Source organism: Musca autumnalis, unplaced genomic scaffold (genome assembly GCF_047663935.1).
Source record: "Musca autumnalis isolate F117 unplaced genomic scaffold, ASM4766393v1 scaffold_2, whole genome shotgun sequence".
Classification (NCBI taxonomy): domain Eukaryota; kingdom Metazoa; phylum Arthropoda; class Insecta; order Diptera; family Muscidae; genus Musca; species Musca autumnalis.
Window position 1 is genome coordinate 4713185 of NW_027411755.1, and position 288358 is coordinate 5001542.

Here is a 288358-nt window from a genome sequence, read left to right on the forward strand (position 1 = left end):
AGATGAAAATGAAGCATGAATGACGACAACATATGATGACTGTGACGACGGCTAAGATGATGATGACGAAACCCTCATTTGCTAGGCACGATTATCACGAAGTCATACATAGTAGTTGGTATATGCATATCAAGCAAAGTAAACCCATCACATACTTCAATTATACATCGAAATATTTTATGCATAATCAAAATTCAATTCTACGTTCATTTTCACATGCAAATCAAATTCAATCTTCAACACCAACTTTGGTTTTCTTTGGCGTCTACGGCGACTGACTCCAACGCCAAAGTCGGGTGGTTGTAGACAAGGTTTGTGCCAAAAGAGAAAATATTGAACGACAATGGCGACAACTGCAACGACAAGTGTCACGAAATAGTCATTTAAAGTAAAAAATGTTCAATATCCATACATAGGTGATTTGACAGTTTCTTCGCTGAGAATAAGAAGAGCAACAACCGCTTTCCTTGCTACTTAGATGTAATGTTCCGCTTTAACACTTCTTAAAGGGATAAATGGAATATTTGTTCCCCGCCCTTGCTCAGTAAGAATCCAACAGGCCATCATTCTCCTTTACAGCTACTCTCGTAAAATTATTAGTATCTGTTTCTTAATATTTCATGGCAATTTACTTAACCCACATTCATTACCAATTGTCAATTACCAAAAAACCTTACAATTATCTGTAAAATAATAAAACAACAACAGTGGCAGAAGCAGCAGCTGCAAACAGTGAAAAGTCTGTCTTAAGGCCAATTAATTTGCCTACAGACAGTAATGATTGGCCTCATTAAATTAACCGTCTTAATTTTCTTTATTCAGATGTCAGATTCGCAAAATCATGATGACTTTGACATAAAACAATTGTCAACGAAAAGCCCAGTGCGAGAATCATGGCAAGGATAACAGGAGGCAAGCCGAAGAAGAAGAAGAGGAATGCAGAACGGATGGTCAATTAACTTTACGCTTTTTGAGTGAAATATCCAAAAAGAAATTGAGGGATATCAAAGTGATGATGACGCAGAGATGAGTCAGGATATGATGAAAACCCTAATGAAATACTTTATCCATGCTAGCCAAGCGAAGCCACCAAGTCAAGCAATTGGCGGTGTACTCAGCTGCCTCTTTACATCAGGTCATGACAGGCATCATTGTTGCTGATGATGCCTCGCGAAATCAGTAAAAATCGAATGTGATGATGTTACACCACACAAAGGACACAAAATTTTTAAATAAACACGGAATGTCAGGCGGCAAGTTGCACAAAATAAATGGGGCGCATAACTGTCGTGGCGTAAAAACACAATACAAGGACACAGTCTCGTTTTAAATGCCATGGCTTTTGGCAGGGGAGGAAAGAGCGTTCGAAACAGCAGCCACAAATGTGATTCCTGATCCGTGTTTGAGTAGCAGTCTGATGTACACTTAACCATTATTCCGGACATTGTAATGTGGTGGCACCCATCTCCTGCTTATCTGTCGTTGTTGTGTGCCGCCAGATAGCCACAGTTCTCGGTACTACCATAAAAAACATTGACAATTAAAATGTTCGGATACAGTTGGCTTATAGAATGTCATTGGAACAAAAAGTGGTTGACAATTGTTTGTTTATTGGCCATAGGCATCAGGATACAATTGTACCACGAATAATGGTCATTTGGATATCCTGCCTGCCATAACATGGCTATGGATGGGGGAGATAGATGGCGTACAAAGAATTGTCAATACGAAGAACATGTCCTCTGCAGTATATTTTTGGATAAACAAAAATATTCCAGCTATGAAAAGAAGACAATGACAAAGTAAATACGAAGAAAATATTTTAAGACAAACACAAATACTCTCATATTGCCCTACAACTACAACAGCAATTGTTATTTTGTTGTTCTAGTTGTTGTTGCTGTAGAAACAACACTAAATAGAACAACTATGAGAAGGACTAAAACAATTAAGAATGCCTAAAATGGACTGCAATAAGTAGAAAGTTAACAGCAACTGTCAACGAAATAATAGCTGGCAAATGTTCTTCGGTCGGCAGGTCGGTCCAACGAGAAAAACGAAAAAATGGAACAAATAAACAAGGAAGTCAGGATAGAAGAACAAATCAACAGGACATAAATAAAAATCTAAACAAGAATTTCTGCCTAGACTATTTGCTGTAAATAAGTTATGGCAGGATTAACTATGATGAAGACAAGAAACAGTGGAGTAGGAAAACTGAAATTACTATAGATCTGAAGGCAGTCAGGAACGAATATGTTCAATTGAATAATTTACTGAAAATAATATTTAAAATTGGTAAAAGAAAGTCAATATGTTTTAAGTTCAATAAAGGAACAATAGGATCTTCATTTGAAAGGTTTTAGATAAAGCTTTACTGAAACAAATTCATTAATCGAAATAGCGAATACAAAAAAAATATTTTTTACTTATATGTCCTCCATCACTTACATAACATGAATATTTTGTTAATTCTCCTCTGCGAAAATACTCAGCAAGGTTTATTGCGAGTCTCATCCTTTTTAACAACCTTTATGAATTCTTGCTAATTATTTCGCAACAGGGGTTAAGATTTGTTGCTACCGGTTACCAAAGGAAGATTTGTACAATTTATTAGAATATTTTCGGATACAAATATAAGCCGTCATAGTTTAGAAACGTTCAGAATACCCATTACGGTGAATTATTATAACGACTGGTTTTGTCTAAGGCTGAGGTAAGGTCAGTCGCTGCATGCATTGACCCTTGAGTTGCTGAGAGCGAGTTAGGCGCTTTGAGCTTGGAGCATTCTAAGCGCAGGATTAAATCGTGGCTAACTTGTTCTAGGTACCGAGACTGCAGACGAGCCACACTTCTATTCGTGCTTTGTCGGCTGGTGGCCACCTCGGTGAGGAAAAATTTAAATATACATTGGGGTAGCAACACGAAGTTAATGAGAATTATAGTGGAAAAATGATGTTGTTGTAACAGTGTTTATTATTGTATGTTTGTTTGTTCGTTCTTCTGCTCAATCTGGGTCTTCATCGCCCCATGTTACCATATATTTTAAACCTGGTTTATATGCCTGTTTATTTAGGGGTTTTCTCCTGTATCGTTGGACCTCTTCCTTTAGAGCGTGGATATCCTTCCTGATGTGCCTGGGTGTGTCGCGCCTAGCCACAAGATGGTGATTGGGGTGGCTCTCACGGTAACACCCGAGCAGTACTGCAATGAAAGCATCTCATTGTCTTGCTGTACTGGAAGAATTTTTGCCTCCTAATGTAGGTGGTCCACTGGAGATATGAGGAGGCACATTGTTGCTGTTCTCAGGGCGGAATTCTGATAAGTTTGAATCTTTCCCCAATTCATATCACAAAATCTCGGGGACCAAACTGGAGCCGCAAAGCTTACCACAGACCGGCCTATCGCGTTATATGTGGTCAACAAAGTTTCTTTGTCTGCACCTCAAGGTGCTGTGGCATGCGCACACGGCTTGAACGTAGTGCCGAATTTGACCACTACAATTTTGGGGCAGTTTGTGACCGGAATTTTGCTACCATCGACCACGACATTCAACTCAGTTCTCACTTCAGAGTGTCATAGATTTAGTGGCGGAAATCTGCAAATTCCACGAGTGGAACAAGGTGGTAAAATCGGTTAAATAGGAGTTCAGTCTCTCACAAATGTTACCAGGGAAGGTACCTGACGCCAGGGGAACTCCCTGTTGCACTATACGGGGCTGGGACTTCTTGTTACTGAATTCCACGCACGACGGGTTTCCAACGTTTCAGATTTGACCGGAGGGTTGTCTGCTCGATGGTCTCAAACAGCGTGGAGGGCTTGACGGTATAAAAGGCTTTTGATAAGTCAAGCGTCACCATCACTTTTTTATTACAAGACATGCTCTGATTGAGTCGTCGACTAATATGTGTGGAGATGACGTGCGGCGCTGTTGTCGTGCTGTGCTGCTTTTGAAACCCATGCTGATGATCGGCAACTAGATAGATATTTGTAACGCTGGGGAGGACTAAAGCCTCACGCGTTTTTGCTGCGGGCGACAAAAGCGAAATGGGCATGTACGATTCACCTTTATGGCATCCTTGTCTGGTTTCAATAGCGGGGACACCCTGCACATTTTCCAATCTTCTGGAACGATATGGGTGACTAGCAGCATGTTGAGAACTTTAGTGAGATATTCGATTCCCGACACATCCAGCTATTTCAGCTTTAACATGGAGATTTGATCAGGGTCTAACGCTTTGTGTGATTTAGCGATCCTGATGTCATTCGCAACATTATACATTTTAAATAGTGGTTGTTCCTCCTCGGCAGGAAGATATGTAATGCGATGTTATACTCTCTTCACCCTGTCATTCCCGGGGTGTTCTACAAACTGCCGATTGAAATAATTTGCCCACCTCTTCGGATCAGTCAGCGTAAAGTCGCTAAACGTGACTAAGGTCCTATCTTCCTTCTTTCCTGGGTTCTAGAGTGACTTAATCGTTGCCCACAACTAACTTATTTCGGCTCCACTGTTGCAACTCTTCAAATGATTTAAAAACTTGTTTCAGTGGCAGCTCCATGACTCTGGAGTCACTGGAGTTGGCACAACGAAGCTCATCACGCTCATTTGCTAATGCCGTAGCCACTGCTGGGAAGTTAGGTCTCACTTCAGGTATTCGACCAGAGATATATGGCAGCAGTTATAATGTCTCAGAATGCACTTTCTACTAACCGAACATCAGAAGGGTTGGGCAGATCTCAGAAGTGGTGATTAGTGAACTCTCTGAAACTAAGTCATTCATAGGAAAAATGAAAATGGGGCATTCAGAGGTGATGAAATCGGGAGTTCTGCTGACAATTATAGGGAAGTGGTCTGATCCAAGAGAAACGACGGTTTTGCCAGCTGTCGTCATTCGTCAGACAGGTTGCACTTTGGTTACGTATGGTGGACTGTGACATTCTCTGCTAATTCTGGTAGGGGCGTCCTCATTGACCGTGCAAAACGTAGAGCTATCAATCAGTCAGCACTATACCCTTCTGGTCTATCGGAGGACCGAATGCCACAACTCATAATGAGCATTAAAGTCCCCCCAGAAAAAACGGTTCATTACAACCAGTCTCAAGCAAGATAGGTCTATATTTAACAGACAATGGGCAATGGGAAAGCTAACCCCCACCTATACTTCTGGTGCGATCCTTCCTCAGTTCGTTGTAATCATCACACCGCTGTAAGATGCAGTTGTTGTTGAGCTTGTTTTCCTGCACTGCAACGACCTTGATATTCTTCCAATTAAATTAAACTACAAAAAGGATGCGTTTTCAGTGATTGGAACAACAAAGGATGGTGTTAAGAGCTGCGTGTGCGGCTACTGTTGGGGAACTGCGGCGGAGTCGCGTATTCTGTTGACGACGTCAATGACACATCGGTGTCGAAGTCCCTCGCATAGATGAGTCCAGAACAACCACTGAGATGCACCCACTACCGGCATATATTGCATCTCACCGAAATTTGAGTGTGGTGGATGCGTATGTTAAAATCCGAGCAAATTTAAATTGGTCCTAGGTTCTCCTGCGACCCGGCACCGACCAAAAGAATCCGGAGCAGGCATTCCAGGATATGCTGCTCCCAATACAGAAAAGCGATACAAATATAAACTTGTGTACACTGTACACAACAATGAACATTTTAGCGTACCATAGCATTAATGAAATACTCCCACCAATAGTCTGACCAATGTCAATTAATCCCTTATATTCGTATATGTGAAAAATGTCTGAAAATCTCTCTTTTTTTCTTATTTCTAATTAAAAATTTGATAACACTGTGCCACAAATTGGAACTCAAGGTCTGTGCGGTGGAAAATTCCTTTTGGAGATGAAAGCCCTTGGTGAGTATATTAAGAACCCAAAAGGAAATTTTCCCCATAGGTCAAGTTTCTGAGATATTGCGCGATGAATTTTTTGAATTTTCGCCTATGATGCTTGAGAAAATAGCTTTATATCTCTGTTTGCCGTTATTGTAGCTTCGTTTTGAGATTACATTTCTTCAGTCAAATCGAATGGCGAATCTTTTTGTGGAACATTTCATTCTTCTAACTCAATTCCTTTCATGTCCTTTTCGTCCTTTCTTTCTTGAACCGTAGTAAATGTACCATAAGATGAGATTTTACAGCATCCAAATATTCCACAAAAATGTTGCTCAGAGAATTTTAGGTACGGTTCTCATTGACAACTAATCGATATTGTCACGTTTTCATTGTCTTTTTTGACATTTACCCGGTTTTTGTTCAGAAAACCCCTATGTTTTGTTTTTCTGTATATTCGTTATTTGTTATGTATTGGTAGGTAGACATACCCATTGGTTATCGCTTATATTGACATCTGGGATGTATCTGAAATATTTACCATATATAGCTCCCGATATGCTGAACACGCTAACGACAAATTTTCTTGGAGAATAGATCCGGTTATCTAATATTTTGAACCGGATATAGCGATATAAAACCCGGATTTTGTACCGATTTTAAGTAACCGATTAAGGTTATATGTATACCATTAGAAAGCTAATAAAATTGCCAATCAGGGAAAATAAATGTTTGACAGCATCTTACCTGAGTTCAGTGCTAAAACAAAAAACCCGTATTCTTGAACCGTTTTTAAGGAAAAATATCACTGCGCGTAAATATGAAGATCAAAGCTTGGTGGGTGAAATATTCTTTTTGTCGATGAAAGTGGATGAAGTTAATATTATGAATCCGGAAGGACAGTTATGTCGTAGGTCAAACTGCTGAGTTATAGCGAAATGGAGTTTATGTTACGGGTTTATTGTCGTGCTCTTAAAGTTCATCAAGAATGTATGCATCACGCCATAACTCAGAAGTTTGACCTATGGCATAACTGTCCTTCCGGGTTCATAATACTAACTTCATCGACTTTCATCGGCAAAAATAATATTTCACCCACCAAGCTTTTATCTCCACCAATGGTTATGTCTACCTACCAATACATAACAAATAACGAATATACAGAAAAACAAAACATAGGTTTTTTCTGAACAAAAACCGGGTAAATGTCAAAAAAGACAATGAAAACGTGACAATATCGATTAGTTGTCAATGAGAACCGTACCTAAAATTCTCTGAGCAACATTTTTGCGGAATATTTGGATGCTGTAAAATCTCATCTTATGGTACTTTTACTACGGTTCAAGAAAGAAAGGACGAAAAGGACATGAAAGGAATTGAGTTAGAAGAATGAAATGTTCCACAAAAAGATTCGCCATTCGATTTGACTGAAGAAATGTAATCTCAAAACGAAGCTACAATAACGGCAAACAGAGATATAAAGCTATTTTCTCAAGCACCATAGGCGAAAATTCAAAAAATTCATCGCGCAATATCTCAGAAACTTGACCTATAGGAAAATTTCCTTTTGGGTTCTTAATATACTCATCAAGGGCTTTCATCTCCAAAAGGAATTTTCCACCGCACAGAAACCTTGTTGCACAGTGTAATCATTACGTTATGATATTATGATGATTATAATCATCAGCGACAATTATCTGTTTCCATTTTGTTTTCCAATTCAAAACATCTGCATCATTTACGAGGAAAATTATATTCATTCGCTTTTTGATATACTCGTACATGCCAACAAACTCACCGGTTATAATGTTGTTCGATGTGAGAGCGCTTCTTTTGTTGCTTTTTTGTTCAATTTGCTACTATGTTTCGCTTTTCTTGCCATTTGCATAGGACAAGCAAAAAATGTGTGTCATTCAGAATGATGCTTTAATAATATGGAAAAACATTTTAGCAACAGACACGAAGCTCCTGCCGCAATATTCATTTTACTGGCACATTTGCGCCGATGTTCGGTTGTTGCCTGAACAAAGTGTGTTTCCCGTTTGTGTTTTTTTCTCAACTGGGTGATTATTTTAAATGACATCGTATGCGAATTAACGTATCATTTTGGATATGACGATTATAACGTCACAGCTTTGTTGCCATCACCGGCAACAGCATCTTCGTTTATTTTATCATTCATTTAAATTGAAATATAATTTATGTAAGGCATTATTGCTTTTTCTTGCATATTTCCCATTCGAAAAAGCATATGGCGGAAAATACATATGTGATGTTATAAAATGTGGGGAAACAATATTTTTTGTTTGTATCATAGCCATTTATATTGCAAAATTCAAATTACACTTGCTTACTAAACTTTTATGTTAACTTAATGCCTAAACATAGTCAGCGATTGGTATTATCTTCGGGGGTATTTATGTCAATTTTAAGAAAAATTAGATCAGATAATTCTCATGATTCTAGTATTCCCTTACGATATGCCATTTTACAAGCGAGATTATTTAAAGAATATACCCTGCATCTTTTTGTGTAGTTATTTTTTAGATAAAATATTTAATTATTAAAGTTGCAGAAATTACTGCTGTGGTTAAGAATTCATTCACATAGTTGAATTTCTGTCCTGAAATTCCTTAACAATGTAGATGAGAAAAATGACTATACCAGAACATTTGCATTGGAAAAATCTGCAAAAACAAAACTGTTGCTCCCACACACAACTGCAACATGTATGAATCTTGGCTGCAACCAACCAAAGTCAGCTTTATTGTCACATGTGTGGCATCATTTGCAATTGAAATAGCAACACCCTCAATTAGTCTAATTAATTAGAGTTTTTCAATGAGTTCTTCAGCGAAAAAAAAAAACTCTCAGGGTTTTCTGTGATAAACATCACAAAAAAAACCTTTGGCAAATGAGAAACATCGTCACTGAATAAAAACTCTTATCACTAAATGTGATGAAAAATGCTAAATGAAAACCTCTACTCTAACTAATGGAACGTTTTTCAATGTTGTTAGATATAACTGGATATGTTTTTTTGTATTTATTTTCACATATTATTTATTTATCTCTAATTTAATAAGTGTAATTTATAAAATGTTCTATACATACATACATATAAAGGAGAATACATATATGAAGAAAAGACAAAAAAAATGTCAAATAAATAAAATCAACTGAGCCAGGCTGGGGTTTGAACCCATGTCCTTGAAAAACACCAGGAAAAAGGTGTTGTCACGGCGTGTTAGTGTTCAGAGCCAAACTCATAACTTTCAAACACTACGCTAAGCGTTTGTCATGAAAGCCATACAATGATTGAAAAAATATTCAGCGTTGTAAAAAACAAATTGCATTTGAAAGAGGAAAAGTTAGATGATAGCGAAGCCGTCCCACATCCGATATGTCTGAGGAGCCTTAACCACAGGCGAAACATGTCATGTCACATAGTGGTGGGTGTGTGGGTTCGAATCGTCGGCTTTCCCTTTTCACTTGCATTATTGATCATCAAGCTTGATTCCAACGAGAAATTAATTAGCAAAACAATTGCGATTGTTATCCTCATTTCTCGGCTTCTGCTCCATAGATACTAAACCGTTCAAAATTCAAGAAAACAATCAACCACAATAACGTAGCATAGGCATCAATAAACAACTTTCTGGAATATGCGAAGTGTCTATGAACGGTTCTTAATGGTAAAAATAGCAAAAATCTTTTGAAAATATTCAATTTTTATATTTCTTTCTCCGACTCTGGTCCAAAGATACGCAACCGCCCTAAAAATAAAGGATACCGTCAATCACAAAAATGTACCCAAGATTTCAATAAACAACTTTTTAGAACATATGAAGATTCTACGAATGATTTTTAGGGCTGAAATTCACGAACAATTAAAAATTTTTTGGAAATAACAAACTGTTAAAAACTCAAGGAAATTTGAAAGGTTTGTTATTTACGGACCTGTAGTGGAATTCTGTAACTAATTTTTCGAGTCACCGACAAAAATCGGTAAAATTAAAATACTTAAAATTTCAGTAATTAACGAAATTTTTGGTAAGATAGTGATCATTGCGTTTTAATTTTACCGATATTTGTCGGTAACTCGAAAAATTAGTTACAGAATTCCACTACTGAACAGGAAAAAATGATCTAAAATAATCGAATTTTGAGCTTGATGAATCGTTCCTAAAATCTTCATTTCTTTTAGAAACTTGTGTGTTGAAATCTAAGGTACACTTTTGTAGTTGACTGTGTCCTTAATTTTTGTGCGGTTGCGTATCTTTGGACCAGAGTCGGAGAAAAAAGTATAAAAATGGGATATTTTCAAAAGATTTTTACTATTTTTACCTTTAAGAACCGTTCATAGACATTTCGCATATTTCACAAAGTTGTTTATTGAAGCCGTTGCTATGCTATTGTGGTTGATTGTTTTCTTGGATTTTGAACGGTTTAATATCTATGGAGCAGAAGCCGAGAAAAGAGGATAAAAATCGCAATTGTTTTGATATTTTGACCATTAAGACCTGTTCCTTCAGGGTTTGTATATTCTAGAAAGATGTTTATTGAGATCTGAGGTACATTTTTGTAGTTGGTTGTTTGCTTCAAATTTGATCGGTTTGATAGCTGTATAACAAAACGTGAGAAAATTTTTAAAAGAAATTTGACCATGGCGATTTTGACCTTGCAGATGAAGTTTGATGGGATATATGTGTTGACCATTTTTGTTCTTTAAGACAAGAGCTACATTTTTACCTCTGAGATAAATTCAAATTTCCTAACGGTTTGGAAGATATAGTCCTGACTAAATGGCCCTTTTTACATCAAAGCCTCAAACCTTTGGAGACCTATTCATGTCATATGACATTTACATATAGTAGCTGTGTTCCTTTACTTACCTGAGGTTACCATTTTTAACATTTGTTACCATTTTTAACCTGCAAAGCGTTCCTTAACCCCGAAAAGTGGCAAAACTGGAAGCCATTTTTAAGAGAGTGAGAGGTGAGAGAGAGCGAAAATTGGTTTGTCTTCTACCACAGGCTACCAGCAAAATTTCTGCAGGTAAAAAATGGCAGAACTGATTTTTCGACTTTTGTTTGACGATAATTTCGCAATGATCCATTTTCTTGGCCGAAAAACGGAAGAAAAAGTCGAACGCTGACAAAACTAAATTAAAAACTGTGTAATAAAAGACGAAAATTGATTTTTTTCTGTTTCTTTTCGACATTGCTGCCAGACCTGCCATTTTTCCGTTCCTTTACTTTTCTTGTAAAAATGTTCATGAGAGAGCAATTTTGAGCAATTTTGACACTTTTCTCTTTTACCACCCTTACCATTAAAAAAGTAAAGGAACAAAGCTAGTGTAAACTACCCCTAACTACTTACTTTCTAAGTAATGGGCACGGTACTATAAATCCTGGGGTTGTGTGTTCAAATCTCACCTTCGGTATGGGAGTTTTTTGTTAAAAAACAAGTAAATAAAAAACAATTTAAAACAATTAAGTTTCAGTGTTTTATTTAGAAATGCACTTAAAACTAAAAGATAATTTGTCGCTTAGCCTCAATAAATATATTCTTTCTCATGATAGAATCTCTCAAATCAAACGCTTGCATTTAAATTATGAATGGTGGCAAAATTAAACGGCAAGCGTTTTATTTGAGAGATTCTATCATGAAAAAGAATATATTTATTGAGGCTAAGCGACAAATTATCTTTTAGTTTTAAGTGCATTTCTAAATAAAACACTGAAACTTAATTTTTTTAAATTGTTTTTTATTTTTAACTTTTTAGTAAATACATTTTTTTGACCACTGAGAACCCCAAAAGCCGAATTACAGTCCATTTGAGCAGAAAATGTAGATTAAAATGCTTGAAATTGGGTGGTACCGTTATATGGAGGCTATATTAAACCTTGACCAACGTCCACAATTTTTAGTGGGGAAGTTCCTGGACTATTGAGAACTCCAAATGCCAAGTTACAGCAAATTCGGGCTACAAATGAAGACAAAATCCTCAAAATACCAGAAGTCGGGTGGTACCGTTATATGGGGGCTATAAGAAAAAATGGACCCATATTGGTTTTGGTTTCATATTCATGTATTGTCGTCTAAATCTGAAAAATGTGCAAAGTTTTAGTTCGATTGGTCAACTGCAATCGTGCTAAAAATCAGTTACCAGATTTTAAAAGGGGTTCAAGTTAGACACCGTAAAAACACTGTAAGAATGGACCAATATTAGTTTTGATTTCATATTCATGTATTGTCATCCAAATCTGAAAAGTGTGCAAAGTTTAAGTATGATTGGTCAACTGCAACTGCGTGAAAAATGAGTTACGAGATTTGAAAAGCAAAATACTGGAAATCGGGTGGTACCGTTATATGGGGGCTATAGGAAACAATGGACCCATATTGGTTTTGTTTTCAAATTCATGTGTTGTCATCTAAATCTGAAAAGTGTGCAAAGTTTTAGTTCGATTGGTCAACTGCAACCGTGTTAAAAACCAGTTACCAGATTTGAAAAGGGGTTCAAGTTAGACACCGTAAAAACACTGTAAGAATGGACCAATATTAGTTTTGATTTCATATTCATGTATTGTCATCCAAATCTAAAAAGTGTGCATATTTTAGGTTCAATTGGTCAACCGCAACTATGCGAAAAATGAGTTACCAGATTTGAAAAGCAAATTACATAAAACGCTTTAAAACAGTGTAAAAATGGACCAATATTGGTTTTCATATTCGTGTATTGTCATTCACATCTGAAAAGTTTGCAAAGTTTTAGTTCGATTGGTAAACTGAAACTGTGTTAAAAATGAGTTACCAGATTTGAACTAAACACACACCAAAGCAAGTTAAATAAAACACTATAAAAAGTGTCAGTCGGCTTTGCCGACAGAGGTATACCCTTAGCCAACTTGAATTGAAACTTTCATCTACGGACAGATAGAATGTATTTGGCGTCTCTTCACAATTTTGTGGCCCTTTTTCAACATTTGAACTTGCATACAAAAATGTGGATTAGGAATTAACACAAATGTTGAACTTTTGTGGGGAAGGTAACCGTAGGGAGGACCGATATGGGCCATTTTAGAAGTTAAACTAAATTTTGACAAAATATAAAGAGATCCAAAGTTTGGACCGAATTGGTTGCACCATTCAAGTGATATCGTCCTAACATTTTAGTGAAATTTTTTAATTTCACCTAAATTGTTCTAAAAATAGAACGTATGTTTTTAGTACTACCGGTATGTGGTGAAATATGTACTTAAACATCATATTTAAGGAAGTACTTCCTTCTTATGACATTCCCATAAAATAATAAAAATAATGACTCTTACGGTAAATTTATAAGTACATAGTTACTATGCCAAAATTTTCTGAATAAAGTCATAACTTGGTAATGACTTTTTTGCTGGGCATAAATACTAAGAACACCCGCTTTCATTACCTCTGTAGTGCGATTCTCTAACTCATTTTTTGAGTTACCGACAAAAATCGGTAAAATTAAAACGCAAAATTATGAATAAAAAGTTCATAGAAAAGTTGACAACACTCATGCTATCTTTAGAACTTTACGACTGATTTTTATTCGTCGCTAACTTACCGAAAAACATCGTTAATTACCGAAATTATAAGCATTTTAATTTTACCGATTTTTGTCGGTAATTAAAAAAATGAGTTAGAGAATCGCACTGCTGAACGCCGTACTTTTCTGAACCATGGGAAAGCTTATTGACAAGGGTTCAGAGATTTTAGAATTTACTAATCACCGCTTCAGAGGGCTGTCTATCCCCACAGATCCTCTGGTAGCTGAGAGAACTTTCCGGGTCATCATCACTGCAGCAGCCGCTCGCTACATACCTGCTGGTCGAATACCCGAAATAAGACCAAATTCCCCAGCAGAGGCGACGGGACTAGCAAATGAACGTGATGAGCTTCGTACGAGGAGAATTAAAGAGCTTACTCTTGAAGTCAACAGGTTAGTAGGCGAACATAAGCGGAAAAAGTGGCTAGATCAGCTGAATCAATGCAACATTGGTACAGGATTATGTAAATTGTGATCAACGGTTAAATAACTCTCGAGTGTGGGAAAAAAGAATGCTAGAACGACTGGGGGCATCGATATTATAAACAAGGTCCCGTTACCCAACAGGCCATGTGGTTTGAGTAGCAGAGAGACGACGCACAGTGTTGCCGCAGTGGACAAAAATTCGAAAAATGTGATGCTAACTTTTATATATGTTTACGTTTCTTTCTTAACGCATTTTTGGTTACCGGCAAAAATTGGTAAATTTGATATGCTTACAATTTCGGTAATTAACGAAATTTGTCGGTAAGTTTGCTAGCAACATAAAGTTGGTACTACCGATAGCAATAGTGTTGTAAACTTTTACTGGTACTTTTCATTCATAATTTTGCGTTTTAAATTTACCGATTTCTGTCGGTAACCAAAAAATGCATTAGAGAATCCCACTACTGATAAGTCGAATCTGAAAGAATGAATAATGAATGAATTCATAAAAAGAATTTCATAACAAAGTTATAGCTCTTCAAATATGAAAAATATTTTCCTGGTAATATAAAGCGATATTCATATGGAAATTAGACGACATTTTTTCCGAAAATTTTGTTGATAATATTAAAAGTTTTGGGTGGACCATAGACTAATGAATGAATATACAGAGAATTTGTAATGTGGTTGTTTTTTGTAGGGGTCGCCCTTACGCTCAATAGGCTCTGTATTCAACGAATTGAATTTTGTTATGGGGTAAATTGCAAGATTTTGTTGATTTTTTATTTGAGGATGTAGATCCGGCCACATATTGTTTTTTACCATCATAAATAGTTTAAAAATGCATAGTTATTGAGTACCTCGTCAACTGACTCAATTCTTACTCAAAGAGAGAATTTGTCGAAGAGGATTTCTTTGTCTATACATTCATTAGTCTATGGGGCGGACTATAAATTTAAATTTTATTACAATAAGTTGACATCAACTGAATATGGGCAAAGTACTGTTATCAGGAATTAACAATTTAAATTTGATAAAAAATATAAATTCGTAATATTTCGTAGAATATATCATTTGATTGCCACCTTGGTTCTTGGTTTCCGTTAATTGGAAATATCTTCCGAACCGAAATCTGTTAAAACTTTCTGCCCATCCAGGCAACTTTCTGAAATATATCGCTCATTTACTCAAAGAGTGGCATAACTCAAAAAATACGTTTTCTGAGTTAGCAATTTCTATTTTTTCTACGACTTCTACTTTATCTTGTGTCAAATGTTCATACTGAGATCTCTAAAACTTGTCGAGTTACAGCTCATTTACTACGAGTTTCGCATAATTCAACACAAAAGTTTTTTGAGTTTATGAAGCACTAAAACACTTCAAATCATGCTTGATCTTGAACAGAAAGCACTGATATCTGGCTAGCTGTGCAACAATATTTATTTTCATTCGCCAACTTAAAACGCGTTTTATAGCCCATTTAATATTAATGAAAATTAATGTTGCCGCATCCATTTCAAATTGAAGGAATTGACCTGGTTTGATGAATGTTTGTACAAGTACTTATGATGGCATAGAAATGAAAAATTCCAGCTTTGGTCCACATCGGTTCATATTTGGATATAGCCCCCATATATATATCCCCGATTTTGCTATAACTCGGTCAATTTTATTTTTGTTCATAGACGAAGAATATACGAAAAGCTAACCACCCATAAATAGCAGTTCAAAACGCTTCAAACGAGATAACCGAAGAAATGCTCGGGATGTGAACGGGAACAAGCACCAGAGCCATAAACAAATCGTCGTATCCTACGTTTGCAACTGCGAAGCTCCTCAATCTTACAAGGGGTAGTGGCGACAGCCAGACCGTAAAACAACCAGGCAAAAACGCCTACGCCCAACCCCTAATCAGAATGCTTCCTTCAACGAACCAGGGGTGCCAAGTTGGTGGTTTTTCTGCTACTTGTGGTGATTTTTGACGTAGAAAAACCACTGTTTTAGCAGGAATGTCAACTGTTTTAAGGTAAAAATCGCTACAGACCTATGGTGCGTATGTGGCTGTAGCGATTTTTCCTCGGAACAGTTGGCATCCCTGCAACGAACATGTTGAATCGTTCTCAATGATTTACTCTCGGGCACTACAAATATAAATTTTCTGTGACGAACCCTATTACCGCGACCTTATCCCAGCATCCGAAGGTAACTTGTCGTTACTGCTGTCATTGTATTAATGCTACAGTTGGGAAATGTACTTCCTAGTTCACTGTACTACTTTCAAAACGTATGAGTAACGTCATAAACTCTAATGTGTGATATTACATATACTCAGTTTGGTCATACAAATGAGTGGGTGATTGGAACTGCGTAGTGAACTAGATAGTTCCACAACAGGATTTAATGTATGGTTTTTATGCTTGTTGAATTGTGTGGAGAGAGATCTCAGATCTATGCGATCACATTTATCCTATCTTGCCGATACCAGATCGAATCGGCTCCTTGCATTCACAGTTGAGTCAGATAATTGTACAATTTTTCCTTTGACAAATAACACCAGTAAAGAATCGCACCAATTAGGTTTATCTTTGAATTAAGTAATCCATGTCCAATCATTAACAGAGGAGGCTACAAACGATTGAAGCGCGTTATTAAAAACAGCGTGAGAAACCACTAACATTTTCATGTTTAAAATAAGCAATTTCCATAGAGGTATGTCGCAGCCCTTATCCTTATCCAACGCAGTGAAATCATTATTGCGAGCCTGTCAAAGTCAATACCAAGACCACCAAGGCTCTATAGAGTTAAAAATATAGAATGGCTTAGGAAATTTGTTGTTATTCGGAACGTAAATTTTCCGTGCCATTACTCACATTCACGGGGAATTTTCGTTCAGGATAACCCCCTATATGATACGTTTAAACATTTCTTTTTAATAAGAGTCGAGTAAAGCTCCTTCTGTTGTATGAGTAATTAATATTAAAGAAACTCATGGAATGTGATTTAATTCTTCCCTTTACTGATTATGCTTTGAGGTAATATCATAATTTTTCTTCTCTTTTGCTTTTACAGCATTCCTTTCTTTTTTATATAAATTCTCCATTTTGGAGTGCAATTAATAACCCCCACCAACAATAAGCGAACTATGAAAACTTGAAAATTGATGTTGACCTCTACTTCAAACATGATTTTGATTGAAATAGATTCTATGGAGCACACAAATTATTAAGTACCAAAACCAAATGAAAAAATATTGATTACTTTTACTTAAGTCATCGAAGTGGTGGTGGTGGCAGAGGGGGAGGGTAAACTTATGTCAGTACTCAACGATTTGAGAAATCAAATGAAATAAAGCATAAGAGCACTATCAATTTGTCTTATTTTTCATAGCTATTCTTCTAGAATAGAGAAGAATGGTAGCAGCAGTCAACATGAATGTTGACTTGTTCCCCCCTGCCTTTGCATCGTCATCATCATCCGCAACATCTTTCTAAACCACCGCCATCACTAGTCGTCAGCCATCATAGCTGGTAATGTGGTAGGTATACTTGAGATTCCTTGTGGTTTTATTCCTGTTTTTAAGGTTTCTTTAAATATGACTTGAAGTACTTCGAGCTCGTAAATCAAGAAAATAATGATGACGAATCGAGTGATTTTGATTTAACTGCAAGTGAATTCAATTCTAAGTCAATATGCAGTGTAAAAAATGGAGAGTGGCGGGGAGTAGCTGTGGTCAATAACTAGAAAATAAATGTAAAATTCCCGGCATACCACTCCAGGGCAGTGTAGAAAAACACAGAGAAGACAAATCATTGGTCAGCAATTTCCCAAAAGCGAGGATAATTTATTTTCTTTAACGTTCTGCTTCCAAAGAAATATTGCCAGCCTTTATTACCATGAAAAATCCCTGGAAAGAAATCTTTGACTTACAAAATGAAGGATTTGTTTCTTCTTGATAAACATCTTTGATTCATGAACCTTGGCAAACAAATTATTATAAATGTCCAAACATTAATAAGCTTAGAGCTAATCAAATGAAAATGAATGTGTGCTCTAGGGCTGTTTGCGTAAAGGATTGCATTGATCATTTATGTTCATTGTAGGCATTCTTCTTAATTAATGAGGTTTATCGCAATTATTTGTGAGAAAAGAACATATTGTTTTTGGGATAAAAGTGTGGATATGTTCAGGCGAATAGTAAAATCTGCTTTGGTTTCACAGATAGTGTTTTTTGGGGATTCGAACTATAATGTTTATCTGTAAGTTGGTGGCTGTGGTTGCCCAAAATCGCGGGAAGAGTTCGTAGAACTCGAATGGGGTAGCATTCTCTACCGGCTGTCTGCGCCATAAAAAGACAGGAGTTTTAGATGGTACTCCGCGCCAAGGTGGTGAACAGGGCCAAACACTGGAACACTCAATATGGTGCAAGTGATCATGTCTTCGTATGAACCCGGATGAACCCATGACATGAGAAAAGTCTCTGTTGTTCCATTAGGGATATTCGTGGGATATATATATATATATACATACAATCAACTGAGATTTTGAGTTTTCATTTTGAAAAGATTTCTCGTACCCCTTTAATTTCCCCCTTCTCTTATTTAATAAAACCCAACTTTCACATATTTTATATGAATCTTCACATACACACCTTTCATATTTTAAATTTTGAAACACTGTCTGTGTTTTTATGGCCTCTGATCTCATAATCATCTCGTGATATTTTATAAACTTTATAACGCGGCGCTAGGATACACTTTGTCTATCGTAAACACAAAATATGCAATTTAGTAAAGACAACATAACCCTCAATCACCCAGCCTGATTGGGTTGTGAAAACACACACACAACTTTCGGTAAATTCAACGACAACAACTTTAAGTTAGGTGGGAAAGGTATGAGGTGTATGAGGCTATATACACATCAGTGCATTAAATCAAGAAACATACGACCGAACATTCCTCGACATCTGACACCATCCATATCATACCTTAAAATGTTTAACATTGCAATAGGTTGCTCCGGCTTGGATCCGAAGTGAACTAAGCAAACACAACAAGCAACAGAATTTTTAAATTGGTTGGCTTTTATTACCTGTATAGCCTTCATTCATCTATACCAGGAAAAGGTGATGGAGCCTTGTTTTAATGTTGTTGCTGCAGTAAAAATCATGAATGAAGAAAATGTTGGTCATATTTAGAGCATGAGTTATGTTTGCGGAAGTTGTACATAAAGCAGACATACATACATATGTAGGTACCTCGTTTAAGGCTTCTCCAACACTATGGGGTATATTAAGTATACGACTATGAAGGTTTTGTTTCAAAAACAAGTTTATTAGAAATTGTGAAAAGACAAGTGGGTAAAACCGAAATGTCAAATACCCTTCATTGAATGAAAACCCCACCGTTGCATGGGAATTTAATTCCTTTATGGAGCAAACACGTTTTTATAGAAATTTAGGTGTACATTTCTCAAATGTACTCCCTGGAACCTATAAGCATCATAGCCTACTACTCGTTCACTTAAATTTATAGCAAATTTTTCATTTAAAAACTTTTCTATGCATCACATCTCCCACTGCGTTGTGAGGTCTTTTGTTATTGCCGTTGTTGTACGACAGACTCAAGGTGTTCGTTGCATAAATAACAAAACCCTGGTAAATTAGTTTCATTTATAAGACCATAAATGAGTTGTTTACCATATTCACAAGACTTAAAATTATCACCGAAACATGGTTTATTGTGCGGATTTAAAACAAAATGAAAAAACACCATAGCTGTATTAACTTCATCGCTGGAAGAAAATTGCCGTTGCTGCTTCTTGTGTATTAAATAATTAAACGTATAAGTACATATGTAGGTGCAAAATAAATATGTCATTAACATTGAGATCAACTTCCTGACTTGAGAGAGTTTTTAAAAGGAATTTATTTCAATCAATGTCTGGTTCAGATTTGTGAAGTTTATTGACTTGGAGTTTTTAAATTTAGGATTAAACAAATTACAAATTTTAGGAAGGGAAAAATAATTTGTTACACTGTATAAAATAGGCGCTATTGGTTACAATTTGTATATTTGTCATAATATAAATATGCAATAATTTGAACTTCGGACAATAAAAAATCGTATACTGGGTTACCTATATAACAAAATATTTTTATTAAATTATATAATGTTTGTTTTGTTATAGTTGAAGATTCAATCGTATGATTGCTTAAGTCTGGAGTATTCCCCATTGGCTTAGCTTCATCATTACTTTCTTTACATAGAGTAATGTTTACAAAACGCACTGACAGCTTGCAAAATTTACTGATCCCGCCAAGGGAGTGAAATCATGATATTTGTAGCGATCAGTGAATTTTGCAAGCTGTCAGTGCGTTTTGTAAACAATTTTCTCTGTAAAGAAAGTAATGATGAAATTAAGCCAATGGGGGAATACTCCAGACTTAAGCAATTAAATTATATAATATTTAATTATATCCCCCTAAAAATTAATTTTTTTAATGCATTTTGAATAATGTCAAAGGGTTATTTATTTTATGGCTACCAGAAAATTCTTTGTATATCGAAAAGAAATAAGCCCAAATAAATGCTTTGAAATTATGGAAATTGGTGTTTTGAAAACATGTTCAGACCTTCCATTCACAATTAGCGAAATTGCACATATAAACATCCCTCATGATAACTATCTGATCTCGAAAGACCTTCGTTTTCTCAAAAGAAGTCATGAAATTGAAAATAACCTCATTGCAAAATCAATTATCTGTAATGAAGACATAAAGATTATGTGCAGTTGGAAACCTTACTCCAAAATTAAAGGCATTACAACTTAGCTTTAAATTCTATGTTGGCAACGGTAACCCAACAATGATAAAGAAGTCTTTATCGTTGTTGGGTTGCCGTTGAATGGATGGTATAATTTCGATGACGAATACGATTTCGAAAATCATTTTATGTTGAAAACTGTGACGAATTATGATGAACAATTAAGCTGTATAAGTCTTCACACTGTCTGCGTAGGACTGAAACTCTACACGTACTATGAACGAGTGTTATGGATGCCAAAATTGCAGACTTAATGATGATTACTTTTAGAAAACAATAAATGTCAATGGAATGGAGTAAATTGGCCAGGAAAGAACGTGGGGTAGCTATTGAAGAAATGCATAATGTATTATAGGGGAAATTTTCTTCCTTAATAATATATTATTTATCGTTATTTCCGATATGACTTCGCACAACATGATTTTCAAAACTATATTCGAAAATAAAATTTTAGCAGAGATGGTCTGTCTGCAATTATGACGTATCTGACATACATTTCTGACGTATATTAAATACGTCGGAAACATCGTAAACTTAGCCAAACAAACAAGGTTTTTGACAGAACAAACAAACGAATTTTATAACCTAACAAGTAAAAAAGTATCAGTCGGCTTTGCCGACAGAGATATACCCTCAGCCAGAGGTATATAGTATACCCAATTTTTTCACAAAAAACTTATGTATTTAGGGGGTTTCAAAATTTTGGTCGTATGAACCGACAAATATGTTGATTAGGATTTAAGTTCAAAAATTTTGCGGAAAAGGTACTTAAAGGAATGGACCGACATAGACCATGGGGTGCCATAGGGGGTTTTTACACCCTTTGGGCTGTTTTCTCAAGAAGTATGGACTTGCCCCTGAAACAAATTTTAAAATCGTAATTGAGGCAGCGAATGCGTGTTGTTTCAACAAAAATCAAAGTGATTCAATAGCAGGTCTTAAAGTGAACTTATCCAAAGTTTTGTGTTGGAGGTACGGGATGGAGTGGACAAATATAGTCCATATTCGAACCTGATCTATATCTGGTAGATATTATGAGAATGTGTAAAGTATGGACCAAATCGGTCACTCCCATCAAGAGTTATCGTGCGCACAATTTGTCCGAATATTTGTAAACTTTTGTGGGTTAGGTACCTGAAGGAGTGGACCGATATGGATTTTCGAAATTTTGTGGGGGAGGTACCGGAAGGAGTGGACCGATGTAATCCATCTTTGAACATAAACTAAGTTTGGACAAAATATTACGAAAGCCAAATTTTGGAACGATTCGGCAGATCCGTTCGAGAGTTATCTTGCGCTCCAACTACTACACACGGTGTCATAGGGTTTTTTGTAACTTTCAGGCTATTTTCTCAGGAAGTATGGACTTGCCCCTAATGAAACTTACAGCGTCGTATTGAGGACAGCGAATAGAACTTGCGTAAACAAAAATCAAATCGATTCGAGACCAGGTCCTATACTGAACTTTTCCGAAATTTTGTGTGGGAGGTACCCGAAGGAGTGGACCGATTGAGTCCATATTGGGACCTCATCTAAGTTTGGTAGAAATTACACGATGTGCAAAGTATGGACCAAATCGGTTATTCCCTACAAGAGTTATCGTGCGCACAAGTTTTGCGACAATTTTTGAACATTTGTGGGGGAGGTACCTGAAGGAGTGGACCTATATGGCCCATCTTCGAACTTAAATCGAATCTGGACAAAATATTTCGATACCCAAAATTTGAACCGAATCGATTGATCCGTTCGAGAGCTATCGTGCGCACCAGCCAGCCAGACAGAAAGGCGGACAGACAGACAGACAGACAGACAGACGGACGGACATTGCTAGATCTACTCAAAATTGTCTGAAACGAATATCGTACAAACATACTTGGGGTCTAAAACCATTATTTCGATGAGACACATTTTTGGTCGTATCAAAGTGTAAATACCCTCTTTAGCCTAAAGGCTGAGGGTATAAAAACCGATGTTTTTTCATAATAATAAAACTCATTTTATTATTATTATTTTTTTGAGATCCTATTTTATTAAAAACAAGTAAAAAAGTATCAGCCGGCTTTGCCGACAGAGATATACCCTCAGCCTGTGCAAATTGAAACACTTTTTCACAAAAAAAAACTTATGTATTTAGGGGGTTTTAAAATTTTGGTCGTATGAACCGACAAAAATGTTGTTTAGGATTAAAGTTAAAAAATTTTGCGGAAAAGGTACTTACCCATAGAGGGTTTTTACACCCTTTGGGCTGTTTTCTCAAGAAGTATGGACTTGCCCCTGAAACAAATTTTAAAATCGTAATTGAGGCAGCGAATGCGTGTTGTTTCAACAAAAATCAAAGTGATTCAATAGCAGGTCTTAAAGTGAACTTATCCAAAATTTTGTGTGGGAGGCACGGGATGGAGTGGACAAATATAGTCCATATTCGAACCTGATCTATATCAGGTAGATATTATGAGAATGTGTAAAGTATGGACCAAATCGGTCACTCCCATCAAAAGTTATCGTGCGCACAATTTTTCCGAATATTTTTCAACTTTTGTGGGGTAGGTACCTTAAGGGGTGGACCGATATGGCTTATCTACGAACTTAAAGTAAGTTTGGAAACAATATTTCGAAGGCCAAATGTTGGCAGGAATCGGCATTTCCGTTCGAGAATTATCTTGCGCATCCACCCATAAACATGGTGTCATAGGGTTTGTTTTTCAACTTTCAGGCTATTTTTCAGGATTTATGGACTTGCCCCTGAAGAAAATTGTACCTTCGTATAGGGGACAGTGAATACAAGTTGTTGCAATAAAAATCAAAGCGATTCGAGAGCAAGTCCTAAACTGAACTTATCCGAAATTTTGTGTGGGAGGTACCCGAAGGAGTTTACCGATTGAGTCCACATTGGAACCTCATCTAAGCCTGGTAGAAATTTCATAATGTGCAAAGTATGGACCGAATCATTTACTCCCTTCAAGAATTATAATGCACACAAATTTTCAGAACATTTTGGAACTTTTGTGGGGGAGGTACCGCAAGGAGTGGACCGATATAGCCCATCTTCGAACTTAAACTATGTTTGGGCAAAATATTACGAAAGCCAAAATTTGAACCGAATCGGTTCATCCCTTCGAGAGTTATCGTGCGCTCCAGCCAGACAGGCAGACAGACAGACGGACGGACATTGCTCAATCGACTCCAAATTGTCTGAAACACATTTCGTCCAAAACATACTTGGGGTCTAAAACCATTATTTCGATGAGGCACATTTTGCCCGTATGAAAGTGTTTATACCCTTCATAGCCTAAAGGCTGAGGGTATAAACATGCATAAAAAGATTTCGCTCTAAAATGTAAATTTTATATATATTTATACCCTCAGCCTATAGGCTAAGGAGGGTATACACACTTTGATACGATGAAAATCTGCCTCATCGAAATATTGGTTTTAGACCCCAAGTATGTTTGGACGAAATGTGTTTCAGATAATTTGGAGTCGATCTAGCCATGTCCGTCCGTCTGTCTGTCTGTCCAGCTGGCTGGAGCGCACGATAACTCTCGAACGGATGAACTGATTCGGTTCAAATTTTGGCTTTCTTAATATTTTGCCCAAACTTAGTTTAAGTTCGAAGTTGAGCTACATCGGTCCACTCCTTCCGGTACCTCCCCCACAAAAGTTCGAAAATGTTCGGAAAGTTTGTGCGCACGATAACTCTTGAAGGGAGTGACCGATTTGGTCTATACTTTGTATAGTGTAAACTTTCTACCAGAGTAATATGAGGTTCCAATATGGTCTCAATAGGTCCACTTCTTCGGGTACCTCCCACACAAAATTTCGGAAAAATTCAGTTTAGGGCCATCTCTCGAATCGCTTTGATTTTTATTTTAGCAAGTCGTATTCACTGCCCTCCATACAACGGTACAAGCTTCATCAGGGGCAAGTCCATACTTCCTGAGAAAATAGCATGAAAGTTGCAAAAAACCCCTATGACACCGTGTAAGGTGGTTGGAGCGCAAGATAACTCTCGAACGGATCTGCTGATTCGGTCCAAAATATGGTCGTAGTAATATTTTGTCCAAACATACTTTAAGTTTAAAGATAAGCCATATCGGTCCACTCCTTAAGGTACCTCACCCACAAAAGTTCAAAAATGTTCGGAAAAATAGTTCGTACGGTAACTCTTGAAGGGAATGGCCGACTTGGTCCATACCTTACACATCCTAATATATCTACCAGATATAGATCAGGTTCAAATATGGACTATATTTGTCCACTCCATCCGGTACCTCCCACACAAAATTTCGGATAAGTTCACTTCAAGACCTGATATCGAATCACTTTGATTTTTGTTAAAGCAACTTGCATTCGTTGCCTCATTTACGATGGTAAAAGTTTTTTAGGGGCAAGTCCATACTTCTTGAGCAAACAGCCCGAAGAGTGTAAAAACCCCCTATGGCACCATATGTTGTGGTTGGAGATCCACTTCCATAACGGCCAATGTCGATCCATCGATCTGTTCAAACGCCCAAAATTTTTAAAACCCCATAAATACATACGTATTTTGGGAAAAAATTGTTTCAATATACACAGGCTGAGGGTATATCTCTGTCGGCAAACCCGACTGATACTTTTTAACTTGTTTTTACATTATATCGACACCTCCAAATAATAGTATGCTAAGTCTGAAAAGTGAGTTTTACAGGAGAAGCTCTCAAAGTTTACAGTTTTCTTTGACCTTTACTACCATTCTGAGTAAACATTTGTTTATAACTTCTGTTCGGATTGACCGATCATTACCAAAATTTGACAGAATTTAAGTTAAAGGACGTAAAATGTAAAAATGTAAAGAACTTGAAAACATGCTAAGTCGACTTAGCATACTATTGTTTGGAGGCGTCGATATGGACATTATACATATGGTAATATTCAAAAAAGTTTTTCAATCGTTGAAGTTGAGGTTCACCATTTAATAAGTCGCGAACTGTTAATATATTTTATAAAATATGAATATATTTATATTAATTGAAGTGTTTTAGCCACGATCTCCTAATATGGACCATAACAAATAATTTTCGTGGAAGCTGCGTTGGTGGTAATATTAAAAAATGGGTAAACATTTGTTGAAGTTTACAAGTTTTTTTGTGTTCTTTCTTGATTTCTGGTCAAACCACGGAAAATTCAGACATAAGCTCAAAGAAAGAATTGAAGAATACCCCTTGGGCAACATGGTTCTAATGTATGACTTCTCGATATATACACTGCATCCCCCTAAAATCGATGCTGACATTTTGAAGTTTTGAAAACTGGATTTTTCGAATTTTTCTTATAATTAGAGGATGCAACTAGATAATAATCCAAACTAGTTTATAGGATTGTAGAACTCGCGATTCCACGTCGTTCGATGTATATCTCATGAGTGTGCTCCGTACAGCTTCCTAGTAATAGGAGTCCAAAGGCGAAAATTTGGTGCGTAATTTTTCTGAAAAAACCTTTTTTTTGGCTTTAAAATTTACAACTGTCGTACAGGTAGCACTGAACCCCGCGTGATTTTAGTTTTTTTACGTGCCGGATCTAATGAGCTCTTCCGCGGTCGAATCCATCTACTAAAACGCCGGATATAGATACCTTGAAAGTAGGAAAATCTGCAAAAATATATTTTGACAATTCCGCGAATTGAACCGCGATTTCATTTGATTATTTTTGCATAAATGTAATCCTTTATACGCGATTATAATAATTGCAAAAAAGGTGTGTCACAAATTACAAAGATTCAGGAGTAATATCCCTATTTATCCCAAAATAGAATGCGGTGGCACATCCGCAGTTCTTGACGAATCTGTCTAAAATAATTTATATTGACGTATTTTTAATAGGGGGCCATTGAAATCGGATGCACCTTATAATCATATGCATATCGTAATTTTTGCCCACTTGAAGGTTTTTTGAATAGTAAGATGCAACTGATGGCGCACTTTGGCCGCTGAATGAAACATGGGAAAATCCATGCATATTGATAGACATGGACTCCCTGTATCCGAAAAGCACATGCACCTCAACCGATTTAAACCAATTCGCGAATTATTCGGTTTTTAACTTCTATGTTTTTTCTTTGATTGTAATTTCAATATTACTCTCTACTTCTTATTTCTATTGCTTATCACAGAAAGCAAATATACTTCCACGATGACTAATTACTTTTCTCTTAGAAGTTTAAGCAAAATACTTCAGGATTTGGATCGAAATTTAGCGAAATAATAGAATAACTCCCAACATTTATTTTTCAAATTTTTCGTATTTAACCAAAAATATATTTTTGAAATAATTTCCAACAATAAGTTTCGGTTCTTTGTTGTTGCTGTAATATGCAAGTTATATACGCGATCTTTATAATTTTAGTCTCACATCTTTCTACGCGTTGTCTAGATTCTGTACGTATTTTTAAATTATTTTTTTAGAGATTTTTTGGACTCTGATTTAGAATAAATAAAATTTATTCCAAGATTTCTTCAATATTTTTTGATTTTTCGCGAAAATAAAAATAAAATTAGGCACTATTTTAGCATCTACGGATAGATATCAAATGCCGCTAACGATTCATATATACAAGTTTATATTACAACCCAATAGGAATTTTTTAATATTTTTTCTTTACAAGAGATTAAAACCGCATATAACTTTTGAGTGCAGCATCCAATTTTGTGAACGCGAACAGATTTGAATCCACGATTTTTTTCGTAACCCATGTACCAAAAATGACGGATGTGCTCGCCAAAAAAGTTTTTAATTTTTTTTCTATGTAATTGTAAAGGAAATTTGAAATTTACCATATATTTGTTTATTACGTCAACCGCAAATTCTTTGAATCATACGTAAAGTAGTGGTAGTGTTCGGAATATATTGTAGATGACGTGCTAAGTGAATATTCCAATTTATTGTTCAATTATTCAGTTATTTTAAAAATTAAAATATTAATAAAAATATGCTGTTATTTTCAAAAAAGGTACGGACGCTCATCAATAACAAAGACAGCCTTGCAGAATTAATATTAAGTGAAAACTATGATAACGTTTACTACTTCTTATACGTTTTCTACAGGTATATGACGTTTTCGACGTTTACAACTTTATTACCGTCGAAACCCTATTTTCAACAATCTATAGTTATGATGATTCTCTGCATTGTGGAGACGCATAACAGTGGGAGTAGTTAATTTGGTTTGCATATGCGGCTACGAGAGTTTTTGAATGTTTCTGTTGAATTTAAACGAATTCGTCGGTCACATTTATTCTTGAGCTCGAGTCGCCATAAAATTGGGAAAGAGTTCTTTGTTTCAATACAATGAACTAAGGGAACTGATAAGTTCAAGTGGCGTTGGACTAAACTAGTATTCTCTGCCTTTCCCTAAAGTAAATTAATTTTAACTACCTCCACTTTAACTTTTTTTAATTTGAAAACAAAAAGTATGAGATTAAGCTGGGCTTTCTTTAAAAATAATAAGTAAACACACATCTGAACAAAACTGTCAATGTGTATCTAATGTTTAAAAATTTATTTTATTATATTTTTATCTTATTATTTATAATTCGAAATATTTTAATTTTAATTTGAACTACCCTCAAAATCGAATTATTTGAATCGTAATTCAAATTTTTTTCTAATTTGAATTTTATTACATGTGTTCCCACAACATTCCCGAAGGGACAAGAGAGTCTTCTCTCATATCAACGAGTCGATGCCAATTAATATTGCCGAGTCCGAACAGGGTACCTTTTGATTTGTATACCCTTCACACATTGGGGTAATCACTTGTGACCCTATAAAGAATATATTCTAGATCGGGACAAAATTGTGAGTCGATCTAGGCATGTCCGTCTGTTGTACTCACACTAGCGTCCACAATAATTGAGCTAGTATGCTATATTTTTGCACCCGATTTCGAATAAGGTATTTTGAAGATTTCACGTAAATTTTTTCACCGAACTACCTGTACTTTCACTTTTGAGATTCTCATTGGTAGCGAAACTTCTACACCAAAAATGGTAAAGGTAGGTACCTCCCGATTTTAGGTGTTCAACAAAAATTGTCAACATAGGTCCACACATTGATATTGGCCCCCTTATATAAGGGCCACCCGATTTAATACATTTTCTGACCTACTTTAGGCATTTGGGGTATCCGTGCTATTAAAATATCGCTACCTAAAATTGTGGACAGGAAAGAAAACTAATTATTCCATTTTAGTTCAGCATATTTTATGGCGGGTACGAACATAAAAAGTTTGGTCCGGTCGAACTTAACAGTTTTTTATTTGTTTATAAATTCATACATTTTCCATAAATTCATTCCATTCGAAAGGATTTACTTGAGAAACTAAACATTAGCTCTTCCTTTATGATTATGTTTTATGTTATATGGTTGAATTAATAATTCTCAACATATATTTGCTCATTTAGTGCCTCAAGGAACTCCAGCTGTTTTAATACCATTTAGTCGGTTTTGCCGACAGGGATATACCCTCCGCTTGTGTGTTTATGGGCTTTTCAACATTTTGGGCACATAAACCGACAAAAGTATGGATTTGGATTAAAGCTCAAACCTTTTGAGTGGGAGTAACCTAAAGGAATAGACCGACATAGTCCATTTTGGAAGTGGGTCTTATTTTGGGAGTCATTCCTCTCGATAGATATCGCGCCCACCTGACATTTTAGTTGGTCACCATATAATTTAGAGCTTTTGAACTATTATATTAGGAAACATGTACTTGCCTATGAAAACCATAATATCGCTGTAAATAGGACCACTAGGAGCACCTTCGGTAGAAATTTCCAAAGGATCTTCGAACAGAGCCTTAACCGCACCAAAATTTTGAACATTTTTTGGGTGGTACCACAAGAAGGTCCCAATTTTGAACATAAACTATGTTTGGACAAAATATTTCGAGATGCAAATTTTGTTTCGTTGATGAGATATCGTGTGTGGACCTATAAGCACCACCTTCGAATTCCATCTCATTCATTTCATTCGAAGAAATATTACAACATGCAATGTGTGGACCAACACAGTATTCGGCTGGAGAGTTGTCGTGGGCACCACCTACTACACATGCTGGCCGTAGGATTTTTTGCAGCTTTCGGATAATTTTCTCAAGAAGTATGGACTTGACACTCAAAAAACATGTGCCACATAAAAAACTTGTGCTTTTCGCGCAACATGTTGCAAGAAAATTAAAATGATTCGAGAGGAGGTCCTTGACCCGAAGGAGTTGACAAATATAGTCCATATTCTAACTGGATCTATGTATAATTAAATATAACGATGTGCAAAGTATGGATCATTTCGGTTATTGCCTTCGAGAGTTATCATGCGCACCATTTTTGCGAAAAGTTTTGAACTTTTGTGAGGAGGTACCCGAAGGAGTGGACCGATTAGCACATCTTTTAATTTTGCGCAAAATAATACTGCCAAATCTTGGACTGAATCGGGTTATCCGTTCGAGAGTTATCGTGCGCTCCATCTACTACACATGGTGCCATAGCGAGTTATTACAGCTTTCGGGCCATTTTTTAGGAAGTAAAGACTTGCCCTTGAAAAAACTTCTACCGTCGTAAAGACGGCGACGAATACAAGTTAATACAAGAAAATTCAAAACGATTTGAGAGGAGGTCTTAAACTGCACTTGTCCGAAATTTTGTGCGGGGGTACCCGAAGCAGTGGACTGATGTAGTCCAAATTCGAACTTGATGTATGACTGGCAGAAATATTACGATGTGCAATGTAATCGGTAAGTTCATTCGAGAGTTATCGTGCTCATAATTTTTCGGGAACTTTTGCCCATCCTCTTATTTAAACTAAGTTTGGACAAAATATTACGAAAGCCAAATCGGTTAATCCGTTCGATATAAAAATTAAATTGTGATATAAAAGTTATAACCCAAAGCTTACCTTGTCAACTTTGTAATTCCACAAATTTACTGTCCTCGAATGCATTGCTTAAAGATTTGGCATAGTTAATATTAGAATTTGAGATTTAATAACTAATTAAATCTTACACGCGAATCGTATTTACCAACAACAACTCAAATTTTCCCAAATAAACAATAAATGCCCGGTACACGTAATGAATTTCTAGCGACCGCCATTTACTGACAACGCTTAACCGCCCGACATTTTACATAACACGTTTTTTGTATTAACCGGAAACCGTTATTTTACTTTCTTACGCATGCCCTTTTTATCTTAATCGGTGCCTTATTTTGTACTTTTATAATAATCTGGCTATATTTAATAACAAACAACCAACAAAGATGAGCCGACTGATTATCTAGACATATTTAGACAAAACAACTTTAAAAATTGCCACAATTTGTTCGTTTCATTGCAGGTTTTTCATATTTGTAAGGACATACACGGTGATTATCCGCGGAACCGAAGGGCAACAGCCACATCACACTTTTCAATCAAGACTTTTACCGACGCACACGAACGAACGAAAATTACAGAATTATATTTCTACGCATTATTTTTACACCTTACCTTACCGCCGAAACTACTTAACAGAACAGAGTTACACTTCACATGTGTCTATTTATCTTTGCCTTCTTTTCCGTTTTAGCGTTCGCATTTTTATTTCCCTTTGCAGGAGATTTGCCATGCAACGAATATTTTACAATCGCAAACTCTTTTATCGACGAAAAACGCGGAAAACGTACTTGTAAACTTTTAATTGAATACATATTTTACATAGACATATTTTACATAGACTTTTCCACATTTTATATCGCCAGGACCACACTTTCACCTTAATTTTTTCGAATTCCGACATTGTCTCACAATTTGTCAACGTTTTTTTTTTTACTTTTTATTATCAAAAAAGTTAACTTTTAATAAATGAATCAATTACACAACCAAAACCACGAAACAAATGCGCAAACTGATTAATAACCCTCTTCATAATTGTAGTTAACCTCTTTATCTTTCTGGTTCTTTCCATTATTTAAGAGCAAAGAGCAATGACAACAAATCAAACCAATAGAACAAAAACGGTCGGCATTGCTGATGAACGAAAACATTTTGCTGGCAACTCTTTTCTAATTGGAATCTCCTTCTCTTACTCTCGCGAAACACATGAACGTTATTATCCACTTCCCGACAGCCATATTTTTGTTTGCAATTTTTTTTTAACAATGAAAGTTTAATTTCCTTTCTTTAAACGGAACACAATTAATTGTTTTTATACAAAAACAAAAAGGCAGATACGATGACACCATAAATATGTAATTTCAATTTTGTGTTTAAGTATTTTTTATGCAAAACATGTTTTTTTGTGCAAACAACAAAAGTAACAACCGAACCGAACAAAAGAAATGCGCGAACTGATTGACGACAGGCCATTACAAGTGTTGCCAATATCAATTATTAAATAAAAACGGAAGGTATAGTAGCAAGTGATGCTAACGCAAGGGAAAAAATCGTTGCAATGTAAATAGATCCCATTTTTCTTGTGTTTTATTTAACGGACACACATCTATGACACATATACAAAAACACAAAGGCGAGTAAAGAATTGATTGTCTCAAGTCTGTTTTTTAAGAATAACCTAAAATAACCCAGCAAAAAGTTTGCCTCCAAAGAGGCAGTTAAATGATATGTACAAGTGATCTGGAAGTGCATCAAATTATGCAGTTTCACTCATGATTTTTACAAGAGCGTGACTACTGAAAGAGGCACTCCATTGCACTGCATTTTAACTGACCCTTTGGTACTGCATTTTAACTGACCCTCTGGCACTGCATTTTAACTGACCCTTTGGCATTGCATTTTAACTAACCCTTTGGGGTAGAATAGGAGGCAGTCCAAAGCACGTGTTTTGATACAGACATTCTGCGGAAATTGTGCAAGCCATTACAAAATATCCCAGAACAAATAAAATGCATTTATTATTTGTGTAAAACAAAAATATTAAAAACTTTATTACATTAACACAAATTATGAAAATTCTCCATTGAATTCAATCGCAAACATGCGTTTTTGTTTCATCTGCGAAATGGGTTGTCTTCCCGTCACCAGTTAAGATTTCGACATGTACTCCATTCGGAAATTTTCTTCTCGTGAGTTACCGGAAAAATGCTCACAAATTAAATTTTATTTAGTTTGTATTAACAAATGTTTGGAAATGTTAACACGCTTATCTCTTTTTGGAAAATGTATGCCGTTGCCTGTAGAGATGTACAAACTGATTTATGTACATCTCTGGGATCTCTAACAACTGCTAACCTTTTTCACGACTCCGTGAAAACTGTGACAACTGCTAACCTTTTTCACGAATCCGTTTGGACTGCATCCGGATGTTGTTAAATTGTGGGGAATTGGAGTGCCTTTTTCACGACTCCGCTGAACTGCATTCGGATGTTGTTAAAATGTGACAAGTGGATGTGATTCTTTGGATTGCATCCAAATGCGGTTAAAATGTGAGGACTGGAGTGCCTTTTTCACGACTCCGGTTGAACGGCATCAAAACATGCCGTGACAGAACTAGTCCACATTGCACTACTTCCAATTTATTTTGCTGGGAATGTATGGGTGTAAAAATCGCGAATCGTAAACATAAAGAAAGAATATGTTTATTAGGGTTATGACTTTTTGCCATTTTTTTAACAAAATTTCCTGTAGCCTGATGAACGAACTTTTGTCTATTAATAACTAAAATAATGTTTATTCTATTTAGCGGGTTACCCCTAATTGTGCAGACCAAGAAATGACTAATTTTTCATATTTTTTTTAAAGGACCTGCCCTGTCCTTCCGTCCATCTGTCCGTCTGTTGTAATCACGCTATCTTCTGAATGAGTTGATCTACAGGGATGAAATTTCGTACACATGTGTTTTTGGTCTGAACTTAGATCAAGTTCGAAGATGGGCTACATCGGTTCTCGGTTTGGTAAAGCCCCCATATAACGGTACCGCCCGATTTCAGATATTTTGACGTTTTGGCCACATTTTCAAACTGAATTAGCTATAATTTGACATTTAGGGTTCCCAGCGAGTAAGAAACTTCTCTACCAAAAATTATGGTCATAGGTCCACGTTTTCTTGTAGCCCACATATAGCGGTACCGTTCGATTTCCGGTATCTTGAATTGGCTATAATTTGACACTTAGGGTTTCTAGTGGTTAAGTCACTTCTCCAGCTAAAATTGTGTGTGTACTTTCGCAACAGAAAGAAAACTAATAATTCCATATTATCTCAGAGTATTTTATGGTAGAGGGTATAAAAAGTTCGGCCCGGCCTTTGGTAAAAATTGCACTTGAAAGAAAAAAAGTTAGATGACAAAGAAGCCGCTCCACAGCCGATATGTCTGAAGAGCCTCTACCAAAGGCGAAACATGCATGTTACATAGTGGTGGTTGTGTTGTTTTGAATCTTCGGCTTTCCTTTTTTCACTTGCACAGTTAAACAATCATTAATCTCTATTCCAACGAGAAATTAATTAAACATTATTTTTGTTATTATGTTCGGGATTAATCGAACAACGAGCGATAGTGTCTGTTCGTTCAATCGGTGGCAAATTCCAAATTTAAGTGATGCACCTGAATACTAATTTGGTTGAAATTTGTTTTCCCGTAGGACCACGTTGAAGAGTAGCCCTCCTGATTTTAGTTAATTTGAATATCATAGACACCTTTTCCAATCGAACCTAGAAATTACCGCTTCCCTGAGCATTACCTTAAATTTCAAATGTCGGAGACTTTTTAAAATGCCTCAAAAACGAGTGCTAATTCGTATTAAAATTACTGTTTTTCTTCAAAGATGTTTCTAAGATTTTTTCCTTGTGTTGAAGGGTTCATTTACTCCAAAAGTGGGTGCCACCGTGGTGCAATGGTATGCACACCCGCCTTGCACGCTGAAGGTCGGTGGCAAAATACCCCTCAGTAATGTTGGCGACATTTCCCGAGTATTTCAGCCTACAAGTGGTGTCTTAAGACACGGCGTTCGAACTCGCAGGTCCCATATAATTGAGCGAATATGAATCATTGGTAAGAGAGAAGTCTCCCTTGTCCCGTATGGGATATTTGTGGAACAATTATTATTATTTTGCCTTATGAATATGACTAATACAAAAGTTGTGCAGCAAGAAACGTTTAAATAAAGGTTTGCTTCCTTTCCGACAAAATAATGAAGGCAGCCAACTTCGAATATGGCTGGGTAGTTCTATTTGCTTTCTCCAGAAGTGACGCAAAACTTTACTGAGACGTTTATTGCGTTTCCCTTAACTTTTTCATACATCTGTTATTATATATTTGGTAATTAAGCCAACGCGACAACCGCCTTATTTAATATGCTAATTAAGTTAAGTCGAATAATTTTTTATTAAGATTGTATAATGTTTTATTTTTTAAAATGTAAACCGATCCTCTATAATAAATGATTGGTATGTCCCAGGACCTGCAAGAATCTACTACTTTTGATATTTTTACAAATTTTTCTTTTATACATTCAAAAAATTATTAAATTAAAAAAATGTTTTGTGTACGGGAACACACACAATTTATTGCCAGGAGTACAGAAGTATTTCTATTTACAAAAAAATTATTTTTACATTAAAATTAATATTGTGATGTCTAATATTGCCATCAGTTGGGCTGATAAAGGGTCCTTATTTCATGTACCTTGTGCATACATTCTTGTAAACTTCATATTTTTATTTATTTCCGAAAATACAAATACGCAAATTTTGCCCAAAAACACTGTAGCGGGCAACACTGTTAATGACACTTGACTCACTTACACAACCAACCACCTGTTTTATCAATCAGTTCACGCGCATTTCTTCATTGCATTCGGTTGTGTATTTCGTTCGTTGTGAATAAAAAACATAAAATTTGCAATATAAACAATAAATTTTGCATTGTTTTTGATAGTACTATTAACATGAGTATGCATTAGGTGAAATAGATTTAAAAGTTGTGCGAAAAATACGTTATTAACTGTTGCAAATCTAAAAAACAAATTTTTGTTGGTTGACTTTTGAAGGATTTGTCTTTTGTCGGTTCGTATGTTGATCGGGTATGCGCGAGTGGGTGAGTGTGGTACGTAACGTAAACATCAATTGCTATCTCAGAGAATAATGTTTGAGAGAATACTAGAAAGAAAAGAAATGCCTGCATTCGGTATTGCATTTCGTCCGGTTTTTAAGGAAATTAATAATTTACACTGTAAATTTTACAGTCTTCTATGTGTTTTTATCTGGTGAATATGCAACAACAAAACTAAAAGGTGACAAATCAATAGAGTTGCATATTAAGAAAAAGGAAGATATATCAAAAAAATATTATGAATGTAAGTGTATGTATGTAGTTGAATACTTTTGCAAATTTAATAGAATTTTGTGTGATTTCTCCAGTAATGTTTAAAATATTTTAAATCTGAAATTGAAAATTTCATTTTTAAGAGTTGATTATTTTTATTAAGAAGCATGTTTACAATAACACTGTCCAACACTGAAAATGCAAACAACTTCTAGATGTCATCATCTGAAAGTACATATTGAGACAAGAAAACTCCTATTTCAGCAATATTGTAGCCCTAAAGTAGTAGAACTTAGGTTCAAACAGGCGAACTAGGAAAAATTTCATTTAGCGCATCAAAATTTATAAAATAAAGAAATGTTTACATAATTTCTGGAATTATGGTCAGTAAAAGCAAAACTATTGAGAGTTGAACCAAGTAACCTTTCGCAAAAATTGTCCAAATAATGTGCTCAGCAATTCTTCTGAAACTGTAAAATACATTATAGTCTCCATAATCCGGACAGCACATGTTTGGGCGATGTCCGGTTTATCGAATTGTCCGGATTACCGAGTAGCCGCAAAAACACTTAATTTTGTAAGTTAAACTCATTAATGTCGAACGTTTACTAGATAATAACCTGACATCTAAGGTAAACGAATTAAGCAAATATCACGGGTTGCGACAATTTTAGGCAGCTTTCCTCGCTATCAAATTTACTTTTTAATTTTACTCCTTCAGCGTAATTTAGGTGACATTTCCAATGCACAGGTAGTCTTAAACTTCTCTATAATTGGTGTATATTTTTCACAGTTTTTTTTCAAGTTTATAAACTTTGAGCCTCTTACGACTTGAGATATAACTTCAGAATTCAAATGCACTCATCTCATTATGGGGAATATATTTTAGCCATTTCTATGAACATCAGCAATTGACTTTACCTTGGCGTCGAATCCAAAAAAGGTATTGTTTTACATAAATGTTACAACCTTCGAATAAGGCAATGGAATTTAAATCTATTGGTGGTATGTATAATTACAAGAATACAATATAACAATCCGTAGTTGCCGCTGATTTTGTACATAAAAGAATGAATATAAAAGGAGTTATACGTTTTTTAAATAACTTTTTGAAATGTCTATAAAAGAAATGCGATTCTCCAACTCATTTTCTTGCGTTACCGAAAAAATCGGTAAAATTAAATAGCTTATAATTTCGGTAATTAACGATATTTTGAGTATGTTAGCGACCAAAAAAATTTACGTTAATTTCTGCCTATATCAAGAGTGCTGTCAAATTTTATTTAAAATTGTCATTCATAATTTTGCTTTTTAACTTTACGGATTTTTGTCGGTAACTCAAAAAATTATTTAGAGGATCTAAAAATCTAAATCTTAAAACTAAGCCATTAATCCCAACGCTTTAAATGTTTTAAACATTTCTAGGTAAAAAATCATTGGAATACATTACACAGTTAAAAGGGAGTTTCTCAATAATCGGAGGCCTAATAAACTAATTCATTTAGACTCTCAAGTTTAGGGGAAAGAATACCCAACCAGTGTTGCCAGTATTGGGGATTTTTCCCCAAATTGGGGATATTTTTTCGAAAATGGGGAACAACATTTAGGATTGGGGAGCTGGGGATTTGATGGGGGAAATCGTTACAAATTTAAGGATTTTATGGGGATATTTTGTGTACAAATCAAGATACATTTGTATAAAAAAGAAACACAATCGTCAATGAAATAAATAATCTCTCGCTTTTCAATTCTTTTAGTATTCCTCTAGAATAAAACACTTTGAATTTTTGCAGTTTATTGGTACATGCTGATATTGATAAATATGTAGCAAATAATACACTGCAAGTCATGTAAGTCAAGTTGCGTGCGTAAATTGCCTACTGAACTACTTCATATTTTCAAATGATCAGTAGTGGAATTCTGTAAATCATTTTTCGAGTTACCGACAAAAACTCGTTAAACTAAAAGGGATATAATTTCGGTAATAAACGAAAATTTTTACAAAAAAATTTCCGTAGTAGTCGTTAACCCCCTTGTTTTTTCGTTCGTAACTGAAACTTATTTTTGCTCGTTCGTCTATATTCGTAATAATTTTGGCATCGATAGCTCAGCCTACAGGTGACATACACACCTAATTTTTGCGCTAAGGCGAGTAAACCGATGTACAAAATTTGATAATTCGTCTGAAAAGAACAATTTTTACAAAAACAGGGTTAGTCCTACCGAGTTCTGTAAACTTTTATTAAATTAAAACTTTTTATTCATGTTTTCCGTTTTTATTTCAGTGATCTTTGTCAGTGAGTTACAGAATTCCACTACAAGTGGAAATTACGGTTATTTTTGGTGATATCGAGATTATTTACGTGGGAAACTTGGACATAATAACACCAAATGCATGATAGAATTATAAGGTGGCGTAAATCGACCAGCTGATTGGTTTCAATCTGTAATTTTTTTGTTATTGTGAATCATTTGTATCAAAACCTATACAAACATTTTTGACATATTGAAGAATTTTCGGCCACATTTCTGACTATTACGGCAATATAAAACTTCTCCTAAATGGGTGTCGCACTAACGTTTGAAATCGGTGTTAAAAGATCAACAGATTTGATGATTTAAAATAAAGTCTACGCAAACTGATTTTCACTCTTCAGAAGAAGAAATTTAAATTTATGAATTCCTAGATGTTGCAAGTTGGTTCTTGTAATGCGATTCTCTAACTATTTTTACTTACTGACAAAAATCGATAGACATTAAAACGAAACGAAATGATGAAAAAACACTGTTGCTATTGGTACGTCTTAACGACAGCTTTATTTTGATCGTTAAAATACCGAAAATATTCGGTAAAAATAAAACGTGTGGACATATAAAAAGTCCCACTTAATGACGATTGTCGATAATTCTGTCATTAATTACAAAATATCACTCACTACATGTACGTTATTTTTGTTTTTTTTTTGTTTGTTTTTACTAAAGCTGAGTACACATTGCCAGTTTTGAATGACAGCTTTGTTGGTGCTTGCTAGTGTGGCCGTTCATTTTTGTCATTCATCATGCAACCACTAAATGTTTTGTGGTTGCTGGACGGTTGGACAGTTATCGATAACTGCGAAATATCGACATTCAAAACTGACAATGTGTACTGCTCTTAAGACTGTTGCTATCGATGAGTCCCTAATTTGGAAAGTACACATTCTTACAAGTTTAAAGTCGTTAGAGGCGAGGAAATTTACATACTGGATTGTACGCACTAACATGGTGTCAAAACAATGAACCAACAACAATCCCTGATAATAACAAAAAAGACAAAAGCCGTGGAAAGTAACTCCCATATGTATTTAAATAAATCATAGTTTTCCTGAAAAAAGTGAAATGTTCATACAATTATTAAGATTTTTCTTCAAAATAGACCTTGGGGATTTGTGGGGATGAACGACACTGAATTTGGGGATAAGCCGCAGAAAAATACTAGCAAAACTGTACCCAACATCGATTTTTAACGGAACTAGACTACTCATTTTCAGGTTTAAAATACTGTCGGTTGTCATAGTCAGCCATCAATGGTTGAAGGGAAAAGAAATCATTCAACAGATTCAAATATTTAATTCCATATTGACTATATAACTGAGTCAACAGTGGCTAGCCAGAAAGTGCAAGTGAAGTTGCTGGAGTTTAGGTAGTGCCAAAGAAATTCTTGATCAGAGTGTTTCTTTGCGCACGTATCTATTTGAGCTAGCAATTGACACTTGGGTATAAAAAGTTTCTTGTTGAAAAACAAGAAACAAGGGAACTGATGAAGATCTGTGGCGAGATCTGAAACTAAGTCTTCCCTGCCTTACCCCTTGGTAAACATCGCCAATTTTTTCCTACTAATAAATTAAAGTTGTTTTAATAAAATATTAAAACAACGACTATGGGATTAAGCCTGACTATTTTGAAAAAACAAAAAAAAATTAATTTTTCTTATTTATAGACCAATTGCTATTGATAAGAATGAAAACGTCAATGAAATAAATAAGAATCTAATGCTCAAGATAGGACAAAAATATTGATGTCCGGATTTTTGAGGTACGAAAAATATGGGATGTCCGGATTAACGAGTCTACAATGCAATAAATTCTAGTGTCCGGATTATCGATACTATACTGGACTTGTTTTAAGTTGTTAAGGCTGCATTTCATATCATACTTTCTACAAAACAATTTTCAAATAATGTTCACACAGGCTGTTTATTCTCATATTTGAGATTTCAACGAATTGTTAATATATTTATCAAATTCTCTGTGAAAAATACGCTAGAAATAAAGCGATAGAGACATTTTCAACAATAGAATGTTCCTTAGAGTTGTGTACTACTTTCCAGCGAATATTTTTATCAAAGACAATACTATGATAAACTTAGCGGTTTAGGAGATGTGGTGCGTAATATATACAAATAATGGAATTTTTAGATATATTATTAAATTTGAGGCAATAAATGCAGTTATTCGAGTTCATTATTTTACCAAATGTTTTCTTTTGATCTAATCTGTGGAGGTCATTGAAAAATTCGCATTGGTTTTAGAGATATAGCCCCGATTTGCTTTAAAAAGTAAATTTTTAACCGTGTTTAGATAGGGCCATAAAATCCGATCCCAAAACAAAACCCAAAGAGGGGTTTTGTCTATAGGATCTGTACTTTCATAAAAACAGTATTAGAATTTATTTGCACGAAAATACCTTGAAAATGTTGCGCAGTGTAATTAATAAAAATATTCTTTTTGTGAATTTGGAAAATAATTGTAATTTTAATACTAAAAACTTTAGTATTTTTTGCGTGCATACATATGTATATAAAATAATAATTAATTTAAAAGTAAAGAAATTTGCCCTAATTTTTATTGATGAATTTATAGAATTTTTTCTTCAGCGAATTAATTTTTCTTACATCCTTTAATACAAAGAACTTTAATAAATTTTCGTATTCTTTATAAATGACATCCATAAAAATATTAACTTTTATTAACTTTTCATGTTCCTTTATGATTATCCAAAAGGACAAGGGTAAATGATGAAAATTCCTTAAGGCCAAAGAAACCACCAACCACAACATGAGCAAAGCAAACACACCATCAAGGCCAGCAACCGCTATCTCCTCAGGTTGATGTAGTTGCTGCTCATCTTTTGTGTTTAAGCTTGTTAGTAGCCCAAAAAGAAGGACATTGCAGCTTGCATTATTGTGGTGGCAAATTGAAGGTAATTGACAGTTATTGGACAAGGGAGCCAGGAACAAAACGTTAATGTACCGAAATCCCGGTAATACCTTAAGAAGATGAGATTGTTGGTTTATCTGAATGAAAAAAAAAACAATAGCCTAGAATCACATTACGGTTGACAGTTAACATGTGTCTTACTGGGGCGAAAATTTGACACAGATTTTTGCTAGGGAGTAAAAAATATTGAAGGAAACATGCTGACATTATTCGAATGTACATTATTTACTATTTTAAGATCTAGCATATTGAAATACACTACCTAAATTAAATATTGTAGACGACTGATACATTCCATTGTTAATATAAGTTAACGAGACTGATGATTACATTCAAGCTACATGCTGTTGTCTTAAATCCTAAGGAAAACAAAATGAAAATAAAAGTTATGTATACTGAATAACAATATAATTTATTAAATATATATTTCGAAGTATTTTTTTTAAATACAATGTTCAATCGAAGTAGTCTCTAATAGTCAACACCCTTTTCCCTCTACTCCAATAAATATATAAATGACAAAATTTACAAAGATTTTAGAAGCCTTGGGGATACGGCAGCAATGCAATCTGAAGATGAATACAGTTCGCTTCGACGTACAATTCTTTTACAGAATAAATAATTAAATTAAAAAACAAAAGAGCTGCAGGCTACGTTTTCATCTTCTGTCATTTCCTCCTCTACAATTTACATTAATGATTTATATACATACATATATTTTTTAATTTCTAACAGACCTTGAAATCAAAAATCCTTAAAGTAAAGCCACATTTAACAAATTGACAAGTCAGTACTTAAATTTTAATCCACTGGGCTCAGTAAAATTCACATGGCAGCAAATCCCAAGCTACATATTGCCTTGGGCCTGATTTTTTGTACATTAAACAACATTGTAATTACACTTGACTAGCAGCTAACAAGAAAATTTATGATTTTCTAAGGACCGTTGTGGGTTTCTGTTCATAAAATAGAAGAAATGACAAGTTGTAATTGAATTTATTGACTTCAAAGTTGTAATTTGTTGAAAAAAATATATTAAGAAATGAAACGATCAACTTCATAGATCAAATAAAATGGCCAAGTAATTGGAGACAGCTGCGGGCCCTCAATTTTTGAAGCTACTGAAAAAACAAAGTTATACTAAAACTATTCACAAATAAAAATGTGCTGCCCTATTCTAATTACAAGTTTTCAAACTGCATTTGTCCCTTTAAAATCATACCTTCAAAGTATTCCATATACATAGGCCTTTTTAGGTTGAATACGAGTATACCCTCTAATGGATTACACTCAAAGTGTTTTTATTGATTATTTAGCAAATCATTCCATCAATCATATCCCCATCACATTTTCCACGTTATTATTCCAGGCAATTTGACCATCAAAGTGACACATATTTTATACATTTAACTAGAAACATCATGAATCAAATTCATATTGCTACATAAAATATGAATTCATTGGTAAGAGTGCATTTTAGAATAAATTCCTTGAATTTTGAAAGGGTTTTGGAAAGTCTGACAACTGAAATTTAGGTCAGGTGAGAAATAAAAATAAAGACTAAGTTGTCATGTGATGATTATACTAAATTGTAAACGACTCAAGCGAAAATATTTTATAAATTTATGAAAATTTATTGCTTTAAAAACAGTCGTTAAGCTCGGCTGAGAAAAGCTTTTTATTCTTTATTTATTGTTAACTAAGACGGAATAAGTAGTTTCCTTTCCTGCTCACAATTTTAGTTGCAATTTTTCGAACACGGATACCCCAAATGTTTAAATTATCCAATCTAATCTAAACAAGTAAGCCAAGGCTGTAGTCGAAACTATATTTGTTCCTTTAAAAACATAGCTTCAATGCATTCCATATACATAGGCCTTTTTAGGTTGAATACGAGTATATCCTCTAATGGATTACACTCAATGTGCTTTTACTGATTATTTAGCAAATCATTTTATCCATCATATCATCATCTCTTTTTCCACGTTATTATTCTAGACAATTTGACCAACACTAATCAAAATGTTTGCAAACTGGAAACAGTGACACACATTTTATATATTTAACAAGAAACATCATGAATCAAATTCATATTGCTACATAAAATTTGAATTCATTGGTAAGAGTGCATTTTTAGAATAAATTCCTCGAATTTTGAAAGGTTTTTGGGAAAGGTTGACAAATGAAATTTAGGTCAGGTGAGAAATAAAAATAAAGACGAAGTTGTTATGTAATGTATTATACTAAATTGTAAGCGACTCAAGCAAAAATATTTTATAAATTTATTAAAATTTTCTGTTTTAAAAATAGTGGTTAAGTTCGGCCGAGAAAAACTTTTCATTCTTTATTTTTTCTTGCCTAAGACGGAATAAGTAATTTCCTTTCCTGCTCACAATTTTAGTTGAAATTTTTCGACCACGCATACCCCAAATGCGTAAATTATCTAATATAATCTAAAACAAGTAAGAAAAGCGTTAAGTTCGGTCGGGCCGAATTTTTTATACCCTCCACCACAAATTTCAGCCATTTCGGTGGATTAATGTGGCCACAACCTTCAAAATACCGAAATTCGGAAGGTACCGTTCTATGGGGCAATATGATGGCGTGGACTTATACCTACAAATTTCTGGGGGAATGTTTTATACGCCTAAAGAAGACTAAATACCACATTTCAGCCATCTCGGTGTGATAATGAGGAAATATCGAAAATCGGGAGATATTGTATTATGGGGGCTATATCAACACGTGGACCTATATAAACATTTTATGGTAGAAATTTTTCTTAGCCTCTGGAAACACAAAATACAAAGTTACAACCGATTCTTTGGTCAAATGGGTCTAATACATTCAAAATATATTAAAATGACGCGTACTTTATAAGGGGCCTTATGTGGGGCCTATACCAAAACGTGGACCTATATAACCCAACTTTGGTAGGAATGTTTTCTGGCCTCTGAAGACACAAAATACCAAATTACAACCAATTCTGTGGTCAAATGGGTCTAATACATTCAAAATATATTAAAAGGACGCGTACTTTATATGGGGCCTTATATGGGGGCTATACCAAAACGTGAACCTATATAATACAACTTTGGTATGAATATTTGTTGGCCTCTGGAGACACAAAGTACCAAATTACAACAAATTCGGTGTTAAAATGGGCCAAATATCTCAAAAATTCCTTAAAACGACGACGCGTCACGCGTCATTTTGTATGGCGGCTATACGAAAGCGTGAACCTACATAGCCCGCTTTCAATACCAAAAGTCCTACGTAAATATAACATATTTTCCCAAAATTTCATCAACCTACGTCAATCCGTTCGGACGCTAGAGTGATTTCCACAGACGGACAAACGGACGGACATGGCTATATCGATGTAGAATTGCACGCTGATCAAGAATATATACTTTGTGGGGTCTACAATGATTATTTCGAGTAGTTACAAACGTAGTGACAAACTTAATATACCCCCATCCTATGGTGGAGGGTATAAAAATGTGTTCAATCAGGTGGTAACTTTATAGGGGGCCATATAAAGTGGGGGCCTATGTTGACAATTTTTGGTGGAGAACTTTCGTGACTACTGATAACCTCAAATGTAAAATATGGGGGCTATACCTAAACATGGACCTATGTTAACGATTTCCGATAGAGACATTTCGTGACGCCTGACAGATTTAAATGTCAAATGACAGCTATAATTGTTCCACAAACATCCCAGATGGGACAAGGGAGACTTCTCTCATATCAATGAATGCACGCCGATTCATATTGGCTCAATGATATGGGACCTACTTTTTATTGCCGAGTCCGAACGGCGTGTCTTACGACACCACTTGTAGAGAAGTTTTTCATGGCTTAAGTACTCAGGAAATGTCGCCAGCATTACTGAGGGGGAATTTTGCCACCGTTGAAAATTTGATGTTGCTTGGCCTAGGATTCGAACGGCAGACCTTCTGAGTGCAAGGCGGACGTGCTAACCATTGCACCACGGTGGCCCCCAATTACAGCTAGTTCGGTTAAAAATTTTAGCTAAAATCCTCAAAAATACCAAAACTCGGAAGGTACTGTTATATGGGGGCTATACCAAAACATGGACCAATGCACAGTGGATCCACCCATTGGCCAAAAATAAAGAAATGAATGTCAAAATTTTGGTACAACATCTGGCAATTCTGACAGCTATGACATGGACCTTTTCGATTGTGCTTAAAAGCGGCTAGTCTTATCGAAATGGGACTAGAGAAAATCTCATAGCTGTGAAAATTCTGTACAAAATTTGTATTTATAATTTTAAGTTGGTAAATTGCAGTCATGACACTGTTTTATAAGGGGGCGATGCAGTTAGTATTATATCCCTATTTGAATTTCTATATCTCGAAAATGGTGAAATCTACGGAAATATCACTAAGGTCAATCTTGTAGAGAATATTCAGTGCTACTTTTTTTATTTTTCTCCGCAAAAACTTCTCAGGTCTAAGCTCCTTTGATTTAAAGTTGGTTAAGGCGCACCGTGTATGTTTTCCAATTTGGAATGTCGTGTTTTTCGATATCGTCTTCGCCTTGTTGACTCCATATAAGCCTTGACCTTCCAGTTCTACGCGTATCACTATGTGTCCCGTATTTATACACCCCTATAGTGGGTTCATTATATAGCTCATAGCCTAGCCAAAGCAATTGTTGTACTACGAGGGTTACTAGAAAGTTTCTGGCCTAATGATCGCCAAAAAAATGTTTTATTGTTTTGTTGGTTTGTAAACTTTTTCATGCGCTCAAACCAATTCTTGAAGCACTTTTTCTACTCTGAATGAGACACCTACAGAATAAAAAGAGGTCATTAGGTTCCAAGTTGTGTATTTACGGCGGATAACCCATAAATTCCACGTTTTGTCCTGTAAAAAAGGTGCTGGTTTGAATCGATGTCTGAGACCTCGAATTGTCATGGCACACAATGATTCGTCTTCTTATTAATTTTTGAATTTTTTTCCGAAGACTTCAAGCAAAAAAATGTGGCGTACCACTTAGAATTAACCGTATATTCGCCACATGGTCAGTTTAGCCGAAGAAACATGCGACCATTTGCTTCGAAGTGCTTCTTCCATGGAACAACTTTTGTTCGATTTGGCCCGTCCTCGAAGACGATCATAATCAATTGCTGGATACAACGAGAACAAACGTTTTTAACGGTCAGGTATTCATTCAATACCGAATGTATGCTAGTGGAAGAAATCCTCAGTTTTCCATATTCCTATAGGATGGTCCTTTATCGACATGCACAGATTTAATTTGATCGATGCACTCTTGCCGTGATAACCACGTCGAAAGTTGAAAAATAATCGGATGAAAAATTTCAGAAGAAAATTTATTTTTTTGGCATTTTTTTTTTAATATCACTGTAAACAGCGCAACACTTGGTCGTACGTCAAACTGTACTGAGTACGTTTATGCTAAAGCTTATCAGACATTCGAATGGAAATGACAAATAGATCCTGACAACACGTGGTGTTGCCTACCCAGAACCTTGTCTAGTTGCTCTCGATATTAACAGCCAACGCAAACACTTTTTTCTTAAACTCATCAAGCACTGACTTATGTGCTTCTGCAAGTACCCAGGCTTTGGAACCGTACATTAACATGGATATTTTTAGTGTTTTGCATAGTGTTAGTTTAGTTTGACGAGATGTGGCTTGGGTTTTAAATTGCTTACTTAGACCAAAGAAGAGTCGTATTTGCAAGAGATGCTAGTATCCTTCTTATTTCACAACTGATTTGTTTGTTCCAAGTTTTGTGGATTTGTTATAAAATAAAATAGCATCTGTGACAATGACAGCATCTTAGTCAATTGCAAATTCAAACCCAATACGATAATGAGGTCTGTGAGTGCTACATACTTATGATAATCCCCAATCAATTTTAAACCAAAATATCCTTCAATTTGAAATAAATACTCACATGTCCACTAGAATTAATAAACTTGAAATACCCACTGCTCGAAGCCATTGCTTGCAATTAATTCGATACTAAAGAATATTTTAAATGGTTATATCCCAAAACCAATGGATATATCCCAAACCAAAACCGGCACTTGACGCACGAAATTAGAATTTTGTATTGTATTTAAAGTATGGACACATGGAAGAACATGTGCATTGTTTATGTGAACGACATTTGTGTTGAATTGCTTCCGAAATTGGCATGTTGCTGTCATGTTAATGTCATTTGTAAATGTCAGCCTTTTGGTTACACTCAAGGATATAATTATCCTTTAACATATACGCACAAATTCACGCACTATCATACCATAGTCCGGTCAAAATAGACATGCGTATAAGGGGGAAATAGCAAAAATTCCCACAAAGCTGAATTTTGGTGGAGAGCTAGGGTTGGCCATTAGGAGCAACGTCCTAAAAGTCCCCATCGATCCCATGTGTGCAAAACAAGTTATTCGGGGTCAAAGGTCATTTTTGGAGGCATTATTCAGTTTTTTTTAATTTTTCGCAAAAACGGTAATACTAAGCAAAAGCCCGCTAAAAGTTGTAGATTCAATAATTGTCTACAAGATTGGTCTTTATGATTCTTAAAAAAGACTTACCATTTTCGAGATATCTCGATCTAAAGGTCAAATAAAAAATTAGCCGCGTAAGTACATTATGAGGCGAACCGGTTAAAGTAACGACACTATGTGTTAGATACTTCCGTAAGCTTTCAAACGATATCCACTTTGCAGTAATCGGTTCAGTAGAACCGGGTCTAACCCGGTTTTTAAATTTGGCCTTTCGGGTCTAATAACCGGCGAACCGGATCCGCAATCGTTGAAAATTATACATTTCCGTAATCAGCGCAACAAACCCTACCTTCGGACAAAACTTGAAAAAAAATCGGAGTGTTTTCGTTGGGGTCGTTCCCGTTGGGCTTTCGATTATACATGTGGGTTAAATGGGCTGTTTTTGCATAAAATGACTCTAACATTGAATAACTCTACTAAACACACTCCGATTTTTTTGGAATTTTTTTACGAAGATAGCTATAATTTCGCTCTTCAAGAAAATATATATTTTTTTGGGGACAGACCCGATTACTTCGCTTATTTTAGCCGGTTCGTCTGAATATGTGCATATTTTTCTTATAAGTGCATAAAAATCATGTGTTTTTTAGAACAGCTATATCTCAAGAATGGTTCCTTCTAAGAAAAAAATTATAAGGTCAAACTTGTAGATAATTTTTCTGTCTACAATATTTACTTTAGTCACTTTTTGATTAGATCAACCGTTTTCAAAAAATAAATCCGAAAACCTAAAAACCCTTAAATTTTGACCTTTGACCCCGAATATTTTCTTTGCACACATGGGATCGATGGGGACTTTTAGGACGTTGCTTCTAATGGCAAACCCTAGCTCTCCACCAAAATTCAGCTTTGTGGGAATTTTTGCTATTTCAATGTCTATTTTGACCGGACTAACCACAGTAATATTTAGAAAATGTCTTTATAATACATATGTACATAAGTATCATACATGTGTGGGCCTTTGTAGGTCAAACTACGGAAAAGGAAATTATGTTTGTATGATCGATCGGTCTAACTTGGGTACAAACGTTACCATGATTATAAAATGAAAAGTATCCATAATGTTTCCTTGTTGTTATTGTGTAAAAATCGATATCCAAAAGTAATATCTGTAGAAAATTGAAATTATTTTTATTCGTACAAATAACTAACGTTCCATGGAAATGTCATTCCAGTGTCAATTAGTGTTAATTTGGGTCATCCCAAACCGAATAATGTCGACGTTGTCGTTAGTAATGCCATAGTTCAAGCTTTTGCCATTCATCCAACAAACCATTCACTGCACATCGACATACAAATGGTTTTGCATTGTATTTTTCATAGAATTAAAATCGAGTACAAATACATTTTCGAAAAAAAAAAAAATTTTCGAAAAAAAACCAAAAACCCAACCCAGTTACAATGAAAAATTTATAATTTAGTTCGTTCTAAATCAAAAATCAGTGGCAGTGGTGTGAAGAACCATGGCAATAGAAAACATTTTAAGTGAAATATATTATTCTGTTCTGAGGGAAAAATACAATGATTCATTCAGTTTAAATTTGCTTATATATATATTTATATTTAATATGCGAAATCAGACATACATAAACGTATATTTAAATCATTCACTTCATATTTTATGCAATCAATTTGAGGAAATAATTTGGCTTCATTAAATAATTTAAAATCTCACAATATAGGAAGTTATAAAAATTTGACCTCTGCCGACTAGAAATTATTTTCATTGAGTTCTTTTTATCCAATCCATTTTTCTCAATACTAATTTATGTTGTCCCTTTTTCATCTATAAAACTCCAACTTATTGACCACTTATAGAAGCTCAATGCCAATATTAATGACCATTTTTATACTCACTCCCCTATTGCTGGTCGTTGTCTTAGTTTAATCAATACGACTTCCTTATAACCGAGCGTCGACGACTAATGCAATGTGTCAATAATTGTGGTGATTTTGGCATTAGTATTGGTGTTGCTGATGGCTGGGGGTTTTATTAACTAAAGAAGAACAAGATGTGCATCTTAATCCACTTACATTTATTGGCGTTTTTTCTCAAAAAGTGATTGAAGATAAAAAGAAAACCACAAGCAAAAGAATTCTAGCGAACGAAGTTATAAATAAAAGTCAAAAAGAAAAGAAAATCTGCGGAAAAATAACCAAGATTACAGTTACTAGGGAGGGGTGAGGAGGCAAAGCCACAATAGCGTGAATAATCTAGCAAAAAATAATGAAAGGGAAGCGGAAGCCAATGAAAAGCAAAGAAAACTTAATGTGAATTTCCTGCTTAATGCTTTTAACCAGAGAATGTCATTTATAAAGAATTTTCTTGGAACAGATACTACCAAAAGATGAATAGAAAAGCTTAAGCAAAAACATTACAAAAACGAACAGGGTAATTTTCTGTAGCATCCAACTGTGTATATGAAAATCATATTTTATTTCATCACAAACAGGTGGAGGGGCAATGATGATGATATCGTATGTTATGATAAATAACTTTAAAATATTATTACCTGCAATACATTTATGTATTTCCACCTGGAAGTTTGAATAATACTTTCTTTCTTCAGCTGTGACAACTTCTGTAAAAGTTTAACATTTTTCATTTTTCGGATAAACTTACTTTCATTTATTTCTACATTTATCACCAAAAGTTCTTTGACCCTTTCATAAGAACACAAAAATCTCTTTTTTTAACGAACAAAAGTTTTGTTTATTTCCTTTGAAATTTGCTAAAAAATTGCTTTAAATTATTAATTCCAAACCGGATATGTGTTGAAGAGACAAATTTTGCACATCTGAAAAAGTGAGTGCAGTAAGTTTTTATTCACTTTTCCGTCTGTGACTTTTATTGTTTGTCTTTATTTGTATTTTACCAATGTTTTCAACTTCATACCTTCTCTTAATAGAAATTCTTCGGAAGCAAACTTCAATTGGCTTAATTGCTATACAATTCTAATTTAAAAAAAAAAAAAAGCAAACGCACAGTAACTTTTTTTCTGAATTACCGACTAATTTAAATGAATTGAGGAGAAGACACCTAAACATCTTTAGAGGTTCACAATTGTTTGGTAGTTTATAAATTGTGATCGTGATTACAGCTAAATATTTTTTTGTGGCGAAGTCCATTCATAAAAAACCTTAACCTTAAAATCATGTTCGAAAAGGGAACAATGTAAACGTGTTTTACTTCACTGCAGTTTAGGACCTGTACTCTCGCCTTTTTATAATTTTCAAAGACAGGTCAAGATTTTGCTTCTAATTACAACGTTATTTTATTTAGAAACTCAAACTTTTCGATATAAGGGCATCAATTTAGAATTGGGGATTTATTCATGTAACCGAAGTTCGATCCGTCCGTTGTAGACTTAGGACCAGTTATTCCGGCCCACAGGGGTGGCACTTACGTGGGAAGGTGTGACGAAAATACTTCTAGATAATATATCAAACGTCGTAAAAAATATCTTTGGTCAGTTCGTCCTGTCTTCAGTGGGAGCATGAGCGCAAATAAAGCTGATGTTGAAGAATTTTGCTTTTAATCGAATTGCAGCGAGTCTTTCATTCACTGGGGTGAAGCTGGAGACCAGATGTTTTAACCTCCGACCAACTACAAATCCGCAACCAAACTCATGCTTTGTGTCATGGCAGCTATAATACAGTGCGTAACTTTTAGGTGTTGTTGTGACGCCTTTCCCGTTCCATCGTATTTCCTGTATGGCAGTAATGTCGGCCTTGTACTTTCCACGTACATCTGCCAATGCGTAAACTGCACCTTCTCTGTAAAGAGTGCGAACATTCCAGGTGGAGATTCGCAGATCGTGGTTCTTAAAACTTTTGCGGGTTCGTCAACTTTTGAGGGATTTGTTTTTCTTTTCTTTCGTTTTTTCATAGTAGGCTGTTTTTCTAGCGGAGGGTTACTAACCCGACGCCCAAACCCAAGTTTTTAACGTTCTTATGGGTGAACGCGCGGCACATGTTAGCTCACTACCTTTAACGGGTGTTAAAGGCAGTTCCCCAGGTGACACCACGGGGAGGTCAGTGTCCACTTGGGATGAAAGAGGGACCAAGATAAATCCTGGGCTTTGCCATGCTAAAACCGGTCAGGACCGTTGCTTGGTATCTTCCATCCCCTACGTCACCCTCCATTACATGTGTCAATAAGTTGGGCTTAGAAGCCTGGTTTAGGACCAGTTTAAAATTTGTACAGCATGTATTCCCTAGAGTTCAGATTTTTTTATCCAAAAAAAATTTTGTTTTTATTTGAAGAATTTTTAGGGAAAAAACATAAATTTGCTACAGAATGTCGGCCACCTAGAAAAATAGCGATATCAGTAAAATTGCGATATCAGGTCATAATCCTCGGATCATGTTGTTAAATGCATCTGTGTGAATAACATTAAAATCTACAGTATAAAGTTGTTATTATAGATGTTTTCATGAAGTGATCTCCTTACTTGCCTGGAGGAGGGATTATCTCTATCCATAACTTAGTGACATACTAGTATATAACTGGGTCGATAATACACATGGAAATGATCTTATGATCAAATGGCGACACGAGAAGATAACCTGTTGTCTTGGGGCAGAATTTGGCAGGCGTTGCCGCCTAGTTTACCACATACCGGCCTATCGCGTTGTATGCAGCCAACAAGGTGTCCTTATCTGTATCCCAAGTGCTGCCGGCTATCGACTACAGGGCCTTGCTTCTACTTCTTAACTTATTGCAGATAGTTCGGATAATGGCGGGTTAATTTGTGGTCTGAACTCCTACTCCTTCGGCTTGTACACTGAAGGACCTTCACAAGTATCCTTGTTAGCTGAAATTGCCAGGTTCCTTGAGTGGATGAAATTACAAATGGTAGCGTTTCAATCATCTAGTTTATCGCATACCTTATCTATAATTATAATTCAACCTGATGCATGACGGGTGATTATGGCATGAAGGCTAGTCGTTGTGATATGATATATCACCCCACGAGGACTCGAGTGTCTTTCCTACTGGCGCGAAAAATGAGATCAAACTATAAGATTCTTCCTTACTCGTATCTGCTTCTTTTTCAGATCCCGGGAACTACAGTGGCGGCCAGCTAATTAGGGACAGTAAATTTAGTTTAATAGATTTTTCTATTTCATTTGAAAATGTGTAGATTTTGATGAAATAAATTTTGCATAAAAGGTATTGGTATAAGCACTATCGAGTAACGTCAAAACGTTTTCAGATTCCCCATATGTGGGGGAAGTACAACCCGCTTTTCTAGTTGAACCTGATGTAGAGTGTTTACCCAAAATACTTAATTTGTCGTTAGTGACCTACATACAGTGACGGACAGCTAATTAGGGACAATAAATTCAGTTTAATAGATTAATCGATTTCATTTAAAAATGTGAAGATTTTGATGAAATAAATTTTGCATATAAGGTATTGGCAAAAACACTATCGAGTGATGTCAAAACGTAAGGAGATTCCCCATACATGGGGGATATACAACCTACTTTTCTAAAAATGGTCAATATTAGCCTGACCAGCTAATTAGGGACATTAGAAGTACAATTAACTTTAAGGTTAATTGATGCATATCTTTATACAGTAATTGCTCGTATTATTTAGTTTATAGTATATTCAATTGATTTCGCTTTACCCCCGCCGAAAGTCCTTTAAGGGGCCGAAGTATTACTATAATCCTTAAAAATGTGCTTTAGGTCTTATTTTCCGTTAATGCACCCAAAATATGCATATTTTTTGGCACTTTATAACAAAAACTATATCTTAACCCTATATTGTAACCCCAGACATCATTCCGAACCATACACCACAAGTACCGCTCCATACTGGGTGTACATTTATCCATAAATTACTTATTAACCAATTTGGTTGAATCATTAAGGTGAAAATCCTATTTGTAAGATTAATTATGAGGCATTTTTTAATCAACAAAATGTGGTAATCCGGTCAATAGTATGCCGATATAATGTAAACAAATTATTTTGCCGCTATCTTTAAAATTGAGCAAAATTTAGATGAGAGATTATTTACATACACAATTTTTAAAAATCCGGAAAAAACACCCAACATTAATAGCAGCCCTATGGATCTTTGGCTAGCTTTTGTATGGAACAAAGTACATTTTCACATCGAAATCAATCGATACTACTAAATTTTTAGGGAAAATAAGTTTAAATTGCTGCAAAAATTACTCGGTGCATACAAACAAACAGATGGTATAAGTTGAATAGTTTAAAAAAGGGTATACACAAACTGTATTCCATGCCAAAAAGCTCCAGTTGTTGAAATAACTGCAAAATGTTTTTAACACATTATGTCCGCATGCTGATGACTAGATTACCACATTTTGTTGATTAAAAAATAATTAATCTTACAAATAGGCTTTTCACCTTAATGACTCGACCAAATTGGTTAATAAGTAATTTAAGGATAAATGTGCATCCAGTATGAAGCGGTAATTGTAGTGTATGGTCCGGTATGATGTATGGGGTTACTAAAAATATAGTTTTTGTTATAAAGTGTCAAAAAATAAGCATATTTTTCGTGCATTAACGGAAAATAAGGCCTAACGCACATTATTAGAGAATATAGTAATACTTCGGCCCTTTAAAGAAATTTCGGCGGGGGTAAAGCATGAACTAACTAATACGAGCAATCATTGTATAAAATATGCATTAATTTACCTTAAAGTTAATTGTACTTCTAATGTCCCTAATTAGCTGGTCAGGCTAATATTGACCATTTTTAGAAAAGTAGGTTGTATATCCCCCATGTATGGGGAATCTCCTTACGTTTTGACATCACTCGATAGTGTTTTTGCCAATACCTTATATGCAAAATTTATTTCATCAAAATCTTCACATTTTTAAATGAAATCGATTAATCTATTAAACTGAATTTATTGTCCTTAATTAGCTGTCCGCCACTGTATGTAGGTCACTAACGACAAATTAAGTATTTTGGGTAAACACTCTACATCAGGTTCAACTAACAGCTTCTATATAATCATGGATATCCGTTTTGGGCAAATTGTTTTAAACTGCAGCACCGGAGAACTGGTGTAAACTTTTCGCTTCACCCTATTACTTTGCGGATGTACCTCAAACTGGTTAACACATATTTAAATGTGTCATTCCGTTTGTAACACATCGAAATATTCGTCGGAGACCATATAAAGTATACATATATATTCTAAGTCGATATAACCATGTCCGTCTGTCCGTATGTTTAAATTAAGATACAGCTCGCAATTTTTAAAATAGAGCTTTGTCATTTAGTATAGAGGTTTATATTACTCCTAGGATGTTTGGTATTGCAAATGGGCTATGTCGGTCCACGTTTTGATATAGCCTCCATAGAACGCTACCACCCGATTTACGGTATTTTGAAGATTTTATCTTCATTATCACACCGAAATGGCTGAAATTTGGTACTTAGTCATCGTCGGGGGTATAAAACATTCTTCCAGAAATTTGTAGGTATAGGTCCACGCCTCCATATAGCCCCCATAGAACGGTACCTCCCGATTTTCGGTATTATTGTGGCCTCAATATTCCACCGAAATGGCTGAACTTTGGTATTTGTTATTAAACGTTCCATATGAAATTCGCCGGTATAGGTCCACGTCTTCATATAGACCCCTCCCGATTTTCGTTGTTTTGAAGGTTGTGGCCTCAATATTCCTCAGAAAAGGCTAAAATTTGGTATTTAGACTTCGTTTGGGGGTATAACGCTTTGCCCCAGAAACTTGTCGGTATAGGCCGACGCCTTAGTATAGCCCCCATAGAACGGTACCTCCCTATTTTCGGTATTTTAAAGGTTACGGCCTCAATATTACACCGAAATGGCTGACATTTTGTATTTGGTCTTTATTTGGGGTACTGAACTTTCCATATTAAATTTGTCGGTATAAGTCCACGTCTTAGTATAGCCCCCATAGAACGGTAAATCCATATTTCCGGTATTTTAAAGGTTGCGGCCTCAATATTACACCGAAATGGCTGAAATTTGGTATTTGGTATTCATTTGGGGCACTAACTGTTCCACATGAGATTTGTTGGTATAGGTCCACACCATCATATAGCCCCCATAGAACAGTACCACTCGATTTTCGGTATTTTGAAGGTTGTGACCACAGCAACCCACCGAAATGGTTGAAATTTGGTATTTAGTGTTTGTTGAAGGTAATAGCCTTTCTGACTGAAATTCGTCGGTATAGGTCCACGTTTCGATATAGCCGTAATTCTGAAGGTTGCGACGTCAATATTCCACCGAAAGATTGAAATTTGTTATTTAGTCTTCCATGGGATTATCAAATATTCCAGAAAAGAATTATCAGTGTAGGTCCGCGGGTACCTATATCCCCCATAGAAGCGTACCTCTTGATTTTCGGTATCTTGAAGGTTTTACCGAAATATCGGAAATTTGGAATTTAGTCTTGTTTGAGTGTAAAATCTTCCCGCCAGTAATTTGTAGGTATATATCAGGGATGGCCACCAACAACAACTTTCCTATGTCCGCGGGCATACGAAACACACGTACACAATAAACATATTCGTTAGGTTGATGCATTGTTTACGTTTCCACTCACACTAGCGCAAGTTATAATCTGCAAATGTGTGTTTTTGGCCATCCCTGGTATAGATCAACGTTTTGATATAGCCCAAGAAACGGTACCTCCCGAATCTCGGTATTTTGAAGGTTAGCCACATTGTTTTGCCGAACTTGGTGAAATTTGATATTTAGTCTTCTCTTAAACAAAAGTATGGTGGAGGGTATAACAAGTGCGTCCAGTCCGAACTTAACGCCGTTCTTACTTGTTCCAAATTTAATTTTCATTCTAGCTGCACTCGATTTTAGAACGTTTTGGTATTTTTCATACATTTCAAATACGAATATCCAAATACCCAGCCTTATTTCACATCTACACATAAACTATTTATATGGGCCCAGCCTAAAAAAAAAATATTGTTACAAATATAACAAGTAGATTTAATTCATTTAGATGAAGTTTAGTTAATTGAAAAAAAAGCGAATTGCAATGTAAATTTATATTAAGAATTTACTTTATTCGAGTCAGTATCACAATAACAACTACTGTATAAAATTTCTCTAACTATTTTTCGTGTTAATTTTGTTATTCTTTTTGTTGTACTATCTCTCATATTTGTTTTTGTTTAATTATATTTCTACATTGTGACGTCATTCATTGTAACCCCTTCTATTCTCTCTGGTTTATTACCTCTGCCCCATGGGTTGTTTACATAGCAAGTGGTTGAGTTGAGCTGTAAATGACCCAGCGAACTAAAACCGTCAGTAGTAAAGAAGTAAATCGTGAATTAAGCGAAATGTAAACTAAGTAAACTAAAGTCTTATGTGAAAATGATCAAAATTATCATCTATACATTACATACAAAAGAAAAAAAAAACTTAATATACCCCATATATGATGGTAGAGGTTAATAATCTTAAGATAATCATTCTAAATAATTTTTTCTTTTTTCTTATTACAGGATTTTCTGTGCACTTATGGTGTGGTAAGTAATGTGACCGTTCTTACTTAAAATGTGTAAATCAGTATATGTATTTTTATTTGTAAAAAAAATAATATAAAATATTTCTCTAAAAGCTAAATATCTTAATGAGGGTATGTAGGCTTAAATACGGCCAAAAATGTTTTTAATGGAAATTATGGTAATGTAGGATGTACATTATTTTTTTTATGTTCATGTTGCTAAATTGTAGTCAGAACTTCCATAATTTTACGTAACTTAAAAGGAAATAGTGTTTAATATTCGACTCCAACATTAAACATTAATCTCTATAGGCTACGAAATATTATGCTTATTAGTAATATTATACTTTATAATATCAATAGAAAACTTAGTCTCTACCAACAAAGAATATATATGGCCCATTAGTGCATCAAACCAACATTTATTCTGCTCCTGTTCTTTCTTATTCCCATTGTATATCTTCGGTGTACTTATGTTTTGTTTGGCATTTGTAAACACAGACCATCTTCAATAGTTTAGTTCATAAATTTGTCCAAACAATAACGACCAAAGTTTTATTACAGTCAAAGGTTTTCAATTGAAAAGTTTGACCATTGGATTTCGTATTTGTATAGTTCGATTGTTATGCGTCTTCTTTTTCTGCTCGGTCTTGTTCTTTCCTGTAAACTTATGACCTTACTACCATCGAACAAAAGAAATCTTCCAAAGCCCAATTGTGTTTCCTAAATCAATTTGTTTGCAAATCATTTTATCGAAACGCAGGAAAGCATAATAAATATGAGAGAGCAAAAAAAAAAAGAAAACAAATCTTTTCCATGGATTGCCACCTCTGTTTGCTACTTAAATAGTGGCAGAGTGAATGCGAACAGGAAAACTCTTTAAGGTAGAAATAAAAAAATACGTTTAATTCCAATTTCTGGATTTAGTTTGGATATGGGATAAACTCCCACAAGCAATTTCGAGAATAGTTTCCCTATCTAATTGATTCTGTAATGTTTTTGTTTATTTCGTTTAATATATTTATTTCTGAAAAATCCATACACATAATAGACAAAACCAAGGACAACAATTACTTTACTTTAGTTATGTCATTACTTGAAACAATAGCTATTTTTGAAAAATTAAATTCACTTTGAAAGCACTTGCCAAAAGTTTATACATCATCAAGGACAAGTCCATTACAGCTGAAATCATTTCATTTCTCTACCAAAATATTGACACAACTTGAATTGTTTGTAAAACTCAAGAACTTGGAAAGGATGAAAAAAAACTCACGTATGTTGTGTTGGATTTTATTTGTATGGGTCATTTGCTGGCCATAAGAGGTTTGGTTTGATTGTGTGTATGTGTGTGTTTTGCGAGGGAAATAAATAAACACAATATTGTAGCCCACAAATAACATTTCATTGCTGATATTTGCTTGATAACTGTAAATACTTGACATTGGTTTCAACAATTTCGAGGATATTAAATTAAAGAATTTTCAGGGGTTTTCCAATTAGAAGAGGTGACACAAAAAAAAGAGTGTTTCTGTTACCAATTTCGACACATCAACAACAATTTTCACTACAATATTATGTAGGTATAGGGAAAAAGTATCATGCACATTTGTAATAAGTTTAAAGAAATATAGAAAAGAAACCTTCGTTGGTGTGCATCATTAGTTCCATCATTGCGATGGTGAGATGTTCTACTTTCATTGTCAGGCTTTTCCTTTGGAACAGGTCAATAGAAGCGGAAATATAATGTGACCATCACTAAAATCAATAGGCTTCTCACACTTAGAGACCACATCTCCACCACCTCTAGCATGATTACGGACGGACACATGTAGATCGATTCCGAGGTCAAGGCCTTGAATTACATACTCTTGTTTAATGTTTAATTTAATCGATGATTTGATACGAGATCATTAACCTTTTCTTATAGAAAAGGTGCTCATCAGGACCTTTTCGTATAGAAAAGGTGCTCATCAGGACCTTTTCGTATAGAAAAGGTGCTCATCAGGACCTTTTCGTATAGAAAAGGTGCTCATCAGGACCTCTTCGTATAGAAAAGGTGCTCATCAGGACCTCTTCGTATAGAAAAGGTGCTCATCAGGACCTTTTCGTATAGAAAAGGTGCTCATCAGGACCTTTTCGTATAGAAAAGGTGCTCATCAGGACCTTTTCGTATAGAAAAGGTGCTCATCAGGACCTTTTCGTATAGAAAAGGTGCTCATCAGGACCTTTTCGTATAGAAAAGGTGCTCATCAGGACCTTTTCGTATAGAAAAGGTGCTCATCAGGACCTTTTCGTATAGAAAAGGTGCTCATCAGGACCTTTTCGTATAGAAAAGGTGCTCATCAGGACCTTTTCGTATAGAAAAGGTGCTCATCAGGACCTTTTCGTATAGAAAAGGTGCTCATCAGGACCTTTTCGTATAGAAAAGGTGCTCATCAGGACCTTTTCGTATAGAAAAGGTGCTCATCAGGACCTTTTCGTATAGAAAAGGTGCTCATCAGGACCTTTTCGTATAGAAAAGGTGCTCATCAGGACCTTTTCGTATAGAAAAGGTGCTCATCAGGACCTTTTCGTATAGAAAAGGTGCTCATCAGGACCTTTTCGTATAGAAAAGGTGCTCATCAGGACCTTTTCGTATAGAAAAGGTGCTCATCAGGACCTTTTCGTATAGAAAAGGTGCTCATCAGGACCTTTTCGTATAGAAAAGGTGCTCATCAGGACCTTTTCGTATAGAAAAGGTGCTCATCAGGACCTTTTCGTATAGAAAAGGTGCTCATCAGGACCTTTTCGTATAGAAAAGGTGCTCATCAGGACCTTTTCGTATAGAAAAGGTGCTCATCAGGACCTTTTCGTATAGAAAAGGTGCTCATCAGGACCTTTTCGTATAGAAAAGGTGCTCATCAGGACCTTTTCGTATAGAAAAGGTGCTCATCAGGACCTTTTCGTATAGAAAAGGTGCTCATCAGGACCTTTTCGTATAGAAAAGGTGCTCATCAGGACCTTTTCGTATAGAAAAGGTGCTCATCAGGACCTTTTCGTATAGAAAAGGTGCACATCAGGACCTTTTCGTATAGAAAAGGTGCACATCAGGACCTTTTCGTATAGAAAAGGTGCACATCAGGACCTTTTCGTATAGAAAAGGTGCACATCAGGACCTTTTCGTATAGAAAAGGTGCACATCAGGACCTTTTCGTATAGAAAAGGTGCACATCAGGACCTTTTCGTATAGAAAAGGTGCACATCAGGACCTTTTCGTATAGAAAAGGTGCACATCAGGACCTTTTCGTATAGAAAAGGTGCTCATCAGGACCTTTTCGTATAGAAAAGGTGCTCATCAGGACCTTTTCGTATAGAAAAGGTGCTCATCAGGACCTTTTCGTATAGAAAAGGTGCTCATCAGGACCTTTTCGTATAGAAAAGGTGCTCATCAGGACCTTTTCGTATAGAAAAGGTGCTCATCAGGACCTTTTCGTATAGAAAAGGTGCTCATCAGGTCCTTTTCTTAAAGAAAAGGTGCTCATCAGGACCTTTTCGTATAGAAAATGTGCTTATCAGGGCATTTTCGTATAGAAAAGGTGATCATCAGGACCTTTTCTTATAGAAAAGGTGCTCATCAGGACCTTTTCTTATAGAAAAGGTGCTCATCAGGACCTTTTCTTATAGAAAAGGTGCTCATCAGGACCTTTTCTTATAGAAAAGGTGCTCATCAGGACCTTTTCTTATAGAAAAGGTGCTCATCAGGACCTTTTCTTATAGAAAAGGTGCTCATCAGGACCTTTTCTTATAGAAAAGGTGCTCATCAGGACCTTTTCTTATAGAAAAGGTGCTCATCAGGACCTTTTCTTATAGAAAAGGTGCTCATCAGGACCTTTTCTTATAGAAAAGGTGCTCATCAGGACCTTTTCTTATAGAAAAGGTGCTCATCAGGACCTTTTCTTATAGAAAAGGTGCTCATCAGGACCTTTTCTTATAGAAAAGGTGCTCATCAGGACTTTTTCTTATAGAAAAGGTGCTCATCAGGACCTTTTCTTATAGAAAAGGTGCTCATCAGGACCTTTTCTTATAGAAAAGGTGCTCATCAGGACCTTTTCTTATAGAAAAGGTGCTCATCAGGACCTTTTCTTATAGAAAAGGTGCTCATCAGGACCTTTTCTTATAGAAAAGGTGCTCATCAGGACCTTTTCTTATAGAAAAGGTGCTCATCAGGACCTTTTCTTATAGAAAAGGTGCTCATCAGGACCTTTTCTTATAGAAAAGGTGCTCATCAGGACCTTTTCTTATAGAAAAGGTGCTCATCAGGACCTTTTCTTATAGAAAAGGTGCTCATCAGGACCTTTTCTTATAGAAAAGGTGCTCATCAGGACCTTTTCTTATAGAAAAGGTGCTCATCAGGACCTTTTCTTATAGAAAAGGTGCTCATCAGGACCTTTTCTTATAGAAAAGGTGCTCATCAGGACCTTTTCTTATAGAAAAGCTGCTCATCAGGACCTTTTCGTCATATTAAATTTAATACTCTTAAAGGTGTAAAAAATATTATGCCGCCTACAATTATACTCATATTTACTTTAGACTCTCTTGAGGCAGCGTTAAGCTGAATAAACAAAAGTATTAATTATAACACATATGAATAATACATTGTATTTTAGATGAGTGGGAAAACAAAACCACTATAAAAGTATTGAAGTCAAAAGGATAATGAAAAATAAAATAACAGATGTCGAATGTTTGTTTTGCAGCAAAGTCAGATATCATAAAGTAGAAGGGGATGTGTATTTAATCAGCCATAAGCATGTAAGTAAATGCTTATACCGATTTGTTCGTGAACACATTGTCATATTTTTCCAAAGATGTCTCAAATTTTCTATTGAAAAATAACTTACCAACAACGTTTATTAGAAGTTTTGCTATAAATCAAATCAGGTAAATTTTTGCGTTACCACCGTACGGTCTGTAACAATCTGTGCTGTCATTCACATATTAAAACATTCCAGGGTCAAATCTGATGTAAAGCCCAGAAAATGTATTCAATATAATAACAATCATTTAATGTCTCGTCTTCATTTGTGAAATTGCTGGCAATTACAATACAATTGTAATTTTTATAACATTTTCTTCGATTAATATATGTATATATGTATGTATTTTATGTGTCTAAATTATTGTGTAGCAATTTCCAAATAAATATCTGTAATATAAAATTGTAAGGTAAAATAAGCTATTTGCAATACATGACAATTTTCTTGGAACTAATAACATGCCATATGACGGCATTAATCCTGTCCTGTACGCAAATAACACTTTCTTATGGCCATAGAAACTCAAATGCTTATCTCCTCAGTAAGAGAGAATGTGGTAAATAAGACGTCAGCGATGGTGTGAGTGCGTGTGCAATATTTGAGTTCTTGACACTGTTTCTGTCTGTTGTAGTTTTTAATGTAGCGTTCTCATTATATTTCTGAGGAAATAACAACAACGACAACATTAACAAAAAAATAATAATACAAAAATATTGTAAACTTCTTTAGAATTTCTGAGACAAATTTGGAAAATTTTTAGAATTGGTTGTATCCAAATGTCAGCCAAAAAAACCAAAATATAGCCGGCCCATAGTCCATCTCAGTTCATGGAGACTATAGCAAAACTTGTATCTACGTTGACGATTTTTGATGAGGTGGTTTATTAACTATGGAAATATTCCCATCCATTAAACCCTAATTAGATAAAATACAGCCAATTTGGAAAAATGGGAATATACCCTCAGGCTGTGTGAAATGAAACATTCATCTATGGACTATATCGAATCGGCTAGGCAACCAAAATCCATTTCCCCAAATAAGTATTTAGGACGTATGAACTTGCCGACAAAAATATATGTATAGTTGGATTAAAGCGCGAAAGTGTTGTGGAGGAGGAATGGATCGAAATAGTCAATTTTAAAAGTGGATCTTATTTTGGGAGTTATTTCTTTTTGAGAGATAGCGCGCCCTCCAGTCAGTTTAGTTCGTCATCGTATAACTTAGAGGTTTTTGAACACAATGTTAGGAAGCATGGACTTGCCCACGAAATCGCTATTAGACTTTTGCAAGTGAACGACCTAGTTCACTGTCCTAGTTCAAAAATGTATGAGTAACGTCATACAAACTAACGTGTGATATTAAGTATACGCAGTTTGCTCATACCAATTTCCAGTGTACATTGAACTAGATAGTGAACCAAGTGGTTCAATATAGTTCAATTGGTACAACTCTAATCGCTATAGACAGAACCACAAGGAATAGCATCGATATAATTTTCAAAAGGATCTTCGAACTGATCCTAATCTGCACTTAAACAAACTTAACTTAAACTACACTGGACAAAGTATTAGGAGATCCAAAGTTTGGATCCAATCGGTTGCTCTGTTCAACACATACAGTTCATACCATTTTAATGACATTTTTCTAACTTTTGCGACGAGGTACCTGAAGGTGGACCGATATTGCCCATCTTCGAACTTAAACTAAGTTTGGACAAAATATTACAAAGAACAAATTTTGGACCGAATCGACTAATCTGTTGTAGAGTTATCATACGCTCTAGTTACCACACATGGTGCCATAGAAGTTTTACAGTTTACAAAACTTGTACCGTCGTAATGGAGGCTGCGAATGCAAGTTGTTCCAAAAATCAAAGCGATTCGAAAGCAAAACTACATCTGGACTTTTCCGAAGTTATGTGTCCTATATTGTCCATATTCGAATTTGATATATGTCTCGCAGAAATATAACCATGTGCAAAGTATGGACCAAAGCGGTTACTGCCTTCGAGGGTTTATGTGCGCCCCATTTTACAAAAACCTTTTGAACTTTTGTGGGTCAGAAGGTGTGGACCGATATTGTCCATCTTCAAATTTTTACTTAGTTTGGACAAAATATTACGAAGGCCAAATTTTGGACCGAATCGGCTGAATTGTCGCTCCAGCCTCTTCATATGGTGCCATAGGAGTTTTTTTTACAGCTTTCGCGATATTTTCTCAGAATCATGCCCCTGAAAGAAAAAAACTTGTACCGTAGCCTTAAACTGCACTTTTCCGATTTTTTATGGGAGGTATCCGAAGGAGTAAGCGAAATATTACGATGTGCAAAATATGGACTAAAACGGTTACTACCTTTGAGAGTTATGCCATTTTAGCGAAAAGTTTTCAGCTTTTGAGGTACCGAAAGGAGTGGACCGATATGGCCCATCATTGAACTTATACTTAGTTTGGGCAAAATATTAGGAAGGCAAAATTTTGAACCGAATCAGCTAATCCGTTCGAGGGTTGTCGTGCTTTCCATCCACTACACATGGAGCCATAGTGATCGTCGTAATGGGACAGTGAATACAAGTTATTTAAACAGAAGTTTTGTTGTATAAGTCCTGCACAACTTTGATTTCACGCTCACAGACCTGGTTACTTCGGGCAATACTGATTGGATATTCATCTTTTTCCCGTGGTTCTTTTGAAGTATTTGAGAGCTTGTGGGTAGTCATTCAGAGCTACAGATAGTTCTTCAAAATCTTCAGTGTAGACCAATCTACGACTGAACCAACAGGTTCCGGGTTGAGGGCATCAGAATAAACTCCAAAAAAGCTAGAATGTCACCAGAGTTCCAGCGTGCATTGCAGGCGTTTGGGATCTGCTTAATATTTACAAAAGGGGTCTCACTTCTCTCAGTGAAGCGACGGAAGAGAAACTTCATGTCGTCTCTACAGACGCCTGTTGCCTTAATCACAGTTTAACCATGTACTCGTATGACGGAAGTTAAATGCTTTGCTCCATAGATGTTAAAGCTTAGAATAATGAACGATAAAAAACGATAAATTCCTGGCCTAACAATGAAAAAGCAAATATTTAGCATCAAAAAGTAGTTTTATTGCTTTTGTCTTCTCTTGTTCATTTTTCGAATTTCTTAGAAGACTTCAGGTAAACAGATTATAGTGTACCACTCAGAATTAACCTTCCTACGTTGCTCAAGTCGACTATACGACCACATGGTCAATTTTGCCGAAGAAACAGGCGTCCATTTGTTTCGAAGTACTTCTTCCATGAACAACTTTAGTTGGATTTGGCTCGCCTGCGAAGACCAATACGCTCGATTGCTGTTTTGGTTCGGCTCATACGCATCGATCGAAGATTCGTCTGTGACGATCTTATAAACGTCGTTTGAAGCACCGTGATCGTATTTATTCACAATTTCTTTACACCAATCGACAAGAGCCTTTTTTGAGCAATTGTCAAATTGTGCTGAGTCTAACGAGGAAACCTCATTTTTGCGGCCAGGTGCTCATGCGATATCAAATGTTAGTTAGTGGATGAAATGCCCAAGGATGTCTATATTTTACGGTATATAACATGACGATCTTGCATTATCCGCACGGCTTAATTTTTTCTGGCACAACGGCCTGCTTCCGAATCGCTTTGATTTTTTTAGGCGCAAGCCCGTCCGTCTTGAGAAAACAGCTCGAAAGGTGTAAGAACCCCTATGGCACCATATGTAGTGGCTGGAAAGCACGATAACTCTCGAACTAATCAATTTGGTCCAAAATATAGCCTTCGTCATCTTTTGTCTAACCTTCAGTTTCAGTTCGAAGATGGGCAGTACCGGTCCACAGCTTCCGGTACTTCCCCCAATAGTTAAAAATGTCACTAAAATGGTATGCACTATGTCTATTGAACGGATCAACCAATTTGGTCCAAACTTTGGATCTCCTAACATTTTGTCCAAATTTAGTTAAACTTCTTAAATGGCCCATGTCTGTCCTCCCACAAAAGTTCAACATTTGTGTCCAAGTGCAGTTTAGGGTCTGTTCCTTTGGAAATGCATACCGATGCTGTTCGATATGGTCCTATTTACAAAGATATTATGTTTTCCGTGGACAAGTCCATGCTTCCTGACATACTGGTCCAAAAGTTATAAGATGACCCACTGAAATGCATAATGGGCGCGACATCCATCGAAAAGATATGACTCCCCAAAATAAGATCCACTTCGATAATGGACTCTGTCGGTCCATTCCATTAGTACCTCCTCCGCAACACTTTTGAACTTTAATCCTAATCCACATTTTTGTAGGCAAGTGCAAGTGTCCAAAAAGTGTTTCAATTCACATTGGGAGAGGGTAAAGCCGACTGATACTTTTTTACTTGTTTTATTCGATTTCTATACTGATTTTAAGAAGATCCAATCAGCCCTCCAACGCTTTCGTTAGAAATTTGTCATTATATAACCACAATTGTATTTTGAAGTAGTATAAATATAAATATTTGAGTTCACTTTTTCTTCATAAAATATATTTCATTGGAAATTCCAGAGATTTCATTGGCAGACAAAGATAACAATTTTCCAAATAATGAGCAATTAAAAAGTCTATAAACAATTGCTATTCCGTTTAATGAATGCAGACAAACCAAAACCATGTCGTATTTTAAAATTAAAGGCTTTTCATTGTCATTCGACAAATATTAAACCAAGAAAAGCTTTTTCATAAACCCACTGTGAATTCATAGAATTACTTTATAAAGATACTATCTGGAGAAAATAATACATAGTTAATAGCTTGCATTATTTATCTACTAAAATTGTTTCCATCCTTCTCTTTAGTTTCGCTTTAAAATAAGCTTACTCTGTAGGTAATTTATTGTCATTGCTTTTAGGTAATTGAGTTGTCCTTTGCCAGGCAGGCAGTCAACCAGTACCAATGAGTTTCTTGACCTTTAATGTTGTGTTTGGTCACAATACCATGTTGTATTGTTGTCATTGTACACAATCTGATATTTCACACACGTTTAACTCTCATTACAAAGAGATTATGGCCCATTATTATGGCTTATCCATGGCTTGTTGACACATTCCAAGGCACAATGTATTTTCTGCTTGCTGGTTTTTCTGTCAATTGGACGGACTGCTTCAATTGCCTTAATGCCGCTTATAATGGATTAAGGGTCATTATCATTGGCCCTGCTTCCACTTTTTACAATGTTTTTTGTTCCTTCCGTAATACCTGAAGGAGGAATGGAGGAGATACGAAAGAAGTAATGTTGAAATGTGGTTGGAGAAAGTTTTTCTTTACTTCTCATGATGTGGGTTTTCAGCACAAATTTAAAAAGCTTAATTTTTGCTTTTACTAAAAGTAAATAGTAAAATTAAATAAAGCACTTTAAATGCCGTTTGCCATTTAACTCCATTTTAATACAAACTTAAAACTAAACTTTATTCCCTTCATTTCCCTTTCCTTTTGTCAAACTAAATACTCCATTTCCCCACAAAAGAAAGAAAATTGTGTCAAATGTTTGTTTGCCCACAAATACAGGAAATAATTTTCGTTTATTATTATCGGTTTCCTGAAACAAATTTTGCGGTTTGTCGCTTTCCTCGCAGGCCATACAAACAAAAAACTAAAATGTAGTGGTACTGTTAGTTACATGCACACACACTTACCAAACTACTCCCAACACCACCACCCTTCACACCGCAACCAAAGTTGGGATCTGGCAAATTAATGGGCAAATATTCCACGGATTACTGTTTGGAAGCCGACACAAATAACGTTAGTTGCATAAACTGGTATTAGTTTGCCACAAAAGCCCATCACAAGTAAAAGTTTATGACATTCCGACTAGATGTAGAGTAAGGTTAGTTTAGACCATTTAAACACCCTCTCACCACACTATTTACCACCATTTCGGGGTATTTAATAAATTAAACTTTACAATTTGTTAACATTTTTATTATTAACTAAAGCGCTCTGGGAAAATTGTGATTTAGAAAATGACGTGTTAAGACAAACAAGGATCAGTGGGGAAATAGGTTAATTGTATATGTAATTGAACGAAGTCAAAAACGTTATAAAACTGTTTATAATATGAAATTTTTGTAAGATAAGAGTTTTGAAATGGGTCATGAAAGGGCTGATAGATGTCAATCTTGGTAGATCAACACCAAACGGCTTAAAGTGACAAAGTCCAGGACAATACTACGTGCATTTTCAATTCAAGAGGACCATGAGCTCCTCTTGAAGTCTCCTCTAATCTGAAAGGTTGTAAAATAAATTGTGTAGCATTAAGAACTATACAAAATTTGGTCAGGACCTAGGCACTGGGAAAGTACAAGTCCGGTATAATATATTGTTACCGAATTAGGCTTAACTTAGTTCCGTGTATGCGTTGTGTTATTCCTCGATACAAGGGTTCTTTTAGATTACGATTCAGAAACGATTTTATTTTACTAAGCACCACGCCTGTGGAGTCGGAATAGTTAAAAAAACTCGACTTCGACTCCGAATGCATTTCGTATTTTTTGAGATAATTATCTCTAATCATTTTATTGGAAAACAATCGTACAGAACAAATTTTAACGTAATGTATTTGGTTAAATTTCAATTTGACTGAGTACTTACAGATCCCGGGCTTTCTAACCACCGAGTGAATTATTTCGGACACAGATCGATTAAGATCTCATTTCAGCAATCCTTTCACCCTACATTGTATCTTTTTATACCCTCAGCCTTTAGTCTAAGGAGGGTATATACACTTTGATACGATGAAAATGTGCCTCATCGAAATAATGGTTTTAGACCCCAAGTATGTTTGGACGAAATGTGTTTCAGACAATTTGGAGTCGATCTAGCCATGTCCGTCCGTCTGTCTGTCCTGCTGGCTGGAGCGAACTATAACTCTCGAACGGATGAACCGATTCGGTTAAAATTTTGGCTTTCGTAATATTTTGCCCAAGTTTAAGTTCGAAGATGAGCTACATCGGTCCACTCCTTCCGGTACCTCCCCCACAAAAGTTCGAAAATGTTCGGAAAGTTTGTGCGCACGATAACTCTTGAAGGGAGTGACCGATTTGGTTCATACTTTGTATGGCGTAAACTTTTTACCAGAGTAATATGAGGTTCCAATATGGTCTCAATAGGTCCACTCCTTCGGGTACCTCCCTGATTTTTATTTTAGCAACTTGTATTCACTGCCCTCCATACGACGGTACATGTTTCATCAGGGGCAAGTCCATACTTCCTGAGATAATAGCATGAGGTGGTTGGAGCGAAAAATAACTCTCGAACGGATCTGCCGATTCGGTCCAAAATATGTCCTTAGTAATACTTTGTCCAAACATAGTTTAATTTTGAACATAACTCATATCGGTCCACTCCTTCAGGTATCTCCCCTACAAAATTTCAAACATGTTCGGAAAAATTGTTCGTACGGTAACTCTTGAAGGGAGTGGCCGAATTGGTCTATACTTTACACGTCCTAATATATCTACCAGATATAGATCAGGTTGAAATATGGGCTATATTTGTCCACTCCATCCGTTACCTCCCACACAAAATTTCGGATAAGTTCACTTTAAGACCAGATATCGAATCACTTTGATTTTTATTCAAGCAACTTGCATTCGCTGCCTCAATTACGATGGCCAAAGTTTTTTTAGTGGCAAGTCCATACTTCTTGAGCAAACAGCCCGAAGAGTGTAAAAACCCCCTATGGCACCATATGTTGTGGCTGGAGATCCACTTCCATAACGGTCAATGTCGATCCATTCCCTTTAGTATCTCCTCCGCAAAACTTTTGATCTTTAATCCTAATCAACATTTTCATCGGTTCAAACGCCCAAAATTTTTAAAACGCCCTACATACATACGTATTTTGGGAAAAATTTGTTTCAATATACACAGGCTGAGGGTATATCTCTGCCGACTGATACTTTTTCACTTGTTCGGAGTCCACTCCGAAGTCGACTTCGCAGCCCTGCTAAGCATACAGCTTGACTCTACAAAGAAGAAAGCTTTACTTTACTTCGGTTACACTTTACTGACGGTTTTAGGTTTGCGGTATGATATACAACTTTACTCATCCACCTGCTTTTCTCCCGTATTTATACTCGATCGCTGAAGCAGAGCCTGTTCTAGAATCTAGTATGTTCTACAATGGTCAAGCGAAATGTTAATCGATTCACAAATCTGCATACCCACACACACAAATTCACAAATGAATGTAAACAAATAGGACAAAGGTAATAAATACGAGAGAGTAGAAGGGGTAATAAAGAATGACGTAACAATGTATCATGACGTAAACCATGAGTTTGGTTGCGGATTCGTAGTTAGTCGGAGACTAAAACATCTGGTATCCAGCTTCAGCCCAGTGAATGAAAGACTTGCTGCAATTCGAATAAAAGCTAAATTCTTCAACATCAGCTTTATTTGCGCTCATGCTCCCACTGAAGAAAAGGACGAACAGACAAAAGATATATTTTACGAGCGCTTAGAAGAAACATATGACCGTGGCCCTGCCCATGACATTAAAATCATTCTAGGCGATTTTAATGCCAAAATTGGAAAGGAGAATATCTTTGGCCTAACAGTCGGGAAATTCTGTCTCCACAGTGAAACATCGGACAATGGTATGAGGCTGATAGACTTAGCAGCTGCAAAAAATATGGTAGTTAGCAGCATCTCGATATTCATAAGGGCACCTGGCTGTCTCCAGATCAAAGAACAATTAATCAAATTGATCATGTTGTGATAGATGGAAGACATTCATCGAGCGTGTTGGATGTACGATCGTTCCGAGGCGCAAACATTGATTCGGACCACTACCTTGTTGCAGCAAAGGTACGTACCCGTCTAAACGTTGCAAATAAAGCACGAATAGACACAACGCGGAAGTTGGACATCAATAGGCTGCAAACACAACAGATAGCCACAGCATATTCCACTCAACTAGCCCAATTGCTTAACGCGAACACTTCTTGTCCCGATAACATAACAACACAATGGTAAAATATTGCCCACTCCATGCAAACAGCCGCAAAATCCATACTTGGATTCCAGGGACCTCCACAAAGAAATTCATGGTATGACCAGGAGTGTCGTGCTGCTACCGAAGAGAAAAATGCGGCATATAGAGCTACTTTACAATCAGTAGCAACGCGTAGCGCACGAGAGAGATATCGGGAGAAAATGAGAGAATAGAAACGTATTTTCCGCAAGAAAAAGAGAGAAATGGAAAAGCGGGAGGGTGAAAAAATCGAGATGTACAGGAGCCAAATTCTACCAAAGAGTGAAACATCCAACAGATGGCTTTGGTACAGGCACATCCTCCTGTAGAGACCAGCAAGGTAATCTGGTAATAGATACAGATAGCGTGCTCAGGATATGGAAGGGACATTTCTCCAATCTGTTGGTATTCAATAGTAGCGAAGACGATGATACCACAGATCCAATCCCGACTCTCTCTCTTCGAGGAGGAACACCCAGTTTAGTTGGTACCGGCAGGATTTCTAGATATTTTGGGCCATTATTTCAGGAAGTATGGACTTGCCCCCGAAAAAAATATGTACCATCGTAAAGGGGACCGCAAGGACAATCTGCCGAAAACATTTAAAAACGGTCCAAGAGAAGCTCTTAAATTTCACTTTTTCCGAATTTTGTGGGGGTGCTACCGGAAGGAGTGGACCGATATGGACAATCTCCGAACTTAAACTAAGTTTGGACAAAATATTAGAAATACCACATTTTGGACCCGACAGGTTGCTTCGTTCGAGAGTTATTGTGCGCACCAGCCAGCCAGACAGAGGGACGGACATGACTAAATCAAGTTGTCAAAAATAGATTTCGTCCAAACACACTTGGGGTCTAAATCTATTATTTCCCGGGTGCCACTGTGGTGCAATGGTACGCTGAAGGTCGTGGGTTCGATTCCCCCTCCAGGCAACATCAAATTTTCAACCATGGCAAAATACACATTTCCTTAGTATTCCAGCCATGTAAAACTTCTCTAAAAGTGCTGTACTAAAACACGCCATTCGGACTCGGCGATAAACAGTCATTGAGCTAATATGCATTGGGGTGCATATTAGAGAAGTCTCCCTTATCCCTTCTGGGATGTTTGCGGAACAATAATATTATAGCCTTAAAGCTGTGCAAACTTTTTAAGGTGATCTTGTGCAAACAATTCGAACTGAGAAAGTTTTGAAAGTACAGACCCAAACGACAAGAAACCCTAGTTGGGTTTTGTTGTGTCAGATCCAACTGGGATTTTATGGCCCCATCTAAACATGGTTAAATATTGAGTTTTTAAAGAAATTCGGGGCTATATCTCTGAAACCAATGCGAATCTTCTTCTGACCTCTGAAGCAAATCTATAGAAAAGGACAAAAATAAAATATTTGGAGAAGTAATAAACTCGAAAAATTGCCTCAAATTTCAAAATATATGCAAAAATTCTAAAATTTTTATACATTTCGCACCGTATCTCCAAAACCGTTAAGTCAATTCAAAACATGTCATTGTTGCAAAATGCCTCTATGCCGTTGTTTTCAGTACATTTTTCAACGACGATTTAATAAAACTGTCAAAAATGTAGTGAAATCCGAAACACGAGAATAAACTGTTGGTGTGAACTGTGTTTGAAATACGTGTTGTAAATAATATGATGCAAAATACCGCTGAAACAACATGAAGTAAGCATTTTAGAGTTTCAGAATGTTCTAAAGAATTGTTAAGAACTTTATTTGGAAGATTTTTGCAAAAGGTTAGTTGGTTCAACTCCCAATAGTTTAGCCGATACTGACCAGAATTTCAGCAATTATGTAAAATTTTCTATATTTTATAGATTTTGATGCCCTAGATGGCGTTTTTCTTAAGTGGTTTTTCAAAAGATAAGTTCTACTAGTTTAGGGCTACAATATTGCTAAAGACAGCCAAATTCCTATTCGTTTCTGAGATAAAGGCCTGATATATGCAAAAAAGTATAGATTTAAACCGGTTTAGATGAGGCCATAAAATACTAAAATAAAATAATTATTATTCACCAACGATTTACTAAGCACACAGCTTGACTGTAATAAGCATACAGCTTTACTTTACTTTACTGGTGGTGTATAATTTACAACTCGATTCACCCACCTGCTATTCCACCGTATTTATACCCGCTCGCTGAACCATAGTTAGGATGTTTTAAATCACAAATGGGGCAGAGGTAATAAATACGAGAGAGTAGTAGAGGTAATAATGAGTGTAGTCACAATATATCTAAAACTAAATCATCAAAACAAATATGAATACCAGAGGGAGAGATAGAGAGAGAGAGAGAGAGAGAGAGAGAGTACAACAAAAACAATAACAAAATGAACATGGATAACAGTGAGTGAATTTCTATACAGTAGTTGTTGTTGTAAATTTGATTCAAACAATAAAATTTACTGGTATCGGCACTAATACAAACGCATTGTTTGCGGTCTCACGCATACGTCTCTCTCTCTCCACAGACAGCATGTGCGTTAATGCATTGCTAAAATTAACAATCATTGAAGCAAGCGACAGCAGAACCTTCTTCATTGACTTCTGAATGAAGACTGAATGGTGGTTGTTCTCTTGTTATTCTCATCAAGGGCACGTGTGACCCTTTTTGGCGGATGCGGATTTACTGTACAATTCATATTTTTAGATTAACGGAAATGCATCTAAATTAACTTAAATACACCAGTCATTTTAGTAACAACATTGTTGTGAATCAGGCTCCCCTTAAAGAAATATTTCCAAGAGATTTAATACGCTGTGACAGTGTGTGTATATGTGACATTAGTACTTACCCATTCTTTCCTTCTCTCAAACTTTTTTATCTTACCCGTTTACCCTTTCTGAATAATAAGACCATACTTTTTTTTAACATTTGTTTATTTTATTCCATAATTTTGTTTTTGTTTATTTTTATTTATTTATTTTAATTTTTGGTATTTGTTATTTCTTTTTGGACAAAATTAGAAAAATTATTTTCTAAATGAAATTGTTGTTGTTGGAAAACTTGTTGTTGTTGTTCATCTTAGAATTAATGCATATGTACCATGTTTCATTTCATTCATTTTAGCAATTATGTAGTTAGGCAACAAATTATACAAAAATTAGTTAATTATTTACTAATTATAGTAAACTAATTATAGTAATATTTTTAATAATACATTATCATATTACATCATTATCGACATCATCATCATCATCCTCAGCTTCTGATTCATTCACTTACTTATCCTTCTTCGTCTTCTGGCTTTGTCTTCGTTTAGTTATTTTTTTTTACATTGATTTTAGAGGTCAACAATATTTATTTCATTTAAAGGCACTTTGGGATCAATACAAATGTAGTCTTCATTTTTTAATTTGGAATTTGTAAAAACAAAATCGGAATGCTGTTGAAATATTCGAAAAGAAATTAAAATAACACTCGCTGCAGCGAGCGTTTGATGGCAAACCAATGGTGTGGATTTTAGTTGTTGTTGTTGTTTTAAATGACATACCAAACCATACTACAGAACGCGATGCTTAAATCCCCAGGGTGATAACAAAGAACATTATTGGGGGCTAAAACAATATAATTTTTATAATTTTTGGGGAAAATAAAAAAATAGTGTCGATTTTCTTACCTCTGTTCAGGACTTTACACACAGTGTAACCATCCCAACAGCTTAACGCTGTGGCACCTTTTTACGGTTTTGATGGTCATCTTGTATTTCATTTTTTGTTTGCTTTTTGGAACTATACAAGATACAATTATCGTTTTTATTGGCATTTCAATTGCAGCTTCTTCTTAGATTGTTTTTGTTTGGCAAATACATTCGTTAAAAAGGAGCATAGCTGCAAAAAAAAGTTGTAGATTAAAAAACAAATAAATTAAATAAGGCAATGTATGTTAAGGACCCTATTATATAAACACAAAAATCTTTAAATACAAAGATATGAATACTTACTCTAAAGCCTGAACCAGCGGCTAGACATTTCTGCGAACACGGCTACCATCGTTACCGTAGCAATTTGAACGTCTCTTAAATTGGCTGTGAATTTCAGCTACAAATTTCTGAGTAAATTTTCCACGGTATTGGACAATGTCACAAAACTTGATGAAAATGTCACTGGAAATTCCAAAGAACTTGGCACGGAAAATGAAAATTTCTGAAAAATTAAAAGTATATTTTTGAGTACATACTAGGCAAGGGCGATTTGAAAACCTTAATGAGCCCTTCGCGTTTCTGATTCCTGGGATTGAACTGAGCAAAAAAGTCCACTGGACCATATATCTACTGTGAAAATCGAGCCTCCCGATTTTGACTTTAAGTTATTTATTGACGTTTTCTAGATATTTTGGCATATAACAGCCAAACCATTGAGATTTTCGATCCAACACAAATACAAAAATTGTAGCCAATACAGTAATTAAGAACTCTCTAATACATCGCGAAAGCATTGGAACGATCCTTCAGACAGTTTTGGTCTTGAGAAGGTGCAAATGTCGATAAATGACACTGGGCTATAAAAGTTGACCAGAAAAATATTCAAGTGTTCTGATGCAAATTTATATCGTGTTGAGATCCATGGACAACGACAATGCCTGTAGTTCGTTGGGGTCACTTCGTTTTATTTTTTTATAACGGTAAAAGTATTGAAAATCTGGGTTTCATACATTTTCAAATTTAAACGGGCATATCTTATTTTTTCCACAACGGAATTCTTTTGATCCGTCTTCCTTTTAAAGGGGTGAATAATGTCTTTTGAATAAGGTATTATTGTTTTAAATCGTTTAACAAATGGCTAAGTTATAGTGGTTTATGTCTGAAAACCCCCACAAAAAACCTATAAAGGAATTTCTCATAAATTTCAAAATAAATATTGAACAAAACAAAAAAACATTACATTTTTGAAAATTATGAGAAATTCCTTTATAGGTTTTTTGTGGGGGTTTTCAGACATAAACCTCTATAACTTAGCCATTTGTTAACCGATTTAAAACAATAATAGCTTATTCAAAAGACATTATTCACCCCTTTAAAAGGAAGACGGATCAAAAGAAATCCGTTGTGGAAAAAGTAAGATATGCCCGTTTAAATTTGAAAATGTAAGAAACCCAGATTTCCACTACTTTTACCGTTATACAAAAAATTAAACGAAGTGACCCAAACGAAATAAAGGCATTGTCGTTGTCCATGGATCCCAACACGATATAATTTTGCATCAGAACACTGGAATATTTATCGGGTCAAATTTTGTAGCACAATGTCATTTATCGACATTTTCCGAAAAGTTTGCACATTCTTAGGGCCAAAACTGCCTGAAGGAGCGTTCCAATGCTTTTGCGATGAATTAGAGAGTTTTCAATTACTGTCTTGGCTACAATGTTTGTCTTTGTGTTGGATCGAAAATCCCAATGGTTTGGCTGTTATATGCCAAAATATCCAAAAAATGTCAATAAAAAACTTAACTGCAAAATCGGGAGGCTCGATTTTCACGGTAGATATATGGTCCAGTGGACTTTTTTTGCTCAGTTCAATCCCAGGAATCAGAAACGCGAAGGGCTCATTAAGGTTTTTTGCTTCCACACAAATCGCCCCACCCTAGTACATACATATTTTTAGAAGAAACTTATTTTTTTATTTATTTTTAAATCTTCGAAAAAATTTAATATTACAATTATATAAACAAGTGGCTATAAAGAACATAAAGCAGTTGACCTTGATGTGAGTTTAATATTGTAGTAGGAGATTTAAATACAAAAGTTCTATGATCGGTTCCATTGTCAGAAAGTTCTGTCTTCTCATCACGAAATCGAAGCTTTCGGCACCAGAAATTATAAGTTTTTTTTTACCACAAAAGCTGACAACCATGCCCACCTTATATGTTTTCAGTTTGTCACATCCGCATCCACCACACTCAAATTACTGGGACTTTGTGAAAACTGCCCTCAGCGAGTCGTCATCAGAATACGTGACTCCCCCGCAGTCCGCACAATGGCACCGGCAGCACTTAACACCAGCCGTTGTTGTTCCAATTCCTGAAAATTCATCCTATTCGCAATTTAATTGCAATGGAATCCGACGTAAGATCGAGAAAATAGTGGATTTTCTGAGTCGGAACAATATCACGGTCGCAGTGGTTCAGGAAACGGTTACAACGTACTGAGAATGGTTCGCACTAGAAGTGGAAGTGGGGGATTAGCTTCCGTACGTGCAATTTATGGGGACAAAATCAGGTGTGGAACTGGAAGGTCATAACCGCCTGGTCTTGGGGGACTTTAATGGTCATCATGCCTTTTGTCGCTAGCAAAGACCTTGAGGCTTTAGTCCTCCCCAGAGTCAGAAATAGCTATCCACTTGCTTATCACCAATATGGCTTCCGTAAGCAGCACAGCACGCCATCAGCGTTCTAGTCGAGGACTCAACCAGAGCAAGCCATGTGATAGAACAGTGATGGTGGCTCTGGACTTATCAAAAGCCTTTGATATTGCCAAGCACTCCACGCTGTTTGAGGAAATCGAGCAGACAACCCTCTGCCCACATTTGAAACATTGGATAATCAATTCTATGTATGGACGATAGTCGTTCATGGAATTCGGGATCAAGAAGTTCAAGCCCCGTAGACTGAAAAAGGAAGTTACACAAGGTGGGGTTATATCTCTGGAACTTTTTAAACCCTACAAACCTCGACCACAAACAACCTCAACAATTCTAGGGATCACATTGGACAACAAGTTCATGCCGTCCCCGTATGTCACAGCTACTTCCCACAATCTGATATGTTGGAACAAGCTTCTCAAGTCTCTAGACGACAGTATCTGGGGTGCAGATAAAAAAACTATGTTGACCACATATGTATAGCCCGAAAGGTCGGTCTGTGGTAAGCTCTGCGACGCAAGTGTCGTCCGTGAATATGAGTGAAACGCGATGGAAAAATATTCAAATCTGTTAGAACGCCGAATATAGAACTGCAACAGTGTTCCTCCTCATGTCTTTAGTAGTTTTTGCTGGGCTAATGATCGTAGTCGGGAATAGGGTATTATGCTATTAATCAAAAGCTCACATGTTCAATGTCAACAGGCGACAAAACAAAACAAGTAAGAACGGCGTTAAGTTCGGCCGGACCGAACTTGTTATACCCTCCACCACAAGTTGTATTGAAGTAAAATGGAATAATTAGTTTCCTTTCGTGTATGAAGAAGACTTAATACTAAATTTCAGCAATTTCGGTAAAACAATGTGAGGCACCATTCTATGGGGGCTATTTCAAATTGTGGATCCATACCGACAAATTTCTGACGGAAAGTTTTTAGGCTCAAAGAAGACTAAATACCAAATTTTCTATATTTCGGTAAGAGAATGTTGCTAAAAATACCGAAAATCAAGAAGTACGCTTCTATGGCGATGTAGGAAGACGTGGACCTATACTGATAATACTCTTCTGGAATATTTTATAACTCTTGGAAGACGAAATAACGAATTTCAGTCATTTCGGTTGGATATTGACGTCACAATCTTCAGTATTACGAAAATCGGGAGGTACCGTTCTATGGGGGCTATATCGAAACGTGGACCTATACCGACGAATTTTAGTCAGAAATGGGGCAATATGAAAGCATGGACCTGTACAGACATATTTCTGGCGAACAGTTTTATATCACATTGAAGACTGAAAACCAAATTTCAGCCTTTTTGGTGGAATATTAAAGGCACAACCTTCAAAATACCGAAAATCGGGAGGTACCGTTATATGGGGGCTATATTAAGGTGTGGACTGATACCGACAAAATTCTGGGGGAAAGTTTTATACCCCTAAAGAAGACTACGTACCAAATTTCAGCCATTTTAGTGGGATAATGAAGCTAAAACCTTAAAAATACCGAAAATCTGGAGGTACCGTTCTATGGGGGCTATATCAAAACGTGGACCGATATATCCCATTTTCAATACCAACCATCCTGCAAGTAATAAAAACTTCTGTACCAAATTTTGACTCTCTATCTTTAAAATTGCGAGCTGTATCTTGATTTCAACAGACAGACGGACGGACGGACAGGCGGACATGGTCAAATCGACATAGAATTTTATGCTGATCAATAATATATATACTTTATAGGGTCTCCTGCGAATATTTCGATGTGTTACAAACGGAATGACAAATTTAATTATACCCTCCATATGGTGGAGGCTAATGTTTCAAATGTGTTTTTTTTTTTAAATTATTTTTCGGCTCTTACTGGCCGGCTTTTGACTTATTACATAATAATGGGTTCTTAGGCTGAATTTAAGGAATTTTGCTCTGAGGAAAGATGATGCCCCGCAGAAGTTGTGTAGGATATCATATGATCGGATCCTCAGACTATTTTTTGGAATAACTGCAGACATCAAAATAATTAGACTCAAATCCATACATCTGATCGCAATTTGAAGAAATAATTTTATTATGTCATCAAAGGTACTTTGTCCTGAGGAATGCTCAAGCCCAGCAAAAGTGGTGTAGGATATCGTATGATGGGATCCTCAAACTAAAGCATTGTGTTCAAACATTAAAAACACATTAGACCAAAAATAATTTCCTATTCTAACCCATATATTATTAATTGTATACATACACATATATGTATATAGGCTCAGCGAAATATAAACCACACACACACAATCACATAATATCGCCACTATACATTTAAAAATAGTCTGCTGTGGTTTTCTTAAAACACGTTCCCCATATTATTGATGTTAGAATTTAGCCAGACGACAGCTAATTGCAACATGATGTGTTGAATATTGTCCATGTCATCATCATCGCTCGTCTCTGTCGTATCGTAGTATCGCCCCTTGCATTTGTTTCTGGTGGTAAAAATCAGCTCTTGGTCAACCATTGTGTCATCACAATAGCAAATGGATTATTTGATGTTGAAACCACACTAAAATATTGGACAATTTTATTTTATCTATCGATTGATAGAATTGCATAGAATTTGTTGCATAGATTAGGTCGATGAACTTGTTGGAAGGGCCTTTTGAATATATAGTACGAAAAAAATTGGCAGAAAATTTCAAAATTCTCCCACTAACATATATCTTAAACTTTACTATTTAAATCATACTTTAAAAATCATCGAGAAGTTGTTTACATATGCATACATTTCATATGCACATATGTATTTTTATCTGTATCTAGTACTAAATGAAAAATTGTCCCTCCTCTCTTTGAGTGAATTTCATTTTTAAAGTTTCCTAAGTTTCCTACATTCAACTCTGGGGAAATCAATGAATATTGTTGTTGTTATTACTGAATGGATATCAACCACGACAATGGCAATAGGCCAGTTCACGATTTCAAACATCATGTCACTTTAGAAGAAGAGCAAGAAGAAAAAAAACAAATGACCCCATTAGAAGCTGTGAAGTCACTTAATGGACATCTCCTTGCCCATTCAACTCTTTCTTTCTTCCACAATAATAAAAAAAATTGTTTTGCAATTTTTTCGAGTTCATGTCATTTGTACTGCTACAACAACTACTCGATGTGTGGTCATATTTTGCTCTATTGCAAATTGCAGGAAAACCACAAAAGCAAAACCTCTATCAAAATTGTACTTAGACTCGACATACGAAGAGATCTGTGATGTGTTTGTCTTGTCCTATCAGTTTTTCACATCCATGAATATGTATTTTGGATATTTTTGCATTATGCCAAATGCACATAACAAAATAGTGCATTTGTGAGTGTATTCATGTATGCATGTGCATTTGCATTGTGGCTTTTAGGCATATGACAAAAATGTTCATTCCCATATTTGTGTGACCGACCGACCACATGAGCAGTTTAAAAATTAATTCCAAAATGTTACATTTGCATATTCAATTTTGTCCTAATGCAAAATGTGTGACAATAAATGTAGACGACTGGCACTTCATTTGCATTGTGTCTGTCTCTAAGTTGGAAGAAATACTTTGAAATTCAACAAAATTTCTGATTAATTTAATTCAATTAAATTATGAATATATTGTATTGGGAATTATAATATAATTTTTGAATCATATTTTAAAGATGTTCCAATTCAATGTTGGGTTAGGAAGAAGATAGATATGAATAATAAAAGTTGAAATCATGTGGAGAATGAGACACTTTAGAAAGTTATTAGAAAACGAAGGATGAGTGATGTATTAAAAATGGTGCTGAGTTCACTCATGCCGAAACGTTTATACACTAGGGTTATGACTTTTTTACACTGGAAGAAAATTACGTTGCATCAATGAAATTTGTCATTGATTTTGAACCAACGTAAGACGTCATTGTATTAATGAAGAAGTTTCATTCAGTTTCGTAAAATAACTTTCATTATTTTTTCATAGTATTAATGTGAAAGTTTCGTAGTAATAGTAGAATTGTAACTTTTAACTAATTTATTGAATTAATAAAGAAGTATCATTGGATAATTGAGGAAATTTCATTGGAACAATGAAGAAATTCATTATGGTTATTTAATGAAACTTTTCATTTATTCAATGAAACTCTACGTTGGTTCAAAATCAATGAAACATTTTTCTTTCAGTGTACAACCTCATTTCCCTGTGTGATATTTTGATCAGGTTTTGCTTAAGATTGACGTAGGGGATGGAAGATACCAAGCAACGGACCTGACCGGTTTTAACATGGCAAAGCCCAGGATTTATCTTGGTCCCTCTTTCATCTCAAGTGGACACTGACCTCCCCGTGGTGTCACCTGGGGAACTGCCTTTAACACCCGTTAAAGGTAGTGAGCTAACATGTGCCGCGCGTTCACCCATAAGAACGTTAAAAACTTGGGTTTGGGCGTCGGGTTAGTAACCCTCCCCTAGAAAAAACAGTCTACTATGAAAAAACGAAAGAAAAGAAAAACAAACCCCTCTAAAGTTGACGAACCCCGCAAACGTTTTAAGGACCATGATTTGCGAATCTGCACCTGGAATGTTCGCACTCTTTATAGAGAAGGTGTAGTTTACGCATTGGCAGATGTACTTGAAAAAGTACAAGGCCGACATTACTGCCATACAGGAAATACGATGGAACGGGAAAGGCGTCACAACAACACCTAAAGGTGACGCACTGTATTATAGCTGCCATGACACAAAGCATAAGTTTGGTTGCGGATTTGTAGTTAGTCGGAGACTAAAACATCTGGTATCCAGCTTCACTCCAGTGAATGAAAGACTTGCTACAATTCGATTAAAAGCAAAATTCTTCAACATCAGCTTAATCTGCGCTCATGCTCCAACCGAAGATAAGGACGAACAGACCAAAGATATATTCTACGAGCGCTTAGAAGAAACAAATTGTTCTAGGCGATTTTAATGTCAAAATTGGAAAGGAGAATATCTTTGGACAAACAGTCGGGAAATTCAGTCTACATAGTGAAACATCAGACAAAGGAATGAGGCTGATAGACTTCGCAGCGGCAAAAAACATGGTAGTTAGCAGTACCAGATTTAAGCATCTCGATATTCATAAGGGCACTTGGCTGTCTCCAGACCAAAGAACAATAAATCAAATTGATCATGTTGTGATAGATGGAAGACATTCATCGAGCGTGTTGGATGTGCGATCGTTCCGAGGCGCAAACATTGATTCGGACCACTACCTCGTTGCAGCAAAGGTACGTACCCGTCTAAACGTTGCAAATAAAGCACGGACGGACACAACACGAAAGTTGGACGTCGCTAAGCTGCAAACACAACAGATAGCCACAGCATATTCCACTCAACTGATAAATAAATAAAAGCGCTTCTCGTCCCGATAACATATCAGCACAATGGCAAAACATTGCCCACTCCATGCAAACAGCCGCAAAATCAGTACTTGGATACCAGAGACCTCCACCAAAGAATCCATGGTATGACCAGGAGTGCCGTGCTGCTACCGAAGAAAAAAATGCGGCATATAGGGCTACTTTACAATCAGTAGCAACGCGTAGCGCACGAGAGAGGTATCGGGAGAAAAGGAAAGAGGAGAAACGTATTTTCCGCAGGAAAAAGAGAGAGATGGAGAAGAGGGAGTGTGAACAAATAGAGATGTACAGGAGACAGAACGAAGTCCGAAAATTCTACCAAAGAGTGAAGCATCAAACTGATGGCTTTGGTACAGGCATGTCCTCCTGTAGAGACCAACAAGGTAATTTGGTAACTGATACAGATAGTGTGCTCAGGATATGGAAAGAACATTTTTCCAAACTGTTGGTATCCGATAGCAGTGAAGACGGCGAAGATACCACAGATCCAATCCCAGAAGATGGTATTGAATGTATACCGCCCAGCCAAGATGAGGTAAGGACAGCAATAAACCGGCTGAAGAATAATAAGGCGGCAGGAGCAGATGGCCTACCAGCCGAGCTGTTCAAAACCGGATGCGACACGCTGATAAGGTGTATGCATCAGCTAGTTAGCACCATCTGGCAGGAAGAACGCGTACCCGACGATTGGAACGTGAGCATCCTACGTCCAGTCCACAAGAAGGGTGATAAGACTGTGTGCTCCAATTACAGGGGCATAAGTCTGCTCCCTATTGCATATAAGATAGTATCTGGCATATTGTGTGAGAGACTAAAGCCTATGGTCAATGAAATTATTGGACCCTACCAGTGCGGCTTTAGACCTGGCAAATCCACCATTGACCAGATATTTACTTTGATACAAATCCTGGAAAAGACCCAAGAAATGCAGATCGACACCTTCCATCTTTTCGTCGATTATAAAGCAGCATTCGATAGCCCTATACGTTCAAAGGTGTTCCAAGCCATGTCTGATTTTGGTATTCCTGCAAAGCTCATTCGGCTTTGTAGAATGACATTAACTGAGACGAGATCCTCAGTTAAAATAGGAAAGAACCTCTCCGAAGAGTTTATTACCAAAAGAGGTTTCAGACAAGGAGACGGCCTGTCGTGTGATCTATTCAACATCCTGCTGGAAAAGGTCATACGAGACGCGAAGGTCAAAAGAAATGGAACGATATACACGAACAGCCATATGTTACTGGCTTATGCCGACGACATTGACATCATGGGCCGATCGGTAAAGGAAGTAACTGACACCTTTGCAAAAGTCGAAAGAGAATCTGCTAAAGTTGGTCTGGCAGTAAACGGCGAAAAAACCAAGTTGATGGTATCAACGCGTAATATGTCCACAAACCCCGCACCATCTGTGAATGTTGGTACCTACAATTTTGAGGTAGTAAAGGACTTCGTCTACCTCGGCACCGCCATAAACACAACAAATAACATCAGTTGTGTAATACGAAGAAGAATAGTGTTGGCTAACAGATGCTACTTTGGGCTGAGTAAGCAGTTTAGGAATAAAGCCACCTCTCGTCAAACAAAAGTAACACTTTACAAAACACTGATACTACCCGTGCTAATGTATGGTTCCCAAGCATGGGTACTTGCTCAAGCAGATAAGGCAGTGCTTGGTGTGTTCGAGAGAAAAATTCTTCGAAAGATCTACGGGCCAATCTGTGTTGACGGCGAATATCGGCGTCGTATGAACAACGAGCTGTATCAACTATACAATGACATCAATGTAGTTGAACGAATCGAGATACAACGATTGCGATGGCTAGGCCATGTTATAAGAAGGAGTGATGATGAACCCGCAAAAACGGCGTATAAATACGGGCCGCATGGAGGTTCTCGCAGATCTGGAAGGCCAAAGCTTCGTTGGAGCGAACAAGTGAAACGAGATATCAGAAAGTTACATATCCCAGACTGGGAAAATACAGCAGCAAACAGAGAGGATTGGAGATTTTTTCTTAGTTCGGCTTATGGAACAAATGTTCTGTAAAAGGCCAGCTAAGTAAGTAAGTAAGTTTGCTTAAGATTAGATAAAATCTTAATTATAAGGTGATTCGATAAAAAATCTCACACACAAAAAGCTATTAAAGTTTTTATATATGAGCTTTGTTGAGAGAAATTGGAGTCAACATAAGCACATATATAACTCAAAACAAGCTTTGAAGCCACGCGACTTAACCAAAATGACATATGCATTTGTTTCTAGCCAACTTTTGACTTATTTCATAGCCATATCATTACACATATATCAATTTATATATATTGCGGATGTGTTCTTATATACTGCTGATGTGGTCTTACATATTGTTGAAGGAACTAACGACATTATTGATCCAACATTTGGTATTGTAAAAATTACCATACATATTTTTGAAGGGACAAATTACACGATTTGCTTAAAACATTAAATTTCCGAAGCGCTCCATATAACAAAACTATTATTGTTGGGATAATTACATACCGAAGTAGCAATATCTTTACAATATACAAAAAATTTTGAAATACTTATTATAATATTGAAATTTTATTTTTTTAATATAAATTCCTTGTTAAATTTCAATAAAAAAAGGGATACAATTTCCCTTTAATAATTGGCAACAAGTGCTTTCCTCTTTGCTTTCCTACTTTTTACCGGTTCCTTTTCTCTCTTCCTCATAATCAGCTATGGCTGCTTCAAAAATATGCACTTCTTTAAACTGAATTGCGACGAAAAAAATATGAAAAGGTAGCTTCTGCATAAATAAGTACGAATAGAAGATGATTGGTGTACGTGTAGGAGGAGTTGCCGTCTTGTCTTGTCCCTGTTGACATGAGTGGCTTTGCATGAACATCCGCCACGTAAAGGAACTCCATTTCTCCGTTAAAGAAGCTAAAAAGAAGAACAGCAACAGAATACAACAACAGCAACAACTAAAAAATGAGGTTGCACTTAAGTGGCACTACACGGAGTACGTGGGTCATAATGAGGAAGACTTGTCAAGACGTCATCAGTATTGTGGTATGGTTAAACAAGACACCGTTTCGTAGGGGAGGTAGAGAGTTTTGTTAAGAATAGAAAACCATTTGAAGGCGGCAGATATTAACAAATTGAAGCAAATTTCTGGTTGCTCGAACACTTTTGTGTAGGTTAGGAAATACCCGAACTTCGCAAATTAATATAAATATAATCATTGTAATTCAAAACACAACCTGAGTAATAAATTAAACAGGTGCCAAAACTCACAACAACAACCTGTTGGTGTTTTCTTTTTAATAAACTGCATGAAATTAATATTACTTAACGTTGTTTCTTATTATGTTCTTTACTTCGGACCATTTCTAAATTACTTGTTGTAAATACATTCAGTCATACATAACTCACCTGTAAGAGCTTACTCGACAGACCATTTAGATACGGCGGCAGTAAGAACAAGGCATTGCTGTGAAGACTGCTACCACTGCTGCTGGCATTTGACTGTGACAGTTCACCATCCTGGGCCTGTTGAATTAAGTGGGAATGCTTAAATGGGAAATGAATAATAAGGAAACAAAAAAGGCAAAGCAAAAAGGAAATACAAAGGAAGAGAAGAAGAAAGAACGGAAGTTAACATTTGATATGATTATTATTACTTTTAAACGAAACATTTTCTAGGTTTTTTTTCTGACAACTTTGTATTACAATTACAAAAAAAATGCAACAAACACCCAAACACTCCTTAATTTAAACGATGCTTATCCTTTTTCCTTCAATTCGTTATGTCCGCTTTTTTGTTAGAAAACAAATTAAAGCAACCATTAAAACAACACTCAAACGACAATCAGCTTTTACTGGAGTATAACTCAAAATAATACAACTTTGCCACTTAAATTAATTTTTTTGCTTTTCAGTTTTTTGTTGTATTTATTGTAAATTTGAATGGTCCTCCATGGCCAGCTCTTGTTGTGGTTGCTGTGGCAAATAGTGCCATAACAAGAGCAACAAAAACGAGTGGATAAACGCAAAAACCAATTTGTGCAATCAAAAAAATACAAAATATAATGGCTGAACGTTTGAAACTTCTCAAATGCCAAAACGGAAGAAATGACTTTAGTTGGATGATCAGGGAGAATACGAAATTATATTATGGGGAGTGACTAACAGCCAGCCAATAGATTGAGATATATAAAGCTTTTGTCAAAAACTTTCCAGAAAGGCCAATAAGAGACTCTATATAACCAAAGAATATTACAGCGCAGCTAATACAAACGAAAATAGAGAAACGTGTAATAACTGACCGTACAAACGATCCACATAGAATCGTAATTTACTCCCTTTAGTTAATTTTTTAATATCGAAACCTACAGTATCTCACAGCACGATCCTGGCAAAACCACTGATTGCAAGTTATTCCCGAAATTATCAGTAGAACACAACGGTATTCGGACCTACATATGTCTACGGCAATCAAGTGACATGGTTGCCGGCGTCTCAACTGGCAATAATTGATAATCAACATCTTCTGAAACAGAAGATCAAATATAAATAAGGTAAAAAACAACCATAGTATTTTTGTGGGAAAAACTGAAAATAATATCTTATTTTTTAAGACTTTGTCTTATTGGGCTTTAAGGTCCTTGTTTGTTAATGAAAAATAAAGATTATTTTATTTCATTTTTTATCCGACGTTTCGTTGGTGTTTCCCAACATCTTCAGGGATAATTTATTAAATCTGGCAACAACAGATACAGAGTAAAGATTAAAATTTATACATTTGTTTTCACCTTATTTTTAAGAAAATCTTTACTTACATATAATCTTTCGTCAAGTTTTAACATTTAAATTCGTCAAGTTAGTGTAAAAATTTTACGACACAACAATTAAACTAAAATAAATGCAAAAATAAATACGATTAAATGTAAATATCACAATGGTTTCTTAAAAACTAGGTATCACAGCTGTTAGGTAAAACACGACTAAAAAATTGCCAAGGTATAAATTGAGTTTGTGTTGTCCTTGTCTTCTTTTCTATTTATTGCGTGTTCCATTTTCTGCTGTATGCGTAAGCTCTCTAACGTGAATCTCTTATTCTCTATTCTTTCTTTGTCTAGTATGTTTACATTGTCAAGATCAGCTGTATGGTTGCTTTCAAGACAATGTTGCGCTAAAGCTGTTGTTTGCTTCTTCTTTTGTATATCGTTGTTGTGCTCGGATATTCTTGTGCTTAGGCTCCTTTTTGTTGTACCAATGTACACCTTGCCACATTGTTGTTCAGAATTTCCTTTGCATTTTATTTCATAGACCACATTGTTTTGATCACCTGTTTCTGTTTTAGTTTTTGTTTGTGTGTATAGTGAAGCTATAGTTCTATAGGGTTTGTGTGCTAAAGAGACATCATCTTCATTTATAATTTGTTTCATTTGTTTTGATTCGGTCAATCGTGGTATGTATTGTATGCTATAGAATTTAGTGTTGCCAGATGTGATGCTTTTTGGTCTATTTTGGGATTGTGATTTTTTAATTAGGTTATTTATTAATGTGATCGGATAACTATTATCTTTGAGAATTTTTCTTAGCTTCTCGATGTTTTTACTCCTGAAGCGTTCGTGGCTGAGAGTTAACACTTTTTTAATCAGGTTTGTGGCGGTATTTATCTTTTGTTGTAGAGGTTGGGTGGAGTGAAAATTCATTATTCTGCCGGATGACGTTGGTTTCATATACCAATCTGTGTATAATCTATTACCAAATTTGTGAATTTTTATGTCTAGGAATGGTATGCAGCCATTTTCTTCTATTTCAATGGTGAATTTTAATTTCGTATGATATTTGTTAAATGCTTCCAATATTTGTATTTCTTCTCCCTTTTTAATTATTGCAAACATGTCGTCCACATATTTCGTCAAGAATTTGAATCGGATATTTTCTTTGTCAAGATCTTCTACAATTTGCGTCAAGAGTGTGTCCAGAACGATGTCCGCTATTGTTGGGGATAGGGGGTTCCCCATAGGCATTCCATATATTTGGCTGAAAAAGTTTCCGTCATACATAAAGTAATTATTATCGTTAAGGCAAAATTGCAGTATTTTTAAGAATTGCGACTTGGGTATCTTTGTGTGATTTTTTAATATTTCCCACTGTGCCATTATGTTTTTGATAGCCAGATGTATCGGTATGTTGGTGAACAACGATACCACGTCGAAAGATACTAGAATGTCGTTTTCATCCATAATTATGTCGTCTAACTTCATTTTTAGTTAGAATGAGTTTTTTACGTTGTAATTGTCCACTATTATGTTTTTTAATATATTTCCAATATATTTTGAAAGTTTGTAGCATGGCACTTCAACGGATGATGATATCGGTCTAAGTGGCATATTCTCTTTATGTACTTTTGGAAGACCGTATAGTCGTGGGGCATTGGATGCATGTGTTGTTAGTTTATATTTTTCTTGTAGTGTAATGTAGTTTTGTTTAAAAAGATCAGTGATAATTTTATTGTTGGTTCGTTGTAGTTTTTGTGTTGGATCAGTTCTTATTCTTTTGTAAGTAGCTTTGTCTTCAAGGAGATTGTTCATTCCGTTCTTATATGTTTCACTGTACATTACTACAGTTTTGTTGCCCTTATCTGCCTTTGTAATTATGATTTTGTCATTGTGTTTTTTAATGAAGCTTTTCGTGTCCTCAAATATTCGAAGAATAAATTTGTCTTTCTGGCTTATTTTTGTTGATAATCTTTATTTTTCATTAACAAACAAGGACCTTAAAGCCCAATAAGACAAAGTCTTAAAAAATAAAATAAGAAATAGAAAGGTCGAAAAACAATATTAAACCAGTGAAAATAATATCGTTATGTAAGTCGGACTATTGGAAAGGTTTGGATAAAAACAAATAACATTAATTCGTATATACAAATTTCGAATAATTTACGTATAAATGGTAGATACCAAGCTTAGCCCATTAAAATAACATTCTAATTTGTCTTATGATCTGACTTAACCACCCTTGAAACGCAGCATACTGGTTGGATGTTTAGGACTTCGTTAGACTCCTAATTTTTCAATGTACCTCTTAGGTCATTACAGCTCAACTTGAAAGGTAATTAATTAAAAACAATTCTATAAAATGACCGTCGCCTTAATGACTCAAAATGCTTCTGTCTGTTTTCGCTCTGTTTCTTCATAACCATAATATAATATACCAACTAAGATATCACAGATACCAAATGCAGAGGTATAGAGATTTAGACTTCGCCACAATAATTCAGTCATAACTCCAGACAATACGATCAATATCGGCCACTTTAGAAGTTAAACTAAATTTGGAGAAAATAACGACATCCAACGTTTGGATAAATTTGGTTGCCCCGTTAAAGGGATATCGTGCATACCATTTTAGTGACATTTTTTAAATATTGGAGGGAAGTTGTTGCCAATCTTCGAAATGAAACTAAGTTTGGACACCTTTTGGGCTGTTTTCTCAAGAAGTAGGGACTGGCCTTGAAAAAGCATTTACCGTCGTAATTGAGGCAGCGAATGCGAGTTGCTTCAACAGAAATCAAAGTGATTCGAGAGCAGGTCTTAAAGTGGACTTATCCGAAATTTTGTGTGGGACGTACCCGAACCAGTGTACAAATATAGTCCATATTCAAACCTGACATACCTATGACAGATGTATTCGGATGTGTAAAGTATGGACCAAATCGGTCACTCCATTCAAGAGTTATCGTGCGCACAATTTTTCCGGACATTTTTGAACTTTTGTGGGGGAGGTACCTGAAGGTGTGGGCCGATATGGCCTATCTTCGAACTTATACTAAGTTTGGACAAAATATTACGAATGCCAAATTTTGAACCGAGTCTGCAGATCCGTTCAAGAGTTATCGTGCGCTCCAGCCAGCCATACAGACGGACGGACAGCGCTAAATCAACTTCAAATTGTCTGAAATGGCTTTCGTCCAAACATACTTTGGGTCGAAACCCATTATTTCGATGAGGCACATTTTGTCCATATGAAAGTGTATATGTATACCCTCCATACCATATACCGTTAGCATAAATGCTGAGGGTAGATATGTTCTTTGCCGTGGAAGATCGATAAAGAAAATAAGGAACTAGCGATTCTGAATGTTCTTAGCGAATATGGCGCTAAGGCTAATGACACTGTATCACTATCACCTTGTTTTATACTCTCAGCCTTTAGGCTAACGAGATATATGGTTGGGTTAGGTTGAAAAGAGGGGTGATTCAAGATCACCACATGTCCTTAAAAAGAAAGGGCATACACTGAAGCCAGAAGAGGCCTGTGTGCGCTCTAATTTTATGTGTCCTGGAAGTTGTTAGTTTAGGAGTTCCGTCCCATTGACGTAGTCCCTCAAGTTTTTGAACCCGATGTCCTTGATATGGTCGAGTACTGTAATTATGTCGTTTCCCATTAGCTGAGTTCTCAAGATTGTGAAAGCCTGACAGTGGCAGAGATAGTGTTCCAACGTTTCGTTGTCCTCGCCACATTCCCTGCATTCACTATTCTCTGCACAGCCTATCCTGTGCAGATGCGAGATATATACAGATTGACGTGATCAAAATTGTGCCTCATAGAAAAATTGGTTTTAGACCCCGAAATCCTATTCAGAAAATTTGGAGTCGGTTTAGCCCTGTCCGTCTGATTGGTGCGCACAAAAGCTCTCGAAAGCATCAATCGATTCTGAACAAATCTGAGAAACCACCTCGTAATATTTTTCCAAATTTTAGATCAAGTTCGAGAGTGGAACATATAGGTTTACTCCAATTCTTCCTCTAAAAAATTAAATTTTCGCTTAAGTTACGCTAAATTAAGTTCCCGGATCGTTTTTGAAATTTTTATAACCGATTCCTATTGATACGAGGGCTGCACGATAACATCCAGGCGCCATTTGACATTTCCATTGGATTTTACTGACAATTGACATTTTTTAGCATAAACGTGGTCAGGACAGTTTGACATACGATCATGTGTTATGTTGTTTACAGTGACTTGAAAAAATCACTTTGCAAAAAAAAACTTGGAATTTACTTGTGAACATTTTCGTCCGATCAAAAACGAAAGGTATGAAGGCCGTTGTGCCAAAAAAATATGCCGTTCGTGATCGGATAATGCAAGATCGCCACGATATACACCGTGAGAACTTTGGGAATTTCTTCCACCAACTAACATTTCATATACCATGAAAAAATGGGTTTTTTCTCATTGAATCCCGTGTCAATGCATATCGGTGCAAGAAATTTCGAAAAATACGATCGATGTGCTATAAACCACGTTTATTAGATGGATCCAGGTGACAAATCATGTAACTATGCGTATGAGCCCGTTCAAAAACCATGTTTTGTAGGGGTCTCAATCGGAGTGGAAAAGTGCTTCAACACTTGGTTTGAGCCCATAAAAAAGTTTCTAAATCATGCTTGACACTACTTAAGAAAACATTAAAACTATTATTGATGGTAAAAATTCGCGTTTTCATTGTTAGGCCAGAAAGTTAACGTGCAACCCTCGTAATGGCGTAACAGCTGTAAGCATCCCTACGGTCACCAAGTGTAGTAACTGGTGAGCACGACAACTCTCGAACGGAGTATTCGAGTTGGTTCAAACTTTGCACATCGTAATATTTCTGTCATTTTTAGATACAATTAGAAGATGGGTTATATCACTCCCCTCCCTCAAAAGTACATAAAATGTAAAACTTGAATCCGTTTTTCAGATCGTTTGGAAATTTTAACAGAAAATAGTCATTGTGTCATTATTGGCTGATTGATTATTGTTGGCTAACATCTTGTCATATTCGTCTGCGTGACTTCAGCTTCAAGATCCGCCTTTGACACTACCACTGGGTCTTCATCTTGGTGCTCCAAAGGACATACAGTATGCAAAGTTCATATTCGTACACCCCTAAAAAATGAATAAAATCGTTATTAATTCCATATTTTATGTGCAAATATGAAATAATTTATAGGAATTACCATAACGGAGAAAGATTTAAGAATAACAAAACAAATTTTTAATTTATTCCGTCATTTAGGTATAGATGGCGCCTGTGTGGGTGGCAAAGTTCGTATTCGTACACCTATAAGCACTATATATTTGGAGTTTTTAAGGATTTTCAAAGCAAAATACCGCACATTTTTTTTCTTTTCTTCTTTTGGAATGCCTCTGCTATAGAAATATGTAAAAATAACGGTAATTTTATTAAAAATTTTGCATGAATAAAAAGTCGGACGAATATTTGAAATAATTAAGAAAAATGTGCTAGATATGATTAACTATTGCAGTTTATTCCCGAATTTTGGACGAAAATAGCTAATAGCAGTCCTTCTGTATCAATATTCGAGGTTTAATATGAAAATAAATGTTGTCAGCGTTTGGAAATGCAAAGAAACGTAATCCGGGCTTAGGTAAAGTAAACACATTTTTGGTTTTTACTTGGTGAAAATCGCACGTTTAGTTTTATATTTGACATTAAATGTATTGAAGTTTAATTGTGAATCGGTTAGCATTTCGCCTGAACTTTTGAGAATGTCTTAGTTTGAGGAGGCTACAACAGTCTATGCCAGCATCCGGCAAAAAGGGGCACACGTGCCCTTGATGAGAATAACAACAGACCAACCACTATTCAGTCTTCGTTCAGAAGTCAGTGAAGAAGGTTCTGCTGTCGCTTGTTTCAATGATTTTTAGTTTTAGCAATGCATTAACGAACACGCTGTGTGTAGAGAGAGCGAGAAAGAGTCGTATGCGTGAGACCGCAAATAATGCGTTTGTATTAGTGCCGATACCTGGTCTATGCATTAGCGAGCGAATGTAAATAACGGAGATTAGCTGGTGGGTGAGTTGAGTTGTAATTTAGACCGTAAATTAAAACCGTCAGTGAATTTTAACCTAAGTAAAGCTGTGTGCTCAGTAGGATTATGATGTGTCCTTTGTAAAGAAGTAAAGTCTTGGGTGAAGTAATTAAAGTCGTTAAGCATTGTAGAATACACGGAGTTAAGTTAAACCGAATTTATTACAATGTTGCTCGATTTGTCCCTTTCTATCTTTCACTTATTTATTTTGTTCATTCAGTTACGATTCTACATTGTGACGTCATTAATTGTAATTCTACTAATCGCTTCGAGGAATAAATTAATGTCTACACGGAGTTAAGTTAAACCTAATTCCGTAAAATGATTGCTCGATTTGCTCTTTCCGCTGTGATACGTTTAAAGGCTGCCATAAAGCGTCTGTTGTCAGCTTACTAACTGCTTTCTTTTGTCAACATGCTGACAAAAAACGCTACATGCAGACAAGCATAAATTACGTAAAAGACCTGCTTAAACAATGCCGCAATGTTGAATGATTAATTTATGTTGACCTTTTATGCTGTCAGGTTGATTTCGAACTTATCCCCAATAACGTGTCTCGCTGGATATTCCCATTTCGGGAATTCGCTTGCCAAATAGATTTTGGAGACATAGGTACGAATCCCAGCCGGGCTCATGCTTGAAATATGAGGCACAACTTGGAGTTGAACGAAGTCTCGCACATCCAATCAATACCAAATTTCGACTCATTGTTGTACACTCCTCGGCATTAATTAAATGCGGTTTGTACGATGATTCCACATTTTTAGATTGCTATAAATAATATTCTAAGATTAAGGTATGTCCTAATGTCAGGAATTTATCACTTCTTTAAAGCAAAATAATTTTTTTAATAGGGTGTTTTCAATGTTAATAGGGTGTTTTCAATGTTAAATATTCCGCCCAAAAGTATGTACCTCAATTGATTATTTGTGGACAGTTGTTAACACATTAATCTTAATAGTGGAATATAGATGGCATTGTAAGAGTACTGCTGATATTATAAATTAACTCTTCTGATTATGTTAAAAATTAATGTGATCTCCACATTTAACGGATAATTATGTAACCTTTTATTATACCCTATACCACAAAGTGGAAAAGGGTATTATAAGTTTGTTTTGGTAAAAATTCATGTAACACCGCGAAATATTCGTCGGAGACCCCCAATGTGGTATACCAATCTTCATATTTCGACGAGATAAAGCGATTTTCAGATGTGTGTCAGTCCGTCCGTCCGTCCGTCCGTCTGTCCATTATAAATTGTAAACACGCTCCAGGCCGCAATTATGGACCGATCGTCACGAAATTTTGTATTGAGGTCAGGTTCAGATCAGAATAGATCCCTATTCTTATTGGTGATGATTGTGAAATATTTAGCCGGTGAAATGGACCAAAAACATAATATTTATCCAATTTTCTAGTGGCTCTGTAGATCTCAATAATAGTCCGATCAACGCGTAATTTTAAATAAGGTAAGAGTATATCACAAAGGAGAAGCTTGCAATTTGAGATGGCGATCGGATAATATTTAGAGGGTTAAATGGACCAAACCTTTTGTGTGCAAATTGTGAAAATTTTTAATTTACATTTTATCTTAATTCCTGGAAGTGACATTCCGGACAAGTGAGATATACTTGAAAGTGGAACGCTTGACCTTTCAATTGATGCCAATTATGTTGGTGTGCATGATCAGATAACAGAGTTACAGCCTAATATATTCCGTTATTTGTTTGTAGTGTAATAATAAACTCGCTAGAAGTCGCAATTATACATCAATAGTCACGAAATTTTGCACCGGGTAAAAGAATAGGTCGAAAAAGATGCCTACAATTTTGAATGATGTTCTGATATTCTTTAGCGGGTGAAATGGACCATTACTTTTGTATGAAAAATATAAAAATTTTATTTTTGGTCGATATTTTAATTCCTTGAGGACAAAGTAGCCTACATATGGGAAAAAACTACTGACCATTCCTCTGATGTAAATTGCAATAAAGTGTTTGCTAGATAACGGGCCTACTGCCTAATATATAATGGGTTCTGTGTAGAGAACCCCATTTTTATCCCATGCTACATATCTCCAAATGTTTATGTAACACCACGAAATATTCATCCTAGACCCCTTATTTGGTATGCCAAAATTCATATCTCGACGAGATAAAGCGATTTAGCGATGTGTGTCGGTCCATTAAAAATTGTAAACAAGCTTAAGGCCGCAATTATGGACCGATTGTAACGAATTTTTAAGTAGGTTGGGTTCGGGCCAGAATAGAAATGATTAGTTTTTGCTGATGATCGTGAAATTTTCAGGGAATGAAATGGACCAAAAACAAAATTTTGAGTTGAGTTTATGATGAGGAAGAAGCGTACAAACCAACGTGAAGATCAGATAATACTAGTGGGTTAAATGGACTGAAACTTTTGTGTGAAATTGGTAAAAAATTCAATAACGTAGCGGTTAAACAACGGAAGTAGTAGTACTACATAAGTGGGTTTCATTACATATTAGTTTGTGTGAACTAAATTTTCCTTTCCTGCTACAAAAATGTCTTTGTCATGCTAGATAACTTTTTAGTTTTGGTCATAAGTATTATACATTACATCTCTGATATTTGATAATTACATTTTCACATTCATTGAAAAGAAGTTCCGTGGAGAGCGATTGTCCAGGGATAGTGGTATGGGGTATCCCATGGTCGGCTCCGTCCGACTATAGCATTTTCTTACTTGTTTTTATTTAATATTATATTTTAAAATATTATAACCGCCCAACAACAACGAAAATTAATATCCAATAATGTCCCATTTTCATATTCTTCTGAGAGGAATTTCTTATACCCATCCTGTCCTACGCTCCAACACTGATCTTTATGTAATATTCCAAGATATTAGCTTCAACTTTATCGATTTCGAATAGGTATCGTAAGTTTTTAATTTTCATGGGTGCCACCGTGGTGCAATGGTATGCACACCCGCCTTGCACGCTGAAGGTCGTGGGTTCGATTCCCCGGCCAAGCAACTTCAAACAATTTTCAACGGTGGCAAAATACCCCTCAGCAATGTTGGCGACATTTGCTGAGTATTTCAGCCATGTAAAACTTCTCTACAAGTGGTGTCTTAAGACACGCCGTTCGGACTCGGCAATAAACAATAGGTCCCATATCATTGAGCTAATATGAATCGGGGTGCACTCATTGATATGAGAGAAGTCTCCCCTGTCCCATCTGGGATGTTTGTGGAACAATTATATTACACATAAACAAATGTATAATAGTTTAAAAACAAACGATAAAATAGTTCGACTGCATAAAAAATCACTTAAATATTAATAGAATTACCACGTTTCATCTGTACATACATATGTATGTACGTACATATGTTCATGTATATTATTGACTTAAGTTTTTACCATTATAAAATTATATTTTGAAAAAGTGAATCATGTGAAAACTTACCTCATCACCCGTAATACTGTTGCCATCCACATTCTGTTGCTGTTGTTTGCCATCATTCTTGGGACGTTGATTACGTTCTCGGGCATAACTCTGTTGCTGTTTGTGACGTGTGGTTTGTGTACTGCAATGATATGGCATTAAAAACGTATGAAATAACAACAACAACAAGAACATAAAGAAGGTCCAAACACAGTCTATAAAATGTACCCTATAACAAAACAGGTGGATAATATGGGCATAGGGCATAATTTAAATTAAATTGAAATTCATTGCAAGAATATGCTCAACTTATTTCACATCGATATAAGAATGTAGATTTTGAATCCTTGCAAAACGTGCTTTTCTTAACAAAACATGACATTCCCAAAATTTGTAAAAGTTATGAAAAGGACATCAGAGGTCATGTTCGTTTCCCGGAATAAACATAAAGTCCAACCATGCAAAACCTACTTCCAGCAATTAAATGAAATGTAGACTAGGCAAGCAAAAAAACAACAACAACAAACTTCCTTCTTAGTGTTGTCCTAGGGAGAGAGAATCAGTAACAACAAATGATGTATGTATGGTTTGGATGTGTGTGTGCATTCGTTCGTTCGTTTAACTTTAAACAGCACTCAGACTCAGGCAAACATTTACACATTTGACCAACTATGAAATATTGTTTGCGGCCAGTCGTTTGGTCAAATGCTAGATGATGCTTAAATCATTGCTCCATTGGTTTCCCAAGTGGTTTTTAAAGTTAAACTGCCCACACATCACAAACAGCTACAGCAACAACACATGTAGTTCAACACTTGACTTCATGGTGGTAGGAAGACTGTTGTGGGGGGTACATGTAATTGATTTTCAACATGAACATTTCTCGGAAAAAGAAAATACATATGAAAAGAAGTTAAGAGCAGAAAAATACTAAAATGCTTGGTAATGAAGGACAAATATTTATAATTGTATGGATGAATTATTCTAAATATCCAAGGCATTTTTTGCTTATGTCTTTAAAAAATACATCCGGCTTACTGCAACCACTTTTTTACATACCTATTCGCTGGAGCCATTATTTCTGCCGCTTCCATGGAATCATCTCCACTTCCTTCTGGTAGCATATTTTCTGAAAATAGATAAATAAGCAAAACCACGAAAACTCAATTTTATTTTCCATGTTTTGTTAAGTCAAAGAACCTAAATCTTTATGGTCATTAACGAAATTCCCTACCTTGTTGCTGTTCCAAATCCTCCTGCCTCTGCCCTGGTTTTGCCTTAACATCAACTGTTATATCCGCACTTGATGGACCCGCCTCACAAGAGTATACACCAGCATCTCGGAACGTTATATTCAATATATGCAACGCCCCCTTCTTGGAGACTCTAAATTTTCGACTCTTTTCCAATGGCTTGCCATCTTTATTCCATTTGATTTTTGTACGATCATAGCCTTTGACGTGACATTTAATTTTCACTTGGGTTCCAAAGAACACCACAGCAGCTCCACCTATATTTAGTGTGATCTTTGTCTTCCGAGGATCATGTTGTATATGGGTGGTATTGCTTATTTCAATAACAGGTTTTGGTTCTTCGGCGGGACATGGTCTTATATTGCAAGGTTTCTTCTCTGGTGGCTTCGCACTGGCACACATAATCTCTGGTCTCTCCAACTTATGTTCCTGGGCCATAACTTGTTTGCACTCCACTTTGCGTTCCTTTATGCCATAGCCGCAGGTATGAGAGCACTTAGACCATTCCCCTACTTCCCAACGTACTGGGCAATCGAGGACATTGCAATATTGGCGATCAGCTGGTGGTGGTTGAGGACACATACTATTGGGCACCACCATGGCATTATCACCACCCCGCGTTACCTCATGAACACATTGCACCTCTCGCGTTTTTATGCCAATACCACATGTTTTCGAGCAGGGAGTAAATTCGGTATAATTCCACCTTGGTGGACAAGGACGATCATTGCATGTTCTTATCCTAGCCTCTGGTTTTGTTTCGGGTGAACACAAAAATGGTGAGACCACACGTCCATTATCTTCCCGCACACAATTAATAATCAACTCTTCTACACCTCCCAAACAACTGCCACTGCATGATGTATAGCCTTGCTCACGCCACACATAAGTTTTACCCGGTTCGGAAACACCCACCTTTATCGAATCACGATGATATGGTTCTTCATAACCATGTGAAGGCATAACACATGGTTCTTCTACACACCGCTCTACTTCATCGTGCGGTTTCTTGCCCTCACACATGGTGTCGTTAATGGTTGCCAATGTTCGGGAAAATTTTAGAAATATTTTACATTTATAGGTACGACGGCGTATTCCCACACCACACGTTACACTGCAGGGTGACCAGTCGGGATCTTTCATGTAGCTGGAAAGGTAAAGAAAATTTATGCAGGATAGAATTCTTGTATACACAATACAGTGAGGGATGCGATGATGTATGCCTAACATTAACCGAAACTATCAGGGCTTTCAAGATTTTCTAGTCAGAAGAAGAAGTAAACTTCTATGCAAACATAATTCCACAGTTATAAGGCACCCTGTAACATTGTCTCAGATAAGAGATAATGAGGCAGTTGAAGCAATATTCTAAGAGAAAATGTGCATCGTGAGCCATATCTCAGAAATAATGGCTGGTTATGGACCTTTACGGACTTTCATACGGGCAAAATGAGCCTCATGGAAATAATAATTTTGTACCCCAAGTATGTTTGGACCAAATCCGTTTCAGATAAAAATTTTCGAAAAAATTGTGCGAACGATAACTAGTAAAGGTAGTAACCGATTTGGTCCATACTTTACACATCGTTAAATTTCTACCAGACATAGATGAGGTTCCAATATGAACTCTATCGGTCGACTTCTTCGGGTACCTCCCACAAAAAATTTCAGAAAAGTACATTTTAGGACCTGCTCTCGAATCACTTTGATTTTTGTTGTAGCAACTAGTATTTACTGTCTCCATTGCCGCAGTACAAGTTTTATCAGGGGCAAGTCCATACTTCCTGAGAATATAGCCCGAAGTTGTAAAAAGCCCCTATGGCAGCAAATGTAATGGTTGGAACGCACGATACCTCTCGAACGGATCTGAAGGTTGGGTCCAAAATTTGGTTATCGTAATATTTTGTCCGAACATAATTTAAGTTAGAAGATGAACCATATCGGTCTACTCGTTTAGGCATCTCCCATACAAAAATTCAAAACTTTTCACTAAAATCGTGCACATGATAACTCCCGAAGGTAGTAACCGATTTGGTCCATCCGTTGCACATCGTTATATTTCTACGAGACATAGATCAGAATTTCGGAAAAATATAGTTTAAGGCTTTCTCCCGAATCGCTTTGTTCTTTGTAGTAACAACGTTTATTCGCCGCCATTACGACAGTACAAGTTTTTTTCAGGAGCAAGTCCATACTTCCAGAGAAAATAGCCCGAAAGCTGTAAAAACGCTCGGTATTATGTTCTACGTGGGCATGCTTTCAGACCAACTGAAATGACTGGTGGGCACAATATCTATCAAAACGAATGACTCCCAAAATAAGACCCACTTCCAAAAGGGACTATGTCCGTCCAATCCTTCATGTACATCCTCCGCAACGCTTTTGATCTTCAAATCAAATATATTTTTGTCAGCAAATTGCAAAAATGGGACAAAATCTGTAATCCGTAGATTCAATCCACACAGGCTGAGGTTATATCTCTGCCAGCAAAGCCGATTGATACTTTTTTACTTGTTTTATTTTATTTTTTACAGCTCGTCTATAAACATCCTCTTCAGCTGGTCTATAAAGACTCCCTTCAGCTCGTCTATAAAGATCCTCTTCAGCTGCTCTATAATGACTCCCTTCAGCTCGTCTATAAAGACTCCCTTCAGCTCGTCTATAAAGACTCCCTTCAGCTCGTCTATAAAGACTCCCTTCAGCTCGTCTATAAAGACTCCCTTCAGCTCGTCTATAAAGACTTCCTTCAGCTCGTCTATAAAGACTCCCTTCAGCTCGTCTATAAAGACTCCCTTCAGCTCGTCTATAAAGACTCCCTTCAGCTGGTCTATAAAGACTCCCTTCAGCTCGTCTATAAATACTCTCTACAGCTCGTCTATAAAGACTCCCTTCAGCTCGTCTATAAAGACTTCCTCCAGCTCGTCTATAAAGACTCCCTTCAGCTCGTCTATAAAGACTCCCTTCAGCTCGTCTATAAAGACTCCCTTCAGCTCGTCTATAAAGACTCCCTTCAGCTCGTCTATAAAGACTCCCTTCAGATCGTCTATGAAGACTCCCTTCAGATCGTCTGTATAGACTCCTTTAGATCGACTGTAAAGACTCCCTTCTGCTCGTCTATAAAGACTCCCTTCACTTCGTCTATAAAGACTCCTTCAGCTCGTCTATAGGCACCCTCTAGTCCATCGTCCATACAGCATCGTATTTAAAATTATTTGGGCCAGTCGACACCAATATTTCAGATAAAATGAGCAGTTTGGAACTTCGTCTGCAATATATTGGTAAGTCGGGATCAGTAACTTTATATCTGACTTGGGCCATTGAAATTTAGGTCCGTCAGGGCCATTACCTTTGATATAAGTGCCACGCGACAATTATCTACGTTATAAGAGTAGTTAGGACTATAACTAACTGGGTGACGTAGGGGATGGAAGATACCAAGCAACGGTCCTGACCGGTTTTAACATGGCAAAGCCCAGGATTTATCTTGGTCCCTCTTTCATACTAAGTGGACACTGAACTCCCCGTGGTGTCACCTGGGGAACTGCCTTTAACACCCGTTAAAGGTAGTGAGCTAATATGTGCCGCGCGTTCACCCATAATAACGTTAAAAACTTGGGTTTGGGCGTCGGGTTAGTAACCCTCCCCTAGAAAAAACAGCCTACTATGAAAAAACGAAAGAAAAGAAAACCAAACCCCTCTAAAGTTGACGAACCCCGCAAACGTTTTAAGGACCATGATCTGCGAATCTTCACCTGGAATGTTCGCACTCTTTATAGAGAAGGTGCAGTCTTCGCATTGGCAGACGTACTTGAAAAGTACAAGGCCGATATTACTGCCATACAGGAAATACGATGGATTGGGAAAGGCGTCACAACAACACCTAAAAGTGACGCACTGTATTATAGCTGCCATGACGTAAAGCATGAGTTTGTTGTGGATTCGTAGTGAATAAAAATGAGTGGAGAGGGGGATTCCAAACCAAAGTAGGGAAAGGCAACCAAGAGGAATCCAAAACCTTTGAGTGGACTGTATATAATTGGATTAGTTTTATTAAATATTATTTCTCACCCAATGAGAAATAATATTATGTTGACGCATGAAAATAAAAAAGGATAAAGTTCGGAAAACGTTATAAAACGTAGGTTTCTGTTTTATTTTATAAAAAAAGAGAAGGGTTACAAAAAGAGAAGAGAAGAGGATGCTCACCGTTTTAATGCTGGATAACAAGTGAAGTTCTATGGTGGCTTTTTGTGTTATGAACTTTAGGTTTGGGGGTTTCGTTCAATTTTTAGTACAATGATAAAATTGACGAAGGTACTCACTACTTATTACAGTTCACAATAAGCTTAAGTACTAAACAACAATTCATTTGCTTAGATCTACAGTGGTAATTCAATATACTTAATATAATATAATAAAGTATATAAGTAACAATTCATTTAAATTCATTTACAATTCATTTATAATTTATATGGCAAATTATTCAAATTTGTCCACGTAGTTAGTCGGAGACTAAAACATCTGGTATCCAGCTTCACCCCAGTGAATGAAAGACTTGCTGCAATTCGAATAAAAGCTAAATTCTTCAACATCAGCTTTATTTGCGCTCATGCTCCCACTGAAGAAAAGGACGAACAGGCCAAAGATATATTTTACGAGCGCTTAGAAAAAACATATGACCGTTGCCCTGCCCATGACATTAAAATCATTCTAGGCGATTTTAATGCCAAAATTGGAAAGGAGAATATCTTTGGCCCAACAGTCGGGAAATTCAGTCTCCACAGTGAAACATCTGAGGCTGATAGACTTTGCAGCTGCAAAAAACATGGTAGTTAGCAGTACCAGATTTAATCATCTCGATATTCATAAGGGCACCTGGCTGTCTCCAGATCAGAAAACAAGAAACCAAATTGATCATGTTGTGATAGATGGAAGACATTCATCGAGCGTGTTGGATGTACGATCGTTCCGAGGCGCAAACATTGATTCGGACCACTACCTTGTTGCAGCAAAGGTACGCACCCGCTTAAACGTAGCAAACAAAGTACGAACAGACACAACACGAAAGTTAGACATCGGTAAGCTGCAATCACAACAGATAGCCACAGCATATTCCACTCAACTAGCCCAATTGCTTAATCAAAGCACTCCTCATCCCGATAACATATCAGCGCAATGGCAAAGCATTGCCCACTCCATGCAAACAGCCGCAAAATCCATACTTGAATACCAGAGACCTCCACCAAGGAATCTATGGTATGATGAGGAGTGTCGTGCTGCCACCGAAGAGAAAAATGCGGCATATAGGACTACTTTACAATCCGTAGCAACGCGTAGCGCACGAGAGAGATACAGGGAGAAAATGAGAGAGGAGAAACGTCTTTTCCGCAGGAAAAAGAGAGAGATGGAAAAACGGGAGTGTGAAAAAATCGAGATGTACAGGAGCCAGAATGAAGTCCGAAAATTCTACCAAAGAGTCAAGCATCAAACTGATGGCTTTGGTACAGGCACATCCTCCTGTAGAGACCAGCAAGGTAATTTGGTAACTGATACAGATAGTGTACTCAGGATATGGAAAGAACATTTTTCAAATCTGTTTGTATCCAATAGCAGCGAAGACGACGAAGATACCACAGTCCCAATCCCAGAAGATGGTATTGAATGTATACCGCCCAGCCAAGATGAGGTAAAGACAGCAATAAATCGGCTGAAGAATAATAAGGCAGCAGGGGCCGATGGCTTATCAGCCGAGCTGTTCAAAACCGGAGGCGACACGCTGATAAGGTGTATTCATCAGCTAGTTAGCACCATCTGGCAGGAAGAACGAGTACCCGACGATTGGAACCTGAGTATCCTGTGCCCCGTCCACAAGAAGGGAGATAAGACTGTATGCTCTAACTATAGGGGCATAAGTCTATCCCTATTGCCTACAAGATCGTGTCAGGGATATTGTGCGAACGACTAAAGCCTATGGTCAACGAGATAATTGGACCATACCAATGCGGCTTTAGACCTGCCAAGTCCACCATTGACCAGATATTTACCCTGCGGCAAATCCTGGAGAAGACCCAAGAGATGCAGATCGACACCTACCACCTTTTTGTCGATTATAAAGCAGCCTTCGACCGCCCGCTGCGTTCAAAGGTATTCCAAGCCATGTCTGAATTTGGTATCCCCGCAAAGCTCATCCGGCTTTGTAAAATGACTTTAACTGACACGAGGTCCTCAGTTAAAATAGGAAAGAACCTCTCCGAAGAGTTTGGTACCAAAAGAGGTTTCAACAAGGAGACAGCCTTTCGTGTGACCTCTTCAACACCCTGCTAGAAAAGGTTATACGAGAGGCAAACGTCAAAAGAAGTGGCACAATCTACACCAATAGTCACATGTTACTTGATTATGGTGATGATATAGACATCATGGGCCGATCAGTAAAAGAAGTAACTGATACCTTTATAAAGGTCGAAGGAGAATCTGCTAAAGTGGGTCTGGCCGTAAACGGTGAGAAGACCAAGTTGATGGTGTCGACGCGCAATGCATCCATTGAGCTCGGACCGACTGTGGATGTTGGTTCCTATAATATTGATATAGTAAAAGACTTCGTCTACCTCGGCACCTCCGTAAACACAACAAGCGACATCAGTTGTGAAATAAAAAGAAGAATTGTATTGGACAACAGATGCTACTTTGGTTTAAGTAAGCAAAGCCACATCTCGTCAAACAAAAGTAACGCTCTACAAAACACTGATACTACCCGTGCTGATGTATGGCTCCGAAGCCTGGGTACTTGCGCAAGCAGACATGGCAGTGCTTGGTGTGTTTGAGAGAAAAATTCTTCGAAAGATCTACGGACCAATCTGCGTTGACGGTAAATATCGACGTCGCATGAACCACGAGCTGTATCTGCTATACAACGACATCAATATAGTTAAACGTATCGAGATGCAGCGATTGCGCTGGCTAGTCCATATCATAAGAATGAGCGATGATGAACCCGCTAAAAAGGCGTATGAATACATGCCACATGGCGGTGCACGCAGAATTGGCAGGCCAAGGAATAGATGGCGCAAACAAGTGGATGATGAGATGAAAAGGCGCGGTATTCCAGAGTGCGAAGCAACAAATAGAGAGGAATGGAGATCTCTTCTTGGTTCGGCCTATAGAACAAATGTTCTGTAATGGGCCAGCTAAGTAAGGACTATAACTTTAGGAGAAGAGCCAGTCATCAGCATTTACTCAGCGATTATCTTCAAATCAGAATAAGTCGGGGCTTTTGTCATAGAGAATACGATCAACTTGGGTCAGCATCTGTTGAATAATGTCAATTTAGACCATATTCTATGAGATAATGGGCAGTAAGGGGTTTTATTTTGGGAAAAAATCGCCAGTGTAGATAGTTCTTAGAAAAGGCCTACAAGAACCACTCTCCCAGCGAGAAGTGATAGGTCCTTATATTTGATATAACATTCAATCGCTCAGATGAATATTAAGTCCGGTCTATCATATCTGACTACTCACAGAGAAAAGATATTGTAGGAGCAACATTTTTTAAGAACAAAAAAGTATATTTTAAAACCCTGTATATATCTATTGTTGGTGCTACAATACATTTTGTCTCATTATGGTGACTGACACAACATATTTGGTTGAAACAACAATATATATTTTCAGATTTTTAAAATACACTATTTTGTTCATAGAATATGATTGCCTCTACAATATCTCTTCTCTGCGTGTAACAGTTTAGGCCATTATTTCTGAGATGAGGTTTCGTAAGATTCATTGTCTCCGAAAAAGGGACCAGTCAGGGCTATTTTCTCTACGATATGAAGCAGCATGGCCTGTGAGGTTTTGGTTTATGATATATGGATTACATAGGACCATTTTATATAGGAAAATATCCACGAAGGAGATGTTTTTCTGTTTCTGAGATAAGGGTCAGTTAGGATTTATCTCTGAGATAAGTCTCCATCAGGACCATTGTCTCTGTAATAACAACACGCCTTGATCAATGTCCCTTAGATAAGTACATATCACGACTATTATCTATGAGATAAGAACCATTATAATATATAATATAATTGTTCCACAATCATCCCATACGAGACAAGGGAGACTTCTCTCATATCAATGAGTGCACCCCGATTCATATTAGCTCAATGATATGGGACCTACTGTTTATCGCCGAGTCTGAACGGCGTGTCTTAAGACACCACTTTGTAGAGAAGTTTTACATGGCTGAAATACTCAGGAAATGTCGCCAACATTACTGAGTTATATTTTGCCACCGTTGAAAATTTTGATGTTGACTGGCCGGGGAATCGAACCCACGACCTTCAGCGTGCAAGGCGGGTGTGCATACCATTGCACCACGGTGGCACCCAATAAGATAAGGACCATTATCTCTGATATAATATGCAAGGGTAAATCATGTCCACTTTCTCAGAGATAAAGACCAATCAGGTCCACTTCTCAAGGTCATTATCGCTGAGATAGTGTCATGACAGAATTTTTTGGTCGGTGATAATTTCCAGTCAGGGCATCTGACATTTAATCAGTCTGTGATAAGGATCAGTCAAGGCCATTGTTTCTGAAATAAGATATATTTGGACCATTACCACTGAGTTAAGGGTCATTAAAGACTTAAATCCCAGAGATACGGAGCATTCTGAACTATTATATAAAAATGGATCAGTCAGGACCATTATCTCAGAGATAATGTTCAGTTCCGATTATTATCTAATAGATAAGGACCTGTTTTCACAATTATCCAAAAAAAGACCATAAAACTACATATATCACTCTTCGTTCCCTGTTTTTGCCCCAAACGCTTTGCCAATTGATTGTCGGCAACATCAATGCTTTGCTGTTACATTTCCTTGAAAAGGAAAATTGCCTTCTCTAACCTTTAACTTCTAATGGTATCAAATTGGCTGTCATTTTCTGCTAATGATGGACATAAGTGACAGCTGCTATTTTCGATTGAATGACATTGAGTTAATGGATAAGGCAGAGAAAACAAAAGCAAAAAACATGGAAAATGGGAAAATAATAAAACAAATACAAGAGAAAAATAATACTATAATTAACCTCAATTGCAAATGGAAACAGGGAAGTTTAGGGGTACTGTGTTGCACCCCCTCTAATGAAATGTCACAGAGATTTGTGGCAATATATGACCACATCAAGTAAGACGTGTGCCATACCGGATATTAAGTTTCCCATGCATAATGACTTTAATCGCCCTTAGCAGGACAGGTGCAGACCACTTCCCAAGATGGAAACAAATTACTCATTTAGTCAATGATATATACAAATACATATTGAGCTTTGCATTGAAATTCCAATAACAATGTGTGGCTGGAGACGTATGAATGATTGGATTATTAATTGCTCATTATGTATACGCACCCTGAAACTACTCAATTTCTTGCTAAGTTCCCACAATCAAAATTACTATTTCACTATTTCCACCCACTCTCATAATTCGCCCTTGACTTTCTAATGACTCATTAATTACAAAATAATCTCATTACTAATTGGAAAATTAATACAAAACCACACGTTTCATTCATCAGCATTTCCGGTGAATTATGTAAATTTAGATTTTGAACAGCTGTGTGTACTTACGTTGGTTCTGATGGCATCGCTTCATCGGAATTAAAGCGACCAGAGGATTGTAAACGCATCATTTGTGGTCCTTCAGGCTCTTCATGATGAAAACGGCTCATGCGATGATGTAGATAAACCGGTTGATTGCCATAGAAAGTATCATCGGCATAATCATCGATATCGGAATCATCATCGACAACGTCATCATCATCATCATCATCGTTTTCGTCACCACCATCATCATCGTCTTCATTGTCGCTCAACAATTTGTGATCCATGTTTAAGGAGACCTGAAATAAACAGTTTTAAACTTAAATTAACATACTGAAGGAATTTAATTAATTACTTTAGTCTACCTTATGAAAGTACATTTTATTAATTATGAAATAATTATATTTTATTTGTCAAATGTATTTTTTATTTGTTAAAAGTATTTTAAAACTTACCCTTGAATTTATCATAGAATTTTGATCACATCGCAAACCGGTGGTACAACTTTGCACGCTAGCCGGCTTTGTTAGTGGATCACATTTGTCACTTAAACCACCATCTGCAGCACTACATTCTACATTGCGTATTTGTATGCCTTCGCCGCAGGACTCTGAACACTTTTGTATTGATAATATAGGAAAAAATCAAAAAACGAAAGTGAATGAAAAATTAGCACACTTTAATTTTTGTTATTTGTATTGAAAACAAAAAATAATATTCCGAAAACGAAAGACTTTTCAACCTTATATCCTACACCACCTGCCTTAATTCAAATTAATTCGTGCATTATCCACTTTCTTAATGCACAAAAATCAAACTGAATTTAAATAGAATTTAAGTACTTCAGTCATAGACTTATAAAAGTATAGACAAAGAAATCCTTTTACCTAAATTCTCTCACTGAGTGTGAATTGAGTCAGTTGGCTATGCAATCAATTTTTAATAATTTTTTTAACTATTTATTCTAGTAAAAGACAATATGTGGATAATCTACATCCTCATATACAAATATTAAAAATTAAACAGTTGAGTAAAAACGTTGTGCAGTTTCCGTAAGGGCGACAACTACAAAAAACAAGCACATTACAATTTCTTTGTCTATACATTTATTAGTTTATGGCTAAATACGAACATTATCAAAAACAAAACCATACGATTTTGTTGTGTTAATGAAAAATTGGGATGTACTTACTGTTGACCACTTTTCAACCTTCCACTTAGGACATTCTGTTATAATACATTGCTCCTGCATCGGTGGTTTTGGCTTGGGACATAGCATGTCGGCAACCTGAAAAAGAAATGAAAAAGGAAAGGAAAAAAAAGAAAAAAAAAAGAAACAGATTTAAAAATTTGAAAATTTTTTACTATCTCATCGTTATACCCTCCACCATAGTATATATAGGGAATTTCTGAGTGAAATCAGACACATTTTCAGAATGAAGTTTTTGATTTCCTATATTTTTCGCTGTGGTGATGCTGCTCATCTGCAAAACATTTTAGTATATTTTTAGATTTTTTTGACTAAAGGTTCCTAAGATATCGCGCCTTGAAGAAGTCGAATTCTATAAAACTATATGCAAAGAAATACTCATAACTTCTTTACTATTGGTCCAAATAGAACATATATTTTTTGGCATTTTTTTATCAGCTGTCTATTAAAAAATAGCTTGGAGCCAATTTTCGCGATTTAATATTTAATGCAAATTTTTATTAATGATTGTACTCTCCAATTTTCTTGAAATTTGTTTGCATTAAACTATGATTAATTACGAAAACTTAAAGTCCTATTTAAAATTTGTCAATAACGTTTTTCCTAGATACATATGGTAAAAACCAAATTTCCTGTACAATTCCATTTGAGAAAAGTTAAGAAAAATTTTGCGAGCACATCTACGATTTTTGATATAGAGGATAAGGAAAAAAATTCAGATTTCAAATCTGTTCGCGTTCACAAAATTGGCCCATGTGCGCAAAAGTTGTAACGGTTTTTATTCTTTTATGCATATATCAGTAACAGCATTTGACATCTACCGTAGATGCACCATAATTTCTAAAATTTGTTTTTATTTTCGCGGAAAATCAAAAAACTTAAAAAATCTTGGAGCAAATCTAATTACCTCAGAGTCCGTATAAAACTCTAAAAAATAAATTAAAAATACGTACAGATTCTAGACAACGCGTAAAAAATATGAAACCAAAATTATAAACATAGGCCTTATAAATTGCATATTATAGCAACAACAAAAGAGAAACAACTTATTGTTAAAATATTATTTCAAATATATTTTTTTTGGTTTGATTAGAAAAATTAGATACAAATATTTGGGAGTTCACAGGGTTTCGGATTCGAGGTATTTTTGGCACGACTTCGACTCCAAACCAGTTTTTTTCACGACTCCGATTTTGGGTCGACTTCGAGAGTGAATTCCTATACCATAAAATGAATAAAGTGTGCACAAATTTTAAACTTTTTCCTATATTTTGGCTTGTATAGGCTAATCTGTTAGTTTTTCTTTACATATTCTTTAGAAAGGGCATTCGTTCGAATATAATACTCAACTACAGAAAAAAATATGTTGTAAAATTCGTATCTATATTGTACTACTGAGTCGTACATTAAAAATAACAGCAAAAACACGTTAGAAAGTTTTTGCCGGTTTGACGGGTTTTTTGCCGGTTTGACGGGTTTTCTGTACGGAATTCCTCCGCTCCGCATGATAAAATCTCTAAGCCAAAATATGTAAAAATGAAGGGGCAATACAAATCATAAGCAATTCATGACCATGTTTTAAACTGGATGAAAGCCAATGAGATTGGCCTTAAAAGGAGACACCTAGTTGTAAAGCCCAACAAAAGCCAGTTTTCAAGAATTTTTCCGAGAAAACTACGAAACTTTGTTGGTAGATTTTTTTCTTCGTCTGAAAGAGAAAAATATTATTGTGGCAAATGGCCGTCTACGAAACCCGGTTTTTAATAATCCGATTTCTAAATGTCATTTCGAGAAAAATAAATTTTTAGTTTATACGCTGCATACAAAATACAATAAATTTTTCCCTTCCAACGCTCATATCTAAGGCAGGATTGTTCCGATCGACTTGAACATTTGACCACATATTCAATGCTATTTATACTTGTTTTTTTCTCAAATTTACAACTGGGGATCATCCCTTAAACTAAAATTCGGCGCACACATTTTGAACTTTGACGTCCTTTATTACTTTTCCCGATCCTACATAAATTTTCGGGTGAACATTTTTGTACAAAATTTCATCCTGTGTTACTTTTTCAGTTCAAGAACAAAAAGGACATGCAAGGAACTGAGATAGAAGGACAAAATATTCGACAGAAAGATTCCTCACGCTATTTAACTGAAAACATTCATCTCGAAATGATGAAACACTACCTCCAAATAGGGAAATGAAGCTATTTTCTCAATCATTGTTGGCGGTGAATAAAAAACTCATTACGAAATAACTCAGAAATTTCAGCTATGTGATCTTTTGGGGTTCTTAATATACTCAATAGGGGCTTTCATTCTGAAAGGGCATTTTCCACCCCCAGATATTCCTTGACTTCCATTTTGTGTCACAGTGTATTCAGTAGGATTTCCCATAGAGACTACAATGTATTTTAATTTAATTTATTTATTTTTCCAATTCCAAGTCCGAAGACCTCATTTAAGAAATTGACAAAACATCAGGACATTTAACTTAACAGAAAAAAAAAATAATTGGAAAGATGCTCAATATGGTACAATAAAAAACATTTAACAGCTTCAACTACACAACTACATTTCACTAATTAACAACAGAACAAGTGAAAGAATCGGTATATAATAAATAAATCACAATCCGGCTAAGAAACTACTCGGTTTCCGAGCACCAATAACTCACAATATTACATATAAAAACCAGTAAGGTAAGGATCATAGTCGGGCGGGGCCGACTATATGATACCCTACACCACTGTGAATATGTAAAATATATATAGTAGATATATATCAATTTGAACTGATTTCTATATAATATGGTACACTTATTACTAGACAAAATTCCGTTACACATTTCAAATTTCATCAAAATTGGACAGATTTTGGGTGTTTGGTGCAGCAAATGCGTCAAATCGTACGAACATATATATGGGAGCTATATACAAATCTGAACCGATTTCGATATAATTTGGCGCACTTATTTCTAGACAAATTTCAGTCACACAATCCAAATTTCATCAAAATCGGACGTATATATAGCGTGTTTGGTGCAGCAAACACGTCAAATCTGCCGAAAATATATGTGAGAGCTATATCCAAATCTGAACTGATTTTCACCAAAATCAACAGCATTCTTCCTAGGGTTAAACAAATTATAATCCCCAATTTTCAGCTGAATCGGACAAAAACCTGTACGTTGCGAACAAAAATACATGGACAGACGGATGGACGGACGGACATGGTCTATTTCGTATCCTTTGGATGTTACATACAAATGCACAAAGACATAATACCCGTCACAACAGTGTGGTGTAGGGTATAAAAACAATCAAATTACGGAAATTTAGCATCAATCCTAACAATTTAAATTATGTTTAAATACAATTTTGCACGGGGCACAGAATAAAAAGTACAACTCAATAATAGAATAAAAGGATGACTTATCATGAAAAATCAGATGAGAAATCCAGTAGACCTTTGTGAGAAGATCAGTAAGTCTTCTGGCAAAAAGGTTGAAGGTCTAATCTTAATTCAATTGTCATAGAACTTTTGTTTGCAAAGATCAATTGAACCAACAAAATAGGAATGAATCGACTAGACTTCTGATGATAGTGAATATCCTGTGAATTGTCCTCTAACTTAGTATAATATACCGTTTGTTTATATGTTTTCTTATAGCTTTCTTTCAAAATAAATAAAGATTTTTTAAAAAAAAATTGGTTTGCCGAATTTAATGTTATATTTTATAACGTAGAAAAAATTTTGCCCGGAGTCGGAGTCGACTTATTTTTTTTCGACTCAGACTCCGAATCCGACTCCAGCAAAATTGTTCTACTCCGACTCGTAGACTCCGACTCCGAAACCCTGGGAGTTCTCCAACTATTTCGCTAAAAGCCCATACACTAATTAATGTATACTGCTAAAACTTCATCAATAAAAATGGTTTACCATCGCGAGAGCTTAACTGCTTGCTGTGATAACTTATAAGGATAAGAATTTAAGAGTAATATTGAAATACAATCTTTCAAAAAATATGAAAATTAAAAATTCTTTTATTCGCTAATTAGTTAAAGTCGGTTGATGCGCATCCGATTTTGGATACAGCTACTCAATCTCTTTCAATATCTATGCATATTTCGAAGTTTCACTCAGCGGTGTGCCGTCAGTTGCATCTCACAATGCCTAAAACCTTAAAGTGGGTAAAAGTCGCGCATTAAATTAAAATCACGCGCAACAATATAATCTTCCAAACTCATAACAGGATTATAGAACTCAATCCTGTTATGAGTTTGGAAGATTATATTGTTGCGCGTCCGGATTATTAAAAAAAATAAAAAAACCCGAAGTTCTTCAAAATGCCAGCATCAATTTTAGATGGATGTAGTGGATATATCGAAAAATTATACGACAGTATCATGTTGCCCATGGAGTATTATGTCATTCTTTCTTTGGGCATAGGTCTATAAAATGTATGGTTAAGCCAGAAAACGGAAGGGAACATAAAAAACTTGTTGGCTTCAACCCATTTTTATTACAGTGTTTTATTTAACTTGCTTTGGTGTGTGTTTAGTTCAAATCTGGTAACTCATTTTTAACACAGTTGCAGTTTACCAATCGAACTAAAACTTTGCACACTTTTCAGATGTGAATGACAATACATGAATATGAAACCAAAACCAATATTGGTCAATTTTTACACTGTTTTACAGTGTTTTATCTAATTTGCTTTTCAAATCTGGTAACTCATTTTTCACATAGTTGTGGTTGACCAATCGCACTTAAAATTTGCACACTTTTTAGATTTGGATGACAATACATGAATATGAAATCAAAACTAATATTGGTCCATTCTTACAGTGTTTTTACGGTGTCTAACTTGACCCCCTTTTAAAATCTGGTAACTGATTTTTAACACGGTTGCAGTTGACCAATCGAACTAAAACTTTGCACATTTTTCATATTTAGATGACAATACATGAATATGCAACCAAAACCAATATGGGTCCATTTTTCCTATAGCCCCCATATAACGGTACCACCCGACTTCTGGTATTTTGACGATTTTGTCTTCATTTTTAGCCCAAATTTGCTGTAACTTGACATTTGGAGTTCTCAATAGTCCAGGAACTTCCCCACTAAAAATTGTGGATGTAGGTCAAGGTTTAATACAGCCTCCATATAACGGTACCACCAAATTTCAAGCATCTTAATCTAGCTTTTCTGCTCAAATGGTCTGTAATTAGGCATTTGGGGTTCTCAGTGGTCAAAAAAATGCATTTACTAAAAAGTTAAAAATAAAAATTAATTTAAAAAAATTAAGTTTCAGTGTTTTATTTAGAAATGCACTTAAAACTAAAAAATAATTTGTCGCTTAGCCTCAATAAATATATTCTTTCTCATGATGTAATCTCTCCAATAAAACGCTTGCATTTGAATTATAAATGGTTGGCAAAATTAAAATGGCAAGCGTTTTATTGGAGAGATTCCATCATGGGAAAGAATATATTTATTGAGGCTAAGCGACAAATTTTTTTCTAGTTTTAAGTGCATTTCTAAATAAAACACTGAAACTTAATTTTTTTAATTAATTTTTATTACCCATTCTTCTACATTGATGCCAACACATCTTCCACGAAAATTAATTTTAATGGTAGACATTTAAGGATCCCTCCTAAAACACTTAATTTTAACGAATTTCGGTCATACTATATATAATATGTTAACATTTCCCGAATTCTGAATAGGTGAAATTCGGATTCATCGATTGTAAAACATTTTTGGTTTTTACCATATATACCATTGTGTTAAATATGTTATTTTACATAAAAAATAATACGATGCATTTATTAACATTTGTTTTGTTGTTTATTAAGGAATTTATTTTAAACATCTTAAAAACTTCTTCATTTTACGATTTTAAAAATTGTTTAGCAATTAGTGTACCATCATTAGGGGTTAGTACTGAATAACGTTTTTTGTGTCCGCTATAGCTTTAACCATTGCATATTTTAAATTCAAATCCTCTTTCGTATTTAAATAATCATCTTCTGAAGAAAAAATCACTTTAATATTTGGTAGATTATTTGGCTCGGATACCCAGTCATATAATTCCCGAGCTGTACTTATTTGTTCATCAGTGTAGTTTGTTTATTGTCCGGCTGGTACGATAATTGCTAATCCAGTTTCAAAATCGAAATATATTTGATTTTAAATATGAAATCGCAAAAATTGCACCAAGCTCACAGTGCTATGTGTTTTCTATTTTTTTATTAGATAGCTGATAATACAACAAAAAATACAAAAAAAAATTCTACTTGGACCAATATTAAAGAAGTTATGAGTATTTTGTGTTTTCATATAGTTTTTACAGAATTCGACTTTTTCAAGACGCGATATCACTTGAACTTTTAGGCCAAAAAAATCTGAAAATATACTAAATTGTTTTGCTCATGAACAGTATCACCACAGCAAAAAATAAAGGAAATCAAAAACCTCATTTTGAAAAGGTGTCGATTACATTCAGAAATCCCTATATATTCTTACTCAGAATAAAATTCTGAGTCGATTTAGCCATGCCCGTCATTAGTAATCATTCTAGCGTCCGCATTAATTGAGCTAAAATGCTGTATTTTCGCACCCGAGTGTCTTTTTTGCATAGTCAGGTCAAGTTCGAAGATGGGCTATATCGGCCCACTTTTTAGTATAGCCTCCATATAACAATATTTTCCCATTTTCGGCATTTTTAGGATTTCCCTACATTTTTCGTCCGAACTACCCGCAATTTGAGATTTGAGATTCCCAGTTGTCACAAAAATTCTACACAAAAAATTGTCAAAAAATGTAACGCTTCGCCTGAACTAACTTTAAATGAAAGGTACATACACTATGGAAGTTTTTGCAGATTCTGGACCTAAAATGTTAATAGATGAGAAAAAATCATCGGAGGCATTTTTAAATAAACCACGGTCAAACGTCTCATTTTTTGGATTTCTTTAGGTTTTCTGTATTTTGCATGGAAACTGCAAGTCCTATCGAAACGATATTAGAGAAAATGTTGTGAAAATTCTATACAAGATTTAACTTTTTTAACTTTTTTATGGCGAACATTTCACAGAAAGAATTATCCAAATCGGTTCAGTCGTTCTCAACTGATGCCATTACCAACGAACGACATTTGATAGCATTTTTAAAGAAATAGGGTATAGGGGAAGTAACCCTCCCCTTCCGAAGTTCAACAAAATTTGTAGCCTATTTTAACCGGGGGCCATCCCTGTACATTCACTGGCAATTTCAGGAAAATCGGTTTCTTTAGGTTTTCTGTATTTTGCATGGAAACTGCAAGTCCTATCGAAACGATATTAGAGAAAATGTTGTGAAAATTCTATACAAGATTTAACTTTTTTACTTTTTGCCAGGTATTGCCATTTATGAGATACAGAAATTTAAATTGGGACAATGCACTGGATGTATCGCCTCCTTATAAAACAATGTCATGCACGGTGCGCCTTAAGTATCTCTAAATGAAAAGAGCTAACAACTAAAAAGTTTTTGCAGATTCGGAAACTACAGCGTAAAAAAATAAGAAAAATAATAGCCTGAGGGATTTTTATATAAATCGGATTCAAAGGTCACGTTTTCAAGGTTTCAGGATTTTCCTTGAAATGAGACTAAAGAAAATGTTGTAGCAGTAAAAAATCTTTACAATATTTTCTTTAGTACCATTTCGATAGGGCTTGCGGTTTCCAAGCAAAATCCTGAAAACTTAGAAAACCCTAACAATGTGGCCTATGACCGCGGTACTGCGACTTTTTTTATTTTTCTCATATATGAACATTGTTGTTTCAGAATCCGCAAAAACTTCCCGGTGTAAGCTCCTTCATTTAAAGTTAGTTCAGGCAAACCGAGGGGTCTATGTTTTGGTATAACCCCCTCATTGTACCTCCCTATTTTAGGTGCATTTTCAGATTCAATTTAGGCATGTGAGATATAAGTGGTCATTAAATATCTCCAACTAAAATTGTGGGCGGAAAAGAAAACCAATTATTCCATTTTAGTTAAGAATATTTATGGTGGAGGGTAAAAAAGTTCTTAAAGATTTTAAATTGTTCTAATTCTCATTTAATTATTTGTTTGTCTCTCTCTCTCTTTCTTTAAGATGTTTACAATCACGAATTTTGGAACTTACTCTAGTCTTTATACCATTGTTTTCCTCGGCACAAACAACCATTCGTGTACGTATTCCAGGTCCACAGGGCCGATCACATGTACTCCAGTTGTCAGCTATCCATCTGAAATTGCAATAATTATAATTTAGTGTTTTAAGAAAAACATGTTAAGATTTCTTTGAATATTAAATTTCTAGATAAGGAAAAAAATACTGTACAACATTTTTATTACTTGTCCCGAAAATATCTGGAATCCCCTCATGGATGTAAATGCCTTGAAAATATCTTAATTACTCTTCTGCAAGAATGACAAATTTCTGACTACAGTTTTTTGTTTATAAGTTTTACCTTTTAAAAATACCGGTGCTGTTCCACATAGTTCCTCTGTCTCTCTCTACAATCCACACACACATGAAATATTAATTTAACTGAGATTTAAATTTGTTTGGTTACTGGCATTGTTTGTTTGGAACTTTAATTACACCGAAAAACTCTATCTAAAACATTAAATTGCATTTGTGGCCTGTATCCTGTAGAATACAAAAACTACAGCGACGACTACAACATAGTTCAGCAAAAATGGCAAACACCAACAAAAAAAAACTGACGAAAACACTTCATCCTACGTCTTGGATTCAAAAAGAAAATATGTCCGTTAGTTACTCACATGAAGGCATGCATACAATGCATATGTGTATCTGTACGAAAGAAATTCTTCACCCACCACTCGAAGGATATTTCCGTAGTAACCCTCTCCCATTTTGCCCTTAAATGCAACACATGAATTGTTGAGATGAACTTCCATTAGCATTCTACTTGAGCTTTCCCACACATCCTACTTCCATCCAAATCATCTATTCCCCACAGCTGCTGAGACATAAACTCAAAACTTTGTTTACATTTACCTACCTGGGCGGACAGGTGTGTGTATTACACAATTCCACTGATGGTTCTGGACGATTAGCAGCACTGCATAGAGTATCATCCACTTCGGAGCCAGTCATACGACTACGGCATACAATACGTGGCATTTTATAGCCTGAAATGGTAGCAAACAAGGGAATTGAAATAAGAAGTTGAGAAAAAATAATAATGTTTTGAATATTTGAGTGGTCATTTAGTAATCAGAGATTATTTTAAAAGATAATCAATAATGAGATAAATTTACAATGAATATTTCATAAATATAAAACAATCGATTTTTGTAAAATATAATAACAATTAATTATGTAATAATTCACGAGAAAAACAATAATGTGATATATTTAGAAATAATACATTACAAAAATAAAATAACAATTATTTTTGTATTTTTTACAGAATTAGGAACTTATCGATTCTAACGAGGAATGGATGAGCGGAGACTTGGATGTAAGTTCAATACGAAAAAGAATATTTGTTTATTTTTGTTTTCGCGTATTTTTCTTTACCAAAATATTTTTTGTGTTGGAGGATATCCATTCACATCTCATATACTACACATGGACTAAAGAATTTTCTCTATTTTGAAATCTCTAAAAAATTATACAGGGATTTATCAGCCAACTTTCTGTTATGTAGTTTTTCCGGGGTAGGGGTAGAGGCGTGTCCCAGTATCTTATTCTCTTGCAAAAATGTAACAGAACATGAAATTTATAATGGGATGTCCTAACAAAAACTTTGACGAAGAGTAGTCTCAATAACAAAAACAAGATTTAGCGGCAGGGACTTATTAACCCAGTACCAGCAGGTGTCGCACAATGTCGCGAGTTCATATTAACTGTGGCCAAAAATATAAGGAGTTGTCGTAGGTGCATCAATTTTGGTACACGTACCTATTATTGACATACAATCTTCAGGACAAAAACTTGGGTTGGTCGGTCCACTTTTTGATATAGCCCCCATAGAACCGTACCTCCCGATTTTCGGTATTTTTAAGGTTTTAGACACAATGACCAACCTAAAGTATTCAAATTTTGTGGTTAGTCTTCGGCAGAGGTATCAAACATTCCAACAGAGAATTGTGGGCTTAGGTCCACGTTTTGATATAGCCCCCATACAACGGTACCTCCCGATTATCGGTATTTTGAAGATTTTAGCCTCATTATTACACCGAAATTGCTGAAATTTGGTATTTAGCCTTCTTAGGGGGCATTATAGCTTCACCTTGAAATTTGTCTGCATAGTTCCACTCCTTCATATAGCCCCCATAGGACGGTACCTCCCGATTTTCGGTATTTTGGAGGTTTTAGCCTGATTATCACACCGAAATGGCTAAAAATTGGTATTAAGTCTCCGTTGGGGGACTTCTAACCTTCCACCAGAAATATGTCGGTATAGGTCCTCGTCTTCCTATAGCCCCCATAGAACCGTGCCTCCTCATTTTCGGTATTTTGAGTGTTGTGGCATCAATATCCACCCCATATGAGTGAAATTTGGTATTTAGTCTTCAAATTGTTTGTGAGCATATTGAATATATCAAACTCTTGTCTTTATATATGAGAAATTTCCTTTAAAAATTTTTTTGACCGATTAGTGGTCAATAACGGTGATTTTTTTGTAAAAAATCGAATTTTGATTTTTGCTGTTCACAATTTTTTTTAAAAATTGATATTTTTAAAATTCTCTCGTTTTAAAGCAAGATTATTAGGTACTTAATAAGCCCACAAAAATATATCATGATCGGTTCATTTGTTTTCGCGCTATAGCCAACACCACAAAACGATTTGTTAAAAAAGGGGGTATCCTCTCAGTGAGATGGTCGCTGAAAAAGAGAAATGACACATTCTGCAAACCTCTGCAGCTGGGAGCTTTTTATATTTGAAGTACTCACTTTTTACTACTCATACAGCAAAAAATATCGATATACCTTTTTATACCATTTTTTCCCGCTCCACTCAATTTAGGAACCATTTTTGCAGAGACTGTTACTTTTAAATTTTAAATATTAACGCATAATATAATTTATTAATTTTAGAAAAAAAAAAACACAAAAATACGTATTAACTAAAGTAGTCGGATTTAAATCCTCATATAGCAAAAACTACTTCACGTATCAGTACCAAAATTCAGATTCTTCTTAATTAATATGTTTTCTATCACTCCCCATCAATAAATTTGTTCAACGAAGTATTTAGTTTTTACCATTTTTGGCCACGGTCGTGACACTGTGTGTCGTTGATGTACCCATGAATCACAAACAGTTGTGATCCGGCGGTGTTTTGACAAGTGCGGAACCGACCTCTCAAATCAAAGAAAACAACTAAAAAAATTTAAGTTCGGTCATGCAGAAATTTTAATACCATCCATTACAAAATATTCTGAACAAAAATAGAATAATAAGTTTTTTTCCTGTCCACTCATATTTTGTGAATACGGATACCCCAAATGCCTAAATAAAATCAGAAAATCTATATAAAAACGTCTTCAAACGGAAGGCACCTTTATGTCTGGGCTATATCAAAGCGTAGATCTATGTTGACAGTTTTTTATAAGTTTTGTGACCACTGGGAACCTCAAATGTCAAATTACAAATTACTCAAATGTCAAAAATTAGCAAAAGGTCTCAAAATACCGAAAATCGGGAAGTACCGTTATATGGGGACTATACCGAAACGTGGAACTATCTTGACAAATTCTAGTGGAGAAGTTTCGTGACCACTGGAAACCTTAAATCATAAATTACAGGTCATTCGGTCAGAAAGTGAAGGTAAAATACACAAAATACCAAAAATCGGGGTATATGGGGGCTATATCAAAATGGACATCAGACGTACGTGGCTATATCGGCTCAGAATTTTATCCACATCAAAAATAATTATACAAGGTGGCGCAGAAGTAAACTTCCGATGTTTTTGGCTGTAATTTAAAAAAAAAAAATTAAAAACTTTGATTCTTCTTGTGGATTATTTTTATTTGGTCTTTTAATTTTTTTTTCAAATCAAGTCGAGAATATGATGTCAGATAAATGGCCGCCGCCACAGTTTATTGTCATTTGAGCCCTTTTTATGGCATTTTCCATCACTTTGGCCAAAATTTCCGTCGATAGGCCCTCAACTTCTTCACGGATATTGTCTTCAAGAGCTGAAAGAGTCTGAGGCTTGTTGACATAAGCCCGCGACTTCAAAAAGCCCCACAAAAAGAAGTCCAGGAAATCTGCGACGAAATTCACGTTGTGCCAAAGTCACCGACCGATTATTGGTCAAATAGTCACCAATATTCCGCGTTCTGGAGCTGTGTAGCGTAACATTGTTTATTAACGTGTACTTCGCATGTGTTTACTACACAAATGTCAAAACAGAACTGACCTCACGCCATATGAGGAGTAAGTACTAAGTGTAAGAGTCTGGAGTTACAAACAATGGTCCAATTGTTTGGCTAGTCAGTCAATACCGACCGACCCATACCTTCGCGGCACTACGGAGAAATGTTTACTAATTATCCCTAAAAGCTAATTTTTCTCACCGGCCCCAGAGATGCATTGAAAGGTGGCATCAGGGTTTTTTTTTCGATAATTTAGCTATACGAAGCAAAGACGTCACAGTATCTGTCGATCAATCTCTGATTGTAACGTGACCATCAAATATTTTCTTACTCAGAATATAACATTTTTTTTATCCTGCTAATAAAGCAGTTGACCCAACACATCCTAAATTTCTCGCCATTTCATTACTAAGTTCTGATCACTCATTATAACACCATTATAGTGGGGAATGTTTACTACGATGCAAGTCTTTGCAAATAATTCTCATGCACATGGCAAACAAAAAATGTATAAGTATTTCAGAGTTTATGCATGATGTGGCCGAGAAACAAAATAATAAATAGTACAAGTGGAATCGAAGTGTGGCAAGTCCACAGTCTTCGTATCTCCTCAGCCTTGGGTGTTCCTAAGCTCAGTCCGCTACTTTGTTCTGCTCGCTCCTGCGTCTTACTCCCACTCATTGCCAGTTTAAAGCTCGTAATCAGTTCCACACTAAAGCCAGCTCACTTTCTATACCGAGCTCCCTGCTCATAGGCAGCGCACAGCTCATTGCCAGCTCCCCACTCTTAGCCAGTACTGACTCGTACTCAGTTCACTGATCATAGTTGAGTTATATAGTTCACCAAGTAATTAGTTTAATTAAATGGTTCATTGGAATGAGCTTATGAACTAGATCATTCGATATAGTTTACTTAGTACCGAGCGGAAGATCGAAGAACGATCCACGAAGGAACGATTATAGAACGAACTATTAACAATATAGTCCAGAGCATCAGGATACTTAACTAAGTTCTACAAGGCTAGTTGTATGTCCCCAAAGCCGAACGAGACTGAATTTATTCTGTCGCGACATGTCGCAGGGAACTAAAGCAAACTCATGAAAAACCTGACTGTAACTTGACAAAATAAAAGTAAAAATTAATATCCGATATCTTTGGGATGTTGGACAAGGAAGAACTGTATTTCAATTTAACTTTACAACAGCAGTTGTTTCTACTTACGACAGATAATTCTTATTCACTTTCTACCATAAGTCAATTAAGTATTTCACAAATGGATGTTGATGGGGAACTTGCAACTGCAGGGAGTTAGCTACACGGGTTGAGACAAAAAGCTATTCTGAAAACGTCAACTTACACCTCGGTGTTACAGCGCTGAGAATGTTTTTTTTAAATGTTGTGGTCGATACATAATCAGGGCCTTCGTATCAGCTGTTCAACATGCCCTTCTGGTCTGCAGTTACACAGGAACATATTATCGCTGTCAAAAATTAGTAGCTGCGTCTGTATTTAAGTAAAGCGACCGCAAACAGCGACTGAACTCCAGGAGGAGCTGCTATAACTAGACGGATAACCATAAACCCTTTAGAAGGCCCTGGGAAACCACTGAACTAACTCTCCCCTGAAAATCATACAATAAGAACAACGAACAGAATTCACGGCCCTCAGTCTCTGGTCAAACGAGGGTGCTACTTCAACATATTTTGCCAAATAAGAAGAAGAAACATGAGTAGATTGTAAATCAATACTAGTCTCTTCGTTCCTTAAGGTTCAGTGGGTCCTTTTAGAGACACAGGACGCGACAGAATTTACCCCAACCGACGTTATATGACTTTACCGCAGCGGTAACTAAAATCATTCATTGTATTATTGTTTGGGCAATAGTCAAATTCATCAATATTTCTTCCATATTCAGTTTTTCTGTTTTCTAATTCTCTTTTCTCTCACTACCCTGTCGATATCTATGATAACTTTATGCTTTGGCGAATATATCCCTCATGACAAATCATTCTGTGATTTGCTACGCAAATTATCATGACGCGCCAGGGGGAAATTGTAGTGTAATCTCTTCCATTCTATCGCAAAAATACAAAAACGTATTTTTAAAAGAAACCCCATCCCAAGCAATACCCAGCCTGACAGACAATCTCCGGAGGCTTGGAATAGTATTCCAATGTTCTTCTTTGTATCGATACACAATCATATCGCTAAACATCATGACATTATGTCACATCATATTGACATGAGATTTTGATGGAGTCACATGGCCATGAAATACTTGCAACAAAAACGGAAATGCTGCGAACTAAGGCAACATGAATAGAAAACAATAACAAAAACAAATCAAATACGAATATAAAATCGAAAGCACAACAAAAGCAATAGACATCGAGACACAGAGGCATAAGCCACTTACCACCACCACAGGAGACAGTGCACAAGGACATCGGTACCAGTTCCCATTGGTATAACGTTGGTGAACAGGAGCTGCCATTGCCGCCACAAATGCCGCAAATGTCAACCTTTTTTGTTGAGCCAATTTTCAAGTCACAACCAATGCGCTAAAATGTGAGGAAGAATAACAAAAGCGGAGAATGTGTTAACGAAAAAAATATAGACTTTGGTTTTGTTATGGTAAAAATATTGTGTTTTATGAGCAAGGATGGCTGGCTGGATGGCTGCCTTGGTTAGTTGGTTTGGTATGGTTTGCTTCGGTTCTTGGTTGGTTTGGTGTTGTCGTCTTGGCGACATTGTAACCACAAACCAAGCACAATAAAAATGCAAAACAAAAATAAAATAAATATTTAAATTGGTTTCAAATATCACCCACACACAATACAGGTATTTATTTTTATGTCTTCTTGGCTTTGGCTTCCACTTTTAGTGTTGTTTTGGTGGTTGTTGTTATTGTCTTATTAGACAAAAAGCTACTGCCGGTGGTCTATTGAATAGACATATTCATATCGATAAACAATTGAATATAAGTTATGGGATTTATTAGCGAGAAAATATACATATAAATATATTCGAAATTTCTTGAAATAATTCAATTCTATGAAACAATTGAAAACTGAATGGCAAATATTTTATAAGTCTTTCGTCTCAGTGTAGGATACGGACTTGGTAGCACATTTTTTCCGAGTCCCGAAATTTCAGTAGCAACCGACATCTTTCAGTCCCCTTTTATACGACATAATTCGAAGTTAAAACAGGTATTAAATCCCCTTACCTGACATTTTCCTTGTACACACATATCTAACGAAGGGGGACGACATCGTTCTCCATCCATGACATGGGGACTCATTGGCACCAAAACACTTTGGTCATTCGAATCGCCAGGTTTGTGAGAACGTTCACTATCGATTAGGTGGCCTCTGAAAAAAAAACATAAACATTGTAGCGATAAAATTATATTTTTCCATAATAAAAAGGTTGGCAAAAAATCAAACAGTTTCTTTCTAACCGCAAAGAATTTTGACTTCCCCTAATGCTTCTTAACAATTCAAATATAATTTTTTTCACTCACCTACAAGCCAGCACACAAGGCTCCTTTAAATCATATTCCGGTATCCATTTATACATTTTGCCAGCATACGGTACCATATTCAGTGCCGTACAATGTTTTTCACGAAAATCAATATTTTCACGACATTTTTGGGTGTTACAAATGCGATAGCGGACACGTTCACCATTGCAACCATTTGGATTTTCACAGCGACGCGTTTGTTGCATCACACCACCATCACATGGACGCGAACACATTGACCATTCCGACCAGGTGGACCAGCCGCCATAAATGGCCATGCGATTTATAATGCTACTCGTTGACGGCGGATACATTTTGACAGATCTTTTTTGCTAGAGGGGGTGGTGGGAAAGGGAAGATTGTTTTCACAAAAAGAGAAAAATGCATTTTGGAAAATTTCGCAAATTACCTGCAGCTCATTTTCCAAATCTGTCGCTGTGGTCCATGTATTATCAAATGCTGTGCTGGCATTAAGCTCTTTGGCATCTACGGAGGTGGTTTGGTATGTTAAAAGCTGGAATTAAACAATGTGAAAATAGTTTATTAATTAAGAGAAAAAAAGGGAGGAATTATAGCACAGAATGTAGGTGCCCATAGAATGTATGTTCACGGTGTGCCCTCATAGAAGTTCATCGAGCAGAAGTCCACGGAAACCATACGCTCATCCCAATAGGAGTCCATAAGGACTTCTCAAAAAATTCCATGAGAACTTCCCAAATAAACCATAAACGAGACGTCCTTAAAGAATAGCACGGAGTTTCCTCATAGAATAACCTGTGGAAGATTATCACTTCTGCTCATAGATGACAAGGAAGTTTTCAAATAGAAGTCTGTAAGTTCTCCCCATAGTACATTTTCCGCAAGTTGACCAAAAGATAAGAACTCTTCATACTTTCTATAGACCCGTTCTGAAAGAAAGGGTGCTTCTATAGACCCTTTATGAAAGAAAGGATGCTTCTATGGACCCTATCTGAAAGAAAGGATGCTTCTATAGACCCTTTCTGAAAGAAATTGTGCTTCTATATACCCTTTTCGAAAAAAGGGGTGCTTCTATAGACCCTTTCGAAAAGAAAGGGTGCTTCTATAGACCCTTTCGAAAAGAAAGGGTGCTTCTATAGACCCTTTCCGAAAGAAAGGGTGCTTCTATAGACCCTTTCCGAAAGAAAGGGTGCTTCTATAGACCTTTCTCGAAAGAAAGGGTGCTTCTATAGAACTTTCTCGAATGAAAGGGTGCCTTTATAGACCTTTCTCGAAAGATAGGGTGCTTCTATACACCTTTCTCGAAAGAAAGGGTGCTTCTATAGACCTTTCTCGAAAGAAAGGGTGCTTCTATAGACCTTTCTCGAAAGAAAGGGTGCTTCTATAGACCTTTCTCGTAAGAAAGGGTGCTTCTATAGACCTTTCTCGTAAGAAAGGGTGCTTCTATAGACCTTTCTCGAAAGAAAGGGTGCTTCTATAGACCTTTCTCGAAAGAAAGGGTGCTTCTATACACCTTTCTCGAAAGAAAGGGTGCTTCTATAGACCTTTCTCGTAAGAAAGGGTGCTTCTATAGAGCCTTTCCGAAAGAAAGGGCGCTTCTATAGACCCTTTCCGGAAGAAAGGGTATTTCTATAGACCCTTTCAGAAAGAAAGGGTGCTTCTATAGACCCTTTCCGAATGAAAGGCTGCTTCTATAGACCCTTTCCGAAAGAAAGGGTGCTTCTATAGACCCTTTCCGAAAGAATGAGAAAGGCTGCTTCTGTAGACCCTTTCCCAAAGAAAGGCTGCTTCTGTAGACCCTTTCCCAAAGAAAGGGTGCTTCTATAGACCCTTTCCCAAAGAATGGGTCTATAGAAGCACCCTTCTATAGACCCTTTTCCAAAGAAAGGGTGCTTTTATAGACCCTTTCCGAAAGAATGGGTGCTTCTATAGACCCTTTCCGAAAGAATGGTTGCTTTTATAGACCCTTTCTGAAAGAATGGGTGCTTTTATAGACCCTTTCCGAAAGAATGGGTGCTTTTATAGAACCTTTCCGAAAGAATGGGTGCTTTTATAGACCCTTTCCGAAAGAATGGGTGCTTTTATAGACCCTTTCGGAGAGAATGGATGCTTTTATAGACCCTTTCCGAAGGAATGGGTGCTTTTATAGACCCTTTTTGAGGTCTTTGCTTGGAAGATATTGACGTATTCTCATAGAAGACAATGAGATCTCCTCATTAAGGCCATGAGTTCTTTCATAGAAGACCATGAGGTCTTTCATATAAGACCAAAAGGTAGTCTCATAGAAGACAATGGTTTCTTTCCATAGAATATCATGAACTATTTTCACAGAATACCATTAGGTCTTCTATAAGAAGAAAATTTGAGACCGAAAATTTTTGATGTTCTCGTCAGAGATTGCAGTGAAGACCTTCTAAGTGCAAGGTGGACATTCCGTCTTCTAATAAAAAACCATAAGGTATTTTCACCCCTGATCATGTGGTCTTCTCACAGAATACACTCAGAATTATTTTATATAAAGACATGGGAAACAATAGGTCTTCTAATATCAGGTAAATATCTTTGAATGCTGTAGGACTTTTGAAAGTCGTCTATACTGTCTTTCTTCTTCTCATCGAAAGCTATGAGGTATTATCAAAGCAAATTCCATAAATTCGGCTAATAGAAGTCAATTTCATCTACTTCTTGAGGTCTATCCATGAAACAGAATAGATTCGCCTTCTGAGCACTTCTCAAAAATGACTATAGAGTATTTAAATACTTATTTGTGTAGAAGTCTTGACAAAGAAACCCCCAAAGTTTTCCCATAAGAAGCCAAAGAATTCCAGATATAACTTCATGAGCATAACCACATACTTTTATTACTTTATCGCTTACACAAACTTAAGAATTAAGTTTACTCTTCATGTTACACACAATTATAACATAAGGACAACAACAACAGCAAAAACAAAGCTTAATGTGATTGACTAACTAACTAACTGACTGGCTGACTGTATTTCAATTAAAGTGATTTCCTCTCATGATATGTTTTATATACCCTCAAAGTGATTTGTTATTTTAGTGCCATTAATTTTCCCTACATTTTGCAGTTACAATCACACATAGCGATCTTTAAATAGACGTCGGACAGACGGACATTATTAACCAGAGCAACATGCGGTGGCCACTTCCGTTTCCTAGTCGTCGCCGCCGGTAAGTTTTGACAAACTCAAGTCAGAAGATATGTATAAATGACGACGACGTTCTACACGTTCGACCTTTCTTATATTGTTCGTCCGTCTGTCCATGTATGCTTTGGTCTATATCTGTTAGTGAGCAAACGTGTCTTTGGCTTCTAATGGACAACAAAACCCTAACAAACGATGCCCGTGCACGCTTAGTTCAACAAAGACACAAACTTACACACCACACACATACTTCCACTCACATAATGAATGATTTCCTAAGCTGTTTTATTTCTTTGTCGTCTTTTTTTCTATTTTTTTTGCTTCCTATGAATATTTTTCGTACTCATTGGTTGTGAGCATATACACAATCCTCCTTCGCTTCCCCACCGGTTTATGCTGGAGTCCTATGTTGGTTCGTCTGTGTGTGGCATTCATTCAAGAGTTATTAGTAGTTGTAGTTGTTAGTGCGCGCATATGTCTGCCACTTGTCTTGCTATGCCACACACGTCGTAAGGAAAATTGTTATTTTCCCCGGTGGACGAAAGCGTGCCGCATTACTTAGATGAAAGTGGAGGACATTTTGCTCACTCCATCAATTCAACAAGGTAATGGAAAAAGTCACAAAAACCGTTTACTAATACTTGAGCAGACACACACGCATATGCACACCAACTACGTTGAGGAGGAATGAAAGATGTAGGAGAGAGAAGACTTTAAGGAAAAACTTTCACGTGATATTCAGTTCATAAAAAAATGTGAAGAATAATTTTACTAATGTCATGGACATTCAGAGATTTTTTTAATATCACTGATTGCAACTTAAACCATTGTCACAGCCTAAGACATTTCAGCAAGAGCTATATGAATTGTTTCTACCGATATTAACCCTTTTCTTCTATTCCAAATAAATATAAGAAACAAAAAAACTTCACATTCCTTATAACTATTAAAATTAAAATATTAACTGTCCACCCCAGTACACACTTCACAATTTCCTTCAACATGTTCTCGGTATTCTCCATAGGCATTTAAAGATCTACAGCTATGACAACAAACAAAAAAGCCAAGCCAACATAAAAGCCAAGTTAATGTTTAAATACTTCATAGCAACATTTTTTTTTGTGTTTGGCAAAATTTAAATCATTTGCACGACAAGGACATCTTGCCTAAATGTAGGTGAGTGCGTCTGTGTGTGTGTAGTTGCTAGACTACTACGTCAATGTATGTAAGACACACACACACATATTTTCATGTTTAGAGGAATCTACATTTTTAAACGGCGATTATAGTTGACTTGGCCTAAGTGGCATATAAACGTTTAGAATATAAAAACCTTAAACGTTAATTGGCCTAAGGGTACAATTTTTATTTAAATGTTTGTAGAAAAACATAAAATAGTTTTAGAAAATTGCAGAGAAAATACATGTGTACATATGTTCACAATAAAGTCAAATAAATTCATCGTTAATCGTTATGGAATGTTCTTCTTTGGGAGTGATATATTCGCGTTCACATAGCGTTTCAGGTTGATGTACCAACCTTCCTGAGTGATTTTATATGGAAAGCCCAAGATATACTCTTGCTCCGCTAATTTCTCAGGTGGATACCAGTCACATGTTAAGGGTTGTGAATAAAAATGCGCCTCGTAACATTTTCAAATTATTACAACATAGAAAATCTTTGGTCCGCTATGATTGTAAGATTTCTTTTGTTAATTTTTGGATTTTCCGAAGAAGCAACCGTTAAAATAAACGGGGACCTCCTTAGCAATACATTTTATGATCAACTTTATTTTATTGAAGCCTCCAAATTAGTTTATTTCGCATATTAAAATCCGTCCGTTCTAAAATCATTGCAGCAACGAATATCTTCTACGTAGAGAAAAAGGTCCGATCTGGCTCAGAACAGAAGTTAATCTTCAGAAAATTACAATCACAATACATGAACACATACATACGTAGTACTATTGCCTCAAGAATTTTCGATAATAACCACAGAATAAATGTCGGCCTGTAAGACTAGCCTCTGCTCTCATCTTCGCCTTGCTTCAGTAGCGGGAACATACTGTCAGGTTGCGAGAACAATATCCAACCATTTTTATTGATTTTCTCGTTTAGAGTTAAGCTTGATGATCGGAAATTTTTTTCAAGTGAAAAAGTAAAGCCAAAGACTAGTCACCAAATTACGTTACCTGGTTTCGCTGTTGGTTAAGCAGCTCTTCATACGCATCAACTGTCGAATGGCTTCTCTGTTCTAGAACTTTTCGTTTTTCAAATGCAAATGTGTTTTTATACATTAACGGATATTTGGCCGTTGAAATGTATTTCTTCATGACAAACGCTATTTTGCGCTGCCTTTGAAGTTATGAGTTTGCCTTTGAACGCTAACACTCCGTGACAACATTTTTTGATATGTTTTCAATATCCAACCATATTGTACCGGGACTCTTGAGGCTCTAATCGTCTCCACAATGAGAAGAAGTCCCTCACTAGCACAACATAAGCAAGAATTCTTACAACACCAAATTCACACATATTAGTCTAGGATGTGATCGGAACTAAACAGCTATGATACACTTGATTTATTGAAAGTCTTCGATACCAAACATGCCAATCTGATCGAGAAAGGGTAGTAAAATTTAAAGGGCGTTGTTGATTATGGTCGTATATAGCTACCGGTTCGTAGCATGATCACTGCTCATATCCTCTTTTCCTCGTGGTCAACTAACTGATCGTATCCAACTTCCCGTTTACAACCCACTGATTGTATCCGGCTTTCCGCTTATATCCAGCTCACTGGTCAAATGCAGCTCTCCGCTCACAACATCCTTCCGCTCATTACCATCGCAACACAAACCGTACCGGAACCTAAATACCCACCGTCCAACATCCTCAATGCCAGGTGCGAATTTCCCGATCGCATTTACATACCGAATCAGGGAAATCGAGGATCTGACCTCTCAACTTGAACCTCATATCACCTGTACATTTAGTACTTTATCAAATTATATATAATTACATCTTGGAGCCACCGTGGTGCAGTGGTAAGCACGTCCGCCTTGCACTTAGAAGGTCTGCGGTTCAATCCCTGCCCATAACATCAAAATTTTCGGCAGTGGCAAATCCCCTCAGTGTAATGTAGGCGACATTTCTTGAGTATTCGAGCCATGAAAAACTGCCATAAAAAGTAGGTCCCATATACATAATTCAGCCAATATGAATCGGCGTCCATAAGATAGATCTCCCTTGTCCCTTCGGGCATGTTGTGGGAACATATGTATGTACGAATGTTCATCTGGATATCTATTTTTCATTTTATTACATACACTATGCGACATGAAAATTATTAACCATATTTAGACACCCCAGCGGGATAGAAGACCAAAAATAAGAAGACTCATGTCCCTGCGTTTTTTCCTAACACTCCAACTTTCGCGGTTATGGGCTCCCAACGACTGAGGCCTTGATGTCAAAAGAGATCATTTTGTCAGGCACATATCTTCTAAACCGTTTAGAATTTGGGTTTACTCGTGGAAGCAAAGTTGTAGCTCTCATCCTAAAGAATAATAATCGCGAGTACATAAAATCCAATATTAAAGAATCATTCCTAGAATTGTCATATGTTCTACGAAGTTGTTTATTGAAATCTTAGGTAAATTTTTGTAGCTGACTGTATCCTTAATTTTTGGGCGGTTCGATATCTGTGGACCAGAATTAATATTAGGGACCGTTTCTACAGAGTTCGTTCGTATGTTCCAGAAAGCTGTTTATTAAGATCTAAGCAACATTTTTCTAGTTGGTTGTTTGCTTCAATTTTGATCGGTTTGATATCTGTAGATTAAAATCCGAGAAAAAATTATAATGGAAATTTGACCTTGGCGATTTTGATCTTGAAGATGAGGTTGAATGGATTTTATGTGTTCGCGATTGTTCTTCTTTAGGACGAGAGCTACAACTTTACTTCCACGAGTATTCCCAAATTCTTAGCGGTTTAGAAGATATGTGCCTGACAAAATGATCCCTTTTTACATCAAGGCCTCAGGTCTTTGGGAACACATAACCGCGAAAGTTGAAGTGATAGGAAAAACCGCTGGGTCACCTGTCTTGTTATTTTTGATATTCTATCCCGCTGGGGTGTCTAAATATGGTTAATAAACCATGACTCAAAAAATGACACACAGTTATACCCAAGAGACAAATAAAGAATTAAAATGTAAAAACTCGTGTTATCAATTAAGGTTTGTAGGTCTTTCAGTCTACCCTGGAAACGGCTGAGCTCAGCCTTAGATTAAAGCACTCGTTATAAATATTAATCAGAAGTAAACATAACTTATCACATTGATGGCTTTCATTCTAAACAGAACGTTTTTTTTTTCATAAGGCGAACTTAGAAATGATTTCCTAACGCACTGATCTTCAACTATTCTTCTCCAATTTTGAATGCCATGTTTTGTGATGTCATCTTCAACTTGGTCTTTCCATCGAAGTTTTTGACGTCCACTTGGTGCGTATACCATCAAATGGCTCCTATTCATAGGCCTTCTTGGCAGGGGGCATCTTTATCCATTATATTTATATTACCCAGTCAACGCAAGTTTTACTATATCTATGTCGGTTGGCTGGCTGGCACAACTCGTGGTTCATATGACGCCGGTATTCACCGTCAACGCAAATTTCGAAGAAATGTCTCTCTCAAACATACCAAATTCTGCATAATTCGTATCCATACTACCCGTATCCGTGTCAGGAACAGGGTTTTTGTTTTTCTTTTAAACTGTTTACTAACACCAAAGTGTCGAAGATTGCTAGCTAGGAGATCATCTAGTACATTTCGAGGCACAGTATTGCTTCGGGTTAGACGAGCATGTTTTCTGCGAAGAGCAGAGCGTCGCCTTATCCTTGCTCTCCTTCGCAGACGTTCAAGGTTTCGAAGAAGATGAACTGTCTGAAGAGATTTTGTTTTTTCCAGTAAGTATCTTCTGTGTCTGTGACTGTGTCAACTCCTTCGCAGCAGGATGCTCATTTTCTTCACAACCACTGGTTGTGATTTTGGATTGTTTCATTGAAAACTTGCGACCTTTGAAGAAGTTGACGCTGTCACAGACCCATCATTGCTCCGCCTACTCGCGACTGCCTCTACTTCAGATGGTTTTCCTTTGTTAAACAGCTGACTCATTTCCATCACTTTTTTGTGGGGTTTCGAAGTTGAAGCGGATAAGGTGCCAAGTGAAACTATCCTGCAAGATTTGTAGGACTTTTTTGAAGGTACAAGAGGTCACTTCCTTAAAGACCTCGATTCCTCCTGTTCTAAAAGTGGCGATTTCTTTGATACGAAGTGCGAATAGTACCTCTTCCTCACAAACTTGATATTAGATCTCATCAGCCGAAATTTCCTTACGTTGAGCGTTCGGATCTTTATTTGCGAACTTTGTGTAATTACCTTTCGGTATGCTTTCTTATCCATTACTTTTTTAGCTTTGCCATTGTTTGATGTCTACGGTATCAGTGAATCATTCGTCTCATTGATGGGTGTTCCTCCCATACCTCCCATACCACTTTCCTCCTCCTGCTTTTTGCATCGCATTTGTCCGACACAAAAACGTCCGGCCGCTTGGGACAAGTCGACAAACAAGTTACCAACCTTTGCAATTGGGATGCAGTAACTGGCTAAAAGACCCACCGTTCCAAAATGTCACCGTCCTATTTCAATTTTTGTGGATGCTAGAGTGATTAACACAGACGAACGGAGGGACGGACTTGTCCCGTTCCCGTTTTCTGATGCCACATTTTAAGCGATTTCAAAACCTAATGTATTCGACCTTTCGACCCCTTAAAATAAAAAACTGTAAAGCAAACAAGTGAGCAAAGGCTATAGTAGGGACAGGGCCGACCACGTGATACCCTACAACACTACCGCTGTGAAATATAATCCGACTTCCATCAAACATAATATGCCTTTTTCTCCCTGGGACCCCCATAAGCAACCAAAATTTCGTGACCATCCGATCAAAATTACGACCTGCAGTATTGCAAAAAATGGAAGAATTGGATGCATTACCGATTATTGTGGTATCTCCCTTGTTTGACCACCTTCGCCAACCTATTTTAGACCAATTTAAACGCAATATTTTCTTCTTCCATTGACAGGCCGGTGGGATACCCCTACTAGAAGCCGACATATTCACAAAGAATAAACATTTAAATTTGTCTCCACATTAGAGTTTCTGGTCGGGAATTCCCGGCCCAAGAAGACTGCTAAAGGGAAATAATTTACCAGTGATATCATTACCACATAAGCCATTTACTTTTCAATGGCAGTCTTCGTGATGATTTTTAGGTTATGGTCGAATCATGGGCGGTATGAACTTTATATTATATATATGAATACTGGACTATATAGTAGACACCCTAAGCATATCCGCATTGCCATATGAAGATCCTATGACTTCCCCCGATGACGTAATTATAGCTTAAAGTACTTAAAATAAGCAATTTTTACAAGGTCCGTCGTATATTTTCAATATTTTTTTGATATATACTCACCATAACTATTTCAAAAACGATTTGTATCGAGCGTACAACATCTCCTTAATATATTAATGTCGAAAACCCCACAAAATAATATTTGTTTGTATCCGAAAATAACGAAAGTCTGGGTTAAACTCGTAAAAACCGATTTTGAGCTATATCTCAAAAACAAGAGCTGATGGAGAAAACCCGGCACCGGATTTGAAAATAACTCGCCGATTTCATCTAGAAACAACTGCAACTTCGTCTGAAACATTTAACTTTTTCAATTTTGTTGAGCAGTGTTATTTGCCTTATAGTTATTTAATATTGGAAATATAGTAGAATGGCGATAATTCGTGCCCCGAGTATTCGTAATTGCGTAATTGAAAAAATCGCCATAATTCGTATAAAATACATATGTATGTATTGGTCTTCTCGATAATTGGTGTTTTTTTTTTTTTTTGGAATTCGAAGTCTGTATAGCCTCACATAATTCTTAATTATATCCTCCACCATAGGATGGGGGTATATTAAGTTTTCACTACGTTTGTAACTACTCGAAATAATCATTGTAGACCCCACAAACTATATATATTCTTGATCAGCGTGCAATTCTACATCGATATAGCCATGTCCGTCCGTCTGTCCGTCTGTGGAAATCACTCTAGCGTCCGAATGGATTGACGTAGGTGGATGAAATGTTGGGAAAATCTATTATATGTACGTAGGACTTTTGGTATTGAAAGCGTGCTATGTAGGTCCACGATTTCGTATAGCCCCCATACAAAATGACGCGTGACGCGTCGTCGTTTTAAGGAATTTTTAAGATATTTGTCCCATTTTACCACCGAATTGGTAGTAATTTGGTATTTTTTGTCTCCAGAGGCCAAAAAACATTCCTGCCAAAGTTGGTTTATATAGGTCCATGTTTTGGTATAGCCCCCATATAACGCCCCATATAAAGTGCGCATCATTTTAATATTTTATAAACGGATTTCTTATATGATCAACAAGCATTTCGAATCATAACAAGAACATACAATATAGTTGACTTTAAAAATATAATCGGACAGCACTCTTTGATATCAAGGAAGCTTTGCTAAATAGTAGTTGGACAAATATGTTTTATATAACCTCCGCTAATTAGTCAGGAATAATATCTGTCACGTCTATGCCCCACGAATTCGAATTACCATAGTCCCGGGAATTCCCGGGTTCCCGGGAATGAGAAATTTTCATTCCCGATTTCCCGGGAATGAAAAAAAGTCGGGAATTCCCAAACTCTACTCCACATGAGTTTTTCCCCATTTCGAACCCTAAATATTATCCGACAATCACCAACATCAATAGGCTTCTTCCTTTGTGGGGCCCCTATCTACAACCGTGACTATCCGATCAAAATTTCAACCTGTAGCATGATTACAAAAAATAGAAAAATTGGATATATTACTGACTTTTGCGATATCTCGGTTGTTTGTCCACTTACTTTGCATGAATATAAAGGAGATCTTTTCTTCTTCCATTTACGGGTTTTCGTTTTGGAATACTCTTACCAGAAGCCTAGATATTCGCATAAGAAAAAAACGCTGACTTTTCCCCACATAAGCTTTTTGCTTATTCCGACTCCTGCATATTATCCGACTATCACCAAACTTAACGTAACGACTTGTATTCGCATTCTTCCTCTGAGGGACCCGCATCATCTCCCAAAAAATTCGTGTCGATCCGATGAAAATTTCGACCTGTAGCGTTAAAAACAAAAAATCGGAAAATGGGATGCATTACCGACTATTGTGATATCTCTGTTGTTTGACCACCTACGACGACCTACTTTACATCGTTGTAAAGGTGATATACCTCTTAAAGAAACAGAGATATTGGCTTTGAAATAAAACGTTGACATTTTTGTAAATAAGTTTTTTAAACATTCCGATCCCTAAATATTATCCGACCATCATCATCGTTGTAAAGGTGATATTTTCTACTTTTAATAGCAGGTTTTGCTTTTGATATACCCCTTATAGATGCGGAGATATGCGCTTTGAAATAAAACGTTGACTTTTTCTCAAAATAAGTTTTGAATATTATCCGACCATCACCAAAATCAATAGGCTTCTTCCCCTCCGGGACCCTCATCGTCGAGACATTCATTTTGGTACATAAGTATGGGTCTACGACCATTATTTCGATGCGTTACAAACTTTTTGGCCAAAACCAACTTATAATACCCTCCCCACATAGTGGTGTAGGGTATAAAAACGAAGTGACCCAAAGGTATTTTCGTTGTCCATGGACCCCCAACACGATAGCATTTTTGCGTCAGAAACCTTGAATATTTTTCGTGTAGTACAGAGTATTTTGTCCGAACTTAGTATATGTTCGAAGATAGACCATATCGGTCCACTCGTTCAGGTACTTCCCCCACAAAAGTTTGAAAATGTTCGGAAAAATTGTCCGCACGATAATTCTTGAAGGGAGTAACCGATTTGTTATATCAAGCTTTTTGTAGAAAATTAACTTATGTTGAAACTGAGGTATGGGGTATTGTAACTCGCGATCAGTTTTACTATACCATAACTTTTGACGGCATTTCGGCCCGATTCACCGAGGGGTTTCTCAAAATAATAATTTGAGCGGAAGCTGTGGTCGTACTAATGTAAAAAAATCGGAAAAAATCGTTGAAATAAACGAGTTTCATTATGTTATTTTCCAATTAGTGGTTTTACAACACAATGTAGAGCTTAATGCTCACAGGAGAAGTTAAAGAGCGCACTTCAGAGTTGAAGTTTCTAATGTATGATTTTTTAATATATCCACTGTATCTACCTCAAACGGATGCTGACATTTTGAAACCTGAAAAATGGGGTTTTTGAATTTTTGCTCTAATCGGAACGCGCAGCTGGGTTTCCCTAAAAGCTTATTATTGGATTGTAGTACTCGTGATTTCGCATTTTTTAATGTATAACATGAGGGTGTAGCCCTCACAGGATCACAGTAATCTGCGCCTAAACACGAAATTTTTGTGCGTAAATTTTTCTCAAAAACCTATTTTTTTTGGTTTAAAATTTACAAACTTCATTCGATTTCCGTGGAAACCCGCGTAAATTTAGTTTTTTTTTTACGTTCTGAATCTAACAAGCCACGACGCGTAAAAATCCTCCCACTAGATCGGCGGATATAATACCCCTCAAATTTCGAAAATTTGCAAAAAATTATTTTGAAAATATCGCATATTAAAACGCGTTTTGGATGTGTCAGTTCTACTTAAATAAATAAATCGATACGCGTGTTTAAACTGCGCGAAAACAGATATTTAAAAACTCTCGTAAATCCAGAGATATAATAGATTTTTTCTAAAAATTGAGTGCGATGCTACATCCACGGTTCTTGATGGATCGCATTGAAACGGCATAGAAGGATGTATTTTTTAATGGTGATTATTGAAATCGGATGCGCATAAAATGTAAATGAACTTCGCGGAAATTATGACCATTTTACTGCAGCAGATGCTACATCGTGGCCGCCAAATAGAATTTGACAAACTGTACATCAAATAAAAGGGATTGATTCGCTGTGTTGGAAAATGCGCATCATGTCATTTTCATAATTACGTGGTTTATATGCGTCTCAAATGTTGTAATATTCAATAAAACATTATTTTAACGTTATGCCACAATTGGAATTCCTTGTGATTTAATATAAGGTTCTAATAATATTATCCAATAGGAAAACTATAAGCGAAAAATTTGTTACAACGGAATTTCATCATTATTGATTGAAATTTTGACGAAAATGCCGAAGAACTCAAACATTTGTTCTCCAACTTTTCCTATAAAACCATAAAAAAATAAAATTATAATAATATGATATTAATTTTTTCGTAATATTTTCTTCCTATTTTTGCAAATAACATGAATACTATAGCTCCAACCTTCACAACTTAGGTTTCGTTTTATTCCTCAAAATATCTGGATGCTGTTATAATTTTTTTTATATATTTTTCGTAACTATGAGCGCTATTGTTTATGTTTGTAAATACGTAAAATTATTTAACAAATTTGATTTTTCGCGAATCCATTGAGACTTCGCGATTATTTTTTGCATCATCGGAAAGGTTACGAATTCAGTTAACGATTATAGGATATAACAGCTATCTATATTAAGCCGCGATTTTTTTAGAATTTTTATACTCTTCGTTATACAATATCTAAAGCGGGACATAGATCACGTTTGAATTTGTAGGAAGTACTCCTTCGAGTACTTCCCAAACAAAATTTGTAAAGAGTGCAGTCCTGCTCTCAAATCGTTTTGCTTCTTTTTGTAATGACTTGTATTCGCAGCCTCCATTACGTCAATACACGTTTTTTGGGGGAAAGTCCATACTTCCTGAGAAAATAGCCCGAAAGGTTTAAAATAGTGGTCGGAGCGCATAATAACTCTCGAACGGATCAACCGAGTCGATCCAAAATTTGGAGTTCGAATCCCTTTGGTTTTTTGTTGTAACAACTTGTATTCGCTTTCCCCATTACGACGGTCATGTCAGGGGCAAGACCTTACTTCTTGAGATAATGACCCAAAAGCTCCAAACATGCCTGCCACCACAAACTAAACTGGTTAGTACGTAAGAAAACCCTCAAAGGAAAAAACCGATTTGGTCCAAACGTTGTACGTAGTGTTATATAGACGTCAGAAGTATTGTATGTTACTTCTTTTTTTTAGGTCTGGGGCTGAGGGTATATATCTGTCGACCGATACTTCTTTACATGTTTTGTGTTTTTTTTACCAATACTTTAATGAATGAAGGGATGTTTTTTAATTCCCTGCAGGGCTCATTTTTGTTATTTGAATTCAGCCGATTTAAAGTTTAAATAATTCTGTTTCATTGTTACTGAATGACCACATCTAAACAGGTACTACCATTAAATTATGGATCATAAACAAATTCGAATGCCAAAAATTCCATTTTGAAAATAGTATACGCCGATTTAATTTCAAGTTTTTTTGCCCATGCAGATATTTCTAGTGACGTGTGTATTTATTGCCCTAACAAACAAATACATACATAACATACAGGTAATTTATTGGATAACATAAAACACAAGCCTTTCCGCATCTTTGCAGTACATTATGTACTTGATGACTTAAATACGTCCCCCACCTCCTCACAACAGTTAGTAGACCTTTTAACATTATGACCACTTAAAATCATTCACATTAAGTGGTGGTGTTTGCTAACTAACGATTAATGAGACTGGCATGCGATGAACAACAGCGGCAGAAGCCGAACGTCATTTTAAAACGCTTTACAAGTGAATGCAACACTTTGCCAACATTCGTGGAAGCTAAATACGCCGGTAACACGCACCACATTCCTTTAAACAATTATAAAAATGGTATTCCAAGAAGGCCATTGTGATCGGGCATCTGGTGGAGTGGGTGTGTTGGGGTGTTAGTGAAATATGGATACAGTTTGTTTGTTTTTTTTTTTTCGTTTTGAATATTTAATTTAATTGCCTAGAAAATAGCGTGGGATGTTTGTGACAACAGAATCTTTGCAATCCTTTTTGTTGTTTTCTTGGTGGGTCCTAGTTTTTGTTGTTGTCCTAATGACGTTGTAGTTATTTTCATTGTTGGGCTTCGGGGGAATAGGCGATTTAAATCATTGTTAAATCACTTAAGTCACGTACTTTTACGTGTTGTAATGTCTTTAAGTAGCCGTAATAATAACGCATTGTAATGAGAATATTCAGAGAAATTAATAAAAATTATTTAGTTATTTTGTTCCGACTTGTTATTACTTCCTTGACCTTGACTGTGTTTCAACGGTCTTCACAATGTGAAGAATTTGTGAATATTTGATTTTTTTTTTTGTTAATGGGATACTTTGGAAAAATCTGCAGAGGGGCAATGAACAATTTTAACTATATTCCTAAAGTAAACACCATAAGGTACGAATAATCTCCTTATCATATAAAAGGTGACCTGATATTGTAGATTTCAAATAAACTCTTCACATACGATATCTATTACTTCTGTCATATAAACCCCTCCAGGAAAACGGTTGCCTCTAATATACAGAAGACATGTCTATCGTAAAACTTCCACAACGCTTCCACTTTTTTTCCTACTCTTCATTTTTTTTTATTTAAGAGTTTTAAATCCTTGAATATTCTTTCATATTTGAGATAATCTTTTCCTATACACAAAATCACAGGCCTTTTTGAAAACGGTCCAATAAATATGAGATTGAATACAATCACATTAAATATTAATGGCTGTCTGATGTAAGTCAGTCAACCAAAATGTTGGAAGCTGCAAACATGGCATCTAACGTAACATTTGCTTTTTAAGTAAGAGTGTCTCTGTGTGTGTGTGCTATGAATACTCTTTAGCAGATTGTTCTTCCATTGAATATATGTAATGGTGTATTAGTGATTTGCTGTACACGTATGTATATGTGTGTGTTAATGCCTTTGTAAAATATGTATCTTTTTTACCTTTTGCTGTGGCATCTCATCATCATCGTCGTCGTCATCATCCCTTGTCAAAACAATGGTTGGCCTAAACATTACATCCTGTCAGTTTAAGTGAATCCAAACACACACACACACACAGAGGCATAACTATGTGTTGGTAATGATAGCTACAATGTTGTGTAGATTGGTTTGGTATATAAGCATGTTGGTCCTTTTGATATGCAAAATCAAAAAGAGGTTTCCCCACTTTTTCCTTTTGTGTTGAAAAACTTAAAGTGAATGGAGTACCCGGTATTATGGAAAAATCATCATTGGTAATGATGATGCCCGTCGTTGCTGGCGATCTGGTTAAACACATTTCAAAAGATTTCCAACGCTTTTCCTCGATTAAAATTTAAGTAGATGGAGATAATAAGGAAATTTTATGGTTACTTTTATTGCTGCTGGTGGGGGGTTGGGGGATTAGGGGAACATTGGTTATGCCATATCAAATGCTTGACTGACTGACAGTTCATCCCACATTTTTATTTTTAACTTTTGTGTGATGTGATTTCAATTCTGACCTGGTTTCTAGATATCATAGGTTAAAGGTTAGTATCTACCCAAAAAGTTAACAAAAATATGTTATATATAGAAATTGTATGCTTTTTAGGCAATGAAGAATGCGGATTCTTCTCACATCTGTAATGGTTATATCATGTTTACGATTACGTGCTTATACCGCTTATTGTATTTCCTGACCTTGAAGGGGGCATTTTCTTGTTATCCATTTTAATTTTGTTGTTTTGTGATTACGAAAAGTTTATTTTTTCCTGCTGTGGCATTACGTGTCGTACAGTAGTGGCTGACTGCTAAAATATTTGAATAATTTTTGGAAGTGGATTAAAGTGCCTGATAAAGGTAGTGTAATAAAGCAAACTAAATTCGTTAACTGAGCTAAAAAGAAAAGTAATAGAATCATTGTCATGTACTGATTTTCTAGATTTTGGTTTCATTATAATGAGCAGACATCAATGACCCTTTGGAATTTGGTGTTTTTTTGCTGCCTTAGAACATACGTTTTCCAGAGACATAGAGGTTTAACAAAGCGAAATCCAGGGTCCATATTTGTCACCATTTAATCTCAAAGAGAGTAAGGTCCACTCTCCCACACAAAATTTCGGAAAACTTAAGACCTGTTATCAAATCATTTTGATTTTTTTTTTTTGCAAAAGGTTGTTCTCTTGTCCCCCATTACAATAGTTCAAATGTTTTCAGAGGCAATAGCATAATATCTGATAAAATGTCCCGAAGCTTTAAAAACCCCTACGGCCACCATGTGTAGCGGAAGATCCCCACGACAACTTTCTAATCGGATTCCGCGCTGGTGCAAACTTTGCAACATCTTAGATAAAGTTTGATGATGGTGCTTATCAGTACACGCATTCCGGTATCTTCCTCACAAAAATTCAAAAATTTTCATTAAAATGGTAGGCCCGATATCTTTCGAACAGAGAAACCGATTTTGTTCAAACATTGGATCTCGAAACATTTTGTGCAATCTTGGTTTAACTTCGAAAGTTGTCTATATCGCTCCACTCCGTAGGGTAACTTCCCCACCAAAGTTTAATATTTTTGTTTATGCGCAGTTTAGTGTCGGTTCAAATAACCATTGGTCCAAAAGCTCCAAAGTATACAGTGTCTAACTGAAAGGGCTGGATATCAAAAATGACTCCCAAAATATGATCCACTTCCAAAATGGAATATGTGATCAATACCTTCAGTTACCTCCTCCGCAATAACTATTGAACTTTAATCCAAATATATTTTTATCGGCAAGTTCATAAGTCCAACAATAAAAAAGTATCAGTCGGCTTTGCCTACAGAGTTATACCCTCAGCCTGTGTGAATTGGAACACTTTTTAGAAAAAAAAACTTATGTATGTAGGGGGTTTTCAGAATTTTGGACGTATGACCTTGCCGACAAAAATGTTGATCAAAGCTCAAAAGTTTTTAAAATAGGAATTGGGTCTTATTTTGGGAGACATTCCTCTCAATAGACATCGCACCCACCAGTCATTGCAGTTGGTCACCATTTTATTATATTATAATTAAGACATTTGGGCCATTATATCAGGAAACATGGTTTACCCCATGAAAAACATATTATCGCTGAAAACAGGGACACTAGAAGTACCATCGGTAAACATTTTCAAAAGGTCATCAAACAGAACCTTAACCGCACTTAAACAAAAATATTTTCGTAAATTTTCGAACTTTTGTGGGGGAGGTACCGGAAGAAGTGGACATATAAGCACCACCTTCGAAATATATCTAATACTCGAAGAAATATTATGATATGCAAAGTGTGGACCAACGCAGTATTAGTTCGAAAGTTGTCGTGTGTCACTTGCTGACCGTAGGGGTTTTCTACAGATTTCGAACTTTGAGAGTTATCCTGCGCACCATTTTATCGAAAACCTTTGAGCTGTTGTAATTAAGGTACCCAAAGGAGTAGACCGATATGGCCCATCTTAGAACTTGATTTAAGCTTGCGCAAAATATTACAACTGCCAAATTTTGGATCGAATTGGTTTTGCCGTTGGAGAGTGCGCTGCATCCACTACACATGGTGCTTTAGCGGGTTTTTACAGCTTTCGGGCTATTTTCAAAGGAAGTATAGACTTGCCCCTGAAAATACTTGCACCGTTATAATGGGGGCAGCGAATACAGGTTGTTACAACAAAAATCAAAACGATTGGAGAGGAGGTCTTGAACTGCATTTTTCCCAAATTTTGGTACCTGAAACCGATATTGTCCATATTCGAACTTAATATATGTCTGGTAGAAATATTATGATGTGCAAACCAAATCGGTTAGTCCCTTCGAGAGTTAACGTGCGCATAATTTTTGCAAACTTAAACTAATTTAGGACACACCTGGTATGGCCGAACTTATTATAGAGTAAGTGAAGTTTGCTCACAGGCGGATGTAGTGATCGAATCGGGTTGACGTAAACATCGCAAACGACTGCGCACTGTATTAACATAAGCTAGGTTTGTAAATCAGGAACTTAAAAACCTGGTCTCCTGATTCACTCCAGAAGATGAGAGACTTGTCACAATCTCCATAAAAACAAAGTTATTTAACTTCGGTCTCATTCATCTGCGGTCATGCCCCGAATGAAGAGAAAGGTGAACAGAACAAGAATATGTTCTACGAGAGCCTAGAAAGAGCATATGACCGCTGCCCTGGCCATGTCATCAAGATTGTTCTAGAGATTTTAATGCTAATTGGGAGGGAGAATTTCATTGGTTCCACGATTGGCAAGTTCAGCCTTCATGATGTGACATCTGACGATAGAATGAGGCTGATTGATTTTGCATTGGCAAAAAACGTGTCAGTTAACAGCACCAGGTTCCAACACCTTAACATACACAAGACCACATGGAAGTCCCCAGATGGATAAACTTGAAACCGAACTATTCGAGACCGAAGACATGCAAATACAGAGTATGCATCAATTTAGCTGGAGGAATGCATACCCAACGATTGGAACCTCAGTCTGCTATGTCCCATATACAAGAAAAGATAGTTTGTACCAACTACAGAGATATACTTCTTCCACCCATCGAATGTAAAGTGCTGTCAGGTGTATTGTTTGAACGGCAAAAACATATGGTAATGAAATAAGGTCATACCAAACTTCCCAGCAGAGACGACGGGATTAGCAAATGAGCGTCGTTCGTCGTTCCATCCCAAGTGACCCCAGAGTCAGAGAGCTGACAATGCAAGTTTACAGGATGGTCGGTGATCATAAGCGGAACACATGGTTAAATCATCTTAAGAGTTCCAACATTGGAGTCGAAATAAGTGAATTGTGGGCAACGGTTAAGTAACTGTCGAACCCTGGAACGAAAGAAGATATGACTTCGGTCACGTTTGGCGACATTACGCTGATCCAAAAAAGTGCGCAAGTTATTTCAATCGACAGTTTGTCCAGCATCCGGTGAGTGAATAGAAGAAGAAGTACTACGTCGCATTAGATCTCTTCCTGCCAACGATGAACCATCACAATTTCAATGGATGATGTTGCGAATGTCATCAGGAACGCTAAATTATCCAAAGCGTTGGGCCCTGATGGAATCTCCATGGTAATTCTCAAACAGCTGGATGTACCGGGAAGTCGACTATTCCACTAAAGTTCTCAAAATGTCACTAGCCACCCACATCGTTCACATAGTCCCGCTACTGAAGCCAAGCAAGGATGCTAGCAAAGGCGAACACGGTGCGTCTGAACTATTTTCAAATGAAAGGTCTTTACACCCGGGAAGTTTTTGCGGATTCTGAAACATTGTAGTTTCATAAATGAGAAAAATCAAAAACCAAAAAAAAAATCGTCAGCGCCTTTTTTAAATCGCGAAAAGTCAAAATTTTTAGGATTTTTTAGATTTTCAGCGCAAGTCCTGCAAAGTGGGACTAAAGAAACTTTCGTAGCAGTGAAAATTCTCTACAAGATTAACCTTTATGTTATCGTAGGTCTTGCCGTTTTTGAGATATAGAAATTCATATTGATACAATGCACTGGCTATATCACCTTCTGAAAAACAATGTCATGTACGGTGCGCCTTAACCAACTTTAAATGAAAACCGCTTACACCAAGGAAGTTTTGAAAAGTAGTGTTCATAGATGAGAAAAATCCAAAGCAACAAAGGGCTTTTCAATAAATCGCGGCAGACAAGTTCACATTTTTAGTTTTTTTTTTTAGGTTTTTACGATTTTGCTTGAAAAGTCTTATCGAAATGGTACTAGAGAAAATCTTACCACTGTGAAAATTCTCTACAAGCTTGGCTATTGTAATTTTTTCCTAGGTTATGCCATTTTTGAGATACGTATATAAGTTTAAGATGGAAAATTGCAGTCATGACATTGTTGTATAAGGAAGCGCTACAGTCAGTGCACTGTCCCAATTTGAACTTCTATATCTCAAAAATGGTAAAACCTACGACAATATCATAAAGGTCCAACTTGTAGAGAGTTTTCACAGCTACAACATTTTCTCTAATCCCAATTCGATAGGACTTGTGATTTGCAAGCAAAATAGTGCAAACCTAAAAATGTGAACTTTGACCGCGATTTATTTATTTATTTTTATACCCTCCACCATAATATGGAGGGTATAATTAAATTTGTTATTCCGTTTGTAACGCATCAAAATATTCATCGGTGATCCTATAAAGTATATTCTTGATTAGGGAAAATTTTAAGTCGTCTGTTGAAATCAAGATTCAGCTCACAATTATTAAGATAGAGCTTTGTTAATTGGTATAGAAGTTTCTATTACTCCTAATTGTTTTCTATTGCAAATGAGCTACATCGGTTCACGTTTTGATATAGCCCCCATAGAACGGTACCACCCGATTTTCGGTATTTTGAAGGTTTTAGCTTCATTATCACACCGAAATGGCTGAGATTTAGTAGTTAGTCTTTGTTGGGGGTACAACACTTTCCCCCAGAATTTTGTTGGTATGGGTCCACGCCTTCATATAGCCCCCACAGAACGGCACCTCCAGATTTTCGGTATTTTGAAGGTTGTGGCCTCAACATTCCTTTGAAATGTCTGAAATTTTGAAATTTTTTAGTCTTCGTTGAGAGTACGAAGCTTTCCTCCAGAAATTTGTCAGTACCTTCATATAGACCCCATAGAAGGGTACCTCACCATTTTCGGTATTTTGAAGGTTATGGTCACAATAATCCATTGAAATGGCTGAAAGTTGGTATTTATTCTTCGTTGGAGGTATTCAACTTTCTCCTCTAAGTTTGTTGGTATAGGTCCATAACGTCATATAGCCCCCATAGAACGGTACCTCCCGATTTTCGGTATTTTGAAGGTTTTTAGCTTCATTATCACACCGAAACGGCTAAAATTTGGTACTTAGCCTTCGTCGGCCGTATAAAATTTCCCCCCAGAAATTTGGGGTATAAAACTTTCCATATGGAATTTGTCGGTGTAGGTCCACGCCTTCATATAGCACCCATAGAACGGTACCTCCCGATTTTCGGCTGAGATTTGGAATTTAGTCTACGTTGGAAGTAAAACCGTTTCCGACTGAATTTCGTTGGTATAGGTCCACGCTTCGATATAGCTCCCATAGAACGGTACCTGCCGGTTTTCGTAATTGTGAAAGATGTGACGTCAATATCCCACCGAAATGACTGAAATTTGTTATTAAGTCTTTCATGGGGTTATAAAATGTTCCAGAAAAGAAGTATTACTATAGGTCCACGTCTTCCTATATCCCCCATAGAAGCGTACATCTTGATTTACGGTATTTTTTAGGTTTTAACCACATTATATTACTGAAATATCGGAATTTTGGCATTTATTCTTCTTTGAGTCTAAAAACTTAACGCCAGAAATTTGTCGGTATAGATCGACGTTTCGATACAGCCCATAAGAACGATACCTCCCGAATTTCGGTATTTTGAAGGTTAACGAAAGGAAACTAATTGTTCCATTTTACTTAAATACCACTCGTGGTGGAGGGTATAACAACTTCGGCACGGCCGAACTTAAAGCCGTTCTTAATTGTTTTTTATTTTTCTCATATGTGAACATTGTACTTTCAGAATCCGCAAAAACTTCCCAGGTGTAAGCCCCTTTCATTTAAAGTTCGTTCAGGTGCACCGTGCGAATCGTACGGAACTATTTCTCTTTTATCGCCCGTGGTAAAGACCCTTGAGGCTTTAGTCCTATCCAGTTTCCGATCATCAGCATGGGTTCCGTAAGCAACGAAGCACGACAACAGATCTGCACGCCATCTCCACACATATTATGGTGTCTCCTCATATCATCAGTTAACCATCTACATAAGAAGAAGAAAATTCGCCCAGTACGTCAACAAAATGGCATGCTCTCGTTGCAGTACTTCCTAGGGTGTTACCGTGAGAGTCATCCTAATCACCTAATGGTGAATAAGACACTCCCACCCAGGTAGATCAGAAGAAATCTTCATGACCTTGGGAAAGAGGTCCAACGTTACCAGAGAGAAACCCTATCAAGTATGTTTGGATAGCATTCACAAAGATGCAGTAGCAGATGAAATAAAGAAACCGTGCAAAACTTTTGCCAAGCTGAGGCACAGGGCCGCACACACACACTGCACCTTTTCACCTACCTTGTCAAATCTACTCAACTCATTCCAGTAGATTAGTGGTTTCATCCTATCGAGGCAGCCACATTCATTGAACTGGAGATAGACCCAGAACCACATTAAGCACAAAAACGAACATACAACATATCAAATACTGTTGCAGCAACAACTGGCGTCGAATGAACCGTGAGTGTTATCAGCTGCCCAACATTGATATAGAAAAACCTATCGAGCTACAACGATTGTGTGGGCTAGGTCATATCAGCAGTATGGATAAAGATGTCCCCGCCAGAAAGGCATATGAATACGACACATATGACGGACGGTATACCACCCAAGGAAGGTCAATACTCCGATGGAAAGGCCATGTTGAAGATGATATCCCAAGGGCCCATGAAAACGAGACAAAATAGATTAGTTGTCAATGAGAGCCGTAACTAAAATTTTCTGAGCGACATTTTTACAGAATATTTCGAAGCTGAAAAACGTCATCCTGTGGTACTCTTATAGCGGTTCTTAAAATAAGGGTCGAAAAGGACATTGAAGGAACCGAGTTAGATGGTCGAAATGGTCTACAAATATAATCCTCATTTAATTTGACTGAAGACATGTCATCTCATAAATTAGCTAAAACAACAGTTAACAAAGATATAACGCTAATTTCAGCAGAAACTTCATCACGCCATAACTCGGAAGTTCGACTCACGGCGTATTTGTCCTTCGAGATTCTTAATATACTCACCAAGGACTTTCATTCCCAAAGGGAATTATCTCTGCTCAAGATTTTCACCTCCATTTTGTGTCACCGTGTAATATTAATTTTGATGAACAGTCGCTAATATATTTTCAGCTTTTGATTTTTATCTTACAACCCAACTAATTTATTAAATTGTTGTGTAAATTTATAAAAAAGTTAATCTTGTCACATTTCCATTTCCCTTTTGGTTTTCCTAACCACATAAACTATGTTCGCCTTAAAAAAAGCAGAAGAAAAATTATCACAAGAAATAAAATAATTTCCTTTCTTGTTTTAAGCTTCATTTACCTAATTAATGTTTTCTATGTTTTATTACCTGATTTTTGTAAATTAATTTATTGGGCCATGTCATACCCACATAAAGGTAGAATAGTACAAAAAACTCGGAGAGAGAGAGCCAGAGACGATGATAAATTAATTTTGTAATGTACACTCCAGGATAGTTCTTTCCATCTGTCCCAAACATTCGGTTTGTTGCTTGAATTTTGGTATGTTTGGCTGTGTGTGGGTGGTTTTGGCAAGCCCAGCAGGAACTATTTACCGATGATGTACATCGTCATTTCACTATACTCGAATAGCTTTTGTGCAAAAAAAAAACTCGGTACTTTGCCGAAAACTTTTTCATTTATTTGAAATGGTGCGTGATTTGAGGTGCCGACCAGCCAGAGGCAGTCAGTCTCCCCAATAGTGTGGTGTAGTGCAAAATGTAATTACGGCTTCTCTTTAAAATCTCCCCCCTGTACATCATCATGTTTGGCTTTGTTTCCTTTTGAGTCACATTAGCCACTCTGGGCGAAAAAAGTTGGTTCTTATTTCTTTCTCCTGGCATAAATAAAATGAAAATTAATGATTTGCTTCTTTGTCCAGCAGAGGGCAGAATCGTAATTAATTATTTTGATGGAGTTTGAAATGTTTCTTGTTTTGTTTATGGGCGTCACAAATAATTATTTATGGTGAAAATGTTTTAGCAAAGAATATAAAATTCACAACGCAAAAAACTAACAAAGATGAGTTACTTTTCTTTATAGAAATTCTATGAAAAATTGCAATTTTTATTATTTTGTTAATGAATATTTTAAAATGTTAATCAAGGTATTTCTATGGATTTCAACTTTACTTCCACAAAAGACAAAGGATTCGTAACATAACCCCATTTCTGCAAAATTATAAAAAGCAAAGGCAAAAAGGTCCTATCAAGATTTAATCTTGAAATCAATTTGCTCAAGTGTTATTCCTAATAAAAAATTATTTTAAGTGTCACACGCAACCGACCAAAACCCCCATTCTATGCAGACTAAAAATTCCATTATGAAATTACAGAAAAAAGGCAAATCCTTCGTGGAATTAATGACACACAAAATAACCCAAAACTAAACTAAAAAGACATAAGCGAACAACCAAACACACTTTAAGGGGACTTTGAAAGCTATCAAAAGGGATTGTTGGAGAGTTTTTCGTCAACGGATATTTGTTGATGTCTGTAATTGTGGTATTAACAAACAAATTTGTTTGTGGTACGAACATTTTTTGAATTTGAATTTACAACCACTCATGGACATACCCTTTTTAACCTATATTATATAAAAAAAGTTTTCTCCTCAAAGTATGAGTGAAAATTAAATTTAAAATTAATCTAAACCGCATAAAATTTTACACGCAAAAGGGTGTACCGATGTTTAGTAATGGAAAGAATAAACTTGATGAAGTTTGTTCGAATGGGTCAAAAGGGAAGCAAAAAATTGAACATTGAACGTAGCGAGATGACAAACAAATAGTTATTTCCTACTGTTTCATATAAAATTTGATTTCAAATTAAGGGACAATTTTTTATCTTTACATCCAGCGAAATGTTCGATGCCATAGTTTGAGTACAGACATCGATCAGTTATTTTTAATAAAATTGTTATCAATAGAATCAGATGACGTTTTTATCAATACTCTGCATATTGTATTTTATTAGTGTATTTTAGCTTATTCAAAGAATAATTGCAAGTATTGCAGCAGTTCCATTTGTGTTGCTGGGTATCTTCAGAAAAATTAAAATTAACATTCAAATATCAATAACTGGGCGTAGTGAAATCCCTTAAAACCAAACACCAAGTTTATTATGGTACAAATTGAAAACTCTCTGTATGGTGGCACACGCAGAACGGGACGACTAAGGCTTCGATGTAGTAAAAAAATGGAAGACGAGATCAAAAACCATGATATTCAAAATTGGGATTAAAAAGTAACAAATAACGAGCAGTAAAATATTTTTCTTAGTAGGGCCTTAGGACAAATGCTCTTTATTTAGGAGCTACGTTAAACTGCTATGCCAAATGTGGACCATACCAAAGCATGGAAATATGTATGTTGTAGTACCAAACGTAGATCCTGACAAATACCAAAAATTGGGGTTTTAGTTGTTTTTCTAGCCAATTAGAATCCGAAATGACAAATCATGGTCATTTTGATTTCAAGTTATGTCTAAGTTCTAAAAAAGATGACTATATAGAAACGTAGACCGTGCAACGTAAACCATCCTTGCACGCTGAAGGTCATGCGTTCGATTCCTCGGCCAGGCAACATTGAATACCCATCAGTAATGTTGGCCACATTTTCTGAGTATTTCAGTCATGTAAAACTTCTCTAAAAGTGGTGTATTAGCTGGTGTTTTGGCTAAAATGGTTCACAGTCCTTAGACTAACACCCTACACTTTCATACGGCCAAAATTTGCCTCATCGAAGTAATGGTTTTAGAACACTATATGTTTGGACGAAATCCATTTCAGACAATTTGGAGTCGATTTTGCAATGTCCGTCCGTCTGTCTCTGTGTCCGTCTGTCTGGTTGGTGCGCACGATAACTCTCGAATGGATCAATCGATTCGGTTCAAATTTTGGGTATCGAAATATTTTGTCCAGATTTGATTTAAGTTCAGGTACCTCCCCCACAAATGTTCAAAAACTGTCGCAAAACTTGTGCGCACAATAACTCTTGAAGGGAGTAACCGATTTGGTCCATACTTTGTATATCGGAAACATTCTACAAGAGGAAGATGAGGTTCCATTATGGTCTCAATCGGCCCACTCCTTCGGGTACCTCCCACATAAAATTTCGGAAAAGTTCAGTTTAGGGCCACCTCCCGAATCACTGTGATTTTTATTTTAGCAACTTGTATTCACTTCCCTCCATACGGCGGTACAAGTTTCATTAGGGGCAAGTCCATACTTCCTGAGAAAATAGCCTGAAAGTTGAAAAAAACCCCTATGCCACCGTGTGAGGTGGTTCGAGCGCAAGATAACTCTAGAACGAATCTGCCGATTCGGTCCAAAATTTGGCCTTAGTAATATTTTGTCCAAACATAGTTTAAGTTTGAAGATAAGCTATATCGGTCCACTCCTTCAGGTACCTTCCCCACAAAATTTCAAAAATGTTCGGAAAATTTGTTCATACGGTAATTCTTGAAGGGAGTGGCCGAATTGGCCCATACTATACACATCCTAATATATCTACTAGATCTAGATCAGGTTCAAATATGGACTATATTTGTCCACTCCATCCGGTACACCCCCCCCCCAAAATCTCGGATAAGTTCACTTTAAGACCTGCTATCGAATCACTTTAATTTTTGTTGAAGCAACTTGCATTCGCTGCCTCAATTACGATGGTAAACGTTTTTTCAGGGCCAAGTCCTAACTTCTTGAGCAAACATTCCGAAGGGTGTAAAAACCCCCTATGACACCATATGATGTAGATCCACTCCTTTTAGTATCTCCTCCGCAAAACTTTTGATCCCTAATCCTAATGAACATTTTTGTCGGTTCAAATTCCCAAAATTTATAAAAACCCCTAAATACATACGTTTTTTGAGAAAAAAATGTTTCAATATATACAGGCTGTCGGCAAAGCCGTCTGATACTTTTTTACTTGTTTTTTATTGCAATTACTTATATTTGATGCCCCCATTACGGTACAAGTTTTTTAAGTCCATGCATTCTGAGCAAATGGTCCGAAAGCTTTAAAAACTCCCATCATATCTAGTGACTGATGCACCCAAAAACTTCCAAAATGGATCCTAGGTTGTTCCAAACTTTTCATATCATAATATTTCTACAAATCTGAGAAAATGGTATTTATCGGTCAACTTGTTCGGTACCTCTCCCATTAAAATTCAAAAATATTCGATGGTACGCGCGATATCTCATAAACGCAGCAACCGATTTGTTCCAAAGTTTGGATCTTGTAATATTTTGTCCAAACTTAGTTTATGTTCGAAATATCGTTCCACTTCTTTGGGTGCCTATCTCACAAAAGTTCAACATTTTTGTTTAAGTGCAGTTTAATGTCTGTTCGCGGATCCCTTGGAAATGTGTGTCTTTTTTCATCGATATTATGTTTTTCGTGGACAAGTCCATGCTCCCTGATATAATGGTCCAAAAGCTCTAAAATATACGGTGACCAACTGAAATAACTGGTGGGCGAGAAAGCAATGATTCCCAATATAAGACCCAACTCCAAAATGGATTATGTCAGTGCATTCCTTCTCCTCCTAACATTTTTGAGCTCGAATCCAAATCCATATTTTTATCGGAACGTTCATAAGACCAAAATTCTAAAGACCCCCTAAATACATAATTTTTAGGGAAAAAGTTTCAATTCACTCAGGCTGAGGATATATGTCTCTGCCGGCAAAGCCCACTGATACGTTTTTAGTTGTTTCAGTACATTTCGACGTTTAAATATACTCCCCATATAACAGTACCTGCCAATTTTACGATTTGTTAAGTTTGCGATATTTTTCATTAAAGATCCCAATAATTATAGAAGAGATTTTCAATCTCTAAATGGAAAATTGCCCTAGGTCTGTTGTTAATCTGTCATTCCTTAAAAATGATAAAAAGAACAAAAAACCCAAAATTTTCGGAATGAGACTCAAGTTCAGTCTTCTCTAAATATATGAAAATACAGCTAATTTCAGGTAGTTGGCTTTATTATTATTATTATTATTATTATTATTATTATTATTATTATTATTATTATTATTACAGTGTTTTTACAGTGTTTTATTTAACTTGCCTTGGTGTGTGTTTAGTTCAAATCTGGTAACTCATTTTTAACACGGTTGCAGTTGACCAATCGAACTAAAACTTTTCACACTTCTCAGATTTGGAAGACAATACACGAATATGAAATCAAAACCAATATTGGTCCACTTTTACACTGTTTTGCAGTGTTTTATCTAATTTGCTTTTCAAATCTGGTAACTAATTTTTCACACAGTTGCAGTTGACCAATCGAACTTAAAATTTGAACACATTTCAGAATTGGATGACAATACATGAATATGAAATCAAAACCAATATTGGACCATTCTTACAGTGTTTTTACGGTGTCTAACTTAACCCCCTTTTCAAATCTGGTAACTGATTTTTAAAGCGGTTGCAGTTGACCAATCGAAGTAAAACTTTGCACACTTTTCAGATTTAGATGACAATACGTGAATATGAAACCAAAATCAATATGGGTCCATTTTTTCCTATAGCTCCCATATAACGGTACCACCCGATTTCCGGTATTTTGCTTTTCAAATCTGGTAACTCATTTCCCACACAGTTGCAGTTGACCAATCGAACTAAAACTTTGCAAACTTTTTAGATTTGGATGACAATACATGAATATGAAATCAAAACCAACATTGGTCCATTTTTACAGTGTTGTACAGTGTTCAATTTTACATGCTTTTCAAATCGGGTACCTCATTTTTAAGACAGTTGTAATTGACCAAGCGAACTAAATCTTTGCACACTTTTCAGATATGAATGACAATACATGAATATGAAATCAAAACCAATATTGGTCCATTTTTACACTGTTTTACAGTGTTTTATCTAATTTGCTTTTCAAATCTGGTAACTAATTTTTCACACAGTTGTACTTGACCAATCGAACTAAAACTTTGTACACTTTTCAGATTTGGATGGCAATACATGAATATGAAACCAAAATCAATATGGGTCCATTTTTTCCTGTAGCTCCCATTCAGCGGTACCACTCGATTTAAGGTATTTTATCGTCATTTTAAGCCCGTATTGGCTGCTTTTTGACAACTAGGTACATAAACGTACCCATCAAAAATTATGGACATAGGTCCAGTTTTTGGTATAGTCCCCATATAGCGGTACCGCCCGATTTCAAGTGTTTTATGGATTTTATCTTCATTTTATACCGAATTGCGTGTAACTTGCCATTTGGAGATCCCAGTGGTACAGAAATTTCTCCACCAAAAATTGTGACATAGGTCCAGGTGTTGGTATAGCCCCCATATTACGGCTCCACCCGATTTCAAGTGTTTTTGTCTTAATTTTTTGGCCGAAATTGCTGTAACTTTGATTTCGAGTTCCCAACTTCTTCATCAAAAATTGTGGACATAGGTCCAGGTTTTGATATAGCCCCTATAAATGGTACCACCCAATTTCAGGCATTTTAAAGTTTGTATCTACATTTTCGGCCTAAATTGGTTATGGGGTTCCGTATTGAAAGAGCATGTTGAGAGGGGAAAGTTCGGAGAAGGTAGTTCGGCGGTGGTTCGGTGTAAGTTGTTAGGAGTTAAAGTGAATGTTGTCGGAAGTTCCGAGGAGTTTGTTTGAAAGTTCGGATGAGGTTGTCCGGAGGAGATTTTTCGGAAGTTTGGATGAGGTTGTTCGGAAGATCGGTGTAGGTTGTTCGAAGGGGTGGTGTTATGAAGGTGGATGTTAGGAACTTCCACACCCTCCGAACTTCCAAACAACCTTCTCCGAACTTCCCCTTCTCAACTTGCCTCTTCCACATTCAGTTTAACTTGTTCACTACTACACACGTCCACACACACAAGTACACAAACGGTCAAAAAATAAATACTTATTTCAAAATCTGACCCATGTACACAATTTTGGTGGGGACGTTTTTGTACAACTGGGAACTCGAAGAGAAAATCCTCAAAACAACTTAAATCGGGTGGTACCGCTATATGGGCACCATCATTAAATATCATTTATAACCTCAAGAATATACAAATAAAATTGAAAATCTTAAAAAAATGTATTTACAAAAAAATTAAAAATAATTATAAAATTAATAAGTTTCAGTGTTCTATTTTTAAGAAAATAAGTATGTAATTAAAAAAAATTAAGTAACAGTGTTTTATTTATAAATGCACTTAAAAGTAGATAATAATTTTGATGATGGAATCTCTCAAATAAAACGCTTGCCGTTCAATATTATCACAAGTTTTAATTTAAATGCAAGCGTTTTATTTGAGAGATTCCATCATCAAAATTATTTTCTACTTTTAAGTGCATTTATAAATAAAACACTGTTACTTAAATTTTTTAATTACATACTTATTTATTTGGGATGATGGTCTCTTTTTATTTTTTCCAAAACAATTTGCCTTAATCTCAGAGTCAATATTTTATTAAAACAATTTTTATGTATTAGTGGAGAAAACGTGGGATTGTTCATCAGGAGCAGGGAAGACTATAGTTGCGAATCTTGCCACAGAACATCAAAATGAAATATAGGTACTTTTTTTCAGAAAAAAGAAACTTGTTATCGTTGACACCGACTTCAAAAATGCAATTTCGATAAAAACGCATTTTAAGCTGCGCCACAAAACACAACGGGTTCTTAACTTCACAATAAGTCAATAAAATATTTTTTGATTTTTTAAAAGCGATAAGTAGAGGTAACTTAAATAAAATCTGTATCTACTCCTTGAAATGAGAGAAGTATCCCCTTTGTTACAAGGAACTTTTTAATGAGAAATAGTTTTTGTGAAGCATTGTGGCGTTTTTTATTGGGATAGCGTTTGCAATTTGGAAAAGATTTGGCATTGTTCGCCAAGGGGTAAGGCAGGGAATACTATAGTTTCGATCCACGCCACTAGATCTCATAATAAATAACAACAATAAAAAACGCCACAATGCACGATGGGGCCAATAGCAGGTTTTCGAGGCAAAAAGTCAATTTTTGAAGTGAACAATTTCAAAAAAATAATAACGGATTTCGATTGCCAACACTCTGAATCACTAAAAATAAAAAAATAAATCAATCTGGTAACATGACATAGCGACATACTGATCTGGCAATGGTGACATATTTTCTTATGCATCATTTTCCGATATTCATTATAAATAAGTAGTGAAAGCATTTTAGGCGCCAAAAAGAACATTTCAACATTTTTATATTTTTTAAACATGGAAAGCTCTTCAATGGGTATGTAAAATAAGATAGTGTTAACAAATAATAAAAATGTTATGTGTGGTAAATGTATTTTTGAGTTAAGATGTTTTGTCTTTTTTGGAGTATTTTGCTTTGTTATCCATGTGTTCTCTGGAGTATAACTTTTGAGATCTAGGTAGATCTAGGATATTATATATATGTGGTGAAAGGTATTAATGTGTACTATCATTTTGTGAAAAAATTAGCTGCGCCTAGCTGCGCCTTTTCATAAAAATCTGATTTCAGATGTCGTAATACTTAAAAATATGGACATTTTTATGTTTTGGTTGACGAATAATCGGAAACCCATTAATGTTACCAATTGGATTTCGGAAAAATTTAATAGACGTATATAATAATAATATATAATTTCAAAGATATCGCAAACTTTGGCTTTTGTGGCGGAATCTTAGCCGATTTTTACTAAATTTGAAACCTTTTTTTATTAACTTATAACAAAGCACAGACAAAACCATGAAATTTGAACATATGTATATAGGGGAGCTATTTCTATATCTGAACCGATTTCAATATAACTTGACAAACTTATTTGTAGTCCGAATTCCGTAACATGTTCCAAATTTTATTGTAATTTGATGGAATTTGCATGCTTGGTCAATCATTTTCCTGAAATCGGGCGAACATATATATGGGAGCTATATCCAATTCTGAACCGATTTCAATATGATTTGCCAAAAGTGTTTCTAGACCAAATTCCGTCACACATTTCAAATTTCATCAAGATTGGACATACATAGCGGGATTGGTGCACCAAATACCTAACATCGGGCGAAAATATATATGGGAGCAATATCAAAATCTGAACCGATTTCAATATAACTTGGCAAACTTATTTGTAGTCCTAATTCCGTGGTATTTTCCAAATCAAATAAAAATTGGGCAGAATTTGCGTGTTTGGTCCATCAATTGCTTGAAATCGGGCGAACATATATACGGCAGCTATATGTATATATGAACCGATATGAACCAAATTTGGCATATTAGTTTCTAAGCCCATTATAAACATCTGTACAAAATTTGGAAGGTCTAGCTTGCCCCAGTGATTTGTTGCCTCGAAAACCTGTCATTGGCCCCATCGTGCAATGCTTCAAATTGAAGACACTGGCACGACGTGTGTTGTTTTTGCTACAAAGCAGACCAACCAAATTTTGGTGTGTGCATTCGTCGAAATTCGACGACACATACAAGTGGAAGAGGTTTGAATTGTTTTCGCAGACACTTTCGTCGGAGTTGTATGAGGTAGCCAAGGAAAAACTTCTCATTGAACTTTTTTCTTTGCTTACTTTTATACTTCGAGCTGACGATTGATGTTTGGGTATAAAAAGTTTCTTGTTGAAGAAGTTATTGAAAAATAACTTCGGTGGAGAATATTCACAAACAAGAAACAAGGGAACTGATGAGATCCAGTGGCGTGGATCGAAACTATAGTATTCCCTGCCTTACCCCTTGGCGAACAATGCCAAATCTTTTCCACTAATAAAATAGTTGTTTTAAAATATTAAAACAACAACAATGGGATTAAGCCAGACTATTTTGAAAAAACAAAATAGTTTTTTTTATATATGTACTAGTATTTGTTGGGGTACGAATGATTTTTTATCCAGAAATACGTTTTATTTTCAAAACGTAAGCCCCTCTTTCCTACACCTACACCCTATTCCAATTGTCAAAGGACGAATAGTTTGCCAATCGTTATTTTGAAATACATTAAACTATCATTTCTGTCGTAAATTCTTATGGATTGTTCTAGCACAATATCAAGTTAATGTTTTGTAGTTTTTGGGTAAGGGGGAGGGTCAAAGGAAAATAAATATGCTCATGTGTGATATTTCACAGCCTCTCACCCTCATCTAACAAACACATCCAGCCATCACATTAAAATGCCATAACAATTGGTTTTATGCAGTATTAACATTTAATGATGGATTTTATCATAAAAAATAAGGACTACAAATGGCATCCTGACTGTGTGTGTGCTGTATATGTATGTGTGTATGCACGCACACATAACTTAAGGCGAATCATAATAATAATTCTTCACTTAGTATTCACTAAAATAGCCAAAGGAATTTTTGTCCTACACTGACTTGTATTATCATTAAAATGTAATCACCGACTATATGGTATGCGGCGGTTGCTACTTGATGCCCCTGCCATTGGCGGCTCATAATATACGACTTACCATAAAGACAAAAGTCAACCATAAACATCGAAATGTAGACATTTTGCTTCCAGTAATGATGATGTTTCTGCTACTACTGCTGCTCCTGTCGTTATTTGACTTACGGCTGGTGTGTAACATTGTCCAAACTATGGGACTTTTACTGTAATGAAATAGAAGAAAAAGGAAAAAGGGGTACATAAATCTGTGTTTTTAAGAAATAAATACATTTGGAAAGTATTCAAAATAGCTTAATCAAGAGTGATGTTCTTTTTTTATTAACCGCAAACACCAAGAACAAACAACTCATAAAATCAACAATAAATCTTTAACATTTACTCAACACATAGCAAGAATGTTCTAGGCATGCATAGAACGTGATAGCAGTTATTTGAAGTTGTGAGGAATTAAATGTAACATTTTAACCCTAACCTATACCCCGATAAAATAATACTAATTTCAATACATTTAACACAAAAAAGTTACAGGCGCCGCCACAATCATATCAAATTTTCAAAAAACAAAGGAGGCGCCACATTCGAATAAAATTTTATGTAAACAAAATACAAAACACAACCGATTTATGACCATTAACTTGAGAACGTGAACCACCACTAGCTGGGAAAGGATTTAATCTCTTGTGTTTTTTATGAGAGTAATTTTGATTTTTGATTGGACCTCTTCTGACTGGTAATTCAAGATAATTTTACTCATTTTTAAATGTGACTGAGTACAAATTTGTGTGTGTTAAACACACAAATAAACAAACAACTATCGGAGATAAAAATCCAATAAAGCAGAACAACGAGGACATTAAATGCCACATAAGAAAAGGTTTACAACATACAAATATGTTAAGTGAATCACTGATTTTCATTTAAAACAACACACAATTCGTTACTAATGTCTTTTCGGCCAACAGTCATTACAGTTTTACAACTCCCAGGAGATTGCGGCAATGAGCGTGCGTGTAAGTTAGTGTTTTAATGGGCCACACGTTCTATCAGTGGTCACTTATTTGATAAGTGACTATTTTAGATTAGAAGAGAGTAAAGGAATTTATGACCAATAAACTATTCTCTTGGGATAATACAATGATAGCGGAAAATTGATAGTTTGTTAAAGGTTAAAGCTGAAAATCGGTTAGAACAAAAGAAATAGGAGTTCAACGTTTGCGTAAATTCGAAGAATTGCTACCATTATAGAATCTCTGTCCATGGGGCTTAATTTTCAATACATTCTAAGAATAAAATTCTTCTATTCATCACGGTGCCCTTGAATCAAATTTAAATGGAATGTGCTTACACCTGGGAAGTTTTTGCGGATTCAGAAACTACAATGTTCATAGATGAAAAAAAACTGAAAAGCCGCCGGATCGTTTTTTAAATAAATCGCGATTCAAGTTGACATTTTTTAAAGGTTTTTTTAGGTTTTCACGATTTTGCTTGGAAATCAGAAGTCCTATTGAAATGAGACTAAAGAAAATGTTGCAGCAATGAAAATTCTCTACAAGATTGGGTTTTGTGATATCTTCGTAGTTTTTACCGTTATTGAGATATAGAAGGTCAAATTAGGGCAATTGACAATTGATTTTTCTCATCTATGAACATTGTACTTTCAGAATCAGGAAAAACTTCCCAGGTGTAAGCACCTTCCATTTAAATTTGATTCAAGAGCACCGTGTCATGATAACGTGACATCAAACCAAGTTTATCTTGACCGAAATGGTGGGCATATTTTGCAGAGCGTCTCAGTTGGAGTAGCGTACCTTGGGTGTTAATTTTTTCAGTTACCAATTTAAGTAAACACTTAATCCAAAGCCAGGTTTTAAAAAAGGAGTCAGAGGCAAAAGAAGTAATTTTGTTTATGTTTGCCTGTTAATGCGGTTTGCTTGTATTTGTATCGGTTTTCTGTGTTGGGAGCAGTATGTCTCGGAACGACTGTTCTGGATTCCTTTGGTCAGTCACTGGACGGAGGAAAACCAAAGAACACTTTGCATGTGTTCGGTTTGTCACATCTGCACTCACAACACTCAAACGTTGGTGAGAGACAATAGATGTCCGGAGTGGGTGCATCTCAGGGGGTGGCTCAGGACCAATGATGAGAGCGAAGAGAGCATTTGTATGGTGAATCGAATAAAAACGTAAAGGCAAGTGCTCAGTTTGTTCATCTATTTTCTGGAATCGTCCATGTAGGGACTATGACAGGGACCCTGTTGCGAGAACACAGCCCCCAATAAGTCATAATGGTCATCGTCATCAGAATATGAGACTCTCCCGCGGTCTCCCCAACAGCAGTCACACGCGTAGCACTTAATACCCAACCCTTCTGATGTTTGGGCAGCAGAAAGGGCGTTCCGGGAAATCATCACTCCTACCGCCGATCGCTAAGTGTCTGCTGGTCGAATACATGAAGGAAAACCAAATTTGCCAGCAGATGCAGTGGGAGTAGCGAATCAACATGATGAGTTCGTCGAGCACTGGATATTAAAAGGTTGGTCGATGAGAACAAGCGGAGCAAATGCCTAGATTCCCTGAAGTGCTGAAATGTGTCACCTGGTCTGACAAATGACGTCATCTGGCAACCCGTAGTTTCTCTTGGAACAGATCATGTCTTTATACTTGTTCCCATCTACAGGTCGCCCGATTTCGTCACCTCTGAACTTCGTACTTTCATTAATCCTGGTAAAGTTAATAGCACTAGTTTCAGATATTTCACTAATCAGCGTTTCAAAGAACTGTCCAACGCTTTTGATGTTCGGGTAACAGAAAAGACATTCTGGGACATCATCATATCACAGCAGGTCGAATACCCGGAGTAACACCGAATTTTCCCAGCAAAGGCAGGGTGACTAGCAAATAGGCGTGATGAGCTTCGTCGAGGCAAACCCAGTGACTCCGGGACTCAAGTATTTAACCTGAACCAGAAATGATGCAAGCAAAGGTGAATAGTACATACCTATTTCGCTTTTGTTGCCCATAGCAAATAAGCTTAAGGCTATGCTCCACCTATGCGTCAGAAATAGCCATCCAATTTTCAATCATCAACATGGGCTCTGTAAGCAGCCCTGCACTACAACTATGATACACTTCATCTCCAAACATATTAGTCCAGCACTCAACAAGAACAAGCCATGCGATTGGACAATGTCAGTAGAGAACTCCTCGCTGTTTATGTCAATTATCTGTGCAATTTAGGAACAAGAAAGCGGAGCCCTCTTGAGTGAAACAGGGAGTTAACAAAGGTGGTGTAGTATATCCGGAACAGTTTAACCTCTACTTTTCTTTATTCCACCCTCACCAGACTTCATTAGGATCGTTAGATATGCGGATGATTTTACGATCATTATTTCGATCATTATTTCTTCCCTGATATCATTTGTGAAAGGCTTAACTCATATCGATCGATCAATGGTTCCAATCTTGTTCCTCGCGAAGAATATGCAAATATACGCTATTAAATCAATGGCGATTCTGTTCGCCACCGGGACCGCTTAGATGAGCACAGAATTCAGTTTGTTAGTCGATGATAACAGAATCGGACCAGTAACTACCACAATATTCCTGGGGTCACATTCGACAGTATGTTCACTACGTCCGCGTATGCCACAACTATCTGCGATAAGCTGAGATTAAGGAACAAGGTCTTCAATTCCATAACCGGCAGCAGACAAAAGGGACCTTGTTGATCACATAATACGCGATATGTCGGTCTGTGGTAAGCTAGGCTGCTCCAGTGTAGTCTGCGAAGATAGGTGCAACGTGACGAGTGATAATTAAACCTGTCAGAACGCCGGCCTGAGAATTGCTACAAGGTGCCTTCTCATATCACCAGTGGACCATCTGCACGAGCAGACGAATATTCTTCCCGTACGGCAACAATATAAAGGGTCTCGTTACATTGTTTGTTCGGGTATTACCGTGAGAGTCATCCTAGTCACACTCAGAGAAGAAATATTGTTGAAGAAAGCACATTCTGACAGTAAAACAATGTATTGTAAATATGCAAAAATATGTATAGTTGGAATAACCTTATAGTTGGTGCCATTAATACCCTAAATATCGGTAATACTCTATTTTACTTTCAGAATGTTCATTCTTCAACGATATTCCATATCTGTGTGCACCGTATGGTGAATAGCACATTCCCAACCATGCAAGTCAGGAGGGATCTTTATGATCTTGGGAAGGAGGCCCAACGTTACATTAGAGAAACCTTTCACAAATATGCAGTTGCAGATGCCATAAATAACTAGCGTGTGAATGAGGTCCACGGAGTACATCCGCCGTCTATCGTAGCTGAAGAATATCAGCTGTCACGACAAACAAGTAAAAAAGGAGCAGTCGGTTTTGCCGATAGAGATATACCCTCAGCCTGTGTGAATTGAAATACTTTTATGTATTTAGGGGGTTTTCAGTATTTTGGGCGTATGATTGGCAAGTTCAAAAATATAGATTAGGATAAAAGCTCAAACGTTTTGCGTGGGATGTACCTAAAGAAATGGACCGATATAGTCCATTTTGGAAGTGTTTCTTGTTTTGGGAGTCATTCCTCTCGATTGATATCGCCCCTACCAGTCATTTAAGTTGATCGCCATATAATTTAGAGCTTTTGGACCATTATATCAGGAAACATAGATTTGCCAACGAAAAACATAATATCGCAGTAAATAGGGTTACTAGGAGTACCTTCCGTAAAAATTTCCAAATGATCATCGAAAAGAATCTTAACCACTATTAAACAATTGTGTGGAACATTTGTGTGAATAGGACCCCAAGGAGTGGACCGATAGGCCTACTTCTGAACATAAACGATGTTTGGACAAAAAACTTCGAGATTCAGGTTTGCATCAAATCGGTAGCTCCGTTTATGAGATATCGCGCGTCCTATTTTATATCGTGTGCTCAACCACGTTTGTGATGGTGCAGCCGTCTAAATTCCTATAGAGCAAGGGTTGATAACACCATACAAAAGAACTTTTTACATTTTAAACTGCCCTGCCAAACCTACTCAACTAACTCCAGCGGCTTTATGATTACAACCCATCGAAGCAGTCACATTCCTAGACCTGTAGATAGAGCCAGAAACAGATTAAGCTAAAAACGAACATACAAACATATCATAAGCTGTCACAACAACAACAAAAACCTAATAATTGAATTTCCTGTTGTATTTGTCTGCTTTATTTCGGTTATACTAAAAATATACGAATATAAAATCATTGAAATTGAGTTTTGAAATCTCAAGAATGGAAACCGTCACCGCATACAAATACATTGACGACTGACAATTGCAAACAATCCATGAATATTATAGTATATCCTGCTAAAACTAAGCTTTATTTCTCTTTCACCTGTCTCTTTACAGAAAATATTGCAATATTTTAGCAGTTGTCAAGTGAAACAATGAACATTCATCTACCTACACACCTAACTCCTTATCCACCGAGTACAAAGGTAAGTTGGTATTTATTTATGTGCTGTTGTTACTGTTTCCGAGAAAAGTAGAGAAAATAGACATTTGAAATAATAAATTTGTTTTACAAACAACATGCTCAGCCAGAGTGGAATTGAAACAATATAAGAAGAAAAAAACAACAACAGAATATATTACAAGAAAGATAATATTGGCAAAATAACAAAGGACGGAAGATAATACACCAAAATGGGAGAAGAAGATGGGATCTTAAAACAAAAGCGTGTGTCTACGCATTTCAAGGTCGTCAAGTAACTGCTTTGCCCCATTCCTAATGAAAACTTTCACTTGCACTTTAGAAAGGTGAGAGGGAGAGCGAAAAAGGAGGACAAGCACAAAATTAAAATAACATTTGCAATTTAAAGAAATCTCATGAATTACAATCAGACAGACATTTAAATGATTTATGGCCATCAGATTGTTTATGGTCCACTTGTTCCCAAAAAGAAAAAGACTCAAAAATATATGAACAAAATACAAATTCCAAACAACAGTTCTCAAACTTTAAAGATATTCGTATAATGGGATTTTAATTTTGCAAATTGTGCATGCATAATTTTTGATTATTATTATCAAAAATAAGATTCTTTTTGTTTTTATAGAATTTATTTATTCATATCTAAAGCACTTGACCAATGACGAATGGCTTTGCTTTCCTTCCAGTTCATTGATGCATATTGTTATGTTGTATGTACAGTCTGTCGCAAAAGTTAGTATACACCGTTAAAACCAAAATGTATTAGGGATAAATATCACTAGAACTTATTGAAAACAACAAACAATTAGTTTTATTTGATAGACAAGAAGGTTGTCTTCCGTAATAACAATTAAAAGTGCGCAATATTTGCATACATAAGCAAATGTACGGTTCGAATCCCAAAAATACCAAAATTTATGTCGCAAAAGTTAGTATACAACGGAGAATCCTCTGTACTTAAGATCATAAAGAGTATATTAATTGGTTTTAATGGCAGTTATAGTACTTATAGTGACAAGTACAACGTACACTGTATCGTAAAATCCACAAAAATTGGTCATCTACAAATACAACAACTGTAGCGACAAAATTCTGGGTGTTATGTCCTGTTTATGAATTCTAAAGCCATGAAATGCTAAGAAAAGCTCTAAAGTTTCAATAAGGGGTGATTTTGATTGAGTTTCGACTTGTCCTGTTTGAAAAAACGGGGATTTCTTGAAGGAAGCCCATACTTTTGAGGCCATTGTCCTTTTGAAACATGTAATAATCCTTAATCCTTACACATAAAGACTTTCCTTTTGAGTTAGTTTTCTCACAAATGTTGCCCCTTTTCATATTCCCAACAAAAGTAAATAGTAGGAGAACCTCAAGATTTGTTGTAAGCCCTACAGTTATAATGTCCTACCGGCCTTTTAGCAGTATCGGACATGCTTCTCGTGTCCATAGTGTCTAATGTACTACTAATGTCTAATGAGCTACTTCTAACTGATCCATTTAGTTGTATTTTGGTCCTAAGTGAAGCGAACACAGTTTATTCAGAACGTTTTTGCACAATCCATGCGTTATAACAGCAGAGAAAGCTCTGTATTAAAATTTTAAATTAGCTATCATATCCTTCTGTGGTGGTGAAGTATCACTGTAGGGCTTACACCAGAACTTGAGGTTCTCCTACTATTTATATTTGGTGAGAATGTGAAAAGGGACATCATTTGTGAGAAAATTAACTGAAAAGAAAAGTCCGTATGTGTAAGGATTAAGGATTATTACATGTTTCAAAAGGACAATGGCCCCAAAATATGGGTTTCCTTCAAAAACGACAAGTCGAAACTCGATCAAGATCATTTCATGGCTTTAAAATTCATAAACAGGACATAACACCCGGAATTTTGTCGCTACAGTTGTTGTATTTGTAGATGACCAATTTTTGTGTATTTTACGGTCCGATGTACGTTGGACTTGTCACTATAAGTACTATAACTGCCATTAAGACCAATTAATATTCTCTTTATGATCTTAAGTAGAGATTTAGTTTCATTTTGTTCAAAAATATCAATAATTTTTTAAACAGTTCCACGGGGATTCTCCGCTGTATACTAACTTTTGCGATATAAATTTTGGTCTTTTTTGGATTTGCTAATGTATGCAAATATTGCGCACTATTAATTGTTATTACCGAAGACGACCTTCGTGTCTCTCAAATAAAACTAATTGTTTGTTGTTTTCAATAAGTTATTGTGCTTTTTATCCCAAATACATTTTGGTTTCAACGGTGTATACTAACTTTTGCGACAGACTGTATGTATGTGTGGGTGTGTTTGTGTGCAATGCCAAGAAATCAACATCATTATCAAATGAAAAATGAAATCAAATAAAATTAATCGCTAAAATCCACATCAAATACTATTTTTGTTTGTGTACGTCCATGTGCCTGATGTTTTATTTTCTGATATGGATTGTGGGAATAATTAGTTTAAACAATTCGGAAATTATGCAAATATGATTATTATTCATTATCATCGGTCATTTGTGTAGCATCATCGATGATGAATGAATGAAGCAATGCAGCAATTGCACACACACACATAGATCAATGCATAGAAATTATAGAATGAATATAGAATAATATTATCATCGGGTATTTAGTTCATTATAAAGAGCAAACAAAAAAGAGGAACACACAATGCATCAATAAATGTTGTTGTTGTGTAATAAATCAAGTTCGCAGTTTATACTTGAATGGACACTGAGAGAAATAAGTGGGTTTTCTGGTAGTCGTCACTTCATATTAACCCATTATTTTCATTCTATGGGCACTCCAAGTCGACAAAAAAGCCAAAAAAATATTGTTAGGGAAATAACTGGTGGATTATAGATAAAGTTCCGTAAGTTTAAAATTTTGATTTTTACATAAATTTTAGGTAAGCAGTTACATCATTTGAATTAGTTTTACAACAACAACTACTGTATATAATTAGAGATAGACAGTGGGTAAATACCCAATGGGTAAATACCCGGTAAATTGGGTAAATACCGGGTAAATACCCATTTGTGGGTATTTATTTGGGTATTTACTATATTGAATCGCTAATACAACATCTTATACCCTATTTCTCGGTTTAGGTTATGAAATCGATTCAAAATGGATAGTTTTACAATACTTTAAACAAGTGGGTAAATACTTGGGTAAATACCCGAATATTTACCCAAATGTTGGGTAAAAACTCTTTAACTGCCGAACCACTTGACGTAGGCTGACAAAACTTGGCATAAATCTTACTTATGTCAAGAGAATATCTAGCATTGAAAATGGGGTCTCTGGATCCATGTTTTGATATATCCCCCATATAACCGTACCTCCCGATTTAAGGTATTTTTTTGCCTATTTGCCTCATTGTACAATCATAGTGGCTGAAATTTGGCACAGTGAGTTCTCAATATATAGAAAATATCCTTGCAAAAATTTGTCAACATAGGTCCACGTTTTCTAATAGCCCCCATATAAGGGTACCCCGATTTCGAGTATTTACCCAAATGTGGGTAAAAACTCATTAACTGTCGAACCACTTGACGTTGGCTGACAAAATTTGGCTGGATAAATACCCGGTAAATACCATCTCTATATATAATTTACTACACTCATGAAATTATCGCTGAGTCACGATTTGCCATATTTGTTTTGCTATTGTTTTTGTTGTATTCTCTCCCACATTTGTTTTGATTATTCGGTTATAGCTTAATTACTATTGTACATTGTGACGTCTTTCATTATACCCCTTCTACTCTCGCTCTCTCTCCCTTTCGTATTTAGTACCTTTGCCCATTTGTTGTTTACATTCATGCGTCTGTTTGTATATGTGTATATGAATTTGCGAATCGATTCCCTTTTCGCTTGATCATTGCAGAATATCCTCGATTGAGGATGCTAGAACAGTCTTTGCATATGGGGGAGTAGCAGGTGGGTAAGTGATTTGTAATTCATACCGGAAAGTGGCAGTGTTCAGTTCATTTGTTCACCAAAACCAAATGTACGTTCTTCGGTTTAATCGTCTCGCCAAAGCCGTCGATTACTGTACTAATCTCCACCAAGTTCTTCGTCGATGTTACTAATGAAGTTTGAAATTATGCCGTTGTTAATATGTTTTTTTTCCTGCCTAATCTGGTTCTGGCCCTATCTCCAGGTTTAGCAATATGGCTGTTTCGATGTATTGTTGCCACAAAGCTACAGGAGTTAGCTGAGTAGGTTTGGGAATGCAGTATGTCATGCTGATCTGTACCGCATGCTGGGCAGATGTTTTGTACAGTGTCATGAACCTTTGACTTAGATGAATATCGACGACTGCACCATCCAGAACATAGTTGAGCCAAAACTACTCTGGTTTGTCGTGGCAGCTGATGTTCTTCAACTGACATAGATGAGGACTACCTTCACACGACAGTTGTTCGTGGCATTTGCGACTGTGTGAAAGCCGTTCAGACCATTTCCATAGGCTTGCTGATCTAGGGGTTCTCTCTCTAGATCATAAATATCTTCACTGTCACTGTTACCCGCCCACGGGGGTCCTATCCACCATATGATTATTGGAATGATTTTTACGGTAATACTCGAAGAAGTACTGCAACGAGAGTATATGCCATTATGTTGTTGTACAGGAAGAATCTTTATCTCTTCTTGCAGGTGGTCCACTGATGACATGGGGAAGTACCGTGTTGCAGTTCCCATGACGGCGTTCTGAATATCGCACAATCGTGTTGCAGTTATAATCTATTGAATCTGGAAATCTACTTTTCGATCTTTTGATTCTTAAGTAGATTTTTAAGAATAATTAAGTCGATTTAAATCGAAGGTCGACTATGAAATGTCTACTTTTCGATTATCTCTATAACCAAAAGTCGACTTCGATTTTATTCGTCTTTTTGGTTTAAAAGTCTAAAAATCGATGTTGACTTTTGTTTATCGAGATAATCGAAAAGAGGGCTTTTCGTTTTCGACTTTTGATTTTCTTACACACGACACCCTCCGTCGGTAATAAAATGTATTAATTAAGATCCAAAATCGATTAATCGAAAGTCGACTTGCGTATCTCTATGATATTAGAGTACCACATTGGCCCCGCATAGCCCAAGTGCTGCCGTCTAGAGACTTGAGGATTTGGTCCTACATCATAGCTTGTCTCAGATAGCAGTGTCGTGCGAAGATGACGTAAACACACAGTTGAATATGATCCCTAGAATTTTAGGGTAATTGCGTGGTCGGAATTCTGCTACCATCGACCAGGACAGAGTGCCTGCATATTTATCGGCTGATATTTACATATTCCCCGCGCAGAAAAAGGCGGTAGGAACGATCAAATAAGAGTTCAAGTAAAGAATAAACCGTTGAACCCCCTGTTTTAGTGTACGTGGTTTCGACGTCTTGTCTCCAAACACATATTTGATTATCAAACGTTTCAAAATTAGCCGAAGAGTACTGTGCTAAATGTCCTCAAACAGCGTGGAGTGCTTTACAGTATCAAAGGCTTTTGATAAGTCGATCACCCTGCCCATTTTCCACGTTTCGGTCACAACGTGGGTTGCCTGTGACAGGTTGAGAACTATGATGAGATAATCAATTACCAACTCATCCAGCTATTTTAATATTACCATGGATATACCACCAGGCCCTAATGCTTTGGATGATTTTGCTTTTCTAGTGACATTTGCAATATCATCCATTGTAAATTGTTATGGTTCCTCCTCGGCACGAAGAGAAATTCGACGTAGTATTCTTCCGCTTTGTTAAGTCCCTCCCCTGAATCATAGACATATTGTCGATTAAAATAACTAGAGCACCTCTTCAGATCATCTGTGTGGGTTTTCCATAGTGGAAGAGCGGAGGCGATTTAAATTACACCATTGTTTGCGTGGTAGATCAAATTCAGTTTATTCTGTTTTGTGGGCTGAAAAGAGGACTGCTGCTAACCAAGGAGTTTCACTGCGATTGCCAAGCGGTCTGGGTATTTAAATTTTCGCTGTGCAGCTGTTTAGCTAGTAACAAAGGCGTTTTTCAGGATTTCAGGCTTGATTTATATGCTATTGATAGATCTAGATTGAGGGGGATACTAGCATTTTCGGCGATTTTGCTATATTCTTCTTAAGTTTAGAGGTTGACAATTTGATAACTTGGAAGCCATTCTGTCGGTGTTGATTTTAGTGTCCCTGTTATCAGTCTCACGGTGGAGTTTAGCTGGGTGCCAATTCGTTTTACGTGATGACTGTTGAGCCACACATGTGCTCCGTATATGGCTGTTGAGTATACAAGAGACAAGGCAGATGTTCGAAGGCAATTGGCCGAGGCATCCCAATTCGTTCCTGCGAGTTTCTGGATGATGTTTTTTTGTCAAGGGTTATACCCAGGTATTTTGGATTGAAGTTGTGGGAGAGAACAGACCCATTGAAGCGAGCTGTTAGTTTTTTTTGCCTGCATCAATATGCGTGAGGTGGAAGTAACACACTTCGGTTTTCGATAGTCTGGGTTTTAGTCTCCATCTACGGAAGAGTGTAGGAGCTAGTACTGAGCCCTGTGGCAAGCCGTTGTTGAGTTTTATCGTTCTGCTATGGTTGTTGTTTAGATGAACAGTGAAGAGGCGGTCGCTGAGGAGAGCTGATCTAATATTGCAAATTCTACTGCACGGAATGATCTTATTTAATTTTAGCAGGAGTCCTTTTTTCCATACTGTGTCATAGGCAGCCGACAGATCGACGAATGACACGGCTGTTTTTGCATCTGGTCGAAAGCATTTTCTATGAAATTTGTTAACGCTAGTACTTGGTCGGTGCAGTTCCTACCTTGTCTAAATCCAGCTTGATCAAGTGGGATAACTTCTCTATTTCTTCATCCATTCTAGGCACACTGAGAGGAGGACAATCGGTCGGTAACTCGAAGTTTCAGCGGGGTTCTTGCCTGGTTTGAGAAGGGCAATGACTTTTGACTTCTAAAGAGGCCCGGGATATGGCCTGCGTGAAGGATATAAGTGTAGAATCTGGTACAGGGACCACTATGCTTAATGAACTTTGGGTAAATGCAATCCACCCTTGCCGCTTTTCCATTTTTCATTTTATAGTCCCACATATATATCTTTCCCCGATTTTGCTCGGTCAATTTTGATCGAATGGCCTTCAAATTTACTATGCGTTATTTCCTTAGGTCACTGAGAAGTTTTAACGATTTTCACAAAAATAGGTTCAGATTTGGATATAGAAACCTGTTAAGATATGGATGGAATTGGATACACATGTTCCAGAAAGTTTTACATAACATACACAATTTTGTTCTACCAATTACGAATAGTTACGTCACATTTTCCAAATTTCATCAATATTTGAGATGCATTGCGTGTTTAGTGTATGAAATACATGAAAATGAAGCCTCAGGACCGTCATTAAATTAAAGAAAATGTATACTTTTTCATTAATATCAAATTGATCATTCATTTAAATATTGATATATCTCAAAGGGTTGCAGGGATGAGCAGAAAGTTTTTACACATCTCGCTTCGGAAAAGATGTCCAATTAACGGAAACCAAGAGCCAAGGTGGTAATAGGTGGCAATCAAAAGATATACTCTATGAAATATTAAGAATTTATATTTTTTATCAAATTTAAATTGTTAATTCTTGATAACGGTACTTTGCCCATGTCCAGTTGACGTCAACTTATTGTACTAAAATTTTATATTTATAGCCGACCCATCAAATCCACATCCAAAACATTAAATATTATCAATAAAATTTTCGGAAATAGTTATTTTAAAGGTCGTCAAATTTGCACATGATTATCGCTTTAGATTACCTGGGAAATAATTTTCATATTTAAAGAGTTGTAACTTCATTATGAATGCACAAATCGACAAAATTGTTTCAGATTCATTTAATCTAAATGTAAGAAAGAAACATAAACACATATAAAAGTAAACATCACGTTTTTCGATTTTTGTCCACTGCGGTAACACTATGCGACATACTTTTCTTTTTATGGGCGTAATAATAGTGCGCTATCAATAGTGGCCTTACACAGAAACAACCCCTTCTTCGGAGTAGAGTTCCTAGACTGGACTTATCAGCTTTCTTAGTTGTATCTACTCCCCCATCTATACCCTTCTGGTAATTAGCTAGATCCGAATGTCAGAATCATGATGAGCATTACAGTCACAACTCATGACCAGTCAGTTATGATCTTCCAAAAGAGGGCTAATAATGATGTACATATAAGGTGGAGTAAAGTTATTTATCGGGAGGATATATACGTTAAGCAACTCTAACTCGACAATTCCACACCTGACTGCTACCCCCATACATTTAATGTACGGGTCATCAGAACCAGGCTCACTCGAAATATATATAGTCCTCCACCTCTATTTCTGCCATCCTTTCTCAGTAAGTTGTAGACCGCAGTCGGTGTTGAGCTTGGTATCTTACACGGCCGCGACCATGATATTCTTCTGACTTATAATGAAGTCCACCATTTTCTAGATCTTACGCCGAAATCCCTTGCAATTAAAATGCAAAAAGGATGCATTCACAAGGATTGGAACAACATCTGTTAACCCTCCGTCATGCACATGTTCCGATAGTCGCGTACGTAGCGCATGTATCTGGCCAGATACAGTATGTATTTTAGTACATTTAATTGAAAAATATGCTATTTTAGTGATAATATTATATTGTTATATTGTTATCACGCCAGCCAGATATATATTTTCTCTTTTTTTGTTCTTAGTACATGCTTAACCCGTGTAAAAGATAATTGCTTCATTACTTCCCCCTCACAATGTTTCGTAAAACGAACTGTCGAAATTAGGTTCACACATTTATTTTTTTTTTTTTGGCACGTAGCTGCAAATTGATACGAAATTTTCGGGGAATCCAAATAGCGATGACAAAACAGGACGAGAACGGTCCTTTCTCATTTCGTTAGGAATACATATATCAATAAAGTGCAGAACTCTTCATACAAACTGAGTGTGTATCTGGTCAGATACGATGTATAGATAAAAAATCTACATAAATTTTGTTTGTTGTTTTTTTTAATGTTTTTTTTAGAACGATACCTTACAATATTTGTAGAGGGTACCTGGAGAATCAAGCCCCTAGCTAAATTAGAAATATATTTAAATCACAGTTGAATTCGTAAAAAATCTGGCTAGATACATGTGCATCACGGAGGGTTAAGTGCTGCGATTTCGTTTCCTGTTGGAGAGGACTACGGGGGAGTTTCGTATTCTTATGAAAACGACGGCAATATACATAGTGCTGTGTTTACGCATCATGTAACAGAGTAGTCCCTGTCGCAGTCGCTCACATGGACGAGTTCTGAGATACACCCACTTCCGCAGTATACGAGTATTGCATCTGAATGTGGTGGGTGCGGATGTGCCAAACAGAGCAAATATATATTGGTTCTGGATTTTCCACTGATGTTGTGTGCTTCAGGGCAATCCGGTGTCGATGAACCCATTACTAAATACTGATATATTAAAGTGTTCGGTAACAAATCTGTATACATACATACCAAGATGAAATACCTATTATTTCAGACTCAATCAACCAAGGCCTACAGAAGGTCGGCCATTCAGAGTTCTGTTAACAACTTTTCACAACAAACATAATAGATTGTTCATTATTGTGATTTGATTTCCTTTATATTTTATGTCACAATAATGTATTTCACAGCAAACTAAATAGTCAGGGCTAACTAGTTTGGGCTGAGTGTCCGACTGTATAGACTGTGTAATCAACATTCAGATTTGTCGATTTTAATATTTTTCAAAATGTTCGTTAATAGGCTCTTGAACAATGTGAACCCATCTTATTGCTATAGCATTTCATATGTTAAGGTAAATATATTTTCAACTTGAATGGTTTAGAGATTGTATATTATTAAGTATGTGAAAATATCATTATTATCCAGCCATTGACTATAATTGTGTGGACTCACACATTTATATGTATGCGTTTGTTTGTTTTTGTTATTATTATATTTGCCTCTGTTATTGTGGCTTTGTTGGTATTAATTCATATAATTATTGTATGCACATACATCTGCCACTGTGTTTGTGTCTGTGTGCATGTGCGTCAAATAATTACGATCTACACTTTCACTTTGATTGCCACCACAAACTAATGCTGGTCGGTGTTATTGTTTACCATAAATATTATAAAATTAAGGTAAATATTTAGCTAATAATAAAGGAATTCAATGAATTGTGTGATGAATACAAAAGGACTATGGTTTTCTGAGGAAATTATCCAGAGGCGATTTGGTATTAAAGTCTTATGATGGGCGTAAATAAATCAAATCATAAAATAATCCAATAATCCATTTGGTTTTAAATTTGTGGCAAATGCTTAATATGGTTTATTTATCCTTTACCCGCAGTTCTCTTGTGTGGAAATATATTTTCCAAATTCATTGTGAATTGCATGGTATCACAATTTTCATTTGCATTTTAGCAAACAGCTAATAAAGATAATACCTGTTGAGCTTTAAAACACGAAGTGTGCCCTGCCACAATATACATCCTATATCCTCCTTAAGTCCTTTTATTGTCCATAGTCCCCATGAAATGTCATTGCCAATGTTTACAACAAGAATATATGACACTTAATTAGATTTGTTTTTGCTTAACGGTTACCCTTAGTAACTGGGAAAATAAAGATAACCCCGCAGATGTTGGTCAATTCTTTAGGGCGCATCTACGACAAAGGTCACCACAGGTATTTTACAAATGTAAGTGTGGGTTTTCCGTAAATACTTGTATTTGTTAGCTCGTCTTTAGGGTCGTGTATGTTTGTAGTTGTGGTACCGGCAAAGCATAGAGGTGTGCCTTCAACAAAGACAACACATGGCCTGTTCCTTTACTTTTGAAAATGGTAAAACCGGCAAAAGTGGTAAAAGTTGTAAACTGCTCCCATATGAATTGTATTGTGTCGGAAGTAAAGGAACGCTTATCGAGTAAAAAGTGGTAAAAATTGAAGATTCTTGCACGTAAAGGAACAGAGCTACAAATAAACTTCGGTGTAAACCATAAGGAGTGACAGTAATAATAGTCTTTACAAGATAAGGTTGCCACCTACACGGTTACACAACACAAAAGACTATGTATGTTCAAATATAGACAAACATATTCATTTGTACGGAAATATATATAAGGGGTCAATATCAACAACATCCCATCGATTGGGCTAGACGAAGATATTACAATGGACATTTTTGGGATTATTCAAAATGGGCGAAGGATTGCAGCAATAGATCAAACATGGCTTTCAATCCTACAATAAAAAATATTGTTGATTAATATAAAGAATATTAAGGCATCAATATTTTTCAACGACTTACTGAGACACAATCGTGGATTTTTTAACAATAATTTTCAGAGGAACAACTGGGACACATGCGTGGATTTTTAAAATATATTTTTCATGACCAACTGAGACACAAGCGTAGATTTTTAAAGAATATTTTTCAAGTACAAGCGTGGATATTTAAGGAATATTTTTTCAAGCACCAATTAAGACACAAGCTTGGAAATATTTTTTCAAGGACCAATTGAGACACAAGCGTGGGATTTTAAAGAATATTTTTTGAAGGACCTACTGAAACACAAGCGTGGATATTTAAAGAATATTTTCAAGGACCAACCGAGATACAAGCGTGGATATTTAAAGAATATATTCAAGGACCAACCGAGATACAAGCGTGGATATTTAAAGAATATTTTCAAGGACCAACCGAGATACAAGTGTGGATATTTAAAGAATATTTTCAAAAACCAACAGAGACACAAGCGTAGATTTTTAAATAATATTTTTTCAAGGACCAACTGAGACCCAAACGGGGATTTTAAAATAATATTTTTTCAAGGACCAACGGAGACACACTCGTGGACTTTTAAAGAATAGGTTTTAAAGGACCAACTGGGACACAAGCGTTGATTTTTAAAGAATATTTTTTCAAGGACCAACTAAGACACCCTCGTGGATTTTTAAAAAAATATTTCTTCAAGGATCAAGTGAGACACAAACGTTGATTTTTAAATAATATTTTTTCAAGGACCAACTCAGACACAAGCGTGGATTTTAAATAATATTTTTTTCAAAGACCTCCCGAGACACAAGCGTGGATTTTTAAAGAATATTTTTCAAGGACCAACTCAGACAAAAGCGTGAATTTTTAAAAAAATATTTTGTCAGCAACTAACTGAGACAAAAGCGTGGATTTTTAAAGAATATTTTTAAGGACTAATTGAGAAAAAAATAGTGGATTTCTAAAAAAAAAATTGTAAGGACTAACAAAAACAAAAGCGTAGATTTTTAAAAAATACTTTCAAGGACCAACTGAGACACAAGCCAACTCAGCGTGGATTTTGCAAGAATGCTTGTTCAAGGACCAACTCAGCGTGGATTTTGAAAGAATACTTGTTCAAGGACCAACTCAGCGTGGAATTTGAAAGAATACTTGTTCAAGGACCAACTCAGCTGAATTTTGAAAGAATACTTGTTCAAGGACCAACTCAGACACCAGCCTGGATTTTGAAAGAATACTTGTTCAAAAACCAACTCAGCGTGGATTTTGAAAGAATACTTGTGCAAGGACCAACTCAGACACCAGCCTGGATTTTGAAAGAATACTTGTTCAAAAACCAACTCAGCGTGGATTTTGAAAGAATATTTTTTCGAGAACCAACTTAGACACCAGCGTGGATTTTTAAAGAACATTTTTTCAAGGACGAACAGAGACACCAGCGTGGATTTTTAAAAAATATTTTTTAAGGACTAACTGAGATACCAGAATTTACTGAGAAAAAATAATATGTTTCAAGGACTTTTTTATGCAAAACAAAAACATTATTTATGAGATAAATAAACGACACATCAGCACATATCATCTGTTTCTACTCCTACAATATGTATGATCCCTAATGCTTTCATAAAATATTATATTCTCGTATCCACTTTAACCCACACCTTTTGTGGATAATTTTCACTCCCAAAAACACATTTCCTGGTGTTCACCATGGAGACCAACAACAAAAAACACACCAATGTTTTACAGTCTTAAAAAAATCGAACATTAGAGTTTTTGTTCATACACAGACTAGCCAAAGGATGCAACCATAAGCAAGTAACAAATAACAAAAACTATACGGAACTAAGTTCAGGTTACTGACACACTTAAACTGAAAGGCGACAACAAGACAATTTTTGTTGCAGCAACCATGGCACTCGGCTAATGTAACACCTTCAACAACAAAAGTAACAAAACGACCCAAAACAAGAACTTAACAAAGTTTTTTTCCATGAACACGTCTCTAAGTAACAACTTAGATGCAGCAACACTCACACACACAAACACACTACCATTCTCATAAACTAACAGACATGAAATTTCCTTGTTTTTTTGCTAAAACATCCTCAGACACGTTCCCCGAAAGCATACAAGAATAATGAAATAACATCATTGCATGCTTAGCTCCTGGAGTTATCCGGTAACTTCCTTCTTAGTTTTCCTGTTTCTTTTTTTGCATTTGTTGCCTCTCTTACTCAGTTTTCCTGCTGTGCTGCAAATAATAAAAATTTGAGCTGCTTTAGCCAAGAATTACATCCCAGTAAAGAAAATTGTTAAAGGGGAAACGGAATTGAGGTAATGAGTTGCGTTTTGTCGTCATCGTCTTAAACAAACAAAAAAAAAACTAACCTATATGTTTACTTTTTCTTCATTCCTTATGTCTTTGGATTTATAAGGAAATTTGATCCTAAATAGAGAGGGAGAGAGAAAATGGACAAAAATCCTTTGTAAGGCTTCAAAAATACATTACAAGCAATAGAAATGCATTAAGGGCTTTTGAATAGTGTCCAAAAGTAAATTGAAAAACACTTCTCATATGCAATGTCCTTTAGCTGTTTTTTTTTTAATTCTTTTGGACAGCCAGTCATCAAAGCCTTCACAAGAAGTTTTGAAAGTAAGGAAACAAATTTTGTAAAAAAAAAAAATACATCCCTTTATACTTTGTCTAGCTTTTCTTCATTCATTATTAAAGTGTTAAGTATTCTTCATATGTAGCGAGGTTTTGTTACTTTTAATCCGAGCCAAATGAGCTCGTAACGTGATGAAGAGAAAACAAAGAGAGAAGGATATACGAATAGAAAAAATGTTTAAAAATGCGATGGAGGCGTATACTAACTGTCATTACTTTCTTAATATTTGTTAAGAAGTATGTACCCAGAAAAAACTCACATTGCCAATATTCGATAAATCAGCCGAACAATACGTATATCTTCACACGGTGAGCACGAACTAAGTTCATTTTAGTTCGTTCAGTCTCACCATGTGCTTACACCTGGATAATTTTTGAGGATTCTGATTCTGTTCATAGATGAGAAAAAACACACAAAATCGCCTCTACAAGATTGACCTTCATAATATTTTCGTTGGTTTTACCGTTTTGAGATATAGAAGTTCATATTGGGATAATGCACCGTGGTCCCACTTGTATGGAAATGTAGAGCGATCATCTCGAAATACCAGAAAAAGTAGCTTACAAAGAATTTTTTTATGGAATTTAGAAAACGAATTATACGGGTATGTTCTGAGACACACTTTACCTCTCACTTCACGACTCAAGCATTTTGTTCACCCTATTTACTACTACTTTTTGCGAACTTCTTAGGGCTAAGATTCATTAGGGTATTTAGAAAGAAGAGTACACCCATGTCCGTCTATAAAATACAGGATAAGGAAGTGTAAATTGGGTGAACAAAATACTTGAGGCGTGAAGTGAGAGGTGAAGTGTGTCACAGAACATACCCGATAGATATGTTTTTTGGTAAATACATTGTCAATACCATCAGCTATCATTTTCCTTTTTGGAAATTGTACATTTACTTTATCATTTTTATACCCTCAGCATTTATGCTAACGAGGGAATATACATTTTCATACGGGCAAATTGTGCCTCATCGAAATAATGGTTTTAGACCCCAAGTATGTTTGGACGAAATGTGTTTCAGGAGTCGATTTAGCAATGTCCGTCCGTCTGGCTGGCTGGTGCGCACGATAACTCTCGAACGGATCAACCGATTCAAACCAAATTTTGGTATCGTAATAAACTTAGTTTAAGTTCGAAAATGGGCCATATCGGTCCACTCCTTCGGGTACCTCCCCCACAAAAGTTCGAACATTTTCGGAAAATTTGTGCGCACGAATCGTTTTGATTTTTGTTGTAACAACTTGTATTCACTGCCCCTCACACGACGGTACAAGTTTTATCAGTGGCAAGCCCATATTTCCTGACAAAATAGCCTGAAAGTTGAAAAACCCCAATGACACCGTGTGTAGTTATTGGAGCGCAAGATAACTCTCGAACGGATCTACCGATTCGGTTCAACTTTTGGCATTCGTAATATTTTGTCCAATCTTAGTTTAAGTTCGAAGATAAGCAATCGGTCCACTCCTTCAGGTACCTCCCTCACAAAAGTTCAAAAATGTTCGGAAAAATTGTGCGCACAATAACTCTTGATGGAAGTAACTTATTTGGACCATACTTTATACATCCTAATATATCTACCAGGTATAGATCAGGTTCGAATGTGGACTATATTTGTCCACTCCTTCGGGTACCTCCCACACAAAATTTCGGTTAAGTTCACTTTAAGACCTGCTCTCTAATCACTTTGATTTTTGTTGAAGCAACTTGCATTCGCTGAACCCTTTACGATGGTACACGTTTTTTCAGGGGCAAGTAAATACTTTCTGTAAAAATAGCCCGAAATTTGTAAAAATCCCTATGTATAGTGGCTGGGGCGCACTATAGCACTTGAACTGGTCAACGGATTTGGTCCGAAATTTGGCCTTCGTTATATTTTGTCCAACCTTAGCTTCAGTTCGAAGATGGGCAATACCGGTCCACAACTTCCAGTTCTTCCCCTCAAAATTTAAAAAAATATCACCAAAATGGTATGCAACATACACTTTCGTGAACAGGGTAACAAATTAGGTCCAAACTTTGGATCTTCTAATATTTTGTCCAAATTTAGTTTAACTTCTAAAATGGCACATATTGGTCCTCTCGTTAAGGTATCTCCCCCGCAAAACATCAACATTTTTGTTTAAGTGCAGATTAGGGTCTGATACTTTGGAAATGTATACCGATGCTATTGGTTGTGGTCCTGTTTACAGCGATATTATGTTTACCGTGGACACAGTCAGGCTTCCTGGCATACTGGTCCAAATGTTATACGATGACCCACTGAAATGACTAGTGGGTGCGATATCTTTTGAAAAGATATGACTCCCAAAATAAGATCCACTTTCATAATGGACTATGTTGGTCCATTCCTTCAAGTACCTCCCCCGCAACACTTTAATCCTATTCCCCATTTTTGTCTGTAAGTTCAAATGGGCCACAAAATTCTGAAAAGACCCTAAATTCATTCGATCTGTCCGTAGATGAAAGTTTCAATTCACATAGGCTGAGTGTATATCTCTGTCGGCAAAGCCGACTGATCTTTTTTAATTGTTGTATAATTTCACTCATAAACTACGAATGCTTTGCGGATGTATTTTAAGTTGTTAAGGCACCACATGCAAATCACAAATTCTTCGACTTATCTTGGCATATTACCGCTGTAAGCTGAAAAATATAATACTGGATATTAGAAATTTTATGTGTTTAGAGAATATTTATTTCATCCACAATCAACTTTGTCGCCATAAAGTTTTCGATTTTTTGTCCACTGCCGAAACCATTATACAATGCACTGACTGTATCGCCTCCTTATAAAACAATGTCATCCACTGTGCGCCTTAACTAACTTTAAATGAAAACCGCTTACACCTCCGAAGTTTTAACGGATTCTACAACAACAATGCTTATAGATGAGAAAAATCCAAAAACAAGAACAACATGCAAAAAACTGTTGATACACCTACTCTGAATACATAAAGTGTGACATAAATGGTATTTTTTGACGAAGGAAAAATAATATATTGTTTTTCCGTTTAAAGCGCTTTAAAATAATCATTTGCGACGCTATAAAGTATATATCTTTTTGATCAGGGTAAACTTCTTAGTCGATGTATGGTTTCAATTCAAAGGAAAATTAATGTAGGATTTTTTATGCGGCAACCATCTTAAGTGTTTAGTTTTGATAGATTTTAAGATTTTCAACGTTTGAGTACAATCGGAATATGTTAACACGTGCCACTGGGGCCTCAAAGTTTCCACAGTAATTTGTATGGAGCCAAAGGCGAATTTTCACGAAACAATTTTAGCAGTTCATTTCTGTGGCTAAACAAGCGATCCTTTCAAAAAATTTTGAAATTTTGTAGGGCCCCACAGAGGGGAAAGATAGGCCTAAAGTTGCTCAAGACTCAAAATATGAAAATCGTTTTTTATGAAAAAAATGTTTATAAACGGCAACGAGACTCTTTTGTACATTTGCTTTAACCATCCTCGACTATGTAAGATTAACCAATCCAATGCAGCAGTCGATTGAACTCAGCCATACTGAAAACAAAAAGTAATTTTTCGAAAACTAAGAAATTAGGTGAACATTAAAATGACATTATTTTCGCGAAAATTTATAGTTTTCAAGATTTATGGTTTTTGTACAGTCTCCGAACAAGATTACATACATACATACATTTTTAAGATTACTACAATTTCAATAGTGAAAAAGTCTATTTCCCCGTCGTTTCCCGACCATAGTTTATTCTAATGTTTTATGCGCTTGAGTCTCAAATATCAGATTCAATCATACAAAATTGCGCATATTTGCGCCATTCCGAAAAAATCTAATTTTTTCTCAACTAAAATATGAAATATTTTTATATGGAATTGCAGGTTTACTCACACTAAATTTTGTTCCGCCTTATAATCGGGGCTCTTATTTATCAGACTAAACCAACACCTATCAAATATGTTTGCATTATTCAGAAATATTCACGGCTTTTCTCATTTGAATTGAGAAAAATTTAATTTAAGTAAGTTTCAAAAAATAAAATTTGGAATGAAATATATGTATATGGGACTATATATACATCTGTACCGATTTGTTTGAAAATTGGCTCAATGTTTTTTTTAGGCTAGTTCAGGTTGCATGTGTCAAATTTCAGTGATTTTGGTGCATTTTTATCTCATATCAGATGCGAATATATATGGAAGCTGCATCCAAATCTGGACCGATTTTCATTATTTTCTATAGGATTAATCCTTGTACAGAAGATATGCTTTGTTCAAAATTTTATATCAATCCGACTAAAAATGAGCTTTCTAGGGCTTTTGATCAACTTTTAACACAAATTTCCCCTCTGTGGGCCCATGGAAACTTTGAGGCACCAGTGGCAGGTGTTAACATATTCCGATTGTACCCAAACTTTGACAATCTTTAAATTTAGGGGGGTGCCGCATAAAAAATCCGACATCGATTTTTCAAAACCACCCTTATGTCCATCTGTGGTAATCACAAAAATTGATAGGGACACTGAAATTTTAGAAAGATGTATTTTGTTTGCAGGCATCTTAAGTTCAAAGATGGACTATATTGGTCCATGTTTTGGTATAGCCCCCATATTTCGCTACTTTTGTGTACGTTTTCAGGCTGAATTAGCTATGATTTGGTATTTAAGATTCTCCATTAAAAATTGTAGGTACACGTATTGGCACAGCCTCCATATACTATATACGGTCCGGATTCAGATATTTTTTTATATATACATTTTCGGTTTAAATTGGCTGTAATTTGCATTTAGGCTTCGTAGTGATCAACATATGTCACCACCAAAAGTTGTGGATATATGTAGGTCAAGGTTTTAGAATAGGTCTTCTAAATTGGTACCGGCTGATTTAAGGTACTAAGGGTATCATTTGTGTTCAAAGTGGTTAAAAAAATTCTTCACCACGATTCGGTGGCCCCATATAACGACACCACTGATTTTAGTTTTTTAAGTTTTGATGTAAATTTTCGTACCAAATTGGATGTCATTTGATATTTATAGCTCGCAATTGGTCAAAAAACTTCTCCATATAAAATAATGGTATTGGTGCTTTCATAACAAAAAGAAAAACCAATTATTCCATATCAGTTCAGAATAGTTCATGGTGGAGGGTACAACAAATTCGGCCGCCAAACCTAATTTTTTTACTTGTTTTATTTTATTTTCTTACTCACATTTTCATTTCCTGCCATATTTTATGTATAAATGTGCAGTCAACTAAAAATTATCAGTTTTTTTATAAAAAAGTACTAAAATATTTGGGATTTTGTGGATAGAATAATGCTAAATTAATAATTAAAAAATTCTAAAGAAAAATGCTAAATAGAAAATTTGCGGCTAAATACAACAAAATAATGCTAAATGAGAAATTGATTTTTCTCATCTATAGATATTGTAGTTTCAGAAACGGCAAAAACTTCCCAGGTGTAAACACCTTTCATTTAAATTTAGTTAAGGCGCACCCTGATCCACGAACAGCCCTTAAACTGCAGTGAAGTAGAAATTTTAAGCTCTTATGAGGTGTTAGTACCGGAAGAAGTTTTCCGATATACGAGGATTGAACGATAACTTTCTAGCCTAACAATGAAAACGCAAATATTTATTACACTGTGCAACAAAATGGAGGTGAAAGTCTGGGCCACGGAAAATTCCTCTTGGGGAAGAAAGGCCTTGGTGAGTATATTAAGAACCCCGAAAGACAGATCCGCCGTGAGTCGAACTTCCGCGTTATGGTGTGATAAAGTTTTTGCTGAAAAACATTATCTTGTGGTACTTTTATAACGGGTCTTAAAATAAAGGACGAAAAGGACATCGATTTCACTGAAGAAATGTCATCTCAAAAAGCTAAAGCAACAGTGAACAAAGATATAACGCTAATTCCTGATGGCTTACAGGGTCTCTAGCAAAAACTTAATAACGCCATAACGCGGAAGTTCGACTCACGGCGGATCTGTCCTTCGGAGATCTTAATATACTTACCAAGGCCTTTCATCTCCAAGAGGAATTATCTCTGTCCCAAAATTTGTGTTCACAGTGTTATTAAAAATAGTTTTATTGTTTTTCAAATTATGCTCCAGCATGATTTATACACTTTTTCATGCGTTCAAAACAATTGTTAAAGCGCTTTTCTGGGACGCTTTTTAACCCCGCCTTTTTTGGTGTATCATGGGGGCCAAGTCCGAGCTGTACGGTGGATTTCCCATCAATTACACATATTCTCCGGTCAAACAGGCGCTGGTTTGAATCGATGTGTGAGAGCTCGCATTGCCATTGTGCACAATTATTATTCTCTTGTTCGTTTTTCGAATTTCTCAAGAGAACCACTCAAAATTAAGCACCACTCAAATTGAGCAACGTAGGAGCTCATTCCGTATAGTCTCCACTTGGTCAGTATTGCCAAAGGAACAGGTGACCATTTGTTTCAAATTACTTCTTCCATAAACAATTTTCGATGAATATGGTTAACCTTCGTATGCCCCCTCGGTTGATTGTTGTTTTGTTTCGGGCTCATACGCATACATCCATAGATCGTCGTCTGTGACAATCTTATAGACGTCGTGTGAAGAACCGAGATCGTTTTCACAAATTCTTTGTACCAATCGACAAGAGTCTTTTTTAAAGCAATTGTCAAATTGTGCTAGATCTAACGAGAAAACCCCATTTAGCGGCCAGTGTTCATGCAACATCGAGTGTTAGTTGGTGGAAGAAATTATCAAGGATGTCTCCATCTCATGGTATATAAAGTGGCTATCATGCATTATCCGTTCATACACGGCTTAATTTTTTTTTCTGGCACACCGGTCGTTTTTGGACAACCCTCACTACCTTTGTTTTTTTTTGCGATTGTCGGCCACCATTGAATTCATTAAAATAGCTTTCCATAGTGCTATGGGATGGTCCTTTATCGACATACAAAAATTCAGTTTAATCGCTGCACTCTCTCCGTGATTATCCACGTCGAAAGCAAAGTGATTTTTTAAGTCACTGGAAACAACACAACACATGATTGTATGTCAAACTGTCCTGAGTACGTTTAGGCTAAAAACAGTAATTTTTGTTGGTCATTTTAAGATTCTTGAAGCCCACGAAAACCATTATATCGCTGTATACATGTCCACAAGGAAAACCTTCGGTAACAAATTCAAAGCGATGTTCAAACTGCCCTTTAACTATACTAAAGCGACATTTTTGAATTTTTGTGAGGAGATACCCGAAGGTTTTGTCAGATAAATAGACATTTTCTTAAAACTTGATGCACGCTTGGAAGACATTTTACGAAAGATGTATGGATTTGATCCTGAAAAAATATACCTTTGGAATGGGGACAGAGAATACAACTTGTCACTATTTAAAAACCAAAACGATGGAATATTTGTCTTTAATCTGGGCTTTGGATATTTTGTTTGCGATGTATTTGGAAGAGTGGACCGATTATCGCGTTAACCATTTTAGAGAACATTTTTTATTTTTTGTAAAGGTACCCGAAGGAGTGGACAAAATGTTACGAGATCCAAAGTTTGGATCGAATCGGGAATCATTGTGTGGTCCAGCCAGACTGAACAATTCGACTCCAAATTGTCTGAAACGGATTTCGTCCGAGGCAAATTGTATCTCTTGACCTAAAGAACAAAAATTGTAAAAACATAAAATTCCTCAAACTCTATCTTCAAAGTCGAATAGATCTCAAACCTATAAAACTTCAAGCATACAACCAACTGCAAATATACGTAAGATCTCTGGTCCATATATAAATAACAATGCGTTCGTAACACGGTGCAACAAGTTTAAGGTATTCGTCTGCAAACAACTTTTACTGAGAATATTATGAATGCACAGACCCAAACAATCGAAGCCTAAGTTGCATTTTGTGTTATCAGAGCGATTTTGCGATTGTGCAACAGCATTTGGAGATGAAAGCCCTTGGTCAACCCAAAAGGAAATGTTCTTCAAAGTTCAAGTTTGTGAGATATCGCGTTATGAATTTTTTGATTTTTTTTTTTTTTGAAAATTGCTTTATGTCTCTGTTTGACGTTATTGTAGCGCTGTTTTGAGATTACACGTCTTCAGTCAAATCGAATGGTGAATCCTTTCGTAGAATATTTCATCCTTGTAACTCAATTCCTTTCATGTCCTTTTGGTCCTTTATTTTGTGAACCGTAGTAAAGGTACCTGTCAGATCCAGTTCGGATTTTATGGCCTCATCTAAACCGGGCTAAATCTACACTTTTTTGCATCTATCAGGCCTTTATCTCAGAAACGAATAGGAATTTGGACTAGCTGTCTTCAACAATATTGTAGCCCTAAACTAGTAGAACTTATCTTTTGAAAAAATCACATAAGAATAACTCCATCTAGGACATCAAAATCTATAAAATATAGAAAATTTTACATAATTGCTGAAATTCTGGTCAGTATCGGCTAAACTATTGGGAGTTGAACAAAGTAACCTCTAGCACAAATCTTCCAAATAAAGTTCTCAACAATTCTTTAGAACATTCTGAAACTCTAAAATGCTTACTTCAAGTTGTTTCAGCGGTATCTTGCATCATATCATTTACAACACGTATTTCAAACCCAGTTCACACCAACAGTTTATTCTCGCATTTCGGATTTCACCACATTATTGACATTTTTATTAAATAGTCGTTGAAAAATGTACTGAAAACAACGGCATAGAGGCATTTTACAACAATGACATGTTCTGAAGAGTTGTGTATTACATTTCAGGGAATATTTTTCCAAAAGAAATTTTTCAGAAAAAAATAACGGTTTTGGAGATACGGTGCGAAATGTATAATAATTGTGGAATTTTTGATATATATATATAGGAATTTGAGGCAATAAATGTAGTTTTTCGAGTTCATTATTTCACCAAATATTTTATTCTTGTCCTTATCTACAAATTTGCTTCAGATGTTGCACAATGTAGTAAAAACTAGTGTTTTAGAAATCATCCCAAAGAAAATCTAAAAAATCTAAAATTCTTAATAAACGTTCTTAAAACTTATACAAAACTTACATTGGCATGATGATGTTCCCAATAATTTATTGCAGCATATATCCACAAAAAATATGAATTCAAGTTAAAATTTGTAATCCACTTAATGTGAGCAAAAGTTTTCCACTAAAAGTTCGTTTGTTCGTTTTCCAAATACAATGTCTAAATTTATTGCAGTTTAAGAAACACTCACACCGCATTCAGCTATGCATTTTATTTAAGATCAAAAAAAAATCCTTTCTTTGACTGCAAATGACAGACAATTATAGCAGTTTTTATATTAGTTTATATAGCTTTAATGTGCTATCATCGAAATGGCTTTTGGAATTGTTTTTTTTTTCAATACTTTAGAACACGGATTCTTTTATTGCTGCACTTTTATTATTTTGTGACGTTTTGAACTTGCACTTTGATTTTTATGGCCACAAGAAAATTTTATTTTTCTAAGGGTCTGGATGGCAATGTATTCTTCGATGGCGGTAATAGTAAAGCAGGAATTTATCTTGTTGTACTCCCCTTAGGAGTTTCTTCTAGTTACCTTTTTTTCTATACACGGATATTTGTATGTATATCCCTGTGTTTAGGATATTGCTATCAAAGGTAATAAATATTTTTATGGACTTTTTATGAAGTTATTTGTTTGCCATTTTTTGTGGGACCAAAATTACTTATTTATGCTGTTTTAGATTTTGAACACGCGCCACACTAACACGTTAATACTCAAAGCACACACGCACTCACGCACACATTTAAACTAGAAATTTCCGTTTCCGCTTATGTTTGGGTTTTCGTTTTAATGCCCCGCAAAAAACAATGTAAATGGCTTTTTAATAAATTTTTATGATATTCATAGATTTATTTATTTTATCTGGGGGCTTATTTAAATTTTTATAAATTATTCATTACATTTTTATTTGTTTTATTTTTATGAGAATTTTTTCTTATTCAAATTATTCCACATTTAAGATATGATTTCATTTCTTGATATTCCTGTTTTCTTCCTTTTTGACTATTTTCTATTTTCTTTTGGGGGAAACACGTGTTAACTCGCTTAGCGTAAACTGAAAACTAAACTTCACACATTCACGCACTTTCGTACAAAGCTCTGGCCAGCTTTGAATGGTGCCAAGAAACACAAATTTACGACAGCACCAGTTTCCTTTTAACAAATCCTACTCAGCAGCAGCAGCAATACTGCCACAGCCACATCTATCGAGGAGAGCAATAAATGTGTCGAACATTTTGAATAAAATGAGAGCATAAAAGAGCAGTTTTCTATTGTCAAAAATATCCATTACACACCAATCGAAAATGACAACAACTAAGAGGAAGGATATAGCCTAAATTCACCTCCAGCGAGTGAGTGACTGACTGGCTGGCTGAGTTGTCATTGCTAGCAATAGTAGTAGTAGTATCAGTTACTCTCTGTCTCTCAGTTTTTAGGTTAAACTCTGACAAAAGTTCAAAATCTCTGTCAGTGGTTCACGTAACATTGCGGGCATTCATAGCGAAGCGTGTCCGTCCGGTCTATACAAATGGTTTTATTGCATCAATGGCACCACAATGACTGATACAAGAACAGTATCCTTCCGTTGTAATAAAGCACGTGTATCCTTGCCGTTAACTTTGTTTGATGTTTCTAAATATTTGCAGTGGTGACTTTAGATGTTGCCAAGGGGGTTCTGCAACATGTTTCAGTGACAAGTTCCTTTATCAACATCTGATTGAATGTTGAACAAATAAAATAGGTAAATGTATAAAGCTAAAATGGATTTCTTTAGTATTGAATGTATTTTTTGGGAAGTTAACCGAGGGGAAACAATGAGGTTCGTAACTTAATCTGCGGATACAAATATTATCAAATTCGCCCTATTAGGAGTAGTTTTTCCTAGGTCTGAGGTAAACTAAGTCACAGCTAGGGTTGACTCAAGGAATCATAAACCTAAAGTTATCGCAGTGCTCTTGAATCAACCTTAAATGCAAGGTGCTTACACCTGAGAGAAAAATCAATAAACCAAAAAAATCGCCGGAGCATTTTTTTAATAAATCGCGATTCAAGTTGTATTTTTTACGGGTTTTTATGTTTTTCCGATTTTGCCTGGAAACCGCAAATCCTATCGAAATGGGATTGGAGAAAATATTATAGCTGTGAAAATTCTCTACAAGATTGATCTTTGTGATATGTTCGTAGGTTTTATCATTTTTATACCCTCAGCATTTATGCTAACGAGGGTATATACACTTTCGTACGGGCAAAATGTGCCTCATCGAAATAATGGTTTTAGACCCCAAGTATGTTTGGACGAAATGTGTTTCAGACAATTTGGAGTCGATTTAGCAATGTCCGTCCGTCTGTCTGTCTGGCTGGCTGGTGCGAACGATAATTCTCGAACGGTTGAACCGATTTGGTCTAAAATTTGGTTTCGTAACTCTTGAAGGGATTAACCGATTAGGTCGATACTTTGCACATCGTGAAATTTCTACCAGACTTAGAAGAGGTTCTAGTGTGGACTCAATCGCTCCACTCCTTAGGGTACCTCCCACACAAAATTTCGCAAAAGTTCAGTTTAGGACCCGTTCTCGAATCTCTTTGATTTTTGTTGTAAAAACTTGTATTCAGTGCCCCGCTTACGACGGAACACGTCTCATTAGGGACAAGTCCATACTTCCTGAGAAAATATCCTGAAAGATGCAAAAAACCCCTATGACACCGTGTGTAGTGGTTGAAGCGAAGACAACTCTCGAACGGATTAACCGATTTAGTCCAAAATTTGGCCTTCGTAATATTTTGTCCCAACCAAATTTAAGTTCGAACATAAGCCATATCGTTTTATTCCTGCAGGTACCGCCCCAACAAAAGTTCAAAAATGTTCGGAAAAATTGTTCGCACGATAACTCTTAAAGGGAGTTACCGATTTTGTCCATACTTTACACATCCTAATATATCTACCAGATGTAGATGAGCTTCGAATATGGACAATGTTTGTCCACTCCTTTGGGTACCTATCACACAAAACTACGGATAAGTTCACTTTAAGACCTGCTCTCGAATCACTTTGATTTTTTTGAAGCAACTTGCATTCGCTGCCTCAATTACGACGGTAAAAGTTTTTTTTAGGGACAAGTCCATACTTCTTAAGAAAACAGCCCGAACGGTGTAAAAAACCCCCTATGGCACCATATGTAGTGGCCAAAATTTGGCCTTCCTGATATTTTGTCATACATTCAGTTCGAAGATAGGCAATACCGGTCCACAACTTCCGGTAGTTCCCCCGAATATTTAAAAAATATCACTTAAATGGTACGCACGTTATCTCTTGAACAAATTTCGTCTAAATTTGGATCACGTAATATTTTGTCCAAATTTAGTTTAACTTCTAAAATGGAGGTACCTTAGGGTACCTCCTCCACAAAAGTTCAACATTTGTGTCTATGTGCAGTTTAAAGTCTGTTCGAAGATCCGTTGGAAATGTATGCCGATGCTGTTCTGTTGTTGTTGTCCTGCTTACAACGGTATTATATTTTCCGTGGACAAGTCCAGTCGAAAGATATGATATAAGATCCACTTCCATAATGGAACAAAAGGCCACAAAATAATTCGATCTGACCGTAGATGAAAGTTTCAATTCACATAGGCCGAGGGTATATCTCTGTCGGCAAAACCGACTGATACTTTTTATTTGTTGAGATATAGAAGTTCAAATTGGGACAATGCACTGACTGTATCACCTCCTTAAAAAAAATGTCATGTACGGTGCGCCTTAACTCACTTTAAATAAAACCCGCATACACCTGGGAAGTTTTTGCGGATTCTAAGCAGCAATGGTCATAGATGAGAAATATCCAAAAACAAAAACACTGGCGGGATTTTTAAATAAATCCAGCCAAAGTTCACATTTTTAGGTTTATTTTAGGTTTTCGCGATTTTGCTTGGAAACCGCAAGTCCTATCAAAATGGGGCAAAAGAAAATTTTGTAGCTGTGAAAATTCTCCAGAGGACTGACCGTTATGATCTGTTCCTATGTTTTACCATGTTTGAGATATAGAATTTCAGGTCACATTTTTAGGTTTTTTGCTAGGTTTTCACGATTTGCTTGAAATGGGACTAGAGAAAATCTTATAGCTGTGAAAATTCTCTTCAGATTGGTTTCCGTAATTTTTTTCCTAGGTTTTAGAGTTTTTAAGATATATAAGTTTAAGTTGGAAAATTGCAGTCATGACCTTGTTTTATAAGGAGACGATACAGTCAGAAAATTGGCAAAATTTGAACTTCTATATCTCAAAAATGGTAAAACCTAAGAAAACATCATAAGGGATAATCTGGTAGAGAATTTTCGCTGCTATAACATTTTCTTTAGATCCCTTTTTATAGGACTTACATATTCCCAGCAAAATCGTGAAAACCTAAAAAATCTAAGAATTTGAACTTTGACCGCGAATTATTTAAAAAGCGCTCCGGCATTTTTTTTTTTTTTGTTTTTTGATTTTTCTTATCTATGAACATTGTAGTTTCAGAATCCGCAAAAACTTCCAACGTGTACGCATCTTCCATTTAACGTTGGTTCAAGAGTACCGTTTTTATATCACGAGTGGCAACAATTCAAACATTTGGAAGGCAGCTCTCATAGTTTCTATTTTAAAGCCAAACAAATCATACCGCCAGATCTCCCTTCTTTCAAAGGTACTACAATCACTATAGCTTCCATCCTTGAAACAGAATTCCCATCTTGTTTCAGCTCAACATTGTTTCATGGAAGCCCATAACACCACCACGGCTTTGCAAGCGATAACCATGATGATCGCTAATGGCTTAAACCAGCGGCAACCGAAACGGACCATTGTGACAGCACTTGATCTTAGCAAAGCGTTCGATACTATCGATAATTTCAGGCTGACTTCCGACATCATGAATTCATTCCTCACAATTATATCGGACATTGGATTGCTAACTACCTCAATAGTAACCAAGCATTCGTTGAAGTTGAAGTTAAGTTCCGCAACATTAAAATGGCAGTACCGCACGGCAAATGGCTGTCTTTCTTTCTTTCTTTTTTTGAACATCTATTTTGCAAATCTCCCTTTTACGCCAGTCAAAATTTTGGTGCTGTTGTATGCAGATGATTGCACTATAACTTCATCCGGGGTCTACTTTGACGACGAAAGTGTTTAAACTTCCAGTTATTTAGCCACTTTAATACATTTTTTCGAAAGCGTAACCTTAAGTTATCTCCGGCAAATTCTAAAGTGTCCTATTCACTTCCAAGATGAGAAATTTCAACACAAATTTTGATATTTTCGCCTGTGACAAGCGTACTCCTACTACCAGAAATGTTTGAGGTAGTCTTCTACAATCTTCTTCACTACTCTTCGCACGCCTACCCTATCAAACAGAAGATGAAATACGCACTGAAAGTTGTAAAAGCATTAGCGACATGTTAGACCTTTGTCGTTCTGTTTTCATTTATGCTCCCCCGGTCCGGACTATCTTTCTGATCGACACAAAATGGAGAATCCTGCAAACGCCTTAAACATTCCGAGTTGCTACGGGTTGCGTCATGAATCATCTTCATAAGGAGATCGGATGCTGTCTGTGAGGCGACGTGTTGCTGACGAGACAGTTTCTGCTGGCATGTTATCACCCTAACCATTACGTTGTAATTGAATATCTACTATCTACACGCATCCGTAGGGACTTCAAGTGCTATCGTGAGGACATCCAAGACGTCATTCCATCGGACGCCAAGTGGATATTGATAGCGAGCTCTCTGAACATCTTGAATCAACAGGCGGTCTCGCAAGCCACAAGTGGCTACAGAAGCAACAATGCCCTAAACAAATTGTAGATAGTGGCCGACTTCTTCGAAGGCAAACATGGTCCATATTTGCACACAAGGTCCTGTTACAGTAGCGTTCTCGACTCTTACAGAGAACGCATTGTTCGCGGTACTCTAAACGGATGCCGTTCCTGTCATTAAAGCCCTTACGAAAACCAGCATCTATTGAACTGCTATTGATTTGTGGTTACAGCCAAGTGGAGTGACTCAATTAATCACAAAAATTCAAAATTTTTAAACGCTGTTCGATGATAGTTTTGAAATTATTACCGTTGGTACTCTCTGTGGTCCTCTTTATAGCGATATAATGGTTTTCGTGGGATAACTGACATTATGGTCCAAAAGCTCCACCACCTTAAATGACCGGTGGTGGCAATAACTATGGAAAGGAAACACTTCCAATTGTAAATCCAGCAGCAAGATGAACTGCATCAGTCCATTTATTTAGGGTTATTTCCGCAAAGTAAAAAACTTTTGCGCTTAAGTACAGTTAAAGGCCTCTTCGCGGATCATGTTTTATTAAGGTTTAATGGTCAACCAATACTTCTTTAGCTGTCCCAATATTTGGGCTCATTCATTCATACACCTGCCACACTAAATTTTTTAGTCCTTGTGGCTTTTGTTGCAAAGCTATACTCGTAATTTTATTCTCCAAAACCCAGTCCAAGTGGTATTCTAACAATATAAGAAAAAATATGTTTTTTGGTGGTGAAAACTCCAACCGGAATGGTACGAAAAGTACTAAATGTGGTACCTTTTGTATTTGGCGAACCGGTATGAAATATAAGTATACGAAATGTACTGAATTTGGTACATTTTCGGTAAATATTTAGAGTGAGAATCAAGGTTGACTTAAAGTTAGTTATGGAAAAGTGTAGGCATGTGTACGAAAAGTACTAAATGGTACTAAACTTGGTATGAGTTGGATTTAGGCGAACACATAGAACTGGAGACCTGAACATTTAAATTAAAGTTATTGTTGGTGTGCTGTATTGAAATATGGAGGTAGTTTTGAAAATTCATAATTAAGTGTACTAAAAGTATAGTACTTTGTACTAAATAGAATTCAATATAGATTTTAGTTTTGGAAATTCGTACTTATGTGTACGAAAATTACTAAATTGTAATAAATTTGATACAATAGAGATTTGGATGAACTGATAGACCTGGAATCCTGAAATGTGGTATTAAGATTATCCAACAGGATTGAGATATGGAAATTCTTTTTTACCTATGTGTACTAAACGGTACATTCTTGATTTGTCTGATCCGTTCAGAGCTGGAATAGTGAAAATTGGAATTAAGAATATTGCTGTATTGTAGACTTAAGGGGGTTTTGTAAATTCGTACTTATGTATACGAAAGTGCTAAATGGTAGTAAATTTGGTAAAATTTGGAATTAGGTGAATGGATAGCGCTGAAATCCTTGAATTGTAAGATTGTAGAATATTGAGGTTGAAGGACCACCAGGACGTGATGATTAAAAGATATTTTTCACGAATATGACAAATAAATCTTCAATATTCGATTTTTGAATTTTTTACATGGCCGAACAAACAAGGTGAAGTAAATACTACAACAAATACAACTCAACAACAGCCACATAGAAAATTGTTTTTGTTTGTAATGTTAGTGTCATCGGTATATGTAAACAAAAGAAGGAAATGTGTACAAATTATTGAAATTAAAAAAAAAAAAACTAATATTTTTTCACCTTTCATTAAATATTTTGAAAAACATCAAGGGAAATTCTTTACATTTTCAATTTGAATGTTTCAATTACATTCCACTAAATGGATAATTTCTCGCAGAAAGTAGAATTCTTGCAAAAATGTTTGGGATCGCTGGAAATTCATTGAAAAAGGAGAAGCTGTTTGAGTCTTTTGTTTTTGAAAACATGTTTATTAGGGCTATTTTTTTTTTAAATTTAACAAAATACCACACATATTAACAAATATTGTACCGCCTCTGTAAGTGTGCGGCACGTCGATCGGACTTCGATGAGGGTACATGTCCTTGATATGAAGAAGTCTTTATGAGAAATAGTTTTTTTCGGAATGATATAGTTTTCCGCAAAAAATATATATCCCTAATATACATGGAAAATAGAAACAAATATATAAAATGTCGTGCGGGTATTGCTTTTACCTTATATTGTTCTACCATGAATTTTTTAATAATATTATTTAGAGAACTAATAAATTCAACAACAATATGCAAATAACATTCAACAACCAGAAGGCCCACAATATTTCTTTGTTTCTATTTATTTCTTTAGTATTATCTATATTAATAAAAGAGTAAAGTGATTGACTGACTGACTGACTGACTTAATGATTCATCAACGCCCAGACGAAACGACTGAAGCTAGAATCCTGAAATTTTGGGTGTGGATCACTCTTGGTCCGAAGGGGTCAGATAAGGCTGGGTTTTTGGAAATTCGAACTGGAAGGGTACGAAAAGTACTAAAAGGTACTAAATATGGTACCGTTTGTATTTGGCGAACCGGTAGAGCTAGAACTTTGAAATTTGGAATGAAGGTCACTGATGGAGTGTAGGAAAGATGTGCTAAAAGGTTTTTAGAAATTCGAACTATAAGTGTTCGAAAAGTACTAAAGTGTACTAAATTTGGTGCCAATTCGTATTTTGTGAACGGATAAAGGTTAAAGGTTGAAATTTGGTGTGAGAATCAAGGTTAAAAGGTACGGTTGACATAAGGTGGTGGCTTAGGAAAAGTGTACACATGTGTACGAAAAGTACTAAATGGTACTAAATTTGGTACAATTATGATTTTTGCGAACGATAAGAGCTGGAATCCTGAAATTTTGAATTAAGGCTACTATTGGATAGTAGAATGCACGTATTTTTGAAAATTAGTATTTATGGGTACGAAAAGTACTAAATTGTACTAAATTTGGTACACTTATGATTTGGACGAACGGATAGAGTTGGAATCCTGAAATTTTGTACTAAGGCTACTGTAGGATAGTAAAATGGAAGTAGTTTTGAAAATACGTACTTATGGGTACGAAAAGTACTAACCTTGGTACAATTATGATTTGGGCGAACGGATAGAGCTGGAATCCTGAAATTTGGAACTAAGGCTACTGTTGGAGAGTAAAATGGATGTAGTTTTTAAAATTCGTACTTATGGGTACGAAAAGTACTAAATGGTACTAAATTTGGTACAATTTGGATTTAGGTTGAACGGATAGAGCTGGAATACTGAAATTTTGAGTTGATGCTACATTTGGAGGGTAGAATGGAAAGTAGTTTTGAAAATTCGTACTTATGGGTACGAAAAGTACTAAATGGTACTAAATTTGGAATAATTACGATTTGGGCGAACGGATGGAGCTAGAATCCTGAACCAAGGCTACTGTTGGAGAGTAGAACGGAAGTAGTTTTGAAAACTCGTACTTATGGGTACGAAAAGTACCAAATGACACTAAATTTGGTACAATTATGATTTAGGCGAACGGATAGAGCTGGAATCTTGAAATTTGAATTAAGACTAATGTTAGAGAGTAGAATGGAAGTAGTTTTGAAAATTCGTATTTATGGGTACGAAAAGTACTAAATGGCACTAAATTTGGTACAATTATGATTTGGGCGAACGGATAGAGCTGGAATCCTGAAATTTGGAACTAAGGGTACGAAAAGTACTAAATTTGGTACAATTTGGATTTAGGTTGAACGGATAGAGCTGGAATACTGAAATTTTGAATTAATGCTACAGTTGGAGGGTAGAATGGAAGTAGTTTTGAAATGTCGTACTCATGGGTACGACAAGTACTAAATGGTACTAAATTTGGTACAATTACGATGTTGGGCGAACGGATAGAGCTGGAATCCTGAAATTTGAATTAAGGCTGCTGTTAGAGATTAGAATGGAAGTAGTTTTGAAAATTCGTACTCATGGGTACGACAAGTACTAAATGGTACTAAATTTTGTACAATTTGGATTTAAGTTGAACCGATAGACCTGGAATCCTGAAATTGTGAATTAAGGCTACAGTTGAAGGGTTGAATGGTAGTAGTTTTGAAAATTCGTACTTACGGGTACGAAAAGTACCAACTGATACTAAATTTGGTACAATTATGATTTAGGCGAACGGATAGAGCTGGAATCTTGACATTTGAATAAAGACTAATGTTAGAGAGTAGAATGGAAGTAGTTTTGAAAATTCGTACTTATGGGTACGAAAAGTACTAAATGGTACTAAAGTTGGTACAATTATGATTTGGGCGAACGGATAGAGCTGGAATCCTGAAATTTGGAACTAAGGGTACGAAAAGTACTAAATTTGGTACAATTTGGATTTAGGTTGAACGGATAGAGCTGGAATACTGAAATTTTGAATTAATGCTACAGTTGGAGGGTAGAATGGAAGTAGTTTTGAAAATTCGTACTTATGGGTACGAAAAGTACTAATGGTACTAAATTTGGAATAATTACGATTTGGGCGAACGGATGGAGCTGGAATCCTGAACTAAGGCTACTGTTGGAGAGTAGAACGGAAGTAGTTTTGAAAATTCGTACTTATGGGGACGAAAAGTACCAAATGATACCAAATTTGGTACAATTACGATTTGGGCGAACGGATAGAGCTGGGATCCTGAAATATGAATTAGAGAGTAGAATGGAATCAGTTTTGAAAATTCGTACTTATGGGTACGACAGGTACAAAATGGTACTAAATTGTGTACAATTTGGATTTAGGTTGAGCGGATAGAGCTGGAATCCAGAAATTTTGAATTAAGGCAGCAGGTTGAGAGTAGAACGGAAGTAGTTTTGAGACTTCGTACTTATAGGTACGAAAAGTACTAAATGATACTAAATTTGGTACAGTGGGTATTTGGGGGAACGGTAGAGCTGGAATCCTGCAATTTGGTAAGACTAAGATTGGAGTGTAGGATTGAGACATGTAGGTAGTTTTTAAAATTCGTACTTATGGCCACGAAATATACCAAATGGTACAATGTGAGTGTACCGATGGCGCTGGAATCCTGTTTTTTGGAATTTAGGTTACTGGTGAAGTGAAGGATTGCGGTAGTTTTGGAAAATCGTACTATTGGGTGTAGGAACAGTGCTGGAATCTGCATTTATTTGGATTTAGTGTGAGTACTGGTGTTCAATGTTAGTCGTTTTTGTTTGATTAAAATTGGTTTAAGTACAATAAAATCTTCAGTGTTCGCCATTTTCATATTATATATTGTTTATTTGTTTTTTATATCCTTTCCGCATACGAAGTAGCGGGCACTTTGCTAGTTTTTTAATAAATTGCAATAGCCTTTTTTTGCATGATTACCAGATCCATAATTGGTTTTGAGGGGTCATCAGAGCCACAAACAAACGCAGATTAACAATTTTTATTGAATAATTTTTTTTATTAAAATCACATAAGCTCTTCTTTATTGTTTCCCTTGCTGCAAGCTGACTTATATATTCGAATTCTTCTTTTGAAGTTTATGCTGCGATATACATATAAACTAATGTTGTATTTGAAAAATTAGCTAATAAGTGGTAGATTGTTGGCGCTAAGAAACAAAAATGAGCGCCTACAAATCCACTACTTAATAACAATAATTCTTCGTCTGTCTATAAGAAGAGAGTATGACCCTTTGGCACAACAGGAAATTTTTTTTCAATTTGGATGATGGCAACACAATTTATACAAAGTAGCGAAAAAATGGCAAGCTTTTTAAAAATACTTGCCCACTTTTTTACTACTTAATATAAACTGTGTTTTTGAAATTTACAAATGTACGTATTTTTAACAATTAAAACTGCACTTAATTTTATTTCGATATTTTTAAAACTTCTTGTTTTATATCTTAATTGTTTTAAATTTATTTGAATAAATATTTTTTATTATTTAAATTTCACTTCACTTCTGTTACTTCTTCGACTACTGAACTGTGATTGATGTCTTCCATTGCATTTTCGCTGACATTTATATGTCCATGAAGTGATTAGGTACATACCTAGTTCATAAAATTTAGGTAGCCATGAAGAAATGAATGAACTCAGGCTTGTTTTGTCATGAGGGCGGATTAAGTGTTTTCCACTGATAATTATGTTAATGTTTACACGATTCACTGTGTGTGCCAAATATGCTCCTTATCAACTGGACATTGTTTTGTTGGGAAAAACATCACACATTTACACAAGCCACACTCATTATCGCTTCTTCCTTGTCTCTAAATCAATTGTTGTTTTTTGGGTAACATCTTTTAGGTAGCCAATAATCTATTCATAACTAACTGCGGGTTATTTGGTAAACAATAACGAGTAGTTCAATAAGAAAATCTGGAAACATGTGATCTGTGTTTATTTTTTCTTCCAACAAGAAGGGATTTTTTCTGTAATTAGTTGGGTAAATAGAAAGAATGAATACTTGGGAAAATTTCCATAATTACGGGGAATAACAAAGAAATGTGATTCAAAAATTAATTTTAAAATAATTATAATCAAGCTCAGTGATTTTATAAATATTCAATATACTCGAACAAAACATAAAAATACTTTTAATGTAATTTATAATTACCATTTATTATTTGGACTGTTCCAGAATAGCAAGAATCTAAGTACAAATTTGTAAAAATTTTTTTCGATATCATAAACGAAAAATTGTAATCGTAGTAAAATTTTTTAGATTCTTGCAGGTTCTGGAACAGAAAATTATTCACATGAAATTTGGATAACATATTTAGATGGACATTTGCTTGACTTTCGAAGTAGTTTTCGCCCATGCTTAATATCAATCTAATATAATATTAATACCCTACACCACACTGTGGTAAGGGGTATTATGTGTTAGTTAATTTGTATGTAACATGCATAAGGAAAAGAGATAGACCCATAGTTCCTTCTTGGGATATGCATAGAATCACTTTCTGAGTCGATTTATGAATGTCTGTCCGCACGTCCGTTCGCAACGTACAGGTCGCATTTATTGTTCGATTTGGCTGAACATTTGGGAAGATCATTTGTTAGCTGTGGAAAGAACGCTATTGCTTTTGGTGAAAATCGGTTCAGATTTGGATATAGCTCCCACATATATTTTCGGCCGATTTGAGGTATTAGATGCATCAAACCCGCTATATCTGTCCAATTTTGATGAAATTTGGAATCTATGACGGAATTAGGTCTATTAATAAATGCGCCAAATTATATCGAAATCGGTTCAGATTTGGATATAGCTCCCATATATATTTTCGGCCGATTTGAGGTATTTGATGCACCAAACAAGCTATATCTGCCCAATTTTGATGCAATTTGGAACGTGTGACGGAATTTGATCTATAAATAAATTTTCCAAATTATATCAAAATCGGCCTACATTTGGATATAGCTCCCATATATATTTTCGCCCGATTTCACGTGTTTGCTGCACCAAACACGCTATATATGTCCGATTTCGATGAAATTTGGAATGTGTGACTTAAATCGGTCTCGAAATATATGTACGAAATTATATTGAAACCGGTTCAGATTTGGATATAGCTCCCATATATATTTTCGCAAGATTTCACGTATTTGCTGTCCCAAACTCGCTATATATATCCGATTTCGATTAAATTTGGAATGTGTGACTAAATTCGGTCAAGAAATAAAATTATATCGAAATCGACCTAAATTTGGATATAGCTGCCATATATGTTTTCGCCCGATTTCACGTACTTCCTGCACCAAACACGCTATATGTGTCCGATTTCGATGAATTTTGGAAAGTGTGACTAACTTTAGTCTAGAAATGATTGTGCTAAATAATATCGAAATCGGTCCAGATTTGGATATAGCTCCCATTTACATGTTAACATATTCACAGTGGTGTACGGTATTATATACTCGGTCCCAACCGACTTTGATCCTTTCTTTACTGGTTTTGATCATGGTTATTTTTACCAAAGTATTTGAGAACTCATGCCCAAAAGCCTGCCCTTCTTTGTTGAAAAAACACAATCCCGTTGAGGACTGATAGATAATTTTGTTAATATTACTATGTCCTTGGATTCCATTATTTGTCATTTTTACAAAGGTTACATACAACGACATCAAAATTCTTATATTACATATTTAACTTAACCTTAACATCTCTTTAAAAAAATAAATATATTAATATTTATACTCAAAAATCCCACATGACTTACAAAGCAAAAGCTTTGATTGCCATTTCATATATCCTTCCTAAGTGAAGCAACCAACCAATAATCGATAGAAAAATAAATAAATAAATACCAAGATTATTATTGACTACTGCAATACTAAAGATATTTTACAAAAATCCCCAAAAATATATGAAAATAAATATGTCTGTCTGTTTGGCTACGGATATTATCAATAAAAGCCAAAGGGATTTTCCCTTTTGCCCTCGCTCACACTATCACCAAAATGTCAAAGAAAGAAATCAATAAAACCAAAAATATGTGAGTCTTATGATATGCTGGTGTTGTTATGAATTTTAAATAGGTGTGTGTTTATGTTTATGATATACTTTGTGTATGTACGATGTATTGCGAATTGTAGAAAAAAAAAGCAAATTGCCAAAACTAATATTTGCAATATAAGTCCTAAGAAAACACATTTTCTATGCTATTTACGGAATTTAGAAGTGATCCTTAGGGGAAGTGCTGACAGGAGAGGTGCTGTTTACAGTTTGAATGAAAGAAAGCTATCAGGTCTCATAAATGGTCATTTATGGGTTACAATCTTGAATATAATGAGATATTTTCCTAAACGACGCATCATTATTTATACCCTACACCACTATGTCGAAATAATGGTCGTAAAGTCGATCTAGCTATGTGTGTCCGTTTATCCGTCTGTCTGTCTAAAACTTGTAATCACGCTACAGGTAGCAATTTTGATCGGATCGTCACCAAACTTTGGGCGTTGGGGTAGAGCTGGCAAAAAATCGATGGCACTATCGATAATATCGATTGTTTTTTTAAAACTCAATATCGATAGATAGTTTTGCCTATCGATATTATCGGAACAAAAAGACCCAATCTAAAATTCATTGAAATAAATAGAAATTTCGCTGTTTTTCGGTTTTGTGTGTGTGAGAAAGTAAGTCCGTAGTCACACGTACACATTTTTCGGAAAAGTAAAATGTATTTTTTTATATTTTTATAAAATAAAAGCAATTGTTTATTCTCCTTTACATTTCTGTGAACTACTTGTGCAAAATGTCAAGAAAAGCATTGACATTTCCGCCATTTTCATCTTCAAAGTAATGGTGTTGACAACTTAACGATAATATCGATAGCAATCGATATTTTAAAATATTATATCGAAAATATCTAATGTTGGGAATATCGATGGTTTGCCAGCTCTATGTTGTGGGGATCCTGGAGAAAAAGTCAACGTTTTTCCAAAGCGAATATCTCAGCTTCTATAAGCATTGTAGCAAATGCAACACCTTTCTAACAATGTAAAGTAGGCTGTCATAGGTGGTCAAACAACGAAGATATCACAAAATAAAACCAATATCGCAAATAAAACGAAATTTTGAGGGTAAGAAGATTTTGGTAGTCAAATATAAAACTAAATATTAATTATGTTGGTTCAGTTCGCCTTGAGTCATTTGGTATAAAATGAGTATCGTTCCTAAAAAGTGTTTACCAGTGAAAAGCTTATTGCACAGGGGTAGTGGTGAAGGGTAGCACGTAGTCGACCCCGTCCCGACTATGGCCTTTGCTAACTTGTTTTATACAAGGGATAAGGTCTTCCCATAGAAGGCTATTAGGACTTTTCATATAAGGCACTGATAAAGACCTTTCATATAAGAGGTTCGTTCATGCAGAAGGTGACGAGGTCGTCTTGAAGCAGACCTAAAAGTCTGATCAAACATAGAAGACCGCCAGGATTTCTCATAGAAGACCGTTAGGGCTTTTCATAGAATATCATCCGGATTTCTCTGAGAAGGCCAACAAATCACCTCATACATCAGGTCTTCACCCAGAATACTATCTATCAGGTCTTCTTATAAAAGAACAGAAGATCATGCGGGTTTCTCTCAGAAGTCCAAAATATCATGTCATACGAGACCATCAGGTCTTCTTATAAAATACCTTGAAGTCTTCACCACCAGGACTTCTCATAGAAAACTATAAGGTTTTTTCATAGAAGAACACGAAATCCACTCGCCGAAGACCATGATGACTTCCTAAGAAGACCATGAGGTATTTTTATAGAAAACCTTGGGGTCTTCTCATAGAATTCCCATAGATGACCTTATAGAATACCATCAGTCCTTCTTAAAGAAGACCATCAGAACTTCTAATTGAAGACCAGTAAGACCATGAGGTCCTCTTAAAGCAGACCATGGGGTCTTCTCACAATAATGTCTTCTCATAGTAGGCCATGAGACGATCTCATTGAAGACCATGAAGTTTTCTTAAAGAAGACCATGAGGTCTTCTGATAGAAAACAGCTCATCTCTTGAAGAACATGCCGTCTCCTCGTAGAAGACGATGAGGAGGTCTTCCCATAAAAGACCACTATGTGTTCTTATTAAATACCATGAGGTTTTTTTCCTAGAAGACCACCAGATCTTCTCATAGAAGACCGCCAGGTCATCTCATAGAATATTATAAGGTTTTGGCATAGAGGATCATAAGGTCTTCTCATAGATGACCATCAAGTTTTCTCTTATCAGGTCTTCTAATAAAGGGCCGTCATGTCTTCTCACATAAGACTATTAAGTCTTCTCACAGAAGACCTTTGGGCCTTCTCATAGAAGACCTTGAGGTCTTCTCACAGAAGAACTTTCGGCCTTGAGGTCTTAGAAATGTACGTCCGTCTGTCTGTCTGGCATTTGCTTCGTAATATTTTCTCCAAACTTAGTTCAAGTTCGAAAAAGTGTCATTTCGGTCCACTCCTTCAGGTACCACCCCCACAAAAATTCAGAAATGTTCGGAAACATTGTGTGCACGATAACTTTTACAGGAACCCGATATGGTACATACTTTGCACATCAGTAAAAGCCTGCTTTCGAATCGCTTTGATTTTTGTTGTAAAAACTGGCATTCACTGCTTCCATTACGACGGTGTAAGTTTTTTTTTTCAGGGGCATGTCCATAATCCCTTAGAAAATAGCACCATGTGTAGTGGCTGGATCGCAATATAACTCTCGAACTCATCAACCGATTTATTTCAAAATTTGGCCTTCGTATTATTTCGTCCAAACTTAGTTTAAGTTCGAAAGTGGACAATATCGGTCCACAAATTCCGGTACCTCTCCCACAAATGTACAAAACTTTTCGCTAAAATGGTGCGCACAATAACTCTCGATAACTTAGTAGTATAAGTTCGAAGATCAGCAATATAGGTCCACTCCTTCGGGTACCTCCACCACAAATTTTCTGAACTTTTCGCTAAAATAGTGCACGCTATATATGTTGAACGGAGCAACCGATTTTCTCCAAGCTTTGAATCTCCTAATATTTTTCCAATTGTAGTTTAACTTCGAAAAATGTCAATATCGATCTTCTACTTAGGGTACCTCCCTCTCAAGATTGCAACGTTTACGTTTAAGTGCAGTTTAAGGTTTATTCGAATATACTTCGGCAATTTATTCCGATGCTACTCCTTGTGGTCCTGTTTACAGCGATATTATTTTTTTCATGGGCAAGCTCATGCTTCCTGGCGTTGTGGTGAAATGACTGGAGGGTGCGCTATCTATGGAAAAGAAAAGACTCAAAACATAAGATCCACTTCCAAAATGGACCATGCCGATGCATTCCTTCAGGTACCTCCTCCGTAATACTTTTGAGCTTTAATCCAAATATATACTTTTGTCGGCAAGTTCGTACGCCCAAACGGGCCACAAGATCTGAAAATGATTTTGATTGTGTAACCGGTAGTTGATCTGCTTAAAGATGAACATCAGTTTCAATTCACATAGCCTGAGGGTGTATCTCTGTTGACAAAATCGACTGAAAGTTTTTACTTGTCTTCTCGTAAAAGACCCTGAGGACATTTCATAAAATGCCTTGGGATCTTCTCATAGAAGACCTTGAAGACTTCCCATATAGTACCCTAAGGTATTCTCATAGAATATAATTCCCATTTGGTCTTCTTATAGATAAATTCCCATAAAAAATCTTGGTTTTATATGGAAAAAAATTGAAGGCTTCTTATAGAATACCTTGAGACCTTTTTATTGAAGAGTTTGTGAGGTTTTTATAGAAGACCTTGACTTCTTCTAAGAGAGCCCTTAACTACTTCTTAGAAAAGCATTTGAAAATGTTTTATAGACGACCTTGAAGCATTCTCAGAGGAGGAGGAGACAATGGGTCTTCTGAGAGAAGACCATATAGTCTTCTCTTGTAGATGGTTAGGACTTTTCATGGAAGATTATGACGTCCTACCATAGAAGACCACGATGACACCTCATAAAGATCTTCGTATATACCATCATTTCCACCATTAACTTTTCTCATAGAAGACTATTCTGTTTTTACTTAGAAAACCAAGTGTCCTTCTCATAGAATACCGTGAGATCTTCTCATAGAAGACCATCAGGTCTTCTCATAGAAGTAGACCATTAGGTCTTCCCACAGAAGGTCAACAATTCTCATAGAATACCTTCAAAGAAAACTCTAAATCATTTTCTTAGAAAACCATAAAGTCTTTTTTTAGAAGACCGCAAAGTCTTCCCCTAGAAGACCTTATGTCTTCTTTTAGCAGCTCATAAGGGTTTCTCCTAGTAGACCATAAGACGTTTCCCAAGAATATCATCAGGTCTTCACATACATAGATGACCCTGCGATCCTCTCGTAGAAAGTGATAACATCTTCTCTTAAAGTATTATCGTTTCCTTTGATAGAAGACTGTCAGGTCTTCGCCAAAGAAACCCGCAAAGGTTTCTCCTAGAAGATCATAAGATATCTTCCTAGATGACCATGAGAGTTGTCAAAGAATAACTCACATAAATACGCATCTTCCTTTAAATGACCATTCTTCCTCAAAATTATTCAATCCAACAGTTCAAGCATGCCCTTAAATAATTATAGGACACAATCTAAATCAGCAAAACGTTAGCAGTAATAATCAACGATTCGTTGTTGGTGTTGGGTGGAATAATTTATAATCGACCATGAAATGGTGGCTAATAAAACCGTAAACATTGTCAACACATGAACATGATAATAACAATACACACACAGAGCAGATAAGTCATGACCCACCCATTACTTTTCCATGTTAAACATGCATATGAATGAATTCCTTTTATTCTTACCCTCCCCGTTTTTCCTTGTCCATGCTCATATTATCCTGCAACAACATAATTTTCATCATCATCTTACACACTTCCATGTTTTATGACAACAAGTCGAAAGTGGAGGCGAATAACTCAACTTTCAGCTGCCTACGGACAAATGAATTTTGATTTTATTTTATGACATCGAAATGTCTATCAAAGATTAAACCATAACGTAATTCATGTTTGAAGTTCATTTCAATTCGTTACGAATTGTTGTTGGTGTTGTTTTGTGTTTTTTATTTTCAGGAAATCAAAGCAAATCAAACGTGCAATCATTTTGTTTGTTTTTTTATTTGTTAGAAGAGGGTGGAGGGCTTTTGGGGAGAAGAATAGGATGGGGCTATAGAATATGTTGTCCGTGTGGTATATAAATGGCGGCGATAAAATAATATATATGTCTGTCTAGGTATACACATTAGACTGACCCACAAAAAAAAAACAACATGTGTTTGATTGGAACTCCTACCTCCTAAATTTTTTCAATTTGACCCAAAAACGTTATATATGAAATTTTATGACGATCAGTTAAGGTTAACTCGTGCCACCTGGGTGATCTGTGTTTTCATAGTAATTTGCATGGGGCCAAGAAAATTCTCTAAAATCCGCATTTATGGCCCAGCGATGAAAATATTTTACAAGTTCGTTTTTGTGGCGAACAAACGAATCCAACAAAAACTTGTGAAAATCGATTCGGATTTTGATATAGCTCCGATAGGCCGATTTTAGATATTTTGGGCCCTATATAGGAACATATATCGAAATCTGATTACCTTTTTTCAATTGTTTTTAGGATTAGTTTTTTTTAAACAATATTGAGGACCATCAGGGTTATTATGGTGAATAGCCTAAGATTTTTAAGAAATAATTTGAAAACAACGTAAAAAACCCTCCATAAATTATTTCGCTCGACCCACCTCAACACACTTTTGTTGTTATTTTTGTTTTGCCGATTTGCTGTAACTTTTATATGTTATTATTTATTGTTATGATATCGACATAAAACATAAATATATTCCGCTGTTTAGCCCAAGGCCTACAGCTAAACAAATACGCCCATATATCGAATCAATAATAATAATAATTTTGTTTGGGAGACATTCCACAGAATTTGCAGGCAGCATGGACAACTAACTTCATTCACTACTCTGATAATAGGCAAAAAGTTCTGCTCTAGGCCACATCCTTTCCTTTACGAACTATCTCATATTCCTCTTTGACATAGGCACGGAACTGTTGTCGTTAACTAAAACATCTCGCCTTTCATTGACTTTTCGGTTGGTAGGCCGACAATCATATGTAATGTGCTGACATTTGAGCATGTTTTGTGCTCCAGACGACGAAGTATTGTCAATTTTCCAAGGAATCCTCCAACAAAAGTCGTCATCGTAGTTGTTACTGTTCAATGTTCGCCCCTTAGTTGGATGTGATGATAGGACTTTTTTGGCGTTTTTTTTTTCTTTCGTTAGCTCGTTGTTAGAACATTTGTTACAAATGTCGAATTGAAGACTCGCCAACAACGAGCATGTGCTTTCTACCGTAGCATTAGAGAGGAGGTGGCGGGCATGTTGGCACATTATATCACAGTCTACTATGTTCAGCTGTGTACTCTTCTCGCTTCTTCTCTCTGACAACTTGACAAATCGAAAAGTTAACAACTGCAGTCATTTGACTTTTACACTTTTGGAAATCTGTAACGACAGCAAATGGAGTTTTCTTCTTTAGCGGATGATTTTTTTTTTTTTGGTTTGTGATGCTTTGCTTTTTGGCTTGAGATTGTTAAAAGAATGTTCCAAAAAGAAGATAAACACATAATATTATGGTTTATTTTTCTTAAGAACATAGAATACTCAATAGTAAACTATAAAATATTTCTGATAATTGTCTTTACAAAAGGTCTTGAGTCTTTTTGACGACTTTTCATTTCCCGAAATAAAGGATACCGGGACGTGTATCCCAAATATACAATTAACCATTAAAATTACATTATAACACAACACGACTTTTGTTTTATCCGAATTTTTTTATGTTTCTATCTCAAATTGTCGAGCTATTTTCAAATCCGAGTTATACTCAAAATATGCAATTTTTACAAAGTACGACATGGGTCGTCTATATTCTCCCACGCATATTGACGATGAGTATAGCAAAACGTGTTTAGATCGAACGCTCGACATCTTTTTAACAACCTCATGTTAAAAAAAAACAAAAACAAAAAAAAAATTCTTGTGGCCAGGGATAAAGAAAACTGTGTTAAAAAATCATAAAATAGGGTTATGGGCTATATCTCGAAAACTAGAGCTGATAGACAAAAACTGCTTCCGGATTTGAAAATAACTCGCCACTTTGAGTGAGAAACATACATAAATTTGAATAAAACAACCGTTTTTTTTCGTCTTGTTGACCAGTGTAATTTGTCTACCCAATGTATGTTCTACCAAAGTTAATCATCTTGACATACATATAGCCTCTTGATATTGACCCTACTAAGCAACCAACGGCCAGATAGAAAGGAATCTGTTATATCAGACTATAACTTATAGCCTTACAAACGATTTTAAAGCCCTTGTTTTTCTGAGCTTTAGAAAAAATACAAACTCTTTCAATTTCTGTCAAACTCCATGCCAAATCAAATGTTAACCCTTCAAATAAATTTTGAAACCCAACAAGTTTTTCCATAACTTGTCCTAGTTTTTGTCCCAAATATGTAAATATGTATGTATGTAAATTCATTAAAAAAAAAAACACAATTTCCAGCCATTTATTCCCACGTAATGTAATTCAGCGAAACTGCAAAAAGCATGAATGGATGGCATGACTGAAATAAATCACAGCTTTCACTAGAGAAAAATGTAATTTCATTAAATGTTAGCTGTTAACAATTATTTCTCAATTCGGCCATTGGGAAGAGGGTCACCACCGCTGCCACCAAACACTCGACAGCTTGACCAATTTGAGTTGTAAATTAAAAATGTTAATGTAACCATTGCCGTGGCATAAATATGAATATCAAGTGAGCCACTTTTATATCATAAAACCAAACCAAACACACCTATGAATTTCATACTACCTGCACCACTCAGTTACGGGTGAGAGCGACCAGAAAGTCCTTTCTCTACACAAATGCAAATAAATAAAAAGCCTCGTGAATATTTGTTTGTTGGCTTGTTCGTTTTTGTCCATTTGTACCCGTACGAAAATTTCGCTTCAGTTCATCTAGAAAATAATTGTCCATACCTGGACATATATGAATGACCTGAGTAGGTTTTGTACTATATTTGCTTAAGTGTGTGTGTGAGTTTATGAGAAAGAGGAATTGCAGAAATGCTTGCTACCTGTTATACCCAAGTCATAATTCATATGTTAGTCCTCGTAAATACCCAGCACCTCGAAAAAGACAATTCCATAACCTATTCTACTGGGATAGACTTCATTTTAAAATGTAGACATAATGCTTAAGTTTGTGTTTGGAAAAATACGAGGTTAGGTAAGTAATTTGGTAATTAGGTAAGAAGTGGATTTAAAAATAATACTCAGGAAATGTCGCCAACATTACGCTGAGGGGTATTTTTGCCACTCTTGAAATGTGATTTAAGTAGACTTGGGAATTGAATCCGAAAATTTCCCAACTTTGTCGGACTTTATGCAAGGTGCTATGGTACAACTGTCAGACTGGATCCATGCCAAAGGTCTTGAAGTGAACCAGTAGAAACGCAAAGTTCCCGATTTTCCAACAACAATTTTGGTAGGACTTGTATTAGAGTTTCTATTGAAGGCATATGGCATATGGAGGAGTTTGCCAAAGATCTTATTTCACTCCATTCCTGCAAGAATTTCATTAGCAAAAGTTGGATACTCTGGACACAAGTCATACACTGGTCGTATTATGCAATAATCGTCTAAAACTTAAGACTCAATTTCGGTTAATCAATTTTTTAAGAGTGTTCTAAAAGTCGACTTTCCATTTTTTCATTAACAACCAAATTTCGGTTATAATGGACCACTTTCTTTGGCTCGATCCTTAATGTACATATGTATATAAAAGTACCGTCCTCTACACGCAGAGAAAAAAATATAATTGATCCAACAATATTCGAAGAGCAAAATATGTTGTGTAAAGATATTGTTAAACTCCAAATGTAGTATTGTGATTCCAACAATTGGGTTTTGTTAAATCCAAAAATAGTTTTTGTCAACTGGACAATAGTTCTCTCTTTTCTTCGACAATTTTTTCTCTTCTCTCGTTATTCGATGCCGTGTTGAAAAAAACAATTATGGTGAGTTTTGTTTGTAAGACATGATGCCTTTATCTTTGTTTTTGTGTGTATGTATACCAACAATGAGACTCTTGTTTTTATTTGTTTCTGTTTTGTTTCATTCTTCTATCTTCATTGTGCTTTGAGGTTTGGTGTTATACCGGAGTTTGTTATGGTGTTTAATTATTCCTTATGTTGTGGTGGGTGCTTGTGGCTTTTTGTTTGTCTTTGTTGTCAGCCCATGCAGCAAACCATGTATTGTGTTCATCAATGATTGCAATATTATGCGCGACATTTATATCCAAGTTATGTGAGAAGTATATACACTCAAATCAAAAATTTCTGGGCTGGTTTTCTGTGTTGACAATACTTTTTGTAAACAAAATTAGATTATGATAATTCCTACAATCGGTATTGTTAACGATTTTTACAATATTGCGGAAATTCGAAAGTTGTTTTTGTTTTCTATGTTTGGAACAAAAGATGGTATTTTTGGATTTGGATTACAATGTGTGAACAAATCAAATACATTTTTGGAACCAAAACAGATATTTTTGTTCCAACAAAAGCGAGAAATATTTTTTCTCTGCGTGTATTCTTTAATGCAATTCTATTGGTATTGGGATTTTTTAGCTCTTTAAAAGCTCGCAAGCTTTTCTCGTTGTACGTTTTCTACGAAGACCCTTATTGCTTCCCAAGGATATTTTATGACAAATAATTGATTAATTCATTAACCGAAATCGACTTTACGTAACCCTTGGTCGAATGTAACCCTTCCTATGCCCTTCTTAACTCACTGTGGAATTGTTTTGTGGCAGGCACTGGCACTACTGTCCAAACTATCGTGATCGGCGTCAATTCGGATCACTGGAGCACTCAAAAGCACCGTTCCGGCAGCTTTGAATGTGATCCTAGATCTCCGACCTCTTTATATCTTTGTCCGGTTTCAAGCTGTGAGGAAGGTTTTTAGACTCTGTGAGTCAGGAAGGTGTTAAACGTAATTGATATTAGCTTGAATCTGACGACGAATCGCAAAACGATTATATCAGCAATTGTTCGAAGAAGAGAATGGTCTGGCTATACGCATAGATGGATCCAAGATAGAATAAGGAGGCAGTAGCACCGAAGCCTACTTCCAACCCCCATTAATCGAGCACTCATATAACGATAGCTGTATCGTCGTTCAAGTTGGTTAGAGGCCTTGAAATCATCCTCGCAGAACCCGTGACTATAAATGTCTGTAGTCGGGCGTTCCACGACACAGTGATAGAATGGGAAACGATGAATCGATTTGCGAAGTAATGGACCTGTTAGGCAACCAATGTGCCACTATATCGCCAAACTTCCTCGGTTCTGCAACAATCAAAATAACCAAGACAACTTTTTATCATAGAAGAAGTATATTGGCATGACTTAGGTGGTCCTCAGCAGAATATTTGAACTATAAGCCGCACTAAAAATATATTTCCAATCCCTTTTTGTTGTTGCCTTTCTTTCTCAATTTCGGTTTCCACGTATTTACTCCTGCAGAGCCTTGTAATTTCCGGAACCCCATGTGGTGATTTATACGTCTTTTAAGAGGGTTTAACATCGCTAATTCTCATTTTTCAACATGAGAGCGCCAATATATCCCCACTCCGAACGCTTTTGGTTCGTGCCCAGATAGAGAAGAACCCTAGCCCATGGTCCTGGTCCGTTTACCATATCCGAATCGACCTATGTTAACATCGGGGAGATATAATGGATGTAGGAAATGGGTCCGAGGCTTCTCTGGTCTTAGCCGCCACCATCAACTGTAGCTTTAACGTTGCGATGCTTAAAATGGAGGATAAGGACTTGCGTTTCTTATATTCCTGTCTGTCTAGTACAGATCTATCTAGTTTGATCTTAATTCTAGTGACTGATTGATGGGATGTATGGCTTTAGCAGTAAAGTGTGGAACATGCGCCGTAGAGGTGATGAATGTGTACCTACTTCTTCTTCTTTATTTGCCTATTCGATTTTCGAATGTTGGCGACCAAAATGCAAATATAAGTATAGTATTACAATAGTTTGAATTATTAAATATTGTTTATAATATGGCAAAAGTCTCTCTGTTTCTAGCTTCGCTTAGCAGGTTTATGACGTCACGTATGCCGGTCCATTCTTGGATGTTGTTGATCCACAGAAGTTGTTTCCTCCCTCTTGTAGGCCTTCCTTCAAAGTTCACACGGATAATACTTTGCAGCAGTTTGTATTTTTGATTTCTCATAACGTGTCCCAAGTATGATGTTTTTCGTCTCTTTATGTTGTTCAACAGCTCTTTTTCTCTGTGTAATCTTCTGAGAACTTCATTATTTGATATGAAGTGTGTCCACGATATTTTTAGGATGCGTCGATATGTCCACATCTCAATGGCTTCGAGTTTTTTCATATCTACGGATTTTAAGGTCCATGTTTCACGCCATATAATAGGACAGACCATACATATGTTTTAATATATCTTATTTTAGTTTTTAAGTTTACATTATGGCTTGTAAAGACTTTTTTATATTTAAAGAATGTATCTCTAGCCATTTCAATCCTGCAGGCTATTTCTTTAGAAATGTCCCATTCGTTGTTGATTATAACACCCAGATATTTAACGCTTTGGACTCTTTCCACATTTATTTCATTAATTTTTAATGGGTCCGCATTAGTATATGTATGACGTTTACTGATGACCATGTATTTCGTTTTGTTGATATTAATTCTAAGACCGTATATTTCGCTGCAAGTGGTCGGTCTGTTGACGCGTTGAAGTCCTGACATATTGTCAGCTATAAGAGTGGTGTCATCGGCATACCTTATGTTGTTAAGGAACGTTCCATTTACATATATTCCTTTCCGGATATCATTTATTGATTCTTTGAATATTCGTTCAGCGTATATATTGAAAAGTAGAGGGGACAAGACACAACCTTGTCTAACACCTCTAGAAATATTAATATTTTCAGTCAGTTCGCCATTGACGTTGACTTGCGCTGTTTGGTGCCAGTACAAACTTTTTATGCATTCAAGCTCCTTGTCTTCTATTCCAATGGACAATAAAATCTCTATCATTTTGTCATGTTCGACCGTGTCAAATGCTTTTTCATAATCAATAAAGCATATGAACACGTTCTTCTGCGAATTTCGGCATTTTTGAACTAACGCTTGTAAGGCGAATAAAGCTTCGCGGGTTCCTACACAGAAAAAAATTGTAGCCATTTGATAAAGAAATTCAAAGATTCAACCAAAAATTTATCGATTTTTTTTATTTTGAACTGATAAAACATTTCACATATTGACAAAAATATTTATCAAAATATTCCACATTTTGCTTGATAAAAACAAAATATTTTCCTGATTAAAAAAATTGTTGAAAGCATTTTTTCCAATCAATAAAAAAATATTCATATTTACAATTATTTTGTTGTTGTTTTTTTTTTTTTTTGTTAAATACAAACCCAAACGCCACAAAAAAAGATACATACACACATTTATAAATGATGGTGGTTATTTATTTATTATTTGAAATGCCAAGAACAAAAACAACACCAGACGCATAGGTACATATAAAATAACAGATGAAAGAAAGAAAAACGGAATGGAATAATTAATAACAGAAGTACATAATTATTAATGCCACACATTAATTTTACTATAAGAAAACAAATAAATCACTTTTAAATATAAAATACAGGGAACATCATTAAACGTCGTGAAATAAAACACATTATTCTGCTACATTGAAAATCATCAGCGGAAAATGGGTATCTGTAATATGAGAAATAGTACATCCACATATATTTCAAATATATAAAATGTTTTGATGTTATTACCAATATCACATGCGGTTGCTTTTTTGTCCAATAAAATATTCTTAGTACCCTTTTTCATATTCGTGAATTTAATTATAAAATGTATTGGCCATTTAATTTACTTGAAAAGCACATTTACTTTAAGAAAACACACAAACACAGATTTATGCACTACCGATCCACATACAACGACTGCTTTAAAGGAACTGCCAAAATAAACCAAACTGATGGTTAAAAAATGTTATCTGCCTTCCTAAACCACCAATCAGAAAAAAACATGTGAACTCGTACCGTTTTTTTCTTTCCCTCTTTGTTCATAAAAATCAGCAACAAAAAAGTAAAAAAAACTTACATACAAGCCTTCACCCGAGCACAATAAATAAACAAATTCCATGACCATGCTTTGAAATATACATAGCAAAGACACTTACATCTCAAGAAAAAAAAGACAGCACATTGTTGTAGCGCTCTCTTTATGCCCTAAAAATATTGTTTCTCTCGCTCTTGAGAGCGAGAACATGCGACAAACGTTGAAAACCATTTTAACTACAGAAGTTTATTAGCGCCTTTACTGCTGTTTCAACTTCAGTTCTTGTGATAGATGTCCCAGATAATTGTTGATCTACCGGCCTTTCGTAGATGGACCGATTTTCGTAAGTAAAAAGGATTTTTATATACTTGCTTCATATGTTTTTCTTGTCTATAGTATCCAAAACAGGTTCATTATGTTCATTGTATAGTACTTTAGGTATTCCTCCATTGTATATTCCAGCAGCTTCCTTAATTTTTTTTAAGAAGATTGAAGTCATCGTGTAATTGTTGCAATCTCTCTATTTCTCTGCATTGATCATTAAGATATTCATTTTTGGCATGACGTCTATTAATCTGTATTTCTCTATTTATTTCGTAGTACAGTTCCTAATTCGTATTCTTATGTTTTCGCCGTTCTTCTATTAAGTCCAGTATTTGTTTTGTCATCCAATCTTTTCTTTGTGGCTTTTCTGTATAGGACAGATTATTGTCAGCAATAGTTTTAATTTATGGATTTTATGGATTCCCAAATATTTTCTAAATTTTCATTGTTGACTGAGGTTAGTTCGTGGCTTAAAAGTTGTTTCACATTGGCTCGAACTGTTTGATCCTGTAGTTTCTATATATCAATCATTTTCTTTTGTTTGGTCCGCTTAGCATATGCAGAATGTAATTTAGACATTAATAGGTTATGATCCGATGGCACGTCCGCCCCGGGTATGTCGACGTCTTTTTTATGCTTGAGCTAAAGCGCTTGTTTATAAGAATATAATCGATCTGATTTCTAATAACATTGTCATTTCTATCAAGTGGCGATTTCCATGTATAAAGACGTCTTGCAGGCAAGCTAAACAAGGTGTTAGTTATTATTATTTTGTATTCTTGACAGAATTGTACAAGTCTGTCACCTCTTTCGTTTCTTGATCCTAAACCGTATTGACCCGTAATTCCAGGAACCATGTGTTTTCCCACTTTCGCATTAAAATCACCTTGGATAATGGTAATTTCGTGAGATTTTGTTAATCTTAGTAAGTCATTGATTTCTTTATAAAAGTTTTCTATTTCATCTTTGCTTTTGTCAGCAGTGAGAGCATATACTTGAATTATATTTATTTTTATTGGTTTTGTGTCGAGTTGTATAAACATAGTTCGGTCCGATTTCGGTATGTAATCTGTTACAAATCTTGCTATACTTTCCGTAGAGGTGATGAATGTGTACCTACAGCCAATGAGGCTACAACTCTTCAATATTCATTAAGAGCTTTGGAATTCCGTCATAGGCAATGACCTGAGGGGTGCAGCGCTGGTCAAACTAATTGATAGCTCCACATTTTACACAGTAAACGAAGGCGTTAATACAAAGATAGGAGGAGATTGACACAGCTCGCAAGATAGCACAACATTATCATACCTTGAAAAATTGAATTGTAACGAAATTTTTTAGTAAGCAGTTACTTTGTTGCCACCGTGGTGCAATGGTATGCACGCCCGCCTTGCACGCAGAAGGTCGGGGGTTCGATTCCCCGGCCAAGCAACATCAAACATTTTTCAACGGTGGCAAAATACCCCTCAGTAATGTTGGCGACATTTCCTGAGTATTTCAGCCTTGAAAAACTTCTCCATAAGTGGTGTCTTAAGACACGCCGTTCGGACTCGGCGATAAATAGTAGGTCCCATATCATTGAGCTAAATATGAATCGGGGTGCACTCATTGATATGAGAGAAGTCTCCCTTGTCCCGTATGGGATGTTGTGGAACAATGTTTAGTTACTTTGTTTTTACGACAACAACTACTTTCTAGATTTTTCTCAATCCTTCCATTCTTACTTTCCATGTTATTGATGTACATTTATTTACTTTTGTTTTGTTACAATCATGCTATTATCGCATAGTTTGCTATTATTTTATTATTTACATGTTGTACCCTTTAATATTTGTTTTGATAGTTGTGATGTCAGTGCCGTTCTTTCGATTTTCTTGTGTTTGTCGCCCTCTCGCCCATATACATAGGTCTGTGATGTTGTGCGCTTATGGCTATATTACACCATATGCTTTTTCACATGTATGTAATCACTTTGGGTATACTAATATACAGACCAGCTGATGTCATACATGCGAAAAGTATATGTGGTGTAATATAGCCATTAGTGCGAGTTGTAGGTCTGTGTGTTTGTCGCACTCTTAAATTGATGGTCATTGAATTCTGATTTGTAGCGCAAACTAATCAGTCAGCTAAAAGAGTAAAGGAAAAGCTGTGTTCTTAATAGACAAGGAAAGCTGTGTGCTTAGTAATTAATGTCGGTTCTGAATAAGTTTAATAAAGTAAATAAACGAAGCATTTTTTATTTGGTACAAATAGTATCGGCAAATAAAACAACGTCAACACGGGATTAAGTTAAATCTAATCAGTAACAATATATTAAGCATCCTGGCAAACCATCATTTCGCTTAGCTCAGACCACCTTCCTATCATCGTTTCCGTCAACAGACCATCCGACTTTAAAACGTCTGACATAATTTACGAACAACCGGTTCAGAGAGCTCGTTCCTTCAGATCCTCGGGTAGCTGAGATAATTTTTCGGAATATTATCATAGCCGCCATCGCTCGCTATAAAACTATTGGTCGAATACCCGGAATTAGACCAAATTTTACAGTAAATGCTGTGGAACTAGCAAATAAGCCTGATGGACTTCGTCGTGCGATAAGACACAGGAGTTAGGAAACTTACTCTTTAAGTCAACTGACTTATAGGCAAGTTTATGCGAAAAAATGACTAGTCCACTTGAAGCAATGCAACATTCGAACTGAATGAAGAAAATTGTTTCCAACGGTTAAATCACTCTCGAATCCGGAAAAGAAGAAGCTAGAACGGTTGTTACTTTAAAAGGTGTGACTGTGACAGATCTGAAGAGGTGTGAGTGTTTATTTAACCGGCAATTTGTAGAACACCCGAGAGCGACAGTGCGAAGTGGAGTGTACTACGCCATATAAGAGTCGTCTGAGGAGTTTACACACTGAGTCTCACTGGCGAATTTAAAGCAACTGTACGAACCCGGAGTTTTTGTTATGCAGCCATATTGTACCAGAAGCTTTTAAACGTGGCAGGGTGGTCGCGCAACTGAAGCCAGGCAAGGATAAGAGCAAACAAATCGTACCGATTTCCCTCCTGTCGTCAGTAGCGAAGATTCTAAAGGCATTATGAGCATACAACCGTATTAAGCGCCATATCCACATATACGAGGGCAGTTCGGAAACTTCTTAGCCTAGCACAAAAAGCGCGGTATAAACAGAAAAAAGTTAAGTGTTTTGGAAACTTCCATCTCTGTTATGAGCACATGTTAAATTTTGTTTCGATCTGGCAACTCCTTCATATAGAAACAGGTGTTCAAAAAAGACGCATCCGCAATTTTTTTACAATGGAAAAATTAGAAATGCGTGCTGTCATTAAATATTTACATAAAAAAGGTTTATCGGGACAAGAAATTCATAATGATATGGTGAATGTGTTAGGTGAAAGTGTTCCTTCATATGCAACAGTAAAAAATTGGGTTGCTGAATTTAAACGTGGTCGTACAAGCATTGAAGATGAACCACGTAGTGGACGTCCAAAAACAGCAACAACAACAGAAATTGTAGCCAAAGTGCATGATATGGTATTAAATGATCGACGAAGAAAAGTGCGTGAAATTGCTAATATCATGGGCATCTCAAATGATCGAGTCCATTTAATTTTGCATGAAGAACTACAGATGAAAAAGCTTTCTGCAAGATGGGTGCCGCATTTGTTAACAGTCGATCAACAACGCATAAGAATGAACATTTCTCAAGCTTGTTTGGATCGTTTTAAACTAAATAAAATGGATTTTAAGCGTCGTTTCATAACTGTTGATGAGACATGGATCCACCACTATACTCCAGAGACAAAAGAACAATCCAAACAATGGACTGAAGCTGGAGGAAGTGCCCCAAAGAAGGCAAAAATAATTCAATCGGCTGGTAAGGTTATGGCAACGGTTTTTTGGGACTTCAAAGGTATTTTATTGATTGACTATCTGCAAAAGGGTAAAACAATAAATTCAGAGTACTATTGCAACCTTTTGGATCAATTAAATGTACAAATTCGAGAAAAACGTCCTGGCTTACAACACAAAAAAATAATTTTTCATCAAGACAACGCACCAGCGCACAAGAATGTTTTAACAATGACTAAAATCAACGAATTAATGTACGAGTTGCTTGACCACCCACCTTATTCTCCTGATTTAGCTCCCAGTGACTTTTACTTGTTCCCAAATCTAAAAAAAATCCTTGCTGGCAAGCGTTTTACCTCAAATGAAGATGCAATTACAGTTGTAAACCACTATTTTGAAGACCTTGAGAAAAACTATTTTAATCAAGGGATAGAATTGCTAGAAAAGCGTTGGACTAAGTGTATTGAAGTTTCAGGAGATTATATTGAAAAATAAAAATATTTTTGAAAAACTAACTATTCTGTTTCAGTGATAGGCTCAGAAGTTTCCCAACCGCCCTCGTATCAGTCTAAGGCTGAAATGAGACTCCCACAGAACATATTGGTCGAGTCTATCAGGCTACGATAACTAACTTTTTTTCACTACCCCTAGAGTAACCTTCGACAGCATGTTTAAGTCGTCCGCGTAAGCCACAGCTAGTTGGGATAAGATCAGAAGTAGGACATGGTTCTCGAATCGCTGTCCAACCGCGCAGGCATTACAAAGGTACATTGTGAATCTCGTACTCGTACCCAAATACGAGAGGTCGTATAACAGTTAAAATCCGGACGATGCAGGCACCTCAATTCGTACTGGGTCCGCATTGATAGCACTATACCCAGCACATGCCCTACATGTAGATTGGGACCACACGACACGCTGTATTTGTTTACCTGTCCAGTTAACAGTACTCACCTGTCTCCTGGTTCCTTATGGACTCAGCTAGTCTAGGTTGCAGAATTTTTGAATCTGGACACGGATGAACCATGACCAGCTAACTGATTAAAATGCACTAAAGAACATATTTGCGTTTCTACAACAACAACAAATAAACCTTGTTGGCCTCTTATAAGCAAAAGGTCAGTCTGTGGTAAGCTATGCGGCACAATTGCATTATGCAAATGTTAGCTACACAATGGAAACAATATTCACACAAGCCAGAATGCAATATGGTGCATTCTCATGACACCAGTGGGTCTTCTTCATGAAGAGGCGACGATTTTACAGGTACATCACCATAACAAGATTTTGTCGAAGTACTCGTAGTACCTGATTGTGTGTTATATCATCCCAGCGGAGAGGCTTTCCCCCCAACCTGGCACGTCAGCATAAACGGGAACCTCTAGATCAACGAACCTGTCATGCAGCCTTAGATAGAATTCACACCGATGCACAGTGGTCCCACTTGTATGGAAAAGAGTGCCAAAAATAGTTCTAATCGAGCCACCGCCTCCAAATTTTAAACGAAGGTTTTTAACAAGCCAAGAAGATAGAAAATCATATAGATATAGCACCCATAGAAATGTACCGCCCGATTTTTTGGTATTTTGACGATTTTGGCCAAATTTACCAACCGATTTGGATGTTATTTTGCATTTTGAGTTCTGAGTAAATAAACTACCTTCTTGCAAAAAATATTCAATATAGGTCCACGTTTAGGTATAGCCCCCATATAAATGTACTCTCAGATTTTCGGTATTTTGAAAATTTAAGCGAAATTTTCCAACTGATTTGGCTGTAATTTGGCATTTTGAGTTCTGAGTGAACCAATTACTTCCACGCAAAAAATGGTCAATATCGGTCTACGTTTAGGTATAGCCCCCATATAAACGTACCTCCCGATTTTCGAAATTTTGACGATTTTACCCACATTTTCCATCCGATTTGGCTGTAATTTGGCATTTTTAGTTCTGAGTGAGCAAAATACCTCCTTGCAAAAAATGTTCAGTATAGGTCCATGTTTAGGTATAGCTTCCATATAAACGTACCTCCCGATTTTCGGAATTTCGACGATTTTACAAGCGTGGTGTAAGAGGAATAACTTAGCGGGTGGCAGATGGGGGCAGCTGAACTTTTTTTAATCGTAAACTAGAGACTATCCCCTGCATTTAAAAAAAAAATCGATACTCACAAATGCTCACAACATTAGTAAAACTCAACATAAATTAATAGTAATTATATTAAAAATAGCAGGAAAAGTCATTTATAAAGAAATTATTTTTAATGAAGTTAGAAAACGAATTTTGAATTTGTTTTTTCGTTAAAACATTGTCAATGCCATCACCTATAAGCTTCATTTTGAAAATTGCACATTTAACTCTCCAATTTTTTATAATTTTACTCATAACCTACGAAAGATTTGCGGATGTATTTTTCGTTTTTAAGGCCTCTCATACAAATCACAACAACTTCGACTTAACCGCTGTAAATTTACAAAAATAATGCTGGATGTTAAAAATTTGATATGTTTAGAGAATATTTATTTCAATATCAATCACATTTGTCGCCATAAATTTTTCGATTTTTGCCCACGGGCGGAACCACTATGCGATGCAGTTGCACAGGCAGTTCAGAGGAATAGTGCAAATGCCGCACTAGGAGGCCACCCCCACACGTCGCAGAGGAAGAACGCCAGCTGCTGAGGCAAACACGAGCGGTTTTAGCTCAACTAAGATCCGGACGGTGCATACGCTTATGTTCGTATTGCCAAGTGATTCCCTGAGAATCCTAAGGATGTTCCCGCAAAAAACGATTGGTGTTCAGAAGTAAGATAGGTAGTATGGTGTTCTAAAGTAAAGAAGCGTCGTAAATTACAAGTTGAAGCCAAATCATGGATTTTTTTAAGGAAATTATCCCATAACTATAATAACACACAAGCTTAGAAGCATGTTTTTAAAAAATTCTCGACGCTTATGGTCTAAGTACTATCACGACGAAAGTAAAATTTTGAAAATATTTTTCCAGGGACTATCATCCATAAGAAGCTCAGAATAATTTAAAAAAAATATCTCAGATTTGTCTTATTATTCCCAAAATCTTTGTACCCAACTCCTTATTGTAATGCTTAACATTTTCGTTGATTGCGATTTTCATGTTCCCATTTCGTAGCAGCCTCAACTACAGCAGTTTCATTGAGTGTAGTAAATTTCCCTTGCCTTGCTAAGAATTATTACCTGGCCCAGCATAAATGTGGCTCTGGTTCCTCCATAAAGGTTATAAATAATTTCACAATAATCCCAAAAAGCTGCAACCCCAAAAACAAGGCATAGTCATTTATTGTGGTTCCCAGTGCAATGCCTAGCTAGCTGCCAGTATGCATGCCTTTCTTCTACATAGCAGGCAGATGGCAAGCTAATTACTTTATTGCTTTGGAAGAACAGGTTAAACAATTTCAACAAAAGATTTATTTATTTGAAAATATTCATTTCCCTGCTCTGCTTCCTCTTCGTGCTCCTCTCCGTCTTCTCTTATTGTTGCAATGAAATCAAATTGAAATAAATTTAATAAATAATCAGAGGGTAAATGTTCCTACTTCCTGTTTGGTTGTGTGACTGCCATTCTTGTCTTTTACCAATATCCTCCTGGTAAACTCTGATTGTTCTTTGCGACTGTGATTGAGTTTCGAACAATTGAAAGTTGTGTCGCGTAGATCTGATCAATGGCTTACGTGATGTTGCTACAGCTAAACCTGAAATGCATGCCACTACAATTGGATTGATATGACAGTCATCGTTCGATAGCTGGCTGGCTGGTTGGTTGGTTGTATGCATTGTTCCTCCTTCCATGGAGATAGACAAATCTTTAGAATTCCTCTTCTGTCATGATGCTTAGAAGAAGATTTGCCCAGGGTGGTTATTCACAAAGAATGTCATTGAAAATCTCAGCAATAGATTTCATTTGCAATGATTTTAGAAAATTCAACTTCAAAATAGAATGAAGGTTTTTTCGCTTCTCCAAAACAGGAAGAAGATATCAAGAGATAGTTTACACTTCAGTGATTAGTTGAAATGCTAGACAGATATACAATTTTATTAAATGAATATTAAAACAGTTTCAGATTGGTAGCTAGGGTTGTTCACATTTTCCAAGTTTTCCATGTATTCTCCACTATTTAAAATTATTGTTTAACAAATACTCAAGAAACATGTATCAAGTTCTATGTGATGGCAAACAAAAACTTGTTCAAAAAGTCCAAAACCCCTTTGGCTATGTGACCATTCATTCATCTCTCCCCCACTCCATCTATGTATGATGGTGTACTCACCTGCCATCTCTAAAACGTGGAGAGCTTTCATTTCCAAGTTTCCAACAATAAGAGTTGGACAAATAAACGAGTTTTCGAAATTGTTAGTCGGAATGTTAGTTTTGAGGTTGATGATGGCGGAGGGGGTTTGTTGCCTTCGAGCGGGGCAAGAAAATCAATTTAAATGTAACAAGGGTTAACAAGCGTTGACAAACTGACCTGCAATAGCCAAATTGGATTATAGTACAGCAACAATAACAGCAACAACAACAAAATGCTTGCAAACAAATTGCTTTGTGATTGATATTGCTTGTAATTTTAGGGGAAGCTGTATCCAAACTTTAAAACAGGTCAAGGGAAATTTAAAAATTCCAAAATGTTGGAATTGAAAGCTGTAACTGATAGAAATTCTAATATGTACCTTGACAACAAAATTCACAATTAAAAGTTGTCTCTGGCCTGTTCCCAACGATTTTGGAAGTTGGCGTTAATTCGCTCGAAATCAAAACATAGGGAAACTGTGCAATAGTTTCGCTATACGTCAAGCTGTAAGTTTTGTATTTTTTGAAATATTAGTTTAAACAGGAATTTTGTGAGAATTTAGAATTCATTCAAAGCCTTATAAAACATTGGACACAAACACTTATATTATGCCTGAGCACAGATTTATGTAAATTTTAAATTTGATTTAGCGGTGTCATAAATAATTCCATTTCTAATCCTTCAATATTTTATCGAAAATATGTGGAAAGAAATGATTTACATTTTTAGGTCAATACTGATGACAATGAATCATCATGTCACAACTCAAATACAAAATTCATCTTTTCACATACATACACACACATAGCGGTGGTGTTGGTTGTTTTTGAAATGCTTTTAAAAACTAACACACAAATTTACTTTACACTACCAAAAATTTACGAGGTATCATTCAATTTCATTTCACTTTTATTTTTAATTTTTCAGAGTAAAACAAAAAAACATCACACACGAATATTTGGTCAGCTTGACTGTTTGGCCGCGCGCTTGTCTGTTTTTAACGATTTGTGTCTGTCATTGGTCATCAGCGTCATGTTGGATATGCATTCATTCATTGTCAATTAGCGAAATTAATTTGAATTTTTCAATGAGATTGTCAACAAAAATGTCGAACAAAAAAGTCTAACAGGAGAGATTGCAATGGAAAAAGGGCAGAATACAAATTCAATTAATCGCGGCAAGAGATGCTTCTTGAAACATGAAACAACTTTTAACCAAAAAAACTAGACTTCTTGAATGTTACATTTGTATTCGGCAGGCTATTCGTCAATATTAAAAATTTGAGAGTCTTTGCGATCTGACAGTGGAATGATAAGTGGCAGCAAAATGCAAACAAACAGTAAACTTTATCATTTCGATAGTCGACATTTGCTTCAATAAATCAATGCACAAATCATGCTCATCGATCTATAAATTAAGATCAAACAGTAAGAATCGAGGAGAAGACACATCAGAGTTAAACGAAGAAGAATTTCAGCGCGTACAACAAATGTCTTGCAGACCTAATTCTCTCTTACTGTGTACGAAAAAATGCAAAATAGTCCCCTTACAGGGTTACAATGTATAACCCATCTAAATACGGGAGTTACCAGATAAGTTGCTGGCCTAGCAACACTACGTTGACATTTCTATTGGAAAATTTGAAAAATTTTAGCATAAACGTACTCAGTATGGCATGGACGTACGCAGGATTTCATGATTATAATATATTAGTCCTTCGATGTTAAGAATTGAAAATTAACCATATCAAACCACGTTCGGTATAGTGCCCATACAAAAGTTTTTAACCAAATTCTCCAACAGAATTGAAAAATCTAAAAAGTCTTTCAAATGAATATTACCCACATAGATTTACATTTTGGTGTATTCTAGAATTTTCAACCACATTACCTCTTATTTGGCATTTTGGTTCCTAAATCTCGCAGCTTAAAACATTCAAAAGATTTTCTATATTTCGGGGCTATTAGCATAGTTTTTAAACATATCGTCAGTAAAATGGATTTTGGAAATCCTTTTGGTTGGAAAACTTCCATGCAAAAAGTGGTGAAAATAGTTCCACGTTCGCACACAGGGATTACATTCGCGAATATGTCGAAAATATACATACAGTGTTTGGAGGATATAAACAGTTCGACCCGAACAGAACGCATTTTCTTCTTTAAAGTGCATGTATCACACACTAACTTCAGTCCCATTAAAAAAGTTTTGTATTATTGTAAGAATATAATATTCTTTTATTTCATAAAAACACAAAAACTATACTATTTTACCTGAAGTGATAGAGTCAGTGAAAGGCAACTGAAAATTCAGAAAATTACATTAAGAACAGAAAAATATGAGGAGTCGGGCAATGCAATCTACGACTCATAGACTCCGAATCCAACTAGCAGTACTGTTTGAGACTACGCAAAAACATGGTCGAAAAAATATTTCTAAAAAATGCTGGCAGCATTTCAGTTAAATCCTGAATAAAGTTAAGTAAAAAAACTCCATCTAATACATCAATGGTTGTTGTTCCCGCTTATTTCTATCTTAATTGTATGACTAGATGTTTATGGACTCGATGACCTTAAAAACTTTCACAAGACCAATAACTTCTGTCGGCACAGCGGAAGCAAACTTATGAAAATTCATAACTTTTGTTTTCTGGAAAACAAGTAAAAAGTAACAGTCGGGTTTGCAGGCAGAGATATACCCCCTGTCTATATGAGTTGAGACGTTTATATATGAGCAGCATAGCCAATTTTTTTCTATAAATTGTGTAGTCAGGAAGTTTCAGAATTTCGTCTTTTTTTGAACGTATAAACTTTCCGACAATAATATCGAAACATTTGGGTATACAACTTCACGATTTTTGGCTTTACGAATAAATGCTTATGCTGTGCTCAAAAGTTTTGCACTTTTGTATAGAAGATACCTGAAAGATTAATTTTGGAAGTAGACCTAATTTTGGAAGTCATTAATTTTGATAGTTATGGTGTCAAGCCGTCAATTTAGTTGGTCGCCGTAAGATATAGAGCTTTTGGACCAATCCTGACACAACCATTGACTTATCCACGAAAAATACCAAATCACTGTAAACAAGAACGCAAGGAGTACCATTGGCCAAATTTTCAATGGATCCTCAAACAGCCTTTAACTACACTGATGTTGAACTTTTTTGAGGGATGTACCGAAGATGTTGTCCCAAATATACACTCTTGGTACTTGATATATGTACGTTTGGAAGTAATTTTAGGATGTTTAAAGTTTCGGTCAATTCGGATAACTGAAATTTTGTGTTGGGGGTACCTGAAGGAGTGAATCAGTATAATTCATATTCGAACCTAATCTATGTCTCGAAAAAATTTAATTGGACTTTCGAGAGTTATTGTGCTCAAGATGTTAAGGAATCTCTTTGAAGTCTTGCGGGGGAAGTGTCCAAAGGAAGTTTGGACAAAAGATTGCGAGATCCAAAATTTGGACTAAATCTGTTGATCTGTTCGAGAATTATAATGGGCTCGAACCAGACAGACAGACGGACGAAATGGGATACATTGACTTCAAATTGTTTGACGCGGGTTTCGTCAAAACATATGATTAGTCAAAGAAAATTATATCGATGAGGTACATTTTTATCGTTAGCCTAAAGGCAAAGGGTATAATATCACGGTACACGGTGCTCTTGAAACAATTTTAAATGGAAGGTGCTTACACCTCGGAAGTTTTTGCGGATTCTGAAACTACAATGTTCATAGATGAGAACAAAAAAAAAACAAAAAAAATCGCCGGAGCGCTTTTTAAATAAATCGCGATTTAAGTTGACACTTTTAGGGATTGTTTAGGTTTTCGCGATTTTGGTTAGAAACCGCATTTCCTATCAAAATGGGACTAAAACAAATATTGTAGCTATGAAAATTATCTACAAGATCGACCTTTATGGTATTTTCGTAGTTTTTACCATTTTTGAGATATAGAAGTTCAATTTGGGACAATCCACTGACTGTATCGCCCCCTTATAAAACAATGTTATGTAGGGTGCGCCTTAACTAACTTTTGATGAAAACCGCTTACACAGGGAAAGTTTTTGTGATTTCTGAATCAGCAGTGTTCATAGATGAGAAAAATCCAAAAACAAGAAAAAATCGCTGTAGGGATTTTTAAATAAATCGCGGTCAAAATTCACATTTTTAGGTGTTTTTTAGGTTTTTACGATTTTGCTTGAAAACCGCAAGTCCAATCGAAATGGAGCTAAAGAAAATGTTGTAGCTGTCAAAATTCTCTAGAGGATTGACTTTATCATTTGTTCCCAGACTGTACCATTTTTGAGATAAGGAAGCTCAGTTTACATTTTTAGTTTTTTTTTTGTTAGGGTTTCGCGAATTTGCTTGAATACGGTAAGTGGTATCGACATGTGACCTGAGAAAATCTTAAAGCTGTGAAAATTCTCTACAAGACTGGCTTAAGTAACTTATCCTTAGTTGTAACATTTTTTTAGATATATAAGTTTAAGTTGGGAATTTGCAGTCATGACATTGTTTTATAAGGGGGCGATACAGAATTGAATTGAATTTGAATTGTCCCAATTTGAACTTCTATATGTAAAAAACGGTAAAACCGACGAGAATATCATAAAGGTCAATCTTGTAGAGAATTTTCATATCTACAATATTTGTTTTAGTGCCATTTTGATAGGAAATGTGGTTTATAAGCAAAATCGCGAAAACCTAACCAACCCCTAAAAATGTCAACTTAAATCGCGATTTATTTAAAAAGCGCTCCGGCGATTTTTTTGGTTTTTTGATTGTTCTCATCTATAAACATTGTAGTTTCAGAATCCGCAAAAATGTCCGAGGTGTAAGCACCTTCCATTTAAAATTGTTTCAAGAGCACCGTGGGTACTCTTGAACCAACGTTAAAGGAAATGAGCTTACAAGCGATCAGTTTTTGTGGAATCTGAAAAAGCAATATTCATAGACGAGAAAATCCAAAAACAAGAAAAAATCGCTGTAGGGATTTTTAAATAAATCGCGGTAAAAGTTCAGATTTTTAGGTCTGTTTTATGTTTTCGCGATTGTGCTTGGAAACCGCGAGTCCTATCGAAATGGGGCTAAAGAAAATGCTCCGTCGATTTTTTTGTATTTTTCTAATCTATAAACCTTCTACGAACCCCAAGTGTAAGCTTCTTTCATTTAAAGTTGGTTCAAGAACACCGTGATAATCAATACCAATAACAGCAGATTTTAATACCATATAACCCAAAGTTTGAGCATTAATTTTTTTGTTTTTTTTTAATTCAATTTATTCGTAAGTTTGAATTCACAATACATAAATGTTGCTCCAGCGCCTTATAGACTCTGTAGGTGCTAAAAAGTTTACAATTTTTACGAACGTGTATTAAACAATTTTAAAATGTATTATACAATCAATTAATTAATGAATTAATGACAAGTTATATAATTTTAAATTATATCAGAAGCATTTCAATGTTGTTTATAAAAAATGATTTTAATTCTCTTTTAAAACCTGCGATTCTGGGAATAACTTTTATATAGTTAGGAATATTGTTAAATTCTAAGCAGCCGTTACGCTCTATCCTCTGCTTCGTTATTTCCAAACGACATATTTTCAGTCGCAAATTCGAACAGTTTCTTGTGTTAATCGTATTTTGACTGACATCAAACTGAATTGATCGAGATCCAATATTATTAATGGCTTTATACATATACATATATAATCAGTTGCACCTTATAAATACCGTGAATAGGCAATATATTTTTTGAAATGTGACTATATAGTTCACAGGTAGGGTATAATATAGGCAAATTAAAGACAGCCCTAAGCGCTTTATTCTGTGTTCTTTGTAGCGATTTCAAATGAACCGTCTTTCTATGGGCGTATACTAGTGCCATGTAGTTAAAATGACTTTGAATCAATGAATTGTACAAGAGAAGTTTAGTTCTGACATCAAATTTGTGTTTAAATTTATGCAAAATTCCTATGACAGGAGCAACCTTACTTCTCAACTCGTCGATATGGGTATCCCAAGATAAATTATGTTGTAGATGAATGCCTAGATATTTTACCGATTGGCTTTCTAAAATATGCATGTCTCCAACTTGAATTGTAAACGTTGCGTCGTTTTGTGGTCGTCGTGGAAATCGTATGATTTTGGTTTTATTAGCATTAATTACAAGTTTATTTAATCGGCAATATTCATTTATAACTGCAACGTAATGTTCCATTTGACTTTTTAGCACAACTTCGTGATGGTATGGGTACAGAAGAACTATATCGTCCGCATACATTATTAGTTTCCCATTAAGATTCAGGCTAGAAATGTCGTTCAAGTACACTGTAAATAACAAGGGGCCCAATACGCTTCCCTGCGGAACTCCATCTTCTACCAAACCAATTTCCCCTTTTACGCCGTCAATCTCCACAAACTGTTTCCTGTCTACAATATAGTTTTCCAATAGTTTCAACTCCTTTCCTCGGATGCCATAGTATGATAGTTTTGACAGTAAGATACCGTGATCAACTAGATCAAAAGCTTTTGATAGATCCAAAAATACGGCGCCAACTCCGCCAAAGTTTGAATCCAGACAATCACAAATTAAATTTACAATATTTATAACAGCGTCTTGGGTTCCACTACGTTTTTTAAACCCAAACTGCAAAGGGTACATCAGTCCTGTATCTTCAAGAAATGTTGTTAGTTGTCGATGTATAATTTTTTCATACAATTTATCAATTAGTGGCAACAATGCTATCGGTCTAAAATCGCTTGTTTCACATGCATTTGCAGTCTTGGGTATAGGAACTACTTTTGCAGTTTTTAGCACCTGTGGATAAATTGACGAATCTATCATTCTGTTGAATATGTATGCAAGTGGTTCGCTAACATGATCTTTAGTTGCAATTAGTATTTTGTCTGAGATTTTATCATAGCCAGGGCTTTTAGAAACATCGAGATTTGTGATTAACTCGGAAACATCCGTTGAGTTTATAGCCTGGAAAAAAATCTGGACTCAAATGGCTCCAAGCTGTTGAATTTATTGAAATGATCGCTTTCATCATAATCTATTTTACTTTTTAAAACATTAGGGATACTTAAAAAGTATTCATTAAAGTTGTTGCATTTGACGATGTCATTTCTGATTATCTCACCCATTGAATTCCTTAAATGGATTGTTCTTTTCTCCTTCCTTCCCAAATAATCGTTCAAAAATTGCCAACATTTCCTAGGGTTTTGATTTAATGTCTCCATATTTTTTGCTATAAATAATAATAACGTTTGCGGTTGTTTTCAGGTACAAGTTTGTTACTGATAGGAAAAAATTCAGATGGGCATACTTTTTATAGCAGATATTATCACTTCATGATGCACAACAATAAATTGTTCTCAATTATTTTGTCCCACTATTTACCAACAAATTTATATGAAATATGAATACACAATACAATACTGAATTTGTAGTCGTTTCGAATACAACATGAATCTCAAGACCTTTATATGCATTACAGAATTCTACAAACACTGGCATGGCATAAAGAAGGAATTCAGTTTTACTGGAAGTTTCTCTCAAATAGTATTCAAACAAAAAAAATTAAATATTTCTTAGACAACTTGGTAATAATGTACATTTTCAGTCCGGAACCTTCAGAACAATATAAGTTTTCGTTCGAAAGTTCAAGAACATAGTTATTTTAAAGAAAAACTCATAATAATTCGTTAAAGTAGCTCAAAAACCATTTCGGGGAGGGCCCCCCTGCGTACGTCCCTGCAGTACGGTTTGAAGTACGACTATGAGTTGCGTTCTTTACAGTGACTTGAAAAACAATTTGCCAAGAAATTGAATTTACTTGAGAACATTTTCGTCCGATTATTTTTCATTGCTTTCAACGCACAGTGGTTCAGAATCGTTTTTCCCTGGTCAAAATTCTGTAACTTTTGAACGGATAGAGATATATTCATAATTCTTTTTTGTTAGACAGATAACACAATCAGCTTTCAGACGAATTATAAGCGGTAAAGTTCGGTCCGGTAGTTGAAGAGAAATTCAAGGTCAAATTTAAACTTTTGAGTTTTTTAACTATTTTTTATCAAAATGTGAGTGTTTTTGTGGTTTTTATATCTTCCTATGTATTAAAGATGGTCAAACACCAACAAATAAACAAAATAATAACCCAAAAAACTAAAAAAAAATTCAAAAAATGTAGAAAAAATTTTTTTTTCAAAAATCTGTAAAAAAAAAAATTTACAAAAAAAATTAAAATTTTTTCTAAAATTAAAAAAATTCTCTTTGGGTTTTAATAAAACTTATATAACTCGTATAAAAACTCATATACTTAAAAAAGTTGTAATTTGTGTCAAAAAACTGTAATTCATATGGAAACAGTACAGAAAAACACAAATTTTTACCCATGTAATTTCAATAAAATGAAAAAAGTGTTAAACGGACGGAACGGGACGGGTACAAAAGTATATATGGGCTGGAAGAGGAGACTTACGGGCATCTTTCTGTGAAAACAGAACTTTGTTCCATGTTGTTCCACAAAAGTTCTAGTCCACTAAATTTGGAATTTCATAAAATTTAGTACCCGAGGTACTACGGTAATTTACTAAAACGATTTTTAAAGGCCACAATCATACATACCTTACAAAAAATGGAAAATCGATTCCTGAACCATTGTGAAACGTAGAGCTTCAAGAGTGCATAGCTCGCTTATAAGGATACGTCACGATATTAGGTGTTTTGAGGTATTTAACTACATTTGTCAACCGAAATATCTGTAATTTGACATATGAGTTTCCCAGTGTGTCACTCATGCAATATTTCCACCCTCTCCAAGCTAAATTGCTTTAAATATCCAAACTACAGATTTTCTTGGAATATTGCGGAACATAAAACATATCGAACAACTTTCTTTTGTGTGAAATAAAATTAAGAAGACCACATGTGTATAAAGAACACAAAACGAATGGCAATACCAACAGCAACATTATCATCATCATCAACATTATCCTCGTCATATTTATACCAATCACTCTTAACTACCATAAGTTGCATGACTTCTTGGTAGTTTGCTTCAGGCTGAGTTAAAGTGCTTGACTCGTAAATCACTTGACTAACGATGACGAATCGATTACAGAGCAATGCAATTTATACACTCAGATTCCAAATGAAATTTTGTTAGAAATGAAAAATTAAGAAATTTATTTTGGCTAAGGAAAGAAATTTATTTTTATTTGTATTGACGCATTAAGTAGATGATATTGGGGAGAGGTATTCTATGTTAAGCTATATGTTTTCATGTTAAATTGAATATTCTTATTTTGGTCTACACAATAGTCGTTTTTTGCGTGGAATGCTCCTAAAGTCCTACCAAACTGTAGTTTCCATTCAGTCGCTTTTCTGTTAAGTTAAAATTTCAATCTAATCACCGACACATAATCTCTGCATGCAAATTGTTTTAGTATCTTCCCAATAATTTTGTAATTAATATTTTTCGGTTTTAGTAATGTGACATAATATTATTGACCTTTTATATTAAAGGTCAAAAGTTCAAAATATTCCAATTATCTTCCACAATTTGAATTTAAATAAAATTCAATATTATGGTTTTCCTAGAATTGAATATTTCATTGAATGCCTCTGTGGAATCCTGTTTTAGACTTTTATTCAACCACATGTCATTTCTGGGAACGTTGAAGGATACGAAGTAATGGAAACGTAATTTTTTCGGGGAAATAATATGCAAAACGTGTTTATAATAAATTTGTTGATATGATATGATTTTATATGACATTCGTGTGAAACGCATAAAGATAAAATGTGAAAAATAAGAAGAAGCAATCAGAGTAACAAATTCTTCAAATTAAAAAAAAAAAAAACGAACAAAACTTATATCGTGTATCTATGTATATTATATCTATATAAATAAAAATCAAATGTCGTTCGTTGGTAATGGCATTAGTTGAGAACGGTTGCACCGATTTGGATAATTCTTTTTTTTAAATGTTAGTAATAACCCAACTTAGGTTTTTATGCAAATTTGTATTCCCATTTGTTTCAATTTTCAATTTTAATCTTTTCTACAAAAACTACTGAACTGATTTTCCTCACACTGTCGTGGAATGCACAGGGATGGACCCTGGTGAAAATAGGTTACATAATTTGTTGAATTTAAGAAGGGGCAGGGTACTTCCCTTGTACCCTATTTCTTTAAAAAAAGGTCTATATTTACAATAATTACGTCTGTATCGGTTTCGAAATTAATTTGCGAGACAATTGTGGTTGTGTCTCCGACCTTACTTACTTATTTGGGACAAAAAAACTTGACCACGCCCACTTTTTAAAATATGTTACATCTACAAATCTCCTGAACCGATTTTCTTGAAATTGTCAGGGCCATCCCTGTAGCCCCCGAAACAGGCTACATATTTTATTGAATTCCAGAGGGGGTGCGGTACCTCCCTTTGCGATATTAAAAAAACCCTATATTTGCAAATATTACGAATGTATTGGTTTAAAAATGTACGAATTAATCTACAATACAGGTACATCTTTGGGGCCCAAAGACCCGACCACGCCTGTTTTTTTAAATATGTTATATATCCAATACTACTGAAACATTTTTCCATGAAATTTGCCGTTGTTATGAATATTTCATGAATTTCGGAGGAGGTGGGGTACCTTCCCCACGCCTTTCTTTTAAACGCTATATGTACAAGCCAAACCTATGATTATATCAGTTTCAGCATAAATTTTGGGAGACAATGGTGTTGTGTGTATACCAGGTACATATTTGGAACCAAATTACCGGACCACGCCCACTTTTTTAAATATGTTATATATTGAAAACTAATGACCATTATACATTATTCAGAAAATGTTCAGGAATGTCCCGTGGTCCAAAATGTCCTTTATATAAAGACGAATTTCCGGGGATTATTCTTTTATAATAGCTATATTTGCAAAAGGGCGATGGGCTAAAGGGTGACGTAGGGGATGAATGATACCAAGGAACGGTCTTGACCGGCTTTAACATTGCAAAGCCCAGGACTTATCTTGGTCCCTCATTCATCTGAAGTGGACACTGACCTCCCCGTGGTGTCACCTGGGGAGCTGCCTTTAACGCCCGTTAAAGGTAGTGAGCTAACATGTGCCGGGCGTTCACCCATAAGAACGATAAAAACTTGGGGTGGGCTAGTAACTCACCCCGTCAAAACAGCTTACGAAACGAAAACGAAACGAAGCATGAGCTAGGTATTGGACTCATTGTAAACCGGAGGCTTAAAAATCTTGTATCCAGTTTTTCCCCGGTTGATGAGAGAATTGCCACAATCCGTATAAAAGAAAAGTTTTTTAACATCAGTCTCATCTGCGCCCATGCTCCGACCGAAGAGAAAGACGAACAGACCAATGATATATTCTACGAGCGCCTAGAGAGAGTATACGACCGCTGCGCTGGCCATGACATTAAGATTGTTCTAGGAGATTTTAATGCTAAAATTGGAAGGGAAAATATATTCGGTCCCACGGTCGGCAAATTCAGCCTTCATTAGTTAACATCCGACAACGGAATGAGGCTGATTGATTTTGCAGCGGCAAAGAACATGGTAGTGAGCAGCACCAGATTCCCACACCTCGACATACACAAGGCTACGTGGATATCCCCGGATGGGAAAACAAAAAATCAGATTGATCATGTTGTGATAGATGGAAGACACTCGTCCAGTGTGTTAGATGTCCGATCGATTCGAGGTGCGAACATCGATTCGGACCATTTCCTTGTAGCAGCCAAGGTACGCACTCGTCTTAATGTTGTGGCAAAAGTGCGATCTAACACAGGACGGAACCTGGATGTCGAGAAGCTGCACACAACACCAGACAGCACAAGCCTACTCCGCTCAACTGACTCGCATGCTGGAAAACAGCACTCCTTGTCCCGATAATGTAGAAGCACGTTGGCAAAGAATAGCCCACTCCCTTCAGACTGCCGCAAAAACCATACTTGGGTACCAAAAACCTCCACCTAAAAATGTATGGTACGATCAGGAGTGTCGTAAAGCTACAGAAGAAAAGAACGCGGCATATAGAGCAACACTGCATTCAGTAGCAACACGAAGAACGGAAGAAACTTATCGTGAGAAGAGGAGAGAGGAAAAGCGTATTTTCAGGAGAAAAAAGAAGGAGAAAAACAACGTGAGAGTGAGAAACATGAGATGTTCAGGAGTCAGAATGAAGTCCGAAAATTTTACCAGAGTGTAAAACACCAGACTGAAGGATATGGTGAACGCACATTCTCCTGCAAAGATGACCAAGGACATCTGGTAACTGATACAGATAGCGTACTGAGGATCTGAAAGGAGCACTTTATGAAGCTTTTGGTATCGAATATGAAAGGCGATGAAGATACTCCAGAACCAATCGTAAATAACAATGTTGAATGTCTACCACCTAGCCAAAGTGAGGTTACGACAGCCATTATTGGGCTGAAAAACAATAAGGCAGCAGGAACTGATGGACTTCCGCCGAATTGTTCAAGACCGGTGGCGAAATGCTGGTAAGGAGTATGCATCAGCAAATTTGCGAAATTTGGCAGGAAGAAAGCATACCCAACGATTGGAACCTCAGCCTACTATGCCCCGTACATAAGAAAGGAGACAAAACGGTTTGTGCAAATTACCGAGGTATAAGTCTCCTTCCCATCGCATATAAAGTGTTGTCGAGCATACTGTGTGAACGGTTAAAACCCATGGTCAATGAAATAATCGGGTCATACCAATGCGGTTTTAGACCTGGTAAGTCGACAATTGACCAAATCTTCACACTGCGCCAAATATTGGAGAAGACCCACGAAAGGCAGATCGACACATACCACCTATTCTACGACTATAAGGCTGCGTTCGACAGCCCAATTAGAGCAAAGGTGTTTCAAGCCATGTCTGAGTTTGGCATCCCTGCAAAACTAATTCGACTATGCAGGATGACATTGGCTGACACAAGTTCAGCGGTTAAAATAGGAAAGAACCTCTCCGAGCCTTTCAACACAAAACGAGGTTTCAGACAAGGTGACAGTCTATCGTGTGACTTATTTAATATCCTACTGGAAAAGGTCATACGAGATGCGAATATATATACGGCCAGAGACAAAAACAGCACGATATACAATAAAGATGTAATGTTGCTTACAAACGCAGATGACATAGACATAATAGGTAGATCAGCGCGAGCCGTAACGGCCACCTTTGCAAAAATTTAAAAAGAGTCCGCCAAAGTGGGTCTGGCAGTCAACGGCGATAAGACGAAGTTTATGCTATCAACACGCAAGTCGTCCAGTAGACTCGGACCAACTGTGGATGTTGATAATTATAAATTTGAGATAGTAAATGACTTTATCTACCTCGGCACCGCCATAAATAAAACCAACAATATAAGCCTTGAAATAAAGAGAAGAATAATATTGGCCAATAGATGCTACTTTGGTCTAAATAAACAGTTTAAAAGCAAAACCACCTCTCGTCAAACAAAACATACACTTTACCGGACACTGATACTACCCGTTCTTATGTATGGATCTGAAGCATGGGTACTTGCGAAAGCAGATGAGGCAGAACTTGCTGTGATTGAGAGAAAAATTCTTCGAAAGATTTATGGACCAATATGCGTTGAAGGTGAATACCGATGTCGTATGAACCACAAGCTATACAAGCCGACAGATATCGATATAGTAAAACGTATCGAACTACAACGATTGCGTTGGCTTGACCATGTCAGCAGGATGGATAAAGATGCCCCCGCCAAAAAGGCATTTGAATACGAGCCACTCGACGGCATACACCCAAAGGGAAGGCCAAAACTCCGATGGAAAGACCAAGTTGAAGAAGATATCACAAAACATGGCGTCCAAAATTGGAGAAGTAAGGCAAAAGATCGGTGCGTTTGGAAATCTATTCTTAGTTCGGCTTATAGAACAAGACGTTCTGTTTAGTATAAAAGCCATCTAAATAAGTTATATTTGCTAAACTTATGAGTACATCGACTTGCAAATTAATTTTCGAGACAACGGTGGTTGCGCCTCCGACCAAGAAAAACGATATATTTACAAATTTCCTAAAGTGGTGCGGTTCAACGGTCCATCAGCCATGAAAAACTAAATTCGACTTAACCATTTTTTTTTTAACTTTTATAATTAGATCGCTTTAATTAAAAGACAGGGGACCAGGACGATAATAAATCCTAAACAGCATCAATGGCGAAAAAATTCGACAAAGTCCGTATGAGAATAGAAAGGTTACAGACAAAATCTGTAGATACATTTAAAATCCTCCTCGGTTTGACAATGGACCGATCTGCTAGTGCCATAATAAAAAATGATGTTAAAAACAATGAAAACATGATTCTCAAATTATTTCTATTTAAAATTACATTTTAAAGTCTAACCACATGTTAAAGTTTGTGTGTGTGGGTTTATTATAGAGTTGAATGAACCTTGTTCTTATTACCTAGAAAACAACTAATGTCAAAGTAAAGTTATCACCTAATTATCCACTTTTAAATGTTATTCTATTGCTCATTTTATATTTCAAATTCAAAGGTTAAGGATAAAGTTTAGATTTTTAGTTAGCTATAAATTTAAAAAGTCCACAAATACGCACAGACGGATATTTATAACCAAGCTAAGAACTTGTTTAACAAGTTCATTAACTTGTATTATTTTAAGGACTTTCATCGTCTTTAATCATGACTCCTTTTTTATGCAAAAAATGTAAAAATCTTGAATATTTATGACAGTTTTCGACTCTGATTGGTTTACTTTCCTTAGCTGAATGATGGCAAAACAATTTGGAGGATAACCTAAAGTTTTCCTCTAAAATGTCCTTTTATCCTTTTGCTGCAGTTCAGTGAGTTCAGAGTTTTTTCTTCGTTTGCCTTATAGCGTAAATGTGTCTCTAAAGTTTAAATTGAAATAAATATACTTTTGACGAAGAAGTTGTACAGCCTTATTCGATTCAAAAGTTTTGCTTTCAGGTGGTTCGGTTTGAGTTAAGAAACTCTTCCGGCTAAAGAAAAGACAAGTGAACGAACGAACGAACGGCAATGCATTTGAAAACTAACAACAAAGTTTATGGTTGGTTGCATGAACCCAGACTTTGGGAGGAGTAGGTGGGCTTGCAAACTGAATTTGAGTTGAAATAGAAAAAAAGTCGCAAATATTTGTAAGAAAAGTTTGCATATTCGTAAATCTGTCATTCAGTTTACAAGCCTTTTGGCGGATTTAGGTGTTGCTGCGGGTTGTAAATTCTCAATAAGATTTATTGATTCATTTTATTACAAAAATGAACAACTAAAGTGCAAATATTGTGCGATTTCAGTTTTTTTTTATTTCCTCTAACACCTATCTGCATTTTATGTGGTAGATGTGGAAATATTTGTGTGTATCGTTTGAAGAATTTTTGCAGTTATTTACCTCTAACACCTTCATCCCTTTGGAAGGTGTTAAAATTCCTATTTTACACTTAGGTTGCACAACATTACATTGTGTTTGGAGAGTGCAACTATTTGTTGCAAAATGTGTGAATTATATGGTTAGCTCGCTTTACATTCAAAGAAATCTGATTCCATGAAGATAAAGGAAACATGGCAATGGAAAAGAAAATACATTTTTTGTGTAAAATAAATTTAATAAGTCTGACTCAAATAAAACGTCCAAAAACAGGCAAGAAGAGAATTCTCTCATATGTTTTGCTCAATGTGATGTACTTTCTAAGATATTTCATTTCGAACGACGCATAGTTATTAAGAATTTGATGCTTGACAAAACCTCAATTATCTGTCATCACCGATTTTGTTAAATATTTTAGTAAATATCTGAAGAATGAATTGTCGTTTCTCGGAAAGTATTATAAAATCGGATATCACTGAAAGCTCAAGGAAATATTACGCAGGTAAATTATTTGGGAGTGTTCTCTTTCATCCCATATATAATGCAATTGTGCTGGAGTGCATAAGTGGTGAAATGCTAACCACGTCCGCCTTCCAAACTGATTGTCTGGGATCGAGAAACCACATCCCAATTTTCAGCGACATTTTCTCAGTATTTCAGCCATGAAGCTTCTACAATGGGTGTCGTTAAACATGCCGTTCACACTCCGAGATAGGTTCTCCGCCCTATGTCAATATGGACGGGTGACGTAGAGCAGCAAAGATCCTGACCGTCTTTAACACTGCAAAACCCAGAAATTACCTTGGCCCTACTTTCATCTCAAGTAGACAATGACCTCAACTTGGTGACCCCTGTAAGCTAACTTGCTCCGCGCATTCACCCATAAAAACGATGAAAACTCGGGTTGGGCGTCGAGTAGTACCCCACACCTACAAAAGGAAACATCATACTGTAACAAAATAGAAAAAGAACAACAAACCCCTCCAAAGTTGACGATCCCCACAAACGTTTTCACAACCATGAATAGACAATTTGAACCTCGAATGTAGAGAAGGTACAGTTAAAGCACTGACAGATGTACTTGCAAAGTACAAGGCCAATATTACTGCCATACAGAAATACGATGGATTGGAATTGGAATACGACGTAAGACTGGCGTCCACACATACAATTGATTATCCAACTTTTCAAATTTAGCCGGAGGGTAGTCCGTTCAATGTCCCCAAACAGCGTGGAATGTTTGGCAGTATCAAAGGCTTTTGATAGGACGAGCGCCACCATCACTGTTCTATCGCAAGTCTTGCTCTGATTGAATCCTCGACTAATATGTGTGAAGTGGCGTGCAGCGCTGTTTTCGAGCTATGCTACTTACGGAAACCATGCTGATGAATCGCAACTGGATAGCTATTTCTGATGCTGGGGAGGCTTAAAGTCTCAATGGTCTTTGCTACGGGCGACAACAGCGAAGTCGGTCTGTAGGATTCACCATTGCTGTCATTATAGCCTTGGCTGCAGTAGCGGGAACACACTGCTCAGACTTCGGGAACGATCTGGGTGGCTAGCGGCAGGTTAAGAACTGTTTCATCAGCTGTTTCATATGTTTATCATAGAGATTTCATCAGGACCTAACGTTTGGATGATTTTGCGTTCCTGATGGTATTCCCAACATCATCCATAGTAAATAGTAGTTTATCCTCGGCAGGAACCGATCTTATGCGACGTAGTACTCTTCTCTTCACCCTGTCAATCAAAGGGTGACCGACAAAGATAATTGGCGCACCTCTTCCGGTTAGTCGGCATAACGTCGCCAAACGTGACTGAGGTCCTATCTTCCTTTATTTCAGGGTTCGAGAGTGACTTAACCGTTGCCCACAAGAAAGATAGGTTTCGATAGACCCAGGCTCAAGCGAGATAGGTCTGTATTGAACAGACTGGTGTATGATCAAAACTAAGCCCCCACCGCCACTTCGGGTGTCGTATGGTTCCGATCCTTCCTCATCACAACGCTGTAAGCTGCAGTTGTTGTTGAGCTTGGGTTCTTGCACCGCCGCGACCATGTAATCCACTATTTCCTCGATCTTACCTCGGAGTAATTAAATTACATAAGGGATTGGAACAGCGACAGTGTTAAGTACTGCGTGTGCGGCTGCTGTTGGGAGGACTGCGAAGGAGTAGCGTTTTCTGATGCCGACAACGATGACTCACTCGGGACTATGTTCACGCAGAATGCAGCAACATAGTCCTTGTCGTAGTTCCTCAAATGGACGAGTCCGGAAAAACCCCTGAACTGCACCAACATCCGGCATCCATTGCATCTCACCGAATTTCGAATGTGGTGGATGCGGCTGGGTTTTTCTTTTCCAAAATAATTCGGAGCAGGATTCTGGGATATGCTGCTCTAAACACAGAAAAACGATATAATTACAAAAATCAGTCTGCAGATGTTTGTTGTGACAGCCGTTAGCCGGAACACGGGTGTTCTGTGGTTCTAATGTATGGTTCCGAAGCATATGCAAACGTATAAGGAAGTGCTTAATGTGTTTGAGAGAAAATCCTTCGAAAGATCTTAGGCCTATCTGCTATGATGGTGAATATCAATCAAAAATAGAAGGAGTTGGCGTAGGTGGATAAATGTTGGTACAAGTACTTATGGTTGGCAGACAATGTCGGCGACAAAACGTTGGGAACGTCGATCCATGTTTTGGTGTAGCCCCCGTATAACGGTAGTTTCCAATTTTCGATAGTAAATTTATCTACCAAATTGGCTGAATTTTGATAAAAATCATGGGCATAGGTCCACGTTTTGAAGATTTTAGCCACATTATTCAACCGAAGTAGCTGATATTTGGTATTTAGCCTTCGCCAGGACTGCAAAATATTCCTACATATTAATACAGCCCCCCCGGGATGATACCGCACGATTTTCGGTATTTTTAAAGTTTTATCCACCGTGGTGCAATGGTATGCACACCCGCCTTGCACGCTAAAGGTCTGCGGTTCGATTTCCAGTCCAGGCAAAATACCCCTCAATAATGTTGGCGACATTTCTTGAGTATTTAAGCCATGAAAAATTTATCTACAAGTGGTGTCTTAAGACACGCCGTTCGGACTCGGCAATAAAAAGTAGGTCCCATATCATTGAGCCAATATGAATCGTGATGCACTCATTGAGATGAGAGAAGTCTCCCTCGTCCCTTCAGGGATGTTTGTGGAACAATTTTGTATTTTGCCACCGTTGAAAAGTGTTTTGATGTTGCCTGGCCGGGGAATCGAACCCACGACCTTATGTGTGCAAGGCGGGTGTGCATACCATTGCACCACCGTGCCAACCGTTGTTGTTGTTTTAATATTTTAAAATTACTAATTATTAGTGGAGAAAGTTTGGCATTGTTCCCCAAGGGGTAAGGCAGGAAAGACTTGTTTCGATCCTCGCCACAGGATCTCATCAGTTCCTGTGTTTCTTGTTTGTGGACATTCCCCACCGAAGTTATTTGTCAAAATTTATATTTTTAATTCCCTCGTATAAAGCCATGATTATTAGGTGCTTAATAAGCCCTCAAATATATATGAATATCGGTCCATTCGTTTTCGAGCTTTAGTTGACACGTTTTGTTAAGAAAGGGGGTAACATGTTCGTCTGCAAACATCTGCAGCTGTCACCTGTCGTGACACTGTGCGTCGTAGGAACCATGAGATTTATTGTTTATAGAACGAAATTCGCGTAGTTAAACGTATCGAGTTATCACTATTGCATCATGCGTATGAGCGATGACGAACCGACTATTAAAGTGTATGTCCGATATTTATATGACTTTTTAGTGGGGTTTTTATGGCGGTGCACACAGACCAGAAATGCCAAGGCCCTGATGGAGTAAGCAAGTGGAAGACGAGATAAAAAAGCGTGTTAATTAAATTCGTTCAATTCTCCAATTCATGGAGGATATCATAGATTTCATGTTTAAACGGCTCCGTAGACCAATCTTTAAATTAATAACAAAAATTGTAAAAAAATATAACCAACAAATGTTAAAAATATATTGAAATAGAAAAGTGTAACATGATTGTAAGCAATTTGTCAACGATGTGAAGATTTATCAGATGCTCTGATTGATACTTTTGTTGTCGATTTTTCTACAGCATTTCAATGCAGTTTGACAACAGTGGGTTAAGATAAGGTAACACCAATATGTACAGACCATTTCTCAATGCCTATAAGAAAAATGAAAGAAAAACTATTAAACTACTTTGTCTTTTCCAATTCTTTAATTTTTTAAACAAATGCAAAATAAAATAATATTTCGAAAACTAAAGTTTGGGTGTATTTCATTTGCATACATTTTTGTTTCGACATTGTGAGTTACTAGGCTGTTAATTACTTTTCGATTTTCTAAGAATTAATAAAATTTGAAATTTCCTTTAAAAGAGCTGATCATTCACAATAACTCCCTCTTTTAATTCCTAAATTATGTTCTGATTATTCGTATAAACTCTCACCACTGTAACTCATTTATGCTTGCAAAGGGTTAGTAGAACATTTCGACAAGACATTTCAACCTGAGATTGATGTGCATCTGTTAACAATTCAGCACCAGCATCCACCCCACCCTCAACAACACTAAAACATCTCAGATCCCCAAATAGAAACGCATTTACCAGCCAATATGTCTCGTCCGTCTATAAGGGACGAGTTATCATTTCAATTGAAGATGATTGATTATGAAGAGCAATGGATTGCAGGGTGGTGTAACTTACTTGGGATTTCTTTTGTTGGTCTTGCGGAAAGTTTTCAAGAAATACTTTACCTTAGTTGTGGCACGTTCACATCGTATCAATCACCACCAACCCACTCATTCACTAACTTAACTCAAGAACAACAAATCTTGAACATGCGGAACACAATTCAATTGAAAAAGAGTTGAGAGCATAAAATGAACGAAGCAACGAATGAATGAAAGGATATCTTCTTAACACTGAACAAATTGTGTTATACATTCCATTAAAAAGTGATTATGAGGGCTGAGTTGGGAAGATAAAACTTTGCTAAACTACTTGGAAAGTTAAACAATTTTTACAAAGAATAATTTAATATTTTTGTAAGAGTTAAGCGTTTACTTTGCTTTTAATGGCAATATACTTTGTGTCTCTTTTACCTTTTATTTTTAGGTAAAACGTTTTGTTGGTTTAATAAAAGACTTCAAAATGCTATTGATTTTGCTTTGTTGCTTGAAATTCCTCTCTTTGCTCGAGGGATGGCTGGCTTTATACTTCATCATCGCCAATTGTTGTGCGGCTTTCAATGGCCGCACATTCTGTCTGACCAAGTAAGCGAAAGAAAATGCTTGAAAAGGAAATAATTCTGCTCATCCTTCACTTAAGCCGTTTATATTCGGTGCACCCGAAAATAAACGACATGAAAACGTACATAAATGGTGGTAAATTGATGGTAATTGACAGTTATTGGACTAAAGAAAATTGTCAGCAAAGGATTTGCAGCAATTCACTATTCAATTTAGAGTCCTTTTTAGGATTCACCGTTCACATTGTGATGTGATATAAATAACAGTGCCACGTAGACAGGATAATCCTAGACCACAATTCAATTATCTAGTCGGCAGAAAGACCGACCGACAACTTTTTTTTGATTCATGGTTAAGTAAGTTTCTGTAAGAGGAAAAGGTTAAGGAAAATGTTGAGGTTAATAGTAAAAATGTTGTATTCTATTAACGATGAAGTAATGAAATAACTCGATAAACTTAAGTTACGGCAGTTGATGAGAAAGTTAAAGCGTCTATATTAACTAAATATATTCAATATCTAAATATTGGTTCTTGCCCTTATATGAATGTTGTTGTATGTCAACGGGTTGGTTGTAATGTGTGTCAGGGCAAAGTAAAGGGTATTACGTCGAATAATTTTTTTTTATTAAAACTGTTTTCAATGAGTGCCCCGGAAGGTACAAGCAACCGTTAAGATAATAACATAATATCTCAATGGTGACTTACACTGTTCTCTACGGAACATTTGTCCTATAACGGGAACTACTTGATTTCCACTCCTCTCTATTTGTTGCCTTTCAATACCAATTTTGAATATCATGTTTTTTGATAACGTCTTGCACTTGTTTACTATTTTGGAGCTTTGGTTTTCCCATTCTACGTGTACCGCCATGCGGTCTGTATTTCTTCGCCTTTATAGTGGGTTCAGGAAGATGTTCCTCCTATGTGCCATCAATTTGATGAATTTGAATTTTCGGAATTCATTCTGGCTCCTTTTCAATTTCTCTTCTTCCCCTCTTCTTCTCAGGATACCTCTTTCGTGGTCTACGCGTTGCTACTGATTGTAAGGAACCCTTTATGGCGCATTCTTTTATTGAGTACCAGCACGACACTTCTCGTCATACCAAGGATTACTTGCAGGAGGCTTCTGGTATCGAAGTATGTATTTTGCGGCAGTTTGCATGGCGTGTTCTATACTTAGCAATTATGCGGATATTTTAATGAACGAGGAGTGCTATCGTTACGCAATTAGGTCAGTCCATTGGAATGTGTTGTGGATATCTGTTGTGATTGAATCATTCCAATGTCCAACTTCCGTGGTGTATCTATTCGTACTTTATCGAGTAAGCAGCTTAGCTGCAATACGGTAGCGAGTGATCCAAGTCAATTTGTTTGTTTCGGATTGATCGTACATCCGGCGCACTCGATTGAATGTCTTCCATATATCACAACGCGATGTCAAGATGTTTAAATCTGGTTCTGATAGCCACCATGTTTTTTGCCGCTGATCTATAATCCTCATTCCGTGGTCAGATGCTGCATCATCACTTCCGGGCTTGAATCGTCTAGAATAATTAGAATGTTATTCATGGACAGGGCAACGGTCATATGTTTTTTTTTTTTTCAAACTGCTCCTAAAACATATCATTGGTGTGCTCTTCCTTGTCTTCGGTGGGAGTATGGGGGCAGATAATATTGATGTTCAAGACTTTAAATTTTATCCGATTTGTAGTAAGTCTATAATCCACCAGGATGAAACTGGATACAAGATATTGTTACCCCCGTCTAACTACAAATCCGCAACCAAACTTGTGCTTTATATCATGACAGCAATAATATAGTGCGTCACTGCAACGTGGTTTTGTCGTAGGCTGGGGTAGACTCAGTCGTGTCCAGGGTCGCCATAAGGACCCACTAAACCTTAGGGAATGAAAGACGAACAATCTCCCTCTCCTGGGGGTAAGAATCGGAAATTTTATTTATGTAAAACTAATTTACAATCTACTGATGGTGTATTCGGTAAGAAGGGTTTAATTAGCAGAAGTAGGACAGATCGTTGGCGCTGGGGGAATCGGCAACTTGGGTTGGTTGTTGGCAGTTGAAAGCTTCGTACTTGAGAAGTGGCTGGCGATGAGATGATCGGTGCTCAACGTCCGTTGTTCGGTTCGGATGTAGGCGCTTTGTCGACGCCGGCAGCTCGATGACTTGGTAGATGCTCTGGAAGTGGATGATTCGTTGTTCAATGGTAGCCGATTTAAGAATGATCGGCGCTACGGGTCGTTGCTGGATAGTAGATGATTTCACGATGATCGGGAACTGGGTTATTCGTTGTTTCGTAGAAGACGATTTGAAGATAATCGGGAACTCAAGGATTCGTGTTGTAGGTGTTCGGCCACTCGGGGATTCGGTGTTCGGCTACTCGGGGATTCGTATTGTAAGTGTTCGGCCACTCGGTGATTCGTATTGTAGCTGTTCGGCCACTCGGGGATTCGGTGTTCGGCTACTCGGGGATTCGTGTTGTAGGTGTTAGGCCACTGGGGGTTTGGTGTTCGGCTACTCGGGTATTCGTGTTGTAAGTGTTCGGCCACTCGGTGATTCGTGTTGTAGCTGTTCGGCCACTCGGGGATTCGGTGTTCGGCTACTCGGGGATTCGTATTGTAAGTGTTCGGCCACTCGGTGATTCTGCACTCGGCTCGGCTGTTCGGGTTGTTGTTCGTTAGTGTTAGTCTCTACGGTATTCTGACTAGTGGAACAACACCCGAAGGTGGAGTGGAACAACACCCGAAGGTGGAGTGGAACAACACCCGAAGGTGGAGTGGAACAACACCCGAGGGTGGAGTGGAACAACACCCGAAGGTGGAGTGGAACAACACCCGAGGGTGGAGTGGAACCACACCCGAAGGTGGAGTGGAACAACACCCGAAGGTGGAGTTTCCATAGTAGCGTCAGGTGTTTTATCAGTGTGGATGGCATTGAGCTGTTTCATAGTGGGGACGTAATGATGTTGGTATTATGTTCGTGATCATTTTGTCACGTTACATCTCCCCCTGCTTCGAAGAGGTATACGTCGGTATACTCAAAATTCAAACTTCTTTTTCCTTTTAGGTCTTGCCTTTCGTTGTTCTTTCTTTTTCCGATTTCCTTCTTTGCGGTATCCTTTTATCTGGTAGGGAACTTTGCTAATACTAGGTAGAGTTCCAACAAGCAGAGGTCCGGCTGTATGTTCGTTTTCATTCAACGGGCTGATATCAGATACTATTGCGTTGGTTTTCTTGTTCGGAATCGATGGCGATAGTTGTTTGGATGCTTCGGTTGGACGTCCGCTGGTTGGTGAACGAATGGTACTGGATTTCGGGGCTGTCGTTTGTATGTCGCGCGCTTCATTCTCCATCGACGTCTTAAATTGGTGAAGTGGTTGGGTTTTCAATACACCGGTTGATTGTAGTTTTGGTTGCAGTGGAGTCGTCTGAGTTCTAAAGTTGGTGTAGTGCTGTTGGTTCGCCGGACTGTAAATATAGTGCAGACCATTCTTGCCTCGTACCGCAGCCTGGGGGACAACTTCTCCGTCCAACACAATGTTTAGACCTCTTTTTATAAGAAAGTCCATTCCCAATACGACGGGTTCCGCTAGAGTCGGTAACACTGACACTTGCATTTGCGTGGTTTTATTATTAAAACTTATGCTCGCCGGAAACACTTTGCCGCACCTCACCATTTTCCTGTCAGCCATCTGTACTCTTCGAGTATCCGCGACTGACACCACCTCTTGATCCTCCAAAAAACTGCCTACGGTGCTGTCGATGAATGTAAGCGAGGATCCGGTGTCGACTAAAGCCCACATGCTTCGGCCATTGATTTCCATCCAGATGTAATACCGGCCATGATGATCAGCGTCGACGTTCGCATAGTTCCGGCACTGACAGTCTCTTGACAGTATATCATCCCTGCCACAATACGAGCAGAAGGCCCGCCATTTGCCCTTGCATTGTAATCGAGTGTGCCCATTCCTCTTACAACGCCAGCAGTGAGTTGAACGATTATAAGCCTCGGACGCTTCAGAAACCATATGCGACGTGTGTGGCCGGTTGGATCGGCACTCATCTTCTTTGAGCAACTCAAAATCATCAGTCAGGGAAATTAACTCATCCAGGTTGCTGAAGTCTCTTCGACGGACATATAGGCGATATTCTGGGCGAAGGCCATCATATATCCGGTCGAGATGATCCATAGTACGAAGCTTAGGATGTTGCCTGGCGATTGTTAATATTTGTAGTATGTACTCTTTTGCCTTCTCTCGATTAGACTGTCGGCGGTTATAGAAACACTGTTCGATATGCGCCAGATGTCTCTTCGGTAAAAAGAATTTTTCAGCTTCTTCGCGAAATGCGGGCCACGAAGTCATATACGGTTTTTTAATTATATACCACTTCAGTGCGTTTCCTTCCAAAATGCCAGGTAGTGTGGAGATTAGACGATTCTGGGGAATCTGGTAACACTCTGCCAATTCCTCTAGCCGTTCCAGAAATTCCGGAAGGTTCCCCTCGCCGGTAAATTTTAAATTCCATTGTTGAATTATGTTCATGGTTTCGAAATCATAAATTCTTATCGTATTTCCGACCCGATCCGTCCTCGTTGGCGGTGGTTTCGTATTTTCCGCATTGCGATTTTGAATCGAGTCCCTGCTCGGGCGCCGTTTGCAACGTGGTTTTGTCGTAGGCTGGGGTAGACTCAGTCGTGTCCAGGGTCGCCATAAGGACCCACTAAACCTTAGGGAATGAAAGACGAACAATCTCCCTTTCCTGGGGGTAAGAATCGGAAATTTTATTTATGTAAAACTAATTTACAATCTACTGATAGTGTATTCGGTAAGAAGGGTTTAATTAACAGAAGTAGGACAGATCGTTGGCGCTGGGGGAATCGGCAACTTGGGTTGGTTGTTGGGAGTTGAAAGCTTCGTACTTGAGAAGTGGCTGGCGATGAGATGATCGGTGCTCAACGTCCGTTGTTCGGTTCGGATGTAGGCGCTTTGTCGACGGCCGGCAGCTCGATGACTTGGTAGATGCTCTGGAAGTGGATGATTCGTTGTTCAATGGTAGCCGATTTAAGAATGATCGGCGCTACGGGTCGTTGCTGGATAGTAGATGATTCCACGATGATCGGGAACTGGGTTATTCGTTGTTTCGTAGAAGACGATTTGAAGATAATCGGGAACTCAAGGATTCGTGTTGTAGGTGTTCGGCCACTCGGGGATTCGGTGTTCGGCTACTCGGGGATTCGTATTGTAAGTGTTCGGCCACTCGGTGATTCGTATTGTAGCTGTTCGGCCACTCGGGGATTCGGTGTTCGGCTACTCGGGGATTCGTGTTGTAGGTGTTCGGCCACTCGGGGATTCGGTGTTCGGCTACTCGGGGATTCGTATTGTAAGTGTTCGGCCACTCGGTGATTCGTGTTGTAGCTGTTCGGCCACTCGGGGATTCGGTGTTCGGCTACTCGGGGATTCGTATTGTAAGTGTTCGGCCACTCGGTGATTCTGCACTCGGCTCGGCTGTTCGGGTTGTTGTTCGTTAGTGTTAGTTCTAAGTTAGTCTCTACGGTATTCTACGAGTACTGACTAGTGGAACAACACCCGAAGGTGGAGTGGAACAACACCCGAAGGTGGAGTGGAACAACACCCGAAGGTGGAGTGGAACAACACCCGAGGGTGGAGTGGAACAACACCCGAGGGTGGAGTGGAACAACACCCGAAGGTGGAGTGGAACAACACCCGAAGGTGGAGTGGAACAACACCCGAAGGTGGAGTGGAACAACACCCGAGGGTGGAGTGGAACAACACCCGAAGGTGGAGTGGAACAACACCCGAAGGTGGAGTGAATGTATTAGCCACCGCGCAAAGGGGTAGCTCTCAAAAATACTTCCCAACCTCTTAACACTCTCGCGTCGGTTGGCGGACTACGTACACAACAACTGTACTCAAGCCCGTATGGCTGGCTCCCTGCAGTAGCAAGCCCTCCCCGTCCCTTCGCAAACTGAAATACTTAAGTGAACGGTTGCACAAAGCGATTGAGAAGTATTCCGTTGTTGTCATGCTGGTGATTTATTACATTGCATTATAACGCATCGTTTCCATAGTAGCGTCAGGTGTTTTATCAGTGTGGATGGCATTGAGCTGTTTCATAGTGGGGACGTAATGATGTTGGTATTATGTTCGTGATCATTTTGTCACGTTACATCACATTTAGGTTTTGTTGTGAACCTTTTCCAAATCCGTCGTATTTCCTGTATCCCAGTGATACCGGCTTTCTTTTTCACAAGAACATCCGAGAAATGCACCTTCTCTATAAAGAATTATAAATAATTGGAAGATTCCAGAGAAGATTCGCAGTCTTAAAACGTTAGCGGGGGTTGTCATCTTAAGAGGGTTTTTTTTCCTTTTCTGTGTATTTTTCTTCTTGATATGATGTTTTTAAATAGGGAGGGTTTTTAATCCAACGACCAACAAAAAATTTTATCGTGACACTTGTAGCTTACTACCCTTAAGGGGTGTTAAAGGCAGATCCCCAGGTAACACCACGGAGAGGTCAACTTCCATTAAAAATGAAAGAAGGACCAAGATAAGCCGTAGGCTTTGCAATCAAAAAGCAGATCAGAAACGGTGCTTGGTAGCTTACTAGCTTTATTCAATATTCTTTCAAAAAAAAAAAACAAAAATCCGAAGGTAGGTGTGACGTTTCTTATAAAAAAAATTTGATATATTTCATGTTAAAAAAAAATCATGAAAAATTGATTTTTTGGGTGTTCAATTAATTGGATTGAAAAAATCCTAGTAAATTAAAATAAAAATATAAAAATGGGTGGTATCCTTACATTGCAGTATAAGCATTGCATATTTTCCCTCCGAAACTGCTTTTCTCTGAATTAGTTAAACTAATTCCAAGTCCCTTGTTTACTTCCCTAAGGTCAATGCATGTCTTTGTGTAATTCTCCTAATTCTATAATTTCCAATACAAAGTGAAGCAAGTCTGGTCATTGTCACTGAGACTTCTTCTTAATGGCCTTATTAATTTTATTTATTTATGGCAAATGAAGCATAAAATTGTTTATTAAGTGTTTCCGTTTAAAACAAAAGTTATGGACAAGTTCATAACTTATTGATTTTGCAGAGTTCCGCTTCAATACGCCTAATTAAATAAATAAGTACTCGAGTGCTGCTGTACAGAGATTGGCAAAGTTCTTGTGAAAAACATAAAACTCTTCTTCTTCTGAAGTTGATGGAAGGAAGATATTTAGTTGAATGTTGTGTAAATTTAAGTCCATGGCTAAGAGCTTTCGTTTTTCTGTTTGCATAAAAAACCATCTTTTAATAAAGTATTTATTTTATTTACTCTGAGAAGAAGACGATTTCCTTCCCCACCCATCTTTTTTAAATGGCAAAATTATTCATTCAACTGAAAATATCATTGCAATCATCAGCAATTCAATAAAATGTCGCCTTAGCCGTTAATATTCAGCTTCTTCGGAAGCCACTTTAAGCTTCGAATGCATTGATACGCTTTGTGGACCATTAAAAATAGAATCGAGAATACAAATACAACCACACATTTGTTAAGTGGCTTGCTATCAATGACTGGGCTTGGGCTTTATCCATGGCGGCGGCGTGTTAGTGTGGTTACTGTTCTCCTAATGGCGTTGATGGCAATGGCAATGGTGTTGGTTGGTGTTTGTAAGCCCCCCGCACAACAACAACAACAAACAAGATGTGCATTTAATCCACTTAACAGTTGTTGGCAGTTGTTTCTCAGCTTAATAAATATCTACGAGATGGAGATAAGGCTAATTGTTCCAGTCGCTTCGCCAAGAAGACGATTTCACTTCCTTCTGATGCCACTTCTTCTATTATCCTTGAAAGCACTCAATAACGATAACAAAAAATGGAATACCAAGGAAGAAAAGAATTTAGAATGAATGTAAGAAAAGCAAACTTTTCTTTTGCTTTATTTTTTTCTTTCGAAACGGGGAAAAATGGAATTCCATGCGACAGCCAACTAATAGGGAATGAATAACGAAAAACTGAAACGAAGCTAAGGAATAAAAATGAATTTCCTGCTTAATGGTTTTTAACCACAAAAAGCTTTTATTGGCAAAACTCTTGATGTCGTCGAATATAGAAGTTGTGGGTGGATGGATGGCGTATTGTCAAGAGTATCTAATTAGAAAGTGAAATTATGTTCGCCTACGAAGAAGGCTCTTTGTCAGAAATTAAAAAATTATATATATTTTCCCACAATTAAATGAGATGTGGAAATAAAGAACGCATACATACAATTATACATTTTATAATAAATTGTGACACCAAAGTATTAGAATTCTATATGCAGATTTGAAGTTGGGGGACATTTTTGTGATATTAAAAGTTCAAACGCCTCCCGCTTTACCGACAGAGATATACCCTCAGCCTATGTGAATTGATGCTTTCATATACGGACAGATCGAATGTATTTCAGGTCTCTTCAGAATTTTGTGGCCCTTTTTGAAAATTTGAACTTGCCTAAATGTGGATTAGGATTAAAGTTCAAAAGTGTTGCGGAGGAGGTACTTGAAAGAATGGACTGACATAGTCCATTATGGAAGTGGATCTTATTTTGGGTGTCATATCTTTTCGAAAGATATTGCGCCACTATTCATTTCATATAACTTTTGGACAATTATGAAGCATGGACTTGTCCACGAAAAACATAATATCAAAGTAAACAGGACCATAACAAACAGCATCGGTATACATTTCCAAAGAATCTTCGAACAGACCCTAAACTGCACTTAAACATATATTTGGACAATATATTAGTAGATCCAAAGTTTGGCCATATTGGTTGCCCCGTACGCACGATATCCCTTGGTGCATACCATTTAAGTGATTTTTTTTAATATTGGGGGGAAGTACTGGAACGCCGATAATGCTCATCTACTAACTCATACTAAGTTTGGACAAAATATGCCGAAAACCAAATTTTGGACCAAATCGGTTGATCAGTCCGAGAGTTATCTTGCTCTCCAGCCACTACATATGGTGCCATAGGGGCTTTTACACCTTTCGGGCTGTTTTCTAAAGATGTTTGGGCTTACCCCTGATGAAACTTTTACCATCGTATGGGGAGCAGTGAGTACAAGTTGCTACAACAAACACTAACGTGATTCCAGAGCTGGTCCTAAACTGAACTTTTTCGAAATTTTGTGTGGGAGGTACCCGAAGGAGTGGACCGTTAGGTTCCATATTCGAACCTGATCTATATCTGGCAGATATATTAGGATGTGTAAAGTATGATCCAAATCGGTCACTCACTTCAAGAGTTATCGTGTGCACAAATTTTCCGAACATTTTCCTCAGGAAGGAGTGGACCGATATAACCCATCTTCGAACTCAAACTAAGTTTGGACAAAATATTACGAAATCCAAATTTTGGCTATAACCAGCCAGACAGACGGACGGACATGGTTAAATCAACTCCAAATTGTCTGAAACGCATTTCGTCCAAACATACTTGGGGTCTAAAACCCTTATTTCGATGAGGCACATTTTGCCTGCATGAAAGTGTATATTCCCTCGTTAGCATATAAATGCTGAGGGTATAGAAAATCCTTAAAGGTTTTTGATAGAAACATTTCGGAATTATTTAAAATATTTTCTACAGCCAAAGCCATTTTGTCAATTTAAAAATAGAAGAATTTTTAGGTTTTCCCTACATCGAAACTCTTTGGGGCCTTTATAGTTACTCCTGGACTAGAGGTCCTTGTTCAATATGTTAGGTCGCACTTTTTAGATAGCTAACAATCTCTTCAAAACCTCTCTACAATTGGCGTAAGACACGCCATTAGATCGGTTATAATATCCGAGAGTATATTCTGCTATGGGTTTGAGTTAGCTCTTTACATCGTTCCATATGCTTTCAACATTTTCTCTATTCACTTCGTTCAGTTCTTGGTTTATCCGTTTTTGTATGCTTGTTTTGAAAGCTGCATCGCTACGCTGGAACTTCCGTCGAAATTTTCTTTTCTTCATTACAGAAATCTTTGTTCGCAGCTTCATCATCAGGAGATTGTGGTCTGATGGAACGTCCGCTCCTGGGAAGGTTGAGGTTTTTAAAACCGGCGATTTATACCTCGAGTTAATTAAAATAAAATCTATTTGATTGCGTACAATGTGTCCTTTTCGATCTTGGGGCGATTTCCAAGTGTACAGCCTTCTTGGGGGGAGACAGACATTGTATTAGTTATGTTCAAAAGCAAAGTTTATGGAAGGGAAATTAGATGGCTTGCAAAAGTTAGTGGCTACGAAAGGTGGAATAAAAAATTATCAGAGCATTCATTTCATATACGACCAAATTAGTGACACATTTAACATATCAAAACCCCTTTATGCGTCTCATAATTTTAAATCTATTCATGTGAAATATGTAGAAAATTCCTTTTATTGAATGGCGTCATAAATCCTGTAACTTACACTCCCTTTTCGAAAAATATCTTCAAACAAAAACCCAAAATCACCAAGTGTCCCCATATCATCACATATGCAATGCATGCATGTATATACTTATGTGCATGTGTTTGCCTCTGAATGTTTGTTGAATTTGAGTTGTTGCCAAAAAATAATGAAACTAAGACACACTACACTGTCATCGTTGTCAACATTGTCGCCGCCACCAACCCCAAATACTGCAGAATGGAAAAGAAATGTTTAACATTTTCCAAAGCTGAATTGCAGCAATTTTGCAGTTCACGCAAATGTGAGGTGTGGTTGAAGAAGTTTTGGAGAAATTTCTGTGTCACTCGTTATGCTCATTGTGGCGCAATTATATATGACATGGTACAATGTGTGACTTAGCGTATATAGTTGATACATTTATCCTGCGACGACCGAGAATGACCGCTACCCCGTTAATGTAATTTAAATTTTAGTGTCAAAACGTAAAGGAGAAAATCGTTGGATTATTGTCAGACAACAATGAGAGCCACCGTAGTGCAGTGGTATGAACGTGCTCCTTGTACTCAGAAGGTCTGCGGTTCAATCCATGATCAGAACATCAAAATTTGGGGCGATGGCAAATTCCCTCAGTGTAATGCTGGCTTACATTTCCTGCATATTTCAGCCTTGTTCCGTGGGTGAAGTTATGGGAATATATATACGCTGAAAGGCAACTTTAGCTTCGTAATGAAAATGTTCTTGACGAAATACGGGGCAGTACGTATCACCATGAAAAAATGGATCATGTTACAACATACAACAACAGCGAACGTCACCAAGCTTTCCCAATTGCTTCATAAAGAAAATCATAGTCGCGATAACATACCATAGGGAGAGAATCGTATTGTCCACTGCATACGCCAAAATCCGTACATACACAGCAAAGCAAATGTCAGAAAAATTGCCAACCGCTCCCCACAACTCTCGTAACGATTTCGGATTCGAAATCAGTAATGTTGGCGACATTTCCAGAAAGTAAAAAGCGCCCTGAGAATCCGGTAAGAAATAAAGAAGTTATAAAAATAACACTTTTAACACATTTATAGCAGCGGTAAATGTGTCCCGGAACCAACCACAGCAGTGTTTTTGTATGGTAATGAAGAAATACAACCTAACAAGGATGAATTCGGGATTATAAGGAAGTAGAAAACCGAAGCCGACATGTCGACATCAGCCAATGTGAAGAACCATAAGATTGGATTGATACATACTAACCCAGAAGATCCAATACTAGTAGCATATTATAAACGAAAAAAGTGACTAGTCCACAGAAAGCAATGCAACATTTGTACAGGATTGAGAAAATCCACGCAATGGTTAAATCGCTCTCGAATCCGGGATAGAATAATTATGGAAAGACTGTGACTTTAAACGACGTGACAGTGTCATATACCAAGAGATGCGCGTGTTATTTTAACCGGCAGTTTATAAAGTACCCGAGAGAGATAGAGCGAAGAGAAGTGGGCTAAGACGTCTAAGAGCCGTCTCAGCCGAAGAGGTACCAGCACAATTTACAAACGTGAAATCATCCAAAGCATTGAGCCCACACAGAATCTCCATGGTAATGCTTGAGGAAATGGATGAACTCGGAGTTGAGTATTTAACAAATGTTCTTAATTTATCGTTATGGCTACCTATATTGTACCACAAGCGTGGAAAGTTGGTAGGGTGGTCCCGCTACTGACCATACCAGCAGAATCAAATTTTACAAACAGGTTTCCCTCCTATCGGCAGTAGTGAAGATTCCAGAGGCATTAATTATACTATCCACGATAGAAAGCTGTTTCCCAGTTGCCAACATCAGCATGCATTTCGGAAAATGCACAGAAATACAAGAGCATTACATGCCATATCGGCACATATCAGTCGAAAACTAAACCAGAATAGGTCGTGCTACCGAACAGTGATGGTGCCTCATGATCTACCTTAAGCTGCCGATATCGTCAATCATGTCATGCAGATGTCATCCGAAATATGAAATCATCCAAAGCTTTGAACTGATTAAACCCGCAGTGGAGTATTTGATAAATGTCCTCAATTTATCGTTGGCTACCTATATTATTCAAAAAACTGGGTGGCCTTACTACTGCATCAATGTAAGAATGCCATCAGACGCGAATGGTACAGGCCGATTTTGCTCCTGCCACCAGTGACGGAGGTTCTAGAGGCACTACTCCTCCTCATGATGAGAAGCTATTCCCCAGTTGCCCAACAAAACAGCATAACACTGTATATCCACATATATAAGTCGAGGAATGAACCAGAAAAGACCTTGCAACCTAACAGTCACAGTGGCTCTTGACTTATCGAAGGCATTCGATACCGTGTCAAGCTATTCGAGAAAATAAAGACGACTTACCTCCAGCCTTGTTTGAAACGTCAGATAATCAGCTATGTATATGTGTGGACGCTAGACGTTTACGGAACTCAGAATTAAGATGTCGAAGACCAGCAGTGTACAACAGGGAGTTCACCAAGGCGGGGTGATATCTCCAGAACGGTTTAATCTTAACTTTTTTAAAGTCTACACCCTACAAACGGCGTAGAGATCGTAATGTATGCGGATGATTGTTGATTCTACATTGGTGATTTAGAACAGATCTTCAATCTGGGGAACATGAAAATACCCGCAGCTAAATCGACTGCTGCACTGTTCAACCCTTGAATGGCTGAAATATGATTCCGACCACTAACTACTCCAATATATTGGGTTTAACATTTAATAGCATTATTTAGTTGTCCGCACAAGCAAGCCTTTTTGTTAAAAGGTCAGAAGCAGGAAAAAGGTCATCCATAGGCCGATCCGTGGTAAGCTATGTGACGCCGGGGTGATATGCAAATGTTAGCAATACACAGTGGAAGAATATACAAAACTGACAGAATGCCGCCCTGATGACTGCATCAGTGGCTTAAGTGGACCATCTTCATGAAGATCCAAAGATTTTACCTGTGCATCAGCACAACAAGATGCTGTCGATGGGTGGGTGTAATCGTCGTGAGCATCCCCACAATCTAGTGAACAGGCTTCCCTCACCCAAGCATGTCAGAAGAGATATTTATACTATAGAGAATAAAGTACAAAAGATAACCTCTAGATCAACGAACTTATTCGGAAAGTTTGGATATCATACCCACTCATGCAGATGTGAAGGTAGTACAAAGTTACATACAGTGAAAATTCCGTACTCGGAGATCAGCCTACTTCCGTCGCAGCAGAAGAACGCCAGCTTTCAAGACAAAAACGAGCGAATATATTTGAGTTGCTACAACAACAATACGATTTAAAAAGTCTAGGCTTTTTATGTCCAGTATACTAACAACTGAGTCCAGACGCTGTGCACATGTCACACCTAGGTAAGTGCGAAAAGATTACAAGTAGCACTTAGGTAAGCGGATGAGGAATAGTGGTGGTTTTGTTCTCAAATCAGAATGCAATCCTAATAACTGCAACATAGTGTCTCATCATAACTTCAGTGCACTTACGTATGTTAGCTAGGATCTTGGTATTTCTTCATGAGGGTAGTTTACTCGAGTAAAAAGTTCGGCGTGTGCATCAAAAAACTAAAATGCTACATCGGCAGTATATTTGTTCGATAGTTAAGAAGAAGTGGTCCAAACCACCTCTTCATCGTTGTGTATCCTCATCCTGATACGTTAGGAGAGATCATGAGGATCCAAGGGAGGACTGAGACGTCCAAAAGTACAAGAGTAATGAAGGAACAATATTCAAAGCTGACAGAGTGTAACGCTGAAAACTGCATCAGGGTGTCTCTTCATGGCCCCATTGAACCTGTGCATCAACACAACAAAATTCTCCAATATTGATGTAGACTAGAAAGGCATCCAATCCACTAGCTGATAGATAAGTAACCCCATCCGGGCATGTCAGAAATAATATTAGTCATCTGAATTTTAATGAGGCCATAGATTCTTCCTCTAATGGCCTGTTTCTCTAAGACGATTCGAATATAAATTCGTTCGAATTAGTAACAAACTTATGTTTTGATTAATTTTATTATTATTATTTGATTAATTTCTACAACAACAGGAGTTTGGAAGTAATTCGAACGATTTTGAATTAGAATCGTCATTTTTAATTTGGGTACCGGATCATAAAGACAAACTTTCATTTACACATTGTTTTTCTTCAGCTATTTCTAAAATTTTTAAAACTACCTCCAATTTTTTAGATTTTTTTCAAATTTTTGGCAAATTGATAATGGTATCCCCCCTTCATTGTGTTTTGTATTAATGCATTTCTTAGGAAGTCAGATATACTCACAAGCAATCATCATTTGTGGAGAAAAAGAACGTAGGAACGCTGAAGAGATATAACTGCGTACATACGTATATATTTTTTGGCTTAGTTAACACATAAAGATTTGTAAAGGCTTATTCGCAAAACCAAAAACATTAACAAAGAAACAAACCAAGAAAAAGTTATACATCACCCTGAAGGCAAGAGCGAACAGCTACACTCTCACACAAAACACAAACAAATTTCAAATAAGCTGCAACAAAACTTGGCCATAAAAATAAAAAAAAAAAACGAGAATATAATGATGTGTATGGCCGCCCAAAGTAGAGACGAAACAACACAACAGACATACCAACAATAATATTTGGCCAAGTCAGCAGCAGGAGCAGCAACAGAGCAAATTGCTAAACATGCCACCATCATTCTATGGCATGACATACCATCTTCATTTCCATTGCAACACATTTTCGAATCGCACACAGCGTGGAGACATTAAGGCGTCTTTTAAGATATAATTTGTAATAGAATATAAAACGTTTTTATTTCCCATTTCCCGCTTCTCCCTTATGTTGCTAGTTTTTTTACTTCTTTCTTTTACTTCTTGCTGGCCGGACTTGAATACAAGTTTTATTTATTATCGTAGATTTAGTTTAAATCCCAAAACAAATTGAGACATTGCCAAGAGCTTAAAATGCCGCTTGAGCTACAACGACAAAATCTATTTAGAGTTCCTTGAACTATGGGAATTGGAGGGCGAATGTATATGTGTGTGAGTGTAATTGTACACACACACATGCTCACCCATTTGCCACAATCTGATATTTTACACACGTTCAAAATCTCATAAAAGAGGGATTACATTTCATTATTGCCCGCTTATCCTCACCTTGCTTGCCGGTTGTGTTGTTGTTCTTACTGCCAGTTATCCATCCACATGAATTTCATGTGAAAAATTCGTTCAATGGGACAATTCACCATTGTTTGGATGGCAACATAAAAAGGATTTAGAATGGCGAATTTGTCGTTTCACTTTCACAATGACTAATGTGCGGTTGGTGGGTGCTGAATTTTGCGGTTGGCTATACCAAATGACAGAGAAACCACCCGACAAAAAGTTTCGTTACGTTGGAAATTTTGTTACGAAAAAAATGAGTTAAGTTTTTGTTTATTGCTAGTTTTCCAACCAAACTGTTAAATCAGCTTTCCCAAACACGGATACATTCCGACATGATGATAATGTACAATGGATAAACATTAGTTTTGTAAAATATGTTATTGACCCAAAACAGAAAGTTACAAATGTATGTTATGTTAACGGAAGGTTAATGGTGTTTTAGAATGTTGTTTTGTAATTATAACTTTTAAATTAATAAATAAAAATAGAATTTGATAAAAAATATGGAAATGATAACTGTTTTTGAGTATTGAAATCTTTCAACATAGCGAACAATTAATGAAATTTTCTCACATTTCTAAATGTTTTTTAAACAGAGAGTTTTTCAGGAGGTGGCTATATTCAAAGCTCATTAATCACTACCTTAAGGACGCAACATCTTCTTAACAAAGTTCGGCCGGCACGAACTTGTTATTTCCTCTACCATGAATTGCATTGATGTAAAATGGAACAATTAGATTCCTTTGGTTTATGAAGATACTAACTTCTGTGCCACGTCAACGCTTAATACTTTCTTTTTAACAAGGTTTAATACCAAGAGACATCGATGTTTTATACCCATTCAGAATCGGAAATACCATTTTACAGTCACTCCATTTCGGAAATGCTTGCACAAATTGAACATATGTAAAATCAGGAGGTACATACCAAAATATTAACCTATACGATCATTTTTAGCATGGAATTTCCATTTCTATGAATCCGCAATATCTCTTCAATGGCAGAAAAAAACGCTATACCACAACGTTCACCTATAATGACAAATCTCCGGGGGAAAGTTTTTACCCAAAAATATTAAATAGCAAATTGCAGTCATGGCTAAAACCTTCAAAATACAGAAAATCGGAGGGTACCGCTATATGTGGGCTATATCAAAAGAAGACAAAATAGCAAATTTCACCCATTTCGGTGAGAATATGTGGTTACATCCTTCAAAATATCGAAAATCGGCAGCACCCTTCTACGAGGTCTATATCAAAACGTTGACCTATACTGACAAATTTCTGGGGGAAATTTTTGTTGTTCCATAGAGAACTAAGTACGCATCAATGTGGGCTATACGAAGACCTATACTGATAATTCTTTTATGGAATATGTTATACCTCCATGGAAAATAAAATACCAAATTACAGCCATTTCAGTGACATATTGAGGCCACAACCCTCAAAATATCGAAAATCGGGATATACCGTTCTATGGGTGCTATATGCAGACATGGACCTATACCAACAAAATTCATGTGGAATGTTTATACCCCCAACGAAGACTGAAAACCAAATTTAAGCCATTTCGGTGGGATATTGAGGTCATAACCGTTAAAATACCGAAAATCAGGAGAAACCTTTCTCTGTGGGTTATATGAAGACGTGGACCTATACCGACAAATTTCAGGTGAAAAGTTTCATACTCATAACGAATACTACAAACCAAATTTTAGTCATTTCGGTCGGATATTGAGGTCATAACCGTTAAAATGCCGAAAATCGGGAGGAACCGTTCTATGGATCTATACCGACAAATTTTAGGTAGAAAGTTTAGTACCCCCAACGAAGACTAAATACCAAATTTCAGCCTTTACGGGGCGATATTGAGGTGACAACCACTAAAATGCCGGAAATCCGGAGGTACCGATTTATTGGGGCTATATTAATCCGTGGACCTCTATCGAGAAATTTCAGGTGGAAAGTTTAACCAAGCCTAAGTACCAAATTTCAGCCATTTAGGTTTGATAATGCTAATAAGGCTAAAACCACCAAAATACCGAAACTCGTGGACCGATATAGCCCACTTTCAATACCAAACATCCTAGGAGTAATAGAAACTTATATACCAAATTACAAAGCTTTATCTTAAAAATTGCGAGCTGTGTCCTGATTTCAACGGGTGACGTAGGGGATGGAAGATAACCTCCCCGTGGTGTCACCAGGGGACCTGCCTTTAACACCCGTTAAAGGTAGGCAGCTAACATGTGCCGCGCGTACACCCATAAGAACGTTAAAAACTTGGGTTTGGGCGTCGGGTTAGTAACCCTCCCTTAGAAAAAACAGCCTACTATGAAAAAACGAAAGAAAAGAAAAACAAACCCCTCTAAAGTTGACGAACCCCGCAAACGTTTTAAGGGCCATGATCTGCGAATCTGCACCTGGAATGTTCGAAGTCTTTATAGAGAAGTTGCAGTTTACGCATTGGCAGATGTACTTGAAAAGTACAAGCCCGGCATTACTGTCATAACAACACCTAAAGTTGACGCACTGTATTATAGCTGCCATGACATAAAGCATGAGTTTGGTTGCGGATTTGTAATTGGTCGAAGGTTAAAACACCTGGTCTCCAGCTTCACACCAGTGAGTGAAAGACTTGCTGCAATTCGAATAAAATCAAAATTCTTCAACATCAGCTTTATTTGCGCTCATGCTCCCACTGAAGACAAGGACGAACAGACCAAAGATATATTTTATGAGCGCTTAGAAGAAACATATGACAGTTGCCCTGCCCATGACATTAAAATCATTCTAGGCGATTTTAATGCCAAAATTGGAAAGGAGAATATCTTTGGCCCAAGAGTCGGGAAATTCAGTCTCTACAGTGAAACATCTGACAATGGTATGAGGATGATAGACTTTGCAGCTGCAAAAAAATGGTAGTTAGCAGTACCAGATATAAGCATCTCGATATTAATAAGGCCACCTGGCTGTCGCCAGATCAAAGAACAAGAAATCAAATTGATTACGTTGTGATAGATGGAAGACATGCATCAAGCGTGTAGGATGTACGATCGTTCCGAGGTGCAAACATAGACTCGGACCACTACTTTTTGCAGCAAAGGTATGTACCAGATTATACATAGCAAACAAAGTGCGAACAGACACAACACGGAACTTGGACATCGGTAACCTGCAATCACAACAGATAGCCACAACATATTCCACTCAACTGGTCAAACTGGTTAATCAAAGCTCTGCTCGTCCCGATAACATATCAGGACAATGGCAAAACATTACCCACTCCATGTACTTGGTACTTGGTACCTCCACCAAGGAATCCATGGTATGACCAAGAGTGTCGTGCTGCTACCGAAGAGAAAAATGCGGCATATAGGGCAACTTTACAATCCGTAGCAACGCGTAGCGCACGAGAGATGTATCGGGAGAAAAAGAGAGAGATGGAAAAGCGGGAGTGTGAACAAATGGAGATGTACAGGAGACAGAATGAAGTCCGAAAATTCTACCAAAGAGTGAAACATCCAACTGATGGCTTGGGAACATCCTCCTGTAGAGACCAGCAAGGTAATTTTGTAACTGATACAGGATATGCAAAGAACAGAATATGCTAAGGATATGCAAAGAACATTTTTCCAAACTGTTGGTATCCAATAGTAGCGAAGTCGACGAAGATACCACAGATCCTATCCCAGAAGATGGTATTGAATGTATACCATCCGGCCAAGATGAGGTAAATACAGCAATAAACCGGCTACAGAATAATAAGGCAGCAGGAGCTGATGGCCTACCAGCCGAGCTGTTTAAACCGGAGCCGAGACGCTGATAAGGTGTATGCATCAGCTAGTTAGCTCCATCTGGCAGGAAGAACGCGTACCCGACGATTGGAACCTGAGCATCCTGTGCGCCGTCCATAAGAAAGGAGATAAGACTTTATGCTCCAACTATAGGGGCATGAATCTTCTCCCTTTCCCCTACAAGATAGTGTCAGGGATATTGTGCGAACGACTAAAGCCCATGGTTAACGAAATAATTGGACCATACCAATACGGCTTTAGACCTGGCAAGTCCACCATTGACCAGATATTTACCCTGCCGCAAATCCTGGAGAAGACCCAAGAGATGCAGATCGACACATACTACCTTTTTGATGATTATAAACCAGCCTTCGACAGCCCGCTAAGTTCAAAAGTATTCCAAGCAATGTCGGCATTTGGTATCCCCGCAAAGCTCATTCGGCTTTGTAAAATGACTCTAACTGAAACAATATCTTCAGTTAAAATAGGAAAGAACCTCTCCGAAGAGTTTTGTACCAAAAGAGGTTTCAGACAAGGAGACAGCCTTTCTTGTGATTTTTTCAACATCCTGCTCGAAAAGGATATATGAGAGGCAAACGTCAAAACATGTTACTTGCTTATGCTGATGATATAGACGTCATGGGACGATCAGTAAAAGAATTAACCGATACCTTTATGAAGGTCGAAGGAGAATCTGCTAAAGTGGGTCTGGCTGTAAACGGCGAGAAGACCAATTTGATGGTGTCGACTCGCAATGCGTCCATTGAGATCGGACCAACTGTTGAAGTTGGTTCCTATAATTTTGAGGTAGCAAAAGACTTTATATACCTCGGCACCGCCGTAAACACAATAAACGACATCAGTTGTGAAATAAAAAGAAGAATTGTATCGGCCAACAGATGCTACTTTGGCTTAAGTAAGCACTTTAAAAACAAAGCCACAACTCGTCAAACAAAAATAACGCTTTACAAAACACTGATACTACCCATGCTGATGTATGGTTCCAAAGCCTGGGTACTTGCGCAAGCAGATAAGGCAGTGCTTGGCGTGTTTGAGAGAAAAATTCTTCGAAAGATCTACGGACCAATCTCCGTTGACGGTGAATATCGACGTCGTATGAACCACGAGTTATATCTGCTATACAACGACATCAATATAGTTAAACGTATCGAGATGCAGCGATTGCTTTGGCTAGGCCATATAATAAGAACGAGCGATGATGATAGCGATACGCCCGCTAAAAAGGCGTATAAATTCGAGCCACATGGTGGTGCACGCAGAATTGGCAGGCCAAAGAATAGATGGCGCAAACAAGTGGATGAAGAGATGACAAGGCGCGGTATTCCAAAAAGCGAAGCAATAAACAGAGACAATTGGAGATCTTTTCTTAGTTCGGTCTATGGAACAAATGTTCTGTAATGGGCCAGCTAAGTAAGCCTGGATTTCAACAGACGGACATGGTTATATCGACTTAGAATTATATGCGACGAATATTTCGATGTGTTACAAACGGAATGACAAATTTAATTATAAGTTTCTGGCCTAGGCAACACGCAGTATTGCCAGACGCCATTCGACATTTTTTGGAAAGTTTGACAGTTTTTAGCTTAAAAGTACAGTTTGCAATTACATTGCAAAAACAAATGGAATTTACTTGTGAACATTTTCGTCCGATAATTTTTTACGGCAAGACTGCATCGATCAAATTACAAAGAACCATCCTATAACTAATAATAATATAATAATTGTTCCACAAACATCCCATACGGGACAAGGGAGACTTCTCTCATATCAATGAGTGCACGCCGATTCATATTTGGCTCAATGATATGGGACCTACTTTTTATTGCCGAGTCCGAACGGCGTGTCTTACGACACCACTTGTAGAGAAGTTTTTCATGGCTTAAATACTCAGGAAATGTCGCCAGCATTACTGAGGGGGAATTTTGCCACCGTTGAAAATTTCGATGTCGCTTGGCCTGGGATTTGAACCGCAGACCTTCTGAGTGCAAGGCGGACGTGCTAACCATTGCACCACGGTGGCCCCACCATCCTATAACTGGTTTCGTGAATTCAATCGTGGCCAATACTCTATAAGAACGAAGGTCGTTAGGGTCGTCCAAAAACGGTCCTTGTGCCAGAAAAACATAAGCACTGCGTGATGTTATATACCGTGCGATAGGGGCATCCTTGGGCATTTATTCCACCAACTACCATGGGATATTGCAAGAACACTTGGCAGCAAAAATGGCGTTTTTCTCGTTGGATCCCGTGTTGATCAGTGCAAGAAATTTCAAAAAAATACGATGGCGATTCTTCGATCGCGACGTATCATCAAACTATGCGTATGAGCCCGAAAAATAGCAGCATTCGTCAAAACATGCTATAAAAGCGTTCAAAAACCATGTTTTTGAAGTGTCTTAATCGGAGTGGAAAAAATGCGTATAAATCATGCTGGAGATTACTTAAGAATACAATAAAACTATTTTTGATGGTAAATATTCGCGTTTTCATTGTTAGGCCAGAAACTTTTTTAGTTTCCCTCGTACCCTCCATATAATGGTATATAGGGTATAATTAATATGGTTCTATCAAAATAGCACTGGCGCACTTGGAAATTTAGATTTTTGCAGCCTGTTTGCTCTATCGAAGTCACTCTGCATTAATGACATTTCCAAAATATGAAATTTGAAAAAAAGTCAGCGGCCACTCGTTCACCGCATAGACTGCGCCCTTGCATGCCACAGTTGTCTGCCAAAAGATTAGAAATAGGAGCAATCCCTAGCGGACATAACTTGGGTAACAGATAAAAACCTTTTTAATCTCTTATAACTTGATTTGTCGGTCTAAGGTAAGCTATGCGATACCCCTAAACCGCAAGTTTAATAAACCGTGTTTGAATGTTATTCATACTGGTCCAGTCGCTGAAGCAATAAGCGAACGCAGTATACATACCGTCAAAGTCGATCACTCGCCATCCTGGCAGCTGAAAAACCTCATCAAGCCACAGACGTTATGGTACAATTAAGATCCGCCGGTGTAGTCAACAGGGCCAGAATTGCAGTAACAACACAGAACATCTTCAGCGTACGTACATCATTTTATATTGTAGAATCTCTTACTACTGGTAGTAAATTTCAGGTCCTTAAGGCAAAAATATAAATTGCATGTATTTTGTAGATAATAACTCAACTTTTTGAAACATTTTTCCGATTATACTGTGTTGCTTAAAAACTAAAGAAATAAAACATAATTTCCTGTCATTTTATGACAATCGTTTATGCTGAGGCCCATAGAATTGGCAAAAAACACCTTAAAAATCTCCCTGATACTCAAAAAACATCTCACTGTGATTCTTCATTCTTTATATGGCAAGAATATCATTATTACGAGTATCATTACCTTTATTATCCAAGTATGCAAATGCACACATATAACATAAAAATAAAAAATATTCACATTTTGCTGGACATGGATTCACTTTCAGCCATCAAAAACTACACAAAAGAGGAAAATATGAAACCAACCTTCCAAACAAAAAACCAAAATCTCAAAATTGCTGCAGAGAAAAATGAGTAATTTACCTCAAAGGCATTACGCAGTAGCGCTAATACTTATTTTGCAACATTAGCATTTGACAGTGAATCTGGTAAGAAGGGCATCATACATCCTTATGTATGTATGTCAGTCATTGAATGGAGTTTGTATTTTCATAAAAGCTCATTATCATCACCTTTTTAGTAGTTTGCCTAAAAGCTACAACCTTTGTTCTATTAATGCTATGATGAAGGGGTCGGGGGAAATCACTGATGATTAGAGATTGTAGGCATGAAATATCCAACCATGTTCTGCTTCTGTCACCCTGTCATCCCATTTATTCTAACAAAGCTGCTGCTTTCGTTTAATGCTGCTGGTATTTCATTGTGTTCTCATTTCCATTTCTTTTTAGCAACTACTGGCATTGCTCCTGTATCTTCTCCTACCCCGGTGGCGATGTCCCTCCTATTGTTGCCGTAATCAAATGCATTAAAAAAAATTCACATTTTATTCATAGCCTAGAGATGAACAAAGAAATAACAGCAAATCGTGAGAAAAAAAAGCAGTTGATGTGGGGAAAGACTTCCCGAATGGGCTTAGCCATGACAATCAGTGTCACTTACAACTTAAGGTAAGATTGATTATATAGTTAGACATTTTCTTTTTTTTTATATGTACTATGGTTATGGAATTTAAGAAAAATATTACGATAATATAATTATGTTATAGATTAAAGTCAACGATATTTGAAATAAATTAATTACCTTAAATAACAAAATGGATATGGGTATCCATATTCATATTTTAAAAATAACTTTCGCGCCTACTTGCTAACTGGCTCCAATTTTAAAGTCCTGCGTTTCTTTACTTTATCTTTCCAGTTTATCTTGTTTATTCCTTTATTTCTTCGGAGTCTTTTCCTTCTCAAATTTCGCATACCTTCAAAAGAATTTCCTTCTCTAATATATCAAGAACAGTATCAGTAAATTGCATAGTATTTACTTAGCGGGTCATCTACAGAACATTTGTTCCATAAACCGAACTAAGAAAAGATCTCAATTAATCTCTATTTGTTGCGTTAGATATCGTGTTTTCTGATTTCGTTTTCCACTTGTTTACTCCGTCGAAGCCTTGGCCTTCCAGTTTTGTGTTCACGGGCCCGGACCGTATTTATAAGCCTTTTTAGCGGTTTAATCATCGCTCATTCTTATGACATGGTTTATAGAGTTTTAGAGTTCATGAACGAACTAGTTCATTTGAATTATTCGTTGAAAAGAGCGTATGAACTAGATCAGTCGATATAGTTCAATAGTTCACTGAACTAGAGTCTATCGGTGACAGTACGATCAACGGGCGAACGATTCACAATCTAGTTCAACATGCATAAAGTGGCGCCGTTGTCTATGTTAAGTGATGCCTTCGAAATGTGTTGAGTTTGTTTATGTTTTGGACTAAGGTACATGGAATAGCTGTTCCAAGATGAAGCTTTCTACAATAACAATTACATATTCCAATATGTCAAATCCATTACCTATTTATTCAATGTGCCATGTTTTGGACCAGTACGAGATTCTAACCAGTAGTTAGAGATTCTACAATATGCACCAACCAAAATGGAAAATCCGAAAGATAATTCTCGCAGGGAATTTCTAATTTGGGCAGACCTTGCATATCTTACTATTTCTTACAGTCATGTATCAGGCTGGAATATGGACTATATCGGTCCTCTATTTCGGGTACCTCCCACACAAAATTCGAAAAAATAAAATGAAGTTTAAGAGCGGCCTCATTTAAAAGGGTACAATTTTTTCCCCAGTAAGTCAACACTTCCTTAGATAATGGCGCAAAAGCTCCAAAACCCTTCCGGGTATTGCGCAAGATAACTCTAAAACTTTTTCAAAAATTGTTTCCAAACATAGTTTAACGTAATTTAATATTTCGAGTCCTTTATGAAGAAGTTTGGTTACTAAAAATGTTTGGTATGTGTCATTGATTTTGTATAGCCCCACATTATGGTACGTACAAATTTTAAAGCAAACTCGTGAAAAAAACCTATATATTTTATATACGGCATAATCATTGTGTTTGGTTTATTGTTGTTTTTTCAGTGGTTGAGGGTATATCTCCGTCAGCACAGCTGACTGATACTTTCTTACTTGTTTTGAACTTTTTCAAAACACAAAATTCTTCTATGTCAAAAGACAACCCAACATACTAAAATTATTTGAGATAATGTTCCAAAAAAGTTTTAAAATACATGTGTAATAACTGGAGAGAGCATTTGAAAGTGAGTTTCTCCATCTACAAAAAGCAATCGCAATCGACTCTCATTTTTTTTTTTTTTTGTAAAAGAACGACACTTTAGAATTTTACAATAACAAATTTATTGCAGTCCTGTTTTGATCGTCCTCGTCAAGATGGAAATGCGACTATTGATTGGTTACACAAACAATCCTTACGGCGTATGACTTATCGCCTATGCAGACACTTTACGGCGTACGACTATCGCGTGGGCAGACACTTTCTATCGCCTACGCAGACACTTTCGATTGATTAGATTCATTTAAGGCGAGTACAGCCTTGAACTAATATAAGGCATTTATCAATATGATGTTTATATGCAACGGTGGAGCAGTGGTTAGCATGTTCGCTTTGCACTCGATTTGTCCCGGGTTTGAAGCCCAGGCCAGACAACATAACATTTTTAAAATAAGAAAATTAACGTAGACGACAATTTCAACTATGAACAGTCCTTTGAAAATATATGTACGCTGGAAAAGTAATTACAATAATAAAAAGTTTAAAGAAAATAGAAACAAAAAAACGAAAAATAAAATTTTTTTCGTCACAACCAATTTTATCGCTAAACTAACTTTTTGAAGTCACGATATCGAATTCACAAGTAGTATCTTGGCTGTCGTTCATTTCTTCCCGCACGGCTAGACTTCATCGATAAGAATGCGAGCAAGCAGGCGAGTGTTTCTATCGCTTGGTAGCGACTACATAGTATAATGTGCGATAGAAAAAGCTAGCAGGGGTATCCTATGACCCAGCCAGCATTTTTTGAAAATTTTAATCGAATTCGAGTCTTTTTTGATCCGACCGCACGATTAAAAAGCTGGAATATGAGCTTATTTTCTGATCATAAATAACTCCTTTGTCGGGAGGAAAAAGTTAACTCAGGCGACTCTTCTAAACAAATCACAAATGAGTCTTCCTCTGCTTTAGTTTCGAGTAATTTTTGCCCATTTTCTTATGGTATATTAAGTCTTTTTCGAGTCGTATTTCAATCATTTATTGGTGATTTGTTGATTAATTTGGAACTCTTTTTCGAGTCTTTTTAGAGTCATGTTTATAATCGTTTATGAGTCTTTAGGGAGTCATTTATGTGTCTTTTTATTAGACAAAATAAATGAAAAGAATTTTCTTTTTACTTCGCATTCGTTGTTGTGTTTTAAATTGAAAACTTTTTAATTATTACAGGGAGTCACTTTCGAGTCCCTTTCTGATCATTCAAGCGACTTAATCAGTTTTTGATCACCAAAAGGACTCTAAAAAGACTCCGCAATGTGATTTTTAAAAAAGCAATCTTCCAAATGCTTGCTGGGTGAAAATATTTAAAATATACGCTTGTTGTAGGTTTATTTATGTAGAATAAGAATTTTTTATACCCTCCACCATAGTATGGAGGGTATATTAAGTTTGTTTTTCCGTTTGTAACGCATTGAAATACCCATTTGCGACCCTATAAAGTATATTCTTGATCAGGGTAAAATTCTGAGTCGATCTGTGCAAGTGCGTCCGTCTGTGGTAATCACACTAGAATCCACAAAAAAAGGGAGATAGGACGCTGAAATTTTGGGAAAATGCGTCTTTTGTTTGCAGGCAGGTCAAGTTCGATGATGGGCTATATCGGTCCACGTTTTGGTATAGCCCCCATATAACCGTACCCCTCGATTTACGGTATTTTGAGGATTTGACCTACTATTTTTAACCGAACTAGCTGTAATTTGACATTTGAAGTTCTTAGTTGTCACCACACCTCTCCATAAAAAATGTCAACATAGGTCCATGTTTGGATATAGCCCCTGTATAAAGGTACCTCCCGATTTTCGGTATTTTGCGGATTTGACATACAAATTTTAACCGAACAAGCTGTAATTTGACATTTGAAGTACTTAGTGGTGGGGAGGACTTTAGCTACAAATTTTAACCGAACTAGCTAGAATTTGTCCTAAATTGTTCAACCAAACTACCAGTAATTTGACATTTGAGATTCCCAGTTGTCACAAAATTTCTCCATCAAAAACTATCAGCATAGGTACATGTTTTGTTATAACCGCTATATAACGGTACCTCCCAATTTTTAGCTGAACTAGATGTAATTTGTCATTTGCGGTTCCAGTTGTCTCAAAGCTACTCGACCAAAAATTTTCAACTTAGTCCCTATTTATATTAGGCAATTTTCCTTGCGGCAATTGTCAGTTTGTGGGTGAGGGAGGGTGTTGAGAGCCAAAGGGTTACCATATGCCTCACCTCTCTCTCCATCAAACTGACAATTGCCGCAAGGAAAATTGCCTAATATAAATATGGAAATACATATAAAAGTGCCGCCCGAATTAAAACATTTTGGGTACATTATCTAAAATTTTTAGGTACCCACTTAAAGTTGTGGACAGGAAAGGAAACTAATTATTCCATTTTAGTTCAGAATATTTTATGGTGGAGGAATAATGGAATAAAATATCTAAATGTAATATTTCTTGTTCTGACGTAGTTAAATTATATTATTCTATTGTTTGTTCCTATTTGGTGTATGCGTTTTCATCAAGCGAACGATTAAGGTCCGGTGAACGATTCTGATCCGAATGATTGAACTGAGTGAATTATGAACTAGATTACCGAACTAGTTCAGTTAAAAGAGCTGAACTTTTTTTTTGATATTTTGATATTTTGAGATCTTTCAGATTTTTTGGTCGGTTTTTCTCTATCTCCTATAGTTTCTGAGATATTCAGATGCCAATATGTTCCATATCCGCCTTGCGACACCGACAAATTTGTCTTTTTGTTCCAAATCCATAAAGCCTGGCGTATGGAACAAAACAACTTTGAACTTTTTAGTTCCATATCCATGTCGTTTGGCGTATTGGACAAAAAGGGACAAAAACGAATTGTTCCGCACCAAAAATGAATGCGTTTGGAACAAACAATTGCCCAATTTTGTCAAGTTATGAATAATGTGGCATATGGACCAAATTGTTTTAAAGGACTAGGTTTAAAAACTGAAGAATAATAGTTTTTAAATCTATATATTTTTGAAATTTGTACTGTTTTATGAAACTAAATTTATTTTCGCCTAATTTTAACGCCTCCGTCTAACACATAACATGTAACATAAATTCAATTTCAGACAATGAATGAAAATACAATTTTTCGAATTTATTTTATTTTCAAATTTATTTTATTTATTTATTTCGGATTTATTGCCTTGTTAATATTATCACTTAATGTGAAACTTGAAGTTTAAACCTCTAAATTTGTTGATTTTTCTTTAATGGGTAAATAGGTAATGGGTAAGTAGTGCAGACCAAAAAATCAATTCCTGATCTTTTTTCCAAGAAAACTACGAATCTTTCTTAGGAGATCCCCTTAAATAAATGTAAAGAAAACATATAAAAACATACAATTACAACTGAATTTCCGGATCACAGTAGCACTTCACGGAGGAGGTGGAACACAATTGCCAAAAATTTGGTTTGATAAAATGTGACATACGAGGGCAGTCCGGAAACTTCTTAGCCTAGCACAAAAAGCGAGGTATAAACAGAAAAAAGTTAAGTGTTTTGGAAACTTCCATCTCTGTTACGAACACATGTTAAATTTTGTTTCGATCTGGCAACTCCTTCATATAGAAACAGATGTTCAAAAAAGTCGCATCCGCAATTTTTTTACAATGGAAAAGTTAGAAATGCGTGCTGTCATTAAATATTTACATAAAAAAGGTCTATCGGGACAAGAAATTCATAATGATATGGTGAATGTGTTAGGTGAAAGTGATCCTTCATATTCAACAGTAAAAAATTGGGTTGCTGAATTTAAACGTGGTCGTACAAGCATTGAAGATGAACCACGTAGTGGACGTCCAAAAACAGCAACAACAACAGAAATTGTAGCCAAAGTGCATGATATGGTATTAAATGATCGACGAATAAAAGTGCGTGAAATTGCTAATATCACGGGCATCTCAAATGATCGAGTCCATTTAATTTTGCATGAAGAACTACAGATGAAAAAGCTTTCTGCAAGATGGGTGCCGCATTTGTTAACAGTCGATCAAAAACGCATAAGAATGAACATTTCTCAAGCTTGTTTGGATCGTTTTAAGCGAAATAAAATGGATTTTCATAACTGTTGATGAGACATGGATCCACCACTATACTCCAGAGACAAAAGAACAATCCAAACAATGGACTGAAGATGGAGGAAGTGCCCCAAAGAAAGCAAAAACAATTCAATCGGCTGGTAAGGTTATGGCAACGGTTTTTTGGGACTTCAAAGGTATTTTATTGATTGACTATTTGCAAAAGGGTAAAACAATAAATTCAGAGTACTATTGCAACCTTTTGGATCAATTAAATGTACAAATTCGAGAAAAACGTCCTGCCTTACAACACAAAAAAATAATTTTTCATCAAGACAACGCACCAGCGCACAAGAGTGTTTTAACAATGGCTAAAATCAACGAATTAAAGTACGAGTTGCTTGACCACCCACCTTATTCTCCTGATTTAGCTCCCAGTGACTTTTACTTGTTCCCAAATCTAAAAAAGTTCCTTACTGGCAAGCGTTTTACCTCAAATGAAGATGCAATTACAGTTGTAAACCACTATTTTGAAGACCTTGAGGAAAACTATTTTAATCAAGGGATAGAATTGCTAGAAAAGCGTTGGACTAAGTGTATTGAAGTTTCAGGAGATTATATTGAAAAATAAAAATATTTTTGAAAAACTAACTATTCTCTTTCAGAAGTTTCAGAAGTTTCCGAACCGCCCTCGTAACGTGTTCCATGTGAAGCAAACTGCCAAAAACACGAAAAAAAGAACCCATGGCACAAATCCGCATATTTTTGCAATTGTAAAATTTGGCCATAACTTCTAGACTATAACAGATATCTGACTAAAATCAACTTCTAATATACTCTTTGAGTTTAGGTAATATAGTACTCTTAAAGTATTGGATTTTTGCACCACTTTTAGACTGTATAGACTCAAACATTAACTTGAGTTTTTCTCAAATCAGGGAAATGGCGTTTGGAACACTTAAGCATGACACCACCGATATTTCGCTATAGGTCCACGCTTTGATATAACCCCCATAGAAAAGTTTTTGATATTTTCAAGGTTTTAGCCACATTACCACCCCGAAACGGTTTGGAGGTGGGATACCCTCCCCATGCCCTATTTTTTCAAACGCCATGTATGCAAAACTTATGGCCATATCGGTTTGAGCATTTATTTAGGGAGACAATGTTGGCTGTGTCCCCGAAATACCTAACCACGCTCTCTTTTTTAAATACGTTATATCTTGATAATCCTCATCCACTCTTTTCAATACATTATACTTCCAAAACTACTGAACTCAATTTTATGAAATTTTCAGGAATGTCCCGTGGTGTAAATAGTCAATATACACGGTGCGCCTAAACTAACTTTAAATGAAAGGTGCTTACACCTGGGAAGTTTTTTTCGGATTCTAAAACTACAATGTTCATAGATGAGAAAAGTTCATATTTTTAGGATGTCAAGATTTTGCTTGGAAACCGCAAGTCCTATCGAAATGGAACTTAAGAAAATGTTGTACAGAATTTTCACTGCTTTAGTCCCATTTCGATAGGACTTGCGGTTTCCAAGCAAAATCCTGAAAACCTAAAAAAATCCAAAAATATGAACTTTGACCGTGATTTTTTTTCAAAATCCGCTAAAACGTCCCAAACCCCTCACACGGTATTCAATTAATGTTAGTTAAGGCGAACAGTGCATGACATTGTTTTATAAGGAGGCGATACAGTCAATGCATTGTCCCAATTCGAACTTCTATATCTCAAAAATGGTAAAACCAGCGAGAAAATCATAAAGGTAAATCGTGTAGAGAATTCTTACTGTTACAACATTTTCTTTAGTCCTATTTCGATAGCACTTGCAGTTTAGAAGAAAAAACTCTAAATATTTGAATTTTGACCGCGATTTATTTAAAGAGCCCTCCGGCGACTTTTTTGTATAAGCACCTTTCATTTAAAGTTAGTTCAGGCGCACCGTGCATTGTTTAAAATGGCTATATTTTCAAAATTTCTTAGTTATGGTCCGAAGTTGGCATTTTTATACCCTCAGCCTTTAGGCTAAAGAGGGTATTTACACTTTGATACAACCAAAAATGTGCCTCATCGAAATAATGGTTTTAGACCCCAAGTATGTTTGTACGATATCCGTTTCAGACAATTTTGAGTAGATCTAGCAATGTCCGTCCGTCTGTCTGTCTGGCAGGCTGGTGCGCACGATAACTCTCGAACGGATTAATCGATTCGGTTCAAATTTTGGGTATCGAAATATTCTGTCCAGATTCGATTTAAGTTCGAAGATGGGCCATATAGGTCCACTCTTTCAGGTACCTCCCCCACAAATGTTCTAAAAATTGTCGCAAAACTTTTGCGCACGATAACTCTCGAAGGGAATAACCGATTTGGTCCATACTTTGCACATCGCGTAATTTCTACCAATCTTAGATGAGGTTCCAATATGGACTCAATCGGTCTACTCCTTCGGGTACCTCCCACACAAAATTTCGGAAAAGTTCAGTTTAGGACCTGGTCTCGAATCGCTTTGATTTTTGTTTACGCAAGTTGTGTTCGCTGTCCTCCATACGACGCTGTAAGTTTCATTAGGGGCAAGTCCATACTTCCTGAGAAATTAGCCTGAAAGTCACAAAAAACCCTATGACACCGTGTGTAGTGGTTGGAGCGCAAGATAACTCTCGAACGGATCTGCCGATTCAGTCCAAAATTTGGCTTTCGTAATATTTTGTCCAAACTTAGTTCAAGTTCAAAGATGGATTATATCGGTCCACTCCTTCCGGTACCTCACCCACAAAAGTTCGAAAATGTTCGGAAAATTTGTGCGTACGATAACTCTTGAAGGGAGCAACCGATTTGGTCCATACTTTGCACATTATGAAATTTCTACCAGACTTATATAAGGTTCCAATATGGACTCAATCGGTAAACTCCTTCGAGTACCTCCCACACAAAATTTCGGAAAAGTTCAGTTTAGGACCTGCTCTCGAATCACCTTGGTTTTTTGTTGTAACATCTCGTATTCACTGTCCCCTATACGAAGGTACAAGTTTCCTCAGGGGCAAGTCCATACTTCCTGAGAAAATAGCCTGAAAGGTACAAAAAAGCCCTATGACACCGTGTGTAGTGGTTGGAGCGCAAGATAACTCTCGACCGAATCTGCCGATTCAGTCCAAAATGTGACCTTCGTAATATTTTTTCGTAATATTCTCCAACGAAGTTATTTTCCAATAAATAAAATAAGCAAAAATAACTTAGGTGGAAAATATTCACAAACAAAAACCAGGGGAACTGATGAGATTCTATGGAGAGGACCGAAATTATAGCCTTCCCTGCTCTACCCCTTGGCGAACAATGCCACACTTTCTCCACTAATAAATTCGTTGCGACAGTTATCCCAATACAAACTCGACCAATATTGTGATAGACATTTACTTTTAAAATGGTTTTCCCTCTCGTTGAAAGCCAAAAAATGTATAAAAATTAAGTTACATTATGGTGTATACACCAATGAAGCTATTGTTTTTTACACGACCACCTGGAGCAATTATGGCAAAACTGGTGCAGTAAAACACAACTGCAAACAGTTACAACAATGTAATGAAAGTAGCAGTATTAATTTCCCCAGCGTCATTTAAAAAAACGAACTAAAAACTTCTCGTCAATATACAAAATATGAATTCCAGGTGGTAATCAACCACAATTATATGAAGGTTGTGCTAAAGCTTTCTATGGCATCGATTGATTGATTCAATGTTAATGGGAAATATTATTTTGCTATGTGTTGTTAATTTTAAATATATGCTGCGGTGATTCTAAAGATTGTGCAATTAGTTATCCGATGTTTCCCTTACAAGCATTTATTTTGTAATATTTAAGTGTACTTTATGATTTTAAGGTAATGCAGCTTACTCTCAGTTTTGTTTTTTTTTAATTTTTGCTTAATTTTAAAAACAACAAGTTTTTTACTGTACTTTAAAATATCCTCTGTGTTTTTTTTTCTCCTCTAAATTTCCATAAAACCCAAAAGTAAATTTAAAACCTCCTTATTACGATTTCTGAATTCCTTATGCATACATTCACATATCTCAACAATGTTCAACAAGCTAAATTATATTCGTCATCAATCTTATGATAAATATCACCATTAAATTCAATAAATATGTATGTTTTCATAACAACAACTTGCATAAAATGTTCAACAATAATGGGATAAAAAGTCTAAGAAGCTTGACTGACAAAAATAAGATGTTCCATAACGATAATCTCTCACTGCCATTCTTATCTTTCGAGTACACACAATTTAATCAAATTGTGCAACAAGAAGTTTCTTGTTATGCATTTTCCGATGAAAGCTAAATATCTAAAGCCTACATCTGTGTGTATGGCATTATGACATGTTGTTATTGCATACTTTTAGGGATTTAGTTATAAAGCTATTTTGTTACAGGATTAAAGTTTGATAAAGACATCTTACCAGGGTTATTTGTAACGTAAAAGCATATAGCACTCATATGTGTTCCAATAAATATATTCTGGCAATTTAATATTAAGTACACTGATTCATCAGTAGAAGAAATATATATTTTGTAAAATTATTAACATAAAAGTATAACTTCTTTATAATAAATCTTCCTATAACGAATCTAAAACGAATTGTATGGCAAAACACAAATATGCATACTCTCACAAAAAAGAATCTCTTTATAACAACACCTCTTTATAATTTTTTAATTCTCCAAGCCTAGTAGCTACGTTAGTGAGAAGTTCTACTGTACCCAATATATTGACCTATTTTCGCTGAAGCACTGCTAAATTTAAATAACAATAAATAATTCCCAACCCTAACAAATACATACATTATAACATCGCGATTACAAAATGTTATTTTGGTTATTCTTTTATTACCACAAAATAACAAATGTCTGGTGGAAAATTATTTCCTGTCCGACGGCACCACCACCACCAACATTGCAACAAATGCAGCAAACATTAATCATTCGTTGTGGTTTTTGGGCTCAGACGACAGCAGTAAATGACAAATTAGCAACTTTTTTCAAATAACACAAAAAGGGACTTTTGGAAACTACTTAGCGTAGGCGAAGCTAGTATAGCAATAAAATAAATGGGAATACTGGATACAATGAAACAAGTCAGGCCGCTATGATCTAGCTGTGGAGAAATTTCTTTAGATAACCTTCACTTATAATTAAGAATTAATATTACTGAAATTTCGCTCATATACATTACTTAAAGATAACTGTTTTCCAAACGAGAATTTAAACAACTCCTCTTATAACATTAAATTTCAACACTAATGTTTAATTGCCTTCATTTAACGTTTCCACAAATCTCGTTAGGAATTTTTTACAAATTTATTTATTTCTTTATTTTGTTGAAAATTTACTAATTTTTTAAATTAATGTAATATTTATATTTGTAATGAAATTATTTTTGAACTACAAAATGCTTATTTATACGAGGGCGGTTCGGAAACTTCTTAGCCTATCAATGAAAGAGAATAGTTAGTTTTTCAAAAATATTTTTATTTTTCAATATAATCTCCTGAAACTTCAATACACTTAGTCCAACGCTTTTCTAGCAATTCTATCCCTTGATTAAAATAGTTTTCCTCAAGGTCTTCAAAATAGTGGTTTGCAACAGTAATTGCATCTTCATTTGAGGTAAAACGCTTGCCAGCAAGGATTTTTTTAGATTTGGGAACAAGTAAAAGTCACTGGGAGCTAAATCAGGAGAATAAGGTGGGTGGTCAAGCAACTCGTACTTTAATTCGTTGATTTTAGCCATTGTTAAAACACTCTTGTGCGCTGGTGCGTTGTCTTGATGAAAAATTATTTTTTTGTGTTGTAAGGCAGGACGTTTTTCTCGAATTTGTACATTTAATTGATCCAAAAGGTTGCAATAGTACTCTGAATTTATTGTTTTACCCTTTTGCAAATAGTCAATCAATAAAATACCTTTGAAGTCCCAAAAAACCGTTGCCATAACCTTACCAGCCGATTGAATTGTTTTTGCTTTCTTTGGGGCACTTCCTCCAGCTTCAGTCCATTGTATGGATTGTTCTTTTGTCTCTGGAGTATAGTGGTGGATCCATGTCTCATCAACAGTTATGAAACGACGCTTAAGATCCATTTTATTTCGCTTAAAACGATCTAAACAAGCTTGAGAAATGTTCATTCGTATGCGTTTTTGATCGACTATTAACAAATGCGGCACCCATCTTGCAGAAAGCTTTTTCATCTGTAGTTCTTCATGCAAAATTAAATGGACTCGATCATTTGAGATGCCCATGATATTAGCAATTTCACGCACTTTTATTCGTCGATCATTTAATACCATATCATGCACTTTGGCTACAATTTCTGTTGTTGTTGCTGTTTTTGAACGTCCACTACGTGGTTCATCTTCAATGCTTGTACGACCAAGTTTAAATTCAGCAACACAATTTTTTACTGTTGCATATGAAGGAGCACTTTCACCTAACACATTCACCATATCATTATGAATTTCTTGTCCCGATAAACCTTTTTTATGTAAATATTTAATGCCAGCACGCATTTCTAATTTTTCCATTGTAAAAAAATTGCGGATGCGTCTTTTTTGAACACCTGTTTCTATATGAAGGAATTGCCAGATCGAAACAAAATTTAACATGTGTTCATAACAGAGATTGAAGTTTCCAAAACACTTAACTTTTTTCTGTTTATACCGCGCTTTTTGTTCTAGGCTAAGAAGTTTCCGAACTGCCCTCGTATGTGTTTTCATAAGTTTATATGTGCCCATGTATGTATGACTGTGTACTTTGTACGTTTGTCAGTCAGTCTCTTATTTGATCTACCACAAAAGTAAAGACAAAAGCAATGAAGAACACAAAGACTTGCCATCTTGTTGCAAAGATAACAATGTTAATTTTGTGGAAAATTATTCTACAAATTAGTATCTCGTATAACAACAACAAAAATAGCAACAGTAGAGCACAGACTAAATGAGGACAAAAAATACAACACTGAAAACTGAACTATACCAGGGAAAGTCCCAATTTACATTAGGCGAGTTTACTTGCGGCAATTGTCAGTTTGTAGGTGAGAGAGGGGGCTGAGAGGCAAAGGGTTACCATATACCTCACCTCTCTCTCCATCAAACTGACAATTGCCGCAAGTAAACTCGCCTAATGTAAATTGGGACAAAGAAAAAAAAGAAAACAAAACCCAATGTTGATTACGAAAGATATTTTCTTGATTATGTACAAAAAAAATACAATATTTCTATGCAATATGATAGGGGTTAGAACGAAAGTGACTAAGTGATAAATGTAAAAAAAAATAAAAAATATATTAGCTGATGGCCTACACTGCCAATACTATTCTCCCAATTCATCTTATATTTATTATAAGACACATTTTTAAATATATAAGTAAATAAATAATGAAAAATATATAAATAAATTAAAACAAGTAAAAAGCTATTAGTTGGCTTTGTCGGTAAAGGTATACCCTCAGCCTATGTGAATTGAAACTTTCATCCATGGCCAGATCGAATACAGTTGGTTATCATAGGTTTTGGACCATTATGTCAGGAAGCATGGGCTTGTCCACGACAAATTTAATAACGCTGTAAACAGAACAACATGGAGTAACTTCGGTAAAAATTTCTTTGAACAGACCTTAAACTGCACATAAACCGAAATGTTGAACTTTTGTGAAGGAGTGGACGGGCCCATGGCCAATATTATAACTATACAGCGGAATCCTATGCAAATGCATATATGGTTAGAATGGTCGTAGAGAAAATCTGATTAGACAGAAACTCGTTTTATTACAAAATAAAACGAATTAGGCCCAGAAATTTTTGCATATTTCGCATATCGTGCATATTTTGACAAATTTTTACATATCTGCATAAAACGAGCATATGCAATGCAAAAATATATTCAAGGATTTGTGGTCTAAATATCCCACCGAAATGGCTGAAATTTGGTATTAAGTCTTCGTTAGGGATATGCAGCTTTACAACTGAAATTTGTCGCTATAGGTCCACGTCTTCATATAGCCCCCATAGAACGCAACCTCCGGATTTCTGGTATTTTGAAGGTTGTGCCCTCAATATCCCTCCGAAATGGCTGAAATTTTGTATTTTGTCTTCGTTGGGGGTATAAAACTTTCCACCTGAATTTGTCGGTATTGGTCCACGTCCTCATATAGTCCCCATAGAACGGTACCTCCCGATTTTCGGTATTTTGAAGGTTGTGGCCTCAATATCCCACCGAAATGACTGAAATTTGGCATTTTGTCTTCGTTGTGGGTATAAAACTTTCCACCTGAAATTTTCCATAGAACGGTACCTCCGGATTTCTGGTGTTTTGAAGGTTGTGCCCTCAATATCCCTCCGAAATGGCTGAAATTTGGTACTAAGTCTTCTTTGGGGGTATAAAACTTTCCACCTGAGATTTTCGGTATTTTGAAGGTTGTGGCCTCAATATCCCACCAAAAAGACTGAAATTTGGCATTTTGTCTTCGTTGTGGGTATAAAACTTTCCACCTGAAATTTGTCGGTAAAGGTCTACGTCTTCATATAGCCCCCATAGAACGGTACCTCCGGATTTCTGGTGTTTTGAAGGTTGTGTAAAAAACTTTACACCTAAAATTTATCGGTTTAGGTTCAGGCCTTCATATAGCCCCATAGAAATTTTGCATATGCAAAAATGTATGCATTTTGCATAATTTTGCATATGTCATATGTTTCGATTGCAATGTAATCAGAAGCCAAAAATATGCCCAGTCCCAAAATTTGACATGAATCGGACCAAAAATAGAGGTTGCATAAAATTCCGCTGTCTAATTATAACTGAAAAAGTTTGGACCAAATATGTCCAGATTCAAAAAATCTGCTACCTGAACGGACCCAATCCAATTGAAGGACATGTGTTGGGAATCGTTCTTTCAATTTGGGTCCAATACAAATTCAGTGGGCTGGATTGTCCGCCTCTCAATTGGTCTGAAACCACTTGTTTTCGACTAGGTAGTCGGTGTTCCTCAGCTGCGATAAATGGGGGTGATCTCATAGTACGGCAATCACGCTGCATCTCCATGGAAGCCTGCCGGATAGGATTGTTGATCTAGGAGATTTCGTTTGTACCTTTGAAGCTCTCTCTCTCTCTAGATCATGATAATCTCTCTTGTCGTGCCTGGGTTGCAAAGCCTTCCACTATGTTGGAAAGGGATGCTCATGCCGACAACACACAAGCAGGTACTACATCGAACGCCTCGTTGTGTTGATACATCGGTAAAATCTTCGTCTCCTCATGGAGATGACACCCTGTTGCAATCCTCAAAGCGACATTTTGGCAGGTTTGAATATTCTTCCATTGTGTACACTAACATTTGCATACCATACAGGTGTCGCATAGCTTACCACAGACCGTCCTATTGCTTTGTAAGAGTTCAACAAGGTTTCTTTGTAAGCACCCCAACTTGAGTATTATGTTCCTCCCTGTCGCAAATAACAAAGGCTTGCACGGACGATGTAAACATGCCCAATACCTGGGGGTAGTTAGTGGTCGCAATCAGAACATTATCGACCAATATGTTCAGGGGGATTTTCATTTCAACCCGTAAGATGCTGACAGTGCGGCAGAGAATTTATTCATACTCCTCAGATGGAAGAACTGCACCATAGCTATGTTGATATTTAATATAGCACATGCATATGCCAATACCGATTATACCCGACGCCAAGATCTACAATTATCCGCTTACATTGCGATCTCTATGCCGCCTCAAGGTTGTGAAATTTCAGAAAGATACAGGTTAAAGTTTTATGGATATATTAACCAGCCTTGGTCAACTTCCTGTTTCATTCTACGGGTCTTCTACTTCTTATTTCTGAGTTCCATAAACGACTAGCGTCCACACATAAAGTTGATTATTTAAAACGGCTGGAGACAAGTCTAATTTATATCATCCAATAACTTGGCATGTTTGATGGCATCAAATACGATCGGTCTGGTTCAGTCATCGACTTATATGTGTGGATATGGCATCTAATGCTATTGTTGGGCTATGTGTTATCCGGAATTCATGTTGGTAGGTGTAGTGTCTCTGGAATCTTCCCTTTTAGCTTGGCTTCAGTGCTGTATCACCCTACCAACTATTCAGGCTTCTGGTACAATATGAGTGGCTTAAGATAGATTGAAGACACTCGTTGCTTAAGCAATACCATTGCGATTCCGTATGTGCCCAACGTTTTGGGTGATTTCGCGTTTCGGATGGCATCTTATAATTAAGATTTTATCTAATCTTAGGTAAAAATTCAACAAAATATGATACAGAGATATGAGGTTGTAAAAGAGTCATAACCCTAATCTACACATTAAGCAGCTATACCACGACAGTCCCACACTTTACTGCTACCCCCATTCATTCCATATATAAGTCACTAGAGTCAATCTCAAGTGAGTTACGTCTGTACTGGACAGGCTGGTGTATAAGGATGACAAGACGTTCTAGTTCTCTTCTTTTACGATCCTTTTGCAAAACGTTTTAGTTGACCTTGGGTGGGGTTTTTAAGGCTTTATGTAAGGAAGTACAGATTTGCCTCCAAAAAAATTGTTCCGTGATAATAGAGGCAGCGCGGAAAATCCGGTGCAAATAAATTCCAAACGATCAAGACATGTCCGCAAACCCCAAACTATGCTTTAATTATTCTGGTAATATCATACAAAAATTCAGCATCCCAGATGAGATAAACGGAAACTCTCATTTTTGTTATACTTCCAAATATATTCATCAACATTTGTATTTCCGTTGTAATAGCAGAGAGTTAAACCATTTTGTATTTCAGCTTTAATTTATTTTCTCCCACACAGCCAAAGCTAAATAGGAAATCTGCCCACTTAATGTTCTTTCCTAAAGTATCCTTTATGTGGTTTTTATTTTTTATTCATTTTCCTGTATTTTTAGACAAAATCAGGTTTATGTGTATTCTACGTGCAAAGCCAACCAACAAAAGAAAAAACGTTTCAAAAATAATAAAATAGAAAACTTGTGTACAAATCCAAGTATTTAGTATGTGTGACAGACAGCAAGCTCTACTGCACTATATAACATTTCTTTTTTATACCTGTGCAACAATTTCACATAATGAAATCAAAACACTCATCTCCTCATCATCATCAGCAACTTTGTTGTCATCCGACAATGGCTTACGTTGGTTGACAAACATAAACAACTCAAAAGGATTTGCCAAAAAGGAGTCTCTTAACAATTTCGGTTTAGAGAAAATCCAATATCACTAAAATTAGTAGCTACAATGGGACAATAATAACAAGAACAACAGCTAAACTGAGCACTGGACAAACACAATAAATTCATATGAGTATGTTCAGCATTGTGTTCACATGTGTGTGTGCGTTCATTCGTTTGCTAACCGACAATTGAAAATCAGCAGGACACAATGGCAAATATTTTTTACAAATATTTTCCATTGATTGTAAGCCTAAACCACGACAATATTAGCAGCAGTAGCACCAATACAAAGCATAGTTGCTGTTCAAAAATGGCAACTAGATTGGAAAACAAAATATCCGGCCACACGGCAAACACACAAACACGCTTGTTGGGATATCAGCAGTAGGGTGTCCCGTGTAAAGCAGTATCAGCTAGTACTGCATATTGTTGTGATTCTAGTTGCTCGTGGGACTCACTAATCAGCAGTGTAGTAGCACCATTGGATTTGAAATATGGTCTGACCACCAATAGCCATAGTCAAGTGAAGCATATACAAGATATCCTGATAGGTTTGTTCTTAGCAAAAATGTTGTGGTTTAAAAAAAGCTAAATAAGAGTAGGTCTCAGTGGGTGGTTTATGATCACTGAAAACTTGTATGGAATTGACGGTTATGGGAATTTAAGAACTTAACAAGTAAGTTCCTGTATATGATGAAACAATTTTTTCCAAAAAACGTATGTATTTAGGGGTTTTTAAAAATTTTGGGAATTTGAACCGACAAAAATGTTCATTAGGATTAGTGATCAAACGTTTTGCGGAGGAGATACTAAAAGGAATGGATCTACATTGACCATTATGAAAGTGGATCTCCTTAAACTAAGTTTGGGCAAAATATTACGAAAGCCAAAATTTTAACCGAATCGGTTTATCCGTTCGAGAGTTATCGTGCGCTCCAGCCAGCCAGACAGACAGACAGACATTCAGACGGACGGACATTGCTCAACCGACTCCAAATTGTCTGAAACACATTTCGTCCAAACATACTTATGGTCTAAAACCATTATTTCGATGAGGCACATTTTGCCCGTATGAAAGTGTATATGGCAAATAACAAAATTCCTTTGCAATTCCATTTGAAAAAAATTAAAACAAGTAAAAAAGTATCAGTCGGCTTTGCCGACAGAGATATACCCTCAGCCTGTGTATATTGAAACAATTTTTTCCCAAAATACGTATGTATTTAGGGGGTTTTAAAAATTTTTGGTGGTTTAAACAGACAAAAATATTGATTAGGATTAAAGATCAAAAGTTTTGCGGAGGAGATACTAAAAGGAATGGATCGACATTGACCGTTATGGATGTGGATCTCCAGCCACAACATATGGTGCCACAGGGGATTTTTACACTCATCGGCCTGTTTGCTCAGGAAGTATGGACTTGCCCCTAAAAAACTTTTACCATCGTAAATGAGGCAGCGAATGCAAGTTGCTTCAAAAAAATTCAAAGTGATTCGATATCAGGTCTTAAAGTGAACTTATCCGAAAATTTTGTGTGGGAGGTACCGGATGGAGTGGACAAATATAGTCCATATTTGAACCTGATTTATATCTGGTAGATATATTAGGATGTGTAAAGTATAGACCAATTCGGCCACTCCCTTCACGAGTTACCGTACGAACAATTTTTCCGAACATTTTTGAACTTTTGTGGGGAAGGTACCTGAAGGAGTGGACCGATATGGCTTATCTTCAAACTTAAACTATGTTTGGACAAAATATTACTAAGGCCATATTTTGGACCGAATCGGCAGATCCGTTCGAGAGTTATCTTGCTCTCCAACCACCTCACACGGTGTCATAGGGATTTTTTTGCAACTTTCATCCTATTTTCTCAGGAAGTATGGACTTGCCCCTGATGAAACTTGTACCGTCGTATGAAGGGCAGTGAATACAAGTTGCTAAAACAAAAATCAAAGCGATTCGAGAGATGGCCCTAAACTGAACTTATCCGAAATTTTGTGTGGGAGATACCTGAAGGATTGGACCTATTGAGACCATATTGGAACCTCATATTACTCTGGTAGAAAGTTTACGCTATACAAAGTATGGACCAAATCGGTCACTCCCTTCAAGACTTATCGTGCGCACAAACTTTCCGAACATTTTCGAACTTTTGTGGGGGAGGTATAGGAAGGAGTGGACCGATGTAGCTCATCTTCGAACTTAAACTAAGTTTGGGCAAAATATTACGAAAGTCAAAATTTGAACCGAATCGGTTCATCCGTTCGAGAGTTATCGTGCGCTCCAGCCAGCAGGACAGACAGACGGACAGACAGACGGACGGACATGGCTAGATCGACTCCAAATTGTCTGAAACACATTTCGTCCAAACATACTTGGGGTCTAAAACCATTATTTCGATGAGGCACATTTTCATCGTATCAAAGTGTATATACCCTCCTTAGCCTAAAGGCTGAGGGTATAAAAATTTTTCGCGAGCACATCTACTATTTTTGGTATAGAGTTAAAGGAAAAAATTCTGGTTTCAAATGTGCTCGCGTTCACGAAATTGGCCGATGCGCGCAAAAGTTTTAGCGGTTTTTATCCTCTTATAAAGAAAAAATATTTTAAAATTTCTTATTGTTTGTATTGAGAAAATGTAAGCATATATCAGTAACAGCATTTGATATCCATCCGTAGATGCACCAAAATTTCCCAAATGTGTTTTTATTTTCGCGGAAAATCAAAAAAAAATTAAAAAAATCTGGCAATAAATTTAAATTATACTAACTCAGAGTCCGTATAAACCTCTAAAAACTAAATTAAAAATACGTACAGAAACTAGACAACGCGTAAAAAAATGTGAAACCAAAATTATAAACATTGGCTTTATAAATTGCATATTATAACA

General features: G+C 36.4%; 1 protein-coding gene across 2 annotated transcripts; it reads right to left on the minus strand.

Annotated features, from left to right (window-relative positions):
* Nucleotides 1-74383: 74383 nt before the first annotated feature.
* On the minus strand, nucleotides 74384-189694 carry LOC141393541 (ADAMTS-like protein 1). 2 transcript variants are annotated; one of them, XM_073966623.1, is made up of 18 exons: nucleotides 188151-189694; nucleotides 159669-159810; nucleotides 125606-125710; nucleotides 125197-125528; nucleotides 124900-125044; nucleotides 124087-124231; nucleotides 118338-118467; nucleotides 117449-117551; nucleotides 109246-109341; nucleotides 108509-108670; nucleotides 108081-108352; nucleotides 98435-99600; nucleotides 98260-98329; nucleotides 97222-97342; nucleotides 86307-86423; nucleotides 75084-75285; nucleotides 74760-74970; nucleotides 74384-74697 (listed from the first exon to the last, which is right to left on the minus strand). In XM_073966623.1, the coding sequence occupies exons 1-16, from the start codon at nucleotides 188156-188158 to the stop codon at nucleotides 75181-75183; spliced, it is 3219 nt and encodes a 1072-aa protein (XP_073822724.1). In that variant the 5' UTR covers nucleotides 188159-189694; the 3' UTR covers nucleotides 74384-74697; nucleotides 74760-74970; nucleotides 75084-75180. The 2 variants fall into 2 exon arrangements, with proteins under 2 accessions (XP_073822724.1, XP_073822723.1); XM_073966622.1 differs by having other exon boundaries at nucleotides 86307-86444.
* Nucleotides 189695-288358: the final 98664 nt, after the last annotated feature.

Excerpts from the sequence above, each read along its gene's own strand:
- LOC141393541 (XM_073966622.1), bottom strand. Across the intron at positions 125,045-125,196 it reads CCTTGTGTGCTGGCTTGTAG|AGGCCACCTAATCGATAGTG; the intron begins GTGAGTGAAAAA and ends TTTTTTTTTCAG. Across the intron at positions 97,343-98,259 it reads ATAATGGCTCCAGCGAATAG|TACACAAACCACACGTCACA; the intron begins GTATGTAAAAAA and ends ATATCATTGCAG.